The sequence below is a fragment of the Bos javanicus genome, chromosome 3, assembly GCF_032452875.1.
Source record: "Bos javanicus breed banteng chromosome 3, ARS-OSU_banteng_1.0, whole genome shotgun sequence".
Classification (NCBI taxonomy): domain Eukaryota; kingdom Metazoa; phylum Chordata; class Mammalia; order Artiodactyla; family Bovidae; genus Bos; species Bos javanicus.
In genome coordinates, this window is record NC_083870.1 from 53,615,528 (window position 1) to 53,903,885 (window position 288,358).

The window sequence follows — 288,358 nt, forward strand, 5'->3', positions numbered from 1 at the left end:
CGTCTGCCAATGCAGGAGATGCAAGTTCGATCCCTGGATTGGGAGGAGCCCTAGAGAAGGAAATAGCAACCCACTCCAATACTCATGCCTGGGAAATCCCATGGACAGAGGGGTCTGGCATGTTACAGTCCACGGTAGTGAAAAGAGCTGGACACAACTTAGCACTAAATGACAACAACACCAATTATTTATTGTACAAATCTTGGTTAAGCACCAGCTATGTGCCAAACATAGTTTTCTCTATTTGTTATCTCTTTCCTGCTCCCCAGAGTCTAGCTAGGCTATCTGGTCTTTTCTGGCTTTGCTAGGCTCAGATTTTTACCCTGAGGGGCCAATGTTTTAGGCAAAGTCTTAACATTGTTTCATCTTCCATCTATTTCGCAAGAGATACAAGGTTAGTAAAGATCAGACCAGCAGAGTCCTTTGGGGGAAAAAAAGAGAATAGGGGTTTTTAAATGCAGAGGTTAAAGGATGTGTGGGCTGAGACTAAGGAAAGACTTCAGGGAGAAGGAGGAAATGAGGGGCCACATCTAAGACTGGATCCTGAGGGAGCTGTCAGAGAAGCCCCACCATCCCACACTCTCCAGAACCTGAGAAGAGCCAGGTGAGTGGACTTTCTGAGAACCCAGGGACCTTTGTTCTTCATCTCCTAACCCTCCACCTACATACCTTCTGCTCCAACAACATAGGATCATCTGCTGTCCCTCATGAGAGTCATGTATTTTCACATTTCTATGCCTTTGCTTATCTTGTTCTCTCTGCATCTATTATGTTTCCTCTCCTCCGCCATTCTAAAGGTTCAGTATCCATGTTATCTCTTTTTAAATCCCTCCTTCTTAGTAAGAATCCCCTTCCCTCTATGTTACCTTAATAGCAGTGAGTAACATTGAATTTTAGTTGGAATTCATTAGTTACTTCTTTGTCTAGCTACTTTTTCATACTCTTAGGTATCAGTTCAGTTCAGTCACTCAGCCATGTCTGACTCTGTGACCCCATGGACTGCAGCATGCCAGGCTTCCCTGTCCATCACCAGCTCCCAGAGTTTGCTCAATCTCATGTCCATAGAGTCGGTGATGCAATCAAACCATCTCATCCTCTGTCATCCCCTTCTCCTCCCACCTTCAATATTTCCCAGAATCAGGGTCTTTTCCAGTGAGTCAGTTCTTCCCATCAGGTGGCCAAAGTATTGGAGTTTCAGCTTCAGCATCAGTCCTTCCAATGAATATTCAGGACTGATTTCCTTTAGGATTGACTGGTTTGATCTCTTTGCAGTCCAAGGGACTCTCAAGAGTCTTCTCCAACACCACAGTTCAAAAGCATCGATTCTTTGGCACTCGGCTTTCTTTTTAGTCCAGCTCTCACATCCATACATGACTACTGGAAAAACCATAGCTTTGACTAGACAGACCTTCATTGGCAAAGTAACATCTCTGCTTTTTAATATACTATCTAGGTTGGTTATAACTTTTCTTCCAAGGAGCAAGCGTCTTTTAATTTCATGGCTGCAATCACCATCTGCAGTGATTTTGGAGCCCCCCAAAATAAAGTCTTTCACTGTTTCCATTGTTTCTCCATCTGTTTGACATGAGGTGATGTGACCGGATGCCATGATCTTAGTTTTTTGAATGTTGAGTTTTAAGCTTACTCTTTCACTCTCCTCTTTCATTTTCATCAAAAGGCTATTTAGTTCCTCTTTACTTTCTGCCGTAAGGGTGGTGTCATCTGCATATCTGAGGTTATTGATATTTCTCCCAGCAATCTTGATTCCAGCTTGTGCTTCGTCCAGTGTGGCATCTCACATGATGTACCCTGCATATAAGTTAAATAAGCAAGGTGACAATATACAGCCTTGATGAATTCCTTTCCTGGTTTGGAACCAATCTGTTGTTCCACGTCCAGTTCTAACTGTTGTTTCTTGACCTGCATACAGATTTCCCAGGAGGCAGCTAAGGTGGTCTGGTAATCCCATCTCTCAAAGAATTTTCCACAGTTTGTTGTGATCCACAGAGTCAAAGTCTTTGATGTACTCAATTAAGCAGAAGTAGATGTTTTTCTGGAACCCTCTTGCTTTTTTGATGATCCAACAGATATTGGCAATTTGATCTCTGGTTCCTCTGCCTTGTCTAAATCCGGCTTGAATATCTGGAATTTCATGGTTCACTTCCTGTTGAAGCCTGGCTTGGAGAATTTTAAGCATTAATTACCTTGCTAGCCTGTGAGATGAGTGCAGTTGTGCGGTAGTTTGAGCATTTTTTGGCACTGCCTTTCTTTGGGATTAGAATGAAAACTGACCTTTTCCAGTGCTGTTGCCACTGTTGAGTTTTCCAAATTTGCTGGTATATTGAGTGCAGCACTTTAACAGCATCATCTTTTAGGATTTGAAACAGCTGAACTGCAATTCCATTACCTCCACTAGCTTTGTTCGTGGTGATGCTTCCTAAGGCCTACTTGACTATGCACTCCAGGATGTCTGGCTCTTTATATTATATATACATATATGTATACATATATATTACATAATATATGTATATATATTATATAAACTTGTTTAATATTCATCATAAATATTTTATAGTTGTGCTTGTGTCCATTGGTGTATGGAGTCAACTTTGTAGGCCCAATGTCATCATCCAGGTTCTCAGGTTAAAAAGAGAGGAGAGGAGTTTGCTAATGTATCATCTGCATCATTGTACATAGTGTGGTCAAAGAAACTACAAATCAAAAGAGGTGATCATGAGTGTTTTAGAAATTCCTCACTTTGTTCTATGCTTTTGGCTTTTCTCAGATTAGAAAAAGTCCATTCTTTTCATAGGCATTTCCTTCCCCCCAAATGGAGGTAAAATTTTAAATGCAAAAGTGCTTTCAAAATGTAATAATTACCTCCCTTCCTTGGGTACATATTACATGAAGTTTACATTTCTAGAAAATGAGGTCTATTCCCTTACAGGGGCTCAATTAAGCCTCTGAATTATTACTACTCACTTTATCTATTAATGTGTGATGGGCCATCATAAATTTTAATTCCCTAAGTAAATCAAGAACAAGCTGTCTGTGACATCTGTTTATCTGGCAATCAGTTGCCAGAATCGACTTGGTAGATCTGCCTTGCTGGAAAGGTTTCCTCTTGCTTCCTGGATGTGCCACACCTGTCTCTCTCAAAACTGTGCATGCCATTTAAAAGGCTGATTTTCCTAGACAGAGCAGGGACAAGGGTCCTTAAGGAGTCAGCTTCTTCTGCTGGAATAGCCAAAGCATGTTAGATGGTGATCCTGCCTAGGATAGATAATGAGCCACTTGAAGGTGAAGATTTCAGCTCGTCTCCAGACCGCTAGTACAATACCCCTGGTAGACTCGAAAATGTTTGTGGAATAAATAAAAATGAAACAGACCCACAATCAAATTCAGAATTTAGGTAGCTTCAATTCTACACTAAGGCAACACATATTAATAAAAATACAGACATGCAAAAATCAAACGTGCACACGTACAATTGAACACCCTTCTGTAGAGTCGTTGAAAAAGTAGTGAAAGTGGTAGTTGCTCATCGGTGTCTGACTCTGTGGCCCCATGGACTACAGCCTGCCAGGATCCCCTGTCCATGGAATTCTCTAGGCAAGAATACTGGAGTGGGTAGCCAGTCCCTCCTCCAGAGGATCTTTCAAACCCAAGGATCATACCCGGGCCTCCTGCATTGCAGGCAGATTCTTTACCATCTGAGGCACCTAGGACCCAAACACAAAGTTTAAGAATAGAAAAAAAAAGATACAACCCTGGGAGAGCCAGTAGAGGGCGCCACACACCAAATATAGTCAAAATTCAGCTGCAGAAGCACATGTTTTACAGTGCTGGTCTGAGTGTTCTAAATAGACATAGAGACAGTTCCTCTGGGCCTGTGCTCTACAGGTACCTGAATTTCTATTTTGGTTTAATTGTGGATATAAATTTCCCTGTTTGCCTCATTTCACTAGATTTCATTTTTAGAGATGATATTTGAAGGATGAATCAAGAAAAAGCTTATATTGGTATATTTCAAAACCAAGATACAAAATTGTATGTGGAATTACAAGAGAAACGTCAGTATTTTTTAAAAAGACAAAACATGAAAATAAAATGGAAAGAAAAATCCCAAAACATTAACAGTGATTCTTTTTGTGATGATTTTTCATATGCACATAGAAATAGATATTTACTCTTCTATCCAAATTTCTTTAGCACTTCTATCATGTAAAATATAAATTTTATTCAAGATCAAATATGTATTAATAATTAGTGTTTTAAATAAATTTTCTCCCTAGCCGAATACTGTATTTCATTCTCATTGTAGATTTAGTTACTGTTGGGGGTAGGAAAAGAAGCAGCTATTTTTCACTGAAGTCAGTAGTCCTCAAGCCTGGCTTTACTCTAGAATAATCTGGGCACTTTTAATAAATTCCATAATCCAGGCCTCACTTTGAAGATTCTGATTTAATGATGAATCTAAAACCGTTATCAATGTAGATTTTCAAGACACTTATAAAAGATGATATCAGAATCAGTTTTCTGTTTCAGTAACTTGTATTTCTCAAGGAAATGCTGAGTCTAGAAAAAAACTTTATAGATTGAATAGCCACACATTTACTGATCGATCCCTGTGTGTGAAACTGTATAACAACTACACCCTGAATCAGGGCTGGCACAGACACATACACATCTTTCAGCTCTAAAATCTGGCTTGGTTCCAGTATTCCCTCTAACTACCCTGCAGCCCTTGGGAGGTAATTAGCTAATGACTGTACAGAGCTTTTAAACTGAAACATGTTGTATTATGCTAAACACAGGAAGCACACAAAGGATTCCACCGTCTGCCAATACTTTTCAACCAGAAACAGTTGATGTATCTTTCAGAAAGTTTCTCTTGCAACTAAAATCTTCCTAATCTGTTTCTAAACAAAAGGAGTTCTTTTTTCAAAAGTGCCCTTCCTACAAATCAAAGACCTAAGAAAATTACCCCTTTGCTCTCTCAAAAGTAAGATTCCTGCCTCAACAAAACATGATACAGTAGTATGGTTTGTGTGAATGATGTTTAGGCAGTTGCTAGGTTTGCTTGGATCATTGAAGGCAAAGGGAATCATACAGAGTGATCTAGTATTAGTCCTGACACCACCCTACACACTGTCTTTGGCTTTAAAGCACATAATTTGTGCACATGGTAATCAAGTAGTATAAAAAAAATTCCAGTGAAAAACTGTAACATTGTCTTCTCTTGCTTAGTTAGCTTCAATTCTCTCTACAGAGGAAAAAGGTTTACCTGGAGTTAGATCACTCAGTCTTTACTTTTGCTGCATTCTTTCTCTCTCTTCTTGGATTACCAACTTTGTGTGTGGGTGTGCTTAGTCACTTCAGTCCTGTCCAACTCTTTGCAACCCTGTGGACTGTAGCCTGCCAGGCTCCTCTGTCCTTGGGATTCTTCAGGCCAGAATACTGGAATGGGTTGCCATGCCCTTCTTCTGGAGATCTTCCTAACCCAGGGTTCGAATCCATGTCTCCTGTGTATCCTGCATTGGCAGGCGGATTCTTTACTTCTGAACCAATGGGGAAGGCCACCAACTTTAGTCAATATCAATCAATTTCACAGTATGAAAATCAGCATGTATCTCATACTACTCTTCTCTTCACAATGTTTAACAACAGTGATAGTGTTTTATATCCTCTACTGGAACTAAATGTTTACATTTTTAAATGAAGACTCAAATTTCGATTTTTTATAATGTATGGATTTCCTCTGGTACCATCACTTTATGGCAATGGGGAAACAATGGAGACAGTGACAGACTTTATTTTCTTGGGCTCCAAAATCACTGCAGATGGTGAGTGTGGCCATGAAATTAAAAGATGCTTGCTCCTTGGAAGAAAAGCTATGACAAACCTAGACAGCATATTAAAATACAGTATCAGTTCAGTTCAGTTCAGTCCCTCAGTCGTGTCCGACTCTTTGCGACCCCATGAATCGCAGCAGGCCAGGCCTCCCTCTCCATCACCAACTCCCGGAGTTCACTCAGACTCTTCACAGTCCAACTCTCACATCCATACATGACCACAGGAAAAACCATAGCCTTGACTAGACAGACCTTTGCTGGCAAAGTAATGTCTCTGCTTTTGAATATGCTATCTAGGTTGGTCAAAACTTTCCTTCCAAGGAGTAAGCGTCTTTTAATTTCATGGCTGCAATCACCATCTGCAGAGATTTTGGAGCCCAAAAAATAAAGTCTGACACTGTTTCCACTGTTTCCCCATCTATTTGCCATGAAGTGATGGGACCAGACGCCATGATCTTCGTTTTCTGAATGTTGAGCTTTAAGCCAACTTTTTCACTCTCCTCTTTCACTTTCATCAAGAGGCTTTTTAGTTCCTCTTCACTTTCTGCCATAAGGGTGGTGTCATCTGCATATCTGAGGTTATTGATATTTCTCCCAGCAATCTTGATTCCAGCTTGTGTTTCTTCCAGCCCAGCGTTTCTCATGATGTACTCTGCATATAAGTTTAATAAGCAGGGTGACAATATACAGCCTTGACATATTCCTTTTCCTATTTGGAACCAGTCTGTTGTTCCATGTCTAGTTCTAACTGTTGCTTCCTGACCTGCATACAAATTTCTCAAGACTAACGCATATATATGGAATTTAGAAAGATGGTAACGATAACCCTGTATGAGGGACAGCAAAAGAGACATAGATGTATAGAACAGTCTTTTGGACTCTGTGGGAGAGGGAGAGGGTGGGATGATTTGGGAGAATGGCATTGAAACTTGTATAATATCATATATGAAACAAATCGCCAGTTCAGGTTCAATACATGATACTGGATGCTTGGGGCTGGTGCACTGGGACAACCCAGAGGGATGGTACGGGGAGGGAGGAGAGAGGGGGGTTCGGGATGGGGAACACGTGTGCACCCGTGGCGGATTCACGTTGATATGTGGCATAACCAATACAATATTGTAAAGTAATTAACCTCCAATTAAAATAAATAAATGTATATTTAAAAAAAAAAAGCAGAACCATCACTTTGCTGACAAAGTGTCCTACGGTCAAAGCTATAGCTTTTCCAGTAGTCATGTACAGATGTGAGAATTGGACCATAAGGAAGCCTGAGCACCAAAGAACTGATGCTTTTAAACTGTGGTGTGATTCTTGAGAGTCTCTTGGACTGAAAGAAAATCAAACCAGTCAATCCTAAAGGAAATCAACCCTGAATATTCATTGGAAGTACTGATCCTGAAGCTGAAGCTCCAGTACTCTGGATACCTGATTGAAGAGCCAAATTATTGGAAAAGACTGAATCTGGGAAAGATTGAGGGCAAGAGGAGAAGCAGGCAACAGAGGATGAGATGGTTGGATGACATCACTGACTCAATGGACATGAGTTTGAGCAAACTCTGGGAGACAGTGAAGGACAGAGAAGCCTGGCATGCTGCAGTCCTTGAGGTTACAAACAGTTGAACATGACTGAGCAACTGAACAACAACAACAAAATGGATTTCCTCTATAAAAACACAGGTACTAGACTTCTCTGGTGGTCCAGTGGTTAAGAATCCACTTGCCCGTGCAGGGGACATGGGTTCAATCCCTGATCCAGGAGGATTCTATGTGCCATGGGGCAACTAAGCCCATGCAATGCACTACTGAAGGCTGTGCTCCGCAGCAAGACAAGCCACCACAATGAGAAGCTTGTGCAGCACAAGGAAGAATAGCCCCTGCTTGCTGCAACTAGAGAAAGCCTGTGCACAGCAACAAAGATCCAGTGCAGCCGTAAGCAAATCATTTCTTAATGCAGGTATTGATCCTCCATCCCATTCCTCCATTTTTCTTCTCCCTTTTATTTTTGTCAGCAACACTTTACCACTAACAAAACTGTTAATATTTATAGTCTTTACTTCAACCACAAAAAATTCTTTCCTACTTTATCTCTAGGTTGACTTTAGAAGTTGATAGTCTATATTCTTCCTTTCTAAGGGGACGGCATGAAACAGTGGGGGCAAGGGGAAATTTTACACTGGAGAAACCTGGCTAACATGACCTCAAACAGGTTATCAAGGTCAGTAATACTGATGTCATGTTGACAAGGTATACCATTGATTTGATGTGACAAAAATGGCACTTGACCTTCGTGATCTTCACTACAAAGCCCATAACCCCGGTCTAATCATGAGAAAAACACCACACAAATCCTAAATGAGGGACATTGTACAAAATACCTGTCCAGTATTTTTCAAACTTGTCAAGGTCATCCAGAATAAGGAAAGTCTGAGAAACCATTACAGCTACGAGGAGCCTAAGGAGACTTGATGACTAAATGTAAATGGTATCCTGGGTTGGATCTTGGAACAAAAGAAGACCTTAGATCAAAACTAAAGAAATCTGCACAAGACATGGATTTTAGTTAATGATAATGTATCAATATTCATTTATTAATTATTAACAAATTGATGGTATATAAGATGTTGATAACAGGGGAACTCTGAAGTGTCTTTACAATTTTTCTGTAAATCTAAAACTGTTCTAAAAAGTAAATTTTATTGAAATATAATAAACAATGGAAGCAAGCCAATTTACTGCATGTATTTTATTGTAATCAACATAAACATTGTTCAATGTTAATACGCTAGGATGATATTTTCCATGGACCCAAAGTTATAACCCTTGGGTCTCTCAAATGAAGCTTATTTCCAGCATCAAGGGCAAACAGATTGCTTTTTCTTACAGTCTATTAACTGCTTAGACTCATGCCTAGTTGCAGTTTACTTCATATGTGGTCTTGACTTTGTTGTTCTGAATTTCCTTCTCTCTCAAGTTTCTAATTGTCATTTTATCTTATATATTCTAGACTGTAGGATTTTCAGCCAATCCAACCATTAACCTTCCCCTCTTTCTCTTTTTATCTTTTAGAAATTTGTTGAAATCTCCAGTCCATGAGTTTCTACTGATTCCAAACACCTACTTTGGGGTAGTACTTGTTTACTTTTATTTCAGCAGAGTAATGGTGGGAAGTAGGTACATATAGGCTTACTCTCCTGTCTTTTAAAAAGAAACTTAGATTTCATACAGTTTCGTTAATCCTTACTAAGAGCATACTAGCTAAGCTCTGGCTCAAAGAAATGAAAAGCATATGGAATGGTACTCTGGCCAATATGCAGTCCTTTAGGAGAAATAAGTAACCTTCCCTTCACAAGATATTTCTAGAAGAATATTGCTATGATCAATCCAGTCCTCTTATATTTGTTTTTAAAGAAACACGTGACTGTAGGAAAATGAGTTCTTTTAAAAGAAGGGTGCCAAGGTCTTTTTTTTAGCAGACCCCTAGAAAAAGCACATGCTGCTTTGCATTGTCTTAAATGGGGCAAGCGTTACTAAAAGAATTACAGAAGAGACTCACAGTGGTCAAATCTTGAAAGGCATAGGAGATCATCTAGCTCCAATCCAAACCCCTGATTTTTCAGATGAGGACAAGGAGGCCTAATGAAGTTCAGGTACTTATCCAAGGTCACTCAGCTAATAAATAGAAGCAACAAGACTACAAAATTAGTAAGTCTAATCCAAGGAGCTTTCTGACACATCCCTTACCCTGAGTCTTGAATAGCTGTTTTCTGATTGTTTCTCTACAATCTCCCCCCTCCAACCACATCCTTTCAGGAACTCTAAAAAGAGGTACAGAGAGAAGGGCAGGATGGAGTGGGAGGAGAAGAGGATTACAGCTGGGAAGGGGATCTGTTCCTACTTTTTTCCCAGAAATCTACTTGCCCTGGTTGGGATCAGTGAACAAAACTCTGGGTGTATTTTCTTCCCCCTCCACTCCTTTCCTTACCCCAGAACTGCCTGGGAGAGAGAAAGTACAGATGGCATGATCTGGCTCTAACCGTTTTAACAAAATATGTGCTCTAGGCCTGAGAATGAGTGATCACTCTCACAGAGGTAATGGATGTTCTATTTACATAGTACACCATTCTCCCCAAAGTTTTCTTATTGTCTATGTTCCTGCCCACATGAATGACTAAGGGAAGAAAGGTCATAATGTTATGACATTTAGTTTGGTAATTAATATGAGGTAAAAGGAATTTTTTCATACCCTTTCATTCCTTTGATGTTTTTTGATTCAGGAAACTGGAGAGGAGGAAAAAATGTTCGTAGTACATTTGACTGTTTACTTAGTTTTTAAAGCACAAAGTGCTGAAAAAGAGGTCCTACAGCTGTCTGCTGTAACTCTACTCAGACATTTCCCCCCAGGGCAACTCTTAGAGAGGCTCAGGAGGACGCAACTGGAGAGCCTAATAGCAAAGCCATATTGGGCCATCAAAACCACGACACTGAGGTACTATCACCATCCCTCTGAATTCCACAGTGAAAATGCATTGCTCCTCAGTCGGAGCCAGCTCTACGAGGCACTGAGACCTCACCTCCACATGCCTCCACTGATTCTCATTAACTTCTCTGAAAATGAAGAACAACAGCTGTGACTCAGCAATCTCTCTTATTTATGAGGTACGGCCCTTGTCTCCCATAGCAACTTCTCTTTCCTTCCAGATTCTTGTCTTTTGAGCTGTACCTTGCCAGAGACATAGAATGGTCAATACTAGAATCTTCTAATTTTTTACTGAAGAATATTGGCAAATGTGACTTCAAAAATTAAGTTTCTACATTGAAAAAGTTATTTTTGAGGTTGAAATGAAACATTTGAGAGTCTCAAAAGTTTACCCTCAAAACTAATGAATACCAAAATAAGGATGATGACACAGGTCATTGTCATATATAAAAGCTTTTATATGACATTATATAAAAGCTATTTAAAAATAAAGACTGTGTGTTTGAGATGCAATAGCTGGTTATTATAAACCCATAAATAGCATGGAACATTAATATTCTATGTGTTAAATATTGGCATAAAAATATTGGATGACATATTTGGAAATCAGAGCATAGATTGGGTAGTGAATAATATTATGGTGCAACAATTTAGATACACGGTAAAATTAATGTTATTGATGGTGTACGATACATCTCTTAATGCGCAGAAGGAAACACAGAGAATGAGTGAAGTGTGGGCGGCAGTCAAGGTATACAGGCACATGTCATCTGGGGTTTGGATCTGTAGTAAGTTGAACTTGAATTGTTTCTTCATCTATAAAGAGGGGATAAAAATTATGACCAATTCATAGGGTCGTGGTTGTGAGTATTAAAATTAAATAAGCCATTTAGCACAGTGACTGACATAGTAAGTACTCATTATATGTTTTCATTATTGCTCTTGACATACTTTTGTACATTACTCATTGAGGGAAAAAATAATTCTGATATAAATGTTCATCAGATATCTGATATATTCCTTTTTCCTTGCATTTCTCAATTAAGTCCCTTTTTAAAAAAAAGAATTTAAGATGGCATTTAAATTTCAGAGTCACTACATGAGGACACATAAATACAGCAAATTCTGTTACCCTAAGCAATAAGAAAAAGGGGTGTTTTGATTAACACAATACTCTAATTAACATAGTTAACTATTTCCAAGGAATTGAAATACTGTATGCACTTAATACCAAAAACAACACTAACCACCATTTAATTTCTCTCACTCTCTCTCTCTGATGTTAAAAAATAGTTTGTAATTTGTGAACCTTATGTAAAGTTAAAAACTTTTGCTCTTTGGAAAACACCATTAAGAAAATTAAAAAGGGCAAGCCACAGGCTGGGAGTAAAAAAATTTCTGAAGCACACATCTAACAAAGGACATGTATTTAGAATATATAAGTAACTCTTACAATGAAGTAAGAAGATAACCTAATTATTTTAAATGGGCAACATATTTCAAGAGTTGTAACATAAAATAAGATCTATAAATGATTAATGCTTGTGAAAAGATACTCAACACCATTAGAAGCCAGAAAAATGCAAATCGAGACCATAATGATATACTATGACACTTCCCATAGAATGGCTAAAATTAGAAAAAATAACAAGTCAAATATAGGCAAAAATATAGGTAGCTGAAACTCTACCACACTGCTGGTAAGAATGTAAAATGGTACAACCACTTTGCAAAACAGTTTGCAGGATTTTTTTTTTTATTAAAGTTCGTACCCTAAAAAATGAAAACAAATGTCTACACTAGGACTTTTACATAGTTCATATAACTTTGTTTATAATATCCAAACATTGGAAGCCATTTGTGCATCAGCAAATGAATGGATAAGCAGATTGTGGTATATTCATATAATGAAATAATACTCAGCAATATAAAGAAAAGAACTCATGATGCAGGCAACTACACGAATGAAACTCAAAAATATTATGCTAAGTGAAAGAAGCCAGATTCAAGAAAAATACATAGTACATAAGCCCATCTATATAAAACTCTAGAAAATAGAAGCTAATCTATAGCAACAGAAGGCAGAGCAACAATTGCTCAGAGCCAGGGGGTACTGGTGACTGAAGCGACTTAGCAGCAGCAGCAGCAGCAGCAGCAGCAGGGGGTACAGGTGGAATGTGAGGAAGTTTTTTGAGGTGATAGAAGTGCTCTATAGTTTGATTGTAGTTTTTGTTACGTAGGTGGATTCTTGTGTAAAAATTCATGGAATTGTCCACTTTTAATGAGTTTATTGTATACAAATTGTATTTCAATAAAGTTAATTTTAGAAAGAAATGGTAATATAGTTTATCTCTAAAAAATAATCAGAGAACTGATAAGATGTTATTGCAGAATTTAAAATCACAAAGAAAAGGAAGAAACTAAACATTAATCAACAGATATTTAGTAAAATCAAATGAAACTATAGTATAGGAACTGTGCAAGCATTAAAATATTGAGATAGTGCTATATTTTTGATATGGACATTTATGACTAAACGTGAAAAGGTAGGTTACTCAACAGTATGCAGAGTATGATCTAATTTACATAAATATATTCTATATACACACGTGTATTTGTATGTACGAAAATTTCCTAGGGAGTTACACTACTGAGTGTTTTACTAGGAGGTTAACTATGGGATGAGACATTTACAAAGGGATTTTCCACCTTCCCATTTTTCAATGTTGAATCTTTATAGTAAGCTAGTTTTACATGCGTAGTCAGCAGAAACAATAGTGATACTTCCATTGGGAAAAGCAAAAGGCATTTGGGGATGGCCTGGAACTTTCAGGGCATCATTATGAACACCAATCATATTGTCTCCTCCAAGTAAGGAAATGCTGGCTAAAGGGGGATTTCTAGCTAACCGGATACCAATAAGCATGGATTTTACTATATGTTAGGAAGCAAAATATTCTGCTCTGTTCTTCCACCAATAAGCCAAATAAAACATGTCATTGAATTTGTGGAAGGGAAATATGATGACCAAACTTGGTGAAGTAAAAGGTTTCCATCCTAATCACTTTCCTAATTCTCCAAAGGAATCAATCAACTGTGAGAGCATCTGCCTCTGCCACCCTTCATGATGACTCGCTCTGACAGCAAAACTGAAAAAGAGCTGAACACTGAGGTACAACTTTCTCTGCCGATCCTTGGACTCCTCTTGAGAAAACGAACATTTCAACAACTCTAAATGCTCAGACAAAACATCCAAGATTCCCCTTACATAACAGACAATGTCACGGCAATCCCGAAAAACACAGCTCAGTATAGCAGCGTTCTCAGAATAGGATTTCAAAACCCTACCGTCTTCATGTGTCTTCTCAGCTCTGCAATTAAATATATTCTTGCTGCTCCCCATAGTTCCCCAAGTCTAGACACTATAATTATCATGACAATTTCTCCAATGTCCTAATTAACGGAGAACGAAAAACCCTGGAAGAAGAAAGCCAGGACCCCAGGACTTCGATTCAGCAGTCATATCCCCAATGCCAGTGAGGGAATTAGTCAAGTAGAGAACAGAATGATTCGTCTATTTCTTCTCTTCCACATCTCCCCCTGATTATCCTTCCTGTATTCTTCTCGAAAGAGCATGTCAAAACTTTGCTTCTGCTTTTGCTGCCCCCGTGTATAATCTTCTTACTCCCCGTGGCTTTGCACGTACTACAGAATTCCACTGGACCAAAACATTCCACTTTGAGGTATGTTTTGGAAAACTGTGACTATCTTATATGTTTTTTTTAGTATGCTTCAGGACATTTCTTTCTTGACAACCTAAATGTGAGCAACCTGAGCCTACTCAATAGGGCCCCCAGTGTCCAATCTAGGACAGAAGGCCCAAGAAAAGAGGCATCTGTGCAGCCACTCTTCCCCTCTCCTCCTGTGCTCCAGCAGGGCACCTGGTGAGCTCAGCAGCAGACTGCTGTCCTTGGCCCAGCGCCCCACCCTCATTCAGCTACCTCCGCAGTGAGTCAGGGAGTTCCAGGAGTGCCCTCATGAGGCTCTGCCAAGGTCAGGGCCATGTTTCACACAAAGAGCCTGATATTTGCCCACAGCCACAGGATGTTTAGTTAGGAGCCGAAATTCCCAGCAGTTCAGTTTTGTTGCCTGAACTGTCCAGCCCTTCTAGGCAACTCACACCCAATATCTCATTATTTCTGCTTACTCACTGCCACCTTTCTCTTTTCAACTCTTTTTTCATTTTATTTATTTTTACTTATCATTGTATTATGTTTTGGGCTTCCCCGGTGGTTCTGTGGTAAAGAATCCACTTGTAATGCAGGAGACACTGGTTCAATCCATGGGTCAGGAAGATCCCCTGAAGGAGGGCATGGCAACCCACTCCAGTATTTTTGACTGGAAAATCCCATGGACAGAGGAGCCTGGAGGGCTATAGTCCATGGGGTCACAAAGAGTCAGACAGGACGGAAGTGACTGAGCACTCACACATGCATGATTTGTCTTTTTTTAACTTTTTATATTGTATTGGGATATAGCCGATTAACAATGTTAGGATAGTTTCGGTGAACAGCAAAGAGACTCAGCCATAAGTAAACATGTATCTGTTCTTCCCCAAACTCCCCTCCCATCCAGGCTGATGCAGAACATTGAGCAGATCAACTTTTTTTCTAAAAAAAGGTTCCTGTCTACTTTTCTGTTTGTATTTAAAGAAAGGTAAAGAGGTTAGTGGCAAAAAGGGGGCCATTAGTAGAGGGGAGGAGAGATTCTGAACATGTAGAAGAAGAGGGTTCCTGTGCTCTCAGTTACTCATTTTACACACATGCACGCACGTGCGCGCACACACACACAAACACACCCGTGAAGCACTCAGAGCCTCATGTTTACAAACCCCTTTCACCTACACATTATCCTGGTTAAGCCTCCCAACAACCCTGTGAAATAGGTTTCAGTATTATCCTTCTATTTACAAATAAGGAAACCTGAGTGCTGCTGGTCCGGCTAAGTATCATATGATGACACTGGACTCAGTCTAAATGCAAGTTCCAGAGTCTATGTTAGTTAACACATGATTCTGGTATAAACTGCCCTGTCCATAGCCCCCCTGGAACAGGCAGATTGTATTAGGCTGGTGTCTGTGCATCAGTAGCCACTGAATGGACTGAGGTGGGCACCTGGCCTAAGGCAGCCTGTCCATTAGCTGCTCAATGGCTTGTGACGATGCCTTTGGCAAAGAACTCTACCCAAAGGGGCGATGTCAATGAGCAAAGTCATTTGGACTGCTCTTTCTGGCATTTAGATTGAGGAGTTGGCCTGTTAATGAAGAGAGAAAAATAGAGCAGACATATCTTGGAAGAAAGGCAGAGAAATCACGAGAGATGGATGGGACAGATCATGAGAAAGACTAAAAGAACAGCCAGTTCCTGTAGCTGACTCAACCCTTGATCAGCGTTCTGGTTCCAGTTTCACATAAGTGATAAATCCTCTCTTTCCAAGTTGGCCTCCAGGTTTCTCTGCTCCTTGAAACCAAGGGAACCTTTCCACTTTGCACCCTGCACTGATCTTTGCTGTCTTGTCCCAAAGCAGTGGCCACTGATCTTTGCTGTCTTGTCCCAAAGCAGTGGCCTCTGTCAGGTACCCAAAAGGAGGAGAAGAGGGGCAAGCGGGTCCTTCAAATCCCCCTATAGAAGGTGGCTGTCCTTCTTTCCAGACTGTCTGCTGTTCACAAGTCCAGGATCTGGCCAAACAAATAAACTCAGTTCACTGCAGTCTCTCCAGTCCAGCTGATGAGGCAGGCAACACACAGAACACACTACTGAATCCAGGCTAGTCTGGTTCTTTGAAGATCACCTTCACAGAGATCGACATTTCTGAATCAGAGAAAGTAATCTATGATAAGGCCGATATGCAGCTTTGATGTACAAACTCTGGGATTGTATTCCAGCAGGCAAATAAAAGGGCAGATTTTTTCCAGTAAGAAAATCCTTTTGAAATTATACTGCAGAGGAATGCGAGTGCCTTAGAAAATCTGCTTTGTAAATAGCTCCCTGTAATTAAAAGACGTAATATTTGGACAAAGGGAGATATCTGGAGGAGTTTTCTATCTTAAAGAAAGACTTCCCTCAAAAGGATATGATTCCCACTTCTGGAGATCTTACAAAAGGAAGTATAATCTAACGCAATACCTAAAACTTGTTTTTGTACTCTCACTTTTTTATCCTCTTCACTTCTTTTTTTTCTACTTTTCCTTCAGCTATTATTTTTTAAAGTTAATCTGCAACATCTTTATTGTGTTCAGACTTCGGGGTGGAACCACTCCCTGAATACTTTTTACCTGTTTTAACCTGAAGCTCTGGAATACCAGAGCCCCAGGTGCTTAAATTAAGACATTTCAAAAGGCAACTGGCTCTGCAATCCCAAGTACCATAGTCTAAACAAATATAATTCGGCTTGAATCACAGCTTAAACACATTGCAGGGATGTGGTTAGTAGCACAATAAAGAGGAGAAATACCTGAAACACCTTAGTCTGAGAGAGTCCTAGCCTCTCAGAACAGTTAAGTCAGGGCACCTGCAGGGCCAATATAGCAGCTTGACATGAGCCATGAGAGGAAACAGTCCCTTACTTTACAATTCTGCATCCCCAGCAAGTGACTGGGATTTCCCAGGTGGTTCAGATGGTAAAGAATTCGCCTGCAATGCAGGAGACCTGTGTTCAATCCCTGGATTGGGAAGTTTCCTTTCAGAAAGGAATGGCAACCCACTCCAGTGTTCTTGCCTGGAGAATTCCAAGAACAGAGGAGCCTGGCAGGCTACAGTCCATGGAGTTGCAAAGAGCTGGACACAACTAAGTGACTAACACAAGTACAAGGAAGTGACTGGGAATTCCCGGGTAGCACTAGTGGGAAAAAACCCACCTGCCAATGCAGGAGACAGGAGAGGAAGGCTGAGTCCCTGGGTTGGGAAGACTCCCTGGAGAAGGGCATGGCAACTCACTCCAATATTCCTGCCTGGAGAATCCCATGTACCAAAGAACCTGGCTGGCTATAGTCTGGGAAAGAGTCAGACACAATTGAAGAGACTTAGCAGGCACACATGAAACAGATGACTTTCCTCCCTATACTCACAAGATTGCTGCTGTGCTTCCAGTTCATTCATTTTGATTCAAGGCAAGAAAGAAGAAGACATGGGGAAAGGGGGAAAAAACCAATCTGTCCCTTTTAAAATGTTCTTCAGGAAAGCCCACCCAGTGATGTCTGTTTATTGGCCAGAACTGGACCATGTGACCAACCATTCCCGCAAAAGAGTCTGGGTAAAAACATATTGTGATTTTTATGGCTTTACTAGTAGAAGGCGATAAGGAAAGAGGCTTTGGATAAGCCAACCTGCAGTGTCTGCCACAGAGTAGCAGGGAAGAGGAAGTGCCCTAAATCACCCACTGAGATAGGAAATTTTCAGGCTTATCCTCTCAAACGTACAAGTCCATTCTAGATGAGACTGTGGAAACGACTCTCCAGTTAGTGCTCAGAGTTCTAGCAAACAATTTGTTTATGACCAGACAGAGAAAATATGCCGTCAGAGAAAGAATCTACAAGGAAGAAGGCATTATCTGGAGATGGCCTGAATGAAGAGAGCTTTGCATACCTCTGCTCAGATGACTGCTACCTGATTCTTCAAGTCTCGGTAAGTATAGCAATTTCTCCAGAGGCCTACCCTAATTTCTTATACTAAATCATATCATTTAGGTTTTGCTAAATGCTCCCAGGTAACCTTGAAGTTATCTCTCATAGCATCTTTCTCTCTCATTTGCAAGGCTTGTTTGAGACCTTTTCCCACTCGACATGGGAGTTTTAAGAGGGTAAAGTCCATGTCTCTCTTGTTTGCCAATATTTCCTAAGCACTGAGCACAATGTCTGGCATGCAACAAGTGCTCAATAAAATTGTATTAAATGAAATTAAACTGATCTGGCTCTCCTACAAATATTATATAAGTTATCACATTTATGATTATATAGTTATTTGTGTGGTTATCTGTTCAAAATTTGTTTTCCCCACTAAACTATTAGCCCCATGGGAGCAGGGAGTGAGTCAGTTTGGTTCACTGATATGTTGCCAGCATCTTTTATACTGCCTGTTATATAGGTGTGGGTTTGGATGTTTAATAAATTGTTGAATGAACAATTACTTTTGTTAAGAAAGGTAACCTCTCTGACCCTCGGTTTCTTAATCTCTCTCTAATGATAACCCCTGTAAATTACCATGATGATTAAATGCCTGGGATCTGTAGAACTCACAAGTAATCATTCCTTTCCTACCCATTTTGAATCCATAGACTGAATCTCTGGGGTTTTCCAGAAGGATGAAACAGTAGAACAGGGAATCCAAGGAACTTAACTAGGATTTGGGCCCAGTGACTTTAATCTGCAAAAGCTCAGTGACAGAAATAAGGAGGTGTATTAGTTTGCTAGGACTGCCTACCACAGATTGGGTAACTTAAATACAGAAATTTATTTTCTCACAGTTCTAGAGGTTAGAATTCCAAGATCAAGGTGTCAGCAGCATTTGTTTCTTCTGAAGCTTCTTTCCTCGGCTTCTTTCTCTGTCTCCACATACTTTTCTCTCTGTGTGCATGTCTGTGACCTAACCTCCTCTTCTCACAGGACACCAATTGTATTGGACTAGGGCTCACCTCAGTGACCTCATTTAACTTTAATTATCAATTCTAAGACCCTATATGCAAGCACATTCACATTCTGAGGTACTAAGGCTTTGGGCTTTAACATATGTATTTTGGGAGGACACAATTAGTCCATAACAGGGGACATTGGAAAATTTGCTACCACTCTTCTTTCCAGTTCAGAAAATATCTTATGCAAAACCCTCTGGTGGAGGGTGGTGGTGGTGGTTTAGTCCCTAAGTTGTACCCAACTTGGGACCCTGTGGACTCTAGCCTGCCAGGCTCCTCTGTCCATGGGATTTCCTAGGTAAGAATATGTAGTGTGTTGCCATTTCCTTCTCCAGAGGATTTTCTTGACCCAGGGACTGAACCCAGTTCTCCTGCATTAGCAGGCGGATTCTTTACCTCTGAGCCACTAGGGAAGTGCTCTGGTGAAGGATAATAAGCTTTAAAATGCAGGCAGCCTGCTAAAAGAGTGGTCTACTGATCATTTACACCTTAATATGAATTCCTTCATTAAGTGGAGTGGTTTCCTACTAGCAATATGAAATCAGTGACACACGTGAGAGAGGAGGTGCCAGTAATTTTGGTTCGTGCGTCTCCACTAGGAAGGGCAGAGCTGGGTGGGGAGGGCAGAGCTGGGGAGTCCTAGGGATAGTGAGAAATAAAACTTACTAGACATATACCGTGTGTCATGCTAAGAATTAGTGATGTTAGCCCATTTCTTCTATTTATTCCTGACATTAACTCTGTGAAGCAGATAGATTATTATCATCATCACTTTACAGTGGAGGAAGCTTAGACACAGAATGATGAGGTCAGAACAAGGATCTGAATCCAAGTCTGACTGAGGTCAAAACCTACACTTCTATCCTTAGACTGGGGAAACTTTTCAGCAGGAGAATATAGGGAACATGAGAATAGGAGTGCCAAGACAAGGTAAGAGTAAGTACAGCAAAAACAAAGTTCTCCCGCCTTATGATTTTCCAAAAATAAAAATTATAATTGAATGCATCAGTTAGGCCTTTGTACTGGAGGCTGCTTGGGCTGGGAATAGAGATGTCAAATGCCCTGTGATTTACCTCCCTGCCCCAAGACACTAGCCCAGCTTCACAGGTGCAACTCTTATCTATACAGGAAGGGCTGGACTCAAGGTGTTTCCCATTTTGGACAGCTTGTGGAAACAAATCCTGCACTTAAACTACTCCATGAGTCAGGACTTTCTCTAGGGCAGTGTTTCTGCACCCAGTCAGACCCCACACTTCTTTCTTACAATAAATATTTTGTAACATGTCTTTTGTGAACATGGAATTAAATTCTTACATGATAAAACCCACCTACACATAATTTCAGAAAAAATAAATAAATAACACTCCCTAGGGTGACCAGCAATCCTGGTTTATCTGTGATTGAGGTTTTCTGGAACACTAGATTTTTAGCACTAAGCCTTGTTTATGATATAGAGGAAAAATAAAAGGTGAGGAATTAAAAATTAATTAACGTGCATCAGAAACCTTTGCCTGGACCACGTTACATTAGAAGACATACTGAAGTAGTCATTTGCTTTCACTTACTTACAATGAATGAACTGAGAAGCAAGAGAATGCATTTCATATGTCTCTGCTAGGTTAGAAATGCTGGATTTTAAGTCTGCTGATAGGAATGTCTGATCTCCTCTTACATATTTGCCCATGACAGCTACAAAGGCATATTGATACAGCTGTGTCATTCCAGTGACTCAAATACCATGAGCAGCAAGCGTTAGGGTAGCTGTTGTAATTTTTATGAAATGGTGAACATTTCTTGATAAAGTTCCAAATAAAACAGAATATGATATTCCCTCCATTTAGTTGGTGATTGCATTGCTAGTTGCTTCCCCCATACCAATAAATTCTCTGACACCACCTGGGTACCTTGCAATTCAGCTCAATTCTGGCACTAACTGAAGTTAGCACAGACACCACAGGTTAAGGGCTCAGTCTGACAACACTGTCCTGACCTCAACTTGAGACGCCAGTTGAAAGTATTGGGTCCCAAGGTTGCAATAGAAGGTCCCAAGTTTACCCATACTTCTGTGTGACTTGGTTACAAATCAGAGGGTCTCAAGATCCTTTCCTTGGATTAGATCATCTGCTAGAACTGTTCACAGAATTTAGGAAAATACTTATGTTTACTGGTTTACTTTATAATGAAGAATATATAAAGGATATTGTTGAATATCTAGATGAAGAGATACAAGGCAAGGTGTGTGAGAAGCGGTGTGGAGTATTCCATGCACTCTTGGGGTACACCACTCTACATGGCCCCTTCATGTGTTCATCAGCCTAGATGTTCTCCAAACCCTGTACGTTGGGGATTTTAAGGGAGGTTTAATCACATGTGTCTCATCACTCATTAATTCAATCTCCATTTTCTCTTCCCTTCTCGAAGGATGGAGGATGTGGCCAAAAGTTCTAAGTCTTTAATCATGGCTCGATCTTTCTGGTGACCAGTCACCATCCTGAAGCTATCCAGAAGCCCACCAAGAGTCACCTCATTAGAACAAAAGACATTCCTAGGACCTAGGAAATCTTAAGGGACTTGAGAGCTCTGTGTCAGGAATCATCAGGGTCAGTGACCTACTATTAGAACCAAGAATGCTCCTAGTGCTTTTATCGTTTAGGAAATTACAAGGGTTTTAGGAGCTCTGTGCCAGGAGCTAAAACCAATTATATATTTGCTATTATTTCACAGCTTTATATGCATTTATAAATAGAATTAAGTATTAGGTTTGGAGGTTATAAACAGCTTTTCACCACGTGAACCTTGATTTGGTAGGACATTTGAGAATTACCCATGATGAGGGATGGTTCTTTGTAGTGTGAGGCGTCTCACCTATCGAAGCTTGCCTCTCTTCCTTGGTCCCCCTCCACTGAATACCAGTAGAGCCCAATCACAAATTTCCAAAAAGCTCTAGTTGAGACCACTTCCCTAGGGCATCATCACAGAGATGAGGGATCTCCACGTGCTAATAAAACTGATGACCTACATGTTGTTATTCAGTCGTAAGTCATATCCAACTCTTTGTGACCCCAGGAACTGCAGCATGCCAGGCTTCTCTGTCCTTCACTATCTCCTAGAGTTTGTTCAAACCCATGTCCATTGAGTTGGTGATGCCATTCAACTATCTCATCCTCTGTGGCCTCCTTCTCCCCCTGCCCTAAATCTTTCCCAGCATCAGGGTCTTTTCCAAGGAGATGGCACTTCACATCAGGTGGCCAAATAATTAGAGCTTCAGCACCAGTCCTTCCAATGAATATTCAGGGTTGATTTCCTTTAGAATTGACTGTTTGATCTCTTTGCTGTCCAAGGGATTCTCTCAAGTCTTCTCCAGCACCACAGTTCAAAAGCATCAGTTCTTTGGTGCTCAGCCTTCTTTATGGTCCAACTCTCACATTCATACATGACTACCAGAAAAACCATAGCTTTGACTAGACAGACCTTTGTCAGAAAAGTGATGTCTCTGCTTTTTAAGATGCTGTCTAGGTTTGTCATAGCTTTTCTTCCAAGGAGTGGTGATAACAACTATCTTGTAGGGTATTATAATTAATTAATATGAAATAATATATGAAAATATCTAACAAGGCCCATAGTAATCAAATCAATGAATGGTAATATTGCAACTTTATTATGGTGCTTGTATATCCCCAAACCTACTGCATTCTGAGAACCAATGAGGCTTTCTATTCCCTCTGCCTGGAATGATCTTTCTCAGTCTGGTTCCTTATCATTGAAGTCTTACCTCAGAATGTCTCTTACTAGAGAAGACTTTCATCCACACCAGTCTATAGTAACAGATCCCGTCCCTTCTTGTACCCTGTCACATGACCTTGTTTACCTTGTTTATTTCATTCACAGTGATGATCACAGTGAAATTACCATGTTCATTTGTTTCTCATCTCTTTCTTCCCACTAGAGTATAAATTTGATTACACCAGGGACTTGTCTGTCTCACTCACTGCTTTGTCACCAACATCTAGAGGAGGGCGAGGCTCAAAGCAAAGCCCTCAGTAAATACTGACTGAATGAGTGACCAGTGTAATTGTTAAGCCAACACAGACATGGCTTCAGGTTGAAACTGATCTAGTTGAAAAGACCTTAGAAGTAAAAGGTGGCCATCAAGATCTTTGGTTTAGCCTCTGGAATCTCCCCTTGATACAGGTAAGGCAAGGAAGGAGAGTCCTTCATAGCGTGGACAAGTTAAGACCTGACCACATCAAATCAACCTATAAGCAGCTGAGCATAAGGAGTATGGTAAACAACTGCTCACATATTTAGCCTCAGATACCCAGGAACATCTTTCATTCCTTACAGGAATCTGAATAATTAATGTACAGGGAGGTGAAACAGGGGCAGAACTGGACCAAGGACTACAAAGTTAGTACCTAGTTCATGGTAGTGCAAAAAAAAAAAAAAAAAAAGGTGTTAAAAGGCTGCCGGGAAAAGGCAGAGGCTGGAAATGCCCATTTAGAGGACCAGTTAAAACCCTGAGGCTGCAAGAGCTAAACAAGCCTTATTTGTCTACCATTAACTTTGACAAGCCCCTGGAGAACTGAAATTTATGAACAAATACATAAAAGGGCAGTTTCTATATGCAAATCACAGAATGGAAATTAACTATTTCCAGCTGCTCTTACTCCTGGATTTACCCTGAGGTACTTAGAGGGCCCTGTTCTTTCATGATGGTAGGATCTCTGGATCTTTGCAGACTCTGGGCTACCAAAAAGCTACTTCTTGTAGAGAAAAGCCCAACCAAACAGGAAGCAGGATGAATAATCCTCTCCAATTCTGTTTTTATTTTTTTCCCTTACGGATTTAGATACAGGGAATATTACTGTGGGAAAAGGCATGGGAATGAGCAAGAAGTTTGGAGTCAGGGGGACAAAGATTTGAAATCTATCCACCAATGATTATTAACTAAAACCTTAGACCATTTCCATAACATGCCTGTACTCACTTGTCCATTTTTAACACAGAGTCAATACTACTGTGAGAGGGTTCAGATAAGGACTTAAAAATTGCAAGGTATATAAAACGCTTGGCATACATTTCAGGGGCTGCACACCAAGGCTTTATTTCCTCACCATTTAGTGGGAGGGTGACAATTACCTCTAAGTGAGGGAACATGATGAAGGAGAGCTTCCCACAGCTCAGCTTCCAAAGGATGATAGAAAAGCAAAGATAAGGGGGAGGATGCAAAAGTGACTAATACAGGAAGAGGTCACAGCTGAGCTATCAAGTAAGCGAAAATTACCTTGGTTCATGATCAGTAAGAGGAGGCCCCAGTACAGCTTAGTGAGGCTGCTTGGGTTTTATATTCAGAAAACCAGACTTCCTCTCCCAGCTCTGCTGCTTGCTGGGGAGCTGGGGCAAGTCATTTCCCTTCTCAGTTCTTATAGGGAAAATGTAGTTAATAATACCTGCCTTTTAGGTTTATTGTGAGAATGTACTGAGCTGCAAGAGTCCCAGTAAGACTCTTAAACGTAGTAGCTCTTCTCAACCAGTTGAGAGCAGCTGAGTCAGCAACTGATGAGCAGGACCGATGAACAGGAACTTCAGTTACTTAGCATTTCAGTCAGCACAGGTTACATTAGGCTGTGTCACAAGTAGTTCTGTATTTTCAGTGACTTAAATTTTAAGATTTATTTCTTCATTCACCTTACTCTTTATCATAGCCAGATGCATCTATCCCACAGCACTGCATCTTCACTCCAGGTCCCAGGCTAACAGAGCAACCACCAGCAGGAATATGCTGGTTGTTGTGACAGGAAAAAAGATAAAATGGCAAAGCATCCTGACTTTCAAAGATTCCACTCAACGTCATCGTCAAAGCAAGTCACGTAGTGGTACCTTCAAGTGGGCGGGAAAGTACAACCCACCATATGTCAGGAAGGAAAGAGAACGGAATATTTGTGAACAACCCTAATGACTACCATAGTTAGAGAGCAAAAACTTCAGAAAGATTTAATTATCTCTTTTCCCAAAGAAAGACTTGCCACAAATTAGCTTGTTGAGAATTGGCACGTTTCCAAAGGTATGTTTCTCTTTTCTTGATGAAAATAAATTATCAGCAAATAGTCTTGCTGAGTTGTTGCACTTTTTACAAAATTTTCTGTTGCTATGCCTACCACTGAAATTAACTGCCCTAAATTAATAGCTATAGTCTTTTTTACTGTAGTGGAGAAGACTGTCTTTTCTTCACCCATGCATCTCTCTTCTCTCCCATTAATAAAAGTATATCTACGTTAACTCTTCCTATGCAGATGACACCACCCTTATGGCAGAAAGTGAAGGGGAACTAAAAAGCCTCTTGATGAAAGTGAAAGTGGAGAGTGAAAAGTTGGCTTAAAGCTCAAGATTCAGAAAACGAAGATCATGGCATCTGGTCCCATCACTTCATGGGAAATAGATGGAGAAACAGTGGAAACAGTGTCAGGCTTTATTTTTTGGGGCTCCAAAATCACTGCAGATGGTGACTGCAGCCATGAAATTAAAAGATGCTTACTCCTTGAAAGGAAAGTTATGACCAACCTAGATAGCATATTCAAAAGCAGAGACATTACTTTGCCAACAAAGGTCCATCTAGTCAAGGCTATGGTCTTTCCTGTGGTCGTGTATGGGTGTGAGAGTTGGACTGTGAAGAAGGCTGAGCGCCGAAGAATTGATGCTTTTGAACTGTGGTGTTGGAGAAGACTCTTGAGAGTCCCTTGGACTGCAAGGAGATCCAACCAGTCCATTCTGAAGGAGATCAGCCCTGGGATTTCTTTGGAGGGAATGATGCTGAAGCTGAAACTCCAGTACTTTGGCCACCGTATGTGAAGAGTTGACTCACTGGAAAAGACTCTGATGCTGGGAGGGATTGGGAGCAGGAGGAGAAGGGGACAACAGAGCATGAGATGGCTGGATAGCATCACTGACTCGATGGACGTGAGTCTGGGTGAACTCTGGGAGTTGGTGATGGACAGGGAGGCCTGGTGTGCTGCGATTCATGAGGTTGCAAAGAGTCGGACACGACTGAGCGACTGAACTGAACTGAATTGAATGTGTTTTGAAACCCCAGATTTCTTGTGGCACCGAAAACATGGAACACTCTATCAGAAACCATGAGTTTGAAACAGTCAATGTTTGTAGGTGCCTTTCCCACTATGAGTTTGTTCTGTTTTCTTGTGACTCAAAGTGTAGGAAAATGTTCCTTCCTTTCCAATTCATAATATACAGGTATGTATAAGATCTTTTCTCTGTAGGGAGCCTTCCTAAAACTCGGGAAGTGTATTCATTACTTACTGCTGCATAATAAATTACCCCAATACATACTGTGGAAAATTCTGAAAGAGATGGGAATACCAGATCACCTGACCTGCCTCTTGAGAAACCTGTATTCAGGTCAGGAAGCAACAGTTAGAACTAGACATGGAACAACAGACTGGTTCCAAATAGGAAAAGGAGTATGTCACGGCTGTATATTGTCACCCTGCTTATTTAACTTATATGCAGAGTACATCATGAGAAATGCTGGGCTGGAAGAAGCACAAGCTGGAATCAAGATTGCCAGAAGAAATATCAATAACCTCAGATATGCAGATGACACCACCCTTATGGCAGAAAGTGAAGAGGAACTCAAAAGCCTCTTGATGAAAGTGAAAGAGGAGAGTGAAAAAGTTGGCTTAAAGCTCAACATTCAGAAAACGAAGATCATGGCATCTGGTCCCATCACTTCATGGGAAATAGATGGAGAAACAGTGGAAACCGTGTCAGACTTTATTTTTGGGGCTCCAAAATCACTGCAGATGGTGACTGCAGCCTTGAAATTAAAAGACGCTTACTCCTTGGAAGGAAAGTTATGACCAACCTAGATAGCATATTCAAAAGCAGAGACATTACTTTGCCAGCAAAGGTCCGTCTAGTCAAGGCTATGGTTTTTCCTGTGGTCATGTATGGATGTGAGAGTTGGACTGTGAAGAAGGCTGTGTGCTGAAGAATTGATGCTTTTGAACTGTGGTGTTGGAGAAGACTCTTGAGAGTCCCTTGGACTGCAAGGAGATCCAACCAGTCCATTCTGAAGGAGATCAGCCCTGGGATTTCTTTGGAGGGAATGATGCTGAAGCTGAAACTCCAGTACTTTGGCCACCGTATGTGAAGAGTTGACTCACTGGAAAAGACTCTGATGCTGGGAGGGATTGGGAGCAGGAGGAGAAGGGGACAACAGAGCATGAGATGGCTGGATAGCATCACTGACTCGATGGACATGAGTCTGAGTGAACTCCGGGAGTTGGTGATGGACAGGGAGGCCTGGTGTGCTGCAATTCATGGGGTCACAAAGAGTCGGACACGACTGAGAGACTGAACTGAACTGAACTGAATTGAAAGATGTTGAGTTTCTTTTCATGTGTTTGTTAGTCATTGGTATATCCTTTGCCCATTAAAAGAATTAGGTTATATGTCATTTTATTATTGAATTATAAATACTCTTATAATTTTTTAGATGTATGCCTCTTACTGGATATATATGGTTTGCAAAATTTTTCTCCCATTCTGTGAGATGTCTTCTCACTTTCTGGATGCTATCCTTTGAAGCACAAGTTTTAAATTTTGATGCTTTCCAACTTATCTATTTTCTTCTTTTGTTGCTTATGCTCTGGAGTTATATTCTAGTGCCATTTTGAAAGCTAGTTTTTCCTAGCTTCCTGTTCATGTTTCGTTTCCTGCCCTGAATTACTTAGTAGAGTAGAAGCTAATATTTGCGAAGCACTTGCTATGTGCCAGACTTTTGCTAAGAGTTCAGACACCTTGGGTAATGAGCCCAGAGCCTCCTCAACCCAGCCTGTCTGACTGAGGAGCCCATACTCTCAACCATGTCACTGTCCTCCTGAATGTATCTTCCTCATTTCGATGGTTGTTTCATTTTTCCAAGGGGAAAGTGGTGTATCTGCTGTTGGTGTTGGACAAGTTTACTCTGCCCGTGTTCTTTGTTCCCTTCCCTTCTCAGAGGTTAGTCCCCTGCCCCACCCCTTCTAGCACTGCCAGAATCTGCAAACTCTCCAACACACACACACACTCATCCAAAAAGGCAAAACAACCTTTCATGACACAGAATACTTAATGTCTTGATGCCATAACTGCAGTGACTCCCTGACCCTTGCCCCAGCCTAACTATGCGGAGTCTTCTCTTTGGTTGTGATAGTCTAAGGTTTGACAACCCCCCTTTCCTACTGTCTCCAATTTGTCTATCAAATCTACTTGAAACAACTTCAGAAACATCTCTCAGACTCAGCCTCCCTCTCCTATTTCATCCTTCTTGCCACTGCATCTGTTCAGATCCTTGTCATCTCTTAGGTGAACTAATTGGACTCTCTTTGCAGTGTTTTCTTCAACCTAATTGAATTGAAATGAATCATCCCTTCATGGTTGTCTTCCCCAGTAGATTATGAGATCACTAAGGTCAGAGACCAAAGAGAATTGATTAGCCCAGAACATAGATTAGAGTCTGCCATCTAAAGGGATTAAATTTGCATTTGTGAAGGAATATTCAGTGTCATACTATGCCTAGTATCTACAAATCCTTTAGGAGGGGAAAAAAATCCTTTGTAATAATAACAATTAAATGTTATGTGACCCAGATATCCCATGAACCCTTTCTGTCCAGCTATGTACCTGAACTGCTAGCACTTGTGGGGGGATCAAGACAAAGTAAGCATGTTATCTTCCATTTTAGGGAGTCACCTGCTGGCCTATAAATTTCTCTTTATTTTAATCATAAAAGAGAGTCTGACCCATGTCCCTCTTAGACCCATCTCCATCAGGGCACACCAAGTGATCAGGGAGTTTGCTGTCTTTCTCAAACCCATCCACACCTGTTTCCCTGAGTCCCCTGAACACTGATGGATTAACTGAGACAGGGTGGAAACTGAGACCCTTTATTGCAAAATACAAAGGAACTATTGTTGTTGCTGTTCAGTCATTTCTGATTCTGTGAGCCCATGGACTGCAGCACTCCAGGCTTCCCTGTCCTCCCCTGTCTCCTGGAGTTTGCTCAGACTCATATCCATTGAGTCAGTGATGCCATCCAACCATCTCATCCCCTATAGTCCCCTTCTCCTCTTGCCCTCAATCTTTCCCCACATTAGGGTCATTTGCAATGAGTCAGCTCTTTACATCAGGTGGCCAAAGTGTTGGAGCTTCAGCTTTAGCATCAGTCCTTCCAATGAATATTCAGGATTGATATCCTTTAGAATTTACTGGTTTGATCTCCTTGCTGTCCAAGGGACTTGTAAGAGTCTTCTCCAGCACCACAATTCGAAAGCAACAATTCTTCAGCTCTCAGCCTTCTTTATAATTCAACTCTCACATCCACACGTGATGATTGGAAAAACCACAGCTTTGACTATACGGACCTTTGTTGGCAAAGTGATATCTCTGCTTTTTAATATGCTGTCTAGGTATACAGCACCAAAAATAACTGCAAGCATGGGCAGTTGGGACAAATTATGAAAAATAAGATACAAAAAGACCAAAAACTGCCACTTCTGAGGAGCTGGGAGCAAAAACAGGGCACTGCACATAAACACAACACCGCCAAAGGGAGGGGCAAACCACCTCAGCCGCCACTCCTTCCTGAGCCCCGGACTCTCCCCTGCCCTCACCCAGTAGAAGGATCCAGCTCGCCCTACCTGGGGAGCGAGTAAGGGAAGCTGACTTGTTTTCACTCCCTCCTGCTGCAGCAAGAGCTCTAATAAATCCTTGCCTGAATTTCTTTTCTGGCCTCCTGTCAATTTCTATTGATTAAGGAGGCCAAGAACCCAGGTCTGTAACATAACCAAAAAACGGTAAGTTAAGTAAGTATTGCGGGCTTTCCTGGTAGCTCCGTTGGTAAAGAACCCATCTGCAATGCAGGAGACCATGGTCCAATTGCTGGGTTGGGAAGATTCCCCTAGAGAAGGGATAGGCTACCCACTCCAGTATTCTTGGGCTTCGCTGGTGGCTCAGAGAGTAAAGAATCCACCTTCAATGTGGGAGACCAGGTTCAACCCCTGGGTTGGGAAGATCCCCTGGGGGACGGCATGGTAACCCACTCCAGTATTCTTGTCTGGAGAATCCCCATGGACAAAGGTTGCCTGGAGGGTCCATTGGGTCACAAAGAGTTGGACACGACTGAGTGACTAAGCACAGCACAGGTAAGTATTGCAAAATCATTCCTAGTAGGAGGACTAGTAGTTACAATCCCACCTTAGTAACCTGCTTCCTACTAGCATCTGGGAAAAGGTAGAGATGAGCAGACGGGAGAAGGGCTCACAATTGAGGTCTTCAGGAACTATCCCAAATGGATGCTACGTGACTCTCTAGTTCTCTCTCCTCAGACCTCTTCTGTCCTCCTCCTTATGTGCTCCCCTCAAGTTTCCCAGATAACATCTCCATCCTTCTGCCACAGAAAATGGCCCCATTCTGCCCTATTCTCCACTAGAGGAAGTGGCCCTACATCACTGCTGTCCCTTCTTTCTAAGGGCAAAAATTAATGCCGTGGGCTTCAGCTGGATGTTGATGGAAGTTTGCTCTGCCCAGCCTGCAGCTCTCTCTGAAGCAGGAGGAACCTGGTTTTGTAGCAGAACACAGGTGTACCTTCCCTCTCAGGCAGTGGAGGCTGCTGGTGGGGGGCAAGTTTCTTCATGAATTACCTAAAGACAAATATCTGCCCATGGTCAGAATTACTTTTCTTCCAAAGACAATGCCAGTCAGGAACAGAGGAGCAAAGTATTTTTCAGTGTGTTAATGTGTTTTGGGCCTGACCCTTTTATTAAAATTTTGGCATTGTTGTGATAAAGTAGTTTTTGTTTCCTTCCTGAATCTATTTCATTAGAAAGGTCCTTCATTAGTGAAGTATGTTTACTTCCGAGGATAGAATATTTTGATCCCCAAGCTCTCCCCAGATGGAGTGGGAGGTGGGAAGGATCTCTGCTTACCCTGCCACAGCAGTAAATAGAAACTTTAAAGTTCATGTGGACAATTGGCAAGATCATTGCAAATGGAATGTTTATGGATTCGGGGCCTTGATCTATAAAGTGTCCTTAAGAAACTGAAGGTTTCGATTTCAAAGGAAACAGCGACGCTCCTAACCAACATGTGTCTTTTTGCCTAGGAGCTAGACTCTCCATTCCTCCCCCTCCACTTCCAGTTCCCTATCTGCAAGATGAAAGGGACCAATCTAAGATTTCTAGAAGATTCTTGGAACCCAGATGTAATTCAATTAACATCTTCTGAATGTCTGCATCTGCTATGTGCAGTACGGTGTGGTAAAAATGCAATTTTGTATCATCCAGGGAGGCATTCCCATGGTTTCTACAATTTTGCCTTGAGAAATCAAGCTAGAACAAAGGCTGACACAAAGAGTATTATTTCTTTTGCTGTGTCTGCTGCCGCTAAGTTGCTTCCGTTGTGTCCGACTCTGTGCAACCCCAGAGACGGCAGCCCACCAGGCTCTGCCGTCCCTGGGATTCTCCAGGCAAGAACAATGGAGTGGGTTGCCATTTGCTGTGTCTACCTAACGGCAAAGGAAGAAACCATTTGTCCAAGATGATTTAGCCTAAAAACCCTGAGCCCTACTGGGAATTCTTGTGGACTAGGTCACTGAGGTTCAGAGTTTATGGAAAGGCATTCCTTCTGTCCTTTTCTTTAGTACTGACTTCACTTAAACTTTCCAGTGACAAAGAAACTAATTAAAGGAAAAACAACGTTAAAATAAAAAAAGGACTAGAGCAATATTGAATTATGACTGAATATCGAATTATTACTGAACCATCCTTTCTATTGGAAATATAATATTAGTGGTACCAGAAAAATGTGTTAGAGGCTCAACTAGAGAAAAAAAATGTAACTTTTTCTTAAACTCTTTCAAATGACAGAAATCATTTGTAGAAATCCAAAAGGAAGCAATCTTGAAACTACTGTTTTTACTAGTGGGTCTTCAGAAATACCCTAACTTTCCATCCATCCCTGTTCTAAGAAATCATCTCTTTTCGCTGGAAATTCCAGGCTTAGGCAAAAGAGTCTATTAAACTTGCATCATAATAAAAAATATTGTTTGCCAGAGAACTTCTATCATTTAAAACACTTAGCAGGATAGTTTCTTTTTTAATGATAATTATCAAATTATTCTACATTCTCAGATACATTTTCCCTTCTACCTTTAATGTCAGCTTCTAAATGAAATTGTATCAGTACACATACAAACAGACACTTTATTTATTTATTTATTTTTTATTGGTTCATGAACATTGTGGTTTCCACTTATTTGCTTTTATGAATAATGGTCTTATGAACATTCATGTACATGTTTCTGTGTGAACATATGTTTTTAGGTATATGTATATGTCTAAGAGCTGGAGAGAGTTTCAGACAGTTTTCCAAAGTGGCTGGCACCATTTTACATTCCTACTAGCAATCTATGGAAGTTTTCATTTTTTCACATCTTTTACCAAAACTTAGTATATATCTTCTTGATTCAAGAGACACTAGTGAGTATGAAGGGGTTTCTCATTGTGGTTTTGCTTTGTATTTCCCTGATGATTAATGATGCTAAGCATCTCTGCATGTGCTTATTGATCATTTGTATATCTTTTCTAAAGAAATGTCTGTTCCGACCCTTGGCACATGTTTTAACTGGATTATTTGTCTTTTTATGATTGGGTTTTAAGAGCTTCGCTGATAGCTCATTTGGTAAAGAATCCACCAGCAATGCAGGAGGCCTTGGTTCGGTTCCTGGGTCAGGAAGATCTGCTGGAGAACGAATAGCCTACCCACTCCAGTATTCTTGGACTTCCCTTGTGGCTCAGCTGGTAAAGAATTTGCCTGCAATGCGGGAGACCTAGGTCCGATCCCTGGGTTGGGAAGATTCCCTGGAGAAGGTAAAAGCTACCTACTCTAGTATTCTGGCCTGGAGAATTCCATGGACTGTACATGGACTGTCAGTGTTTTCAGTGGGGTCGCGGCTTGTTGAGCCCATCTTCATCTGGCAAAAGTACGGGCTGCGCTGCCGCCAAGGATGAACGGAGCACTAGGAAAGGTGCTGTGTCTGAAGAATGATACCATTTTTAAGCAAGCCTTTTCCCTCTTGAGGTTCAGAACTTCAGGAGAGAATCCCGTCTGTTCTGCAGGTGACATTCTGTTGACCACCAGTCGGCACTACAGGTCAAAGCCCACGCATGGCATTGGAAGATACAAGCACCTAGTTAAGCCAGAAGAGCCCAAAAAGAAGAAGGGAAAAGTGGAAGTAAGAGCCATTAATGTGGGGACAGATTATGAATATGGGACTTTAAACATTCACCTGATTGCGTATGACATGGCCCTGACAGAGAGTTATGCCCAGTATGTTCACAACCTCTGCAATCATCTCTCCATTAAAGTCGAGGAAAGTTATGCGATGCCCATCAAAACCATGGAGGTGTTGCAGCTTCAGGACCAAGGCAACAAAATGTTCCTGGACTCAGTTCTTACCACCCATGAGCGAGTAGTTCAGATCAGCGGTTTGAATGCTACGTTTGCAGAGATTTTCTTGGAAATAATCCAAAGCAATCTTCCTGAAGGAGTCAAATTGTCGGTGAGGAAACAGACACTTTAGAAGGAAGAGTTATTCTTGATAATTTTCTTTTTCCCATTTATCAAAAATACAAGTCTGGGTTTTTGTCGTTGTTGTTTTTAGTTTCGTATCTTAGGAAATGGTGTTACCTGCTACTTATTGATCAAAACATAAATCTAGTTGACATCCTTGATATCACTTTCCCACCTCTGCTATATCCAATCCATCCATTTGTTCTGTTGGCTCTGCTGTTAAATCATAACCAAAGTCTTCTTCTCTTATCTCTATTGGTCCAAGCCACTGACATCTTGCACAAGGAGTACTACTGGTCTCTGAAAACTTCTTCTCCTTCCACTCTTGTTCCTCTAACATTCATTCTTCTCAGTTGTCAGTTTGATCTTCAAGATCTTAAATTTGATCATGTTACTCCTTGTCCCAGGAAGCCCTGTAGGTATTTGATAGATGAATGAATATTAAAATACATACTCCATCTTAGTGATCAATGAGATGGTGGAATAGAACAAGGTTTTGATTTCTGTTTATCTGGATTTGCTGACCTAACTACTAGCCAGAAAAACTATGAGTCAAATCAGTTATTTCAGCACAAATCACTTGCCATACCCTAACTGAAGGAAGGCAGGAAAGAAAGAGAGAAGGCTGGCCTTGAAAGATGACATGGTAATGAGTGAAATGGCACTGCACAGGAATGCCCAGGACAGGCTTGCATAGACAAGGGAAAGAAGATCACATTTGGCTCCTTACATGGTGTAGCTCAGTTGGTAAAGAAACTGCCTGCAGTGCAGGAGACCTGGGTTCAATTCCTGGGTCGGGAAGATCCCCTGGAGAACGGAATGGCAACCCACTCCAGTATTCTTGCCTGGAGAATCCCATGGACAGAGGAGTCTAGCAGGCTACTGTCCATGGGGTCACAAGAGTCAGACATGACTTAGCAACTAAACCATCACTGTGGTGTAAATTATGCTAGCTTCTCACTTTCTAGAGCTTATAAAAGACTGAGGCTTGAAGTTCTATATCCCTTTTTTTAATTTGTTTATAATTTTATTTATGTATTTATTTGGCTGTGCTGGGTCTTCATTACTGTACGGGCTTTTCTCTAGGTGCAGTGGGCAGGGGTACTCTCTAGTGGTGTGCAGGCTTCTCCCTGCAGTGTCTTCTCTTGTTGCGAAGCACAGGCTCTAGGCTCACAGGCTTCAGTAGTTGTGGCACATGGGCTCAGTAGTTGTGACTCCAGGGCTCTAGAGCACAGGCTCAATAGTTGTGGTGGGTGGGCTTTGTTGCTCTGTGGCATGTGGAATCTTCCTGGACCAGGGATCGAACCCGTGTCTCCTGCATTGGCAGGCAGATTCTCTACCACTGAGCCACCAGGGAAGTCCCTGAATTCTTTTAATTTTTTATTTTATATTGGAGTATAGTTGATTTACAATGTTGTATTAGTCTCATGTGTACAACAAAGCAATTCAGTTATACATACACAAGTGTCTATTCTTTTCCCATTTAGGTTATTACAGAATATTATGGAGCTCAGTATTTCTTATCATTCTGCCTAGAATACATTACCAATTAGTGGCCATTAGGAAGGAAAAGGTATTTTAACAATATCTGTGTAGTGACAAACCTCAATTCTGGTTTCTTCTTTACTCCAAACTACTGCCGTGCTCACAACACCTCTGATACCAGATTTGTGAGATTTGTCTGGTGGCTTTTCTCATCCCATGAATTCTATGACATCAGCTGGGTATCCTACAGTTTTATCCAATTTTGACAGTATCACCGGGAGATAGTATCAGAGTCCACAGGTTAAGGGCTCAGTCCCATGAGACCCTACTTCAAATACCAATTGCAAGTTATAGGTCACCAGGTAACTCACAATTTCTGTTAGACTTGGCTGCAAATTGGAGGTTCTCATGATCTCTGGGAGAAGGCAATGGCAACGCACTCCAGTACTCTTGCCTGGAAAATCCCATGGACGGAGGAGCCTGCTAGGCTGCAGTCCATGTCATCGCGAAGAGTTGGACATGACTGAGCGACTTCCCTTTCACTTTTCACTTTCATGCATCGGAGGAGGAATTGGCAGCCCATTCCAGTATTCTTGCCTGGAGAATCCCAGGGACGGGGAGCCTGGTGGGCTGCCGTCTATGGGGTCACACAGAGTCAGACATGACTGAAGCGACTTAGCAGCAGCAGCATGATCTCTGCCCCCTTGGATTCAATTATTTGCTGGAATAGCTCATAGACTTCAGGGAAATACTTAATACGTTTACCAGTTTATGAAAAGATATGATAAAGAATACGGATCAACAGCCAGATGAAGAGATACATAGGGCAAGTTCTGGGAAGATTCTGAGCATAGGGAGCTTCTGTCCCCATAGAGTTGGGGTGTATTATCTTCCCTGTAGGTGTATGTGTTGATCAACCTGGAAGCTCCCCAAACCTGATGCTACTGGGATTTTATGGAGACTTTTTCAAGTGTGTGTGCATGCTCAGTGGCTCAGTTGTGTCCAGCTCTTTGAGGCCCCATGGACTGTAGCCTGCCAGACTCCTCTGCCCATGGAATTTTCCAGGCAAGAATACTGGAGTGGGTTACCATTCCCTTCTCCAGGGGATCTTCCCAAACCAGGGGTTGAGCCTAGGTCTCCAGCATCACAGGCAGATTCTTTACTGTCTGAGCCACCATGGATTAACTCCATTTCCAGCCCTTCTCTCTTCTCTGGAGAATGGAGGGTTGGGCTGAAAATTCCAAACTTCTTACCATGGCTTGGTCTTTCTGGTGATTGGCCCGCATCCAGGAGCCTACCCAGAGCCCACCCAGAGTCATTAGATTAAAAGATGCTCCTATTTGTCTTATCACTTAAGAGTTGATAAGGGATTTAGGAGACCTGTATCAGGGACCAGAGGCAGAGACCAATAGCTTTTCTATTATCACACAATACCCCATGAAGAAAGACAACTTAAAGCAATGCATGACACTTGATTAGATCCTGGGTCAAAAGAAAGAACATTTTGGGGACATTTGGAGAAAGTTTGAGTACAAACTGTGCATTAATTATTGCTGTGTAACCAGTCATTTCAAAATGTGGTGGCTTAAAAGACCAATGATCATTTAATTTCTCACAATTTCTTTGCTTAGGCATTTGGGAGTGGCTTGGTTGGACAGATCTGGCTCAGGCTGTATTTTGAGGTTGTATTAAGAGGTTTAACTTAGGTTGCAGGATCCACTTCCAAGGTGATTCATTCAAACGGTGTAAATTAGTGCTGGCAAATTGGCTCCTCTTCATGTGGCTGCTTGGGCATCCTCATTATATGGCAAGTGGCTTCCCCTAGAATGAGCAAGCCAAGAGACCAAGGTGGATATTGTAATACCCCTAGATTTAGAATCACAAACCATCACCTCCATCCTGTTGTAGTCTATTTGTTACAAGAACCAGCCCTGATTCAAAGTAAGAGAGAACTGCATAAACGTATGAATACCGAGAGATGAAGATTGAGTGCCATCTTGGAGGCTGGCTGGTACAGATTTTATATTAGATGAACATTATATGTATTTAAATTTCCTGAATATTATCACTATAATGTCCTTGTTCTTAAGAGAAATGTGCTAAGGTATTTAAGCTGAAATATCAAAATGTGAGCAATTCTCTCTCAAATGGTTGAGCAAAAGTAATCATAAATAAAAACAACTGAAAACACCCTATTGGGGCTTCCCTGGTGGCTCAGTGGTAAAGAATTTGCCGGAAAATGTAGGAGGCACAGGTTTGATCCCTGACCTGGGAAGATCCCACATTCATTTACTCACCACAGAAGACCAACAAACTCTACAACTAGGACTCCTCCTCTCGACCTTGCCCGAGAGCCAGTTGTTCAACTTTTATCAACACACACACATTTACACACACACACATACATATATTTGCACACATATAGTTAGAAAGACAGAGACAAAGAGAGAAAGAGAGGGAAGAAACAAACAAGGCAAATGACAAAAACCGGGCAACCTAGGGGAAGAATACATGGGTGGATTCTTACACTACTATGCTATTCTTGCAACTTTTCTATTGATTTAAATTTTTTTCAGATGAAAAGCTGGGGAAAAATTTAAAATATGATCAGGGAAAATATGTAGAAATTTAGATGAAAAAATATTGGTCATTAGTTGATTTAGTTAAGTTGGATGAAGTGCTTTTACGATTTATTATAATATTCTTCCTATTTTGGTATATTCTTAAAGTTTTTCATAATAAAAAATTAACAAAGTGTATATAAAACAAATTAATATACAAAGGCAGTTAACCAGCAAGAAACACTGCCAATACATGACAAATGTTAAGGGCAAAAATGTTAATTGAAATCTGCTAATTAGGCTTAGGTGAAGCACTACAAGAGACAGTACATATTCAAAGGACAAGTGTTTGCAAGAAAATCTGAATGTTCAATAACCATACTAGGGATAGGTTGCCTCTACTTTTATAAGGCCTGAACCTTAATCCTTCATTCTACTTGACTTCTACTGAGAGTCAAATTGAACAACTGAACATCAGGAATTTGTGTTTTGTACACAGTAGGCAATTAATATCTATGAATGAATTAAGAGAAAAATAGGTCCCTGTCCTGCTCTCTTTCTAGATAGGTAACTCCATAAACAAGCACTAACACCCTCCTGGCCTAAGACAGAGAGAGACCGGGTAAAGAGAACTGTTGCTCAGTAGCTCAGTCATGTCCGACTCTTTGCGACCTGAGGGACTGCAGCACACCAGGCTTCCCTGTCCTTCACCATCTCTTAGAGCTTGCTCAAACTCACGTCCTTTGAGTCAGTGATGTCATCCAACCATCTTATCCTCTGTCGTCCCTTCTCCTTCTGCCTTCAATCTTTCCCAGAACAAGGGTCTTTTCTAATGTCAGCTCTACACATCAGGTAGCCAAAGTATTGGAGCTTCAGCTTCAGCATCAGGCCTTCCAATGAATATTCAGGATTGATTTCTTTTAGGACTGACTGGTTTGATCTCCTTGCAGTTCAAGGGACCCTCAAGAGTCTTCTCCAATACCACAGTTTGAAAGTATCAATTCTTTGGCACTTAGCCCTTTTTAATGGTTCAGCTCTCACATCCGTACATGACTACTGGAAAAACCATAGCTTTGACTATATGGATCTTTGTCAGGAAAGTCTCTGCTTTTTTAATATGCTGTCTAGGTTTGTCATAACTTTTCTTCCAAAGGGCATCTTTTAATTTCATCACTGCAGTCACTGCTGCAGTGATTTTGAAGCCCAAGAAAATAAAGAGAAAATAATGAGAACCATGGAGAGCCCAAATGGAAGGATGGGCATTACAGCTCCTGAAGAAACTCTCCTTTCCCCCAGAGATGGAGCAAGGAGCAAGTCCTGCTTTAAAGTCATAAGACCTGTACGGTCACACCACACTTGATTTAATGATTTGTTGTTGCCATTCTGAAATTTTTAAACTTCTACTTATTATTATTCTTTTTGCCTGAGCTGTGCAGCATGTGGGATTTTCTTTCCCTGATCAGGGATCTAATTCATGTCCTCTGCATTGGAAATGGAATCTTAACAGCTCCCATTAGACTGCCAGGGAAGTCCCCATTCTGAAATTTTTAATCATTTTATCTTTGGACTTGGATTTTGCAAGTTACACTGATGGGACAAGGGAACTTGTATGAGCAGAGGAGAGAGATATAATATGAGTTTCTACTCTCTCTTGCTATTCTGTTTGCATATAACATTCTGGATGTCCCATGAGCACAGAGCTCCCACTGATTCCGTGATGCCTGGGAGCCCAACAAGACTCAAGGCAAGAACAAGTTAAGTGAGTTCCACCTACTGGAGGGGGAGGGAGAGGCAGGGCACTCACAGTCTTGAGAGGCCCTGCTGTGTGAAGCAGAACTTGATTTGAATGCAGAAAGAAAGAAATGGTGCTCTAGATATCTAGATATAGAGCAATGGTGCTCCCTATCTTTATCTATATCTGCATATAGATATCTGTGAAGAAAAATGTTTGCTTGGTGATGGCTGGCTCAATCAATGGATGGACAGTTGGACATACATATTGCAAAGGGAAAGAATAGAGTCTGTGAATATATATATATATATATATATATATATACACATATACATACATACATTGTTGTTGTTCAGTCACTCAGTCATGTCCAACTATTTGATATCCCATGGACTGCAGCACACCAGGGTTCCCTGTCCTTCACCATCTCCTGGAGCTTGCTCAAACTCATGTCCATTAATCAGTGATAGGATCCAACCATCTCATCCTCTGTTGTTCCCTTCTCCTCCTGCCTTCAATCTTGCCCACCATCAGGGTGTTTTCCAATGAGTTGACTCTTCCCATCAGGTGACCAGAGTATTGGAGCTTCAGCTTTAGCATCAATCCTTCCAATGAATATTCAGACTTGATTTCCTTTAGGATTGACTGGTTTGATCTCCTTGCAGTCCAAGGGATTCTCAAGAGTCTTCTCCAGCACCAATTCCAAATCATCAATTCTTCAGTACTCAGCCTTTTTTCATGGTGCTCTAGATGTAAATGTAATTTAAACATTGAGTAAAGAATCCTATGGATCCTTTCTTATTCATGTTACTTCCCTGAATTAGCTAACCACTAACGTGGAAAGCTATGACATAGAAGGAAAGGGCAAAATGGTGACCCACAGTTTTCAAGTGTTTGCTTATTCACCAGTAAACTAAAGGTAGAGAATTGGGAGAATGTGTGTGTATCAACACATGAAATAAAAGCAGTTGAGTTAGTTTTATCCAGTATTTCTACTGTTTTATTTAGTAAGCACAAAATCTTTATGTATCTTTGAGCTACAAAATACAAATTGTGTAATTTCACTGTTCTCCATACACATTTAATGCTCTCAAATTTGTATTTAAAATGGACACTGCACAATAAAAAAATGAATGGTAAAACTTATGATAATTATCTAAAACTTTTTTATTTACTTAGAATGATATTAAATAGCAAATTAAAAATACATTAAGTTGAAAGAATGAAGCAGAAAGCATAAAACTTCCTATTTTAAAAATGACCTCTTTCATCCTTAACTTGCTTCTAGCCCCAGTCAGCAAGTGATCTCTCAAGGGGCTTTTCTGCAAGGTGACAAGCCTTTCAACACATTTTTAACATACAGAGTTGTATACTTGCTCCATCATTTCCCTGTGATATTAAGATTTGCTTATTAATCAATCCTCTCAGTGGAACAGCCACTCATTGCTTGAGAGGAGATTGTTTTCTGCTCCCTACAGGCTCAAGCCAAGGCTTATCCAGACCAGAACAGCCTGGCAACCATGGGTTGGACACGTGGCTTTAAAGTTTAACTTTACACAAACAGTGCATGCAGCCCAGGGCAAGGTCCATACAGATAGGTCCCGACAGCCTTCCCTTTTAGTGCCTTGATGGCTCTGGGTCATCGAGGCCTTTAAGTTTTGGTTTCTACAGGAGGGATTTCAGAGAGATAGTGCTGCTTCTCTTGGCCCTGTGGCTTGTAGCCAGTTGGGTAACTGAAATTATTTACTCTTCATGCTCTCCAAGCATGAAGCCCTGAGGAGGGAAATAGAAGAGGCAGAAAGTACCTTTCACCTGAAAGTTTGCAGGACAGCTGGTGGAAAGCCTGGGACATGATGTCAGAAGCTCTGTTCTTCTCAGATGTGAGACTTTGGGCAAGGCTCTCTTTCTGTCTATGCCTCAGATTCCTCATTTGCAAAGTGGGAGCAATGATACTGATCCTGCCTGTTTATTGAAGTTGTTGTGAAAAGTAAAATGGGATAATTTTATCATAAAGTTCTTTTTAACAGCAAAAGCACAACCAAAGTTATAAAAGCATTAAGGATGAAGGGTTCCAGAAAACAGCTTCAAATTAATGTCTTCAATGAACTCAACCAATGCTTATTAAGTTCCCACCATGCTAGGTTCCATTCTAAGTGATGGAGATACAGCAGTGAACAAACACTTTATGTGGAGAATTTGTAGTTTGTTATCCAAAGATAACTGTGCAAAAGAGGAAGAGTGGAATTGCAAGTTTAAATCCGATCATATGGCAGTTTGCAATAATTCTGACCACTGACAAATCAGGCTGTCCTGGATCCACATCCCCTTGCAATGGACTCTGCTGTTCCTGACTTGCTCATCAGAAGCCCGTGCCCTAATGAGTCTGGAAGCTTCCACTCTTGCCTTTTTGAAACCTTCATGCTGTTGTGTGAGGAAGCCTGGACTAGACCATAAAAGAATAAGATCCTCCATGAAGAGTGAAGCCCTGCCTTCAGCAGCACTGAGGCCCAGCTGCACAGATGAGGCAATTTATATGTTCTGGTCCCAGTTGAGCTGCCAGATGATTGTACCTCAGGATTATCCTGATGAACCCAGCTGATCTACAGAATTGACAGAAATAATAAATCAGTGTTTTTACGAGGAGGCCAAAGAAAGGAGATGCTTCTCAGAGAAAGCATCTCTGAGAAGGTGAAATGTAAATAGGAAGAGAAGAAGGAAGAAGCTGTTATGGCCTGAATGTATGTGTCCTCCCCAAATCCCTATGTTGAGGCCCTAACCCTTGTGTGGCTGTACTCAAAGATGGGACCTTTCAGGACGTATCTGAGGTTAAACCAGGTCATGAGGTTGCATGGAGGAAAGGCCATGCGTGGACACAGCAAGAAGATGGTTGTCTGCAAGTCAGGCAGAGAGTTCTCACCAGAAATCAAATTGGCTCAAACCTTGATGTGTGCTTCTGTCTTCCAGGCCTGTGAGAAAATAAATGTCTGTTGTTTAAACTGTCCTGTCTGGGGTATTCTGTCATGGTGATCCGGGGCAGACTAAGACAGAAGCCAGGCAGGTATCTGGGGGAGAGCAGGGCCACAGAAGGAACGGCTGGTGCAAAGGCCCTGATGTGACGGCCCGCTCAAGTGTTGATGCTGAGCGCAGGAAGCAGGGGCAGAACCAGAGGACACGAGATCAGAGAGCAAGGCGTGCAAATCAGCAGACCATTGCAAAGCTTGGCCTTTTACCCTCGGTTAAAAGGAAAGTCTGTGCAGGTTTTTGGGGGGGTGTGATATGTTTTCAAAGGACATGCATTTCTGAAATATTTGACTTTTATGTAATGATGAACACGTGCTACTTTTGTAATCAGAAAAAAAAACAAAGACATTAGAACACTTAGAAGGCTACATATGAATAAACAAACAAGTACGAGCTATGTCCTTTAATGCCAACTTATGGGTACAGAGGAAAGAGGGGAGGGAGAAAGAGGAAGAAAATGGTAGGAGGCAGAGATCGCAGCTGATTAAAATGCTTGTCTCGCTGTGTCACTGCCCTTGGATTCTCTGAGGACCTGTGTGTTCTCTGTCCTCCCACTGGCAATTGCACGCCTGTGCAACTGGCGCCTGGCATGAGATGGGGGCAGAAGATGGGGCAAGAAGAGAAAACAAAGCCTGGGTTGAATTTTTCTTGAGAGGAATCAAGTACATCTGATTATCCCAGCATTGAGCATATTGCCCAGCCTATGGGAGAGGAGCTAGGTTATTTCTTGAAGAAATGAATGAACTGACCTGAGAAGACTCCCTAAATTATTCTGTACCCCACTTTCCCCATTCTCCCCCCTTCTTTGTGGGTAAAACTGAATTCTAAAAGGGATCTTTAAAACAAAGAATGGATGTAGTGGAGGGTTGATCTTTAACATAATAAAACAGTATTTAAGTCCTGTATGCCTCATGACTGTTTCTAGTTTTAAAAACGTAGTAAATTGGGCTGAACTTTCAGGATCTCAGAGTTTCTCAGATAACTCTTTACATTACATTGTTTATTTCTAAGTGTGGATTGAGACTGGTGGTGTTAAAAGTGCAGTTATCAAATATTAAAAATAAGATGCACATATACATATATTGACATGAATTCTTTAAAAGAAGCAATGACCAGCTATTTGTAATCACAGAGATGATTTTTTCACCCTCTTGAATAAATTAGAAAAGGTTGAATAGTTTCAGCCCCAGTGACCAGTCTTAGGTACAAGTTTTAAGTTAATGAAAAGAAATACAAAATACTGATCAGCTTAGTGAAGGGTGACAGAATATGCCATCCCCAAATATGCTACTTTGGCATGAGGATTATTTTGAGCTAAAGGAAACTGAGAAGAAGCAAATACAAGAAAAGCTCTCTGCCCACCCCTATTTGCCTAAAAACGAGACTACACTTGCAAAGGTTTCCTGTCCCTCCTCTCTACTAATAAGGACAGAAGTTAATCCCTGGGGACAACTCTAGACCTCTACCAGCTCAGAGATAGCACCAGATGATCTATACAAGTCTGGCCTAAACTAGCCCTTATTTCATGGGTTTCCCAGGTGGTTCAGTGCTAAAGAATCTGCCTGCCAATGCAGGGAGATTTGGGTTTGATCCCTGGGTGGAGAAGATCCCCTGGAGGAGGAAATGGCAACCCACTCCAGTATTCTTGCTGGGATAATCCCATGGACAGAGGAGCCTGGCGGGCTAGAGTCTATGGGGTTCCAAAGAATTGGACATGACTAAGCACGCATGCAGTAGCACACTGGCCCTTATTCACCATTAGGTTCCCTATATATTTGCCTTCCCACAATTTGCCACCTTAGGAGCTCAAAGTCTTTTTCCATTGTCTTGTCACCTCTCTAAAACTTTATTGTTCTTTTGTTAAAATGCTATATAAGCCCAAGCTCTAACCACTCCTTTGAATTACTCTTCTTTAGGTGTATCCATGATGCACTTAGTAATAAACTTCTGTTTGATTTTCTCTTGTTGATATCTTTTCTCAGTCTGATTTACAGGGCCCTGACAATGAACCTAAGATAAGTAGAGGGAAAAAACGTTTTTTCCTCCCTTATGCTGCTGCTGCTGCTAAGTCGCTTCAGTCGTGTCCGACTCTGTGTGACCCCATTGATGCAGCCTGCCAGGCTCCCCGTCCCTGGGATTCTCTAGGCAAGAACACTGGAGTGGGTTGCTATTTCCTTCTCCAATGCATGAAAGTGAAAAGTGAAAGTGAAGCCACTCAGTTGTGTCCAACTCACAGTGACTCCAGGGACTGCAGCCTACCAGGCTCCTCCGTCCATGGGATTTTCCAGGCAAGAGTACTGGAGTGGGTTGCCATTGCCTTCTCCGTTCTTCCCTTATTCAGTTCAGTTCAGTCGCTCAGTTGTGTCCGACTCTTTGCAACCCCATGAATCGCAGCACGCCAGGCCTCCCTGTCCATCAGCAACTCCCGGAGTTCACTCAGACTCATGTCCATCGAGTCAGTGATGCCATCCAGCCATCGCATCCTCTGTCGTCCCCTTCTCCTCCTGCCCCTAATCCCTCCCTCCCTTATACCAGCAACCAATTCCACATACCCTGTACAAGTAAAATAGTCAACATGCCTTACAAGGACCCAATAAATAAGCCCAAGACAGAGTTCCTTGCAGCTGTTCTTTGGAAATCAGTCTTCAGGCCTTTGGCCAGATGGGTCATTGAGTCTGACCCAAGTTTAGAGAACTACTTAGAAACATTCATAACCAACCGAAGAGGGTTCTTATTAATACAAAGTCTGGTTCCTCTGACTTGCTAAGTAAAATAAACAGATTAATAAATGTATGAAAAGCTTCTTGTGAGACATAAAGTCCCCAGTGACTTGTCTTTGTTGGCTTTTGACAGGAGAGAAAGGCATGATTAGTTCCTACTTGTGAAGTGTCCACTTCCTGAGCTCTAGTATAATTCAAATAGCTTTATTTTCCAGATTTTTTTTTTTTTGCTTATGGACAGATCCTCCAAGTAGTTTAGAAACATTATTAATAAAAACCACTAAAATATATTAAGCATTCAAAGTGCTAGACATTGTCTTAAGTGCTTAATGTGTGTTAACTCATTGATTCCACACAACTATGCTATGAGATAAATGTATCATTAACCCCATTTCACAGATGAGGAAGCAAAAGCACATCCATGTCAAGTAACTTGCCTGTGAGACAGTTCCAGTCACTAGAACCCTGGCCACTAGGCTGCGGTTTTCCCATTTCAGTGACAAAGAGCAGATCATTGAACAGTTGGCATGAGGCTCTGTCTGAGGCCAAGGAAATTAAACTCACACAATGAGATTTTAGCAACTAAGAAGTCAGTATCAGTAGGGTTAACTCACTCTGTAAGCTTCCCCAAAGCATCTGCAACAGGTCTGATTCACTGCAATTGAGCACACATGTTATTTACTATATCTTTAGCTCTGGCTGGTGGAAGAACTGAGGCCATAGTTAGACTGTGTCATTGGGCTAATTTTATTCTGTAAATAATAGAATAACTGTTTACAATATTTTAGAACAGCTCCACCTTTTCCCAGGCCCATAGACTTATTGCTCCAGATACAGAGTTTCTTGATCGGTACAGACTTGAAATTTAGTCCTAGAAATGACAAGATTCTCCTGCTTGTATTGGTCGTCCATGAGTTATGTTAGCTCGTAAAAGCTCTACTCACTTTTTACAAGGGGTCCAAGTTATAAAACATACATTACTGTTTCTCAAATAGCAGGTCATGTTTTGGTGAAAATTTGTTCCATCAAACTGAGCTGACTTTAGGTAAGATAGTAGAACAAATTTAAATGGATAAGGAAGGAAGGCAAAAAAAAAAAAAAATCAAAATACAAATCTGGAGGTGGCAATTGTAGATACAGGGATACCAGCAGTGGAGCCGCGGGGGAAGGTGGTACCTGCTTTCTTCTTCTTAGATTCTTTCATGTGAAACTGGGTTCTTTCTCTACATGGACCACAGATATCCCATTTCTCTTCCAGCCCAGATAGTGGAGTATAGTGACTAACAGAAGAAATCCAGTAAAACTAAATGTCAGGATGATGCAGGCTGGGTTAGTAACAGCTTGAGAATCTGGGTCTGAAATGCCAGGCTGGACAGGAAAGTCACATCTGCCCAGAGGGCCTGGCACATGTTACTGTTTTTGTGCACCCACCTTTCTGGACCTGTTGAATGTCACTCTCTGCCACGTTTACTCTGCATCACATAGCCCAAACAGAGCTTTCTCATTTCAGAATAAATGACCACGAGTAAAGACAGTCATGCCTTGAACATTTAGTGAAGGTACTAATTCCATTACCTTGGGTGGAGTGCCCTTTCATAACTGTCAGGCAGCCGAACAGAGGAAGCAAGTCGTAAGGCTAAGGGCAGATGCTGAGACACATAAAAAACTTTTCTCTAGTACTAAAGAATGAAGGAAAATCCTAGCCTGGGGCAGATTTATGTAACCGGATGTCAACACAGATTTCAAAACCTCTTTTGGAATTGCTGACAGAGCCCCAGACATCCGCCGTGTAGTTGGGTGGAAGAGCCGAGCTCTGGTTTGTGACCAGTATCTGCCACTTATAAGGTGGGACCAGAGACAAATCAGCCTCTCTGATACACAGTTTCTTCATCTCCTAAATGGGGATAATGCCTTTGTTGTAGTGGTCTTGTGAGGATTAAATGGGATCAGATAAGTCATTGTCTGCCTTAGCAGTGCTCCTGTCACCTGCTGGCTAGGTGACCTTGGGCAGATCGCCTGTCTTCACAGTTTCTTCATCTCCTGTTATTGTTCAGACACTGTCATGTCTCTTTGCGACCCCATGGACTGCAGCATGCCAGGCTTCCCTGACCTTCACTACCTCTTCGATTTGCTCGAACTCATGTCCATTGAGTCAGTGATGCCATCCAACCATCTTATCCTCTGTTGCCTCCTTCTCCTCCTGCCCTCAATCTTTTCCCAGCACCAGGGTCTTCTTCATCTCTATCACAGGGATAATCCACACCTCCCAGGTCTGCATGACAAGTAGTCAATAAATCAAAGTGAGTTGTATTCCTCTAGCATAGAATCCGAGCTATGATTATTCCTACTTATATTGTCCAATCTACTTTCTATCTTCTTCCACTTTCAGAAATGGAAACTTGAAACACAGAATCTCCCAAAGAATCTCCTAAAATAACAGCAGTTGCTTAGAATTGAGAAGTGGAAGGTAGAAGCCTGATTATGCATCAGCTACTTGTTAGGCAGAGATGAAAGCACTGTCTTCAACTGAATTTCCTGCCGACCGTGATGATAAATTAATAGCGAACTATTCAGGCACTGTTTATCTCTAGGGAGCTCTAGTCATTGTGCTGACACAATCTTCACAACATCCTGGGGAAGAGAGGATGAGTGATTTAATCACCGTCTTCAAGAAGATGGAGGGTTATCATCTGGCTGGTGACCAGCTGTTTTCACCACAACCAATGCCAGATAAAGAGCCAGCAGGCCTAAATTGCTGCAAAGATCTGAGTTAAACCCTTCAAAATACATCTTAAAGAGAGTTCCACTCAGGCAGTACTTCATTTCAAAGTACTGAATCCTGAGGCTACTATTTACAGTTTTCCAGTGGCAAAGTGAGAAATGTATTTGTTTACAGTATCTACACAGTTTGGCTTAACACCTGGGTGATTCCTTTGGGCAGGTCTACCCTTGAAACTACTCCAGCCAACTTTCATGACAGGCTACTTGGCAGTTTCCCAGGGACATTCAGAAAAGGCTCTGAGCAGGTTATCCCACGGCTGGGTGAGCTTCAAGCAGCTAACCCAGACCCAGTCTGAAGGTTAAACAATGAAATGGATTTAGCTACCTGAGTCTGTGAAGGGTGTCCGTGTGTTGAGCACGAGTGTGTATGTCACTAGAGTGGTTGTAGGACCTTCAAAACCTCAGGTTCTTGGGAGAATGATATATAATTAATTATAAGCAGTCAACTATCACGCTTCCTCTCTCTGGTTGCCATGGTGAATGAAAGGTACGGTTGCCTTTCTCCTTAAGGGCCTGATTCGGAAATTGCATGTTCCACTTTCATTTCCACCTTCTGGGCTAGAATTAAGTCATTTGGCCACATCTAGTTTCAAGTAAGTTTGGGAAATAATTTATTTTACACATATTTTATGTTTTCAGGTGTTCACTGAAAATCCCATGACTAAGGAAGTTGAGAATGTATATTAAGGAAGGCTAATTGTCTCTGTCACAGTTGGGGATAAAAATAATGCTAGCTGAATGTTATTGAGTACTTACTCTCTGCCAGACAGAGTCCCTTAAATCATTCCGTCTTCACCAAAAAAAATGCCATTGGAAGGCATTATTATTTCCAGGCTTCCCAGGTGGCTCTAGAACCCCCTGTCAATGCAGGAGATGCAAGATACTCAGGTTCCACCCCTGGGTCAGGAAGATCCCCTGGAGGAGGACATGGTAACTCACTCCAGTATTCTTGCCTGGAGAATCCGATGGACGGAGGAGCCTGGTGGGCTACAATCCAAGGGGTCTCAATACTTGACTTTGAGTCACGACTGAAGCGATTGAGCACACATGGACACACATTATTATTCCTATTTACAGATAAAGCAACTGAGGCTTAGAGAGGTTAAGTTACTTGCTATGGTCATACAGCTGAGGCCGAGGCAGGATTCAAATCCAGACACTCTCACTCCAGAGCCTGACATCTTGGGAGTAAAAAAAAAACTAATTAGGGGGCAGTTTTTATCAGAGAGGTCCTGCACTGTGGGAGGGTGGCGAGTCATGAGTCAGAGATGAAGCCCTGCAGGACTGACCAAGCAAAACAGCTTGCTCATTTCCACCAGCAAGTTGTAGCTTACCTGGGGCAATTTAGCGACTGTATTTCCAGAAGTAGTAAGGATGAAGACGGGACCACTATTCCTCTTTGGAGTTTTAAGACTGGCCAGTTAAGGGGCTTTTCCCCCTGATGTTGGTGGTATGACCACCTCCCCAGCCTAGGCCAGACTTGAGGGGCGAGGGCTCTGGCCTTCTGCCTCCTCCCCACCAGCAGACACTGCTCTAAATATCTAATGTGCTGTCCCAGAAGGGCCACAGCTGGCTAGGCCAGATGGGGCCACTTCTTTGTGTCACAGTCACAAGTTAGAGGACGTTTGAAAACTGTTTTCCAGGGTTTTTGTTTTTTTTTCCTTTCCTTCTTCTTTTCATGAAAGGGGGTTTTGTTAGTACAGTCTTTGTTTAAGGATGATAAAGGGACCATTTTATTGGAATGAATTACTGACGCAAGCGCTGCCAGAGGTCTGAGGGAGAGGACAGCCCTCTGGCTTCACTTCAGCAGGTGAATGGAAACAGCCAGTGGGCGCTGGTCTCAAGGGCACTTGGGAGCTTGCTCCATCAGCAACTTTGAGTTTAGCTGCTGGCTGAAGCTGAGTCCAGGAGAGGCAGTCAGAAAAAGTACTAGCAATAATACTAATAAAACATAAGACTTTTTCCTTTGCACATGAAAAATGTCAAATGATCAGGAATGTTGCCCAGGGCTTACAGAGAATGAACTCTTTCTACCTATTATCAAATTGCTAAGAATCACCTGCAGTGCAGGAGACACAGGAGATGTGGGTTCAATTCCTGGGTCAGGAAAATCCCCTGGAGGAGGAAATGGCAACCCATTCCAGTATTCTCCCCTGCAGAATCCATGGACAAAGGAGCCTGGTGGGGTACAGTCCATGGGGTTGCAGAGTCAGACGAGACTTACAGACTGCTGCTGCTGCTAAGTCACTTCAGTCGTGTCCGACTCTGCGACCCCATAGATGGCAGCCCACCAGGCTCCCCCGTCCCTGGGATTCTCCAGGCAAGAACCCTGGAGTGGGTTGCCATTTCCTTCTCCAATGCATGAAAGTGAAAAGTGAAAGTGAAGTCGCTCAGTCGTGTCCGACTCTTAGCGACCCCATGGACTGTGGCCTACCAGGCCCCTCTGTCCATGGGATTTCCCAGGCAAGAGTACTGGAGTGGGGTGCCACTGCCTTCTCCGACTTACAGACTACACAACAACAAATTACTACTACGAATGGGGCCCCAGTAACAATCTCAGCTCGTCTTTCTGAACCCCTGAAAAAGCCAATCCTCTCCGCTAAGCCAAAACTGAATGTTGATGGGAAAAAGTCAAACAGCTGAAAATAAGCCAAGTTCTCAGGGATTCGCATATACATGGAACATTTAAAGATACTTCAAAATAATTTTCTTCAAGTGGTGCTCAAGGAACTTTAGAAGATACAAAAATGCTAGTAAGCCAAACTTGTACATTTTAACTTGTGTTTTCCCCATGTCTAGAGTGTGCAGTGCCAACATAAATTTGTGAAGACATATGGGTTGATGGTATATTTGGGCCCATAATCTCATCTGCTGTTTTATTGAGACTCCAAGACCCAGCCCATTTAAAATCTGTTGGATGAATCAGCATTTCTTAGGAATCCTCTTTTAAAATACGGCTATTTGCAAACGGTGGCAAGGAATGCGGCATTTAAATCAATTGACCGTGAACTCTTCAGAGTTCAAGGAAATCATTAAGGGCTGATAAAGTCAATAGAAGTTTGGGTAAGAGCAAAGATACCCCTTGATATTGTTTGAAGGCATGTAATACCAATCAGTTCTAAGTGACTGAACCCCAAGTATTGATAAAGAAACAGGTGCCTAAGGGCAGCTGCCAGTGTCAAGCTGTGGGAGGGTCAGAGTCTGGGTTCCTCCAGGCCTCTCTGACAAGCAAGTTGAGCTGTGGGAAGGCTGTCACCTGTGCCTACAAGAACAACATGCACTTTTTAGAGAGGAAAACAAGCTTCCTAGTCCATAAAGCAAGGATCCTAAGATCTGGCCTGTTTATCTCACAAGTGAGGCATCCTTCTAAAGATGTTGTACCAATTTTGGGTGGTGGCCTTACTCTTTAGGGAGAACAGCGCCCTGTGGGGCTGGTGGGGAGGAAATGTCCAGGAGTGTTGACAGGCAGAGTTTCCAAGTGCAAACTTCCCTGAACCTCCACTTGAACCAAATGTGCCCCCTCCCAGCTGTTATTCATGCACAGATTCTGTACGCCTTCTACATGACAACTATAACCAATTATTTGTATTAGTTGCCTAATTGATATGATCTCACACAGTCTGTTATAAACACAAGGCTGTGACTTATTCCAACAGTGAATCCTCAGTTCCTTGAATTTCCAAGGCACAAAGTAGGTACATGATCAATACCAGTGAATATATCAGTGAATGCTGAGAGAAATGGAAGATGCCTGATCCGGAGAGAACTTGCTTACACCAAAACTCAGTCACGGTCCTCTGATTTTCTAAACCTGGCCTTTCAAGTTACTCTTCTACCTCAAGTCTTCTAGGAAGAGAGGGAGTGGCCAGGATGCTGACGCTGGGGTCGGTTGCTCATTCAGCCACGGTGGCTGCAGCTTCTATCAGTGATAACGCCTCTGAAGGTAAATATGCAGAAGCTATACAGTAGGCAAAGACCAGCACCACTTGCAACAGGCCAGCAGCCCCAGAGATCAATTTAGGGGAGGAAAAGCATGCATGCAAGTCCATCTTTGCACATTCTCTGCAGAATCTTTCAAGCCATGCTAAGGTGTGATGAGAGACTATCCAAGTGTACAAAAGCCTATGAAATACCTGCCAACCTATACAGACAGGTACCAGGGAATTTTTTTGATTTTCTGAGATCGATTTAGCTACTTTCTAAGTTAGATAAAGAAGGAAAAATCATCACCCAAAAAGTACATTCTGCTAGCATTTCCCTGAACATGACCCTTCCTAGCTGCAGACAAACACAAGAAGTACAGCCTGTCACTAAAATGAATAGAAATAGTTTTCCAATTCAATGAACTACAAATCCTACTTTTTTCCCCACAACAGTGCAAAGGGTAAGTAATTTAATGATATTTGCTTTGAATTTGTGTTATCTTCCAAATGGTGATAAATTGGAAAGATGTTAGTCATTAAAACATTAAAATTTTATTTTGGTTGTAATTAAATTTATTTTAAACTAACATTTTCTATTTATTGGCAGCTCTATAGTAGTGATAGAAAAGCATATCATATGATCAGAACTCCAGACTATGAAAAACAACTATTAGTAAGGAGAGAGTTCTTTTTTCTTTGATATTTATTCTTAAAAAACAGACAAACCAAACTCTCTCAATGATCTACACTCTTTTGCTGCATTTCAGGTCTTCAAGAGTGTAAAATCTATAAAATGGGATTCTCAGAAGTGGTAACACCAGTTAAATATTATAAGAAGTACTTATTTTAGGTGCTTGAAATTCAAACAAAAAAGAAATCAGTATTTCAGCAAATCTAAATTTGCCTGATGTGCCTTCAGTGGTCTGAATTAAAGCATTATTATACCAATTAAGCAAAGTAAATCAAGACACCTCAAAAAAAGGTGGTATAGTAAGAAAATGTCAATTTAATCATTTACTTTAGCAGGCAAGCAATTTGTAAACATTCAGTAGCGGCAGCATCCAAGTTACAAACAATTTAAAAAGAAACCAAGATTAGTGATTATAATTTTTCCTTCCCTTTCCCCAGAAAAAAGAAAAAGAGAGAAAAGATTTGGAAGTAAATGACTTAAAACACTACAAACGCTGAACATTCAGTTATGTCTTCTATCAGCCTTCTATGCGTCCTCTCCCTGTGTTGTATTTTTAGAGGTGTATCTACTCCTAAAATGCATCATCTTGCAATAACTGGTACATGAACATCTGCAATCTAGGAAGTGGTTCCTGCACACGTATGTGCATGCAGGATCTCAGTTTAAATCCCATTTGCAAAGGGAATATTTATATCTTGATTCAACGCTTCTTTGACTTCGAGGGGAAGGGTGTCAAAAAGGTGATCTTCCACCACAAGCCCACTTTTCTTGAGCAGGCGACACTGGCCCAGCTGGGCTGGCAGGCGGTCCAAGCAGTTCCCCTTTAGCTCCAGCTGGGTGAGCTGTGACAGCTGACCGATCTTCTCTGGGAGGGATGTGATGCAGTTCTGCCCTAGATTCAAAGTCCTCAACTTAACACATTTAAACAGCTGTTTCGGCAGAACGTCCACTTTGTTCCCCGTGATATGCAAATGCTGCAGGTTCTGAAGCAATCCTATTTCTACTGGGATCATGGAAATGTTGTTGTAACTCACATCTAAGCATCTGAGTTTCTGTAAACTAAACACTGCCACCGGTAGGGATTCCAGCTTGTTGTTAGAGAAATAAAGTGACTCCAAGTTTTTGACGTGGGTGATGGAGGGTGGAATGGTGACAATTTTATTATGCCATAATTTTAAACAAGTAAGTCGTTTTAAATGCTGGAAACTGATGATTTCTTCAATTGTGCGGATGTTATTTGACTTTAAATCCAGTTCCTGTAAGTTAGAGAGGCTGAAAATAGCATGTGGAATTCTCTCTAGCTCACAGTTTTGGAGTTCAAGCTCGGCAACATTCATCATTTTCTTAAGGCTGTTCAGTACCAGGAGTTTAGTGCCGTCATTATGAATGACTAACTTGGTGAGATGTGGGGCCACATCAGTAATGTTGGAGGGGACTTTGGTCAAATTGCTCTTCACGTGGAGGATCTTAAGGTGCCGCAACTCTCGGAGAGATTCGAGGCCTATCATCTTATTGTTTTCAGAGTTCAAATTGCCTATCAAGTACAGTTCGCGAAGGTTTTTGAGCAGATACACCCAGGCAGGGATTTCTGCCACATCAGTGAACTTCACGTGAAGGCATCTCAAGTGATCACGGAGAAAGCTGAAAGCAGTCTGCTCCACTTTTGCAGGGCAGTGGCACAGGTGAAGCTCTTGGAGATTAGTCATCTGAGAAATCTTAGCAGGAAGTTTAGCTTCTGGAATCAGCTCGAGTTTTAGCACATCCAGGTCTGTGAGGTCAAAGACAGCATCAGGCACGCCGGAGAGCATAAACAAATGGAGCTCCTGCTTGTCCTGGGCGTTGCGTGACACGTGCTGCCTCAGTTTTTCAAATGTCCACTCGTGGTTCAAACTAATTTCCCGAAGTTTATTTTCACTGACTTCTGACAAGAACACCCCAAAACGCTTGGAATAGAGCTGGTCATACTGGTCTACCATGTGGAGAAGGAACGCAAAATCATTTTTGACATCTGGAATGTCACTGAAACTGCTCTCTTCTCTGACTTTTTCAAAAGAATATTCCTTCAAAGGAATCCTGAATAACCAGAAGAGAGTGTAGAGGCAGATAAAACCATACACACAAATAATGGATATGTAACTGATGAGCAGCTTTTTCAGCATGTACGCCATGTTGTGGGTGCACTCAAACACCTCGTAACCAGTCAGGTGCTCCACTTTGGGCTTGCAGACGTGTTCAAAGCTGATTGCGTTGACAAAGTTTGCTGTGTAGCAGAGAATAAAAATGAATTTGGCTGTTTTGATAACTGTTTGGACCACATAGAGTTTATAGATCAAGTCACTGTCTTCCACGTGAGCACGGAACTTCCGCACTTTCTCGAACAGGGCTTTGGCCTGTTCCCCGTCCTTTTTATCCAGGATGGTCATGCTGGGGACTTCGATCACAGGCTTCTCGGCTGAAAATTTGAATCCAGTCTTGTTGATCATTGGGGTGCTGGCGCTGGGGCTCCCTTCATCACTGCTGGTAGACACATGCTTTGGTAGAGTCTGGGCACCTGTTATTCTCTGCTTGTTTTCCTCCGAGTCTTCACACGCTGTCTCAGACAATGCTTTAGTAGTCCAAGGAGATTCAAAGCACTTTCCTAAGATTGAAACGAAATGCTCTACTTTTGAGCATGTTTTAGGATATTTGAACCAAAAGTTGCTACTGACCATGAGAATAATAGTATGTATAAGAGCAAGGTATGGAAAGTACTTGGAATACCACGGAAGGGCCAGATGGTAACACATCTGATTAATAAATACATATTGCTGGAAATCCAAGTTTGTTTTTCGGCCTGTTGGGTCTTTCTTCTCTTTCTTGGCCTCCTGATTTGGAGCCGTGGAATCTGCATGAGGATATGTGGCTCTGAGAGGTATGTCAGGTGTCACAGCGGATGCGCCAAAGGAAATCTCATTTGTCATCCGCCCATCTTGGTCTTGGTCTGTGGCTGATTCCATCTTCGGGATGTTGGTGGTAATGTCGGCATTTCCTGGTGTAGCATGTGCCTTTGAATTTATAGGAGCTGGCAATACTGGCAAGCAGACCACTTGATCTTTGGTAAGTTGCATGGTTCCTGCAAAGATGGCTACCATCAGCATAACAACAGCCAGGTAATCCATAAACACGTCCCACCATGGTTTCAGGATTCGGTAAGTTGGCTGAATGTCATTAAGTGAAGCAACTTCCGCAAGGGTAAACATTCCTAGAAAACAGGCAAACAAAAGATATTATGACACAGATGCAAATGAAAACATTAAGTGGCAAAATGCTTTCTATTTCTAGCCTCTTCTTCCAGCTTCTCCAATCAGCCAACCTCCCCTACACTCTACTCCTCCTACACACTGTTTTCTCTGCCTGGAATACTTCCTCCCCACTTCTCTCCACGAGCCTATCAGTTTATGTTGCCTTTCCCAGGAAGCCCTCCCTGATTCCTAGTATGGGTGAGGTGCTTCTTTGATTCTATGTACTATGAGAGAACTATGTACCTCTATCCATCACAGCCCTTATTATATTAGTAGAACCAACTGTTTACTTGTCTAATCCTCCCTAAGATTCTAAGTTCCATGGGCATAGGGATCATGTCCATCTTCCTTACTGTTATACAGCCAATGCTTGACACACAGTTGATGCTCAATTAATGAGACATTGTATTAGTTCTTGATCATCACCTTTATCGCCATCATTATAATCATCAAAATTCCTCAAGAACATTTATTCATGGTCTCCATATGGCACTGGGCAGAAGAGCATTTTATTAAACTTAACTGCAACCACAAGCAACCTGGACCCACACGAGAATAAAAACTATTAGCCAGTTCTCAACATAAACATAGTTAAAGGAACACACAGCAAAGAAGCTGTGGGATCCTTGTAATCACTGACATTTTGCAGCTATCAAACCTTCAGAGGTGGTTTTCAAGCACCTTGTACTCGGGACAGGTTTTGATCCCAAGAGAGAGAAGAGATGGCTGACTATTTTCCTAGAGAAGGAAGAAAATAAAAGATACAGGGTGGAGAACACAGCAGCAGAGTACTGTAATGTCACACTGACACCGAATGGTCACCAGCTCTGCCCCATGCATCCTAGCAAGGGTGACAACACCTGAAAAACCAACACCAGCACACAATGATTCCAGCCTCAGATGGCTCTTCTCTTCTAGCATGCTGCCCACAGCAGCCGCTCCCCAAAGGTTTTGTGCCCCTGCCATTTCCTTTCTTTTCCTGTTGAACTCTGACTTATTCTTCAAGTCCCAGCTCAAGCACTACCTCTTTCTCAAGTTCCTATTGTACACTCTAAAAAGAATCTATTTCCAGTGTTGGCCTCTTCAACTAGCTCTTGAGCTGCTACTGGGTAGAGACTATGTCTTATTCACCCTTGGGTCTACCGTGTCCTGCTCTCTGCCCTTAAGAGCAGAGAAGGCAGTGATTAGTGATGATGATGATGTCAAGGAGGATGATAATGATAGCAGCTATCATTTGTCATCTTCCTTCCATATACCAAGCATCATAGCAGGAGCTTTGTATCTTCACAATCCCCTGCTTCTGTACACAGCACTTTCCTGAAAATGAACATATTAAATTTGAAGCTTTGGAGGCTGAGGGAATGGTTCCACCTCCAAAATGCTACACAGTCTTACAATTCCTAAAATTAAAAATACAGATAATACTGAAGATGTGAGGATGTGGAGCAATTAGAAGTCAAACACTTTTGGTAGGAGTATGAATTTATACAAATATGCTGGGAAAATTTTTTTGAATATCTACCCAAACTGAATATATGCACACTCTATGGCCCAGCACTCCCACTGCTAAGTACACACCCATGAGAAATACATATACCCATCAAAAGACATGAATTAGCAATCACAGCAGCACTCTGCAACACCCCTAAACTGTAGATTTTCCAAACGTCCATCAGCACTAGAACAGAAAAATCAGATGTGGTGCATTTACAAAGTGGAACATCAGGCAGTAATGAGAATGAATGATCTGGTTACATGGGTGTATTCAATATACATGGGTGTATAAAACGTGATCTATACACTTAGGCTATGTACCTTTTTGGTATGCATGCTTTAACTTCAATAAGGAGCTTCAAAAAGAAATGGTAAAAGAAGCTGCAGTAGAAACAGCTGCCCTAGGAATGTGCTGGGACACCACACTGAGGCTTTGCCTCACCCCTGTCCCAAGGCACACCCAGGCCAGCTGGGGTCACAGGCCGGGAGATTCAGTAACTTCCTCCAGCAGCCTGCCCTTACTGTCCTCTCCCTGGCCTGAGAGGAAGGGCCTGCTCTCCCTGGGGTAAAATCTGCCATAGAAAAGAGGGTGCAGAGGTATGAAGATACAATGTGCAAAAGTGCTGGTTGCTAACCGTTGAACATACACCGATGGACTATAAATGGAACATTGCCTGGATTCCATCTAACCTTCACAACATTACTTTAAGCTGCCTAAGTGTTATCGCTTTCCTTTGACAAGCAAAGACATAGGCTCTCAGGAGTTAAATTGTGCAAGTCAAATAATTAGTGGTGGAGTCTGGACTTAAAATCTTATTTAAGGCCAAACCACCTGTTCTTTCTACCAGATTCTAAGGTCTCTTCTCATGTTTGCAGCGCTTTCCAGTTTGCAAGCTACTTTTCCATAAAATGTCTCAACTGATTCTCACAATAACCCAGTGAACTAGGCATTACTATTGCCCAAGGATATGAGGAAACCTGAGGCACAAAAATCTTAAGTGACCTTCCTGAGCCAATTAAGTGACAGAGCTAACAGAATCTTTCATCTTCAAATCTCTGTCTCTATCACACTGTTATCCAGTGACTGTGTTCTTGGTTAAGGCTTGGCTGTTGAAGGAAGGACCTTTTCACTGTTGTCCTTGGCTTTCAGGAGACAGAGGAATGAAATTATGTAATCAACACCTTCCCTAGAACAACCTTTCATGACATTCACTCAGAATTTTAAAAAAAACATGCATCAGGCACCATGGAGAAGCAGATAGAAATGGTCCCGCAAAGAGCTCCTGCTCAAATGGTAGATGACAAGCAATAAGTGTATTATTATGACATGGTAAGAAAATCGCTCTTACCTGGTTAATGCAAAGTATAGGGGAGGCACAGAACAGGGCAAACTTACAGCCACACTGGGCAAATGGGAGGACTGCAGAGATCTGGTTTTTCAGATGAGACCGGAAGGATGAGAACTTCCATGTGGTTGTGAGGAGTAGAGGAATATAATTTTGGCAGAACAAATAGCAAATCAATAGCATAGACACATGGGAGAAATTATGTTACAGAAACTATAAGGAATTCTTGTTGTTCAGTCGCTAAGTCGTGTCCAACTCTTTGTGACCCTATGAACAGCAGCACACCAGGCTTCTCTGTCCTTCACTATCTCCCTGAGTTTGCTCAAACTCATGTCCACTGAGTCAGTGATGCCATCCAACCATCTCATTCTTTGTTGCCCTCTTCTCTTGCCCTAAATCTTTCCCAGCATCAGGGCCTTTCCCAGAGTCAGCTCTTCACATCAGTTGGCCAAATAATTGGAGCTTCAGCATCAGTTCTTCCAGTGAATATTCAGGGTTGATTTCCTTTAGGATTGACTGGTTTGATCTCCTTGTTATCCAAGGGGCTCTCAAGAATCTTCTTTGCCACCACAGTTCAAAAGCATCAATTCTTTGGTGCTAAGCCTTCTTTATGGTCCAGTTCTCACATCTGTACATTCTAATGTTATTCTATTATTAGTCTAGTATGTCTCTGTATAGATATCACATTTAATGGGTAAGTCAAGAGATGGAAACCAAGGATGGTTTCAATGAAGTTATAAGGAAGTGCCTGAGCCATAGGCAGGAAACCAGTACTTTTTTGCAATGTCGACCACTGACTAGGTCTTATCTTGAACACAGGACTTTAATTAATGTGTCCATTCTCCAATTTCACCTATCAAAAACTGGGTGGAAAACTGGAAGTGTTTCAACCACTACCTGAATTAAAGATGCAGTGGCACTTTGAAAATAAAAATTGCTCTTCATATATAATATACATGTGTGTGTACAAAGTACATTAACTACATATTCATATAACATAGTTTATTAAGTCTCTTATGATCCTCAGGTGAATTTTTTATAATCTAAAAGTCAAGTTAATGAGGGAGGAGACTGTATCTAGATATCTTGAGGCTTGATCTCCTTAGCCATTAGTCAGAAATGGCTATCAATGGTTATTAGGGGATTTTTTCTTTTTAACTTGAAGAAGGCACATTAATAAATACTAATTGCATACATGTTTTGGGGTCCCCTTTATATATCTTTAAGAATTACATTATAAGGAAGTAGACTTCACATTCAAAGACTTCTCTACGGCACATATGAAAATCAGCTTAATATCCTATAAGCAAATATTTCTCATGGATGGTGAGGAAGCTTTTTGGACTAAAGTTCAAAGGGGGAAATTACTGGACTTTGGTTGGACAAAGATGAATCAGAAAATTATAGAGAATGGGTCTACATTATTTTATGATATATGATTCTATTTCTTATCTTACGACCAATGACAGTAAAATAAACCAACAACTAACAGATTCAGAAATTAGAAATGATGATGGTTTGACAACCCTGTGACTATAACTAAATTAAGCACTGAATTGTACACCTTAATGGGCTTCCCTGTTGCCTTAGACAGTAAATAATTTGCCTGCAATGTAAGAGACCTGGGTTCGATCCCTGGGAAGATCCCCGGGAGAAAGAAATGGCAACCCACTCTAGTATTCTTGCCTGGGAAATTCCATGGACTGAGGAGCCTGGTGGGCTACAGTCCCTGGGGTCACAGAGTTGGACATGGCTGAGTGACTATCACTGTACATCTTAAATGAGTATATTTTATAGTATATGAACTATATCCCAGTAAAACTATTAAAATTTAGAAGCTAGACCTCAGTCTTTGTTATTTTATTGCCTAAACCAACTCTCTGGAGAAGGCAATGGCACCCCACTTCAGTACTCTTCCCTGGAAAATCCTATGGATGGAGGAGCCTGGTAGGCTGCAGTCCATGGGGTCGTGAAGAGTTGGACACAACTGAGCGACTTCACTTTCACTTTCCACTTTCATGCATTGGAGAAGGAAATGGCAACCCACTCCAGTGTTCTTGCCTGGAGAATCCCAGGGACTGGGGAGCCTGGTGGGCTGCTGTCTATGGGGTTGCACAGAGTCGGACATGACTGAAGTGACTTAGCAGCAGCAGCAGCTGCAACCATACATATGCCAGGCAGAAACGTGGGTGTCCTGGAAGGGGCAGCGGCTGGGAGCTGGAGTTTAGGGATTGTGGAACAATCCCAGTGTGAGGGCTGCTGTTGACTGTGGAAAGACAGATTGAGGGGATGTGAGGGAGGAGACCATGGTGGGAAATGCCTGTGGAGGAAAGCCAGGCAGCCATGGAAGCAAGGCGATACTGCTGTCACACGTAGTGGGTGAAACCATTACCATAGCCTCTTTCTCTCCACACGCCAGCATCAACAGCTGAACAATAGAGAGGCTGGCCCATCAAACACCTGATACACTGAATCACAGAGTAGGACCCCACCCAGGGGGCTCCTTTAAGTGACTGATGCACTGAACTACAGAGTAGGAACACACCCGGGGGCCCCTTTAAGTGCCTGATGCACTGATCTACAGGGTAAAAAGAAAGAACTTTGCAACCTCAGACTGTAGCCTAGCAGACTCCTCTGTCCATGGGATTTTCCAGGCAAGAATACTGGAGTGGGTTGCCATTTCCTTCTCCAGGAGATTCTTCCCAACTCAGGGATTGAACCCGGGTCTCCCACCTTGTAGGCACATGCTTTACCATCTGAGCCGCCAGGGAAATCTTCAGGATCTACAGGGTGGGGCCCTCTATATGCCTGATGTGCCAAACAGCAGAGAAGGACCCCATGCAAAGGATCCCTCTAAGTGCCTGAACTGGCAGAGCTATGGAGAAAGACTGGCCAAAGAGGCCTTCTGATCGCCAGGTACAAGAGGCTGGGAAAAAAAGACTCCTGCCGCGGAGGAAGTTTGTGTCCCTGAACACTTGGCACCGCCGGGTCCCTGCAAGCCAAGCAGCTGCACCATCTTCACACTCAACTCTCACTGGGGCAGAGCTGCCACAGGCAAAAAAAAAAAAAAAAAAGTCTTGTGTTTATGTATGCAAGGTCGCTTCAGTCCTGTCCGACTCTCTGTGACCCAGTAGACTGTGGCCTGCCAGGCTTCTTAGAGAGGGGGTTCTCCAGGCAAGAATACTGGAACATACTGGCCAATACTGGTTGCCATACCCTTCTAGAGCACTATATTTCCTCCTGCCCTAGCCGCCAACCCCCCTGAGCACCTGGTGCTGCCAGAACCCCTGCAACCCAAGCAGCTGCACCACTTCCACAGCTGGCCCTCACAGGGGCAAACCTAAGTGCTCCAGGGCAGCCTCAGGAGCTAAACCCCAGCAGACAACCAACATGTGAATGTGGAAATAAAACCACAATTGAAACCCAGGGGCAGTGTGGCTAAGGAAGAAGACCCAGAATCTTCCTACAAACTGTACAAGCTGTAGATTAAATCTGCATGATCAAGTAGATTCTGTGTCTATGGAATATATAAAAGGCCACTGAGAGCTCCCACAAAAGAAAACACACTAGCTCTGATAGCTGTGGACATTGGAGGCAAGAACACACAGGAGTAGGACCAGATTAGAATCTGAGCTGCCCCCACAGCAGGTCCAGAAATCACTACAGTGTTGGAGGGCATCCTAGGGAGGTGAGGTGGACTGTGAGTCCCAGCACAGGAAAGGACTCTGACAGCAGAGACTCAAGAAAAACATTTATTATTCTAATTTTTTTATTTGTTCTGCAGATTCTTTTGGATTTTTTCTTTTTTCTCCTCTCTGTTGTAGTTGTCGATTTTATTGGCACTAAGAAATCCAACTAAACTTTTGAGCTTTTTTTTTCTTTTTCCTCAGTCACATTTTTAATTGTTGTTATAAACCTCTATGTTGGGCTTTTGCAGTTCTGTGGCATTTCCTCTTTTTCTTTTCTCTTTTTTAATTTTTTAAACCTATTGTTATTTTTTCTACATTTATTTCTTTGTTTGCTTTTCCTACTGTTCTTTTCCCCCTGCAGTTAATCTTTAACTGATATACATCTTCTTTATCTACCTTTATTTAACTTTGCATATCTATTTTTTCTTTCTTTTCTTTCTCTCCTTTCCTCTGAATGTATTTGTTAGTCTTATTTCCATTGCTTTATTCCCCAGTTCGCACCTTGCTTTGTTTTCCAGTTTGTGCTTTAATTAGTTTTGTTCTGGTAGATATAATTTTTGTTTTCCTTTGTTTGCTGGGTCAATCTATTGTACTTAATTTTTGTTGGACTGTTTTGATTTTGCTTATGGGTATATGTATATGTGTATATTCAGTCACACTTTCTCTTGCTGTTATAAACCTCTGCCTCTACACTGGGCTTTTGCAGTTCTGTGGAGTTTTCCTTTTTTCTCCCCCCTTTTCTTTCTTCTTTCATTTTTTTTCTTTTCTCTTTTTTAAAATTTTAATTTTTAATTTTTTAAACCTATTATATTTTTTCTACATTTATTCCTTCATTTGCCTTTCCTACTGTTCTTTTCCCTTGCAGTTAATCTTTAATGTATATAAATCTTCTTCATCTACCTCTATTTAACTTTGCATATCTATTCTTTCTTTCTTTTCTTTCTTTCCTTTCCACTCAATGTATTTGTTAGTTTTGTTTTCATTGCTTTATTCCCCACTTGGCACCTGGCTTTAGTTTTGTTTTCCAGTTTGTGCTTAAGTTAGTTTTGCTCTTAACTGGTAAATATAATTTTTGATTTTCTTTGTTTACCAGATCAATCTACTGTACTTTATTTTTGTTGGACTGTTTTCACTTTGCTCATGGGTATATATGTATATGTGTATATTCCATTATTTTAATTATTATTTACCTGATTTTGTAACTGCCATTTGTCTGGGGTTCATCTTTAGTTTCTCATTTTTGGATATTGGTTTTAGTCTCCCTTAATGCCATAACAAACCACTTGTGGAATCTTGATTCCTGACCAGAGATCAAACTCTGAGCCTTTGGAGTGGGAACACTGACTCCAAGACCCTAGACTACCAGAGAACTAACTCTAGGGAGTATCAAATAGTGAGAACTCACACAAAGGACACCACTTGGATACAAGACCCGGCATCACCCAACCACCAGTAGCACCCTGTGCAGGACGCCTCATCTAAACAACAAACAAAACAAAAATACAAACCCAATCATCAGCAGACAGGAGTACCACCTCACTCAGCCTTCCTGTCAGAGGAAAAACACACAAAAACTCAGCACAAATCTCACCCTATACGAAGCTCACACAAACCACTGGACCAATCTTAGGAGGGCAGAAACCAAAAGGAAGAAAGAAACCAACCTTCTTCAAGGAAAGAATTCAACTTTCCTTGAAGGCTGGGAAAAGGAGACCTCAAATACAATAACTTAAAAAAAAAAGAAAAGGCAGAGAAATACTGCACAAATGAAGGAACAAACTAGAAACACAGAAGTCCAAATAAATGAAGAGGAAATAGGATGGTTACCTGAAAAAGAATTCAGAATAATGATAGTAAAGATGATCAAAAACCTTGAAAACAAAATAGAGAAAATGCAAGAACCAATTAGCAAAGACCTAAAAGAATTAAAGAATAAGCACACAGAGACAACACAATTACAACATAAAACAACACAATTACTGAAATTAAAAATACTCTAGAAGGAATCAATAGCAGAATATCTCAAGCAGAAGAGCAAATCAATAAGCAGGAAAATAAAATGGTGGAAATAACTTCTGAAGAGCAGAATAAAGTAAAAAGAATGAAAAGAGCTGAGGACAGTCTCAGAGACTTCTGGGACCATATCAAACACACCAACATTCAAATTATAGGGGTCCCAGAAGAAGAAGAGAGAAAGAAAGGGTATGAGAAAAATTTTGAAGAAATTATAGTTGAAAATTTCCCCAACATGAAAAAGGAAATAGCCAATCAAGTCCAAGAGGCACAGAGTCCCATACAGAATAAACCCAAGGAGAAACACGCCAAGACTCATACTAATCAAACTAACAAAGACTAAACACAAAGAAAGAATATTAAAAGCAGCAAGGGAGAAGCAAGAAGTAACATACAAGGGAAACCCCTAAGGATTAACAGCTGATCTTTCAGCAGAAGCTCTGCAGGCCAGAAGGGCATGGCAGGATATATTTAAAGTACTGAAAGGGAAAAATCTACAACCAAGATTACTGTACCCAGCAAGGATCTCATTCAAAATTGATGGAGAAATAAAAAGCTTTTCAGACAATCAAAAGTTAAGAGAATTCAGTACCACCAAACTAGCTTCACAACAAATGTTAAATGGACTTATATAGTCAAGAAATACAACAGAAGAAAAAAGATCTAAAAAATCAACCCCAAACAATTAGAAAATGGCAATAGGAACACATATATCAATAATTACTTTAAATGTAAATGGATTAAATGCTCCAACCAAAAGACACAGACTGGCTGAATGGATACAAAAATAAGACTCAAATATATGCTGTCTACAAGAAACTCACTTCAGATCTCAAAACACATAAAGACTGAAAGTGAGAGGATGGAGAAATATATTCCATGCAAATGGGAAGCAAAAAGAAGCTGGAGTAGCAATCCTCATATCAGAAAACATAGACCTTAAAATAAAGAAGATTAGAGATAAGGAAGGACACTACATAATGATCAAGGGATCAATCCAAGAGGAAGACATAACAATTGTAAATGTCTATGCACCCAACATAGGAGCAACTCAATACATGAGACAAAACTAACAGACATAAAAGGAGTAATTGACAGTAACACAATAATAGTAGGAGACTTTAATACCCCACTCACACCAACGGACAGAACATCAAAAGAGAAAATTAATAAGGAAACACAAGTCATAAATGATACATTAGATGAGACAGATCTCATTGATATCTTGAGGACATTCAATCCAAATACAGAATACACAATCTTCTCAAGTGCACATGGAACATTCTCCAGGATAGACCACATCTTGGGTCACAAATCAAACCTCAGTAAATTTAAGAAAACTGAAACTGTATCAAGCATCTTCTCCGACTACAATGCTATGAGACTAGATATCAATTACAAGAAAAAAACTGTAAGAAACACAAACACATGGAGATTAAACAACATGTTTCTAAATAACCAACAGGTTACTGAAGAAATCAAAAGGGAAATAAAACAAATTCTAGAAACAAATGACAATGAAAACAAAACAACTCAAAACCTATGGGATGCAGCAAAAGCAGTTCTAAGAGGGAAGTTTATAACAATACAATCCTACCTCAAGAAACAAGAAAAACATCAAATAGACAACCTAACTTTACACCTAAAACAACTGGAAAAAGAAGAAGAAAAAACCCCCAAAATTAGTGAAGGAAAGAAATCATAAAGATCCAAGCAGAAATAAATGAAAAAGAAATGAAAGAAACAATAGTAAAGATTGATCAAACTAAAAGCTGGTTCTTTGAGAAGATAAGCAAAATTGACAAACCCTTAGCCAGACTCATCAAGAAAAAAAGAGAGAAGAATCAAGTCAACAAAATTAGAAATGAAAAAGGAGAGGTTACAATAAACAATGCAGAAATACAAAGGATTATAAGAGACTATTATGAACAACTATATGGCAGTAAAATAGATAACCTGGAGGAAATGGCAGATTCTTAGAAAAGTTCAATCTACCAAGACTGAACCAGGAAGAAATAGAAATTATGAACAATCCAATAACAAGCATTGAAATTGAAGCTGTGATCAAAAATCTCCCCCAAAAACAAAAGCCCAGAACCAGATGGCTTCACAGGAGAATTCTATCAAACATTTAGAGAAGAGCTAATGCCTATCTTTATAAAACTCTTTCAAAAAAATCGCAGAGGAAGGATCACTTCCAAACTCATTCTACGAGGCCATGATCATCCTGATACCAAAACCAAAGACAATACAAAAAAAGAAAACTATAGGCCAATATCACTAATGAACATAGATGCAAAAATCCTCAACAAAATTTCAGCAGACAGAATTCAGCAACACATCAAAAAGCTCATACACCATGATCAAGTTGGGTTTATTCCAGGGATGCAAGAATTCTTCAGTATGCCCAAATCAATCAATGTGATACACCATATTAACAATTTGAAAGATAAAAACCATATGATCATCTCAATAGATGCCAAAAAAAACCTTTGACAAAATTCAGCACTCATCTGTGATTAAAACTCTCCAAAAAATGGGTACAGAAGGAACCTACTTCAACATAGTAAAAGCCATATATGATAAGCCTACAGCAAACATAATTCTTAATGGTGAAAAACTGAAAGCATTTCCCCTAAGATCAGGAACAGGAGAAAGGCGTCCACTTTTGCCACTATTATTCAACATAGTTCTGGAAGTCCTAGCTACAGCAATCAGAGAAGAAAAAGTAATAAAGGAATCCAGATCGGATAAGAAGAAGTAAAGTTCTCATTGTGTGCCTATGACATGATACTGTACATAGAAAACTCTAAAGATAGTATCAGAAAATTACTAGAGCTAATCAGTGAATTTAGCAAAGTTGCAGGATACAAAATCAATACACAGAAATCACTTGCATTTCTATATAATAACAATGAAAAATCAGAAATAGAAATGAAGGAATTAATTCCATTCATCATTGCAACAGAAAGAACAAAATATCTAGGAGTAAACTTACCTAAGGAGACAAAAGAACTATACACAGAAAATTATAAGACACTAATGAAAAAAATCAAAGATGACATAAACAGATGGAGAGATATTCCTTGTTCCTGGGTAGGAAGAATCAATACTGTGAAAATGACTATACTACCAAATGCAGTCTACAGATTTAATGCAATCCCTATCAAATCACCAATGGCATTTTTCACAGAACTAGAACAAAAAATTTCACAATTCATATGGAAACACAAAAGACCCTGAATAGCCAAAGCAGTCTTGAAAAAGAAGAATGGAGCTGGAGGAATCAAGCTTCCAGACTTCAGATTATATTACAGAGCTACAGTTACCAAGGCAGCATTGTACTGGCACAAAAACAGACATACAGACCAATGGAACAAGACAGAAAGCCCAGAAATAAACCCATGCACCTATGGGTACCTTATTTTTGACAAAGGAGGCAAGAATATACAATGGGGCAAAGACAGCCTCTTCAAATAAATGGTGCTGGGAAAACTGGACAGCTACATGTAAAAGAATGAAATTAGAATACTTCCTAACACCATACACAAAGATAAACTCAAAATGGATTAAAGACCTAAATGTAAGACCAGAAACTATAAAACTCTTAGAGGAAAACAGGCAGAACACCCAATGACATAAACCAAAGCAAGATCCTCTATGACCCACCTCCTAGAGTAATGGAAATAAAAACAAAAGTAAACAAGTGGGACCAGATTAAACTTAAAAGCTTTTGCACAGCAAAGCAAACTATAAGCAAGGTGAGAAGACAAACCTCAGAATGGGAGAAAATAATAGCAAATGAAACAACTGACAAAGGATTAATTTCCAAAATATATAAGTAGCTCATACAACTCAATACCAGAAAAACAAGCAACCCAATCAAAAAGTGGGAAAAAGACCTAAACAGACATTTCTCCAAAGAAGAAATACAGATGGCTAACAAACACATGAAAAAATGTTTCACATAGCTCATTATTCAGTTCAGTTCAGTTCAGTTGCTCAGTTGTGTCTGACTCTTTGCGACCCCATGAATTGCAGCACGCCAGGCCTCCCTGTCCATCACCAACTCCAGGAGTTCACTCAGACTCACGTCCATCGAGTCAGTGATGCCATCCAGCCATCTCATCCTCTGTCATCCCCTTCTTCTGCCCCCAATCCCTCCCAGCATCACAGTCGTTTCCAATGAGTCAACTCTTCGCATGAGATGGCCAAAGTACTGGAGTTTCAGCTTTAGCATCATTCCTTCCAAAGAAATCTCAGGGCTGATCTCCTTAGAAATGCAAATTAAAACTACAATGAGATATCACCTCACACTGGTCAGAATCGCCCTCATCAAGAAGTCTACAACCAATAAATGCTGGAAAGGGTGTGGAGAAAAGGGAACACTCTTGCACTGTTGGTGGGAATGTAAATTGACACAGCCACTATGGAAGAAGGTATGGAAATTCCTTAAAAAACTAGGAATAAAGCCACCATATGACCCAGCAATCCCACTCCTAGGCATATACCCTGAGGAAACCAAAATTGAAAGAGATACATGTATCCCATTGTTTACTGCAGCACTATTTACAATAGCTAGAACATGGAAGCAACCTAGATGGCCATCGACAGACGAATGGATAAAGAAGTTGTGGTGTATATACACAATGGAATATTACTCAGCCATAAAAAAGAATACATTTGAGTCAGTTCTAATGAGGTGGATGAACCTAGAACCTATTATACCAAGTGAAGTGAGTCAGAAAGAGAAAGATAAATACCGTATTCTAACACATATATACGGAATCTAGAAAAATGGTACTGAAGAATTTACTTACAGGGCAACAGTGGAGAAACAGACATAGAGAATAGACTTATGGACATGGGGAAAGGGGAGGAGAGGGTGAGATGTATGGAAAGAGTAACATGGAAACTTACATTAGCATATGTAAAATAGATAGCCAAGGGGAATTTGCTGTATGGTTCAGGAAACTCAAACAGGGGCTCTGTATCAACCTAGAGGGGTGGGATGGGGAGGGAGATGGGAAGGAGTTTCAAAAGGGAGGGGATATATATATACCTATGGCTAATTCATGTTGAGGTTTGACAGAAAACAGCAAAATTCTGTAAAGCATTTATACTTCAATACAAAATAAATTAAAAAAATAAAGAGCTTATCAAAAAAAGAAAAAAGTCAAATAGCCTTGAAATGAAAGAGTTTTCATTTAATGAAAGAGTTTAATGTATGAAGAAGCAAATAGCTTAATTACTCAACCTAATACATATACTTTTCACTTAGGCATGAATGCACTACCCAATCAAATACCAACTTTCATTTTCTTTCTACAATGTTCTGTGAGGTTCACCTTGTGGCTCAGCTGGGATTCATGGTGAGGTTTGACAGAAAAACACCAAAATTCTGTAAATCAATTATCCTTCAATTAAAAAATAAATTGATTAGAAAAAAATGAAATTACAAAAAAAATAAAATAAAAAGTGGGACATGAATAAAAAGAAAACCAATCAGCCTTCTTAGTCAAACTGGGAAAATGGGAGAATACCCAAGAGACTGGTGAGGATAACATTCTCAAACCCTTCACTGAAACAAGTCAAAGGGGAACAAATTAAAGTTCATAAGAGGTAATAAACAATAACTATCATTACCAATTACCCTTTTTCAACACCCAACATATACTTGTGCATGGACACACACACCACACCCAAGTCAGATCCCTAAAATTCATACGGTTAAAGAAAATACACGCTTCAGATACAGAATGAGAAGGAATGATTCAGTTTTTTTCCAACAGAGCTTTGTATGACTGGTATGACATAAATGTTGTTTGAAATTTTATTTTTTTAATTTATTTTTTAATTGAAGGATAATTGCTTTACAGAAATTTGTTGTTTTTCTTTACAAAGAATTCTAGAATGTTTTCTGTCAAACCATCTCCCCGCCCCATCCCACCCCTCTAGGTTGATACAGAGCCCCTGCTTGAGTTCCCTGAGACATACAGGAAATTCCCATTGGCTATCTATTTTACATATGGTAATATAAGTTTCCATGTTACTATCTCCATACATCTCACCCTCTCCTCCCCTCTCCCCATGTCCATAAGTCTGTTTTCTATGTCTGTTTCTCCATTGCTGCCCTGCAAATAAATTCTTCAGTACCATCTTTCAAGATTACATAAGTGTTAAGAGATACAGATTATAATGATACAAGATACTCTATAGCTGATATAATCCTATACACAATTAAAACAAATCACTAGTGTTACTCCCTCAAAGATTATGAAAAGAAATTATGCTTTTAAGAATATTTTTATTCTAATACTACCTTGGATTAGATACCTCAAAAATAACTGAAAAGAATATTCAAAAGAAAAAAATTCCAGATTTTTCAGAAAACTTCATATAAACCCTATCAAAATCAGATTGCACATTGGCAAAACCCATCCACTGAACACCTGAAAGAAGAGGACTAGAGAAAATTCAGAACTTGTGAACTATAAAAAAAACTTTACACAAAGTATATTTTAGTATCTACTGGGGTTTTTTCTCTAGAGTACTGCTATTCACAGAGAAAAATTTACTTCAAAGCTCTTAAACTGAGAAATATAACTCTGAACACATTTTAGCAGATCTAAAGCAAAATTTAAAAAAAAGTGTTAATACACTGTTGTGAATTGTTTTGCTTTCTCTTTCAGCTTTTAATTCTAAAAGTCAAGGTCCATGTTTGTGATCTTATTCATGGAACAATACAAAAAAAAAAAAAAAGCCTCTAAATCAATGGCTTTCACATTTTATTCCACACAGCATCAGAGTCTCTTCTATAAGTTATCATTCGTGTTCCCTAAACCACAAACTCAGGCCAAAGGATTTCAGAAATGCTTCAGGACCTACAGGACTCCCTTAATGTACCTTCTACTAGAAGCTTCATTTCATTCAACAAATATTTATGGAATACACTCTGCATGCTGGATATAAGTCCTAGAGATAAAAAGGGAAATAATAAAGCAGCTGTCCTGCCTGAGAAAGCAGCCTGGAGAAACACAAACAGAAAAAGAAATAATGGAAAAATGGTCTGATTAGCCCCTAAAAAAAGAGCCAGCAGGACATTAATAACTTATTGACCAGAGATACATTAATGCATCTTGTTACCTGATCATTATTGACCAGACATTTCAATATACACTTACATAACAAATTGCCTGGCACAGGCGTCAGCTTGGGCAAAAACCTCCCAGATAATAATGTGCATAAGGGATCCAGAGAAAGCTATCCCAAGTTCAGAACTAAGCGTTTGGTCAAAACTTGATAATCATAAACCCCATCCAGTTTACTAGGCAGCCAGTGGGACTCCTAAAGGGAGCTTTATTTGCACTTCCGCTGCTTCTTTCCATCTGTAAGATGGAAACTTAGACCCAAAACGATCTTTTTCCTTTTAAGGTCATTCACTTTCAGTCTTGTTTCTCTAGAGTATGGCTGGCACATGCCTGAAACTGGGCTAAGTAAAGTGAACTAGGAGCTCCTTAAAGCCCTAGCAGCTTTCCATGGTCCTGGGAAATCTGCCACATTCTCTTCTTGCTGTGATTGAGACAGAAAGCCCTGCTGATAACAAACCCATGGATATCTGCTCTGGATGCGGACACCTAGGAGCCTAGCGGTTTTTAATTCCTGGTTTGGTAATAAAGACTGCTAGAAAGCATCTGAGTACCTCACTCTACTTACCTTAAACACTTCTCAAAGTCAGGAAAATATACTCAGATATTGATACAGTGTACCTTGGATAGGTAGCTTATTTAGTTGAAAAAAGTTACTCCGCAGTTTATTAGGCGATCTTAACCATCAGTACTAAAAATATACACAGAATTAAGACAATGGTTGCTCATGGAGACATTTCAATATACACTCAAACCTTTTAAACTGTGAGCTCCATCTGTCTGTCCAGCTTCCTTTCTTCCTCCATCTGAGTTTGAATCCCTAACCTAAAGGGAGGAGAGTTTCTTTCATCTGCGTCCCCCCAGGGGCATGGCACAGGACAGCCACCTGATAAAGGTCTGTAACTGAATGAATCATACAGCCCGTAACAGCATTCTGAGAGAGGGCTCAGAAGGCCCTAAACCTGGGAGCCAATGTTGTCACTATTAATTACAGAGACATACAAGGTCACTATTAAGGATGCCAAAGTCAAAGTGATCAGCTCTGACAGGCGTTCTTCAATGTCTAGATGGATGGCATGACACAATTATTTGGAACGAGTTATTCTGAAGGTAATTCACTCTGATAGACCATCTGCAGGCAGTTTGGTTCATAATTAAACATTTTACAGGAAAACAAAAAGACAAAGGTAAGTCTGGGCACACCCTGAGCAGGACAGAATCTGATTCCTGATGGAGTGTGACAAGTCAGTGTGAACTCTGGGCAGAGGCAAAGGAGCACCAGTTAAACACTTGGCCAGGTGATGTAAAAGGTCAGGAAGGAAGAAGCACAAGAGAGGCAGACTCCCTGAGATAATGAATCTGCCAGAGCCTCAGGCCTTCTTTCTCCTTGTCCTTATGGGGGTTCGCTGTCCTTCCCCACAGGCAATGGACGCAGAAGTTCTGACTGTGTGTGCAGTTTACTAGGGTCAATAAACATTTAAATCAAAAACCTGTGTCAAAGCACTGAGCAAGTGCCCAGAACAGAGTAATAAGTGCTTAATAAAATTAGCCTTTGTTATTATTCACCGTGTTGAATAAGCTGCTTTATAGAGAGAACCCTATAAAAGTATATCTTTGCTACTAGGTGTGAAAAGATTGTCTCTCATAAAGAGCTATGGAGGCACTTCCATGATGATCCAGTGACTAAGACTCTGCATTCCCAATGCAGGGGCTCTGGGTTCATTCCCTGATCAGGGAATTAGATTCCACATGCCACAGTGAAGATTGAAGATTCCATGTGCTGCAATTAAGACCCAGCACAGCACCCCCAAAAAGAAAGAGAGCTGTGGAATCCATATGTTCTCCACTTGGCTTTGGCTTCCAAGCAATTCGGCTGAATTTTATGTATGCATTATACACATTAACTCTTAGCCTGAGCTTTTACTTAATTATTCATTTACTCATACCTCCATCCATTAAAAACATACTGTAAACTCAAGTGTTAACATGATGCACATTCCTGGAGAAACCTTAGTGAGAAAATTCAGACCTACTTCCTTTGATAACATAATCTGTGTTATAGTGGAATTCATTATCAACACTAGAAACCATCTTAGAGTTGACTAAAAATTACCCCAAAGGGTTAGCCTTTTAGAGAAATGCAAACAAAGCCTTATTTTAGAATTAGTTGTGATAAACTGGTAAGTTTGGCAGAATACCACTTTTTTCCTCTTTCAAAGAAATGCTTTAGTCATCTTCAGTTTGCTAAATCTTGTTTCTAAGATTTAGTTCTGTTTCTAAGGACTTACCATCTATTCGTGTGGCTCTTGTAAAAATTATAAACAATATTTAGAAAAGCAGGTAGGATAGAACATTTAACTGGAAAGTCCTTTCACTAGCCAGAATGTGCATGGAGTTCATGCTCCTCTCCTTTGCCCCCAATTATACAAACTAGTGGAGCTTTCGGAGAAGGCAATGGCACCCCACTCCAGTACCCTTGCCTGGAAAATCCCATGGACAGAGGAGCCTGGTAGGCTGCAGTCCGTGGGGTCGAAAAGAGTTGGACACGACTGAGCGACTTCACTTTCACTTTTCACTTTTCACTTTCATGCATTGGAGAAGGAAATGGCAACCCACTCCAGTGTTCTTGTCTGGAGAATCCCAGGGACAGGGGAGCCTGGTGGGCTGCCGTCTATAGGGTCGCACAGAGTCGGACACAAAAGAAGCGACTTAGCAGCAGGACCAGTGGCAGCAATGGAGCTTTAACAGAGAGCCACAGTCATGAGGTTATGAAAGTGAAAGTGTTAGCTGCTCAGTCGTGTCCAAATCTTTGTAACTCTGTGGACTGTAGCCTGTCAGGCTCCTATCTCCATGGAATTCTCCAGGCAGGAATACTGGAGTGGGTTGCCATTCCCTTCTCCAGAGGACCTTCCCGACTCAGGGACTGAACTTGCTGCTGCTGCTGCTAAGTCGCTTCAGTTGTGTCCGACTCTATGCGACCGCATTGATGGCAGCCCACCAGGCTCCCCTGTCCCTGGGATTCTCCAGGCAAGAACACTGGAGTGGGTTGCCATTTCCTTCTCCAATACATCAAAGTGAAAAGTGAAAGTGAAGTCGCTTAGTTGTGTCCGACTCTTAGGGACCCCATGGATTGCAACCTACTAGGCTCCTTCGTCCATGGGATTTTCCAGGCAAGAGCACTGGAGTGGAGTGCCATTGCCTGGGTCTCCCACATTGCAAGCAGAATCTTTACCATCTGAGCCATTAGGGAAGCCCTATGATGTTATAATATTTATTTCTCCCAGTCATAAAAAATTAGTGGAGCTATAAAATGAAATCACAATTGAGTAGCCCACCATTTGTAAAAATCCCTAAATTTTTTGAATTGGGAAGGTACATAGTTACTTTACTTATACATAATCACTTTAATTATAAAAAAATAATTTCTAATTCGGTATGCTGTAAGTTACCTCAGATGAGATGCTTCTTTGAAGATTACATGAAGATCTTTGACTTTGGAGATGTGGGGATATTTACTTTCTGCTAAAGCATGACATCAACTTAACTCTGGAAAAAACGGCTCAAGATAACATTTTTGAAAAACCATGTTACATACTTGAGTATCAATGATAAGTATCTGCAATTCCATTGTAGAGATCACTAATGGTGTTTCCCAGCCTAGTTAATGTCATGGGCCAAGAGAAGATGACGTTTTTACATGCCTTTGGGAAAAGAGGATGAACACATTCAGGCCCAAGGCTTTCGGCTCTGCCTGAATGAACTTACATTTAACCCATCTGGTGCCCATTCCTAGAATACCCACTGGGAATTCCAGACTAAAGTATCAGATACTGGATGTAAACTAAGGTCTAAATCTTCTAAGTGACAGAATTTATCCTTCTGAGGTATTTTGGAGTGATTAAGTATCATTTCCCTTTCTTTCTCATGAGAGGCCAGAACAGTAAAAACAAATCATTATAACCAAGAAACAATTGGATCATTTGTGTAATTTACATGCAACACATTAGAACTATAACCAAAATGCCTTCTGTCTTGATGGGCCAATATCATGAGGTAGAGTGTGCCAACGTTAAGACCGACAGTAGCTGTCAATCATTCAGCGATTCATTCTCAAACACCAGACGTTGTGTTAGGTAATAGGGAATTGTAGTTGAAGATAACTTATCTTACCCATCAGAGACCTTAGGAAACCTCTGTTGTCATGAAGTCATTAAGTCTGTACCATTAATATTTTCAATAAATATTTGGCTTAGGTGATGTGACAGTTGCTGAGAATATATACATAATGGAATAAGATGGATACAGTCCTGTGTTCCTAGAGCTTAAAGATCTGTCAATGCCTACCTTAAGTATTCTGCAAAAGATGAACCATGAACCACTACACCATTCTGTCCACAATTATTTAGGGTAAACAGTCCTAAAAATGACATCAAAGTTAAGTACATGACCATCAAAGAAACTGCCAATAACTCAGACCAACTATAGGCAACAAAAGTAAACATATAATACACTCTCTGAACTGGACAACTCTTGATAGTGACAAACGCTAAACAAGGTGAGATGCCAGGATAAGGTATAACTGGGATTTTTCCAGGAAAACCAGAAGTTGTTGTCATCCTAAGTATGGGCCACATGGCTAGAAATACATGATGTCACTTTGTAAGGCTGATGTATAAACAAGTCTACATCTTTTAGTCAAATAATCTGTAGACACATTCTATCTTAGGTATTTCACACTACAGCCAATTCAAAGTAGTTGATGTCTCACAGTAGTCTTTACTACTTTATGAATGGAGACACCTTTGTATCACGGGAGCATGTTACATATTACAATTACTGAGTTGGCCAAAAAGTTAGTTTGAATTTTTCTAAAGACCCAAATGAATTTTCTGGCCAACGCAGTATTTTCTAGTAAGAAATCTAGAAACAAAAAAAAATTTTTTAAAGAGCAGAAATAGTCTGAAACTATCTACACAGAATTTCTTACACTTTGCCCCAACAGGATATACATAGAAAATGATAATATTTGTACTGTACAAAGTGGAAAAGTACTAAAGTTGCTCCTCGATGGAGTGCCCCAAACTGTGGGCTAAGAGGATTTGTATTTTGACAAACAGGTACTTAGACTGTTACCTGTGTGCTATGTCACACCAGCTGAGAAACTGATCCAATGTTGCAACACACTGATAGGGGATGTTTATTGACAGATCTGAGAGTGAAGAATACAAGATGGAAGGACAAACGATAACTCCACTGAGAAAGAGAATTTGTCAACATTACCTTTCAGAAAATGTTTTGAAGATAATGATAAAATGCTACCAAAAGCTGTACTGAAGGCAGAAATATAAATGGTGAGTGTAGACAGAAATTCCAAGCCATGAACATTAATTTGTATGTATGCTCATGTTATCAAGTGCCACAAATTTTTACCACAAATGCATTAGTTGAAGTATTAGTTGAAGATATGAGCAGCTGACATCTACTCTTTTTGTTCATATATTCTTAACCTAGAATGATATACTTCTTTTGGAAGGGGAAGGAAAAAAAAAAGTAAAAAGTGTTGAGTGAATCCTGTAACTTGTATATTGCAGCTGCTGAAACCTTCCAGAGTAGATCCAGCTGAGCTTTTTAAAAAACCATTCATTTTCTGTCCATTTGACTTTTTAATCAACATAGTTTTTTTGTTTGTTTGTTTCTGTGATAGAGGCAACTAAGTATCTTCCAGAAAAACCATTTTCCCTTTCCACTTTTTGGCAGTACACAGGCAGCTTAGCTGGGTGCACTGCTGCCCAGCTAGAACATTTCCTAATCTCATCTGCAACCAGCGATGGCCATGTGACTAAGCTGGGCAAACAGGCTTTGAGAAGTGACTGTGCACTTCCTGGTCACCTCCACAAAGACAAGGCTACTGGACTTGGCCTTCCTTTTCCCCATTCCTGCAGGCTAGGAAATGGGGAACTGGGCACAATCTTAGAACCCACATTATTTCATGGCAGAGCTGTCCTGCCAGCCTTTGGCAGCTGGTACCTGGGCTGTTATATGAGAAGGAAATATGTTATCTTACTTAAGCCATTCTATTTGGGGTCTCTGTTACAGCAATTTAGCAGGTAACACAATTAATAAATTTCAAATTATTTAAAAATACCTCTTAAATAAAAGCATCTAGAAAGATTTGGATAGACTCACTTGTGAGCACTCCCCTTTGTTGTTGCCCAGATCACAAAAGTGTAGGGGGTTCTGCAGGACAAGGGCTCAGGGAAAGTGTCATCAGATCCAAATTAGAAAGGGACAATAAGGAACCCCTGAAGGGTTTGAACAAGGCGAGCAATGAGATCAGCACCCAAGTTTAGAAAGAATTCTATCCAGAGTAAGGAAGGGGGACCAGAGGGAGGAAAGACTCAGGAAGGAAATGTATTAGAAAGCTTACTAGTCAAGATGATTTCCAGATAAATTCAATTTTCCAGCTTGAAGAGCTTGTTGCTGTTCAGTTGCTCAGTCATGTCTGATTCTTTGTGACCCCATGGACGACAGCTCACCAGGCTTCCCTGTCCTTCACTATCTCCCAGAGTTCACTCAAACTCATGTCCACTGAGTCAATGATGCCATTCAACCATCTCATCCTCTGTTGTCCCCTTCTCCTGCCCTCAATCTCTCCCGGCATCAGGGTCTTTTCCAATGAATGGGCAGCTCACATAAGGTGGCCAAAGTACTGGAGCTTCAGCTTCAGCATCAGTCTTTCCAATGAATATTCAGGGTTGACTTCCTTTAGGATTGACTGATTTGATCTCTGTGCTGTCCAACGGACACTCAAGAGTCTTCTCCATCACCATAGTTCAAAAGCATCAATTCTTTGATGCTCAGCCTTATTTATGGTCCAACACTCACATCCATACATGACTGCTGGAAAAACCACAGCTTTGACTATACAGACCTTTGTCAGCAAAGTGATGTCTCAGCTTTTTAATACAACGTTTTCTAGGTTTGTCATAGCTTTTCTTCCAAGAAGCAAGCATCTTTTAATTTCATGAAGAATTTCATTTAAGAGTTAGAATTGGTATAATATATTTAAGTAGTGGTCAGTAGGCCTGCATCTCAAGAGAAGGACCTGGGATGAAATTATATTTTATGATTAATCCATATATGGTAGATGAGACTACCTTGCTGCTGCTGCTAAGTCGCTTCAGTAGTGTCCGACTCTGTGCGACCCCATAGACAGCAGCCCACCAGGCTCCTCTGTCCCTGGGATTCTCCAGGCAAGAATACTGGAGTGGGTTGCCATTTCCTTCTCCAATGCGTGAAAGTGAAAAGTGAAAGTCAAGTCGCTCAGTCGTGTCCAACTCCCAGCGACCCCATGAACTGGAGCCTACCAGGCTCCTCCGTCCATGGGATTTTCCAGGCAAGAGTACTGGAGTTGGGTGCCATAGCAGAGTCCATTTAGAGCAAAAGGTCAAAGAACATTGGAGATGAGTAATATTGAGACAACAGGTAGAAGAAAAGAATTTAGCAAAGGAGAGTGAGAAGAAAGGCTCAGAGAAGGAAGAAGAGAACTCTGTCCTAGAAGCTGAAGGAGGCAAACACTCAGAGAATGAGAAGCAGTATCACTTATCACAAGCTAGTCAAGGGAAGTTCAGGAGTAGATAAAGAGCGACTACTGGATCTGGCAGCTCAGAGTCCCCTGAGACCCCGGCCCAAGCACTCTCCACGAAGAAGTCTGGCCCACCGCAGGCAAGCAGTAAGTGGGAAAGGAACGTTCACTTCTAAAAATTGGGGAGAAAAACAACAGGCTGGGAAAACAGCAAGAAGGGGAGGCTGGCTTGATAGAAGCATGTATTTTTTAGAATGAAGAGGGACAGGGAGATAGAAGTTAAAAATAACAGAGCAAGAAAGTACAGAGATGTTTTCACATGTCTGTTTCTTATTTTAAGCATAAAGTTAAATCATATACAGTAAACACATTTCCACTTGGGAGCTCTCACCCAAGTAGGTAGCATGCTGTTATGACTACATAAGGGTGTCAAGATAAAAGAATTCATAATTCTATGGACATTCTTAAACAGAGTTTGGATATATATTGTTTGCTTTTCCCTTCAGCAAGCTGGTAAACATTAACCTTGCTAACCACCATATTACTTATCCGGTCGTAAAACTTTAAAAGGTCCTTTTTGGGGAAAGTCTAAAGGAAAAAAAAAAAAGGTGTCTCACAAAAATAATTCCACAACTCATATAACTCTGAAAAGAAAACACAGCCTGTGGACATAGGACTGAGTAGCTCTGTATATGTTCAAGGAAGCCAAACAGTGGGAAGCTTTCTCACCCACTGAAACTCTCTTTGAAGGTCAGGCATTGAAAGAACCCAAGTCAGATTACACTGAAAGGAAGAAGGTGGGAAAATAAATATTTATTATTCCTAAGGAGAGTGTCAGTGACCTAAAGTGCCTTTATTTTCTTCTTCTTTCCCTGGCCACAGTATGGAGGGGAAAATATGAGGTGAGGGGGCCATTTGGAGGTGGGACCCTTAGGCCACATCTCATCATGCAACACTTGAGACTTGTGCAAACATCTGAGGGGAGATGAGAACACCATCCTGACTGAACGACCAAGCACTCGCACACCAGACCTCATGAAACTGTCACATCCTTTCTGAGCAGTAGCATTACTCTTCTAGTTTTATTGAGAGAAAACTGAGGTTTAGAAAAGCCGAGCTTGACCAAGAACGTGCAGTTAAAATATTGGCAGTCAGGATTCAAACCTGGACCTGACTGCCTCTACCAAGCCCACACCTGCCCACTTCAGCTTGTTTTAAATTCAAGATTGTTGTTTTCTATAGTCGATAAGTTGTGTCTGACTCTTGACTCCATAAACTATAGCCCGTCAGGCTCCTCTGTCCATGGAATTTCCCAGGCAAGCACACTGGAGTGGGTTGCCATTTCCTCCTCCAGGGAATCTTCCCAACCCAGGGATCAAACTCAAGTCCTGCATTGCAGGCGGACTCTATACCACTGAGCCACCAGGGAAGAAATTCGATATTAGCTCAAATTAAAGTAACTCCCCACTCCCCTCCCCTCCGCCATTCACAAGTTATTAGAAGGAACTCTTAAGCAAGGGAGACAAAACCCTGGTGTTCAAAGCCTGTCTCAGGATACAAGGAGCAAAGTCTGAAATGTGAAATTACAATTTACAACCCAGGTGACATTTATTAAGACTATTACTTCAAGTCCTTATCATCAACTCAGTTTTTAAAAGCATTTGCATGGATTCTAACTAATCTGATCTTTACAAACTACTAAGAGATGAAGAAATACTGTCAATTTCATTTTTTGGGCCAAGAAACTGTTACAACAAGGAAACAGCATAGCTGAGGTTAGAACTGGAGGGTCCATAGCATCAAGTGTACTCAAATGGGCCTATAGCAAGTGTTATGGGCTTCCCTGATGGCTCAGATGGTAAAGAGTCTGCCTGCAATGCAGGAGACCCAGGTTCGATCCCTGAGTTGGGAAGATCCCCTGGAGAAGAGAATGGCAACCCACTTCAGTATTCTTGCCTGGAGAATTCCATGGACAGAGAAGCTTGGAGGGCTTCAGTCCATGAGGTCACAGAGTCAGATATGACCGAGCAACTAACAGCTTAACAGTTTTTTCTCACAATTTATCTTCAGAAGGAGATGTTAACAAAGCCAGACCAAACATCCTGTATAAACTTACCTTTAAATTTAACTCACGAAGATTTTTTTATTCTAAATTCATTTAATATAAACTGTGATTCTACAGGTATAAAGAAGTGACTTAGCTAGCCGCTTCCTAAAATGCAATATGTAATAATTACCCATCATGAACAGAGTACAGCCATAGCTATGATTTTAGGACTATTAATGGAGGGGGCTAAGGGCTTAAATAAGTGGTAATATCCTTACTCAATAAGGGGACTGGTTATATTTATTTATTCTTATAATTCTACTTTGCCAAATAAATTTCCTTCTCAAAAGATGTACCACAGTTGCTCCTATACACATTCTCTTTCTCTTAAATTAAAAAAAGAGATATTTGGGAAAATATTTCTACCTATTATTTTTAGTTATGGCATCACTAGTTACACAATCAAATCCACCAAGTTGTAGCCTGGTAATCTATACCAATCTAATGTCAACTTTCCATAAACTATGGCATATGAAGAGGCAGTATATTTCTTAAATGACTCAAGTCTTCATTCTCTAATAATACAACCACAAGCAGAAGAAAAACAAGACTTAAATTGCACAAGGATGGCTGAGAGATAGTAATACCACTGATACAAATTACAGGCCTCCTCTAAATCAGACTGTCATCATTCTCACATTGAGCTTCCTGCCCAGTAAAATCTGCCTTAATTGGTTTTCTTTCTGTTGTTGTTGTTGAGAAACAGAGTGAGCCAGCTCAGGCAGTATCATGGGAATTTCAGAGACACACACACACACACACACACACACACACAAACACACACACAAGTATACCCTTTAAAGCTCAAGTGAGTACATCTAGTTTTTAAGGAAATACTAACAAGGAACAGGTTGAGGGTATTTTCCACTGGTTTAAAAATAAAGCCTTCTACCCATAAATAAATAAATAAATAAATCTCAGAATTATAGAAACAGGAAGCAGCAGCTGGATTTATCATCCTTCATTTCCTGAAAGTGGTAGTAAGGAACTCCCCCTCGAGACCGAGCTGACGGCGGGGTTTAGTCTCCTCCTGCCCAACCCACCCGCCTGTGCCACTGGTTCCAGTGCTGGTTGATCATTTCAGAATCACCCTGCTCACTGCATCTCATAAAGCTTTCCCTGCCCCAGCCCTGCATTTTGAGAAAACAAGAAATCTGACTGGAATTTAAGCACACATAGATAACTGTCCTAATCCTAGAAAAGTCTGGCTCTCATCTCTCTAGGGCTCACTCACAGAGGCTTTTGCAGGGTGCGGGGTGGGGCACACCACCCTCTGAGGGACTCTGAGCCTTCTGCAGGTGGCTGTGTTGGAAAGAGCAAGAGGGTTGGGTTCAGGCATCCTCCAGCCCCTTGTGATTGTAGCCCCAGGACTTCACTTTCCTCACCTTCATTCTCTCATGTGAGAAACGAGACACCACTTGCTATATTTCACAGGGGTGTGGTGAACAATAAAGGAGACTATGCGTGTGAAGGTACTTTGTAAATTACACATGTATAATAATAGAGTCCTCACTCCTCCGAGTCCTTGTAGGAGCGGTTGTGGGAGGGGTTTTAGGGGTTCTAACGCTTTCACAGACATTATGGGTTTGTTTCATCTTCAAAATGATACCCGAAGATACAGCAGCAGTGGAGGCATCCTCATTGACACTGCCACTATGGTTTTATACATGAGCTAGTCTAGAGAAGCACCATGGGAAAACCGTGTCCTCCCTCACTCTGCACGTGAGCATGCGAATCATCTGAAAACATTTCTGGCAGCATGTGAGTGGTAAGTCCTAGATGAGGAGTCACGAAAGGCCTTCACGTTTCAGGTCGACTGGGCAAGTCCCTTAGCCTCTCCAGGCAACATGATTCATCCATTTGTCACCAGGCTGATGGGAGACGAAAATTAATTAGACCTGGTTCCAGCACTTGAAGCACTCACTTGGATACAAGGGTGGGGGGGGGGAGGGGGTGGAAAGAAGTGACATATAAACAGATTAATTACAAAATAGGATTTACTTAAAATATAGAGCATGAACAAAGTGCCTCAGGATCACAAAGCAGGAAATGACTAACTTTGTCTGGAGGGCTCATGGAAGAATTCCTCTCATTTATAAACTGGGAAAAGAAGGAAATCAGATGACATATTTATCAACGTCCCTTTTGTGGCTGAAACTCTGAAAAAACTAGGCCTAGAGAGATTTTCTCTAAAATTAATACAAAGCACAAGTCCTGTTTGTTTTTGTATTGGAATGTAACTGCTTTACAAAGTTGCATTAGCTTCTGCTGTACAACCAAGTGGACACAGTGTGGAAGGGGAGGGTAGGACAAATCGGGAGACTGCCATATATACACAGCACAACTCCTCTTACACGTCCACTCAGCCAACACATCAGTGAAATAAGTTGGACAGCTTAAGCGCTAGATTACTATATTCTAGAAAATGCTGAAAAACAAGATTTTTCAGAATATTACTTAAACACAAACCACACTTTTAAGTCTGTGGACACTTGTGAAATCTGGGTCTATAGTAGGCCCTATATGTAGTAATTAGATTAGATCCTACAGTCAGACTATGTGGGTTAAACTCTTGACTTTATTAGGTACTAGTTGTGCTACATGGGGTCGCAAAGAGTCAGACACGACTGAGTGACTGAACTGACACCAACAGCTGTGCTACTGGGCAAGTTATTGGATTTCTTTGTGCTTCAGTTTTCTCAGTTAAGAAATGGTGGTGCTGGCAGAAGCAGTGTGCTGAGAGGAGAGGGGAGACTAATAATGATGACGATGACGGTGATGACAGTGATGATGCCACTGCCTTCCTCACTGTTGTGAGGATTAAATGAGCTAATACACATAAGTACTCAGCATGGTTCTTGGAACAAAATAAGGGCTACTTGAGTTAGCCGCTATTGTGATTTGCAAAAGCGTAATAACCAGCCATTTTTGAACCGCTTCTTTAAAAACATTCTCTTAAGCCCGAAAATGTCCAATTTGATCTCAATCCACAATTTTCATTTTTTAGAACTGTATGGAAGATTCAATGAACCAGTGATGAAATGTAGACTCTGCTTCAGAAACAGACTTAAGCAGAATTTGGGGGGATGAACACCATGATTTTGAATGGTATTTTGGAAAGTACAGAAAAGCAGAAATAAAGAAGGAGGAAAGCCCACATTTTCACAAAATTTTTCCTATTGTTTTAGATTTATATTTAAAATATAATTTATGGTACTTTAAAATTATCAGCAATTGAAGTAATATTAAAGATGCAAACTTAGTCACCCACTGAAAATCATAAGCATTTAAACAACAAAATTATTTTTACTTATCTCATTGAATTCCCATAGAATTTTAGGAAATGATTTGGTTTGTTAACAGTATTTTAGAATCATCCTATAGTAACCGTCAAGTGAAATGGATTGTATCCAGATAAAATTAAACTTCTGTAAATCAAACTGTATGTTTTAATTGGTGGCATTAGCAACACTCACCAAACCCAAAGATTCTGCCTTTAATATTTAATATATTAAACATCATTCATCCATTGGCTCTCAACCAACATCAATACGTACTGACTCTTGTGACCTATGGTTTTTATTGCAGTCATTAATGTTTAGGGGTTTAGGCCTTAGAATTAATCATTAAAATCTGCTGCTGCAAAAAAATGTTCCCCAGAAACCCAAAAGAATAGAGAAAGGCAGGACATTTATCATATTCTTATTAATGTTCTGAAAAGAGTAGGATAATTTTTCTTAATACAAAACAAGTTTGCTCTGTTATAGTCGTAGGAAATGAAGCAAAATAATTGAGCCATAGTTTACGGAGATTCAAGTATGTGCCAGGCACACTGGGGGAGGGGTTTTACAAAGACCATTTAATTTCATTAATACAACTCCTTGAGGCAAATTATTTCCCTAATTTTACAGGTTAAAAAAAAAAAGTTTAGAAATATTAGTTAACAATCCTCATAAAGTTCATGAAGTCACAGATTTAAAAACCAGGAGGCAAAACTAAACATATACACACTCTTACACAGGTTGCCCAGGTAATCATTTCAGAGAAATACAAGGAAGGAAGGTGTTCAAATGATTCTTGATGAGGGTATTATACTAGTCTGTTTAATTCTACTAGTCAGGAATTGCAAATGGTATGAAAAATAAACTTACAAGTGCTTTGTGGCTATATGGTCTAAAATGTAGAAATCAACTTTACAGGAACAGAAATTTTAGGCAGCCCTGAAGGTCAAAAAGCCACTCTCTCATCTAATCAATCCTTATAATCATAATCAATTAAAAACAAAAAGAAAAATAATGATATTTTAATAATTTTATAGAAATGGTTTATTTAAGATAGGATTCAACAGCCAATTAACTTGTTTAATTTATTAAATTTCTGGTACATTTGGTACAATGATTTATAGCTCCTAGATTACCTGGGGGCCACAGACTATTCCTATTAGGAAATTTCCAGACTTCCTTGCTTTTTACTGTTTTTGTAATAAAATATTAAAATAATCACCTAGTCCAGGTACCAGGAAAACTGTTATTTTAGATTCATACAAACAGTTACTTAATCAATCCTTCTAAGACAGCTTTATGATAAATGTGACTTTAAAAACAATAGGTTGTTCCAGGAGAAACTATACTCAAAATCAATCCCATTTTCCCAAAATAATTATTTCCTTGGATACCTTGAGTTCTATTTATAGAAGAAATAGTAAAGTTCTGGTGAAACTCTAGTTTGACACTGACTAGCTATTGTACCATGCCACTGCTGCTGCTAAGTCATTTCAGTTGTGTCTGACTCTGTGCGACCCCATAGGCGGCAGCCCACCAGGCTCCCCGTCCCTGGGATTCTCCAGGCAAGAACACTGGAGTGGGTTGCCATTTCCTTCTCCAATGCATGAAAGTGAGAAGTGTAAGTGAAGTCGCTCAGTCGTGTCTGACTCTTAGCGACTCCATGGACTGCAGCCCACCAGGCTCCTCCGCCCATGGGATTTTCCAGGCAAGAGTACTAGGGTGGGGTGCCATTGCCTTCTCCGCTATTGTATCATAGCCGTGGCAATTTAAATCTCTAGGTCTCCAGTTCCTTATCTGTAAAATGAGAAGACGGTATTAGATTGTCTCTTCCATCCTGATGTAAAATTCTAAGATTCAGTTCACACTTAAAATCCAAACTCCATTACATCCTTCAGTGATAGTCATTTGTCTCCCATCTGTACTCCAAGGCTGAGTAAGCTACTCAGAGTAGCTGAGTCCCCATGCAACTTTATTTGCAGTTATTACAGTAATCATTAGGATATAATTATTTGTCTACCCAACAGACTGTACTGTTCATACTGTTCATGGGGTTCTCAAGGCAAGAATACTGAAGTGGTCTGCCATTCCCTTCTCCAGTGGACCACGTTTTGTCAGAACTCTCCACCATGACCCATCTGTCTTGGGTGGCCCTACATTGCAGGGCTCATAGTTTCATTGAGTTAGATCAGGCTGTGGGTCCATGTGATCAGTTTGATTGGTTTTCTGTGATTGTGGTTTTCATTCTGTCGCCCTCTGACAGATAAGGATAAGAGGCTTATGGAAGCTTCCTGATGGGAGAGACTGACTGGCAGGGTTGGGGAAGTGGGGGGGGCAGTGGCGGGGACTGGGTCTTGTTCTGATGGGCAGGGCCACGCTCAGTAAATATTTAATCTAATTTTCTGTTGATGGCCAGGACTGTGTTCCCTCCCTGTTGTTTGACCTGAGACCAAACTATGGTGGAGGTAATGAAGATAATGGTAACCTCTTTCAAAAGGTCCCATGCACGCACTGCTGCACTCAGTACCCCTGACCCTGAAGTAGGCCACTGCCGATTCATGCCTCCGCCAGAGACTCCTGGACACTCACAGGCAAGTCTAGGTCAGTCTCTCCTGGTGTCACTACTCCTTTCTTCTGGGTCTTGGTGCATACAAGGTTTTTTTTTTGTGCCCTCCAAGAATTTCTTTCCCCAGTCCTGTGTAAGTTCTGTAATCAAATCCCGCATAGGTCAAGGCTGTATATTGTCACCCTGCTTATTTAACTTATATGCAGAGTACATCATGCAAAATGCCAGGCTGGATGAAGCACAAGCTGGAATCAACATTGCCAGGAGAAATATCAATAACCTCAGATATGCAGATGACAGAAAGTGAAAAGGAACTAAAGAGCCTCTTGGTGAAAGTGAAAGTGAAAGAGGAGAGTGAAAAAGCTGGCTTAAAACTCAACATTCAAAATACTAAGATCATGGCATCTGGTCCCATCACTCCATGGCAAATAGATGGAGAAACAATGGAAACAGTGACAGACTTTATTTTTTTAGGCTCCAAAATCAGTGCAGATGGTGATTGCAGCCATGAAATTAAAAGACGCTTGCTCCTTGGAAGAAAAGCTATGACCAACCTAGATAGCATATTAAAAAGCAGAGACAAAGGTCTTTACTGACAAAGGTCCATCTAGTTAAAGTTATGGTTTTTCCAGTAGTCACGTCTGGATGTGAGAGCTGGACTATAAAGACAGCTGAGCACTGAAGAATTGATGCTTTTGAACTGTGGTGTTGGAGAAGACTTTTGAGAGTCCCTTGGACAGCAAGGAGATTAAACCAGTCATCCTAAAGGAAATAAGTCCAGAATATTCATTGCAAGGACTGATGATGAAGCTGAAACTCCAATACTTTGGCCACCTGATGCGAAAAACTAATTCACTGGAAAAGACCCTGATGCTGGGAAAGATTGAAGGCAGGAGGAGAAGGGGACGACAGAGGATGAGATGATTGGATGGAATCACTCACTCGATGGACATGAGTTTGAGAAAGCTCTGGGAGTTGGTAATGGACAGGGAAGCCTGGTGTGCTGCAGTCCATGGGGTCACAAAGAGTTGGAGATGACCGAGCATCTGAACTGAACTGATCTGAATAGACTGTAAGTTATTTCAGAGGAGAGACTGTCTTAACGATCTTTTAATATTTGTCATATAACAGATAGATCCTAATTGCCTACTATACAAAAGAAATGCAATAAATGTTTTTAGAATAAATTTTTTGAATTATCCTATCAAACAGTCATCGGGTACTTTGCTTTCACCTAAAGCACATTCTGCAGATATACCAAAGTTCCCTCCCTTTTAAAGTATTTGCAATTTAGAAACAGGTCAATCACATGTGATGATGAATAATAATACAAATTTTGTGCATTTTAATTCATATTTGAGCTCTACAGGAAAAAAACATTCTCCTGGCATTTAAGATCTCTAAGATCTTTGAGGCTTTACCATTTTGTGACTGGCTTGCAGGGCTTTACAATTTTTCCTCCCCCATGTTAGCAGCATGAATCTGTTCCATGCTTATTTTTAATGACTCAATTTATGGAGAAGAAAGTGATCTCAAAAGGAGAAAGGCTGATTCAGAGATAGAAAAGGCTAAAACACTTAAAAGATCAGCAAGAGGAAAAACAGGTAACAAAAATTTTTCATGGGGTGGTTTAAGTTAAGGGTGAGGTTACATCAGGCCAGGGCAAGGGGAAAAAAAAGAAGAAAGACATATATTTTTTGGCCTCAGAGTGTTTAGCTTTCAAGTTCCAAGAGAAAATTTCATGCAGTACTTGTCTGTTCTTTGGTATTTATTTTTCTTGTTCATGCACATCCCTGGCGATCAGTAACAAAGGGAGTGAAGGCTGTTGGCACCTGTGCATAAAGGCTCAGTGGAAGACAGGAAGTCCAACACATGAATGGTGGCCAAGAAGCCCTTGGGGACCCTTTGTGTTCTGAATGACCAATCATGGTAGCCTATCTGCATGAGTAAATGCTGACAGGTTTGAATGGAGGAACTGGAGTTATCCACTCCTTTGTGTTTCTTCTAAAGTAACACCTGAATCAAGATGAACTATTATAAATTTAGATTTCTTACACTCCACCTGGGGCTTCCCTGGTGGCTCAGCAGTAAAGAACCTGCCTCCCAATGCAGGAGACACAGGTTCGATGCCTGGATTGAGAAGATCCCCTGGAGAAGGAAATGGCAGTCCACTCCAGTATTCCTGCCTGGGAAAACTCTCAGAAAGAAAAAGCCTGGCGGGCTACAGTCCACGGGGTCACAAGAGTCAGACATGACCTAGCAACGAAACAACAACAAAGATCTACCTGGACCTAATCTTTCTAAGGAGCCCCCACTGATCAGCAAAAGAATGCTTGGCAGGTCAGAATGCAGTGAGCAGTAAAGCAAACCAATGCAGCTGGGGAGCCCTTGCCAGCCAGGCTGAGCCGAGATGACTCAGCAGGCTACAGCCATGACCCTTGTCTTCTGCAGTCATTATTCTGGTTCTTATTCAGTGGTTACTATAAATGCACACGCACGGATCGGTCTTACTCCAGAGCCCATCTGAGAACATCATGGAGTGACTACCATAGCTGTGCACAATCCACAGGCAGGTTTTTTTCACAGAAAGTCAGTCCGAAGTCCTGGCTGACAACTGGGTTTGGCTGATAACACCAACAAAAAAATCCTGGTCTACCTTAAATTCTGTAAAACTCTGTTCTTTAGAAAGGACACCGAAGTTGGGAAAACGAGAAAAGAAAAGCTGGGTGTGATTGTGGGGTTCTGTTCAGTTCAGTACTACAAATTCAACTCCCAAGCTAGGAAAAGAATCATGGTAATAATGATGATGATGATGAATTCCCTTCAGCAATAATAGTGACTTCTTTTTTCTGTTCTTCAGCAGATTTAACACACTTGCTTCTGTTTTGAGCCCAGTGTCATCAGGCAAAGACTCTCTATCCTGCTTACATTTAGGGTAAAATTCACCTTTCGGCTAAGTTATATACACCATCAGATGTTTGAAAGGCAGTACCTTATAAAGAGGATCTGTTCCTCTCATCATTTTTTAGTCAAGTAATGGATTTAATTTTTTAAAATCCTAAAGTGGTGACTGAAAGAAGCCTCAGATGTCAAAAGGGGGCCAGTTAACATGCCAGGGAGAAAGGCAGCAGCCACACAAAACAAGCTCTTACTCCACATGTAAAACTTCAGCCAGAGCTGTGCAGAATGGCAAAGAAGAGCCATCTCGGGTTCAGTCACAGCTGAACAGATGCCCTGTCTCCCCCTTCCAATCCCAAAGAAAGATGAGAGAAAGGAGAGAAAGACCAGGACTAATCCACCTTTGAAGACCCCGCTGCCGATGTTAGGAGAAGACTTTTATTCCCTTTCTTCCAACCATCCCCTGGCAAGAATCCCCTACAACAACAGACCTGGCCTCTCTCTCCACCTCCTCCTCCCTCCCTCTGCCTGCCTGCAGAAATGATGCATTCTAGACTTTTCTCCTGCTGGGTGCCAACTTCCGTTGCTCTGAAGTGCCAGAGAAAGAGTGGGTAAATCTATCTAATTCGAGTATGAAATTTCAGAAGGCTCACTTGGCTGCAGATCCAAAGTCACATTCTCCAAAAAGCATTTTCAGTAATAAAGATGGCATTTTGCTGTCCATTTGCCTGGCTCCTTTAGCTCCCTCAAATGCTTTTAAATTCAGGCATGGAGGAGGGCATATTTATGGCCTCCTCAAATCTCAAGATAGGGTGGGTCTCCTTGCCTTGGATGTCTATGATAGTTTTTAATAACTATTTACTGAATGCATAAATGTGGTGAGAAGGAAACTAAATAATCTGATTAATCTTACTTGTTCCTGGGTGGGTACAGGACTATACCCCAAACCACCAAAAGCTGGGCAAGATAGTCTAAAACATGGTAGCCAATTTCTGTGTGAATTCTGAGAGGGAAATAATTCATCTAAAATACACTCAAAAGAGAAACAATCCTATCCAAAATATTGCAGGCAGACTCTCTACCATCTGAGCCACCAGGGAAGCTTATTGATGGCTTAGCACATGGAAATACTTTTCTGATCTATGAAAACTGTTAACCACCTGGGAAGTTTCTTTCAAATGTTTTGTAAGCCAAATGACATAGGTGAACACTTAACCCTTGGGATGATTTCTTTGCGCGTGATGAAATAAATCTGAACAGCACCATGAAATGTCTTCACAGTTCTTCCTCATTTTTTCAGGCAGGTATTTTACACTATCCATCCTTTATAAAAGTGTTATTTAAAACCTTCAGAATAAATGTTCCCATGTAAAAATTCATGTAGTGAGCCATTGTCTGCAACTAGAAAAGCCAGCTATGGGTAGGAAACATAACAGCGAGGATCAACAGTTCGGTTGCTCAGTTGTGTCCAACTCTTTGTGACCCCATGGACTGCAGCTTGCCAGGCCTCCCTGTCCATCACCAACTCCCAGAGTTTACTCAAATTAATGTCCATTGAGTCGGTGATGCTATCTAACCACCTCATCCTGTGTCGTCCCCTTCTCCTCCTGCCTTCAATCCTTCCCAGCATCGGGGTCTTTTCCAATGAGTTGGCTCTTCACATCAGGTGGCCAAAGTATTGGAGTTTCAGCTTCAGCATCAGTCCTTGCAAAGAATATTCAGGACTGATTTCCTTTAGGATGACTGGTTTAATCTCCTTGCTGTCCAAGGGACTCTCAAGAGTCTTCTCCAACACCACAGTTTAAAAGCATCAATTCTTCGGTGATCAGCTTCTTTATAGTCCAACTCTCACATCCATACATGACTACTGGAAAAATCATAGCTTTGGCTAGACAGACCTTCATTGGCAAAGTAATGTCTCTGCTTTTTAATATGCTGTCTAGGTTGGTCATAACTTTTCTTCTAACGAGCAAGTGTCTTTTAATTTCATGGCTGCAGTCACCATCTGCAGTGAAAAAAGTCTGTCACTGTTTCCCCATCTATTTACCATGAAGTGATGGGGCCAGATGGCATGATCTTAAGCTTTCTGAATGTTGAGTTTTAAGCCAACTTTTTCACTCTCCACTTTCACTTTCATCAAGAAGCTCTTTAGTTCTTCTTCACTTTCTGCCATACTGGTATTGCTAAGTCACTTCAGTCGTGTCCAACTCTGTGCAACCCCATAGACGGCAGCCCACCAGGCTCCCCGTCCCTGGGATTCTCCAGGCAAGAACACTGGAGTGGGTTGCCATTTCCTTCTCCAATGCATGAAAGTGAAAAGTGAAAGGGAAGTCGCTCAGTCGTGTCTGACCCTCAGCGACCTCATGGACTGCAGCCTTCCAGGCTCCTCCATCCATGGGATTTTCCAGGCAAGAGTACTGGAGTGGGGTGCCATTGCCTTCTCTGTTTCTGCCATAAGGGTGGTGTCATCTGTGTATCTGAGATTATTGATATTTCTCCCAGCAATCTTGATTCCAGCTTGTGCTTCATCCAGTCCAGCATTTCTCATGATGTACTTTGCAGATAAGTTAAATAAGCAGGGTGACAATATACAACCTTGACGTACTCCTTTCCCAATTTGGAACCAGTCTGTTGTTCCATGTCCAGTTCTAACTGTTGCTTCTTGACCTGCGTACAGATTTCTCAGGACGCAGGTTAGGTGTTCTGGTATTCCCATCTCTTAAAGAATTTTCCATAGTTTGTGGTGATCCACACAGTCAAAGGCTTTGGCATAGTCAATAAAGCAGAAATAGATGTGTTTTTTTAATTCTCTTGCTTTTTTGACGATGCAACGGATGTTGGCAATTTGATCTCTGGTTCCTCCGCCTTTTCTAAAACCAGCTTGAACATCTGGAAGTTCACGGTTCACGTACTGTTAAAGCTTGGCTTGGGTAATTTTGAGCATCACTTTGCTAGTGTGTGAGATGAGTGCAATTGTGTGGTAGTTTGAGCATTCTTTGGCATTGTCTTTCTTTGGGATTGGAATGAAAACTGACCTTTTCCAGGGCTGTGGCCACTGCTGCGTTTTCCAAATTTGCTGGCATACTGAGTGCAGCACTTTCACAGCATCATCTTTTAGGATTTGAAATAGCTCAACTGGAATTCCATCACCTCCACTAGCTTTGTTCATAGTGATGCTTCCTAAGGCCCACTTGACTTCTCATTCCAGGATGTCTGGCTCTACGTAAGTGATGACACCACGATAGGTGCCCAATATGCTACTGCAGATCAGTGGAGAAATAACTCCAGAAAGAATGAAGAGACAGAGCCAAAGCAAAAACAACACCCAGTTGTGGATGTGACTGGTGATGGAAGTAAAGTCCGATGCTGTAAAGGGCAATATTGCATAGGAACCTGGAATGTTAGGTCTATGAATCAAGGCAAATTGGAAGTGGTCAAACAGGAGATGGCAAGAGTGAACATTGACATTTTAGTAATCAGCGAACTAAAATGGACTGGAATGGGTGAATTTAACAGCAAGGATACCAGGCAGCTAACAAAGTGACTTTAATATGTTTCATCATTTTAATTTATCCTGAGCTACCCTGGGAAATAAGTCCTATTATCAACCTCAAATAGGGGAGAAAACTATTTGGGAGAAATAGAAAACTATAGGGGAGAAAATTCAAGAGGTTCAACTCCTTGCCCAGGTTTACTCGGCCACTTAACAGTGGTAGCACTGGGACTCAAACCCAGGTCTTGTGATAAAAGAATATAAGTGCCTTCCATGCAATCTTGATTTGAACTGGGATGGGCACTGCAGGATGGTAAACAAAGCTCCAGTAGAGCATGCCAGCAAAAACAAAATAGAGAGAAGGGCAAGCTAGCTCACTGAGTTCAGATTCCCCTTTTGCATCCCTGCAGAATCCTTTTAAGGAAGAAAAGGGAGTGAATTTGTTTCATTTTATTTCCTTCCTTCCTTCCTTCCTTCCCAGGGGCCTGACCCACAGACACAGCCTAGGAACCAGCCCAGTGGCAGCTGACATCTCTAAAAACAGTTTCACATCTGTTAAACTACAGATGCTCCATTAATTCCAAAGAGAACCTGAAGGTCCAACTTCCCTGAATCCCCAGTGGTCAGATGGTCATTTACAGCTTCAATGCACAGCTGAGGCTGGGGACTCCTAAGGGACCCAACGTAAGGGTGAAAGGTCTTTGGCTTTGATGGAAGCAGGAGGTGGGTGGGTAGTAAAGATCTTTCCAGAGTGCTCAGAACGATGTCTTTATTGTTAAGTTTTCATCCCACCTCCTCATTTTAGTTCTTTAAACTCTACTTTCTCTGGTTTGTCCTTTGAGTACAGCAACAGTCTTGAGGTATGAGTAGGGGGAATTTGGGTAGTCTCAGAATAAACTGGAAATTCCATAATGATTATTGTTCTTTGGGGTGAAAACAATAAATAACTGGACTCCCTCAAGCCACTAAAACCATTAAAAAAAAAAGTGACAAGTGGGTGGTAGATATCAGAACTATGAGAAGAATCTTAAAAGTGTACTTATGCTTTGGAAGAAATCAATTCAAAGCTAAATATAAGGTTTCTGGGCTCAACTCAAGGCATCAAATTAGTCTTAAGAACTCTACTCAAAGGAAGTAGTAGCTGACTGAAATGTTCATAAAATGAGAGACACACTTTTTAATGAACCATGGTTATTACTGCATTTAGGAACATCAGTAAACACTCCCCAAAATCAATGTGGTAAAGAAGCAGAGGCATTATTCTACAATTAGCCAAACACAGAGAGAGAAACACATGGTACCACAATATGTGGGATCTAAGTAAAAGTTGAACTCATAGAAAAATGGTCACCAGGGTCTGAGGGATGGAAGAAATAGGGAGATACTGGTAAAAAGGTACAAAAGATGAATATGTTCTGAGTTCTCTACTGTATAACATGGTGAGGATGGTTCATAACACTGTATAGTATAACTGAAATTTGCTGAGAGAAGAAGTTAAATATTCTCACTAAAAAGAAAAACTAAATATATGAGGTAATGGATGTGTTCATTAATTGGATGGGAAGACTACCTTCACAATGTAACATATACGAAGTCATCACATTGTACACTTTAAATATCTTACAATGCTGCAAATTATATGTTAGGAAATAAATAAATCAAAATGTATTATGAAAATAAAGGAGCAGAGGAAATAATGTTTAACTTTCTGAAGGACCCCCTCCTTCTTAAAACAAACCAATCAACATCACCAGGATCCTGAAAAGACACATCTCCATGTACGAAACTGTGCTTGCTTGTTCAGGGAGAGATAAGACATCTACACCACTCTTTCTGGCTACAGATGCTGTTTCTCTCAGTAGTGAGAAAAGTGTCACCTGAATGGAAATTACGCTTGGCAATGTGATCCTGCGGAGAAGGCAATGGCACCCCACTCCAGTACTCTTGCCTGGAAAATCCCATGGATGGAGGAGCCTGGTAGGCTGCAGTCCATGGGGTCGCTAAGAGTTGGACACGACTGAGCAACTTCGCTTTCACTTTTCACTTTCATGCATTGGAGAAGGAAATGGCAACCCACCCCAGTGTTCTCGCCTGGAGAATCCCAGGGACGGGGGAGCCTGGTGGCTGCTGTCTATGGGGTCACACAGAGTTGGACACGACTGAAGTGACTTAGCATAGCATAGCATGGCAATGTGATCCTGTGGACCTTAATGAAAAGGCATCCATATCAGATAACTTTTATTTTGATCAAATGCTAGTACAAAAAAAAAAAAAAAGATGAGAATCAAAAAGATGGTATTACAGATACTAAAGATATCGAACATATTTAGAGGAGGCACTTTCTAGAATTTCCTCTTTTGGAACAATTCAAATGACTTTCAATTTGATGGAAAGAAACTCAATGAGTTTTTCCTCCTTCATCCACACGTTCCCCAGCCCACCCTACCGCCCAATTCCTTGTCCCCTGAACACACAGTACAATGTAATGGTTGGAAGCAGGGGCTCAGAATCATAGTGCTAGAATAAGAATCCTGGCTCTGCCATCAGCTATATGACCTGCAGGTGTATCAACAGCATCCCTTTCTTTCCAAATCAGTAAGACAGAAAAAGCAGCACTCATTTAAGAGGCTGTGATGAGGATTTAATAAATCCACACGTGGACTGCCTTGAGCATGCTGCCTGGTACACAATCCCACAAAACATTTAACTTAATAATAATGACAATGACCATGACATGGGCTTAACCAGACTGTGGTAAAAATAAGGGACTGGGGATCACTTAGTAAACTGAAAGTCTTTCAGTCATGTCTGACTCTTTGCAACCCCGTGGACTATACAGTCCATGGAATTGTCTAGGCCAGAATACTGGAGTGGGTAGCCTTTCCCTTCTCCAGGGGATCTTCCCAACCCAGGGATCGAACCCAGGTGTCATACGTTGCAGGCAGATTCTTTACCAGCTGAGCCACAAGGGAAGCCAGGAGATCACTTAGGGTCTATGAAAAAGCCAAATGTTCTAAGCAATGACACAGAGTCTACTAGAAAAACGCTCTCTCACCCCATGGGCCCAGGGGACTCAGCTTGGCTATTCTCAGTGGCTACAGCAGCTTATCTGAAGGGACAGGCTCAAAGGACCAAAGACAGGCCAGAAGAGATATGATGAAGGGACAGAGACAGACAGTCCAAGTCTGGGAGAAACCAGTTTGGAGCAGTTCTGAGAATGGGTAGCAGCCAACAGTCCACAACAATGGGATTCAGAATTTAGAAATAAAGTAACAGGCCATTCAGATACGCATATGTTGGTATTATGGTAAAACTCTCCACCACTTTTCCTTCAAGGTCCCTCTAGCAGGGAACATCTTTCAAAAACTGCTCTGCCTTTGAATTTCTGTAGTACTCCTTCAAATATTTACAAGCACGTGTGGCATTTAATTGTTGCAGAGAATAACTTACGTCTCAATTTAATTGAAAATTTTGGAGGGCGTGTCTTATAGTCAGATGTCTCTCTTCCTGGCCCCTCTCTGTCCCAGAGCTGAACTCCCCCCATGGAAATGTTCAACCAGAAAGTACACAATAAAATGGAAAGCTCTGAGTAAGCCAGGGCTATAGAAATATTAATACATGCTGCTGTACTAAAATAAGCACACATGGCTTGTACAGACAAGAGGGGACAAAACAAATCAACGTGCTTGTCCCTGTCTCTGAGAGGCTGTAATGAAAAGCCGAGTCCAAGAAGTTTGCAGGCAGAAGATGAAGCCTTGGGCAGCCCTAAGTACTGACTAGTTGATACATTCCTCCGAACAGAAATTAAATTAACAAACCATAAAATAATAAGGAAGTCCAGTAAAAGTCTGCAATTTTTTTCCCCCATGATGATTGCTTATATATTTTCTAAAGCAGTGAAGATTAAATTCTCTTGAAACCATTTTCTCAGGGTGTCTTTGCTTTGCAGGTGCCCTAAGCACACATTTGGTCTGTCTATCTGGTAATCTAGCCCTACTTGGGCACCGAAGGATTCCCTCTAGGTAGAAACAGGCAAGCATAAAAGAATGGAGTCAGGAGGGGTAGCAGGTGGAGAGGGAAGAGTGAAGGAGGTGGTAGGAACCAAGGGGAGGGGCCAAGATGAGGAGAGTTGGAGGCCAGGCAGTGACGCAGTTAGAGTAAGGTTAGTGCCTTTGATTCCTGCCAGCTGAAGTCCAGAGAGAACTTCAGAGATGATCTAAACCCAATCTTCTCCTTTCACAGGGGAGAAATTATAACTCACGGATGATGACTCACTCAAGGCCAAAACTGCTGCTCTGAGGCCAGAACTGAAATCTGGGTCTCGTGACTGCTCGCTTAGAGCTCTTTCTACTCAGCACATCCCTGTTTTACACTCTCAGGGCCTGGGGAGATCAGGGTTCAGGCAGATAGCTCAGAACTCAAGTAGCCATGAAAAAGCCCTTGCAGCTTCCCCAACCTCAACAACACATGCTGGCAGAGTCAACAGATGTGACGGGAGAGATTAGGCCCCTCGTCATCACACTGCCTTTGATGAAGCCATTTGGCCTTCTCGGAGGAGTCACTGGACTAGAAATGCACGGGGACAGTCTTGTCTGTCTCCCAGCCAGGAGGAAGTCTGGCTGAATCAGGCTTGACAGTTTGTGGCATGAAAGCGTACAAGAATTACGTACCTCTTACCCTCCCTGCCCCCCTCTTCCCCCCACTGACGGTTGCAGGAGAAAAGAAATCACCCCCGGGGAGCTGACTTTCTTGCTTTCTGTGATTTCTTGATTCTGAAGAGAGCACAAGGGTGGGGATAAGACACGTAACTGAGGTGGCTACTGTAAATCCACTCTTGAGGGGATGACACTGCGATTTTGCCAGCTGTAAAATCAGGGCAAACATGATATTACTCAACAGAAGCCCTGCTCAGTGCTCTGCATGGTTTGGGGACCATCTCTGGGTTTAATTACAATTCAGATCTCCTGGGCTTTCTTTATAAAAGAAAGTCTTCTAGTCCACTAAGCTTACCTCCAGTGTTCAACATATACTACGCCTGACCTGAGTGAAGTGTTCTTTTTAATCATGGGATTTTGGCGATGTATATAAATTACTCATCCTCCTTCCTGTTCCATATCCCTAACGCCTACACAAAATCAGGCAAATGAAGAGAAAATAGATGACTGTTTTAACCTATAACCCTTGCCTTTCCTTCTCTGAATACTTGTCAATGCACCCTACTCAATGACAAGTCATTTCTCTCAAGGGAAAGCAAGTGAGCATTGAATAAAACACCTCTTAGCATGAGCGTCACAACATCCCTCTTCGGTGTTCTTACCCACAAGCCTTTGTCCACTGTGTTCCCTCGTTCTCCAATTCGCCCTGTTAACCTCCACTTTGTCCTCCACTAGCAGCTGTAGGAAGCCCCTGCTGAAATCCCCATCTCAATAACCCAGTCCCTCTAGTCCTTCCTTAATGCCCCTAGAGTAGGTATCCTGGGCATTTCTGCCCCTCCACACTCTTTTTAAACCAGTTTTGAGCCTATTCTTTTACTAAGCTGTCTTTTACTAAGCTGTTCTCCAGGACAGGAATCAAAACTTATTCATGTCAAGTTTCCCCAGGGTCTGTGCAACACTTGGCACACAGCAGGAGTGCAACACTTCTAAGTTGTAAGGCATAATCACACCCATTTCTCAAGCAGATTCTTAAAAGGGACACTTAGGCAGGAACTATCAGTCTCATTTTACAATGAGGATCAGAGGGGTGTCAAGACGCTCCAAGGCCACCGATTTCCATACCGTCTGGCTCCCTGACTAGATGTTCACTGGACCACATTATAATCAGTTAACTACACAAGCTCCATATAGAAGATAAAACAGAAAGCACTGATGTTCTGATAGAGGCATATATGTAGTGACCCACATATATGGGGTCATAAACAACAGAAGAAAAAACACACAAAAACTCTCAAATATAGGTAAAAACCACTGTTCTGAAAGGAAAGCCCCTGATCAGATTTTGGGATGCAGCTGACACTAATTTTCTCAAGGACCTTTCCATCTTAAAGCTCTGCAGAAATGTCTGTGGACATGACTTTAGATACAAACAAAGGTTCCGCTGGGCTGGTGACAGGTCATGAAACAAACTGTCTCCGGTTAAACTGCCAAGACTACCTTGGATGTCTTGAAAGAGCTGGACGTGGGACAGCAGCAGCTGTTGCCCAACAAGAAGTGACTCGGATGTGGCTGATTCACCATCAGGGCGCAGAGAAGGAACAACATGCAGAAACTGGGGGCAGCTGGCAGGACAGGGTTGGTTTGGGTCTTTGACCCTTCATGACCCTCTGGGAGCGCTTGAGCCTCTCCGCTGAGGAAAGCAGCTTTCAGCACAGCTGCCTCTAGCAGGTATGACGCCCAGCCACACCCCGGAGGTGCTCACTTAGCTGGCCCTGGGGTGTGGCCCTCCAAGCTGCACCTGGAGTGTTTAAAATCTCCCTGTAATTCTAGCATGCAGCCAAAGTTACAGTGACAGGCACAACTGGAATATCTTCCGGGCCCTTCCACTGCCACGTATTCATCAAAGTTTAAAACACCTAAGTGAACAGCTGCTCAGTACTCTGGGGATAGTGGCACCACTTTTAAGTTATTTAAAACCAACTTTTCTAGAGATGAAAGCAGGACGTTCCTCTTACTATATCCCTGACTAAGAGATTTTCCAGCCTCTTCTACTCATGCAATTTCAACAACAGGAAACTGGCAACCTTAAAAGGCACTTTGGAATTGTTACTTAGAATATATGAATGTTATAGTTTATAAATTATATCTCAGTAAAGTTCTTTGTGTGTGTGTTTAAGGCACTTTTATTTTGGGAAGGAACAGTGCTTGTTATGAGAAAGTGTTTTGGATTAACCTGTGAAATTAACCTCATGCGTGCATGCCAAGTCGCTTCAGTCATGTCTGACTTTTTGTGACCCCATAGGCTGTAGCCCTCCAGGCTCCTCTGTCCATTGGATTCTCCAGGCAAGAATACTGGAGTGGGTTGCCATGCCCTCCTTCAAGGGATCTTCCCAACTCTTGAATCAAACCCACATCTCTTGCATCTCCTGCATGGGCAAGTGGGTTCTTTGCCATTAGCACCACCTGGGAAGCCCACAAAATTGACACATTATGGTATATACCTACTAGTTCTAGCTTTGTTACTGAGGCCACTCAGGTTTAGTCTAACTCCTCTTTCATTTGGAGGAGGAAATGACAACCCACTCCAGTATTCTTCTTGCCTGGAGAATCCCAGGGACAGAGGAGTCTGGAGGGCTATGGTCCATAGGGTCACAAAGAGCTGGGCATGACTGAAGTGACTTAGCATGTACACACACCTCTTCCACTTGACTTTGGATTCAAGGACAACAGGCTTTGAATTCATTACTAGCTGAGTGGGGCTTCCTAGGTGGCTCAGTGGTAAAGAACTGCCTGCAATGCAGGAGACGCAGGTTCGATCCCTGGGTTGGGAAGATCCCCTGGAGAAAGAAATGGCAACCCACTCCAGTATTCACGCCTGGGAAATCTCATGGACAGAAGAGCCTGGTGGGCTACAGTCCTAGCGTCACAAAAGAATCAGATATGACTTAGTGACTAAACAACAGCAACTAGCTAGGTAACCCACAGCAAATGATCTCCCTCCAAGCTTCAATTTCCTTATTTACAGGAAATGGGAGTGTTACCTTTGTGGGACTGGTGAGGATCAGTAAGCACCTAATATCTGGATCACTGTAAGATGCTCAGTGAATTCTTTCCTTCCCTTCCCCTTAAAAGGAGACTACAGGTCTTCCCCCAAAGTTCTCCTTTTTCAGGCTAAACATCCATGAGGTTTAGCAACCCACAAATATTTAGTGAGTCCTCATCAGGGTATGGTTTTTCCATTCTTCACCATCTCAGCTCTCCTCTGAACAATTTAAAATTTGGCAATGTTTGTGGTCACCTTGCTTCCATAGCACCAGCGGATTCTGGTACAGTGAATGTGGTATACCATAAACTGCTTACTGGCTCACGTGAAATGTTTTACGAGTTTTAGGAGCCCAAGATTTTCCCTCCCAATTAACAGCTGCCTATGGGCACTAAACCATATACGGAGGTTCAGTCACATTTCAGAGGCAATGAGTCATTTTTACTTAGCTCCTCAGGGGTAAATGTGAGAATTAGGTAGGAATTCCTTCTGTTAGCCACTGTGAAAGGAGAGGTGACCTTCATTTTTATTACAGCCCAGAAAAGCTGTTCCTTTGCTGTAAGCCATCAGGACTGGGCACACACCATGCTGTACTTACCCCATGTCTAACCTGTCACATTTGCCAAACCCTTTTTAAAAAAATCATTCATTTATTTATTTTTGGCTCTGCTGGGTCTTCACTGCTGCCAGGTTTTTCTCTAGTTGTGGCCAGTGGGGGCTACTCTTTTTAGTTGCAGTACGCAGGCTTCTCATTGCAGTGGCTTCTCTTGTTGCAAAGCACCAGCTCTAGGGCACATGGGCTTCAGTAGCAACACACGGGCTCAACAGTTGTGGCTCCCAGGCTCAATAGCTGTGGCACATGAGCTCAGCTGCTTCGCTGCATGTGGGATCTTCCCAGACCAGGGATCGAACCCATGTCTTCTGCATGGGCAGGAGGATTCTTTACCACTGAGCCGTCAGGGAAGCCCCATCCAGCCCTTTTTTATTTGTGATTCTGGCTTAGTAGAATTAAACTGCAGAAATCCAAGTGATCTGGCTAAGGTAGACAGGTTCAAATCATGGCATTCTCTCTCAGACGAGTTATTTGACCTTGCGCATGTCATTTACCTCTGAGTATCAGCACCTTCCTCTGAAAATGGGAACATAGTGCCCTTCTACAGAAGTTACTATGAATTAAATAATATGTTACAATAAAATGCATAGCCCAACCCCTAGCGCATAACAGATATCCAAAAAGTGAAAGAGTAATTATTATCATCACTACCATGGTATGGCAATTTTCCATTCTTAGACTGGGCTCAGTCCTATATGCTATTCTATTAATACCTGGTGAGGGTCCTGACCACTCTGCTTAGTTCCTGCCATCTCTCGCCTCCTGGAGAGGTAAAACCTGATCCTCATACAGGAGCTTCCCCAATCCCGTGTCCTCCTTCATAGCTCCCTGTCTCCAAGCCGCAGGGTATGACTTTCCTATCAGCCTGCATGAAGCAAGGGGGGAATGTAAAAAGTCTACATATACTGGACTTTAGGTCCTGCTCGGCCACTAGCCATGTGACTCAGGCTAGTCATACAGATCTTTTGGATCTCGGCTTTCCCTTCTAATGATGGCATTAGACAACCTGATCTAAGATTATGCAGTTCAAACCTGTTCAAATCAAAGTAAAATAAAAAAGATTGAAACTCAAGATAAGTCAAAGAAACAATGAAGAGATACAGCTTTATATAAAAATTTCAAGTCAGCAGATATGCTTCTTAGAAGATACATGTACTACATAAAAAAACTTTCTATATAATACATACATTTACATATAGTCTTCTGAGCTTGCTCATGGCTAACCTAACCTGCCTTGGAAGTTTAAAAGATATCTGGGATAAAACCATGTGGCCATGAATTTTTTCTAAGCTGTCTGCCTATAATAATCACTTGAAGAAAATACACCAAGTCTGTCAAGTGGGTAAATATACAGTGATTTAAAACTCTTGTCAAATAAGAAAACAAAAAAATGTAATTATCATCTAACAGACTTCATAATTTATGGATATAGTAGGCTTATCTTTCCGGAGAAGGCAATGGCACCCCACTCCAGCACTCTTGCCTGGAAAATCCCATGGACAGAGAAGCCTGGTGGGCTGCAGTCCATGGGGTCTCGAAGAGTCGGACACGACTGAGTGACTTCCCTTTCACTTTTCACTTTCCTGCATTGAGAAGGAAATGGCAACCCACTCCAGTGTTCTTGCCTGGAGAATCCCAGGGACGGGGAGCCTGGTGGGCTGCCGTCTATGGGGTCTCACAGAGTCGGACACGACTGAAGTGACTTAGCAGCAGCAGCAGCAGCAGCAGCAGGCTTATCTTTGAGGAGTAGGAATGTAAAAAGTCTACATATGCTCCCAAAGTATCTGGCTATCATTTTAGGTATATGTAATAATTTGGTTTCTTAAACATTTTCACTATACTATCACACATGTAGCTATTAATTATCCAGCATGCTTATCTGTCCTCAGACAAAGCAGGTGCAGGAGTCAGTTGACGCTGTTCACTGAAACACCCACCTGTGTGCTCACTGAGGATGGGTGGGCAGTGAGGAGGACATATTCGGGTCCTGGGGCTCACAGAAAAAGAACATGAGCTTGTAGCAGGGAATATCGCTGCTGTTTTTGCCAACTGCAGGGTTTTTTTTTTTTGGTTGTGCCACACAGCATGTGGGATCTTAGTTCATGGACCAGGGATCAAACCCACGTTCCCTGCATTGGAAGCATGCTGTCTTAAACCACTGAACCACCAGAGAAGTCCTTGCAGGGTTCTTTCTGAGCTCGACAGAACCTTCCGCAACATGTAACCAAAGAGCTTCCTCAGCTATAATATAATACAATACACAGAACACCTTGTGTCCTGGAGAAAGGTAAGAGACAACTATTTAAGCAGTGACTTGTGACTGCCTTTGTGAAAATATACTCACTCGCATCCAAATAATGATTAAGTGTAAACCATGTTTCTCTCATTCAGCTTACTTAATATTGTACCGAGGATGTACATGAACTTTTTCGACTTGGCTTACCTTGTCCTCAATTCACTTTCAGCCAATCTAATCCATGTGCTTAGTTGCTCAGTTGTGTCCTACTCTTTGTGACCCCCATGGACTATAGCCTGCCAGGCTCCTCTGTCCACAGGGATTCTCCAGGCAAGAATACTGGAGTGAATTGCTATTTTCTTCTCCAGTGGATCTTCCCAACCCAGGGATCGAACCCAGGTCTCCCACAGTGCAAGTGGATTCTTTACCATCTGAGCCACCAGGGAAGCATCATTAATTATACTAACTACCTCTGAACCCCAAAGAATCTGACTCTGTCCAATTGACTAAAAGCATTTAACTTACAGCTCTTTAAATTTCTATCTAAAAGAATGTTCAAGATAAGGGACCATCTGAATTTCCTATGTTCTGAAAGCCAACACTCAGAGATAAACAAGACCCAGACATTTTGGACCCCACACTCCATTCATCGTCTCAGTGTTTCCTCTCATGCTCTTGTGCCGTCAGTGCTGAGAATGCTATATACTTGGCTTACTCTGGGACAAAGAGCAGATAAGTGGTGAGATGACATGGAGATACGGAACCCTCTGCTCCCCGCATATACTGCTCTGCTGAGAGTTATGAAGGAACATTAAGCACATATTAATCTGAAGTTCATTTGGAAAGAATTTATCAAGAACTCAAAAAACTGATTATTTGCAAATATCAAAACACAACAATCCAAACCAAGAAATTACCCCAGATATATATCCAACAAAATTATTTTTTTCCCATTATGCTCTACTGAAAAGACTAAGAAAACAACTTATATTACTTGATTTATATCAAGTCTGCAATCATCAAAACATCCACAGTCTAAAAGCCAAGTGCATATTTCTAGGCAGTATTTTACAACAGATATTAATACATCCAAAACAATAACCCATTATAGTCCAGTGGTTTTCTATTTAGGAAATGTCATTGTATTTACCCTAGGGAGAAATGTACACTTGGAAAGATAGTAGTGTTCTTCCCAACTCTCAAACATCTATAATTTCCAACATTTTGTTGTGTTTTTATTTTCAGATGATACTCTGTTCCTAGGGAAAGGCACAAATTCTCTTCTTGCGATTCTGTTTGAACTTTTTTCCAGTCTAGCTGAGTAAACAAGATCAAATCTTAAGCACAAAATTAGACTATTTCTAGGGGAAAAAAGGAGTTAAGTATATCTTCCAAGTAACTGGAAGTTACAACATTGTTCTAGCTTACTGACTGACCTTCTGTGCTTTGAGTATGACAAAATCATCCATGCCTCAGGACTTCTGCACTTGCTCTTCCCTCTACAGAACTATTCTTCCCCCAGATCTTCTCGCAGCTCCTTTCTCACCATTTAGATCCTGGCTCAACTATCAGCTCTTCACTGAGGCCTTTCCTGACTAGGTCCCAGTCTACTTTATTATCTTCATATCTTTGGTAACTATTTGAAATGTGTTCTTGCTTACATTTTTGTTTGCTTTTTATCCATAAACAGGAACTCATATATTTTGTTCACATCAGAGTTTTATGTTACAGCAGTGTCTGTCATATAGTAGATGTTCAATAAGTATATGTTTCATTAATGAATGAATGAAAGAAAAAAATTAAACAGACATCATGGAAAGATCATAAAAGACATGTACTTAAAATCAACTTGATCTCATCAAATTTTACCTTTCTGTGGTAAGGAAAACCAGTCTACTTTATTTTCAGAGAAGTCTTCCCCTGTACCTGAAGAGTGCTATGTCAGTGTCTCTGTATACTTGGTCCTATCTTATCTCACACTGCTATCAATCATTCGGAAGGAGAAAAATGCTTAGATTGCACAAAGCTGAAAAGATAGCAAATGGGCTAGAGAAGAGAATTGGGTATTAGAAAGATCTCCAGTGTTGAAAAGACAGGCTAAACAAACAAGATGGTATTTATAGGGATCAGCCCAAAGCCTTGAACTTAATTTAAAAATTTAAGAGTAGAGCGATGGAGTTCAGTATACCTGGCTTAACAGCAGCAGTGCCTGTAAGAAAAGGTCCAATTTTGAATGTATTGTGAACTTTATATGGCTTAGCTGCTGAACAGTCACTACAAGCATGTGAAACAGAACAATGTAACATGCCAGGGAGGATGAACCAGGGTTATAAAGGCTCTAAAACCACATTATTTCATTCAAGTTTCTGAGCACTTACAATGTGACTGGTATTACACACAGGATAAGAGACCAAAGGTCTACTGCAGGAGAGAGAAAGCCCAGAATTAGCACAGAAGGTGGGGAAGGATGGTGGCAGATGGGCAAACTGTTAAGTTACAGGAAAAGGAGAGTTATTCAGTCTACACAGAGAGGCTGGATAAGATTCTGCAGAAAAGACAACACTTGGGGGCAAACTATCTAATTCAGAGGGTATTGTGAAAAGGTGAACTTAAGAGCTTAGCACAGCACCAGGCATATAGCAATTCATAACAACAAGACAGCACTATGACTAAACCCTACCTAATTAACAGTTACAGGCAAGGATCATGGACTGGATGGCAAATATGCAAAAGCATGATGAGAAACAGAATATCTGCATGGTGTCAAAGTATCTATAAGATGCTTATTACAAAGAGAAAAGTAGTAATTTTACAGTGGAGAATCCTGGTAGACACCACTCTGACCAAGAGATCAAAGTTAACGTTTGCAGTGATGAGATGTATCAACATCACATAGCCCCTGGGTATGACAGGCTGGGAAGAACACACTCCTGTGATTTTCTGGCCAATAATGCATACCCCAATCCACATAAGAGCTAAAAACCCAACTGAAGGATAACATACAAAATAACATAGCCAATATGCTTCAAAAGTGTCAAGGTCATGAAAGACAAAGGAAAACTGAGAAGCTATCACAGAAGGAGGGTAAGGAGTGCCATGTGGGATACAGGGTCAGATCCTGAAATAGAGAAAGAACATCAACAGAAAAACTGGCAACATTCAAATAAGGTCTATAGATTAATCGTATTGCATGAGTGCTAATTTCCTGGCTTCTTCATTTGTTCTGCATTCCATAAGACTGACATTAGGGGAAGCTGGGTGCAGGGTATTTGGGAAATTTCTGTATTATTTTTGTGACCTTTTCTTTTTTTTAAATTTTCTTGGCCATACCGTGCAGCATGTGGGATCCTAGTTCCCTAATCAGGGATGGAGCCCACACCCCCTGCAATGGACGCTCAGAGTCCTAACCATTGGACCACCAGGGAAGTCCCTGTGAGTTTCTTAACTCTGAAAATACCTCACAATAAAATGTTAAGAAAAAGTGGATAAGCCAGAGATTCTTCCAGGAGATAAAAGAAGTGAGGAAAGGCTCCCTCAGACCTGAATTTTGACTACTGGGACTACTAGGCCAAACTACATCACAGGAAGATTGAATGGATGACAGACTGAATACAGAGCCCAGGGCTAGAAATATCAAAAAGTTGGCTCTGACCAAGAAAATGTAGTGAGAACCACTCTGAGTTACAGTGGTATGTGGAGAACAGTTGAACCTGTACTTGGTGACTCAGCTCTAACATAAAGAACATCAATCAACACATGGATTTTCTAACAGGAAGGCCCCAAGGCTCATGGGGTGTGGCGGGCAAGAACTCTAGCAATGCTTCTGCAGTCCTGCCACCTTTTTCTTTCTTTAAATAAACCCTTTATTTTAAAATAGTTTCAGATTTACAGAAATGTTGTGAAGCTGCTACCAAGAGTGAGAATACAACTCACACTTAGTTTCCCCTATTATTAATATCTTACACTAGTATTATATTTGTCAGAACTAATGAACCAACATTAATACATTATTATTCATTAAAGGTTATGCTTTTTGCAGATTTCCTGTTTTTTACATAATGTTCTTTCTCTGACCCAGGATAGTAGCATTGTCTCCTTAGGCTCCTCTTGGTTGTAACTGTTGCTCAGACTTCCCTGATTTTTGGTGACTTTGATAGTTTTGAGGCGTGCTGGTCACAGATTTGTAGAATATCCCTCAGTTGGGATTTATCTCCTTTTTCTCAGGATTACGGGGTTACACTGGAATTGTGGGTTTGGGGGAGGAACACCCCAGAGGTAAAGTGCCATTTTTGTCATGTCATATCAAGTAGAAATACTACAGTGACTTGTCACTGTGTTGTTATCAACTGTGACCAGCTGGCTGAGATGGTTTTGTCAGTTCTCTCCCTCTTTCCCACACTGTACTCTTTGGTGGACATTACCCTGCAAATCCCACACTGGGGGAGTGGCAAGGATGATCCACCTCCTTGAGGTTGGAGAACATCTACCCACTCCAGCATTCTTGCTTGGAAAATCCCACGGACAGAGGAGTCTGGTGGGTTACAGTCCATGGGGTCACAAAGCATTGGACATGATTGAGCACCTAACACTTCCCTCCCCATATACATATATATATATAGAGTGGTTTCAGATTCATTAACCTGTACCCTCACCCTCATGGAAAATGTTCTTCAAGTTGAGTTGATAAAGTGCTTTCATGCATTTCTTTGCCTTTAGTCTTGCAGTCTCCACTCAGATCCAAATCAGTGTAATCAGTACTCTTTTCGTCTACTCCCTTCAGTGACTTCACTGCATGATGTGTAACACAGTTGGATCCTTTTGTCATAGTTTAAATTTCATCCTGAGATCCTCCAACCCTCTATATGTCATGTATCCCTCAGGCCTCATCTTTCTGTCTCCTCTGGAGGCATCAGACCATTATTTCAGGCTATGGTCAGTCCACTCATCTCTAAGAACTCTCTCTCCCTCTTCAACTTGTGGCTCCTTATCTGTCATTAGCCAAAAAACTAAATAGATGAAATTTGTTAGCATCAAAAATAATACAAGAAAAAGCCAGCAGAGAATCAGAGGCTTAGATGTTCATCTATGCCCAACCTACACTTTTTCTACAGGGAAGTCTTGAGCGCCGGTGCCCAGGGCTCTATGTCCTGTTCCTGTTGTGTCCCACATTTTAAATCAGTAATATAGTTGCAGAGAAAGTTTTATTGCACAAAGCTAAAGAGGACAAGAGAATGGAACAGAATAAGAATTAGTAACAAAAACATATCAACAGTCTGAACCTTGGGTCAAAACAAAATAGGTTAGATTTAGCAGCGATCAAGTCAAATATTTAATTCAAATAATTCAAGAGCATGGATTAGGGTTAGAGAACTGGCTTAATAGCTACTGCATCCATAAGAAACACTGAGATGTTTTCATAAATGGGCTCAATATGATCAAAGATGAGACATGGCCCCAAACATTACCAGAAGGACAATGATCAGGACACAGGAGGAGACGGTCCCTCTAATCTTTGCACTTGTCAGATCACATCTGCCACGCCATGTTCTGCCAAACTGGCAAAACTATTAGATGAACCAGGGTTGTGAAAGGTCTTGGAAAATTAACCCAACAATCATTTAGTGAGTACTGGTGGCTCAGACAGTAAAGAATCCACCTGCAATGCAGGAGACCTGGGTTCAACCCCTGGGTCGGCAAGATTCCCTAGAGAAAGGAATGGCAACCCATTCCAGTATTCTTGCCTGGAGAATCCCATGGACAGAGGAGCCTGGTGGGCTACAGTCCATGGCGTTGCAAAGAGTCAGACATGACTGAGCAACTAAGCATAGGAACAGTGACTTATTCAAGGGCTTCCCTGATAGCTCAGTGGTAAAGAATCCACCTGCAATGCAGAAGATTCGGGTTTGATCCCTGGGTCAGGAAGATCCCCTGGAGACGGAAATGGCAAGCCACACCAATATTCTTGCTTGGGAAATCCCATGGACAGAGGAGCCTGGTAGCCTACAGTCCATGGAGTCGCAAAAGAGTCAGATACGACTTAGCAACTAAACAATGACAACAACTTATTCGAGTTGTTATAAGATGTGCTAATGTTCAGGGGTGATCATGATGAAAATAATGACAGTGAAAATAACCATATTCCAAGAATTGCTCTAAGCACTTTTTATATATTAATTAATTTACCCAGATGACTGACTTTGCTTCTTGGTAACTTGTCCAGGTAACTGAGGCTTCTAAATCTGCCCCCGTGAACAATCACTATATCCAACAAGTTGTATTTAACCCCTTATTCTCCCACATTTTATGCCACATTTCCCTTCATTTTTCTTCTTTTAAAAAAATTTAATTAAATACCAAATTGGTACATAGCTATCATTATTTGGCATAACCTTTAAAAAGTGACTTTATAAAGTTAATAACACTCACCAAAGAGAAGCTGGACAATACAGACACAGAAAAAGAAGTAAAAGAAATGAAACAAATCAAATAATTTTCTGACCACTGTATACATCTGTGGTGTTCCCCTCTGCTTGTTATAAATACATGTATGGTTTTCATTTTACACTGAAGCTATACTGTATATGCATATTTATACTTGACCTGGTTAATCTGATAAGCATTTTCCCTTTTACTAAATGAGCTGTGTTACTGTGAATTTATGGGCTGTGAATATACCATATGTTCTGAGATAAAAACTAGAGAAAATGTTTCCTCCTACGCCCCATTTTAAATCACTTATTACCAAGTGATAACTTTACGGTTTCTAAAAAGATGTCCTAGAAATGAATACAGTCTCTTATTGTTACTATGACTTAAGGGCGCTTATCTAACTGGACAAGGGGCAATTTTACTGAGTGGGCTGCACTACGAGAGCTACTAGATCCTACCCCCATTTCTTACACCTTTAAGAAGAAATTTGGACCAAAAAAAAAGAAAATTCTAACCACGACTGCTATTTCTTAGGCAGTTACAAATTATTACTTGGCTTGTGCCTCTCAAGAACAGTGTTTTCCATCTTAAGGTGTCTCTTCCACTCTTCACAGATGAAATGAATTGGCAAAAGGAGAAAATCTTGGGATATTTAATTTCCTATCATTGGCCATGGATGAAGCACTAGACTCTAGAAGATGGGAGAGAGAATTTCAAAGATTAATGGAATTCATCACGGATGAGGTGTGACATGGGAGAGATTCTCCCATTAATGCCCCTCTCAGCTTCTTCTTATAAAGTGAGGTAAAGTGTCTCAACAAACCAGAATCATTTCAATCGTAAAGACCAAGCAAAATAGCACTTGTCTCCAGGGAAGATTCCCTGGAGAAGGAAATGGCAACCCACTCCAGTATTCTTGCCTGGAGAATCCCATGGACAGAGGATCCTGGTGGGCTACCGTCCACAGGGTCGCAAAAGAATCACACACAACTTAGGGACTAAACAAAAACAACAACAAAAAAAGGGAGACAGTAAATACTAACAATGGCAAAATAAGGATTCTCTGAGGAGTTCAGAAAAAATGTTTTTTAGTGCACATAAACCAGAAACTTACTGTCTTTTTGCTCTTTCCAATGCCCTAACTCAAAGACATCTTCCTCTGCAGTTTAATACTCTCGTACTAACCTTACAAGGATGTAGTGATACCATTATGAAGCTAATGTATCCCAATGCTGTCAGAAAATTATCAAGGCGAAGGAAAGCTGAGGGAAGTGTGTCAAGATACAAAGTTCCTCATGAGGTTTTAGATGAAAGATGAGTTTCTAAGCCCTCAGGTTTCTTTCATGACTAATGATACATGCATATATACACACGTGTTTTAAAATGCAGACAATGCTGTATGCAGCTTTTCAGGCAGGAGAAATGGCCTGAGCAAAGGCACCATGGTAGGTCTGAGTTCACTGAATGTCTAAGTTTAGGCTGCCTGATGTGACTGTAGCAAAAAGTTCGCACTCCATAGTCATGCAAAATAAAGTCAAACATTATGGTTGAGCTAGATTTCCAAGGACGCTGAATTCCAAAGGGAATTTGGTTTCACTTAGCAGGCAGTGGAGAGAGAACACAAATTCACAGTAAGATGAAACAGAGCTTTAGGAAGCAGTGACACCATGGTACATGAGATACGTGGTAAGGACATCGTGGTGGTGGGGGATGGGGAGAACGAGAGGCACTAGAGATAGGCTGGGAGGTTGCTGCCATCACTCGGCTGGAGATGAGGTCAAATATAGTACCAAGGGGACCCAGGCAGAAAGGGCACACAGGTGAGAGAGACGAGGGACGTAGGTGGGAACTGTGACCGTTTGAATAGAGAGGACAAAGGTGAGGGATGTTCAGTGATGCCCAGCTCTAACAGTATACAATCTAAGTAAGAGGTTCTTAGTATTTATTATCTGTCTCTGCACCTCTCTGGTTCAGGCTGTGTTTGCAAGCTTTATAAACCCAATTCCTTTCCACTGTGATACCAATTCTGAGAGGAATTCTTATTCTAGTTTACCAAGAGGAAGTCGGGATTTAGAGACACTCAGTAGCTTGGGATTTGAACCCTTGTTTGTCTAATTCCATGATTCTTATCCACACTACTGCTTCCCCTGTCAAGGTTTGAAAAAAAAGAAAAGGAAATAGAAGCAGCCTGCCCTCCACCAAAATTCTTACCTCAATTAACACAGTCCCCTATATATCCAGTTCCTCTCTTTTCTTTCTTCAGTTTACAGTAGAACATCACGTATATGATTTCTGATATTTGGATGTGAATATACACAGCATCAGGGAGCTCTCAAGTGCTGAACAGATGTTAGGTATTATTTTTATTATTATGTGGGTGTTTTCCTTCAGTGACTAATGGCAGGAAATAGAAAGGGCTCCAGTACACAGAGTCTACCTCATCTACAGCCCACCCTGAAGACTAACTTATTAAGGCTTACTGTGAGATCATTTTCCTTTATAGCAAGATATATAGAACACACAAGAATATGCATTCACGGGTTTGGGAGTCTTGCAGAAAGGTCCACCTGCAATTTTAGGTACAGGCTGTGGCACAACCAGCTGCTGTTTCAGACAGCATGCCCTACTTTCTTCAACACTGATAGGGGGAAAAGGGTTACCATGAAACACACTCTACACTAGCTGATGTGTTTCCTTATAAACTTTACCTACAAGGTATTAGTAACAACAAGTAAGCAAGCAATAGATCAAAGTAGCCACACTTTGCCAGGCCCAGATGTCCTCTCTGAGCTGGATGCTGGCGGAGGGTGGCTGGCCCGGCTTTCAAAAAGCACCCAGGTCTTCTAGAGTCCCCGATGTCTCCAATGATGGATTCAGACTGCTAGTGCTGACCAGGATCTGATGGGTTAATTTGACAAAGGAGGTAATTAAAGCCCTAAGAGACGAATGCTCAGTGTCCCACATTTTCTGCTCAGTTGTCAGTATTCCAGTTACACTATTGGTGCAACAAGTTAAGACACTGTGAAATATACAAGGGCGGGGGGTGGTGGGGACGGAGGTTAAGGTAGCATGAGCTCTTCTGGTTTTCCTCTCTTGTCCCTGCGCCCAACTAAAACCCCAAGGTGAACCATTTTAACAATGGCCCTGAAGGCCCAGAATCTGCAGCCTTGGCCAGCTCCTCCAGGAGCATCTCTCTCCAGCAGGGGCTTTGCTGAGGGTGTCCCATCCCTACAATGACCATGTTTCCAAAAGGCATGCTACTCATCTCACCATCTCAGAGTGACCGTGCACCTCAGAAAACCTTCCCCTTCTCCTATCGGTCCCTTTCCCCTAACCTCCAGTTATGTTTAGGTCTCTCCATTATTAAAACAACAACAACAACAACAAAAAACTCATATCTCAGTGACGCCTGGAAAAAAAAATCCCTATTTTGATCCTGTGAAAGTGAAAGTGAAGTCGCTCAGTTGTCTCCGACTCTTTGCGACTCCATAGACTGTAGCCTACCAGGCTCCTCTGTCCATGGGATTTTCCAGGCAAGAATACTGGAGTGGGGTGCCATTTCCTTCTCCAGGAGATCTTCCCGACCCAGGGATTGAACCCGGGTCTCTCGCATTGTATGCAGACGCTTTACTTTCTGAGCCACCAGGGAAGTCCTGTAACCGCCCCCTCCACTCCCCAAATCCACCCATCCCACTGCCATCAAAGGTAATTTGTTAAAAGTACCCAGTGGAACATCTTAAAGAGAGTTCTCTTTAAGAACTCTGTTGCTTACTAACTGAAGTCTAAATTTACCTGACATAGCCCCTCCACCTTTTCTCACAACCCCACATTTCCCCACAAGCCTGGTGCTCATCACCAAACAGAATTCCCCGTGGTTTCTCGGGTTTAGTGAGTGGCTCGGGCCATTTCTGGTGCTTGGAATGCCTTTGACCATCTCCTTTCTTCTTCTGTGGAACTGCCACCTACAGTCCCAGGTCTGGTTCAGATGAATTTGCTCTCTGCTGAAGTGACATTAATTTCTGTCTTGCAACACACTTCGTTGTTTGTTAATTCAACCAACATTTATTCAGCACTTGAGCACCAGGTATTCTGCTGGGAATACAAAGATACCTGGAGTATGAGACACAAAAGATCAAATACTGAAAAACTTAAAATAGCGGTATGTGCTTCTGGAAGTACAATGCAGTGGCTTCTCTTCTCCAGAGTTGATTGTATACTGCCTGAGGGCAGGGGGTGTGCCCTTCCCGTCAGCACCTTCCTCGTGACTGTACAACAAGTGTGGATGCACAGAACTCTCAAGCATCCAATCACAGAGTAAATGTAAATGTACTGTCATTTGTCTGCTTACCCTTGAGCGGACTGACATTAATATTTTTACATTCCGAATAGCCAAATCAGTGCCTGGCATGCAGCGGTCATTCAGTAATTCTGAGGAGGAATGAATGAAGGGAAAGAAAGAAGCAAGAGACAAACCATCATGACAGCAGGGATGTCTGCCCTGTTCACCTTTGTGTTCCTGGGGCTCAGGACCGAGCTTGGCACATCATGGAATATAACACACACTGAGCAAATGACCACAGCCACTATCCTTGAGGAAACCTGTCTCTCAATCAACTGTTGGGTTTCTCTTCTCTCCCACTGTACCGTCAGAGAAAACACTATGGACAGGCTTAGGACAAGAAAGAAAATTCCTGGTCCCAGCTCCAACGGGAGCGAGAATTTAGCCTCGCTTTGCCCGCCCTGGCAGCTGCTCTGTTGGGCAGAACTTAGCACCCAACCCTCCCAAGACATCACTCTACCACCTAAGCAGGGCACCAGCTCACAGAGAGGCTTGAAGTGACCAAAGACAGTTCACAGCTGGGGCCTTGCCTCTCTCGGCTAAGGCTCATTAAGGCCAATGACCACTTTGCTCAGTTATCAGTTTGGAAATGAAAAGCAGAAGCTAAATATAATGCTTAGAGGAACTGTTTAAGGTTAATGGGATGGAAACCACAAAGAATTCATGCCTGAAGGCAAGGCCTGTGGCCTGGGGCGATAGCACACAATCAGCTAGAGGCTGGTCGGCCCCCTGCAACCTCTCCAGGCCCCTTCTTGGAACTGCACTAGTGGCCAGGCCCTGCAGGGCACAACTCACTGCTTCATTTGCCTCCACCCACCATGGCTTCAAAGTCTTTCTTGAATAAGGTGAAGTACAGATGCAATTCCATGTGTAAAAACTTTATTTCCCTGACAAGACTATCCTCAAGGGAAAAAGTGGCGGTCTGAAGGTCTAACTACAATTTGCCACTGTTGTTTAATTAACAACAACAACAAACAGTAGTCAGCATTTATAAATTGGGAAATGGCAGAGCAAAATCCTGACTCTACCTTTTCGAAACTGAAAGGTCTAGTAGTCTGAGATCCACACACCCAGGGTAATAACTACAGCTGAGCTGCCTCTCTTCAGAAGGACCACGTGCCTGCCGGGTGCCAACAGTCTCCACCCACTCCTTATTTTTTGATATTCTTACCTGCCTGGCATTGTGAACACCTGAGCTTGGAAACCACATTTATCAAGTCAACCCAAGCTAAGCCCTGAGCATCATCTCTGACTTCACTCTTTCCCTCACTCCCCACATTATATCAATCACAAGGTTCTACTCAGCTTTTTAAACACTTCTGAAACTCTGAATTTTCCAAATCATTCCCTTTGATTTCACTCTAATAATCTGTTAATCCCACTGGGACTAAATTCCATGGATCCTACACTTTCTCACGGTCACTCAGCCACTCATAGCCTCTTTTTCCACACACCTGCTATTTATAAACACTGCCTTCCTTCCTCATTTCCACCTCTGCTCCCCTCACCCCTTTCTTCATCCTGCCCATCTGAAAAACCACAGCTCTCGTTACAAATCTTAATCTCCACTCATTTTGCACCTGTACCCAGGCTGCTAAATGTGGCTGAAGAAAAAGATACTCACGGAGACCAACACGATCTATTTTATACTCATGCCCATTTATCCCAGGTGGATCCTTGGGTTAGCCTTGGCAATCTGACTAGATATATCAGTCCATCCCACTTCCCCATCCTAGGTGACTATTCCACACATATGCTGCCCTGTCTTTAGTAGCCTCCTCCCACCATGGCTGAAAAACCATGTGCTTTGTGTTTCACTGAGAAACAGAAGTGACAGGAGAATTTCCACACACTTCCACTTTCCCCAACCTCCCTGCACTGATGCCCCAACTCTCAGTCTTTCTGTTTCTGTGGAGGAACTATCTGCCCCTATTTACAGCAACTCCTACATCTGTCTCCTAGACCTCACTTTGTCTAACCTCTGCACCACCATCCCTCTAGCAGCTGTCTCTTCCTCTCCTTCATCACCCAGCTTCCCCTCAACACTGGGTACTACCTGTCAGTAAATGGCACACTAGAGTTTGCTCATATTAAAAAAACACAAACCTTCCTTCACCCCACATCCTCCTCTGGGTTCTATTTTTCTCCTCTGATCCCCTTTGCAGGAAAACTCCCAAAAGAGATGTCTGCACTCATTCCTTTGTTGTTGTTCAGTTGCTCAGTCGTGTCTGACTCTTTTCGACCCCATGAACTGCAGCACGCCAGGCTTCCTTGTCCTTCACTATCCCCTGGAGTTTGCTTAAACTCATATTCATTGAGCCCATGATGCCATCCAACCATCTTATCCTCTGTCGTCCCTTTCTCCTCCTGCCCTTAATCTTTCCCAGCATCAGGGTTTTTTCTAGTGAGTCAGCTCTTTGCATTAGGTAGCCAAAGTATTGGAGCTTCAGCTTCAGCATCAGTTCCTTCCAATGAATATTCAGGGTTGATTTCCTTTAGGACTGACTGCTTTGATCTTCTTTCAGTCCAAGTTACTCTCAGAGTCTTCTCCAGCACCACAGTTTGAAGGCATCAGTTCTTCAGTGCTCAGCCTTCTTTACAGTCCAACTCTCATATCTGTGCATGACTATTGAGAAAACCATAGCTTTGACTATATGGACCTTTGTCACCAAAGTAGTATCTCTGCTTTTTAATATGCTGTCTAGGTTTGTCCACTCATTCCTACTCTCTGTAAAAGCCATCTCATCAGGCTTTCATCTCTTCCACTTCATCAGAAACATCAGGCCAGCTCCCCAGTCCCCAAACATTCTTCTGCACTAGAGGCTCAGCCCAGGTTGGCCTTCTGCTTGGCTCACTCCTGCTCCAGATGTAGCCACACGGCTCCTGCGTTCACTTCCTCCACGCTTTCTTGACTGCTGCCCTCTCAACACACACATCTTGACACGGTTTAGCCACCCTCCCACCCCCTTCCTGGGTTTTGTTTTTCTCCACAGCCCTTACTGCCACATGACATATCCTAAATTTGTTGAGCTGTTACCCATCCCTCTCCCCTCTCACTGGCTTTCTTGCTATTAAGTTTTCAATATGACAACGTTTGCAGGCTTTTATTCTATATGACCTGTGGATATTCTGAGATCACAGAATACTCCTTGGGTTATCTGGAGTCTGATAATTCAAAGCACATAATGTACCCTCTTTAGCAATGTCCCTTCCTCAGGGAAACATGTCTGCACCTCTCGGATGGGTGCCTGGGAAGACTGCTAGGAAACACTTAGGGTGCATCATCCAACGGTAAACAGCTATAACTCACCGTCTTTAGACATCCTTATGGGATGGGTTACGCATAAACTTGCCACTTACTAAATCACATACAAGTATGTACTGAGTGTAAAACTCTATTCAATCATATGCTTGTCAACAGTGTTTTCGAGATTATTCCATAATCCTTCAGAGGCTAAAGTCACTCAGCATAAAATTTTTATAGGTGTAAAATTTCTTTTGTCCAAATCACTCAAAGCTGGGGTCAGTGTAATATGTTCAAACTAATGTTTGGTTAAAAAGATGCCATGATTTCTTCATGTCCAGGGACAGGACAAGTAAAACAAGGACACACTGTACTTTGAAAAACTATTCTATCAAATGGTTCTGCTGTTATTGTTAATATTAGAAAGACAAGAAGAGCCATTTTGGAAATCTCACCTAAGGAAATATGCCAAAATCTAGGAAAAACTACAGGCACACAATAATCAGCAATATAGATTATGTAGCATTTGGCATTCCAGTAAAACACTGCAAACACCCTGATTTTGGACCATAGTGACATACAGTCATAGAATAGCAATGACTCTATATTAATATGAAAAATGGTATCTCAAATGCTCTGTATACCACGACTTTGTTTTTAGAAACACTGACAGGAAAGACAGGGAGATATTAAGAGTGATTGTGTGAAGGTTCCTTTTTTCTTTTCTCTTATTTCCCCCAGTCTATCATATTACTTTTTAAATTTAAAAGTGTAACTAAATTTTAAAATTAAGAAAATATAGGCATTTTTGACACACATGTATTAACCCGAAAAAGCTCAAATGCACATGTTATTTTCTGACTACTGGGTCTTGAGACTTGAGTTCACATCCTGTTTCAAGTCCCCACTCATTCCTAACTTCCTTGTTAAATAGTTTCAGACAATTTTCTCTACTTGATAGTGCTGTTTTAATTTCTAAGTAGTTTAGACCTCTATAAAGTTGCAACTTAAAAAATATAGAACAGAAAAATGTATACAGAAAGTAACAGATACCTTAAACTGTTCTCTCTTTTAACAGACTGTTATATAATATACAAGTACCTATCAATATCCCTTTTTTTGAAATAACTATTTCCTTTATTACCCATATTTTTAATTATGAAGGAATGATATACTCATTTTACAAATGCTAAGATGAAGAAACAAAGTAAGCAGTTATTGTTCCATTAAAAATTCCACAGTGCCTTGAGAATTTTATACAAGAAGTTGGAATAATTTTGTCACACTAATATTTAATAATTTATTTAACCAATATTTGGATGTCTCTAATATTAGGTGCCTAGTGCTATATAGCGGAGAAGGCAATGGCACCCCACTCCAGTACTCTTGCCTGGAAAATCCCATGGACAGAGGAGCCTGGTAGGCTGCAGTCTATGGGGTTGCTAAGAGTCAGACAGGACTGAGCGACTTCACTTTCAGTTTTCACTTTCATGCATTGGAGAAGGAAATGGCAACCCACTCCAGTGTTCTTGCCTAGAGAATCCCAGGGACGGGGGAGCCTGGTGGGCTGCCATCTCTGGGGTCGCACAGAGTCGGACACGACTGAAGCAACTTAGCAGCAGTAGCAGCAGTGCTATATAGAAATGTAAAAATATGTAGTTCAAGTTCTCAGGGTGCTTGTGGTCTGGAAAGTGATATGCACACTTGATACCATCACTAGGTGATTAAATTGGGATGTAACTCCATCTTCTTTATCCACCAGGTGATGAAAACCCAAAGTGTGTCAGATTATCAGGTGCTCAATAAATGCTGGCTGAATTGACAATTGAATGAAAATATAACAAAAATTATAAAGAGCAATAAAGGAAGAAGAAATCCATGGAACCAGCAGAACTAGGGATAGAACTGGAGGCAGAAATGAGAAGAGGCCTAAGATAGGCAGGTGAGAAGGTGAGATTAATGTTGGAACAGTTGGAGCCAGTAGGTAAGAACCTGCTTTTCATGCTATGTGATGTGGAGTGTGATTGAGGACCTTTAAACAGGAAAGTCACATAATATATACAATACTTGAAAAAGTGAATCTGACCTTTTACATTTAGGATAAAAGTATGGAACTTGGTTCAGAGGCTATTGCTGGCTACTGCAACAGTCCATGCAAGAAAAAATAAGGTGCTAAGCTCAGGAGGTTGAGGAGGATAGAAAGGAAATAGGTGCAGGGTATGTGGCTAACCGGGCAAGAGCTGTTGCTTTAAATACCATTTTATATTTAGATTCAACTAATACTAAGTTCCTCCTGTACACAAATGACAGGCTTCCCAGGTGGCCCTAGTGGTAAAGAACCCGCCTGCCAATGCAGCAAACATAAGAGACATAGGTCTGATTCTGGATCAGGAAGATCCCCTAGAGAAGGGAATGGCAACCCACTCCATTAGTATTCTTGCCTGGAGAATCCCATGGACAAAGGAGCCTGGCAGGCTACAGTCCATGGGGTCATACAGAGTCGGACATGACTGAAGTGACTTAGCATGCACACATACACATATGACACCCAGACTAGAACTGTCATATACTCAAGGAACGGCACTTTTGCCCTCCATATTATGGATGAAGAGACTAAGTCTCTACAAGATACTCAGCAAATAAGTGGTGGGAGGAAAAAAAAAAAAAAATCAAACCCAGCTCTCTTAACTACAGTGTTCTTCGTTTATGATGAATGTTCAACCTAATGAGATTTCTGTGCATTATACAATCTGGAATTGGAATCTAACACTCTTCACTCCAAAGCCAATATGTCAGCCTGGAACACTTTGCCTCTTATGGTCCTAGACATGACTCTGGGGAGTTAGTCAGCTTTTCATTAGGATTAGTTAATTTGACCCAATATACCTTTCCCCTGTCTTATCTGGGCTTGCCTGATAGCTCAGTTGGTAAAGAATTTGCCTGCAATGCAGAGGCCCTAGTTTGATTCCTGGGTCAGGAAGATCCACAAGGGAAGGGATAGGCTACCCACTCCAGTATTCTTGGGTTCAGCTGGTAAAGAATCCACCTGCAATGCGGGAGACCTGAGTTCAATTCCTAGGCTGAGAAGATCCCCTGGAGAAGGGAAAGGCTACCCACTCCAGTATTCTGGCCTGGAGAATTCCATGGACTGTATATTCCATGGGGTCACAAAGAGCTGGACACAACTGAGTGACATTCACTTTCACTTTCTCTCTCACCCAGTTCTCTGTCCCCACACACACTACTTTTAGCTACTCAACACCTCCTCCTTCACAGACCCTAAATAACTCTCTCCTTGCCCCTAAGCAATTTCTCCATCTGTAGAATGAGGATTAATAGCAGAAAACAATATAGAGACAAGAAAAGCATATAGAATAATGTCTCACAGCAGATACCAAACAAATGTTAATTAATTGTACCCACCCTTTCCAATCTTATTTGTCTTTTAAAGTTCAGTCCACCTCAACTCCCTGGATTACTCCAGAAGAGTTAATGGCTTTCTCTTCAACTTTGGTGATTTAAATATTCTTCACAGTCTCAGTTTTGAAATTTATGTCTTGACTCAAGTACACATGCCTATTTCCCCAATTAGAATGCAAAGGCAGTGTCTCATTTATATTTTTATCCTCAATGAGGCTAGCACAGTGTGATGGGTAGAGTCGGTCCCAAATAAGTAACTGCTGAATTTATTCATGTATACTCTCATTAGTGGATGGCTAATTAATTTTAACATAAATCTGCACAGAAGACGATTATACAACACACATAATTAGAACAAATATATCTATTAGTGCCACATTCAGTAAGCTAGTCTCATTCACCTACAACTTTGGAAAAAAGAAATAATTCTTTGAACATAACATTATAAACAAAGTATTAATAACATCAAGGGTTTAATGCAATTTGTTTTCATTAAAATATCTTTGAAATATATGACATTAAAGCATACAATACCATCTCATCCAGTTTCTTATTCATGTGCACATCCTAACAGAATCCTAGCAGACTGCTGGTCAGCTCCAGTGCTTAACAAACGTTCCCTTATACTGAGCTTAAGTCAGTCTTCTCATAACTTCTACTCATTAATTCTAGCTCTGCAATTTATATTAATAAGGTTTCTACCCCGAGGAAATCTATAATTGGAACCACAGCCTTTTAAATTGCAAGCTGTACCCTTTCTCTACAGTTCAAACAAAAGGAGAAGAAAAACTACTGAACTTAGGGCAGCAGAAGAAAACTTTTCATTGCTTACTGGACAACCTAACCCATTACGGGCCACATCCCATAAGCCTTCAATGCTTCCGATCCTCCGATCCTACAGTGACCACAGTTTGAAGCTGTACAAGCTAGAGGATATTAAGAGAGAAGCATTTTCTCATTGTTTCTGCTCTGTCCAGTGAGCCCAGGAAAACTCCCAGCAGGTTCAATGCATCTCAGACACATTCTAACACAACCTAGAATTTGAAAATAGAAAACAAGCAGAATATTATGTGCTTATAATACTCTGTGCATAATGAAACAGCCCCTGCCGTCTGGATCTAGCTTTCTTCTCATATTATTTGCTTATCGAGGGGTATTGCAACATGATCTTACAGATCAAAAAGGCAGCCTTGGGGAGCAAGTGCTGAGCACATAAAATCTGCTGAACAATCTGTTGTTCCATCCTTGGAGAACAGATCTAAGGACTGTTGCATCATTGCTGTCTCAGAAAACCTAAAAGTTGATTTTCAAGAGGCCACATTCATTGGTCTCTGAGAAGTTTTACAAAGTGACACTGTTTAGTCATGGCAAGTACATAGCGCTGGATTATCAGTAGGTGACACTGAAGATGAGAAAGTTAACAAATGAACACGCAATTTAAAAACGTACAGCGCTATCATTCTAAATACTTTCTTCACTTATGGATTCCTGCTGCTGTTGTCATTTACACAAAAGATACTCCCACCTCCCAGTGTGTTCCTGCCAGCCCTGCTCACACTTCTATAAAAGGGGTGATGTCAAGCTTACTCATGTGAGGAGACTCCCACATGTCTTAAGATAAAATGGAAACATATTTCCTTTCAAATAGTACTAGGATTTCTTCAGCCTAGGAACAAGCGCTAACACTATGAAACATCCTGCTTCTAATTAAGTATTCCTCATTTACTTGTGAAAAGTTTCTACAAAATAATGTGGCCATCTTTCAACTTTTGAAGTGACCATCAGTAAAACTCTGGCAATAGCATGTCACATATGCCACATGCTGGACCCAATCAGGTTAACTGTAGTCAAACTACTGCTGCCTGGAAGGATATGAAGCAGAGCTGGTCTCCAAGTTAGAACAGACTACCCTAGCCAGGCTAGTGTCATGTTATCCTGGAATTCAAAATCTACTTTCCTTAAACAAAAAAAAGACAGCGGGGCAGGGTGGGGGGCGCGTGGAATAGTAAAAATTACTTTCCTGGACTAAGCTGTAAAAATGTATGAAATAGTGGTAAAAGCAGAAAACATTTACAGTGTTTTTACTATATACAAGGCACTGTTAAAGCCTTTAAACTGCACAACAATCTTGCAAGGTAGGTACTGTCACTCTCCATTTACAAATGCAGAAACTGAGGCAGAGAGAAGCTAAGAAACTTGACCAAGGTCAAAAAGCTGATAAGCAGCAGAGGGGAATCCTCCCAAGCAGCAGAGGGGAATCCTCCCAACAGGTAACACTTAAAACTCACGATAGAAAAAAAAAAAATGAAAAGTTCTAAAATGCACTCTTTTGGCATGTTCCTTTCTCCAGACTCCCTCTTCCCAGGGCCTTGAAGTAAACAGTATCTAAGACACCTCACAGCCAACTCCAGTCTGAAACCTTCACATTCATCCTGCAAGATCTGTTACAGTAGCTATTAGTTAAATTAAAACTAAATAAAATGAAAATCTCCATTACTTGATCACATGAGCTACTCTTTAAGTTCTAGTGGCGATCCTACTGGAGAGCAGATAAAATGCTTCTATCTTTCCAGGAAGTTTTATTGGGTATTCAGTTGCCTGACAAACTTTTTCCATAAAGGGCCAAATAGTAAATATTTTAGGCTTTGCAGGCTGTATAGTCTTTGCAGCCATTACTCAATTCCACCAGTATAGCACAGTCATAGACAAAACATAAACAAATAAATGTGGCTGTTTCCCAAAAGTAGACAGCTGCCCCGTGCGTCACAATTTACCAACCCTTCCTCCAGATAACTGGAGTATACATATGTATTTCCTCTTAGTTTGTTTTTTTTTTAAACTTAATTGGACTGTAATTGTATTACAATGCTGTGTTGGTTTCTGCTGAACAATGAACAGAATAAGCTATACTTATACATTTGTCCCCTCCCTCTTGGATCTCTCTCCCACCCCACCCTTCTTTATGATCTGCAACTTTTCTTCCCTAACCAAGGGAAAAAAGAATGGTAGTAGGATCATAGATTTGCCTTCTCTCTCTGTGGAGAGAAGCATGCATCACATTGTCTCTTTGTCAATCTCATCTCTTTCCCCTCACAAGGTACAACTGCATATTCTCCAGCCCAATTATTTTTAAGAAGCCGAAAATCAGATTTGGGGACCCCATCTGTGAAGGTTGATTTAGCAGATTTAAGGTGAAAATGGCTGTCTGAGGAGACCTTACAAATAGCTCTGAAAAGAAGAGAAGTGAAAAGCAAAGGAGAAAAGGAAAGATCTACCCATTTAGCAAGGAGAGATAAGAAAGCCTTCCTTAGTAATCAGTGGGAAACAATAGAATAGGAAAGACTAGAGATCTCTTCAAGAAAATTAGAGATACCAAGGGAACATTTCAGGCAAAGATGGGCTCAATAAAAGACAGAAATGGGATGGACCTAACAGAAGCAGAAGATATTAAGAAGAGACGGCAACAATACACAGAAGAACTGTACAAAAAAGATTTTCATGACCCAGATAATCATGATGGTGTGATCACTCACTAGAGCCAGACATCCTGGAATGTGAAGTCAAGTGGGCCTTAGGAAGCATCACTATGAACAAAGCTAGTGGAGGTGATGGAATTCCAGTTGAGTGATTTCAAATCCTGAAAGATGATGCTGTGAAAGTGCTGCACTCAATATGCCAACAAATTTGGAAAACTCAGCAGTGGCCACAGGACTGGGAAAGGTCAGTTTTCATTCCAATCCCAAAGAAAGGCAATGCCAAAGAATGCTCAAACTACTGCACAATTGCACTCATCTCACATGCTAGCAAAGTAATGCTCAAAATTCTCCAATACGTGAACCGTGAACTTTCAGATGTTCAGGCTGGTTTTAGAAAAGGCATAGGAACCAGAGATCAAATTGCCAACATCCACTGGATCATCGAAAAAGCAAGAGAGTTCCAGAAAAACATCTACTTCTGCTTTATTGGCTATGCTAAAGCCTTTGACTGTGTGGATCACAATAAGCTGTGGAAAATTCTAAAAGAGATGGGAATACCAGACCACCTGACCTGAGTCTTGAGAAATCTGTATGTAGGTCAGGAAACAACAGTTAGAACTGGACATGGAACAACAGATTGGTTCCAAATAGGAATATGTCAAGGTCGTATATTGTCACTATGCTTATTTAACTTCTATGCAGAGTACATCATGAGAAACGCTGGGCTGGAAGAAGCACAATCTGGAATCAAGATTGCCAGGAGAAATACCAATAACCTCAGATATGCAGATGATACCACCCTTATGGCAGAAAGTGAAGAAGAACTAAAGAGCCTCTTGATGAAAGAGAGTGAAAAAGTTAGCTTAAAGCTCAACATTCAGAAAACTAAGATTATGGCATCTGGTCCCATCACTTCATGGCAAATATATGGGGAAACAGTGGAAACGGTGGCTGACTTTATTTTTTTCGGGCTCCAAAATCACTGCAGATGATGATTGCAGCCATGAAATGAAAAGATGCTTACTCCTTGGAAGGAAAGTTATGACCAACCTAGACAGCATATTAAAAAGCAGACATTACTTTGCCAACAAAGGTCCGCCTAGTCAAGGCTATGGTTTTTCCAGTAGTCATGTATGGATGTGAGAGTTGGACTTTATATAAAGAAAGCTGAGCACCGAAGAATTGGTGCTTTTGAACTGTGGTGCTGGAGAAGACTCTTGAGAGTCCCTTGGACAGCAAGGAGATCCAACCAGTCCATCCTAAAGGAGCTCAGTCCTGAGTGTTCATTGGAAGGACTGATGTTGAAGCTGAAACTCCAATACTTCGGCCACCTGATGCGAAGAACTGACTCATTTGAAAAGACACTGATGCTGGGAAAGATTGAGGGCAGGCAGAGAAGGGGACAACAGAGGATGAGATGGTTGGATGGCATTACCGACTCAAGGGACATGAGTATGGGTGGACTCCAGGAGTTGGCGATGGACAGGGAGGCCTGGAGTACTTGCAGTCCATGGGGTTGCAAAGAGTCAGACACAACTGAGCAATTAAACTGAAATGAACTGAAGGTGGAGCCCAGAGAGTGGCATGTTCAATGAGATCCCATGATGGTTTTAACCTTGGTGGTCTATGGACCACAATATGAAAAACTCTGCTGGTTTTTCAAACACTTGGTGGGAGAAGGGATGCGGAGTTAGCTGTTAAATTCCCCTCCAGGAGGTGTAACCGCCAATCACAGAGAGAAATCTATCACTTAACCCCAGCAGTTCCAGGAGTGTCCTAAAGTCACTTGAGCAGATTAGAGGGCAAAGGAGGCCTCAAGTATCTCTGGCAGGAAAGAGCTCTGGGTAGGAGGAGGCCTTCAGAAGACAGGTGTCTGCCTGGCTTGGAAGGCAGGGGACAAAGAAGCTTTTCAAAAGGACCTCAGGCACCAAAACTCCATGCCACCATGCTCCCAGCCACTGAGGACCCACCCTGTCTGCTGTTCCTAGAGCCCTGAGGCAGCACAAGTAATCTTCAAGAACCTATCTTTATTTTTTCTTCCTTTATAAATGGATTCATTCACTATTAGCTGTAACCATGTGCAAGTTTCTCAACATCTTGGTGCCTCAGTTTTCTTATAAAATGAAACAAAGCATACAAAGGGTTCTTGTGAAAATCAAACGAACCAACACTTGCAAAGCACTCAGAACACAGCTTGGCACAGAGTTAAGTGGCTTTATAAGTGTTCATTAAAGAAATACAAATGCCATTTAACATTTAATTATCACGTCCTGTGTGTCAGGTATAGGGTTAGATGTAGAGACAGAAAAATAAAGAGCACCTCGGAGGAGATGGAAGAGGAAACATTGTCTGACATGGTGTTCATAAAGCACACAGTGCTGTGGGGACTCAAAAGATACAGTTGTAGAGCTCTGCTGCACTCTGTACATATAGTTCAGGGGCTTCCCAGGTGATGTAGTGGTAAAGAATCTGCCTGCCAGCGCAGGACCTGCAGAAGATGTGGGTTTGATCCCTGGGTCAGTAAGATCCCCTGGAGGAGGCAATGGCAACCCACTCCAATATTCTTGCCTGGAAAATCACATGAACAGAGGAGCCTGGCAGGCTACAGTCCATGGTGTCACAGAGAATTGGGACACAGGACTGAGCACTCACGCACTACAATGTACACTGGATTAAAATGGAAAATTCACATCATGTGTTTTTTACCACAGTAGTAAAAACATCACAAATGAAAATTAAGGAGAGAATGTGAGGAGACAGGGAAAGGAAGCCGACTGGGGTAGTTTAGGGCTGCACAGAAGCAGGAGGATGCACTGGGGGTGGAGTAGAAGACCCAGTTTCTAAGCGGAAGACTGAATTTCATGCACTGAGGAGGAGCCCAGAGATGTGACTAGGAGTTGGGCTAGTGATCTGAGATAGTGTATATGCTGCTGCTGCTAAGTCGCTTCAGTCGTGTCCGACTCTGTGCGACCCCAGAGACGGCAGCCCACCAGGCTCCCCCATCCCTGGGATTCTCCAGGCAAGAACACTGGAGTGGGTTGCCATTTCCTCTCCAATGCATGAAAGTGAAAAAATAAAGTGAAGTCGCTCAGTCGTGTCTGACTCCTAGCGACCCCATGGACTGCAGCCCACCAGGCCCCTCTGTCCATGGGATTTTCCAGGCAAGAGTACTGGAGTGGGGTGCCATTGCCTTCTCCGGAGATAGAGTGTGTATATATATATGTAAAAAACTACTTGCTTTTGTTTAGTCATTAAGTTGTGTCTGACTCTGCGGTCCCAAGGATTGCAACAAGTCAGGCTTCCCTGTCCTGCACTATCGCCTGGAGTTTGTTTAAATTCATGTCCATTGAGTTGGTGATGCTATCTAATCATCTCATCCTCTGCTGCCCCCTTCTCCTCTTGACCTTCAAACCTTCCCAGCATCACGGTCTTTTCCAATGAGTTGGCTCTTCACGTTAGGTGGCCAAAGTATTAGAACTTCAGCATCAGTCCTTCCAATGAATATTCAGGGTTGATTTCCTTTCAGATTGACTGGTTTGATCTCCTTGCAATCCAAGGGATTCTTAACAGTCATCTCCAGCACAATTTGAAAGCATCAGTTCTTTGATACTTAGCCTTCTTTATATATAGTTAATAATATACTACTGTATACTTGAAAGTTCTCATCACAAGGAAAACAAATATAACTATGTGTGGTGAGGAATGTTAACTAAGCTGATTGAGGTGACAATTTTGAACATATACAAATATCGAATCATTATGTTTTACCCGTGAAACTAATATGTCAATTATATCTCAATATAAAAATACTATCAATCAGAAAATCGGTGCCTTTTTTTTTTTCTTAAAAGGAAATTGAACGTTTGGCCTTCCCATTTTGTTTCCAGGATAAAATGATTTCACAGAAACACTTTTTAGTAATGACTTTCACTATAGATTTATATGACTAGTATATTTTGTGATACGTGGTAGTATCTCCCTAGAAGTGAGAATTTGTCATCTTATGGAAAAATAAAAATCTCATCACTATTCTAAGAAACAAACCAGCACCACCTAAATGTCAAGAGTGTAGTCAGTGGCCCAGAAGGCCTCAGGCCATCTACACGCGGGCCTGCACCCTCCTCTGAACCGCATCCTCTCTCCGCCCCCCAGTTGACTTGGCTCCACCAGGGTGCCCTTCTCCACCTACACAGCCTCTGCACGGCTTTTACACCTGTGCTTCCTCTAACCAGGATGTTCCCCATATCCCACCCGGCTTGTACCTTCACTTCCTCCAGGTGTCTGCTCAAGTGTCATCTAAACAGAAGGGCCCTCCATGACCACCAGCACCCACTTCTCCCCCTTCTCTGTCTCCTTATCACACCTAATTTTTCTTGTTAGCACTTACTAGAGGAGACCTAACAGGTTTCCACACTCTGTGGTCTCTGGATCAGGACTTTGTTATACTCACTACATTTTCTTCAGCTCAGCAAAACAGTGTGTGGTGTTCAGCAGATGATCAAGAGCTATTTATGACATGAAATAATAAGAATATGAGAAACACTTAACGGACCCTTACATTATGGTATTTTTTGTAAAAGCCAGGTACTCAAATGTTTTGGAGTCTCTCACTTTTAATCACTAGCATATTTTAAAAACTATAATCTAGCAAACTCCTCATATTAAAGAAATCAAATAGCAATATCTAACACTCAAATGGAGAAGGAAATGGCAACCCACTTCAGTATTCTTGCCTGGAGAATCCCATGAACAGAGGAGCCTGGCAGGCCACAGTCCATGGCGTCCCAAGAGTTGGACACGACTTAGCGACTAAACCACCACCACCACCACCACCACCACCACCACCACCACCACTCAAAAGGACATTTGAATTTTGAATCAAGTCCCAAAGATTCTAACTGATTATTAACACACAAACGAACACTGGTTTATAGCTTTATTTAGGTATTTCGTTTATCTTTATAATGTTCTGAAGGGATAAAGATGGGATAGATATTTCCACCACTTAATAATGGGAAAATAGCCAAGAGAAGTTGCCTTGTCATACACACCCAGATCAGCAACAGAGCCGGAAATAAAGATAACTTTTCCTCCTTACAGACTCTGCTGAGTCATTAGGAGCAAATGATTCAAATTCCACTTATGAGATAACCCAGTAGTTTCACGGGAACTACTGAAATGACAGTCATGGCAAAGCCTTAGCAGAACCAGGAATTAAATGGATATGTGAATAAACACTCTCATTAACTAATTCAGCCAGCCTCCTCTTCTACCAACCTGTTAACATCTTCAGCCTATTTCTTAAGGCAGTATCCTTATCCACATGTATGTGTATGTCCATAGTATCTGTGGACATCGTAGATACTCTTTTGCCACCTTTTGGCTGTAAGACAAATTAAACTTCCACATTCAGATTGCTGCATACTTCATCACACTACTAGACGATACTGACATTCCATGTCAGTACATACTGAAAGGAGAGGGAGGCAGGATCCATAAACAAATGGTAACATGTAGACATGTGGCCCCAATGCTGACTGAACAAAGTGTTTTTCAGGTAATAAAGTCACTGCTGTAGAACAATAACCCTCAGTACTCTTGATATAGTCAGGCATATCCAAGCAGAACACCTCTTCTCAATAAAAAAAAGTTTTGTACTTCTAGAGGAACAACAAAAGAAAACAGATTTATCATTGAGGGGCATATGGCCCAATTTCATCTTGTTACAGATAAGAAAACGGAGATCCAAATAAGTTAAAAGAGTTGTCTGAACCCACATAGCTACTTTTTGAAAGAGCCATAGCTAAAACCCTAGCCTCCTAACTCCCAATCCAGAGTTTTACATTTACAAGCTAGGTAATCCATACAAACTGGACTTTTTCCTCTTATTTCCCCCTTGAATGATCTTTTAGATTTTGTGCAGAGGAAAATTAGTCATGAAACAAAGTCCCCCAGACTTTCTGATCATTAAATCCCTTATAAATATTTGAGTGAACTGAACCCAATCTGGATATGACTTATCCTCATAAGATGAAGAATGTTTGTGATTTAAAGGCTATACCCATTTGTGATTTTTGGTTTCTATAGTGATAAGTAATATTTACTGCTCCATGTGGTCTGTCTTGCATCTATGAACAAGCATTTCCTGATGAATGGCAACTCCCGCATGATAAGAGTTTCCCAAATATTTCAGACAGCTGATGAAGGAAAAACGTTCCCCATAGAAAAGATTAATAACTGATTAGGTCATCTGACATTGAAAGGTGTCCTAAATCTGCTATGATATAGCTGATACTCTGCCCTCATAAATTAGTTTTAAGAATGTAAGGGTAAACATTTGGCCTTTATTAGCAAACTTAGCAGACAGGATTATAAAATTTAGGACTATAAGAATCTCACCATAAATTCAATAGTTTTCAATCCTATACAATGACAAAGACGTATTTCATATTTTAGTGGTTCCACCATCAGTTTCAGCTTTATAGAGGGTTCTATTTTACATAATGGTGACATCCTTCTTCTGCTATATCTGGCATATTTAGAACACAACAATGTGGTCAGTCCATTCTGGATGTAAATATGGGGTGATGTTCAAAGGAGAAGCCATGGAAGGGAACCATGAGGTTCAGTTGAATCCTTCACTGGCTTCAGCTGTCTATTACGAGAGGGTAGTTCTGCAAGAACCAAACTTATCAAAAATGTTCCAGGTATTAGGTCATTAAAAATACAAGAGGAACCTAAAAAGGATATATGTGTAATTATACTTTTGCCCCCCCACCATCATCTTCCAGAAGGCTGTAATACACAAACTGATTCTATTTCCTTATTTGGCAACTTTGTGTTGACAGCTTTCAGGGGTGCTGAGTTAGAGGGAAGGGGTCAAACATCCCCCAAAGAGGACAGGTTGAATCAGTATCTTGATGTTCCCTACATCTCTATGATCTCTCCCCTGTGCAATTACAGAAGCCTGTACACAGTTTCTAAGAACATTTCAACAAAATTGCGTTTGGTGAGATCAAGAAACTGTTCACAGTCTGGAAAGAATACGCAAATCTTCTGCACTAGGAGCCTCGTTTTAATATGGCTTAAAAACATCTTTATTTATCTAAGGTCACAAACTGTTTCCACCTAAAATTTCCAAGATTTGACCCCAATTTTAACTCTACACTGATCCTCTCCCAACCTGTAGAAATTAACAAGCAAAATATTGTTAAGAGTTAAGCCACTTGAAGTTTTCATTCATGCAAGCTTTGAGTAGGCATCATAAGCACTTATTGTATACCCGGCATAGTGCAGAAGGTAGAGTGATGGGGGCCCTTAGTTATTTACATTCACCTGAGAGGGGAGGCACAAAGTTGGGGAAGATGACAAAACATACCAATATTCACTGCAGGGAAACCCAGTTGTATTAAATAGGCAGACAGAACCCAGAGAAAAGTTAAACAGTTAAATACAGACACTGTCCAGTTTCTCCAAAGGCGAGCAGAGAGGTCTTTCAACATCAATTTCTAACAATACGGCCATCCTTACAGAAATTATCTTGAAAATGTGGAATGAAGAAATTACAGCTGGGGAAAGGAGAACAGACTGTGAACGTGTTTGGTACAGAATATGTTTGGGTTGACTCATGTCTTGCCTCTTCTATAACAAACAACTGAACAAAGTTCTGATCACTATCGTAGAAGGACCCCCATAAAGAATAGAGAAAGGAGACTGACTGCCTCTGGGCAGTTTCAGACCTCATGTCTTAGTGATGAGTCATTTGGCCGGGTAAGGATATGCAACATCTCTGAAAGCAGCTAGCAGAATACTCTATGTTCTGCTTCCAGGTAATAAGCCATCCATTGTGCACCCAGGGCAACTCCATTCAACCAGATATTGCCAGGAAAGTATCACACGGTCAGCAACATACTGGTTGCTGTCAGTGGTAATCTAAATTTCAATTAGAGTCCTTGTCACTAAACAACTATCATTTAAACTGGAGACAATATACTCTAGAAAAATGATTGTATATACCTTATGTTTATGATTACCTAAGCCACCTTCTAATTTATAAAATATAAATTTGAAACTCTACAAGAGATTGTCACATACTGAGGAAGAGATCACTCAAGGAACTGAGCTGTACTAGGTAAACAGAGGTATAATGTTCCCAAAGCCACATGAATGTAAAAGCTATGCAAGGAGATCCAACCAGTCCATTCTGAAGGAGATCAGCCCTGGGATTTCTTTGGAAGGAATGATGCTAAAGCTGAAACTCCAGTACTTTGGCCAACTCATGTGAAGAGTTGACTCATTGGAAAAGACCCTGATGCTGAGAGGGATTGGGGGCAGGAGGAGAAGGGGACAGAGGATGAGATGGCTGGATGGCATCACTGACTCGATGGACGTGAGTCTGGGTGAACTCCTGGAGTTGGTGATGGACAGGGAGGCCTGGCGTGCTGCGATTCATGGGGTCGTAAAGAGCGACACGACTGAGCGACTGATCTGATCTGATCTGATAGATGCCCAAGAGCAAAACTGGAGAAATATGAGATAGCATCCAAAGCAAATAAGCAAAAGTAAATAAATAAATGAAACTATTAAAAAAACAACAACCTCATAATAGTTTTCAATGGATTTTTACTACAGAAAAGAGCCACTGAGGGTACTGAAATAAATCTGCCCACCAACTGTACCAAGCCACAGGTAACCAGATATTATGAATCACTGACATGTTCCAACTGCAAGTCACCAGAAAACTTTAAAGTGAAGCCAACTGACATAAACCATTAACTCTCAAGATGATAGTTAAGGTATCTTGTTAGTATTCCTATAAGTAGTAGAAAGAAGCAAGAGTGTTAATGAAAACTAGAATTCCAGTGCTATCAGAAACTTAAATTACTAAAGGTAATTATGCCCCATGTAAATTAATGCAAAGAGCCTAACTCTAAGTTTTAAACTCTGTTCAAATATACTTTAAGTCTAAAAGCCAATATATTTTTTAGGAGTGGGAAGAGGATCTCTTCTGAATATCTCAGCCCCTAAAGACCATTATGTATAGGCACTCAGAAAAAAAGTGCTTCTGTGTGTTTTTATGGCTTCCCTGATGGCTCAGACAGTAAGGAACCTGGCTGTAGTGCAGGAGACTTGGGTTTGATTCCTGGGTCGAGAAGATCCCCTGGAGAAGGAAACTGCAACCCACTCCAATATTCTTATCTGGAGAATCCCATGAACAGAGGAGCCTGGTGGGCTATACAGTCCATGGGGTCGCAAGGGTCAGACACGACTGAGTGACTAACACTTTCTGTGTATTTTTAATTAATCATTAATGAGGCTCTAAATACCAGTTCAACCTCAGGCAATCATCTACTCACTTTCTTAAACAAAATACAAAACAGAAACTTTGTTTTACTGTATAACCCATGAAACTGTGACACTTAACCCTAGACACATAATTTAACTCTGTAAACACAGGACAGCTGCAAGAGAAGACCAGACATTCACCATACTAAATGTTTGGGGTTTGTACTTCTGGCAGGAGAAAATGAACTTTTCTTTACTAGCATTTTATCTATAAACAACTTACATAACTTTGCAACCTTGAGGCCCTAAACACCAGAAGCAACTTCATCATCTATCACTACAATGCAATAATACCAAGTATCTCATATCAGAAATAGATTTTGAAGTAAACTATTGAGGTTCAATAGCAACCCACTCCAGTACTCTTGCCTGGAAAATCCCATGGACGGAGGGGCCTGGTGGGCTGCAGTCCATGAGGTCGCTAGGAGTCAGACATGACTGAGCGACTTCACTTTATTTCTTCACTTTCATGCATTGGAGAAGGAAATGGCAACCCACTCCAGTGTTCTTGCCTGGAGAATCCCAGGGACGGGGGAGCCTGGTGGGTTGCCACCTATGGGGTCGCACAGAGTCGGACACGACTGAAGCGACTTAGCAGCAGCAGCAGCAGCATTGAGGTTCAATTCCTATGCTTTAACTGAAGGCACAAGTCTGAATTTAATTGTACTAAGAATAAAACACTGCTATTACTACTGGTTCACTTAAAAATGACCAAATATTCATAAGGCTGATTTGGAAAGGGTACCTAGTTCCACCTTGTCCCTACTCTGTACAGGGTCTATTTCCCTTAAACTCAAGATTTATCTGAGGAATCCTGTAGCTAAAGATGGGATGGATGTAAGACCTACAACTGGGAAAACACTGGCATTATCAATTAGAATTCCTTTGGGGCGGAGCAGAGTTTAAAATGTCTTTTACCAGCTTAGTAACAAAATGTTGTTTCTTGAGTTTCCTTCTAAATATGTCTACTTAAAAGAAAATTTTGCAAAAACCTGGGAAAAACTTTAGTAGGAGCACTAATAGTTTAACTAAATGCTTTTCTTGCCTTAAGAACTACTTGATACCAGGAGAAATGCTAATGTTGATCAATTTTGTAGATAAACTAAAAGGCAGACAAACACAATTGAACTTCTATCTTCTAATTAAGTTGACTAAAGTACCCAAGATCAAGAGAATCACAAAGGTTCTCAGACCATCAAGAGTGGAGCCTTGAACTAAGTCTACCTCTGGCTTTGATATTCCTGACCTCATCGATCACCTAATCCTACAATTCTGCGTCAATATGGTACCTTGCCCAGGTTTTCTAAGCTAGAATTCTTGAAGCATCTTCAAGTCCTGTATCTCTCAACCCTCACATCCACAGGGTTACCAGGTACTAATGGTTTCACCTTAGAAGACTTTCACATTGGTCCTCTCTTCCTCATGGCCTACAGTTAAGCTTTAACCCAAAGTCCCCGCCACTATCTCCACCTTCTTCAGCCTATCCTCCACAATGCCACCAGTTACATTTCCTTAGAAAAGAAAAGAGAAACCAATCGTTACTCTCCCAAGTTAAAAATTCCCTGCTGGCTCAAGAATCAAATCCAAACTTCTTAAGTGTGCACGAAGCTGCAATATCTGCTTCAGGTGCAGCCATGGCAGCACACTCTGCAAGGTTCCTGCCACACTCAACTGCACCTGCAGGGAGCAGGCCAGCGAAGCAATGACAAATCTCCTTCCAAATAACATGGCATAGGTATGTACATAAAATTCTCATTCAACATCTTCCCAATTCCTGCTGCAAGGACTCCGCGGGGTAAGGAAGATTTTTGTATGGAGTTCAACATTCTGTGACTTGTGAACATACCAGACTTGCCTGTGAGGGTCCACGAGTCTCCAGTAGAGGTGTGGGTCGGTGGTGGCCTGCTGCAGGGTTGGGGGCACTGAGTGTAGCAGTACATGCATGGGATCTTTTGAAAGAGGTTGCCATTATCTTCATTACCTCCACCATAGTTTGACCCCAGGTAAATAGCAGGGAGGAAACACAGGTCCAACCGTCAACAGAAAATTGGATTAAAGATTTACTGAGCCCGGCCCTGCCCATCAGAACAAGACCCAGTTTTCCCTTTAGTCAGTCTCTTCCATCAGGAAGCTTCCATGAGCCTCTTATCCTTCTCCATCAGAGGGCAACAGAATGAAAAACACAATCACAGAAAACTAACAAATCTAGTCACATGGACCACAGACTTGTCTAAGTCAATGAAACTATGAGCCATGCTGTGTGGGGCCATCCAAGATGAATGGGTCATGGTGGAGAGTTCTGACAGAATGTGGTTCACTGGACAAGGGAATGGCAAACCACTTCAGTATTCTTGCCTTGAGAACCCCATGAACAGTATGAAAAGGCAAAATGATAGGGTACTTAAAGAGAAACTCCCCAGGTCAGTTGGTACCCAATATGCTACTGGAGATCAGTGGAGAAATAACTCCAGAAAGAATGAAGAGATGGAGCCAAAGCAAAAACAACACCCAGTTGTGGATGTGACTGGTGATGAAAGCAAGGTCCGATGCTATAAAGAGAAATATTGCATAGGAACCTGGAATGTTAGGTCCATGAATCAAGGCAAATTGGAAGTGGTCAAACAGGAGATGGCAAGAGTGAACGTCAACATTCTAGGAATCAGTGAACTAAAATATTAGGACTGAAATGGGTGAATTTAACTCAGATGATCATTATGTCTACTACTGTGGGCAAGAATCCCTTAGAAGAAATGGAGTAGGCATCATAGTCAACAAAAGAGTCCAAAATGAAGTTCTTGGATGCAATCTCAAAAACAACAGAATGACCTCTGTTCGTTTCCAAGGCAAACCATTCAATATCACAGTAATCCAAGTCCATGCCCCAACCAGTAATGCTGAAGAAGCTGAAGCTGAATGGTTCTATGAAGCCCTACAAGACCTTCTAGAATTAACACCCCAAAAAAGATGTCCTTTTCATTATAGGGGACTGGAATGCAAAAGTAGGAAGTCAAGAAACACCTGGAGTAACCGGCAAATTTGGCCTTTGAGTACAGAATGAAGCAGGGCAAAGGCTAATATTTTGCCAAGAGAACACACCATGGTTATTATTAGCTCTTTATTTCTGCAAGAATTGAGCTGCCTTATGTAAGGGGGGTGGGGAATAAAGAGAGACATAGAGATATACATAAATCTCATTGGTATCATGGACTCCACAAATACTTTCAAGTGTGTGTGGTAATAGTCATGGAAGATATTAGGCAGGTATTTTTGAAGGAATCTGTATAATCTGAGGAGACCTGGTAGACTTTACTCTATGGTTACTTCACGTCACAACTCCACTTTACGCAGTATAAAACCTCCATTTCTCATATTTTATAATTCTAAACTCTTGGTCTGTCTGCTATACTTAAGGATAAATCTTCTCCAATGCCAAGAATAAATATTTTTGTGCCAAACACCAAACAAGATACTAGAGAATATAAAGACGACTTTTGTATTTTCCCACAATTTGAAGGCCATTCTTTGGCTCGGTTGTGTTGGTAACTTAGGAGCTTGAAAGGGACTCTCCCACACTTGGGCCCATTTTACAACTTCTCCTTTGCTTGTTGTGGACAAGGATTCCACATGGAGGTCCCTGACAATGTGACGGTTCAATTGCTTCTAAGTTCTGAATAGTCAGTCCTTAACACTAAGAGCAGTTATTTTCTCTCAATCTTCCAGTCCCCAAAGGTGTACTTGCTTCTTAAATTGTAACCCTAGGAGTAGAGGGAAACTTTAAGAAGAAAAGCTTTAACTAAAATTTTTAAACTTCACATGAAAAGATGTTCTACATCATTAATCACAGGAGAAATACCAATAAAGATCACAATGGGATACTATTTCACACCTTCTAAAATGGTTCTAATCAAAAGACACAAAATAACAAGTGTTGGCCAGAATGTGGAGGACTTGAATCTTCATATGTTGCTGACGGAAATGTAAGATGGTGTAGCCACTTTGGAGAACAGTTGGGTATTTCCTCAAAATGTTAAATACAGAATTACAATATGACATCAATTCTGCTCCTAGGGATACACCAAGAAAAATGAAACATAGGTCCACACAAAAACTTGTACATAAATAGGCAAAGTGGAAAATAATGCAAATGTCCATCAACAAATGAGAATGGATAAATAAAATGATGAAGTATACCTAGTTTCAGTTTTGCAAGATGAAAAAGTTCTGGGTATCTGTTTCACAACAATGTGAATATAACACTACCAAGCAATACACTTGAAATTTTGCTGGCAATCTATATAATGAAATATTTGGTGATAAAAAGAAATGAAATATTGACACATGCTGTAACATGGCTGACCTTGAAAACATTATACTCCACGAAAGAAGCCAGAAACAAAGGACCTCATAATATATGATACTATTTATATTAAATGTCCAGAATAGGCAAATCTACAGAGACAGAAAGTAGACTGGCGGTTGCTAGGGGCTAGGGAAGTTGGGAAGAATGGGAATGACTTATAATGGATACACGGTTTCTCTTGGGGTGATGAAATATTCTAAAATTGTCTGTGATGATGGTTTGCACAAATCCATGAATGTACTTAACACCAGTGAATAGTACACTTTTATTGGGCCAACTGTATGTATATGAATGTTATCTCAATAATGCTATTAAAATTATATATGCAAAAAAGTTACTTCTAGGTCCTTAGGCTAAAGCCAAAATGTAATAAAGTGCCTTCGACTTTGGGGTCTGTATCTGCATCAATTTTTCCTTTTCATATTAAGAGTAAGAATCTGATTTACTTGAAATCCTCATTGCCTTCCCTACCTGCTCTGCTATGTTCTTCTATGCTCTCTCCTCAACAAGTGCCCCATGCTTCTGAGTGATAGGCCTGCAGAGTTACCTAGGGAACCACAAAAAGCCAGAAAGAGACTCCAACAGAGAGCCTCTGAGGCCTTAGAGAGACCAGAAAATAAGGCTTCTCCATCATTCATCAAGAAGGGGCTTGGTTAAGATGCAGGGACAGGCTAACAGGCTAGAGAGATGTAGAGAACCAAGGGAATGACCCCCATGAACCAGAACATTTTCATAAACACAGTGATCTGGCTATGGTTTGTACATGGTCTGCTGCAAATGCTCTCAGCAAATATCCTCAACTGGGGGTCTCAGGATCTCTAAAGACCCACAGATACACTCAAGAATCTGTGACTTCTCCAAAATAATCTTTCAATTCTGTATTTTCATCCTAGTGTTCATCCGAAAGAAAGTGGTATAAATCCAGACCAGCTCATTTTAACCACCCCTTTACCAACACAGTGCCCAGGTGTACATTTATTATTACATTGGTGCTGAGTGATCCTCATCACAGAAACAGTGTGCAGGCAGGCACACATACGACAGTGACAAAGGCCAATTTTAAGACACTTATTGATCACCAAGACTTTGATTTCATGACACCAGAATGACAGGCACTGGAGTTCTGTGCTACACTCACTGCTACAGCCTAATAAGGAAAGGACAGAGGCAGACTGGACACATAATCAAGTCACACCAAATGAAGGTCAAATGACATTAAAGCATTCATAACAACATCTTCATAATGGCATGAAGGTATTGTAGAACAAAGGTTTAGTTCTGGTGGTTCAAAAATTTACAAAGAGAAGGCAATAATAAGAAAAGGAATTATTATGTTCAAGTTGTTTTCAAAACAGTGTAAATGAGTCATTTCCACTATCTATTGACTTCCTTCAACAGTCTGACACTTGGCTGTATGCTGAAACTAAAAATCTGTAAGAACTAAATTTCACAAACATTGTGCTCCTTTTCTTGACTCTAGTAATCATTGAATTGAATGTATGTTTGATGTCAATTCAGTACCTGTGAATACTAGTCTTTGAATGTATAAGACACTAACTACACTAGCAAAGAAATTGGAAATCATTAAAATCATTAAAACTGTAATTCAAGGACTGCTCACTGACACAGCTGCAGTCTGATGGTCCTGAGATAGCAAGCAAGGCCTTCAAGTCCATAATGTGATTTTGAATAATATATTTATTGCCAACAGGTATTTTCTGAATTACTATTATCAAAATCAAAAGGCTGTTATGCATTAAGTATTTATTAGGACCCAAGGCAACAACTTTATATTATTTAAAATAAGTAAACATAAGTGATGAAGACTCAGCAAAAAAAGCATTCATTAATTTAAATTTTAATTGTTTAATAGTTTTTGCATTTATTGGTGATTTTTAAAAATGGTTTAACAGCTATATAAAAGCTATAAGCATAAGGAGTATATATTTTATTTCATGTTTATATATAGTTAGTACAATTAAGCAAAGCTAATTTAAGTCAACAAAAGGGGATGGCTGAAATGCATGTGTGGCTGGCAAACACTAATACGGGGTTGATTTGAACATGTTCATTCATTCAAAAAACATTCAAGATCCTACTGTGGGCCTGGTAATTACGATACAGTGTAGAACAAGACAGACACATCTATGCCTTCATGGGGCTTAGAATTTATTGAAAAAGGCATGCGAATGTAACAAGTGAAATGCCAAAGAGATAGGAAGTATTACAGAAAAAAATAGCATTTTTTAATTTAGTTTATGGGGTGAAGAGGACTCCCTGAGAGAAAATTACATTTAAGCTAAGAAAAAAAGAAGAAATGGGAGCTAGAAGTAGCTGAGACAGTAAAGAATCTGCCTGCAATACAGAAGACCCAGGTTCAATCCCTGGGTTGGGAAGCCTCCCTGGAAAAGGGGATGGCAACCCACTCCAGTATTCTTGTCTGGAGAATCCTATGGACAGAGGAACCTGGTGGGCTACAGTCCATGGGGTCGGACACGAATGAGTGACTAACACAACTTCAGAGAAAAGTGAAGCAACAGAGGGGGAGAGTAATCTCAGCATCAGACACACCCTGCAGACTTGTCAGGAAAGCACAGAAGATTAGAGGAACAGAAAGAAGTCCTGCAAGGCTGTAAGTGGAGTGTGACTCTGATATATGCTGGTGGGGGTGGGGGGCTGGCCATGGTGGGGGTAGGGTAAGAGCTGTTGATTCTAGATAGAGGCAGGGACTTCCTCTAGCAAGGTCCTGAAGACTTCTTAAAGGGTCTGACTTTTAATTCCTTAGGGAGGACTTCTGAGGGTGATGAGAAATCACTGGAGAGTTTTACACAGGTCACACACATTGAGTTTTATTTTGTAAAAACCCCTCAGACTTCAGGTGTACAGAGCACTGGAGGTCGAGGTCAGAAAGGACGGCTAGAGGCAGCTTCAGCAGGCTGGGCAAGACAGGAAGGTGGCCACCTGGGAATCCTGCACTAGAGCAGCATATGGGAGAGTTTTAAGACATATTGGATAAAATCTAGGAACTTAAGTTTAAGACAGAATTGAGACAGCTTGACAACTCATTGCAGGTGGGAGTTAAATGAGAAGGATATATTGGGTTGACCAAAAAGTTCATTCCGGTTTTTCAGCAAGCTGTTAAAGAAAAACCTGAATGAACTTTCTGGCCAACCCAATATTATGGAAAATGGCCAAGTGGTAACTGGTGGATGGTGTCTTTCACCAGATGGAGGAAGAATCACAAATCCTTGTAAGTTGAGGACCACCTGCATTCAAAGGCTGCTTTGTACAAGTTGTTGGAAAAAAATACTTCTGTTTTTCTTGCAATTTCATACCTCTGCATCCATTAAGAATATTTTTTAAAAATACTACTGACTTGCATAATCACTCACACCCAGAGGCGGCAATATTCAAAACAAGCCTGTGTTCTTTTGGGAAAGTCTTGGTTCAAAGACAAAATCTGAAAACAGACAAATCTTTTGATCCTTACTATTGACACGGTGCTTCAATGCAAACCCGAACTACTTAAGACCTTCCTTTGATGGGACAAAGAGCAACAGCTCCACATAGGCACTTAGGTTTAAGAGGCTCCCACTCTCCACTTCATGCCTGAGAAACATGGATTTAAGTATCAAAAGAACTCGGAATTCAAGTTCAAGTGACCACTGCACCTGGCAGAATTTAACCCAGCATTAAACCGCTCCATGCAAATTCACAATTTGTTAAGGACAAACAACTCTGGGAAAAGTTTTCCCATGACCCACTCCCTTATGAACATTTTTAATATTTCAAAAATGCTTAGAAACTGGAACAAAGCAATTTAAAACTCTCAAAGGGTCAGAGCAACTAGAATTAGCTGAAGAATGCATTATACATGAAAGACACCAAGGCTCTATAAACAGGGCATCTTCTTCACACCAAAGCACAAGAAAACAAAGGAAAAACTAAACTAACACAGACCACAGAAAATATCACATGAAAGGAAATTCACGTCTGGCCTAGCCTACAAAAGAAGAAACGCGATAAACAGGCTTGGTTTCTGTGGGCTCCCTGGGAGCAAGGAGCAGAAAGAGGAGAATCATTTCAGTCTTGAAGGTGAAACTTCCAAGGATTTCTAGGATTATTAAGGAGGCAAACAGAGGCAGAGGGTCCCCTGCCTCCATCTCAGTCCATTATCCGTTCACTGCAATGCACGATCTACATTCTGTGTCTGCCTCTAGTTCTTTCTCCAGGGGCCAAAGATGGGAAGACTATTGACATGGATGATCATTTATTTCATCAACACTTGTATCACACTTATTATGTGTCAGGCACTATTCTAAATGTCTCACAAATAAGAACCCACTTAATCATAACTACTGCACAAGTTAGGCACCCTGAGTTTTCTTGCTTTACACACAGGAAACTGAGGCATGGAAATGTCAGCTATAAAATTTGCTCGAAGTCAAACAGCACTAGTAAGTGATAAAGCTGAAATCTGAACCCACTTTTAATCATCTGAGCTACAAAAAGCTATAAAGTTTATTGCAATTTTCTTCTTTATTTCTTATATTTTCACATTTTCCTGTAATGAGGATTTACTACTTTTATACTAATAAAAAACTAAAATATAATTTTTACTTTGAAGTATCAAACCAAAAAAATAAATATAAACAAGGCTTTGAATATCTCATGTATGAAATCACACCTCATCTGTCAGAAGCTAAGAGGTTAGGTCAGATGATCCTCTTTGGATCATCTGCCACAAGATTTCAATTCTATGCCCTGTTTTCCATTACACAGGCAGTAAGGGCTGCAGAAAATGTAGACAAGGCAGCAATTATGAACACATGGTCTGGAAAACTGATCTGAGATCTAGTTCCAGTTTGCAAACTATAGAATCTGGAATAAATGCTTAAGCCCTGTAAACTTCAGTTTTCTGATAACTGAGTATAGATAACTATACCTGTCTGCCAGAGTTAGCTCATGTAAACTACTTAAAAATATAAATGTGCCTGGCATGGAGTAAGAGATCAAAAAATTGTCAAACACAGGAAAACTAAGCTGTCCAGATATTTGCCTATGTAAATGATTCCTGGGCCAGAGCAATCAAATAAACCAAATAAAGTGAAAGTCGCTGAGTTGTGTCTGACTCTTTGCAACACCATGGACTACACAGTCCATGGAATTCTCGAGGCCAGAATACTGGAGTGGGTAGCCTTTCCCTTCTCCAGGGGATCTTCCCGACCCAGGGATTGAAGCAGGTTCTCCTGCATTGCAAGTGGATTCTTTACCAGCTGAGCTACCAGGGAATCCCCAAATAAATCAAAGATTTCATAAAGTCATCAAACATGGAACAAAAGAAAGAATCTGAGTAAGAACATGGGAAGTTTCTTATCATCTCATTACTTAGCAACCAGGGCTAACAGAGTAGAGACCATCTTTGAGCCACAGAGATTTGACTTCCAGATCCAAAGGCCAGAGTTACGGTACTGCAGTGGAATATAAGAAAATGACTGCAGTGGCAGGGGCTATGTTTTCCAGTGTGCCTTTGTTTAATACGAAGAGTTACATTTCAAGGAACAGGTTACTTCATGTCTCTGATTCTCCATTTCATTATTTATAAGAGAAAATCACTGAACTGAGTGTCCACAAAGTTGCTTTCCAGCCCTAATAACCTATATTTTTTAAGGGTATAGCCACATCTCTTTTAGTCAAGATGTACTAAAGAGTTTCCACCACATTTCTAAGGGCTATCACTCTGTCAAGCAAGTGGTCTTCAAATAGCATGTAATGAACAAAATTTTTATACCGCCCCTTTACTACCCACAGCAATTCCCTAAGGTTATGTTAAATGTTCCTGTTAAAAAGAATGCTTCTGGCTCTGTGGTCCTGATATTCTTCTCTCTAAAATATAATTCTCACAGTTAGGAGCCTGACTCCCTAAAAGAGACTTAAATAAAGGAAAAATTAAATGCTGGCAGCACATTTTTACTTTCATAACGCTTTGTATAAAAAAATTTTTCTCTGTCCATATCCAACTCCATTCAGTGCTTTCATGGCCATCAACTGTGAAGCTGCAAGTGCCACAGTGAAAGCTAATGCAGCAATGTGTCTTGGCTTTATTAAGATCTTCAGTGCCATCCCTCATGCCAAATCTAAAGGACACGGAGGATCACCAGTTGTTCACTGAGTTGCCTAGGAATCGGACACTGATGGTAAGGTTGCTGAAGGAGCTCAGGGCATCCCTGGCACCATGGGCAGGCCCGAGGACACAGGTAGAGAACTGGAGAGAAAACAGAGACTGCTAAAGAATGAATGTGAGGACAGAAAAAGAAGAGAAAAGGGGCAGAGAGTGAAAAGCTACAGAATCAGAAGGAATGACTACACCAAGTGCTTTACATTCATTACATTCATGTAAGCCTCACATCATTTTGTTCTCATTTTAAGGGCAAACTGAGGCTTAGAGAAAGTAATCTAGATTACTTTCCTAGAGTTGCACAGCTAGTACACAGCAGAGCTGGTACCTGAACGAAGTTCTTCCAGCACAAAGCTTATGACTGAAGATGCACTGTGTGACCTCGGAGGACATCTCTGATCCCCCTCCTCCCATGGGAGGTTTCAGGTCTCTCTACAGCCTGGGCCAAGGATGGACAGCCCCTACAAGGTGCCCTCAGGGCTGGGCCCTCAACACTGCCATGCAGTTGAGTCTGGCTCTGCATGGCTTTAAAGGAGATCTGTCCTCTATATTAAGCTGAAATCTGTCTCCCACCAATTTCCACCTGTCTTTTTCCCAGGAGATGATCATATCTGCAACAAACATGAGGCTTCCTGTCAAAGCCCCCATCCATAACTAAATGGAGGGAGGGAAAACGTTAGAAAACTTTCAAGGAAAATCCCAAAAAATTATATAATTTTTTTAATCTCAAAAAATTCTGTAATTTTTTTTTTTTTCCTAAAAATAGCACTTTTAAGGTAAGGGCAACAAGCTCTGGGATTAGTAAACTTATTACAGAGAAGTAAGCTTATGACAGTTGAAGGTGGGCTTATCTTTGGTTAGTTATCTTCACATTCACAGAGGAAGATGTAAATTTATTTTTGTTAAGAAAGAAATCAGTTGCCTTAAGTTTTAGCATAATATTTAGCTCAAAATATGATGAATTTGAAAGAGATCAGAGTACAGAGGTGTTCATTTCTTCCAGAAAAGCTGAAAATGTACATTCCCTTAATTTTGTAATGGTTCAGATAAATCTACTTACTCCTTAAGTTGGAGATTGATAAGCTCTCTTTCCCAGCACTGATGAAAGCTTACTTAGGAATGAACAGCTCATCTACTGTGTGGCCTTCAACTTCAACTTACTGCTTGGTTTTTAGGTTCCATCCGGAAAGTGAGAATACTACTTGGTAAATCGTATTTTAAGACTGTTGTAAAAATGTTGCTTTGTTACTGTGTCCTAAAATGTAAGAATCACACATCTAGAATTAAACACTAAAAAAGGCCGGGAACTTCATTTTAGCAAATATGTAAAATATTTTCATATATTTTATTCATTATATGTATTCATAAAATGTGTATCAATCTGGCAATTATATAAGGATTATTTTAATGCTCAGTATTTTTGCAGGTTACAGCCACAGTCATTTTTGCAATTTTTACATTTTCACTTCGCTGTTTACAACCACCTCCTGAAAGCACAAAATGGGAGTCGGCCTCTTTGTCAATGCACTGCTCTAGTATCTAGATCCCATACTGGGCATCTGTGGCAGGGCTGATTACAAGCTCATACTTCTTTCAAAGAGCAAATAATTTAGGAATCATATAGAGGAATCATCATAAAGTAAAAGGATGAAAAGGTACCTCAAAATTAGTGCCTCTTGACTTTTTCCTAAGAGTAGTTATTAAAGCATTACGGTTTACATTTATAAAAGCTAAGACGACCTATTTATACTATCAGTTCTTCTGGGGTAAAAGCTCAGGATTGCAGATAATCCTCTTTCCTTGTATTTAAACAATGAGCGGATTATTTCTTTTCTCCATTCACAGTTCTTACCCCCACACCATTTCTCACTTAAGTAATTTTCACAGCTGTACAAGAGGAACAAAAAGGCAGAGAAACTGTTACAGCACAGACTTTGACAAATCAAAACCAGAGTGAAGGGACCGGCAGCAGCAGATCAGAGGCACCAAGCCCACACAGATAATGCTTAGATAAATGGGCTAACCTAGTAACAAGCCCTGGATTTGTCATTGTTGTTTCTCCATTAATATTTCCATGTATCAAGTCTTTCATTCAGAAATGAGTTTTAAAAAGAGGCAAATTACTTCTCTACTTCACACATCTATTAAATAGTCTGCTAATATACTTTATACTACAAACTTAAAAACTCAGTAACTTTTCCAACTAATCTTAGTAAGCACCCCAGAAACTTCTGACTTCTCTACTTCCTGTAAAATATCTAACATAAGAATATTACAAAGAAAGTTTGTTAAATTTTACTCATAATTCCTTAAATAGCAATATTTAATCTTTACATTTCCTTTAAAATGTGTATATATTTTAACAGTTACAATAATAAATGTACTGTGAATGAATTCTTTTTTACACTTATTTCGTAACATTTCTAATTTTCTGTATATATCTAAATGTATAATTCTATTAGCTTTAAACAGAATATGACTACTACTTCATTTCTAACCTTAAAATTTCCTGACTCTAGTAATAAAATACATAAAAATGGAGAATTACGCTTTTTTTGGAAAAAGAACAAAAAAGTGTTTGTTTTTTTAGGCCCTCCTCTTTCAGAAGACATAAAAAGCTTCACTTGTCTTTTGTTTACTTGAATGCAGCAGTTAAGCAGCAAAAGATAATAGTCCCAATTACACAGACTAACAAACTGCAATATTTACAAAATTTATGACTTTCTTGAAAACACCCGGCAGGTTCAGTTCAGTTCAGTTCAGTCGCTCAGTCGTGTCCGACTCTTTGTGACCCCATGAACCGCAGCACGCCATGCCTCCCTGTCCATCATCAACTCCCGGAGTTTACCCAAACTCATGTCCATCGAGTCGGTGATGTCATCCAGCTTGGTACTAAAAACCATTAAAAAAAAAAAATCTACATTTCATCTGTTTGCACTGAGCCATGCAACCTTAATTGGGTTTGGTTCACACGCACAGGTAAATTCAGAGGATATAATTAACATTTCTAAAACAGTAATGATAATTTTCTCTAAAACGTCACAAGTGGGACTGAGCCCCCTCCAAATCCAGACAGAACAACAGCCTCACATTAGTTACACTATTTTCACCTATTACTACAGATACCAGAACCAAAGAACTATTACAAGTTTTACATGGAAAGCTATACTTTAAACCAGTTTTTGAGTGCTCTTACTCTCCTCATTATTTTTTGAAAGACAGTTAAGAGGCATAAAGACATTCCAAGTAGAAGAAAACTTAATTATGTAGAAATAGAGGTTTTTGGTTCACTGTGTATTAAATGGAAACCTGTCCTATGCCACACTACAGGGGGAACTGATGCTAAGAAATTCTGAGGCTTCGATCTCACCGTACAAGCACAGAAGGTACAGACCAGGAATCGACGACCTTCCCAGGGCAAGGTCTTTCCCATTTCCTACCCAAGGAGTGCTGGTGGAGTGGGACAGTGTGCTTGCCTCAAGTCAGAAGCAGAGAAAGGGTATAAATTTCAGAACCATGGGAGATTTTTCAGCTTGTTTTGCTGTGATTTGCCTTTTCCTTTTCTTCAAAATGAAAAGAGCCCTGTTGTTTCTGATTATAACAATACCTGCTTGTTACTTAAAAGAAAATCAGACAATACATAAAACTATAAAAAAAAAAAGAAGGAAATCATCTTTAATCCTACCACTTAGAGATTGTTGTTGTTTAGCCGCTAAGTTGTGTCTGACTTTTTGCTACCCTGTGGACTGTAACCCACCAGGCTCCTATGTCCATGGGATTTGCCAGGCAAGAATACTGGAGTGGTTAGCCATTTCTTCCTCCAGGGGATCTTCCCAACCCAGGGATCAAACCTGTGTCTCCTGCAGGTGGATTTTTTTTATCACTGAACCACCAGGGAAGCCTACCACTCAGAGATAACTACTCTTAATGTCTGAGTATAGATATTTCCAAATTGTTTCCTATCTATACACACAAAAATGGGGGTTTTGTTGTTGCTATTGTGTTTTGGTTTTGTTTTTAAGAAAGTGAGATCAATTGTAAGCTCCAGGGTCAGGACTAAAAAAATGTTGTAAAGGAAATATATGCTTAAAGAGGAGATAAAACAGAACTATATAAAATGTTTACTTAAAACCATAGAAAGCAAAAGAAGGGTAAAATACAAAGAAGAAATGCAATGAACAGAAAACAGCTGGACACTAGTAGCAGATTCCTTCTTCAGACATTAGTCCAACTTTATCAATAATCACATGTAAATCATATAAACATACCAACTAAAAGACAGATTGTCAGAGATTTTTTTAAAAGACCCCATATTTGTTACCTACAAGAGATCCACTGTAAATGTAAAGACTTAGGTTAAAAATAAAGAAACAGAAACTGAGATCATGGGCTGTCTACTACTTTGAGATTTACCTTTTTAGCATTTTTTTTTGGAGTATAGTTGACTTACAATGCTGTGTTAGTTTCAAGTGTACAACAGTCAACAAGTCAACAAGTCAAGCAGTTACAAAAATACATATGTCCACTCTATTAGGTTATTTTCTCATAGAGGCTACAGAGTACTGAGTAGATTTCTACTTTTTCTTGAAAGACAAAGGAAAAAAAAACTGGTCTATTAAGAAATTCTATAAAGTTCTCAAGTAAACATAATTTCTCCAATATATATAAAAACTGTTCAATATTTCAAAATGTTAACCTATTTTATCCTATTTGAGAAATATAAAATTCTTTCAGCTCAGAAATGAATGGTAGATGAATACTTAACACATGTATTTCTCCCTAATCTTGCTTATAGCTCAGAAAGAAAAATTTGGCAACATAACACAACTCATTTCCTCTCTTTATAATGTGCTCCCACCACTTGTTTCTGGAAGTAGAGAAATACTAATAAATGCCCCTATTCCTGCCTGAGAATTCAGATTACTAGCAGATTCCTTCTTCAGTGTAGTTGCATGTTCAACATGAGCTGCTAAACTTTTCTTACTAGCAAAGCTATGAAATAATTCACTGACCGAGCAAGTTTTAAGTTCAAGTTTAAATGCTATATGGATATATAGAAACTCAGCTGGTTGTTGTCTATTCTAAGCTTAATGCTGAAGGACCCTTTCTGTTGTTGCGGGTCTAACATGCCCATACTGATCAAATACATCTTGGAAATAGACTCTCCTAGACATATTAGATAGTCACTTTGGATTACCACAACTTCATGTATGCCAAAGGCATATTCCTAAATGGTACATACACATCTTGGTTCCTTGTGTTTCAACAAAAAGTATTAGACTTGATTTTCTGAGGTTAGAGAAAATGACTGAAAATTTCCCATTGTATGATGATGCTGGAATCTCTGATCTCTACTACTCTGAGTTCACAGTCAGGCTACTTAGTTTATTTTGAGAGAGCAAATCCTTCCTGCTGTTTCTCAGGAAATGGAAGAACACATTTATAGACTATGTTTTAATTTTATGTTTCAATGGTTTTAGTTTTTTAACTATGTCTCACTTTGAAGAATATTTAATTATGTGGAGATAATAACACTTCCAAAAAGAAGCTAAAGCAGGGTGGGGGGAGGGTGGGCGGTGGAGAGAAGAGTATTCTCAGAAACAAGCTAAAAGAGTGACTTTTCAAAAAATGTCTCACACAAACTGTTACACCCTGTTTCTTCCTGTGAAGAATTTTCCAAGCCTTAAATTGTGCAATAGCTTAACGAAGAAAAAAGGAAATGCCCAAGTTTCTCTCAAATTTGTAATAGCATAGAGAAATTAGAGGCTTAATTTTAAAGTGCCCTATCACCTGCTTAGGCTTGTGAAATCACTACAATAATCTCTGAGTCACTCAACTCATCTGGACTCACCTTTTCATGCTAGCCATACCCTCCTGGGCTTTCAGAGGCCATCACTGCTCTTAATAGGGTGCAGAAACAGTTAATGGCTTTGAAGAATAAATCTTTCAGGGGATTAACACAGCTAACCGAGAAGAATGGTGAAATGCTTCCAACTGTTTCTGACTTCTCTACGGGCAAAGACAAGCAAGGTATAGTGAAGGAGATGGAAAGGAGACAGGCTGTATAAGCTAAGATACTGCAAATAATGCTAAACCTTCTGAAATGGTTGAATTCTCTCCTATGTAGAGCATTTTCAAGGAAGAAGGAGAAACAAACGCAGTGAAAATAAAATGCAATCATATAGGCAAAGAAACAACATAGACGAATGCAAAGACTATGAATGACATGACCTGTCATGTTTCGGGGAGCTGTGGCACACAGCAAACCCACTTCCTGTCCAGCCCTTGCCCAGCTGCCCCCAGCTCTGTTCCCCCTTTCCTGACTTGCTACCTCTCTCCCACTGTCAAGTGCAGCCCAGAGTCAGAGGCCTGGGCACGGTCACCTGGCAGCTGTCCTGGTCTCCTGCTGTCAATACTCCAAAGGCACAGGCATCAGGGCCGTTATCAGAAGGACTCATGAATGATAACTACTCTGATTTTGTCCAATGATGTACAAGTCTCACAGAAGTTCTGAGAGTTACAAGAGACTTGGGGGACATGAAGAGTAACTTCCTCCAATGAAAGATGAGGAAACTGAGGCTCAGAGGGATTAGCGGACTTCCCTAAGCCCATCCTCTGTTAATGGAAGAACTAAGACTAGAACACAAGTTCCCTAAACTCAATTTTTGTTCCCTCTCTTATTTTTCCTTCCCCCTACAACATCCTTAAGCTTCTTTAAATCACCACCTAGACTTAACATTTCAGGCAAGGCCTGTGTGTTTTATTTTTGAAGGTCACTCATCATATTCATTTTAGGGTATCAACCAGAAAAGAAAAAATAAAACAAAATTCACTACCGGCAATTTAATCCCCACTAACAAAATCCCAACAGGGCCCTCAGTGATACAGGACTATTATTATACTTGTCCAAAATCAATGAGCTCCTTTTTCCAAGTTAACTGTTACTAACTTTCAACTGTTTTCTCAAGGCCTCCTCACTCTCAGCAGATTTCATGTGCTTCTACCTCTCTGTGAAAACCTAAGTCATCAGGAAGGAACTTTCTCAACTTCCTCCCTGCCTCCACGTGCCCACTCAACCACAGTGGCACGTATCTTTCCCACCTCCTCTTCTGTCTCCAAGGTGTGAATGTCCTTATTCCCTCCTGAGACAAGCTTGCGCTCCAGACCCTGGCCACCCTATCTTTTCTGGAACTTTACTCCATTCTGCCTCAGTCACTTCTACCTCTCGCTTCTAGCTCAGTCACTTCTCCACTCTTCTCAACAAAAATACAAGCTCTAGCTACCATGCCACACAAAAAATATTCCTCATGGACAAATGTGTACACACAGACACACATGCACTCCATTCAGTGCCCCCACTTCTCAACTCCTACTCTTTCTTCATCCATGACAATCTAGATTTAGACTGTAGAAGCTCTACCTACGAAATACCTGATCGCCAAACCCAATCTCCCATTTTCAATCTTTACCTGACCTTCCTGTGGCCTTGGTCACACCTGACCGTTTTCCCCATTTAATACACGGGTGATTTGGCAAGCTGCTCACCCGAGCTTTCAAGATAGTTTATCTGTAAAGGATAATAACAACAATTATTTCAGGGGGTTACTATAAGGATTCTCTGACATAACATATGGAAACAACACCAAAAAACCCTGGTGCTTAATATTATTATCATCTGTATTTGTGGATTTTCCTCTCTCCCCTTCTTTTGTCTGTTCAGTCTTTGGTCCTTGCATGGGGATCTCAACTGTATGCGTGGCTAGAACCATCAGTTCCAGTCATTCCCCAATACACATCTCCAGCCCTGACTTCTCTCTGGGGGTCTAAGCTTGTCAAGATCAGGTGAATGCCCCAGAGACACCCCAACTTTACGTCAAACTGAACTCACTATTCTCTCTCCAAACTTGCTTCCTTTCTGTTTTCCATCCAGATGAATGACATCTTGAGCCAGTGAATTTTCCCAACCAGAAACACTGAGTTATTTTCTTCTTCTTTTCTCTTACTCTTCTCCCATTTTTCATCAACTTGGCAACCAATTCTTTCTCCTAAATGTTTCTCAAATCCATCCTCTCCTTTACTTTCCCACCATCATCACCTTAGTTCTGGTCCTCATTATTTCTACCTGGACTATTTCAACAGCCATGGGACTTCTCTCTGCTTTCTTTGCACATACCAGCCATAGGACTTCTCTCTGCTTTCTTTTCACATACCTTAGGACATTGATTTAAGCATTTACTTCACTTTTGATAATTCCACAATGCTAGTATGTATGATCCTAGACGGGCTGGACCAAGAATCCGAACCACGATGCAGTTTCTGCTCTCCTCCCCTCTGCACCATGACCTCTCTGTTTCAGTCCCACAGACTTCGTGTTCCTCACAAACTGAGCTCTTCTGGGTTCTAAACCTGGGCTTTCTTCTGTTTTTTTTTTCCTCCTGTTGAGCCTGGTAAATAATCCTGTCCCTCCGATATTTAGCACCAAAATCACCTCCTGCATGAATTCTTTCCTCCCAAACAAGAAAGAACAAAAAAAGAGAGAGAAAGAAGAAAGAACAAATTACTCCCTCCTTGGTTCCCCACTCTCCACTATTATTTATCACAATGGACTGCTGTAAAGTGTTTCATATTCTAAGTTCTGATTAATGATTTGTGTATCTTTCTGAGGTCAAGAACTGTGTCATACTCACATTGTAACCTATTTGCAGAGCAGAAATAGAGACACAGATACACAGAACAAACCTGTGGACACAGGGAGGGTAAGGAGAGGGTGGGACGAACTGAGAGTAGCACTGACACATATATCGCTAGCGAGAAGCTGCTGTGCAGCGCAGGGAGCTCAGCTCAGGGCTCTGTGATGACCCAGAGGGCTGGGATGGGGGTGGGGAGGAGACTCAAGAGGGAGAAGATATGTACACTTACGGCTGATTCACACTGTCGCACAGCAGAATGCAACACAACGCTGTAAAGCAATCATGCTCCAATTAAAACACTGAAAAGTTAAAAAAAAAAAAGAATTTATCATGACGACTGGTATACAGCAGGAAGGAGGAAAAGAGATAAAGGAACTAAGATGTAATAGTTTGCAGCTCAGCAAATGTCTGTTAAACAAATGAAGCAGCATGGCCGTCAAGTATATCAGAATAACTGAATAGAGAGGAGGCTAGGAAGATAGGTGGCTCTGACAGCTGCTGAGGTGAGCACAGAGGAGCCTGAATGAGAAACAGAAAAGGTCCACTTAGATGAAGTCCTCTCCTGAGGATGTAAGGTCAGTCACGTCAGTGGCTAGGGCTGTTATCATCAAATTCCGGTGAATAGAGCCTGTTTAAAGCACAATAGAAGAACAAGTCCAACAATCCAAGGACACTGATCTTATAAGCAGCTTTTGGACTCTAGAACACTCTATATTATCATTTTATCAGACTTTGTGCAAGCCTAGTACATGTCAGTTGTTAAACTGTATCCCTCTCCTATATACACAAAGCACCTTAAGAAGATCAGACAAAAGAAAAATAAAATACACCTATCACCCATTCGTGGACCAGAAGGCCTAGATGAACCATGTCATATACTGTCTATTTTGAGACCACAGCTTGTCCCCTACAATAATTTCCAATAAGCCATGTTATCCACAACATGGTTTCATCCCATGTATACTAAGGAAAAAGTACACTTACTCTTCAAAGGCATGTAAATGCCTGCTTATCAAACAAAGCAACCTAGCATTTGGCGTGACGTATATAGGAAACTGAAGGAGGAATGAGACCCCATGAACTGGGAACACAGTGAAGCAAAGTAAACTTTGAGAAAACCTGAGCTGCAACTGGCAGTGTCTTCCCAATAATAAAGGAACATCTATAATTAATGGGCTTTCAAGAGTGTTCAGCCATGTATTACGGCATCACACCTCATAAAACATTCATTCAAAAGCCATATCGGGAATGCACACCCCAGCTCCATGAGCATGTGCAGGCACTGAAGAACAAACAGGGGACTTGGAAGTGAGACACCCACTGCCCTACAAAGATGACCAAGCGTGAAAGGCTGCCATCAGTGCTAAACAACAACAATAATAAAACTGAAAAGAAATTGGAATGTTGGGAACGTTAGGATTAAATTGTTACTAAATAAATAATGTTCCCAAAGAGTAAACATATTTCTAGAAAATGTTTTTAGATGTAAAGGGTTACAGTGAAATTGCTAGTCGCTCAGTCTTGTACCAAGTCTTTGCAACCACGTGGTCTGCAGCCCGCCAGGCTCCTCTGTCCATGGGATTCTCCAGGCAAGAATACTGGAGTGGGAAGCCATTCCCTTCTCCAGGGGATCCTTTGGATCCAGGGATCAAACCCAGGTCTCCTGCACTACAGGCAGATTCTTTACCTTCTGAGCCACTGGGTAACACACATGCAAATACAGGCAAGAAAGATACCTAAAATAATCTCAATTACTTTTGAACTTTTAAAGTTATATCAATTATGCTAATAAGGCCAAGTCATAAATGTACATGTAACAAGATAAGGCATATTTCAAAGCCCTCGTAATTTAAAAATCAATGACCCAGGAATACACAAATAAGCCACCTGAACAAGATATAGATCTCAGAAAGTGATCTGTATAAATGTACATGTTCATGCTAGAGGTGGCACAAAAAATGTGAAGAAAGAGTGGATTATTTGGTAAGTAGTGTTGAGGAAACTGGCTAGCCCACAATATGAACATTTTTTAAAAAATGAATATACACCTCGTATCTTAAGCTCCAAATCATTAAAAAAAACCCAAGAGTAAACCTATAAAGCTAAAAAAGTGAAGAGATGCCATGTGAGCCCAGAATACAGAAGGGTTTCTTAAATGACTCAAAATGTATAATCACAACTAATACTAAAAATTGTGAGTTCAACTACATTATAATTAAAGATTCTGTAGTTGATGTTAATAAAGGGCACCACAGACAAAGTTATCAGACAAGTGACTTACCGGAATAGAAGTATTCACAATATCCACAGCTAACAAGGGATTCATTTCTAGAATCTACAAGGAACTCCATAAGAATTCTTTCAAGGAACTTCTTACAAGAAAAGGGCAAGAGACCCAATTCACAGAAAAGGGAAATTAAATTAAGTAAATGAAGAGACACTCAACCTCACTTATAATCAAAACAAGGCAGAAATGAACCATGAGCCACAACGAACAGCTAATGGATAGCAAATTCAGGAAATCAGTTAATAAAAAAAGGAATCACATGTTGTACTGATGGAGATATAAAACTGACAATATTCTGTGCAGTTCATTGTAAAATTAGTATATTTATGTCCTAATACTCCTTGTGGACAATACTGCCTCAAGAAACACTCACCAATAGATTCAATATACTTATGTTGCCAACATCCGCTGGATCATGGAAAAAGCAAGAGAGTTTCAGAAAAGCATCTATTTCTGCTTTATTGACTATGCCAAAGCCTTTGACTGTGTGGATCACAATAAACTGTGGAAAATTCTGAAAGAGATGGGAATACCAGACCACCTGACCTGCCTCTTGAGAAATCTGTATGCAGGTCAGGAACCCACAGTTAGAACTGGACATGGAACAACAGACTGGTTCCAAACAGGAAAAGGAGTACATCAAGGCTGTATATTGTCACCCTGCTTATTTAACTTATATGCAGAGTACATCATGAGAAACGCTGGACTGGAAGAAACACAAGCTGGAATCAGGATTGCCGGGAGAAATATCAATAACCTCAGATATGCATATGACACCACCCTTATGGCAGAAAGTGAAGAGGAACTAAAAGGCCTCTTGATGAAAGTGAAAGTGGAGAGTGAAAAAGTGGGCTTAAAGCTCAACATTCAGAAAACGAAGATCATGGCATCCGGTCCCATCACTTCATGGGAAATAGATGGGGAAACAGTGGAAACAGTGGCTGACTATTTTTCTAGGCTCCAGAATCACTACAAATGGTGACTGCAGCCATGAAATTAAAAGACGCTTACTCCTTGGAAGGAAAGTTATGACCAACCTAGATAGCATATTCAAAAGCAGAGACATTACTTTGCCAGCAAAGGTCCATCTAGTCAAGGCTATGGTTTTTCCTGTGGTCATGTATGGATGTGAGAGTTGGACTGTGAAGAAAGCTGAGTGCCGAAGAATTGACGCTTTTGAACTGTGGTGTTGGAGAAGACTCTTGAGAGTCCCTTGGACTGCAAGGAGATCCAACCAGTCCATTCTGAAGGAGATCAGCCCTGGGATTTCTTTGGAAGGAATGATGCTAAAGCTGAAACTCCAGTACTCTGGCCACCGTATTCGAAGAGTTGACTCACTGGAAAAGACTCTGATGCTGGGAGGGATTGGGGGCAGGAGGAGAAGGGGACGACAGAGGATGAGATGGCTGGATGGCATCACTGACTCGATGGACGTGAGTCTGAGTGAACTCCGGGAGTTGGTGATGGACAGGGAGGCCTGGCCTGCTGCGATTCATGGGGTCGCAGAGTTGGACATGACTGAGCGACTGATCTGATCTGATCTGATGTTCCTTGGGGGGAAAATAGCACATACATACTGCATGGAAGTCAAAAACATTTATAAAACGTCCCTATTTCATGTCCCTATTTCTACAGTCTGCATATGTGGTAGGATTTTAATGGAATCTTTGCTAAAAAGGTCAGTCAGTTCAGTTGCTCAGTCACATCCGACTCTTTGCGACCCCATGGACTGCAGCACGCCAGGCCTCCCTGTCCATCACCAACTCCTGGAGTTTACTCAAACTCATGTCCTTTGAATCAGTGATGCCGTCCAACAATCTAATCCTCTGTCATCCCCTTCTCCTCTCGCCTTCAATCTTTCCCAGCATCAGGGTCTTTTCAAATGAGTCAGCTCTTCACATCAGGTGGCCAAAGTACTGGAGTTTCAACTTCAACATCCTTCCAATGAACATTCAGGACTGATTTCCTTTAGGATGGACTGGTTGGATTTCCTTGCAGTCCAAGGGACTCTCAAGAGTCTTCTCCAACACCACAGTTCAAAAGCATCAATTCTTCAGCGCTCAGCTTTCTTTATAGCTAAAACGGTAGGTAAGACTAAATAAAATGTTCTCATTTCTCTTCACAGATGAGGTTAAGGACAGAGAAAGAAGCAGATCTAATGACACAGATGTTTTAGCGTGTGTATGTGTATGTGTGTGACTTGCTCAGTCATGTCCGACTCTTTGTGACCCCATGGACAAACCTGGATCCAAGGCCAGGCCTAAGCTTGTCCATGAGACCTGGGTAAGTTACAGTCTCCACTTGCCTCAGTTTCTTTACATAAAAAACATCAATAATACCCAACCTGCACCACACTAGGATGATTAGAGATAATCCATGTAAAGCATTCAATAAATAGAAAGTGATTTTTTTAAAATCAGAAAAAAGTGCATCATGCACTAACCCTAATAGATTGTGGTGTCCTGCCTAATCCATCTTAGAACACCAAAACCTCAGCAACAGACATGAAAACCAGAGAGACAGATTCAATATAAACTTAGATGTCAGCTTTTCCCAGTACAGAACAGGGTAAATTATCTCTCTTCTTCCATATACTTATTGAAAACTATAAATGTTAAGGTTCAGTTTAGTTGCTCAGTCGTATCTGACTCTTTGCGACCCCATGAACCGCAGCACGCCAGGCCTCCCTGTCCATCACCAACTCCTGGAGTTTACCCAAACTCATGTTCATCGAGTTGGTGATGCCATCCAGCCATCATCTCATCCTCTGTCGTCCCCTTCTCCTCCTGCCCCCAATCCTTCCCAGCATCAGGATCTTTTCCAATGAGTCAACTCTTCACATGAGGTGGCCAAAGTAATAGAGTTTCAGCGTCAACATCAGTCCTTCCAGTGAACACCCAGGACTGATCTCCTTTAGGATGGACTGGTTGGATCTCCTTGAAGTCCAAAGGTTAAGGTTAGGAAGTCTCTTTTAGCTCCTGGGAAATGAATATAAGGCTGCTTCTGATGGCAGCTATGACAGTGATGACCCTGGGACTAGTGTCAGAGTCCTGACTCCACAAACACAAGGAAGTCCACTCCAATATTCCTGCTTGGAGCATCCCATGGACAAAGGAGCCTGGCGGGCTACAGTCCATGGAGTTGCAGAGTCAAAAGTGAGGAAGCAACTTGGTACGCACACACACACGCACATGTCGGACAATGTCGGGAGAACGCTTAGAACTCTAGCTATCCATGACTGAGTAACTGCAGGACCTCAAAGCTTGACCATGAAAACAATTAACTTGGAAACAAGATCAGATCGAAAGCAAGATTTTACACATCAGCTACTGAACATTCAACAAAGAGGAAAAATTCTGCTTGGGAATCTTTATAACCTGATGGCTAACATGGTGTATACGTTACCATTTTGGCATTTTCAGCCTGGAGCAGTTGTTTCACTTTGGTCCTCAGTTTCCAACCTATGGGCTCTAGGATCCTGGCAGAGGTCTGTATACTGAACCCTTGTCTCACTCATACATGGACCACTATTTTACAAATATGGAAGATGCTGTGGTCGTTCTTTATAATACATATCCAGTTAAGTAATACTAAATAGTAACTTTGTCACTAAAAATTAGCAATCATCAGAAACGAGAAGAAAACTCTAAAGAAGCAAAAATCTTTAAAACCTTTTAGTATTAATAAAAGTGTCCCAATTTTTATAAGGGTTGAGAACCACTGCTTTAAAGTTCACGATTTCTAACTGAAGACAGTTTGTATTTATAATAGACATGAAGGAAAAAGAGAGAGGGTTTCAAAAAACTGAAAGTCCTAATGTACATTTATCTCCATTCCCCGTCCTCTCCTGACCATAAACTTTCCCTTGGCATTTAACATCAAAGGTAGTTACCCTTTCATTCTTAGCTCACAAGCCATTGCAACCGTTCAAAGATAGAAATGGCAGTGCATTGTGTATTAAGAAAATATACATGTATCATTCCATTCCTCCCTTAAAACAGAAAAGATCACTCAGTTTATTTCTTCTCCCCCCTCTTCCACCTTCTCTTCCTTCTCCTGATACTCTGACACAATTCTACAAAGGGGAAGATATAGATCACTACAGATACTCAAAATGTTCAAGAGAAAAAAAATACATATTTTATCCAGCATTTCCCAGCAAAAACGTACTCCAAATTTTAATTTATATTCTTCTCAGTGTAACATAAAAATCCTAGCTAAAGACAGCCTCAATGTTAAACACTGCAAAAATAAGAAAAATAAACATTTCTGTCTAGGGAGTATTACAAAAATATTTAATACATAAAGTATATATGGATTTGGCCACGTCTTTCTATAATATAAGCTTTTCAGTAACTTATCCTGAACTGGGGATAGAGAGGTTAGGGGGCTATGTAAGGTAGTCATAATGTATGTAGGGTAATGGGGTGTGGAGAGAGTTATATACATCGTTTATTAATTTATCATTTCTTTTCTGGGATGTAAACTGTGTCCTAAGGGTAAACCAGAAGTGTTTTTTTATTCTAAGAAGTTAATATATGCTAATCTGACCTTTCAAACTAGGACCTGACAAGATATCTGTAAATTAAAACCTGCCATTAGAATTTTGGCAGCAGAAAGCAAGTCACAATGATACAAACACAGCTAAATCTAGTCACCAACACAGAGGAAGTGTAAATGTAAAAGATGGAAAAAAACAAAACAATAAAACCCCTTAAACTCTGGGTAGAGAGCAATGGGAAAAGACCTAAAGATTTAGGTAAAGTTAATCTCAAGTCAGTGTTTATCAGCTCTCCTTTAGAAAGGTGAAAGATCATCTGAATCATCACTGCCATCTCTGCCTTAGGCAGCAACTTTCCAGATTTCAAGGGAGCCGAGCGTTATAAATCGTTAAGACCCCTGTTCAAGTCCCAGCATGTCCATTTACTACTATGACCATTGACAAGTCACATTTTATCAGCCTCAGTTTCTTCTCTCCATCAAATGGAATAAATGAATCCTGTTTCAGACTGTCAGAAGAAAAAATACATTACAAATGAAATGGAGAAAAATGCTCTCTGTAAACAGAAAATACGGAGAAGGCAAAGGCACCCCACTCCAGTACTCTTGCCTGGAAAATCCCATGGACAGAGGAGCCTGGTAGGCCACAGTCCATGGGGTCGCTAAGAGTCGGACATGACTGAGTGACTTCACTTTCACTTTTCACTTTCATGCATTGGAGAAGGAAATGGCAACCCACTCCAGTGTTCTTGCCTGGAGAATCCCAGGGACGGGGGAGCCTGGTGGGCTGCCGTCTACGGGGTCACACAGAGTCGGACACGACTGAAGTGACTTAGCAGCAGCAGCAAACAGAAAATAGGGGGATTCCCTGGTGACTCAGCAGTAAAGAATCCACCTGCTAATGCAAGACACCTGGGTTTGATTCCTGGGTCAGGAAGATCCTCTGGAGGAGGAAATGGCAACCCACTCCAGTATTCTTGCCTGGGAAATCCCATGGACAGAGGAGTCCATAGGGTCATAAGAATCGGACACGACTTATTGACTAAACAACAACAAACAGAAAATGAGGATCTAAAGGCCACATATTATTATTCCTGGGTTATTATTTAGTTATTATTAAATTCCACTAGAGTGGGAATAAATCCTGTTCCTAAGTAGGGGATAAGTTTGAGAGGTCACAAAGGCTGTTCTATTTTACCTGAAACAGAATGACAGATGCTGAGGAAAGTCCTCAAGTAAATTAATGAACCAGAGGGCCAAGAGTATACCTGGGTATAAAAAATAGAGACAAATGGTTGAACAGGTCTTTCCTTTCAAGAGTCTCTCTTAATGACTTGTTTTCACTTTTAATCTCATGATGCATTTGGCAAGAAGAGGCACAAACACAGACATATGAAAATCAAATTTAAGAAGTCTACATCTATCTAAAAAAAGATAAAATTAATTGCTCAGTGCTCATAGTGTATCTTGGTTACTTAATGCTCACACAGTTATACCAATTACTGATAATATCACAATGCTCAAAGCAGCTGCATTTTAAGAGATTAAAGTTCTGAAGGATTATTGGAATAATGGGATCTTATAATTCAAATTACCTCAATGCTGCTAAAAAGAAAAACAAAGGGGAAGGGAGGGGAAAGTACAAATTTACCAGGCTGAGAAACTACCAAAGATTTTCCTTTCAAAGCAAAATCAATTATGTAATAAATATGTTTTACTATAAAAAATTCAGCATGGAGGGGGGGCGGGTATGATGAACATAGAACATCATGAATTTAGGCTTTGCTTTCCGAGGAAGCTCAAGTGCCCAATATGATGAAGGGGCTAAGTGTACACAGTACTGCGATTGTGCATTTTCCCTCCCTGCTACAAAAAGAGACCCCTCTTTGCGGAATTTCCTTTTTCTCCTTCCAGTCATTTGCTTGGATCCCTTCTTCCAAAAGAAAGTAAAAGACGATGTCACTGGCTTAACATCATTCAAACATTTAACTTGAGGCTACAATCTTCCTACCAGACTGACTCTCCTCAACCATCACACCTCCCCTGGTGTCCCTCTGCAAGGCTGGAATTCAACCAGACAGATAAATAAAGGCAGGAAAACAAGGCTGGGCTTTCACTGGGGGAGGGGAGGTGGGGAGAAGTCCATCTGATTTAGTCCCTGGAGAGAGGAGCTGCCAGAGAAATGAAGAAGCAGAAAGTCTGTGCAGAAAACCAACTTTTGCTCTAGCATTTTGTTCTTCACCTCTGCACTTCTGAGACGGAGCAAGACAAGCATGTGAATTGTAATTACCTAGTGAATTTGAGAAAACTCACTCTCAGTTTTACTCTGATGAAAAATGGCATTTAATGAATAAAGATGTCAGGCTCCTACCTTTAAAAGTACCTCTGTGTCAGTAAGGGAGCCTGGCTAAGAAACCACGACTGGAGTTAACAAACCAGACACCAGACTAAACATCTCACAACTAGCTGCCCCTCATTCCTGGTCACTACCTTTCCGGTGTGTGTGTGTGCATCTCCAATTCCCTTAGGTCCTGACAGTCTGGCTCTCCCAGAATGGAAAGCAAAGAGCCTGGACTCCTCTGTTCCACTGGCTGAAGAAGTAGGATTTCTGAGTCTGGACACCAGGACTCTTGCTTCCCTCTCCACCTCACACATCACCCTCAACTCATTCTCTTTCTCCCCTAGGTCCCCACCCCACCCACTCACAATACTGTTAATAACTCCCGGCCCAGGGAACAAAGTGAAGAACAAAGAGCCGCTGCTTCAGGCGGCAGGAGGAAGACAGGCAAGGGTGGAGAGGGCAGCTGAGGACTCAGGAAGCCTCCCAAGCACAGTCAGTCCTGCCTGGAAAGCTCCCGCCTAGAGTGAGTGGGTGAGGAAGCAGGGTAGGTCCCCGGGCTCCGCGTGCTGCCGCGCGCGTTTGCGCCCGTGTCCATTGCACCCCGCAGGCAGCACAGCCACAGAGTTTGGAGAGACCCTCCGAAAAAGCAAGCAGCCAGGGGCGCACAATGAAGAAAATGCACGCGAGTGAGGCTGCAGCACGGAGCTGCAGATCGGCTGAGTGACAGCCCAGCGCCCAGCCCGCGGGCTCACGACCCGGCCTCGCACCTGGACCAGGCGGCCACCCTGCACCCTCAGGGCGCTCTCCTCTCCGGGGACTGGCTGCTGGCGGGCTCCGCGAGCTGGGACCGGCGCGATGCGGCGGGGGCTTCACTCCTCCATCCTGGGACCCGGCAGCACGTTACAGACGGCCGTGCACTTCCTGTCTGAAACACACAGGGGAGAGAAAGAACGGGAGAGATCCGAGCGCTGGCCGAGCGGAGGCAGGGAGGGAGGCAGGCCGGCAGGGAGGGCGGCCGAGGGGGCTGCGGGTTGCATAACCGCCGCCGCCCGCCTCGCACGGTCGGCGGCCCCCAGCACTCTCCTCGGCGGGCGACCCGCCACCCCGGCGGCCCGCGAGGTGGCCGCCCCACGGCCCGGCCTCCCCCTGCCGGCCGCCTCGCCCGCGGCGCGCTGGCAGCCCTTCCGTTTCCAGCCCCCGCCTGGGTTCTCCTCCCCGCGCTACCTAAGTCAACTCCACGCCGTCCGCCTGCCTGCCTGCCTGCCTGCCTGCCTAGGGGTTCCTCCTTTCCTCTACTCTCCTTCCCGCCCCCGGGGCGGGGGTGGGAGTGGGGGGTGGAAATCTGACGAGGGGACGGTATAAAGACCGACAATCCTTACCAGGGGAGAGGAAGCTGGATTTTAAAGTTTAAGAGTCACATCCCCGTATATCTATTCCAGCTCAGCAGCCTAAAGAGCTTCAGGATGGGAAAAGACTTGTCTTGCGCCTGGCTGACTCAAACGGGAGAACGTGCCCGCAGCAGACACGAACTGCCAGAAAAAGAAGGAAAAAAAAAAAGTATTCTGTGTTCCTAGGCTCCCTCTCTACTGAGACCCTTAGCTGCACAGTGCCTTAATATTTATGTATACCAATTCCACATGAAAGATCAGCATATAGTGAAGAATGCATATAGTGCATTCTTCCAAAAAAACAAGTATTTCTCTGGGCGTACAAATCACTAAGCAGTTCCCAAATTCTGGGTTTATGTCCATTTTGTTACCCTCCAACTTAGGTGAACCTCAGTTCAGTTCAGTTCAGTTCAGTGGCTCAGTCGTGTCCGACTCTTTGCAACCCCACAAATCCAGCAGGCCAGGCCTCCCTGTCCATCACAAACTCCTGGAGTTCACTCAGACCTCAGGGTCCTGCTAACAAATTGTTTAAGAATCTGCCATAAGCAGAGTGTGCCCGCTCTAGGAGCGTTCAGTGCCCAGCTTCTGGGCTTGCAAGTGAGAACAATTTCATCCCTACCGTGCTTGCCCTTGCCCAAGAATCCATCAGGTTGCTAGGCACTTAAAGCACTGTCTCTGATCAACAGCTTCTTTTATCATCAAGGTGATGGCTTAAATAAAAGTTATTCTCGCTTCAAAACTCAACATGGAGAATAGTATATAATGAATGATTATTCTACATGAAAAGTTCAATTTTGACTGAAGTAGAAAGAAACTGATGGACATTAAGCTCCTGCTCAGTGTTAGCATCTCATTTTAAACTCCCTTAAATCTTAATATTTCCCAATAGATCTGCAAAAGTCCTATTCTCACATTCCCAATTGAGGAAACTGGGTCAGAAAAGTTAAGTATCTATCCCGATGTCTTAGCTAAAAAGTAGTCAAGTGGAGAGGTCTTTTCTAAGTATAAAGTCTGCGCCACTTCCTCTACACTCTAATTCTCAAAACAATCATGAATTCTCAGGGAAAAATCAAGCCCAGTGACTATCCATGATCCATCCCTTTGTCTCCCACTGAGCCTGCAAGTCCATACTATCACTCCATCACACTAGCTGGGCTCCTTACCCACCTGAATTATATGTACCTTGATGACTCAAGCAAAGGACACTGTGCTCTTTACCATTATCTACCACTGGCTCTGTCAGCCTTTTCAGAACCATTCACTGGCAAAAGTTCAGAAGGTTATGGGACAGCCACTTATATGCCAAGGTACAAAGTCTGCTCAGTTCAGAACCTAATCTGCTGACTAATATTTGTTCCCTGAATTCTTTTACTCTAACTGGGCTCTTTTAAGACGAAGGCAAACAAACACACAAACAAAAACCACACCCACACAAAATGAACAAAACACGCATGAACTCCACTCTTGATGAAATTTGAAATTCTCTCTTTTCATTTCCTTCTGTTTTAGCACTTAGTTCACACTCACCTGTCAATAGCATGCTGCTATTAGCCTCTTGACAAGCCAAGAAAGAGTATGTATTAAAAGGAGATTAAGAATCGTGGCAACAGTGAGACCCCAGACATTTGAGGGGGAGAGTGAGGGAGAAAGTGAGTGCTCTTGTCTTGTCTCCCGTGAACTGTGTCTCATTTGCCCTTCCCTGCCACCTTACTCAGCAGCACAGCCTCTGGGAACTCCAGAGTGGGTAAGTCAAGGCCAAGGACAGTTCAAGTGTGCCAGGAAGGGTTGAGCAGAAGCAGATGCCTTCCCATCCTTCAGGTCCGCACAGTGTCATGAGGGCTAATACTAAAAAACCTCCTGAGGGCTCTTAGCATCCTTTTAGGGTCCAGCTCTGCCTCTGCTGCTGTCATTTTCCTTCTTGAAGTCCCTTGTTTTTCCTGACCTGTCCACTTTTCATTTCTTTTCACAAACTTAATGTTTTGTCCAAAAGCCCTGATATTTCTTTCCCACAAAGTACCCGCTGGGAGAGAAGGGGGACAGAGAGCAGTTGCTCAAATTTCTCTCAATTCTCTCTCATTAAAAAAATAAAAAATGATAATTACTATGTTTTGGATACAATTCTATTTTGAAATACTTTTTGGTATCCCTGCCTTCATTGCTATTATTTATTAATCCAAGAGCCTTGAAGGAAAAACCTCTAAAGAAAAATTAAATTCTTGAGACAAAGCAAAGGAAACATGCTCAAGTCAAGCTGTATGGATCCCAAAGTTCATAGTCTGGATAATGCAAGACTCCTAAGATTGCATCTGTTCCCCACATATATGTATCCTAACCATCACAAGGCCTAAGCATCATATCGCACATTCCCATGGCTCAGCTATTCTCCTGCTCCTTCTGTATTTCATGGAAATTGTTTCTTGTTTGCCACTGTTAAGTAGGGAAAAAAATATTAAAACAACAACCTCATAAAAAGAGGGAAAAATGCTCCTGGGTAGGCACAAATGACACCACAAAAAATAAAACTGATTCTGGAAGAATACTGGAGGTTAATTTTTCAAGTCTCCACTCCCTAAGTACCACAGTCCATGGATGAATACAGCAAGGGTGTGAAAGCCATTTTTGAAGCTCCAAATTAAGTGACAAGAGACCGCTTTCCTCAGGACTAACGGGTGTGGAGGGGGAGATGATAAACTCATATCCAAAAATGATGTTCCTTATCTTTCTTCATCTTCAAAGAGGAAGTCCTTACTTTGACAATTAAAAATGTCTGCTATGCGATTTCTCTGTGTGAGGATTCCTGGCCATTATTACAGGATTTTCTGCAAACAAAAAAAGAAACATGACAAGCCATCTGGTTACCTAAGAGATTGCCTGCCTGTACCAGCAGCCTTCACAGTGGCATCCCTGTCTCTGTCTCCACTTCCAGGGTAGCACATGCAACAGGCTCTTCTGGGAAGGAGTTTTTTGGCACTCACACTCACTTCCCGGCCTCTGCAAGACCAGGACCTTGGTTTTCAAGAAAGACGTCTTCAGAGCCAACTGGCTGGCTTGATTGGCATTTACCCACAGAGGGTTATTAGCCATTTTCAAGGAGCCAGAGTATCATTTCCCATGGCAAACATGCAGCAAAAAAAAAAAAAAAAAGTCTGCCTGCAAGATGGTTTAGGCTCCCTTTTGGGCACAGAGTTCCCTGGCTTTAAGGAAGCTGAGAAGGAAAGCATTACCTAGAACACCTGCAGCCTGACTTGGGAGACCCAGCTGCAAGTCAGAAACACAGGCCAGGATGGCTACAGGCCTGAGCTGGTATGTGTACTTCAACACACACACATTTTGAGCAGAATTAGTACTATTTACATAGGACCCACAGGTGCACTGCCTCACTGGATTCTCAGAACTGCCTTTGCAGGGAGGACTCATTACCACCGCGTTAGAAGCAGCAGAGCTCATAGATGTTAAGTCATTTTCTCAAAGCAGTAGGTAATGGAGCCAAAATTCACCCTGGGTCTGTTCTTCCTCTTGAGGAGACATGAGTAGGTGCATTTTGGCTGTGGATTTATTATTCTGTGCTACACATCCTTTCCTCAGAAGACTCTCACTTTTAAAACACAACGTGGAATGTTCTCTCTCAACTACATCCTGTGACTTCATCCCCTTGCCAAGTTTTTTGAAAGTGTAAACTATAAATGTATTCTGCAACGGGCAACTGATTTTTAGCAATATGTCAATATAAATCAGGTTTAATCTGATCTTAGGTTGCAGCTGACAAGTGTTTAATAAAATAAAAAAGATCCACTGGTCAAATTGTAATGGACAAAATCTTCATACATTTTTTTCCAACTTAGAATGCAAATATATATGTAAAGTGGGTCACAATGACTGATGTACTGTGATTTAGTGAGTATAAATACGAAATATTAGCAAGGAACCATGAAGGCTTAGCTTAGATGCAAATACTTGTACATAAGTTAAAGTATTCAAACTGCTCCTGGCACAGACTGTGAGCATGAACAGCCTTGAGTTATTTACTGACTGTTGATCATGATGTGTATTGTGTAGACTAAACAGTGTCCTGTAAGATATTTTTCTTTGGAAGGCATGTTTTGTCTATTCATCTTTTGTAGTGGGTATCTCTGCCTCCTTATTAAAAAAATATTTAAAAAATTCTCTTTGGGCATCCTTTAAAAATAATGTATTAAAGAATCCAACAACTTAAAATAATTTGTCTTAACAGGTCAAATGAATATAGTACTTATTACTAAGACAATAACGTTCTTAAAAGGATTTTAAAAATACCTAAATATCTGCACAATTACACATTGGGAACTAGCACTAGGTGAGCTGATAGGGAAGAAGTCACACACATCACTGTCTACTGATATATCAATTCTCAACTATCTATTAAAATGGAGCCTTACAAGGTGGCAAAGTTGGACAGTTTCATCTTCATTTCCCTTCCTTTGCCTGTAGTGGCGTGACTAAGGCCAACAGCAGGAAAGAGAAACAAAGTGCCTGGAAAATCCAGAATGTTATTATAAACTTTTGAAAGATTATTCATCAAGTTTTAAACTAAACCTAGCTAAACAAATTCCAACCACTTTACACGTACTGACTCAATTATTCCTGACAACACTTTGAGGCAAGAACTACCATTACCTCCATATTACAAACCAGGAAACAGACAGAGAGCTATTAAATAATTTGCCTAAAGTAATACTACCTAGCAAATACCAGACCATGGGCAGCCTAGCCAGCCAGAGAATCTACCTTTAACCAACACATTTTACAACCAAGGAGACACAATTGGCTTGGACTTGCCTTCTCCAGCCTTAAAGTTCATGGGGAATACTCCCATGATAAGGCAGAAGAAGAGAAGTGAAAGGCTCAGAGGTTTCCTTTCCTGCAGCAAGAATGTAACCACTGGTTAGGCAGGGTCAGGGATATAGCACCTGCTACATGTTGCTGAATAAATGAATCATGGAAAGAAAGGAAAAGATATTTGCAGAACAGTAAAGTTGGGAAGAAGGGCTGCTTCCTTACCCTGACCAGAATCCTGGATTTTAAGGCTCCAGGATTGCCTGCCTCCAACACAACTGAATGAGCACGGGGAGGGAATGCAGTGCACTCCCCCTGCTTTGATCTTGATGAAGCATTTGATACAGTGTCCCATACAATCAGGATCTCCAAATCAACTGAAACTTAAGTGGCTACCAGATCCACACAGGAGTTAAGCAGGCTGGAAAGAAAAACACCGGTTATATATACCAGTGTGATGAAGAAAAGAACCACAAGGAACAGTATTCAGTTTGTAGTCAAAAGTAACTTAGGAATTGTCCACCCTGTTATAATCAAATTTGCACATACCATTAATTTGGGAGCTGTGAAAAGGGCAAATGAGGGCAAGCCAACTGAGTCAGTTAAATTAACAGAGAGGTGAAGAAAAACAAGAAGTTTGGTTTTATTTTTGTGCTCCCTTTAATTTTCAGGGAGGGGCTGAGAGTGCCCATTGGGTAGTAACTGCCTCTGGACCTGAAATGCCAAGACTGAACTAAGTAAAGTAAGCAACAGTAAACTGGATATGTTTAAGATTTTAGGACCTTCCATCTGAATTTCAAAAAGCATGATCCTATTATTGCATGGACCATCAGTAAGGTTCCATGGGAAATGATATTCCTTTCAACAAGAAGACTTTGTTAGCAAAACTCAAAGAAATGAAGGGGCTCAGAGGCTGAATTTAGAGGTCAGATGAAAAAGTCAGTAGTGTATGTATAATCTGGCCCTGCTACAAATATGCCGCTCCGGCAGAAGGTCATGAGAATGGTTTGCAAACACACGGCAGGATAAAGAACAGCGGAGAAGGAAGAGGGAAGAGAGCAAAAAACTTGGACTAACATTATTTTTTTAAGCATAAATTATCATTTCTAATTTTTTTAATGTTGAGAAATTGCTTTTCCCTTGGTAGAACTGTTTGCCTTCCCGGTAGATTTAGAAATCAAGAAACGGAAGTAGGAGAGGTCCAAGACATTTGCGGGGGGAAAAAAAGGCTAATTCACGCTAGGTCCCAGGAAATGCACAAGTGAGCATCATTTCATTCAACTCCTAAGAGACTGAAGAACTGAACTATTAGCTCTGTAGAAACCATGCCCCACACAGTGGACCCCATAACTCATGAGAGACTGTCGATGAAGGGACAGTCACCAAGGAAATGCTACATGATCCATTTCATTTGAAATTAAAGAAAGGGGTGGGGTAGGGGACTTAACACAAAGGCATGAAGATTAAAGCCATACATAGTGCATTCTCAATATGGGTGGGAAATTTATGTGAAAATGATAACATTCTGAGATTATTTAATATATATACAGAATAACAAGCAAGTGATAAAACCTAAACAGATATTCTCCAAGGTTTGACTGCTGGCCCCCTCCTAAGGTTTAAAAATGAGATTGATGACACATGATGATATGATGACAAACTCACAATTGGCCTCAGAATAGCTAAAGGCTGCTGCTGCTGCTAAGTCACTTCAGTCGTGTCTGACTCTGTGCGACCCCATAGACGGCAGCCCATCAAGCTCCCCCATCTCTGGGACTCTCCAGGCAAGAACACTGGAGTGGGTTGCCATTTCCTTCTCCAATGCATGAAAGTGAAAAGTGAAAGTGAAGATGCTCAGTCGTGTCCGACTCTTAGTGACCCCACGGACTGCAGCCTACCAGGCTCCTCCGTCCATGGGATTTTCCAGGCAAGAGTACTGGAGTGGGGTGCCATTGCCTTCTCCGAGCTAAAGGCTAGAGGTCCCTTATCTGACTGCACTCAGAATCATCTGCAGGCTTTTAAATACTATGTCTAGGGCAGGAGGGATTGCCAGTAGCATGGGATGTTCCCATTATCTATACATTTAAGAAACTCGCAGGCGACCCTATGTTGTAGTCTGGTTGGGGAACTTTTGCTGCAGACATTCTACTCCCTTCTAGACTCTGCCACCAGAACCAGCCACGATAGAGACTAAATGATTTCCCTTCTCAAGAAGCTTTAATGGAATAACCTTCAAAGGCAACGGAATGAAGTCCAAATTCCTTAGCAGGACACTTGAGGCCCTCTGTGATGTGTCCCAAGCTACTTTTCTGCCCTCCTTGGCTCCCACATCCCTCACTCTGTCACTGCACCATTCCCCAAACACATCACATGCTTCTTTTACATCTTTGGCACTCACTGCCCTAATGTTCCCTCAGCTTACCCACCCTTTCCCTACCAGTCACCATCTTTCTCGTCATTCAAGTCCGGGCTGCTCAAGTTATTTTTCTCTGTGAAAACTTTTCTGATCTTTCCAGCCAAAATCAGTCTCCCTTTCCTCTGAGCAAATGTCCAAAAAGTGAGCTCGTGCACAAATGACAGCATATACCGCATGCTGCACTGAATGACACTGAACTGCTTGTGGACTGGTCTCCCCCAGAGAGCAGGGCCACGGAGCTCACTCATTTCTCATACCATGGATGAGAGTCAGACAGCTTCAAAGTTTACTTTCTCAGTTACTCACAAGCACTGTAACCATTGGTAGGTTATTTAAACACTATAAGCCTCAATCTTATGATCTTTGAAATGGGAGCCACAAAGAAGGAGCCCTACCTTCACGACTGATTTGAGCATAAAACAAGAAATGTGTTCGGCCCAAAGCAGACCACATAAAATGTGCCAAGATGATAGCTGTTGGTATTCTCTATCAACTTTTGTTTCCCTCCCTACTAGAATACATCACAGACACATCACAGAAGAGCTCCAAAAGCATGTGCTTCCACTCAAAAATAAATAAATAAAAAGCATTTGCTTTCAAAGTGATAAACAGTGATTTCTTAAAATTTCTTAAAGCCCTTTCTCCTTGCCCAATTTTGTTATGAAGGGCATTTCATAACATTTCTATTGAGAAGTCATCTCTTAATCCCCTTTCTTTCCTTCAAAAATCAATGTACAAAATTCTAACGAACAAGCCCTGTCTGTCCCTCCTACTCCAGCTTGGCTTTCTGCTTTGAACTACAGTAACTGCCTGCAGCCACAGTGTCGCTGCCCAGAGAAATGCCTGCTTCACCCTCACAACAAACAGCACTTTGTAGGCAAACTGGAGGCGAGCCCAAAGTAGGAGGGGGGAAAACCAAGGAAAAGGAGTTTGGGCCAGAAACTGAGTCGACACCCACATTATCGTCACTCTGGAACACAGGTAAGGAGGGAACAGGAAAGGAGAGAAGCTCAGATCAACGCCAACCTTCCCAATAACTCCCAGGCATCCAGCTCATCACCACCCACCCATGAGAGAGACTCCAAGACTCACAAAGAACGCGCTGGTTCCCAAATGCCCAATACACATGGCCACTGTTGTCGGTAAAACATCATCACGTGTAGTATGCAGCTTATCCCACACAATCAATCCTGTTGCTGTTATCAACCTCTCCACCAATTACAGGGGATGAAACCCAAGTCCCAAGAAGTCTAGTCAGTAGGGAAGTGACAGGACCAATACTCAAGTCCTCTAAGCTCCAAACCCTTGGCCCTTCCCACTGTCCTTTATGAAGTGTGAAAACAATTTTTAAAACATTCTCAGAAGCTCACCAAATCCCTAAGTTGTAAAGGTAAGGTCGTTTTTGTCCTCTTAAAAACAATTCTGGTGCAAAGAATGAGGACTGTCACAGCAAGGAGGCCCCACCTGCAGCCCTTAGAGGGATCAATCCGGTGTCTCAGGACAGGACTCCAGGAAGACCCTTTAGTTTCTGTGCCGAGATGGAAAATATCTACTGACCATGCTGTTTGCTCATTTGGTTTGGGGATGAAGTGTTAGGGAAGGAGTATAATTTTTTTTCCTTTTGTTTTAATCAAACCCTGATCTTGATAAAGGTGAAGTGAGGGGGAAAGCAAAAGAAGATTCTAAGACTTATTTGAGATCCTTGACGAGAGAAGAGTACTGGAGTGGGTAGCCTTTCCCTTCTCCAGAGGATCTTTCCCACTCAGGGATTGAACCCAGGTCTCCCACATTGCAGGCGGATTCTTTACCATCTGAGCCAGCAGGGAAGCCCAAGAATACTGGAGTGGGTAGCCTATCCCTTCTCCAGCAGATCTTCCCGAGCCAGGGATCAAACCAGGGTCTCCTGCATTGCAGGCAGATTCTTTACCAGCTGAGCTACCAGGGAAGCCCACGAGAAGAGTACAAGAGGCTGTAATGCAGTCCTCAGACCATGAATGCCTGGGTTCCAATCACAGCTCTGCCACCTCCAGCTCTGAGGTCTTGAGTCCCTTGGCTGCTCCCAGAGATGGGAAAGTGCAGCCAGATGGGGAACTGGGCCTTGCCGTCCTCTGCTACAAAATGGGCTGTTGTGAGCAGTACGTGAGCTAAAAACACATAAAGTGCTCCAACAGTGCCAGGCACGTGTAAGTACAAGCAAGTGCTTCCTATTATTATTTCCAGAATAGATTAGTCTCCATGATTGAGTTCTTTTTTTAAGTGTGTTTTAGAAGGTTAAAGAAGATTTCTTAGACAAGTTGTTAATCCATAATGCCCTAAAACAGCACAAAGATTTATTCACAAGTTTCACTTCCTGACAGGATCCTCCAGGATTTCCATCTGTGGACTAGAGTCCCTGGAAGAACAAACAGTGGAATCTAAAGAATTTTCCTTCTTCCCAGCAACGGTGCAAGTAAATCTGCACCCATTTTTCTCAACACTACAAACAGGCTTCCACACTGAGGAAAAAAACAAGACACTTATAGCATTAAGCTAACTAACGAAGGGGAAAATTTTTAAATTCACTTTATATCTGAAAGCAACCTAAGTGTTAAAAATTTAAAGTTATACTAGTTGAGAAAGACATGGTCCAGATCATGTTGGGATGACAATCCTAAGGACTGGGATAAAACCTGATGAATCAAAAGATTATCTTCCCCATAAAATGTTGGAATTCCAGGAACAATGGGCTATCCCTGGGATGATTGAGGGAAAAAATGATTTTAAAAATCCCCTTTCAGGCTAAAAGTCTAGACTCAGCTAGACACAGAGCTCTGCTAAAAATCACCTCTCTTCTCTTTCAGAGAGGGCGTATATACAACAGATTAAACAATGGAAGGATTTTTCCCCAAAAGAGCAGATAAAACTTAAAGACAGCAGCACTAGAAGGAAGGGTCACAGCACTGGTCTGGGGTTGTGTCCTGCTCAGGGAAAGAAAGGCTAAAACACAGCCCACACTGGTCTCCAAGCAGCGTGCCTGGTGGAGCAGATGTGGCCCCCGCTGCCACCAACTTCACACGGAAGGGTTGTGGGGGCAGTGTCAAGTGGTGCCAAGCACACCAACTCCCCATGAGCAAAGCAAGCTGGTGTCCAGAGCCATCTCGGAGCTGGAGGCCATCATGCATAACCCCTCAAAACAATGCTGTGCTCTGGAGAGGGGCAGGGAAGAGTCTTGGTTTGTACAACGGAAACATTTTCAATTTTCCTGGTTTACTTTATGATGCCAGCTGTTCTATCCCCCTTCCTTTCCTCACTCGATATTCTCCTTTCATTTACACTCCAATTCTCCTTCTGCAGAAGCCACGAGTTGACGTGCACACGAGGGATGGCAAGACAATAGCCCCCGCCTACCCACAGAGGTTCTGCACTGCTTCTAAATGTGTATCAGATCACAATTTTCCCTTCTCAGGTAAGGACTCCTCTTTCTCATTTCTCTCCTATTACCCCCCAAATCAATTCTAAGATACAAAGAAATCTTCCTCTTCTCTTCTGGGATAGATGATCTTTCTTCACCTCCAGCGGCTCTTACTCTGTGTTCGGTATTTCTAGGGCCACTTGCCTCCCACAGCTGTATCTTCTACCTGCTTTGCTCCCGTACTCAACATATTTCTCCCTCAATCATTACTCCTTAGAAGGAAAACCCCATCAAATACATCTACTCTGGATATAATAAATCAAATTTAAAGAGCAGAAATTATTACATTGACAAGTATGGGGATTTTGGTTTGCTTTGTTCTGCTTTCTGTGTGTATGTGGGGCGGGGGGGGGGAAGGCGGGGGCAGGGGGTTACACAAAACAATGACATCAAGTTTTCATTTGTTTCAACTTTTTAAAAGTGTATTATGCTTTTTGTTGAATCCTCTGCTTCCATTTACCTGGCCACTACAGAGCTATCTATCTCTAAGGGCCTAAGATCACAGGCTCTATCCAACCCACAAAGCTATTTTATTGGGTCTGCAGGAAGTTCTGTTTCAAATGTTGAGCTTAGCCAATCTTTCAAAATCAGGAGATTTTTAAGTAATCCAGATTTCTGGCTTCCAGTGAAGATCTGTCAAGACTGGCCCACATTCCCATATGGCAACAGTTGGCTGCTGAATAGACTGGCTGAACAGGACCCCCTTTACAGGACCTGCATTTTCTGGTTCAGTCCAGGCCTGCCCCCACTCCCCCACCCCCATCACTCTACCCTGAGGTGAATACCAAGTGCCTAAGTCACCTCACGTGAGGCCCACTTCAGGCAGTGTTTGGTATATGCCTAAGACCATAGCTAATATCCAACTCCAACTCTCTCTCTGGTTAGCGCAGAACTTACAGGGGTAATTAGAAAGTTTCTCCTTGATACAGAATTTTCCAGGTATAATTCATAAGGAAAAGAACTTACAACTCAGTAAAAAGGAAAATGTCCCATAGTAAAGAAATACTTGATAAGCACTAAGTTAAAGAGAAAGGCTGTATGTGTGGTGTGTGCATGTAGGAAGAGGATTTGTTGTGTAAGCTGTGTAACACTGCAGACCATTTTACAATTTGTACTTTATTATTAGCTAAACATTAATATGAAAAATAAAACCATTAAAGTAGAAACTCAGAGTGAATTCACTCCACTGAAATGACTATACTTGAACATAATAAATCTATGAATGAAACAGACTATATATATATCACATAAATATATGGATATTTATTGATTCATTATTAACTCAGAGGATATGGGTATGATTGTCTTTAATTGCATATACTTGTGATAGCATTTATTCAGCAAACCTTTGCACAACACACCTTCCAAACAGTAGCTACATCCTTCTACGTTTATGTACAATAGTCCTGTAGAGTCAGATCTAATTAGGGGGAGGGCACTGGTGTGCTATTACAAGTGGCATTCTATTACCAATATTGATGATAAAAGAGAACAGGGCTAGAGAAAGCACCGAAACAAGTGATTTTAAATTACCCTCTCAATTCCAGGATCAACTTTCATTCAAGTCATTTTACTGACAGGCTGGTATTTCTAAAACCACTGTGTTGATGAGAGCTCTGGCCTGCAGAGCAGGGTAGCTCACAGCTCCCCTCTTCTCAGCTGTGTGCCCGTGCTTCAGATACGGTCCATAAACAAGGAGCAGGAACCAGACGAGCTGGAAGGTCTCTTTACGACTCAAAATCAGATTCTCTTTTTTAACAGAAACATTATTATAAAATGAAGAAAAACAAACCTAAGAGAAATGAGAGGAACGCTGTACGTAAGAGAATGAGCTTTGAAATAAAGACTAGTTTCAAATTCCACTTGCCCCACTTCTTGTGATTTTTTTTTTTTTTTTTGGAAAATCACATAACCTCTCACGCTTCAGTTACCTCATCCCTAAAGTGGAAACAAGTCCATCTTCCACTCAGGACTGTTTTGCAGATTAAATGAGAATGCATGTAAATTCCAGGGCATGGGTTTGGAATTATCAGTAAATGCCTAATAAATGATGGTTGTTATTACCTAGGAGTATTCCATAAACTCTTGACCTAAGTTTAAAAAACTAGTTATAGATGATAATAAACTGATCTTAAAAGCTTATGAAGTAGGGTATTATTACAAGAATCACAGGGGTCATTTTCGAAAGAATTTGAGTATTTAAACATTTCTTAGAACTGGATTGGGAACAACCTGTAAAGAGAATGTGACTGATGGTACTTCACACCCAATGTGAAGAGCATGAATGTGTCTGGTCTCCGTTGAGTGAGCTCGGCAGAGGCAGCTTCCTGGAGGCTGACACCCTTGAGGGAAGGGCTGTCTTACACTTCTCCTTCCTCCTCCCAGATTTGTAGACTTCACTGCAGTCTTGGTGATCTGTTGATGCTGAGATTTAGCAATGGGATTTATGGGTTGCTGTGGAAGTGAAGTCTTTTCTGGCAAAGTCCCTAACTATTACCAGCAAGCAGAGAAGGAAAGTAAAAAAGCTTTTTAAGAAATGTTTACGATAGAACTGAACATCAATATGTGTGCTCTTTTCCCAATAGCAGGTGTTAAGAGGAGGAAACGGACATCTCAAACATCTCAGGAAGGCAGTAATTCCCAGATTTTTGATATCACAGACTAGTAAAATTTCAAAAGAAGACTGTCATAAAATTGCCAGATTTTAGAAGAAATAATACCAAAGACAAATCATCACCAGTCTTTCATAACCTATCAAAGTAAGCAAGATATTCCAACCAAGATTTTTTTTAAAATCCTTTCAACTAAATAAACTTAGCACTAAAATTAAAACTGAAAAGCCTGCTGCATTGTCTCTATTCTTATTTTTCCACAGGCTGGTGTAACTGTCACTATGCATTCAGAATGGACCACAGGATGGTCCCCTCACACCATCCAGTCCAGGATGTAGTATCTCATGCAGCACCAAGGGCCGCACAGTGGACCATCTGCTGTCTTGGTCATCATCTTCGAAGGACACAAATGTATCCTTAAAGCTCCTTGTTTAACTTAACTACCAAGTGTGTGCTTGTCAGCCACTAATATTTCAAAGCTTCTCTAAGGTGTCAATACCCACCCTTTCTGTACAACTATGCAAGACGCTGGCTCTCAGTCTTGGCTACACACCAGAATCACTTCGGAGTGATTTGGAGTATGTCATTGGTATAGTGTCACACTTACCAGATTTCACATATCTTCAACAAGAAGACATTAGGAAATCACCATTCTTGGATGTCTCTTGAAGCAGACAGGACAGAAATCCTAGGTAACTTAATGCCAGGTTATGCAATTGAAACTTCACTCCCAGAGACTCTGACCCAAAAGATATAGGGAAAGGTCTGGGCTCATGTAACTTTAAAACATTTCCCAGACTGATTCTGATGCCAGCCAGGACTAAGCAAAGCTTTTTACATTCTTTCCTGAATTTATGTCTTATAAGGCTTTAAGGAATGCACCTCTTCATGTACTCCTTCAGGTATCAAATATCAACGCAGGGCCTGCTGTGGCGGGGGGGGGGGGCGGCACCAGGAAATGAGTGGCGCACAAGACAGATACATCTCTGCCTTCACCACACTGACAGCACCGGAGCAGGGAGACAAGGAAGCTGCCGACTGAAATAGTACATGGGACCAGGGGGAACAATCCAAGTTTCCTCTGTCCCTCTCCTAGCGGTTTCATGGGCGTCAGAATCATCTCCTCCTGGCTGTCTTCTGTCTTCTTTCCAGATACTAGAAACTATATTTTTATCAGAAAAACAGATGGGCAAGGCTCTGTCCTCATGGAGCTTACATTCTGGCAGGACTGTCTACTATTTCTAGGTATATTACATTGGTCATTCCAGCTCTGGTGTCTCACCTAAAGTCAGATGCCCATGCTTTGAACAAAGCACAGTAGAAATTCAATTATGACTATGTTTTCTGTTTTGTTGCCAAAATCTTTTTGATGAAGCTTAGCATTTCGCGTCCTTTTTAATCTGCAACAAGTTGGGAAAACACTGTAAAAATATTTTTGAAGCCCTTTCCTGGATCTTCCCACCAAAAACCATCTTATGACAACTCTGTAATTCCCCCCTTAATACCTGACCTCATATTTGCCCACAAAGAAACACACCTGCAAATCTTCTGATGACTAACATATCCTGGTGCAGTTTCCCTGGAATAAATCCCTGTTGGTTAGCTATTTCATAATTCAGAAGAGCGCACTGTCATCTGTAAACTCCACTGTGTATTCCTTCTTTTGGATCAATTATGTAAATAAGTCCTAAGGGACCCCACTGTTTACTCACCTCCAAGCAGAGTAATCTTTATCCTTAGCCTATATCTGTGGTCTTTCATGCAGGTCGATTCTAATGCCTGCTCCATGAGTGTGTGTGTAACCTGCCACTAATCACATCACCTCCTGAGGCCTCAATTTCCTCTTCTACCACATTCAAGCACTGATCATTCCCATCTATGAAAAATTCTCTCCTTCTACACAAAAATGATACACTGCACTTAATTCCAAGGTGACTTCAACTTTGATACAGCCTTTCAAAGTGTAAAAGGACAATTTCTAAGGATTTTCAAATATGTCCCCACTCAAGAAATCTCTTAAATTCACAAAACACTAGTTCTTATAGAAACAGTTTCATCTCCAGAGAATACAGACAGGTTCCCCATGTGGGCCACGCACAGAAGTGAGAGCAAGCAGACTGCACCACCTGGGCAGTCTGCAGGTGGACTGGGCGCAATGGACGTTCCTAACAAAAGAGGTTACATGTGTTGGCTATGAGATCTGGAATCTTGTTCTAGCACTCTCAACGCTACTGGATGGTGACCACCTGAATCAAGTAATTTATTTAAATCAAGTAATTTATTTAAATCTAGTGTGCTGGACAGATCTAGAACATTTGGATAACCTGGCATTAAGCTACCTAGGATTTCTGTCCTGTCTGCTTCAAAAGACATCCAAGAATGGCGATTTCCTAATGTCTTCTCGTTGAAAATATGTGAAATCTGGTAAGTGTGACACCACACCAATGACATACTAAAGCTCAGTTCTAGCAGAAAGGCCTGTCTCTAAGACCCCACCTCTCTCTCCTTCCCCAAAAGTAAATCTGTCACTAATTAAGTATTTCAGGCATTCTAGCAAAAAAAAAAAAAAGAAGAAGAAGAAAAAAAAAGCTTGAGTGGGAACAAACCTCATACATGGTTTCTGCCAATACCAGTTATTACCCTATTTACTTCTTCACAAATTTCAAAAGCAACTCTGATTTGGCAAGCTTCAGATTTGCACAGAACATTGGCAATTCTCTTCCAGATGTCTAAATAGAATTACAAAGACCCCAGAGGATGGAGTACGGATTTCAGAAGCTTGCAACAGACTCAAATAATATCAAAAGGGCACTTCAGGTGCAAACATTAGCAACAACTGAACTCACTGTAGCTTGGCCACAAACACAAATTTCTCAGATGCCCTAAGCTCGGGGTTCATCAACCCCTGGAATTCCCCTCCATCACCCAGAACTCCCAGCTTTCAGATAGGACAAGCAGCGCCAAACAAAGTACTGCATTTCATGAAGTATTAATATTAAGTGACTACAAAGCTTTTGGCAGAGTCATCCTCCACTCCTCTCTCATATGATTAGAAAGCAGAATTAAGATTTTGAAATCTCAAAAGACTTGAAGACTGGACCAAAATAAATGGGACAGTACTGAAGAGGGACAAAACAAAAAACACCCACTCAGCTTCACACACACACACACACACACTTGCACAATGAACACAGGATGCAACAGCTAATATGACAAATACCTGGGAGTTCTGACTGTCCAGACCCTAAACATGAGTCTGTGCTGGGGCGTTTCGTAAGCTTAAGCTGCAAAAAGTAGATGTTTGTGCCTTGATCTCAGGAAACAGCTGTCCTACTGTACTCTTTGCAGACCAGGTCAGGTCTCCACTACCATATTCAATTTCAGTCACCATGCTGCTGCTAAATCGCTTCAGTCGTGTCCGACTCTGTGCGACCCCATAGACGGCAGCCTACCAGGCTCCGCCGTCCCTGGGATTCTCTGGGCAAGAACACTGGAGTGGGTTGCCATTTCCTTCTCCAATTCAGTCACCATAACTCTCCATAAAAGATGCTGACAAACTCAGGAGGCAGAAACCATGTCCCATGTAGAACTGTGAAAAGAATTAGGACTATTTTGCTTTGAGAAAAGTTAATCGGCTGGAGTGGCAAGAAGGAAACGTTATTCTGTGTTTGCGCCTTTGCAGGACTGTCTGAGGAGGTAGGTCGTTCCAGAGGAATGGAATCAACAGAACAAAGTTTCAGGGAGGCAGTCATCAGCTAATGATCATACACACAGTCCAAAGGTAGGATGGCATGTCTTTGTAAGTAGAGGTCCCTGTATCTGGCGGTGTTTAAACAGATGCTGCCTTACAAGTACGAGTTTACTAAAGAAGTTAGACCAAGACTTCTCTAAAATGCCTAGTCTAATTCTGTGACTTCCCCATCTGCCAGGATCTCTCAAAAATGCCTTTTTCTCTGATTAGAATTTGCCCAGATTCTAATCCCTTCAGGCCTGAGTGTTGCAGAAGTCCCCTCGATTGGCTTCCCAACTCACGATCCTTCCTCACTTTTCAAAACCACCTCCTCCGAGGCCTGTTCTCAGATGTAACTTCACAGTGGCTTCTACCTTCCCTATCTAGGCAGAGTGTTTCAACTTTGGCACTACTGACATTTTGGACGGGACTGTTCTTTGTAGTGGGGAACATCCTGCACACTGCAGGATGTTTAGCAAGATTCAGGGTCTCTGCTCACTAGGTGTCAGTAATGCCTGCCTCCTAGCTAGGACAAGCAAAACTACAACCGTGTCCGGATATCCCAAATGTCTGCTGGGAGGCAAAGTAACCCCCCTGTTGAGAACCACACTTCTTGAAGCAAATAATTAACACCACTGACTTGTGGTTCAAGTCTTCCACGAACTACATCCTCTCTACCTCCCTTCATCAGACATGTTCTCTGTCCCAGCCAGGCAAACCTATTTTTGACCCATGACACACCTCAAAGCTTCCCCTAACACATGTGCCCTCCCTCTTCCACAATGCACAAACACTCCCAGCTGGCTCCAAATACTCTTTCCATCCCGTATTCCTCGGCCTCCTAAACAAATGCAATCCCTTGCTTCTGGTGGTGGTCTCACATGGACTGTCTTACTTGCTTTCTATTAGTACAAGAATCCTCTCCTTCTTGACTAAGGCACCCCAACACCCACTCAGGTTCTCTGCTTCCTGCTGGTACTCAATAAATATTGGCTGGACTTTTCAAAATGTCAATATCAGCTTCAGTGATACATGAAAAACAGGTGAAATCCCTTACCAACTGCCATTTCAAGAACATATGTGATCAGGAGCACACGGGTTTGACAAAACTTTCATGTTTTCACAGTTAGTGCCAATTTAATACCTACAGTACTGAGACTGAATCAAGTCTGACTTCCAAAATACAGCTATCAAAATAATTGTACTATTGGGACATAAACACAGCAAACTTTTTAAAAATCAAAAAAAAAGTTCTGAACAATGTAAAAACTAGGGGGAAAAGGTCAAGTTTTGACCAAGTTTTTAAAATTCTGTAAACCTTGGCTGAAAGAGAAAGATACGAATATGGCTCAATACTCTAACTGTTGCATCATACACTGCTCCACAGGATCATTAAGAGAATGGGGGACTGGGTCATGTAAGGACATCTTCCTCTCTAATGTGTTAGGTTTTCATCAACAAAGTACACACTCACACGCCCTCAATAGAAATGAGACAAATCTAAGATAAAATGTTCAAATATATAAATAAACCATGCCAATTCAAGATTTTGGATTGCTTTTTTCCCAGCTCCATGGATTACCTAATCATTTCATGGGCAGCTCCCTTACTAACCGACAGAGACCAAAGACTTTGTCAGCACCTTATTCTACCTGATTTTTATCTCCGGATCCTTCCTATCTCGTTCTTGTATTCTAACAGGGTTTTAGTCAGTGGGTGTAGAAGACAGGAAAAGAGAGAATTCTCACCCTGTGCTAGCTGATGGGAGGTGTCTGGTCAGTATTAACGAGATGTAAAAATAAATGCTTCCTGAAGACGCCATTTATTGGGTATGGTGAGAGTTCTTCCCACAGGTCTGTACCATGAAGAGGCCCCAGAACCCAGGAGGGGAAGGTCTGAATCACGGTCATTCTTGGCACTTGGAAGCGCCCTTTGGTTGTTTATGCGGTAAACAGCCCTCCCTAGAACTGCAGACGGGAATTCCCTGGCTGCCCAGACTCTTCCGACCTCCAGCACAGAACACGTAATAGGTGCTCAATAAACACAGCCGGACTAGAATTTTATTAGCAAAGCTGCTAAAGAAAAGTTGCCAGAAGTCAGCTCTCTCTTTACTCCTGAATCTCTTTCAAAATATGTCCTCAAACCTTTCTTTGCCCAACAAGAAATATTTTTTTTCCTAAGTCAAGGAGAAGGAAAGGAGGAAATCTGCGAAACAGAAGAAGTGATACATGAGTTCAAGGGGCTCAAGTTGGGCCCCATAGTCGGCTAGGACTCCCCAGTACCTATTCGCCCTCCTTCTGCCCACCTCCTGAGTACTCCACATTCTCACCTTTGCACTTTTTCTTTCCTGAAACCCCACCTCCCCACCTTCTGACACAGACACCCCAACTGCGTATCCAAGTGGGGCCGCACACCCCACCTCTCCAGCAGGGACCTACCTCTCCTCCCCTCGACCTGGGGCAGTTCTTCTTTACTGCAGCTGGCTTTTTAAGAAACTAAAAAAACTCATCTCTTTATCCGTGAGGGATACCCCCAAATAAAGGGGGAGAGAAACAGGAAGGCCCCTATGAACCCTCCAGTCAACGGAGGTGTGATTCTCTGAGCAGCCACCCCCAATCCTCCTCCTTTCCAAGCCCCTGGAAGGGATTCGCGCAGAAGTCCGGCTCCCAAGTGCCCACGCTTCCAAACAAGCTAGAAGCGGATTATACCGGTACCCAACCCGGAGATGGCCCGCGGCGGGCTGGGTGCACCTGCGGGCCCCCGGCTCCCTCCCCCTCGCGCTGGGGGCGGGGCGCGCCCTCACTTCCCAGCCCAGCCCACCCCGCGCGGGAAGGAGGCGGGAGGAGAGGCGTTTCTGGAGAAGTTGAAGGGCTCACCTTCTGGGCAGCGGGCCAACGAGGCCAGACACCGAACACCCACCTCCGGGAAGAATCAGCGGAGCCGTAACCGGGTCTCCCCGCCCTTCCGATGGGGCGGAGGGAGGCGAGAGAAGGGAGCGCGCGTGGCGGGGAGCCGGAGAGAGGCGGTCGCAGGCCGGCACGGTCCTCTCACGGGGCCCACTCCGCGGCCCCGGCGCCCGCCGCTCAAATTGCCGAAAGCGGAACGATCTTCGGGGACGAAGCTAGCGCTCGGCCCGGCCCGCTTGCCGCCCGCGTCCCCCAGCCCGCGAGGTCCCAGCCACAGCCTCCGCTCGGGCCGCGGCGCCGCGGGGCAGGTCGCCGGCGCCGGGGTGGCGCGTGTCGGCTGCGGCGCGGCTCCACCGGCACAGTCCCCGGCCCCTGCCCGGGAGAGGCGCGCACCAACCTTGGGGGGGCAGCCCGGGCAGCTTTGGCCGCCTAGCCCTGGCTTAGGCGGAGGCGAGAGGTGGCGGCATCACCTGCGGCGTGCGGCTACTGCTGCTCCCGGACGCGCCGGGGCGGCGGAGGCGCGCGGCGCCCTGCACCCTGCTCCCGCGGCCCCGCCCGCGGCTGCCACTTCGAAGCGCGGCGGAGGAGCCGGGGCACCACGGGCGGCGGCAGCGGCGGCGACGGGAGCAGCAGCACATGACTCTGTAACGGGGGGAATTAGACAAAGCGTAACATGGACTCCGGGCCCGTGCAGGCGCTGCAGCTTCGGGACCAACCGCAGCCGGCGAGCGCCGCCACTGGCTCGGCCGCAGCCAATGGGGGCGGGCCCGGGCCTCCATGTGATGGCGAGCTCTCTTCCCCCGCGGATCTCCGGTGCCTGCCGGGGGTCGGGGCGCTTCCGCCGCCGTGCGGGCTGACCGGAGGGGAGGGGTGGTGAGTTCGGAGGCCCGGGGTCGGGCACTGGCGGCGGGAGGCGGCGGCACCGCGCGCAGGTGCACCCGGCGGAGTCGGGGCGGCTGCGGGAGCTCGCCGTCCCCACAGCTGCTCATCAGTGAAATGCCCACCTGGGCCGGGCACGATGCCCGGCGGCCAGTGTCGCCAGGCGGGCGAGAGTCCATCTCAGGAACCTTCACCCTTCCTGGGGCTATCCTGTCAACTGGGAACTTTGATAGTAAGACGGGAGTGGGGCTGGGGTATGCCTTGAAATGGTAGGGGGAAATTTGCCGAAAAGTCATTTCAGCGGCTTCCATCCCAACGTACTTACCTGGGATATAGGGCACACACAACTTTATCTTGGCGCGAATAGCTTCCCTGCCTAATTTGTTCTGTCTCTGCTATTAAAGATGCAAGAGAGAGTCACTTACTGTTTTTATCTGAGTCTGCTCTCCCCGATTCCCCCCACCCCATTCTTTTTTGCCAAAGATGTCTTGTGTCTGAAGCAGGCAGATGAAAGTTTGTCCTCCACTAAACCGTGTTTCCCAACCTGATAGTTCTCCCTCTTGTTTTTGTTGTAAGATCAAAGTGTATTTGAAGTCTTTTTCATGGGTGGGGAGAAGCAGAAATCAAGAAATAACGTCACGAGAGATGTTTGGAAGTGTTGGTTTTTAACATGGCAGATGGTTCCAGCCCAGTATCACAATATCTCCTTTTATCTGAATCTACCTGTTTCCATGAACAATGGGTAATGAGTCTATGTGCTCAGTTGTGTTTGACTCTGCGCAACACAATGGAGTGTAGCCCACCAGGCTCCTCTGTCTATGGGCTTCTACAGGCAAGAATACTGGAGTGGATTGCCATTTCCTTCTCCGGGGATCTTCCTGACCCAGGGATCACACCTGTGTCTCCCGCATTGCAGGCAGATTCTTTACCGGCTGAGCCCCATGAAAAATGGGAAATCTCATCTCTTCTACCAAGATGTCTCCATGTCAGTGAATGTTCAATCAACATTTCCTAAGCATCTAAACGTTCTTCATAAGCATGCTGCAAAAATGTTATAGGTACTCAGGAAGGTGGGAGTTCAGATACAGTGAGAAAGTAGAGATTCGTTTTTAGGGTTTCAGGAAAGACTTCAGAGACAAGGGAGTAGAACTGACCTTCAGAGAGTGAACACTTGTTCCCCTGACCCTGGAAGTAAAGAAGAGCAGCCCTGAGGTTGAGTATGAACAGAGCTCCAGCACACACTCAAGGAACAGGCCTAGACTACTTGCAATATGACACTAGATTTTGAGCCCTTCTCACCTCTTGCTCTCTCTTTCCCTGTCCTGTTCTTGGTGCCAGTAGCCTCTCCTGTCCACACACTGAGCCAAGAAGGAGGTGTGTAGGCAGGAGCTGTGTATCCCGTGATCTAATTACAGTACCAGATTCGCTGATCTGGGAGGTTGGTGCTGTTTTAAAACTGTTAACATCTAGTGGTGTGATATTTTGATGGAAAACACTACTCACTACTATGATTAATTTGGAATGTTTTGCTGTTTGTAAAAACACTGTTCCACATTTTGATCTTCCCTGAGTTTTAAAGTATGATTTTAAACTTGAGAACTCTGATTTCAAGAATGGGATAAATTGAGAAAGGAAGAAAGTAGTACTCAAAAAGCAAATGTAGAGAAACAGGCATGTATTCTCATAAATGTGAGTGTTAATTGAGTAAATCCATTTGGAGGACAATTTAGCAATTTTGGATGAAATTAATATGTGAAGGATTTTTTTAACCAGACAGTTTCACCTCTAGCAATTTCTACTTTGGTCATATGTGTGCAAAAATCATGTATTGCAGAAGCATTTACAAGCATGTAGAAAGCTGTATGTACAGGTATATTTATTGCAGTATTGTTTATGACAGGAAACAGAAGGGTGCGTAGGTTTAATAACAAAATCCCAGTAGGGGACTGGTTAAGCAAATTTAACCTGTTTTATAAAAATTAGAGACCTATTTGTACTAAAATGAAAGAATGTCCAAAATCTATACATGAAAAAAGCAAGTTGCAGAACAATATGAATAGTATGATACCATTTATAAGCATATTTTATCAAAAATAGACATGTTATTAAACGTATGCTTAGGTCAAATCTGGGCTTCCCTGGTGGCTCAGACAGTAAAGTGTCTGCCTGCAATGCTGGAGACTCGGCTTCAATTCCTGGGTTGGGAAGATGCCCTGGAGAAGGAAATGGCAATCCACTCCAGCACTCTCGCCTGGAAAATCCCATGGATGGAGGAGCCTGATAGGCTACAGTCCATGGGGTCGCAAAGAGTTGGACATGACTGAGCGATTTCACTTAGGGCAAATCTGGAAGCATATATAACAAGCAGTTAACAGTGGTTATCTCTGGATGTGAGATTATTAGGGTCGTTGCTTTCTGTTACAAGTTTCTGTATGCTTGAATTGTTTTTATGTTGAGTACCTATTACTCTGTTAATAAGAAAATAATAATAAGAAAAGATAAAATTGCTAAGAGCTGTACCAATGACAAATAATGAGGATCACTCTGAGGATCTAGGAAGCAAAAATGTCAGCTTCCCCTACTCCCCAAGAAAAACAAACAAGTAGGAGGCAGCAAAGGATGATAACTGACTTGACTTTGGATTGCAAATGAAGAAATATGATAGAAGAGGCATCTGAGGCTGGTCAAGGCCTGTCAACAGGGATCAAGTGGGAGAAACACAATAAGGCTTCAAGGAAGTTCTAGTAAACAGAGACTTAACACTTACTGTCCTTTGTTGAGTTATGGTCACAGATTGGCAACTGTTTCAATACTTGTTAAATCTGTATCACACAAATCATGACTACAGCCAACACAGTGCTTGTGATGGGCCAGGCTCTGCTCTGAGTACTGTACATAAGTCTACTTTTAGTCCTTGCAGAAACCTTATGAGAGAAATACTATCATTTTTTTTTTGGAGGGGGACTTCCCAGGTGGCATTAGTGGTAAAGAACCTGCCTGTCAATGCAGGTAGACATAAGAGATGTGGGTTCGATCCCTGGGTTCGATCCACTTTAGTATTCTTGCCTGGAGAACCCAGTGAACAGTCCTTCAGTCAGTTCAGTTAGGGTCGAACAGAGTCTGACACAACTGAAGCGACTAAGCACGCATCATTTTTTAGACAGGCCTGGAGGAGTTTATAAGCAGTGCAAGATCACACAGCCTTCAAGTGGCCTTGCTAGATTTTGAAGCCCAGCAGCCTGGCTCTAGAGATACAAACACAATACTGAAGACCACGTAAGATAAAGGTATTTATGTGTGCGCCTTATTCTACCAAGTATTGTAATTCTAAGTTGATTTGTATTTAGTAGCATTTGAAATGCCCTAAGGCATTCAACAATACTGACTGAATGAGTGAATGAATAATTGAGTTTCCTCCTAAAGAAGAATTAGAACTGCTTGGAGGAGTGAGTTTTGCATTGTTCCCGTGTGTGTCACCTAGTGGTGTGCCCAGCACGTGGTAAGTGATGTGAATTTCAGTGATGTGTAAACATGTTTTTGAAACATTGTGCAGAAATCAACCTTTATAAATTGATCCCAAATACACCAGAGCAGCTTCTGAATCATATCATGATGAATTCCTTAGAGTGAAGAATAGCCCCGAAGGGATGGAGCTAAATCTGCTTGTACCTGTATGCTGCTGCTGCTGCTGCTGCTAACCATACACAAATAAATGGGGAATATATTTGCTTGAAAAGTGGCAGTAATGCTGGAGAGCTGTGGAATTTCAAATTATGTGAGTCTCTCTCTTGCCTCTCTTAGTTTCTGAAGGAGATAATAACACCTACATCCAGATAGTGTGAGACCAAGGATTCATTCACATATGGAAAGGGCGTAGCCAAGTGCTTAGACCATAGGTATTGTTCAGCAGATGTTACCTACTATAAGTGTGTCCACATATTGTAAGTGTGATCAGATTTCTGAGTCTATGGTGATTCTGTAAATACTACAGTGTATATGACCTGTGACACCTGGGAGCTCACATACATATAAGGCTTAGAAATTACATAGAGGACATTCCTGATGGTCCAGTGGTTAAGAATGTGCTTTGCATCGCGGGGGATTTGGGTTCCAACCCTGGTCAGGTAACAAATCCCACATGCCTGGGAGCAACTAGGCCCACAGGGCAACGACGAGAAAAGATCTAGGCCGCTGCCAAAGATCCTGCATGATGCATCTAAGACCTGAAGTAACCAAATAAATAATAATAAAATAAAATTTAAAAAATACATAGTCTGTGCTCAACCTAAGCACGTTATAAGCAGTAGACTTCTCATCTTTCTTCTCCTTTGCTACCTCCTGCTAGCCTCTTCTATGTTTTACATGGGTTAAAACCATTTCACTTCTTGGACTTTTTTAAACTCTCAGCCTATTTGAAGCTAGGAGGCAAACTGCCTCCCTTCTTCACAGCTAAGTAAACGGAAATGCTGGAGACCAGACTAGAAACCAGTAGGTAAAGGGTGTAGAATAGTATAGAGAAAATGGAACCAGTTAACGTGTGTGGGGTAACTCTCCATGGGGCCTGACGTAACATAGGTCCAAAGGGGAAGGGGAATTGCCAGACTGCTATAGTTAGAAATAACATGGTGAAATTGAAACTAGAAAAACTCAGGGTGCATGTCTTAATCAACTGCAATGAGAAGAAAGAAATGGACCTCTGCCTTTTAAAATGGACTCAGGCAGATTGAATCAGGAGTGCCTGTCTGGTAAGCCAGTTTCTTAATTAGCAGCCCAGGACTGAGTGCTCCTTTCACTGGGGAAAATATTTTTTAAAGCAGAAAGAAACACCACCATCAACCACTTGAGAATCTGTGCCCATATCCTCTGCCTTTCTGCCTGCTAGTACTACAGATGAACTTACCCATGTTCTTTCAGAAAGCCAGTCCCTTCATTTTGCACTAGGTCTCATTCAATCTCAAATGATAAGAGTAGCAACTGACCCCGGTCTGCTATAGCATTGACTTTCCCTCGCTACTGAATGACTGCCATCACCATTTCTCCCATCATTAGGAATAAAATTTCTCTTGACCCTTTCCCCACTCCAATTCTTGTTTCTCCTTTGCATCTAAACATCTCAAAAGAATTATTGATACTTATTATCTCTAATTCAATTCTTTCCTTTTCTCTTCAACTCAATCTAATCAGGAGTTTACTCCCATTATTGCATCACTGAAATTGATTTTACAAAGGACACTGACAACTGTCATTTTGCTAAATACAGTGATCAATCCTTGGTCCTTAATTGACCTCTCAGCATCATTGGACACCATTGACTACTCCGACCTCTTTGGTAAGCTGCCCCCTCCTTCCTCCCAAAACTGCACTCCCTCCAGGGAGTTCATCCAGTTTTAGAGCTTTGGATTCCCTCTCTATGCCAAGAACTTCACATTTACACATCCAGCATAGTTTTCTCTCCTTCACACCACGTTGTGTTTCTAACTGCTTACTTGACTTTCCCATTAGACCTCTAATAGAACTTAAATTTTAGTTCAAAACCAAACTCTGATTTCCCCCTAAAACCTGTGAAACCCACACAGATTTCCCACTCTGAGTAAATGGCAAGTCCGCCTTTCCACTTCCTTGGGCTAAAAGCCTCCAAGTCATCTTTGACTCATCTCTCACAAACAATATCAAAACTGTAGGAAGTCCTGTTGACTTTACCTTCTAAACACACACCCTTCAATGCTGCACTTTGGTTTCACCCGCCATCACCTCTCTCCTGGCCTGACTCAAGAGCCACTTCACTAGTCTTAGTGCTTCCATTTCACTCTGCTGTCCCATCCCTCCCTTACAGGCTGTTCTCCATGGCAGCCAAAGTGATCCTTTTAACATGTAAGTCTAGTCACCTCTCCCTTTGCCCAGGCCCCGTGATAGCTCTCCATGTTACTCACAGTAAAGCCCAAATCCTTAGAGTGGTTTGCAAGGCTCTTACTTGATCTGCATCCCCTAAACACAACCACATCTAAAAATTAAAATTCCCTTCCTACTTCATTCCTCTTACCTTGCTTTATTATTTTCCTCTGAGTACTCATCATGTATATATATTATATATACATTTATATATCTTCTAGACTATAAGCCCTTTTATGATCAACTTTATTTGCTAGTTTATTTTTAGTTGGCTATGTTTCATGGCATGTGGGATCTTAGTTCTTCCACCAGGGGTTGAACCTGTGCTCTTGCAATGGAAGCATGGAGACCTAACCACTGAACCACCAGGGAATTTTCAGAATATAAGTCCTTTAAAGACAGAAAATTTTATTTATCGTGCTCAACTGACATATCCCAGATATTTAGAATAGTGTCTGACACATAGTAGGTAATGTTTTAATAAATGAATGAATTTATTACAGATTTTTAATCAATATAATTATGGGAAAAATTTTCCTAGGAAGAGAGTCTTTTCATATCATGCTGTTCTCTAAGTGTTTGTTAATTTGTTAATATGAATGAAAGGCATTAATATTCAGAGTCTCCAAATCCAAATCTTTTATTAAAACTGAACCTTGTAGTATGTGTGGCAAAATATTAGTAGAAAATATTACCTTTTGTTCTCTAGCAAACATGAAGAAGAAAACAAGCTGATCTGATTCAACAACAACAAAAAATTGCAAAATAATAATTCCAAAGTCCTAAATTATAGTCTTATTAAGGAAAATATTTAAGCCAAGTAACACAGTAGTGAAAAGAATGTTAGAGAAGATTAAACATTCACTTCCTCCTAACGTATTACTTACTTCAAATCTATCCTGTTGTGTAGGAAAGTGGCTGTGTAGTCTAATCTGGCTACAAGAAAAAGTTTAAGTGAAAGAAAAGTACATTAATGTGACATAAAATAGCAAGTGGGGACCTTTGTGACAGTTTTGGCAGTTGAAAGTTGAAATAACACAAAAATCCTGAGAAAGAGCCCTGTAAAAAGGAATCAGGCAAGACTTGAAAACAAAACAGAACCAGTTCCCAGAGCAAACTGATTTATATGGTCATTTGAAAAGAAGAAGGAAGAATGATTGCCATTTTCAAGTGGTGAGTTGAATGTTTAAAAACCCACACGGAACTACCCCACCAGACCCCTGCCCCCATGTGGGATGTCTGCTTAGAGCTGTGTCTGCAGGAGGAGACAATGAACATAGCAAGAGACCTGACCTGTCAAGATGAGGCTGAGCAGGGCTCGGGCTAGAGAGAGGAATGTGAGCCCAGGAATAGAGAAGCCAGCCTGGGGGTTTTCTTACTCATGGGTGAAATGCTAACATTCTGGGTTTGAAAGATTATTATGTCTGATTACATCTGAAACTTCATCTTACAGCTCTTCAAAACAGTATGGCCCAGGAATAACTTAAAGTGGAGGATGGAGGTAGTCACAAAACTAAAAGTCCCCTCTATCCTATGGTAAGGGGCTCCCTGGCAGTGCGGCAGAGGAGGCAACCATCCTGGCTCCTGTCCTGATCACTCTCCCAGCCCAGGCAGGATGCATGAGCCAAAGGCAAGCTAAGACCTTGAGCCTAAATCTAAATCTGTGTCTGAATCCCTGAGACTAGATGACTAGGGACCTCCCATTCCCTCATCTCCCCTGGAAGTCTATCTCCAGGGTGCTAATAGTTCCTTTTGCCACTTCCCTCCCTGATTTTTGCCTCATCTCCTAAAATCTCTGGGCTTCCCTGGGGGTTTAGCAGTAAAGAATCCATCTGCAATGCAGGAGACTCAGGTACCATCTGTGGGTTGAGAAGATCCCCTGGAGGAGGAAATTACAACCCACTCCAGTATTCTTGCATGGGAAAGCCCATGGACAGAGGAGCCTGGTGGAATACAGTCCATGGGGTCGTGAGGAGTTGGACATGACTTAGTAACTGAACCACCACCACCACCTAAAATCTCTTTCTCATGCAGTGAGAGCTCTGTGGGTAACCATGTTTGTCCCACTTCTCTTTTTGTGATGCCTGAGTGATAACATATAGACCCATAGCCTGCAGATGTTTTAACTGCAGAATGTTTTCTAAATTTTTTTTCAATTGTCAATATTTAATAATCAGGAAATGTCACATAAATATTCAGATTTCCAACACTTTTGACAACTAGAACAACCAAACCTTGCTTAATTCCTGCACAGCAAGCTTGTGCTGGGCTGAGCTGCTGCTGTCCCCTTCCAGCTGCTTCTCACTCTGCAATTCACAAGCAGCCAGGCCACTCCTGATGGTCTTGGGTGATGGTGTGGGGATGGGGAGTGGGGGAAGGGTGCTATTGCCCTTTATTTTTTTGTGTGTGTTGTTTTATCTATAACAGAGGGAAAGTTCTGTGTGTGTGTGCCTGCTAAGTTGCTTCAGTCATGTCCAACTCTTTGTGACCCTAGGGACTGTAGCCCACCAGGCTCCCCTGTCCATCGGATTCTCCAGGCAAGAATACTGGAGTAGAAGGACTGTCATACCCTCCTCTAGGGGATCTTCCTGACCCAGGGATTGAGCCAGACTCTCTTGCATTGGCAGGCAGGTTCTTTACCACTAGTGCCACCTGGAAAGGCCAAAGTTCTCTGTACCACATCTTAATGTTTTCTCCAAAAGTGCTTCATGTACCTTATACCAGACCTACATTTAAAGTACCTATCTGGTTACTCTAGTCTCTCGAGGCTGTGATCCATAGTTTATATTACCTGGCTATACACCCAGGTATGCAACTAGGAAACCTCTAAAGAGAATTCAAGAATGAGGTGATGGCACACCTTATGCCCCAAACAATCCAAGGCAGTATGTAATCATTGGGTGGCTAGGCTGAGGACAGGCTTTCAAGGTCTCTGATAGTCATACCTTATCAGATCAGATCAGATCAGATCAGTCGCTCAGTCGTGTCCTACTCTTTGCAACCCCATGAATCGCAGCACGCCAGGCCTCCCTGTCCATCACCAACTCCTGGAGTTCACTGAGACTCAGGTCCATCGAGTCAGTGATGCCATCCAGCCATCTCATCCTCTATTGTCCCCTTCTCCTCCTGCCCCCAATCCCTCCCAGCATCAGAGTCTTTTCCAATGAGTCAACTCTTCCCATGAGGTGGCCAAAGTACTGGAGCTTCAGCTTTAGCATCATTCCTTCCAAAGAAATCCCAGGGCTGATCTCCTTCAGAATCGACTGGTTGGATCTCCTTGCAGTCCAAGGGATTCTCAAGAGTCTTCTCCAACATCACAGTTCAAAAGCATCAATTCTTTGGCGCTCAGCCTTCTTCACAGTCCAACTCTCACATCCATACATGACCACAGGAAAAACCATAGCCTTGACTAGACGAACCTTTGTTGGCAAAGTAATGTCTCTGCTTTTCAATATGCTATCTAGGTTGGTCATAACTTTCCTTCCAAGGAGTAAGCATCTTTTAATTTCATGGCTGCAGTCACTATCTGCAGTGATTTTGGAGCCCAAAAAAATAAGTCTGACACTGTTTCCACTGTTTCCCCATCTATTTCCCATGAAGTGGTGGGACCGGATGCCATGATCTTCGTTTTCTGAATGTTGAGCTTTAAGCCAACTTTTTCACTCTCCACTTTCACTTTCATCAAGAGGCTTTTGAGTTCCTCTTCACTTTCTGCCATAAGGGTGGTGTCATCTGCATATCTGAGGTTATTGATATTTCTCCAGGCAATCTTGATTCCAGCTTGTGCTTCTTCCAGCCCAGCGTTTCTCATGATGTACTCTGCATATAAGTTAAATAAACAGGGTGACAACATACAGTCTTGACGAACTCCTTTTCCTATTTGGAACCAGTCTGTTGTTCCATGTCCAGTTCTAACTGTTAGAAATTTTTCTTAAGAATGTGGTCCTGAAGCAATTCTGTGAGGTATGAGTCACTATCCCCCTTTTAATAAATGTAAAAACCAAGACATAGAAAAGTAAAGGGGTTTTCCCTAATCACACGGCTCCTAAGCACTAGGAGCCCAGCCCGGATTTGTAAGGCAGGCCCAGTGCTCTTTACAGCTGCTGCATCGTGGCTGCTGCACATCACCATTGAAGATCAATGTGCTTTGATTGTGAGAAACCTTTAGGATGCTCTTTACCGTCAACTCAATAACACGTTTCAATGCCTCACTGCCCAGCTAGTGAGGAGAAATCGTGGAATCATCTTTGACTTACACCCCTCCAGCCCCCATATCTATCCAGGTAAATGGCCTATTTTGCTTTTAAAATAACTATTCTACCAAAATGTTTCTTTCTATTCTTTCTACACAATCCCTAATCCAAATCCATTGACTCACTCTTAAATGAATGTAATGGTCTCCAGCTCAGGACTTCACATAGCACTCTCTGTTCCTTGAGTCTCTCCCACCCCCACTGTCCCCACCAATCTGTATTTACAAGCAAAGACGATGGCCTTGTAACACGGCTTTCTGGTGCCATTGCCTGCCTCAGAAACTTACCATGGTTTCCTCTGCATTAGCTAGAAACCACTGGGATGATGTGCAAGGTCCATGGTTGTGGTGGCTGTGACATTCTTTCCAATATCTGCTATTCTCCTCTGGGAAATTTATGCTTTCCCAACCAGCAACCCCAGGCTTGGCCACATGACTTGCTTTGCCAATGAAATGTGAGTGAAAGTGACATGGGCCATTTCTGAGCAAGAGCTTTCATAGCCATTGTGGCTGCTCACCATCTCTCTTTTTGTTGTTTCTGGAGAATATTAATGCGCCAGATTAGAGCTGCTCTTTCAGCCTGGCTCTTCAACTAAAAAAAACATGGTACGGAGTTACCACCAACACGAAGGCTGAGCCTGGGGCAGTGCATTGCACACTTACCGGAAGACTCCTGTTTATGTAACATATTCACCTAACATGAGCAAGAAATCAACCTCTGCTGTTGTTTGAGAGTTTGAAGCTGTTTATCACAGGGTAGCCAGAGAAAGAAAATGATACAGCCTCTACGAGCAGTCTGTTTTCTTGACCCCACACAGTAAGAGCTGCTTTCCCAGGGCTCTTACTGGGGTTGTTCATAGCTTTTCTAGTTTTCACTGAATTAGAGCCACTTAACTGGAACTATCATCTTCCTTGGTATCAACTTGGTCCCCAAAGATGTGCTTAAGATAGATATTGCTGAATTAGTCCAAGTTCTCTAGAGCAGGGCAAGAGGAAATTAGAACCTGGTAGATATTCTGCTAATATGCAAAATAGAATGATCATACAATCCGACCCTTAATACCAAATGGATGGTACACTAATCAAACAGAGCTCTTAAATGTCTGGCTATTTGAGATTGCACATAAGGTTGCAAGCTTCAGAATCCACAACTTCTTTCTTAGAGATGTATAAATAAAGTGACAAACGACTTGCTCAAACTTAGATGGTTTCTGTGATTTCTTGTACTGTAGCTGCTGCCTTGATGGCTGGTTTTTGCACACTATAGTGCCCTTAGTTTGGTAACAGCATTCTCAGTTGCCTGAATAGATGTTGGGAAAGAGTCCTGGGGAGACATACTATAGCAATGTGGAGCCAGAGGTCTGGTGAAACCCTAAGGTAATTGTCTTAGGAGTGCTGTATCCCAAGGCTGCATCAAGGAGGCAAGGGGATGTTCAGACATTTCCAGAGACAAATTAGGGTCAGAAGCCAGGGACACAGAATTGAGCATCAGAAAGCCAACAGTAGGGCTTCCCTGGTGGCTCAGACAGTGAAGAATCTGCCTACAATGTGGGAGACCTGGGTTCAATCCCTGGGTTGGGAAGATCCACTGGAGAAGGGAATGGCCACTCACTCCAGCATTTTTGTCTGGAAAATCCCCTTGGATAAAGGAGCCTGGTGGGCTACAGTCCATATGGTCACAAAGAGTCAGACACAAATGAGCAACTAACACACACTTAAGCCAACAGTGGCATTAAGCTATGGGCATCAAGCATAATAACTGGCCAGAAAAGGACAAAATTAAAGTGAGAGCAAGGACGAAGCGATGATTAGCAATTGAATGTCAGGTCTGCAAATTCTGGGTTTGAGGCAGAACCTTTCCCTGTGTGGAACCCAGAGGGCATGGTGGGGTGGGGCAGCTCCTTTTTCAAAGATCTTCCATAACCACTCTGGTCCCCATAGAAGACCTCTAGTGCCAAGGAAAGGCTGCACACTAGCCCCTGGGCCAACCCCTCCAGGTCTGCCCTGACTCAAGAGTGAGGGTTCTGGTGGGTGTCAGTCTGAGCAAGAGCAGCCAGGAAGGAGGAGAGAAGTCACAGGCTAGGGGTTGGTGAGGGGGGTTGGATTTGCAGACCTATTCAAGGGCAAAAACAGGAAGTGGGGTGGAGGCTGGGGAAATGAGAAAGGGGGTGGACTGTTCAGAAAAGCAAAGTAGAACAAGGTGTGAGTGTAAAGTGGGGTCAGGAACAACCCAGAAAAGGGACTCAGACAGCTATTTGACTTGTAAACATTGGTCTGGGGTAATTCTCTTAGGTAGGGGAGTACCTTGATATTATCAAGCTCTGAAACCCCCCTCCTACCCTCTGAACCATTGACTGTAAGATGAAATCACAGATTGTGTCACGTTTCCCCTGCTGTTTCAAGTGTGTTTCTCTGAGTCTCAACCAGGATCTAGCCTGTCTTCTGTTTCTTCAGTCTTTCCCCCATCTTGCACAGTGATGAGCCAATGGTTATTAATTTATGAATTATTACCTATCATCAGTCCTTTTTATTGTCTGTTCTTCTTGCCATTGCCAGACATACATTCCTTCAACAGGAATTTATTTTTATACATTATAAATAATAATATTTATTGAGTACTTATTAGCTGTGAATCAAACATTGTGTTCACATATCAATGGGACATGGGACAGATTCTGAATCCCTGAAGAGCTACAGCCTAATGGGGAAGAGAAAGAAATGCAAACAGAAATGTTTTACTCTGCCTAGTGTATCAATCGGAGAAGGCGATGGCACCCCACTCCAGTACTCTTGCCTGGAAAACCCCATGGATGGAGGAGCCTGGTGGGCTGCAGTCCATGGGGTCGCTGAGGGTCGGACACGACTGAGCGACTTCTCTTTCACTTTTCAGTTTCATGTATTGGAGAAGGAAATGGCAACCCACTCCAGAGATCTTGCCTAGAGAATCCCAGGGATGGCAGAGCCTGGTGGGCTGCCGTCTATGGGGTCGCACAGAGTCGGACACGACTGAAGCGACTTAGCAGCAGCAGTGTATCAAGGGAGGCTTCATAGTAGAGGTGATCATTTTGCTGGGTCCCAAAGGATGGATAAAAGTTCTCTTGATAGACAGGGCAGGGAGACTTCCACGGGCAGAGGGAATAGTATGAGCAAAGACAGAGGTGTGCTCTAAGTTCGAGTCCTTGAATAAGAAAAAACACAGTTTATTCTTATACTATGCATGAAGTGAATACTGTGGCTTTAGTCTTCGGCCTCACTAGCAAACGTGCAACTGAAGTCCTCAGCCAATTGCTTTTCTGATGGGGCTGTTGAGTTTTTAAAATTGCTCATCAATTTTAAACACACAATTTAAAGGCTAAACACGAGATTCTTAGCCTTTTTCATTATGAGCACTAAACTTGAGTGGCAACTCAAAAGATGTACTCTTTTCCTCTTGTCTGCTTTTGATTAATTAATTGATGTTGTATACAGCATGAATAAATAGTCTATGTTCATTTTGACTACAAACATTCAGTAATAAATTTTAAAGTGACTCCCATTATCTACAAATTACTCCTTTATTTCTCAGCATCCTAAAAATCTTTTCATTTAGCTAAGATGGTCCAACAGAACTTTACCCAGCTCTGAGGGGGCACTTTTATCTTCTGAGATTCCATGGAATGCTTGAAATAACCTGGATTCTAAAGACTGGTACACTGTAACACTAACACAGTTTAGGGAGGGTGGGCTCTTTATCCAAGGAGAAACTTCTTTCTCTGCTGAAGGCAAGTATTTCCCTCTCTTCTCCCCAGGATTTCAAATCACCAGTAGCAATTACAGACTCAACTTATTATGCATATAACAGCGTACAGAAAGTTCTGGCCACTAGGCCACTTACTGTGAGTCCACTCAATAAAGCCATGGCTGAACGAATTAAGAATGCAAGTGCCGGAACTGAGAGGGTCATCAGTGGACTTTGGATCAACTGCATGACTAGGTGTGAGCATCCAGGAGATGGGAGCTGTCTTCACATGCCTGGAAAGGCCTCCATGATACTTTAACTTGAAAGTCCAAAGAGCAAATGGCCATGTCCTGACTTTGTTGACCCTGCTGGGGGCAACACTGTAATTTGTGAGTTATTTGTAATTTCATCCTGCAGAACAGCTGAGAACCTTTGCCAAAAATCAGCTTTGACCCAGATGGACTCCTGGGTTTGGGTGGGTGGACAGCTGAGATGTTTATTGCCATAGTATCTTAGGCTCTGAAAGAACACCTGTGCTCTTTTTTGTTGTTTTAATTGTTGTTTTTAAAAATAATTGTATTTATTTATTTTTGGCTGTGTCGGGGTTTTGTTGCTGCGTTGTTTTTCCTCTGGTTACAGTGTGAGGGCTTCTCATTGTGGTGGCTGCTCTTGTTGTGGAGCACGGCCTCTACGGCACAAGGCTTCAGCAGCTGCAGGCTCCAGAGCACAGCTTCAGGAGTTGTGGTGCACGGGCTTAGTTGCTCTGCAACATGTGGGATCTTCCTGGACCAAGGATTGAACCCATGTCTCCTGCATTGGCAGGCAAATTCTTTACCACTGAGCCGCTAGGGAAACCCTAGTTGGTGGTGGTGGTGGTGGAGTGGGGCGCGTGTGTGTATTGGTTTTACATGCTCAGGAACAAAGATCTGAAATTTCACTGTGCTTCCTATCCTTTGTATTGCTGGCTGTTAGAAGCACAGAGTCATGTTGGCGAGAGGTGCTGAAAGCAGCTTTAAGCAGCAGGACTTCCCATCCCTCAGGAACTCTTCCCTCCTTCCCCCAGCCCATCCTCTGCAGCCCTGAGTTCTTTTCCTGAACCTCTCACCCAAATCTCCACTTCTTTTAAGTTCATGATGAACCCTGTGTGGCATGTTTGTGGTGTCATGTGGAGGCTGCTGTCCAAAAATAAACTCCTGTATTCAGGAGAGGAGAGGCTGGTTTGAAGAGGCAGGCCAGCCAGCCACGGTGTTCAGTAGCACTCATTGGTTAATGTCTGCAAATTTTCTTTTCCGGCAAGAAGCTAAATGGGGCTTATTAAGCTCCTCTTGGTGTAATTTTTTTTAAAAAGGACAAGTTAAAAATATCCTAAGAACAAGTCTCAGAGACAATGAAAGCTTTGGTTGTTAGGAAGAACTGGTGATGGGGTCCAGGGAAGGTTTTCACATTTGAAATTCAAATCTCCGCAGGGGCTGCGCCCCCACCCCACAGGAGGGAAAGGCTAGAGGGCTGAGTGAGAGAGGCCTGGCTCACTTGCTTGCACGCTAAGTCACTTGTGTCCCGACTCCGCGACCCTGTGGACTGTAGCCCAGTAGGCTCCTCTGTCCATGGAATTCTCCAGGCAAGAATACTGGAGTGGGTTGCCATTCCTGTCTCCAGTGGATCTTCCTGACCCTGGGATCATACCTGGGTTTCCTGCATTGCAGGCAGATTCTTTACCATCTGAGCCACCACAGAAGCCCAGGCTCACCCTCAGATTCAATTCGATTTCACATTTTCCAGCACCTGTAAACATACAGGTTACCAAATGGTAATAATCAAAGTTCCTGACTCATGTCTGCCTATGAGGTCAGGATCCTGGTACAGTTTTATGAGATAGGTGGGACCAGGAAAACTGAAGGACTGCCCCAGCCCTTTGAGGAAGACAGCTGTCCTGATTCATAATGGCTGACGAGGCCTAGCCTTGCCTACTGTGAGCCAAGAGCAAGCAGACAAACAGGTAAGTGGTGGGTGAGTATGGTCAGAAGCGGGGTTTCAGTTACTGCTCCTCCCTGATGAGCCCTGGTGCTGACAGCTGATGAGGAGGCTTCCAGGGGCAGCACATTCTGTCCTGACACCACCCTCCCCAGGCTTTCTTGTCAGTGAAAGGAAAGGTGAGGAGAGCCTTTCAATGAAAACTGAAGTAGTCAGTGAGCATTCTTGGGCTTCCCTGGTGGCTCAGCTGGTAAAGAAAACGCCTGCAATGCAGGGGACCTGGGTTTGATCACTGGGTTGGGAAGATCTCCTGGAGAAGGGAAGCCCAACAGCTTTAAAAGGGGCCTGTGCATGCTGGCTTCTGAACCCAGTACCCACAGAGTTGTGTGGTCTTTCCCTTCTGAGTACTGCAGTCTGAGCCGCTTTCCTCTGCCAAAGCCTCCCAGCTCTCAGCCTGGTGCCCACTACCCATTTACCCAGGACTGAAGAGCTCTCTGCTGCTACTGCTGCTAAGTCGCTTCAGTTGTGTCCGACTCTGTGCGACCCCATAGATGGCAGCCCACCAGGCTCCCCGTCCCTGGGATTCTCCAGGCAAGAACACTGGAGTGGGTTGCCATTTCCTTCTCCAATGCATGAAAGTGAAAAGTGAAAGTGAAGTTGCTCAGTCATGTCCAACTCTTGGTGACCCCATGGACTGCAGCCTACTAGGCTCCTCCATCCATGGGATTTTCCAGGCAAGAGTACTGGAGTGGGGTGCCATAGCCTTCTACGGAAGAACTCTCTAGCCTGTACCATTTAAAAAAAAATTTTTTTTTAATTGAAGTCTAGCTGATTTACAATGTTGTGCTAATTTCTGCTCTACTATGAAAAGATTCAGTTATATATCTGTATATATTCTTGTTTATATTCTTTTCCATTATGGCTTATCACAGGATATCGAATGGAGTCCCCTGTACTAGACAGCAGGACCTTGTTGCTGACCAGCGTTAGTCTGGACTCGTGCACACACGAGCTCCCTGCCTCCTGGAGGGACAAGGGCAGAAGTGGGAGGCAGCAAAGCGTGACTCATCCCGCTGGAGGGAGGGGGGAGCTCCAGACTCTTTTAAGGTTCTGTCCCTACTGGTCCCCACTCCAGGCAGGGCATAGGCAGGACACCCAGGGTTGACTTAGAAGATCCTGAAAGTGTTGTCCTGCGATGACTTCTGGTGCTGGGGCTCTGTGCCCTATCATCCTTGCTGGAGAGCAATGAAAAGGTGGCATTCAGAAGAGGGGTAAGGCTGAGACAGGGATGGAAATGGAGACAGCCATTTAGTGATAGGAGGTAGGGGGAGGCGTGTGCCAGATGGGGACCCTGGCTGGGTGACCCGTGAGGTCTCTGTAATCCTAAGATGCAGTGGTTCCCTAGGAATGGGGATGGCACCTGAGTCCAGAGTTGCAGCAGCCCTGAGAGGCCAACTGGCACATTTTTTTGTCTCCAGTTTGTGCCATGGACTCAGCAACCCAGGCCTCTTCCCTAAATGCTGAATTTTCCACATACTAATTCACCCTGGAGGCAATAATTCTGTGGGCCCAGATTCTTGAGTATGTAATAGATATATTGGAAGCCTTTGACTGAAGGCTTATCATCTGCCAGGAACCACACCAGGCTTATACCTACATTATCTTACTTATTCATCAGCTAGTCCCAAATTCAAAAGTCCCAACTAGGCCATTTGTTATTAGGTGTCACTTTAGGCAAACTACTTAGCCTCTCTGAGCTAGTTTTTCAAGTAGCAAAATGTGACTAATGAAAACACAGAGATAACTGAGAAGATTAAATACGTCAGTGTATGCAAAGAGCTTAGCAGAATGCCTGACACAGTGCTCAGTAATGTTATTATTTGCCAGGAGTGTCATTATTATTATCAGATCTATTTTATACATGCAGCCAAGGCTCTCCAACCTGGGCTCACTGGACTTTAAAGCTTGGCTTTTTTCCCAGTCTGCCTCATTGCTTTTTAAGACTTCTCTTAAATGTTGTGGCAATTATAAGACTCAGAGTCATTTGAACTCTCTTGCGAGTGGAACAGTGTCATTTCTCGTTTCCTATTAATAGTTAAACACACTGACATATAGATCACAAGATGATTTCACTTTAAATATTACACCTGCAAGTTCAGGAGCTGTGTCTCACACATTTTTGCTTCTCTAGGGTTTAGCAGAGTGCATGTCACATCAAAGGCACCTACTACATAAGTACTGAGGTGAACTGACTTGTATCCAGAGGGAAAATGAAGCTGGTGAAGTAACTAGGGAGTCACAACTCCCCTTGACCATTCCCTAGGTGCCCTGTTTGGCCCCAAAGGTTATTGTCTCCATATTTTCCAGTCTATTGTGAAGTAAGGTATATATATTTTGAAGTTTCTTCTCCTGTGTTTCTTTCTTCTTAGTCACTCTTGTCAGTTTATTCATTCACTTATCTACAAATAATGATGAAGTGCCTGGTATATATGAGGCTTTGTGCTTGGTGCTGAGATATAATAATGAGCAAGAAAACCAAAGTTCCTGCCTTCACACAGGGATCCAGGAGTTATTCAGTGGGTGAGGCTGGAATAAAGTTAGAAATGAAACACGTAACGACGTGTACCTGAAACAGAAAGAGGTGTGTCCTGTACCCATGCCCTGGTGGGAGAGCTGTGGGCTGCCATGAGAATATGTGTTTGGAGCACCTCACCTGGACTTGTGATCAATTCCTGAAGAGCAGTGGGAACTAAGTCTTGAAGGGGAGTGGGTGCTGACACAGGTAAGGGAAACAAGTTTTTGGCAGGGAGAAGTGCTGGGAAACCCAATAGGGACCTGGTGGGTATGAAAGGGGGGAATAGAGCTTTTACTCTTGAGAAACAAAATGTATAGAAAGGAGGCAACCTGGGAAAATGTCTAAAGAAATAGCAACAAATGGCAAATCATATCTGTTGATGAATATATGAGTGTGAATTCATCCAGAAGAATACAGTAAGAGCTATTTTGTCAAAGTGAAATTCACAGGCTACCTGCATCAGAGTCACCTGGGATGCAGGGACACTATCTCAGACCTCAGGAATCACAATGTCTGCAAGTTCAACAAGCACCATGGTGCCTCTTAAGGTTTGAGAATGACTCTGAACCAGCATTTGCTGGGCAACTCTTCGGCCTCAACAAACCCCAACAGTCAGGATCAGAGAACAGGGGTCTAAGGGCCAGAGGAGATGCTCTGAAAGCATGGTGGTCTCAGAGCTGAATAAAGAAAAGGGAGGATGTAGTAGATGAGGTTGGAACAAAGTCACTAGAGACTCCAAAAAGATGTGTACATGGGACAGCAAAAATATTGGACTGGCTGGAGTGAAAGAGCAAGATTGTAGAGTAACCAAGATTTAACCAAACAATTCCTAAGGAATTCCGCAAATGAAAGATATTTAATTAGAATGTAGGACATTATTAAACTGTCTTCAGCAGGAAAACACCCTGTGAGGTGGAAATGCTACTTCAAAGGTGGTTAATAGTAAAATACTTTTGCATTTATGACTTTGGACATCCCACTTACTTTCACTGAACCTTGATTTCTTCACCTTTAAAGTGGAGATAATAATACCTACTTTTCAGAGTTATGAGGATTGAGCGGTATACATGTGAAAAGTTAAATTTATTCTGGACCAGGGGTACACTGAAACAATAACAAAAACTAAAATACAAACTTTTCTTAATACATTGTTGTCACTGTGATGTCTGCTCCCATGATAATGACTGTACCTGTTCATTGTTTATGGACTTCCCAGGTGGCACAGTGGTAAAGAATCCATGTGCCAAGCAGGAGGCACAGGAGACACAGGTTTGACCGCTGAGTAGGGAAGATCCAAATGGCAAATCCAGTCCAGTATTCTTGCCTGGGAAATCCCAAAGACAGAGGAGCCTGGTGGGCCCCAGTCTGTGGGGTTATAAAGAGTCAGACACAACCGAGCTACTGAGCATGCATGCAGGTTAACTCTATCTCCTCTCTGCTGCATGCTTGTGTCTAGCTGCTCAGCGCTTCCTGGGAGTCCCTAGAGCCAGCCTTCTCATGGTGCGCCCTCTAGTGTTAGACACTGTAATGACTCATTCAGTCTTGAGGATCATGTTTTCTAATCTCACAAGAAATTGTCCTTTAAAGCTAATGTAACCCTGGTGGCTCAAATGGTAAAAAAAAATCTGCCTGCAATGTGGAAGACCTAGGTTTGATACCTGGGTTGGGAAGATCCCCTGGAGGAGGGCATGGCAACCCACTCCAGTATTCTTGCCTAGAGAATCCCCATGGACAGAGGAGCCTGGCAGGCTACAGTTCATGGGGTCGCAAAGAGTCAGACACAACTGAGCGACTAAGCACAGCACAGCAACCTAAATCAGGGGTTGAAGATTCTCAGATACAAACTACAATATAGAGTGGATAAACGACAAAATCCTGCTATATAGCACTGGTAACTATATTCAATCTTCTGTGATAAAAGGAAAGAATGAAAAAGAATATCTATATATGTATAACTGCATCACTTTTCTGTACAGTAGAAAAGTTTTTAAAAATTTTATTGGAGTATAGTTGTAGTTACATGTACAGTAGAAATTAACACAACATTGTAAATCAACTATATTTCAATAAGATTTTTTTTTAAAAAGCTAATGTAACCTACATAAAAATACATCTTTAGCAGGATGCTGTACACTGACGCCAAAGAAAAATTACTTTGTAATTTTATAGCTATAACATTAACTGACGATTAAGGATTTTTCTACTCAAAACAAAATCTCTCAGCAAATACTGAGGAGTTGAAGATAGAACTAAAGATACAAAGTTTCTTCATTCTGAGGCTTTCCTATCATGCTTCCAGCCATCTTGGGTAGAGAAGGTTTTTGTTAACAGTCTAGGAAAATGCCGCAGGGGAGCTAGCTGGACTTATTTGTCAACAGTATTCTGAGGGCCGAAGAGTGAGAGGCCCCTTCCACAACACCGAGGCAGCTTCCTATCAGCAATATTTCCCTGTTTTTGGAAAAACAACTTCTGTTTTCAGGCTGTGTGACTGAAAGGGAGAGGACAGGTTACAAAACAATAATGATAAAAGAGGCTAGGCGCCTCCCTCCACTTCCTTTGGAGCCCAGTCTCCCTGACTAGGGAGGAGTCCGAGGAGGGCAGCGGGGAGAGAGCACGTGGGCAGACAGGTGCTGGAGAGTCTGGGAGTGCTGAGGGAGCCGGCTCATTCCTCCCGGTCTCATTGTAAAAAGACTCCTGCCAGCAGCATGGTTAGTGTGATGGGCATTCATCTTAGAATCAGTGACAGTGAGGTTTTATAACCACGCGGCTATAAAGCTGACATTCGTGGGAGGCTAGGTTTCCCCCGCCCTCATTCCACAAAGGATATCAGGGCTTCCTTGCACACTACCCCAAGTCAGTCAATTGAAGTGGGCGTGTCTGCTTTCTGCAGCGCTCCTCACTTTGTTTGCAATATCCCAGGAGATGGGTTGGGGAGAATGGGAGAAAGGAGACTGTCACTGAAAGGGCCCACGTTCTGCATTTCTAAGTCCTATCTTCTCTATCTAGCTCAGAGTGGTTATAAGAATGAAAATTAAAACGTGATAAGGTTTATGCAAAGCCTCTGGCAATGAGAAGGGGTATTTAGACATGCCTGCCTGGCCGCTGGTTCATACCCAGCAAGTATCTGCTGGAAAGAGCTGTGTGGGTTGTCTGGCATGAAACAAACAAAACTGATGGGAAGGTATCCGGGGCTTTGTCTTGGTTACTTCCTTCAATCATTCGGAATTCCCTTGTGGCTCAGCTGGTAAAGAATCTGCCTGCAATGCGGGAGAACTGGGTTTGATCACTGGGCTGGGAAGATCCCCTGAAGAACGGAAAGGCTACCCATTCTAGTATTCTGGCCTGGAGAATTCCAGGAACTGTATAGTCCATGGGGTCACAAAGAGTAGGACATGACTGAGCGACTTTCACTTTCCCCTTCTTTTCACTTTCAATTGTTTATTTCATCGGTCCATACATGGAAATGGCTTCAGTTCTCTTCAGCCACACTATCCCCACCAAACCGCCATCCACAAAGGGTACACAGTGGGCCTGATTCTCCAATACCATCACAGCATCCTGGGCCCACCCACATGTGACTGACCGTGTGCCCAATGGCTTATCTGTAATGCCACCTAACATCTATCTTCATGTAACAGGAGCCCAGTGTGTCGGTCTCCTGTAGACCTAAAAGAAAAGAGTATCCAAAAGTGTACAATCACATTGCTGGGTCCCTTCTAGGCCACAGCTGAATTATGTTTATTGAACAAGCAAATTTGGCCTTGGAATATGGAATGAGGCAGGGCAAAGACTAATAGAGTTTTGCCAAGAAAATGCACTGGTCATAGCAAACACCCTCTTCCAACAACACAAGAGAAGACTCTACACATGGACATCACCAGATGGTCAACACCAAAATCAAATTGATTAGATTCTTTGCAGCCAAAGATGGAGAAGCTCTATACAGTCAGCAAAAACAAGACCAGGAGCTGACTGTGGCTCAGATCATGAACTTCTTATTGCCAAATTCAGACTTAAAGAAAGTAGGGAAAACCACTAGACCATTCAGGTATGCCCTAAATCAAATCCCTTATGATTATACAGTGGAAGTGAGAAATAGATTTAAGGGCCTAGTCTGATAGATAGAGTGCCTGATGAACTATGGACTGAGGTTCCTGACATTGTACAGGAGACAGGGATCAAGACCAGCCCCATGGAAAAGAAATGCAAAAAAGCAAAATGGCTGTCTGGGGAGGCCTTACAAATAGCTGTGAAAAGAAGAGAAGCGAAAAGCAAAGGAGAAAAGGAAAGATATAAGCATCTGAATGCAGAGTTCCAAAGAATAGCAAAAAGAGATAAGAAAGCCTTCCTCAGTGATCAACACAAAGAAACAGAGGAAAACAACAGAATGGGAAAGACTAGAGATCTCTTCAAGAAAATTACAGATACCAAGGGAACATTTCATGCAAAGATGGGCTCGATAAAGGACAGAAATGGTATGGACCTAACAGAAGCAGAAGATACTAAGAAGAGGTGGCAAGAATACACAGAAGAACTGTACAAAAAAGATCTTCACAACCCAGATAATCACGATGGTGTTATCACTCATCTAGAGCCAGACATCCTGGAATGTGAAGTCAAGTGGGCCTTAGAAAGCATCACTACGAACAAAGCTAGTGAGGTGATAGAATTCCAGTTGAGCTATTTCAAATCCTGAAAGACGATGCTGTGAAAGTGCTGCACTCAATATGCCAGTAAATTTGGAAAACTCAGCAGTGGCCACAGGACTGGAAAAGGGCAGTTTTCATTCCAATCCCAAAGAAAGGCAATGCCAAAGAATGCTCAAACTACCACACAATTGCACTCATCTCACATGCTAGTATAGTAATGCTCAAAATTCCCCAAGCCAGGCTTCAGCAATACATGAACCGTGAACTTCCTGATGTTCAAGCTGGTTTTAGAAAAGGCAGAGGAACCAGAGATCAAATTGCCAACATCCGCTGGATCATAGAAAAAGCAAGAGAGTTCCAGAAAAACATCTATTTGTGCTTTATTGACTATGCCAAAGCCTTTGACTGTGTGGATCACAATAAACTGTGGAAAATTCTGAAAGAGATGGGAATACCAGACCACCTGACCTGCCTCTTGAGAAACCTATATGCAGGTCAGGAAGCAACAGTTAGAACTGGACATGGAACAACAGACTGGTTCCAAATAGGAAAAGGAGTTCGTAAAGGCTGTATATTGTCACCATGCTTATTTAACTTATATGCAGAGTACATCATGAGAAACGCTGGATTGGAAGAAGCACAAGCTGGAATCAAGATTGCTGGGAGAAATATCAATAACCTCAGATATGCAGATGACACCACCCTTATGGCAGAAAGTGAAGAGGAACTCAAAAGCCTCTTGATGAAAGTGAAAGTGGAGAGTGAAAAAGTGGGCTTAAAGCTCAACATTCAGAAAATGAAGATCATGGCATCCGGTCCCATCACTTCATGGGAAATAGATGGGGAAACAGTGGAAACAGTGTCAGATTTTATTTTTCTGGGCTCCAAAATCACTGCAGATGGTGACTGCAGCCATGAAATTAGAAGACGCTTACTCCTTGGAAGGAAAGTTATGACCAACCTAGATAGCATATTGAAAAGCAGAGACATTACTTTGCCAACAAAGGTCCATCTAGTCAAGGCTATGGTTTTTCCTGTGGTCATGTATGGATGTGAGAGTTGGACTGTGAAGAAGGCTGAGCACCGAAGAATTGATGCTTTTGAACTGTGGTGTTGGAGAAGACTTTTGAGAGTCCCTTGGACTGCAAGGAGATCCAACCAGTCCATTCTGAAGGAGATCAGCCCTGGGATTTCTTTGGAAGGAATGATGCTAAAGCTGAAACTCCAGTCCTTTGGCCACCTCATGAGAAGAGCTGACTCATTGGAAAAGACTCTGATACTGGGAGGGATTGGGGGCAGGAGGAGAAGGGGATGACAGAGGATGAGATGGCTGGGTGGCATCACAGACTCGATGGACGTGAGTCTCGGTGAACTCTGGGAGTTGGTGATGGACAGGGAGGCCTGGTGTGCTGCGATTCATGGGGTCACAAAGAGTTGGACACGACTGAGTGACTGAACTGAACTGAACTGAACTGAAGAGTGCCATGATCAGTTGCTTAGTTGTGTCTGACCCCTTTTGACCCCAAAGATGGTAGTCTGCCAGGCTCCTCCATCCATGGAATTCTCCAGGCAAGAACACTGGAGTGGGTTGCCATGCTCTCCTCCAGGGGATCTTTCTGACCCAGGGATTGAACCTATGTCTTCTGCACTGGTAGGTGGATTCTTTACCACTGTAGTACCTGGGAAGCCCATTGAATTCAAGAACAGAGCTGCTCAAATGTGCATGGAACTGCCTGGGGAGGTTGTAAAATGTGAATCAGATCCAGATGGTCTGGGTCAGGAACTGGCACCCAGCCCTCAGGGGTGTGCTGGTGCCGGTGGTCACAGAGCAGACTTGGACTGGTAAGGCTGTGGGAGACTAGCAAGGATGGAATCCTCTCTACCTCACAACCCCGTTTGCTGTGGTTGACCCAACCCACCCTATGATTTCAACCCCAAGAAAGCATGGGGTTGTTCCTTCTCCTCCATCTCAGTGGCCAGGGCTCTCTGCCATGGGCAAGTGTTCAGAGTAGACTCTTGTGCACACAGGCTGCTCTGATACTCTTTGGACACCCAGACCCTGGGGTCTCTCACCTGCACATCCCAAATTCCATGATCTACTCACAAACTGGCTGCTTGATACCCTCCTCTTAGCCTCTGTTCTTGGGAGCTGAACTCTCTTTGTTGAAATTCCTTTAGGAATGGCCCTTTGAGGCAAAATCTCTTTAAGGAGGTTCCAGGTCAACTGACCATTGCACCCTCCCAAACCGCGCTTCTGTTTCACGGTAAACACGCACTTTTGCCCTGTTGTCAGTTGCGTGAACTTACTTCCTAACTGACACCCTCTGCAGTGTTGTCACAGGCTGCTTCAGTCAGACTCCTGAACTTCAGGTTTCTCAAGCCTGGGGCTGATATGGTCCACGTCCCACCTCCAGGGACATATTTCAACTGCTTCAGAAGGTCTGCATTGTGAGGACTGGGGGTGAACCACACACCATCCACTGACCAGCTCTTCCTTCTGCACGTTCCAGTCCAGCTCTCAGACTCCTCAAGCTCTCTCAAGCTGGGACTGGATAGTGAGCTAAGGTCTCAAACCATTCTTAGCTCCTCCTTTGCAAGTCCTGCACAGGAGAGCTGGCAGCCCACTCTGGGAAAGGGGAGCACTTGCCACCTGCTGTCCTGTGTCCTCAAAGGCCATCCCAGGATTCTCTGCCACTGTGGTCTTAGATACGCTAACAGACAAGGAAGCGGGGTTTGGGATCACAAAAATTGCTTTTGACTGAGAATAAAATGCAACTCTTGCTCCCTAAGCTCCTCAGGTGTTTGAAAAAAAAAAATCTGTTTGAGTTCTTCTCCAGCTATTTGATGCAGTAGAGAGTGACAGGTCCTATCACCCAGCTTCCCAGTGAGCCTACCATCCTGATATCACCCCCCACCCCGCCCCCCTGCAACAGTACAGAAGAGCTCCAGTCCAGGGGGTGGAGGAAAGCACAGACTGGCTGACTCTACTCACTTCCGAGCTTGGAAGAAGCTGAGGAAGCTTGGGCAGAGTGGGCAGCAGCTTTGAAAGTTAGATATTAAGAGCCCCAAGGGCAAGGAGTGGACCCGTCCCCTTCATGGTGCCAGTGCCCTGTCTGGCCCACATGGATGCTCATGGAACATCTGGGGAATGAGTGACCAGGAAAGCTGGTGGCCAGGTCAGCCCATTTCTCTGTGTTGATGGTCCTTCCTGAGTCCTGAATTTTTTTTAAGAACAGTTCTTAATCAAAATATGTCCAGATTTGGAATTTAGAAATTATGGTGACTATTTCAGGAAGGGACATGCTCAGTTCGGATGCTCTTTGAGTCCTTGTGTGGAAGATACCACCCACCCACCTTGGAAAGCAATGTGGCAGGAAAGCTTGGACCTCATACAGCAGGAAGAACCCTGGGGACATTCAGAAGTTGGTGTCTACTGGGCGGAGTGGCTGACTGAATGTGTAGTGAGGGAAAGGGTGGAGTCCATGACTATTACAATTATTTTGTAAACCATACCAGGTATTAGTTCCAGTGCATTGGACAATCATTTAAATGATTAATGAGAGAACTGCCTTCTACATGTATAAATTTATTTCACCAATATATCAGGAAAAAAAATCTAAGTGTAAGTCAATTGTAAAGCTTGATGCCGATTTGCCTCTTTTGTCTGGGGTAATGCTTGGTGAGAGTACCTATTTCTCCCTTCACCTCCAGAAATCACACATTCAAAATTCATTAAGAAGAGATGTGTTTATAGGCATCATCACCTCTAATCCTGTAGTAAACTAGGGAGCATGAACAAATTTCCATGGAATTAGCCTATTCACCAGGGGAGACAGGCTGACTATTCTAGCATGCTACAGCACCTCCCAAGCCCTGTATATGGTAACATGCTAACATATCCAATGAGTGTACCAGTTATCTGGACTGCAAACCCCAAATTTAGTAATTCAAAGCAACAAGCATTTATTATCTCAGTTTCTATAGGTCGGGAGCTGGGAGTGACTCATCTAGGTGATTCTGGCGCATGTCATATCTCATGAGGCAGATGTGATGTCTTCCAGGGCTCGAGTCACCTGGAGGTCTAACAGATTTACAGGTGGATTTACTTCCATGCTCACCTCAGTTGCTAGCTGGTTACTGACTGGAGGCCCATTGTAATGATTAAAATGTAATATTTACATATTACATATTATGTTTGTACATATAATTTTATCTCACTAGGTACCTTTCTTTCCTAAAGTCTAGAATTATTGTCATACAGGAGACTGTGACTTTTTTTTAACATTAAAAAGAACTTTTGTACTTGAGTTCTTGGCACATAATAGGTGTTCAGTAAATATTTGTTTGACTGGATAAAATCAAATGTAGGACACCATTGAATAAGATGATCACTTTGGTTTCTGCCAACTCTAAAATCTTATGAATTCTTTACTTTAACTCTGAGGCAATTTTCCAGTTTGAGTTTTACTGCAACCAATCACTTCTACATAATTAAAACCAGCTCTGGTCCACTGCATCAGTTCCTAAACATGGGGAGACTTTTCCGTTTCACGTACATATAATGGCACTGCTCCCTTAGTATTCACATCTTCAAAATCCCTTCCTGGAATAATCTTCCCCTTTTGTGTAAATGAAGTAGGTGAAACTTACACTCCATTCTTTGAAGGTTTTGCATTATAAATTCATTCAGGAACAGGGATTATCTCTGCTTCTGAGGGTAAAATTAGGAGACAATATGGCAAATCCCTAATAGCAGGGTGGGGATTTCCAAGGCTCTTCATAAACCCCAAATTTATTATTTTATGCTGTATAAGGTTATTAAGTTCTAAAGTGTTTAATCAAAACTATGAAACAAAATATGTTGGCTTTCAGGGAAAGGAAACTCCTGGTGCTTCCCTCATCTACCTCTGAGGTCAACCCCAAGAGGAGGGATGTTTCTACAGATTGGTCACGTTCCCATCCAATGTGCAGAGATATTCTTGAGTCATGCTTTCTAAGGCGTGGGGTATGGGAGGCGGAGCTTAAATAAGACTTCCGTCTTTGCAGATGATTTTCCTCCCGAGGGGAAGGAAGAAGCAGAGTCCTGGCTAATTCACTATTCTCTTTCTTGAATCTCATGATTCTTTCTTCCCTCGCCCTCTTTTCCATCTCTCTGGATAAGTCAGAAAGGCAGGACTGAGTTCATCTGAGGGCTGGGGTTGGCTGCCCTGGGGACTGGTACACACACAGGCTCACTGCTTTTCTTTTCTTGGCCCCCATTCCTGATTGTAGTTGACTTGGTTTTGCCCTGCCATCCAGTGCTGGGATGAGGGTACCGAGATGAGTAGGGCCTAGACTAGGAGGGTTAAATAGGCTGTGAGATCAGTTTTATTTCTAGGCTCTGGGCCGCTTTAACTGGCTCAGCATCACTTGCTAGTGGAATACAGTGGCATTGGAGGCCAAAGCCCAAGTTTCAAAGTTTCCCTTGGCACAGCACAGTCTTCCATATACATGTCGACCTCCAGAATTTCTCAGAGGGTTAGGGACAAGTGGAGCATGAGATCGAAGGGTTCTGATCTTCTATCCAGGTCATCTATTTTTGTTTGCAACATTATGTCATAAGTTATTTAAGAGGAGGATTTTATGTAGAGAACATAGAAAATGAACATTAATTCAGACTGTTCTAAGTTTGATTTTATAAAACTGGAGATTGTTTTGAAATGTAACAAATCACAAATGTAAAGTTAGAAAACAGATTAAAATCCCACTCTATTATATTGGCTGCTGCTGCTGCTGCTAAGTCGCTTCAGTCATGTCCGACTCTGTGCGACCCCATAGACGGCAGCCCACCAGGCTCCCCCATCTCTGGGATTCTCCAGGCAAGAACACTGGAGTGGGGTGCCATTGCCTTCTCCAATGCTATGTTTGATCTCTGGCTTCTTGGAAGGGTCTGAGTTGTATATACATCTTATAGGAGAGTTAGTAGTAAATGAGCTATCATATATACTTATACAAATAGTAGGTGCTTGGTAAATACTTCTTGAAATTCTATAGTAGTTCAAATACATTTACTGAATTTAAAATTTTGAGGTTATTTCTTCTGAGTATTTTCCAAGACTAATTTATAAATTCAGAGCATTCTTTTATTTTCAAAGCAAGGGGTAAAAAGCTTGTGTTTTTCACTATGCAGTCTATTTTGGGAGTCAGCAATTACTTCTTATATTCAAAGAATTGAATGGTCCTGACACTCAACTATTTTAAACTATAACTTTTGTCATTTAGTTAATCTCACTTAATTTATTACATTATGCTGATGTAAATTATACATATTTTACCCAAAAGGATTAAAAACACTTCACAAAGAATATTTTCCACATTATGTGCTTTCATTCTACAGATAGATATTAGTGATTTTGACCTAGATTTCTCTATTATTCTAATTGAGGGAGACTTTCTTAACATAGAATCAACTTGGTATGTAGCCAAATTTTTAAATAAACAACTTAGGATTTTATTTTGTTCTTCCAGTCATGTAATGACAACATCATAGACAAAATGAATCAGTTCTTTGCCCAGGGGTACACATGGATAAGTGGGAGAAAGATAGTAGCCAATCTGGACAGCCTGGCTTCCCAGGTGGCTCAGTGCTAAAGAATTTGCCTGTCAATGCAGGAGACTCAGGTTTGACCCCTGGGTTGGGAAGATCTCCTGGAGAAGAGAATGGTTACCCAGTTCAGTATGCTTGCCTGGAGAATTCCACGGACAGAGGAGCCTGGTGGGCTACAGTCCGTGGGGTTGAAAAGAGTCGGACACGACTGAGTGACTATGCAACAACGACTGGGCAACCTGATCTTAGAGCCTGAACTCTGAGCAACTGGCTACCCAGCCTCCTAATTGATGTCTTAACCACAGTGATCACCATGAATTTGAATTGTCTTCTACAGTCCTGGCTTCCGCTATTCTGTCCCTTTAGTTTATGAAAATGCTCTAACTTGTTGAATCGTGTGTCCCATTTTCAGATAGAATTTTAACATAGGTGGCAACCACGTGTTTGTTAAACAGACACTTGCATTGTGCTTACTAGTCTAAATGCTGTGTTAAAATTAACTTAATCCTTATCACAATTGTGTAAACTATGCATTCCCATGTCACCTCCATTTTATCCATGAAACAACTGAAGAACAGAGAAGTAACTTGACTGAAGTTGCAGAACTAATGAACAGTAAATGGCAGAGCCAGGATTCAAACCCAGGCCACCTGCAATGCCGTATTACCCAGGAAGTGAAGTGAAGTGAAAGTTGCTCAGTCACGTCCGACCCTTTGCGACCCTATGGACTGTACAGTCCACGGAATTCTCCAGGCCAGAATACTGGAGTGGGTAGTCTTTCCCTTCTCCAGGGGATCGTCCATATTACCCCTTCATTTGTGATAAAAATGTAGAGGTATACTTCCTCTGCACTCAATTAGGGGTTATGGACAAGGACGGTACCCTTCATTTGCACACAAATTACAATACTAAATAGTTGCCCAGAGAAAGGTAAAGTTGAAGCAGGCTCTGAAGGTGCAGCAGACACTGATGGTTGTCTGTGTCATCTTCAGGCTCTTCCTCTTCCTTTCGACCAAACGCCAGTTTTGTTCAGGATAGCAATGTGCTCAGTAAGAGGTGGCCATGCAATCAAGTTCTGGCCAAGGAGATGACAGAGAAAGTCTGCTTGTGGGGCTTCCTGGAAAGCGATTCTTTTCCTAGTACAAAAGCACAGATTCAGTCGGCCTGTACCTTTGACCCTCTGCCCTTGTCCTTGCCCTTTGTTTTTCCTTGGGATCCAGACATGACAGTGGCTCAGTAGTAAAAGAATCTGCTTGCAGTGCAGGAGATGCGAGTTTAATCTGTAGGTTTGGAAGATCCCCTGGAGGAGGCAAGGCAACCTACCCCAGTATTCTTGCCTGGAGAACCCCATGGACAGAGGAGCCTGGAGAACCCCATGGACAGAGGAGCCTGGTGGGCCACAGTCTATAAGGGTCACAAAGAGTCAGACATGACTGAGCAACTGAGCATACATGCACAGACGCAATACTTGGAGTGGAGCAACTATTCTACAACCATGAGGACTGAAGCCAAACACTAAGAATGGCAGACAAGAAAGTTAAAAGCAGCCTTGTCCTTGATGATTTCTTCAAGCAGCTGTAGCAATCCTGGACTGCTGACCTCTGGACTTCCTGATGTGTGAGAAAAAATAAACCTTTATACAGTTAAAGTAATGCAGTCAAGTTCCTGTTACAAGTAACTGAATGAAATCCTAACTTATACAGAAAACTTCCTGCAATAGTCTTTTTGTAAGCTTTGAAGGTCAGGCATATTCAGCTAGGTGGGGAAAAGAGAAGCATACCAGGTATGGAGTGCATCTGACCCAATGACCAGAAGCAGAACCGACAGAGTTGGTTCAGGGGGAGGTGGGAAATCAGCATGTCTGGGGAGACCATAGTTAACACATCTCTTTAGCACCTGAAGAAGAGCAAGGTAAAGGGCTGATGTGTGAAACAGTGTGGAAGGGGCTGAGACTTGAGACATGAGCCTTGGGCCACATCATGGATTTGTAATGAAGAGTTTGGGACTTATGAATACAGAGGTGGGAGACACTGAAGAGTCTGGGGCAAGGACAGGATATTAAAAAGCCTGCATACAAGAGTTCTGTAAATGCTACTAGATCTTCCTGCAGTGAGTCCACAAATATTTTTGGACATTCTTCTGTGTGCCAGTCACTGTTGTAAGCCCAGGTGAGAGATCAAGTTTCTGTAAGATAATATAAGTTCAATGTCTGGGTCTGTAAACAAGCATTTTAGAAAAGGGGTCCCATTATTCCTTTTTTAAAATAATAAAACATGGAGTGTTTTGAGGGGGACTGGCTGAGCTCAAATCCTGGCTTTGTTACTTTATACCTCTGGCCTCAGTTGCCTTATGCATCTAATAAAACTACGTGCTGCGTTGCTTAATTATGAGGATTCTGTGAGGCGGGACTGACCTAGCCCTCCCTGTCTAATGGCTGTTCAAACTTCCCATTGTTTTGGCCTCCAATCATGGAGTACCCCTGACTTCTCACATCAGCAAATCCTGTTGGATTTAACTTTGAAAATATCTCCAGAATCTCACTGCTTTGTAGGACATTCACTGCTGTCATCTGGTCATAGCACCTTCATTTCTGCAGTGGTTATGTTGTGCCTGTTTTTCCCAGATGTCCTGGTGTGCCCATCCTCCACCCGCTGGGTATTGGGTGTTGAATGCACAACTTACTTCACTCAAAGTGTACACACTCTTCACAGGGGCAGCCCTGTGAATACGTTAGGGACACATGCCAAGGGGGAACCCTGGTGGCAAGTGAACTGCCATTCAAATGGGGAGCTTACCCTGAATCATTTAGGTGGACCCAGTGAGTGTAATCACAAGGGTCCCTATATATGAAAGAGGGGGTAGAAGTCAGTGAAGGAGATGGGAAAAGGGGAATACAGCTAGAAGTGATGGATTCCCAGAATTGGATTTTCCCCTAGAACCTCCAGGAGGACGGCAAGCTATGAGACAAGACGTTTGTCTTAAGTCGCTGTCTGCAGTATTTTGTTACAGCAGGCACAGGATATTCATGCAATTTTGGACAACTCTGAAGGGCCATGCCAGCTCCAAGGGCTTCCCTAGGAGTGGCTGAGGCCTCAGTTGCTACCATCTTGCAGGCTGGCTTCTCCCTCTGCCCTCATCTGCCTTCTTCATGTCTTTACAGGTGTATTTCCAAACACATGCCCCAAAAGCCTTCTGCATGCAAGTTCCCATCTCAGAATTCATTGCCAGGGAACCCAAACATAGGCAGTCTCTCACTTGAATTGTTGGAATAGCCCCCTGAATCATCTCCATGCTTATACCCTGGACTCTCTGCAGATTCTTCTCAACATGCTAATAGTAGATGCAATGACTCTGTGAAAGAATAATTTAGATCAAAACAGCCAAAGCTTTCCTTTTCATTCAGAGTTCAAATTCCTTAAAGTAACCTAAAGGCCCTTTCCTAATCTTTCCAGTCACCCTGCCAGTACTTCCCCTGCCTCATCTCTCATGACCCAACCCCTTGTTTACTCCACTCTATACACAGTATTCTTGCTTTTCTTGAACCTGCCATGCAAACTCCTGCCCTGGGACCTCTGCATTGACTCTTTCCTCTCTTCAATGCCCCCTTTCCAGTGGGGTCCCTGATCACTCTATTTAAAATAGCAATTGTCCTTCATCCTACACTGCTACTCCCTATCCCTCTCAACTGCATTATTTTCTCTATGGGCCCTAGAACTTCCTATTATATTATATAATTTATTTATTTATGTTTATTGCTTTTGTACTCCCACTAGATTATGCCCTCTATGAAGATGCTTATTTACTGCTATATCCCCAGCGCTCAGAACTATGCCTGAAAAATAGTGGCCGCTCAATAAAAATTTGTTCAGTGAATAAATGAACAAACGCAGTTACAGTATTTAGTGTTTGACACATAGCACATACTTAATGAGTGTGAACTATCGCTTTTTGGTAGAGGAGAAGGGGTTATGAGATTCCCGGCATTTCGGAGACTACGTATACTGGTGTTTGGCCCTATGAGACTGCAGGAAAAGGAAAATGAATCACATGTGCATCAGATCAGGACCTTCATTTCCTCGCTTTTATGTGTGTGATCTAACCTCAGGGATGAGCTGAATTCCCCTTAGAATAGACTTATAAGCAAAAGTCTGAGTCTCTCACAGGGACTGAGGGGGTGATCAAGGGCACAAGAGAAGGATGTGGGCTGGAACTCTTTTGGGAATTGCAATTTGGGCCCAGGGAACAGAGGTCAAGAGGAGTCTGGTCTGACTTGAGGTCAGGTCTGATTCATCCCAGGACCTCTTTGGGAAATGGTGACAGTTCAGCAGTTATTCTGAGACAGGAAGGTTGATGGCAGTTTATTTACGTATTTTTATAGTTTCATTTATTTATTTATTTTCGACTGTGCTGGGTCTTTGCTGCTGTGCAGGCTTTTCTCTAGTTGCGGCGAGCCAGGCCACTCTCCAGTTGCAATGCACAGGCTTCTCGTTGTGGTGGCTTCTCTTGCTGTGGAACATGCGTGCTTGGGCTTCAGTAGTTGCAGCATGTGGGGTCCAGTGCACAGGCTTAAGAGTTGTGGCCCAGCGGCCTAGTCACTCAAACATGTGGGATCTTCTTGGACCAGGGATTGAACCCACGTCTCCTGCATTGGTAAGTGGATTCTTTACCATTGAGCTGCCAGGGAAGCCCCTGATGAAAGTTTATACTGAGTCTAAACTCTTTATTTATTAGAAGGATTGCTCTGTCTTAACGGGATTTCTGTGAAGAAAAGTCTAGAGGTCTATTTCATATCCTTGTTTATGAGCGCTATCCTTTCTTGAGTTGAATGTGCTATTGACCTGGGGTACTAGCCAAAGGTGAGATTCTTTCTTTTGGTAAGTTTTGGTGAAAGAGGCTCAGAAGTGTACTTTGAGATGGGAAGGAGCAAGAGTATATGCATGTAAATTTGTAAGATATTATGATTTCTAGGGAAATATGCATGCATCTTTAAACAATATCTGTTCTGCTTCATATATAGATTTGTATTAAATCATAAAAGAACAGCATAGCCAATTCTGCCATCTGTTGGTTGTGGGAGCTTTTTGAAGACAAGCTCTTGTGTATGAGGTACTTAAAATCATTGAGTCCCTGACTCCAAAATATAGATAATGCCTAAACTGTTAAGAACGGGAGGGGATTGGCCCTATTTTAAAGATCTTTTGAGATAGACTTGATTATATCTGCTGCTGGTTCCTTCCCAAATTAGAATGTCTTGGAATGTATTTATAGCACTTAAGCTCAGTTTTGACCCCAGTTGATGATGGTAGCTCCTAATCAGATGCTAACCCTGGAAGTTGCATACTTGACATATATATGAAGTAACTCTGGTACTTTTTTCCCCCAAGTAAGGTCAATTCCTAATTCTTTGATAGTTCCTTTTAAAGAGATCGGATGGGGGAGCTTTCCTGAAACTTGTGTAGTGCCCAGATCATGTCAGAGGGTCTCTGGGCTTCCACTCCTATCATACAGTGTTTGCTTTGTAAAAGTTGAATCCCTAATTTCTTTAAGAATTAACCCATCTTTAAATATCTCTTCTAAATAGTCAATAAGTAAAACACAATATAGACAACAATATGCACATGGAGGACTTGTTTTAGGTCTTGAATAATACACGTCCTTGTCGTATTTCTGCTGATAGGAAGCATGAGCTCTATCTCACATTTCTGTGTCTTTACAAAAAATCATTTATTATTTATGGCTTTGCTGAGTCTGTGTTGCTGAGCACAGACTTTCTCTAGTTGCGGTGAACAGGGGCTGTTCTCCGGTTGCTGTATGCGGGCTTCTCACTGTGGTGGCTTCTCTTGTTATGGAGCACGGGCTCTAGGTGTGTGGGCTTCAGTGATGGGAGCACATGGGCTCAGTAGTTGTAGCTCGTGGGTTAAGTTTCCCTGATGCAGGTGGGATCTTCCCGGACCAGGGATTGAACCTGCATCCCCTGCACTGGCAGGCAGATTCTTAACCACTGGACTGTGAGGGAAGTCCCATCCTTGTGTCTTAAAAACTTTTGAAGTAACACACATTACTGAAGTAAGATTTTTGCTTAGAAAGTCATAGTTCTTTCATTGCAATTTTCTTTGGTAATTTTTTTTCCATCTTGTCCCAGGAAAAAATGAATTGGACCAAATATGCAACCTCATACCTTCATTCTTGCTGTATGTATTGCATCTTTGTTTTACTGGGCCGCATTACTAACCTAATTTTGAATAATAGTCTAATCTTCTAAGGTGTGATAGTCCTGTCCAGAGCTGCCTACTCATTCTGCCAGCCCTTCACACCTCACCCTTGTAATCATGGATCACCTTGTCCCTGCTCCATTGACATGGATTGATGACTGATATTTCTAGCCACCTTAGTCTTCATCAAAATGATTTTTTAAATATAATTTCTTCAAACATCATGTATTACAGGGCTGTGTCCGAATCTTCAGATACCTTGTTGAAAGAAAATGTCAGTGGGCAAATTGCAGTCAAGTGTTCTCACTTCCTGCATTCTCAAGATCACCTCTGAGTTTGCATTAATGTGACACATGCTTGAACTTACACTTGTATTTTTAAAAAAATTCTCCATCATCCTTTCAGTCTTGTTTCTTGGTACCTAATCTAATGTATCTTAGCAACATCTTCAAACAACAATCAAGGGCATAGTTTCCGAAAACTACAGCATTCAAAACATCCTACTGGGTTCTGTGCTGATATTTTCCAGTCAACCTCTTTTTATTTTAGGAATCTAATATGAATCTAGAAGCTAATGATTTATTGCCTTTCTGTCTTCAAGGTAACACTTCCTGTTGCAAGCATATTTCTAAGACTCTGACAGCTTAAGGAGCTTCTATTCACTGCTAATACTCCATCAGCTATTGTTTTTAAGCTTCCCAAGGAAGGCCAAGCATTTTTGAGGGTTAATTCAGACCATGTCCTGATGGAAAACACCACCAAAATCTTGTACTCACATGAATCCATTAGTCAGAGATTCCAATTTTTTTATTGTTATAGCATATAAACAGTAAGTGTACAAATCTTGTGTAAATTTGATAATTATATACACACACACACAATGTAATCACTGCCTAAATCAAGACATTCATTGTTTTCAACATTCCAGAAGGTTTTCTTGCCTTCTTTAGCTCTCCCTCTTCTCAGTTAATTCCTTACCCGTTAACTAGGAATCTGACTTCCATCAGCATAGATTAGCTTTGTCTGTTCTCTAACTTCATAATAAATGGATCCACATAGTGTGTGTACTTCCATGTCTGGCCTCTTCCTCGTTAGTCTATCAGTGAGATCACTTATGTTTGTATTTGCAGTAGGACTACATTCTTTCTTTCTTCTTTTTTTCCTATCGTTGTGTCTTACTCTATCAATGTTCCACAGTTTATTTTTCCATTCTACTAATGATGGACATTTCGATTGTTTATAACTTTGGACTATTTTGAATAAAGCTGCTTAGTCAGAGATTTTCATCTGTAAAAAAAAGTCTTAGCTTCACATATATTCTGGTATTTGGGCAATTCTTTGTATCATGATAGACATTGAGTAGAAAACCAGATCAAGAACCCTAGGATGCTTTCTGTAAGACTCTCTGTAAGTGTCTGTAAGACACTCAGAATCCATGCATCATTCAGGTTGAAATCAGCTCTAAGAGCACAAGCAACAAAAGAAAAAAAAAGGTACAATAAGACTTTATCAGTTTCATGGAGATTTGTACACCAAAGTAAACTATCAAGAAAGCAAAAATACAGCCTACTGAATGGGAGAAAATATCAGCAAATCATTTATCTGATGAGATTATCATCTAGAATATATAAAGAGCATGGAAAACTCAACAACAAATAAATAACTGAATTTTTAAAAAATGAGCAAAAAATCTTTGAATAGACATTTCTCCATAGAAGATATACAAATGACCAATAAGCCCATAAGAAATGCTCAGTATCATCAGTAATTGTTGTTATGTTGTTGTTTATTCACTCAGTCATGTCCAACTCTTTTGTGACCCCATGGACTGTAGCCCGCCAGTCTCCTCTGTCCATGGGATTGCCCAGGCAAGAATACTGGAGTGAGTTGTCATTTCCTTCTCCAGGGATCTTCCCCACCCAGGGATTGAACCCTTATCTCCTGCTTTGCAGGTGGATTCTTTACCACTGAGCCACCTGGAAAGCCCCTATAATTAGTTACTAAAGCAATGCCAATCAAAACCATAATGAGATACCACTTTACAATTACTTGGATGACTATACTTTTATTAAAAAAGAAAAAAATGGAAAACAAATGTTGGCCAGGATGTGAAGAAATTGGAAACCTCACGCATTACTGGTACAAAGGTAAAATGGTGTGGCAGCTGTGGCAAATGCCACGGCAGTTTCTTAAAAGGTTGAACTCAGAACTATCATATGACCCAGTAATTTCAGTCCTGGGTAAATGTCCCAAAGAACTTAAAGCAGAGACTTGAACAGATATTTGTACAACGATGTTAATAAGAGCATTATTGACAATAGGCAAAAGGTGAAAATAACTGAAGTGTCCATCAACAGATAAATGACTAAACAAATGTGGCATTATGCATAAAATGGCATATTGTTCAGCCACAAAAAGAACTAACTTTTCACATACACCACAACATGAATAAAACTTGAAAACATTATGATTAATGAAATAAGCCAGACACAGAAGGGCATCTGTTGTTTGATTCCCCTTACGAGGTACCTAGAATGGGCAAATTCACAGAGACAAAAAGTATTATTAGAGGTTACTAATAACTTCTAATAGGTTAGGCAGAAAGGAGAAGTTACTGTTTAATGAATAGAAAGGTTTTGGGTGGGGAGATGATGAAAACTTTTTGGGTGTAAAAAGTGGTGAGTGGTTAAATATTCATTCTGAATGAATTTAACTCTACTGAACTGTATACTTATAAATGGTTAAAATGATAAATAATACATTATGTATATTTTACCACAATAAATTAATCAACTCTAAGTATATACAGTGTTTCCTTGGTATTCAGTCATTCAACACACACTTATTGAATATTGGAGAGTATCAGTCTTAGACACTTACAGAAAGATGAATCAGACATAACATATTAGCGTCCTACTGCTGTTGTAACACATTGCCACCAATTTAGTGGTTTAAACAACGTTCGTTTATTATCTTACAGTCCTGAAGGTCAGAAGTTCAAAATGAGTCTCAATGGGAAAGAAATCAAGGTACAGCAGGGCTGTGTTCCTGCTGAAGGCTCTAGTCGAGAAGCAGTTTGCTTGCCATTTCCTTGGAAGCTATCTGCATTCCTTAGCTTAGGGCCCGCCCCTTGAGCTTCAGTGAAGAACAGTCACAACACTTCAACCCTTTTGTTATCATGCCTTCTTTGTCTCTGATTGTCCTGCCTCCCTCTTTCACTTGTATGGACCCATGTGATGACATTGGGCCCGCCTGGGTAATCCAGATAATCTCTCCATCTCTACAGTTGATTAACAACCTTAGTTCTATCTGCAACTTTAAATTCTCCCTTTCTATATTTGTGCTTTATTGACTATGCCAAAGCCTTTGACTGTGTGGATCACAATAAACTGTGGAAAATTCTGAAAGAGATGGGAATACCAGACCACCTGATCTGCCTCTTGAGAAATTTGTATGCAGGTCAGGAAGCAACAGTTAGAACTGGACATGGAACAACAGACTGGTTCCAAATAGGAAAAGGAGTTCGTCAAGGCTGTATATTGTCACCATGTTTATTTAACTTATATGCAGAGTACATCATGAGAAACGCTGGGCTGGAAGAAGCACAAGCTGGAATCAAGATTGCCAGAAGAAATATCAATAACCTCAGATATGCAGATGACACCACCCTTATGGCAGAAAGTGAAGAGGAACTCAAAAGCCTCTTGATGAAAGTGAAAGTGGAGGGTGAAAAAGTTGGCTTAAAGCTCAACATTCAGAAAACTGAGATCATGGCATCCGGTCCCATCACTTCATGGGAAATAGATGGGGAAACAGTGGAAACAGTGTCAGACTTTATTTTTCTGGGCTCCAAAATCACTACAGATGGTGACTGCAGCCATGAAATTAAAAGACGCTTACTCCTTGGAAGGAAAGTTATGACCAACCTAGATAGCATGTTCAAAAGCAGAGACATTACTTTGCCAACAAAGGTTCGTCTAGTCAAGGCTATGGTTTTTCCTGTGGTCATGTATGGATGTGAGAGTTGGACTATGAAGAAGGCTGAGCGCTGAAGAATTGATGCTTTTGAACTGTGGTGTTGGAGAAGACTCTTGAGAGTCCCTTGGACTGCAAGGAGATCCAACCAGTCCATTCTGAAGGAGATCAGCCCTGGGATTTCTTTGGAAGGAATGATGCTAAAGCTGAAACTCCAGTACTTTGGCCACCTCATGAGAAGAGTTGACTCATTGGAAAAGACTCTGATGCTGGGAGGGATTGGGGGCAGGAGGAGAAGGGGATGACAGAGGATGAGATGGCTGGATGGCATCACTGACTTGATGGATGTGAGTCTGAGTGAACTCTGGGAGTTGGTGATGGACAGGGAGGCCTGGCGTGCTGCGATTCATGGGGTTGCAAAGAGTCGGACACGACTGAGCGACTGATCTGATCTGATGTAGCCTATTATATAATCACAGATTCCAGGGACTTGGAGATTGTCATCTCTGGGGGGCTATTATTCTGCTTACCACACATATTAATACCTTCTTGACTTCAAAGATTCAGTTGAGTTCAGTCGCTCAGTCGTGTCCGACTCTTTGCGACCCCATGAATTGCAGCACGCCAGGGCCCCCTGTCCATCACCAACTCCTGGAGTTCACTCAGACTCACGTCCATCGAGTTGGTAATGCCATCCAGCCATCTCATCCTCTGTCGTCCCCTTTTCCTCCTGACCCCAATCCCTCCCAGCATCAGAGAAAGATTAGCAGGAGAGATACAACAATAAATAAGTCATGAACGGTGCAGCTGATGTGTTGCGAATTTAGCTTGAGAAAGATTATTTCAGATGAGAGAGAGAATCAAGGGATTCTTCTTAGAGACCATATCGAAATCAGTCAAAAAATAATACAAGGATGACCTCTGTGTCAGGGACTTTGGGATTCTCACGGCTTCAAGGCACATGTGAGCCGTATTCCATATCTAATGGCCAGGCAGATCACCAGAAAGCAGCTGATCAATCAATGCCAGAGAGTGAGTCACAGTGGCTGCCCAGAGACAGGATTCAGGTCGGTCAGCTGGGGACAGGACAGCTGTGCTGTCGCTGCTCGACAAGCAAGGCTGCCAGGACCATTACATCTCAGTGTAATCCACAGGTGACTAGTCTGCGGAGTGCCTACTGGCAAACCAGAAACCCAGAGAAATGTGAATTCTGGCACTAGCATCAAAAATGAATATGAAACAGGCACAGAGAAGAGACTTGTGGTTGCCAAGGGGGAGAGTCGGGGAAGGGGTGGAGTGGGAGTTTGGGATTGCAGATTCAAACCATTATATATAGAATGGCTAAATAACAAGGTCCTACAGCAAGGAGATCTAACCAGTCCATTCTGAAGGAGATCAGCCCTGGGATTTCTTCAGAAGGAATGATGCTAAAGCTGAAACTCCAGTACTTTGGCCACCTCATGCGAACAGTTGACTCATTGGAAAAGACTCTGATGCTGGGAGGGATTGGGGGCAGGAGGAGAAGGGGACAACAGAGGATGAGATGGCTGGATGGCATCACTGACTCGATAGACGTGAGTCTGAATGAACTCAGGGAGTTGGTGATGGACAGGGAGGCCTGGCGTGCTGCATTTCATGGGGTCTCAAAGAGTCGGACACGACTGAATGACTGAACTGACTGACTGACTGTATAACACAGAGAACTATATTCAACATCCTGTGATAAATCATTATAGAAAAGAATACTTTAAAAACATTTTATACACATTTATATATATGTTTTACATAATTTATATTTTTATATACATTTTATATAAATGTATAAATGAATCACTTTGCTGTACAACAGAAATTAACACAATATTGTGGGTCAACTATACTTCAATTACAACATAAGGCTAGGTTAGGTAGACCAACCTAACCAAATGCTATTATATCTCAAAATAAAAGAGTGAGCTTGAGAGACCTAGGAATAATGGCAGCCTGGCCCTGTGATTCTCTTACACACACAATGCAATGTGGCTACAAGTTGGGTTATGTATCAGTGTTTGCAGGTGGCGCTAGTGGCAAAGAATCCACCTGCCAATGAGACATAGTTCAGTCCCTGGGTAGGGAAGATCCCCTGGAAGAGGGCAAGGCAATCCACTTCAGTATGCGTGTCTGGAGAATCCCATGGACAGAAGAGCCTGGTGGGCTACAGTCCATTGTGTCTCTAAGAGTCAGAAATCACTGAAGCAACTTAGTACCCACGCAAGCACCAGTGTTTGTGGTTGCTCTGATTTAGCCAAGAAATAACCTCACCAGCATTTTCATGTAAATGGGCTGCTCATAAAAACAGCAAGACTCACTACATCTTTTGATATAAGATTTTTTAAAAGTGACATCTTTGTATCTTCAGTAACATCAAAAGGCATTTTCACCTCACTAAAATGTGAACTGAGATACATTTCTCTCCAGGTAGATGGAGAGGTGAATGCAGAAGTATTGTGTTTTTTACCTCCAAAAACGTGATGTTGTGTTTACAGCATCACAGAACAACTCTGCTAAGCATCCAGGCATGTCCAGCAATGGCCACCATGGTAACCTCACCAACCAGTGTGCTTCTGTTTTGTCCTTCTCGTTTGTCATTGAATGGATTAATCCACTGGGAGTATAATATGTGCTCAGTAAGTGTCTAATAAACGCATGAAATAGGAATAAGCAAATGACTTCAGGTACCTAAAACTCTTAACCCAAGTCTAGGTTGTGGGTTTAAAGGATTATACCTCTGTGATCACACCCATTTCTTTGCAATGACCTCATGTCCACACACATCCTTGTTTGCTCAGTTTAAGAGACTTGTTGCCAGGCTGTGTGAACTCTACCAAGAAAAACACATTTAAGGATATTAGAAAAAATATATTTAAAGGTTGTTTTATAAAAATAAGAAACATTTTATTTGCACTTTTGCCTTGGTTAAAGGAAAACATTACTGGGTCTTGCTTTGTCCTGCTCCAAGATGACATCTGAACCACCGGATGAGGTTGGCTGCTTGGAGCCCAGGAGTCCCCTTTCTCTTCTCTACTCACTGACACAAAGGAATAGTAATAATAATCACTTTCAGCTGGGGGATCAAGGTCTGCAAGGCCCAAAGTACTTCGCTGTTTACCCTGAGGGAATGTCTGGGAGAGTTGCTTATAAATCTCCAGACACAGCCAAGGTGACACCCCAGACTCGTGACCCCATTATAAATGGAATGGATTCAAAGATGTGTGAAGTCCTCAGGAAATTATATGCCACATCTTTGCTTAGGTCTGGAGTAACATTTTATGTCACTTTCTCTTTCTTTTTTTCCATGTATCTCCTTCGTCCCACTTATTCATTAATTCAATAGCTATTATTGAGCACCTGGTGGTTTAGACAGTAAAGAATCTGCTTGTAATGCAGGAGACCCAGGTTTGATCCCTTGGTCGGGAAGATTTCCTGGAGAAGGGAATGGCAATTCAGTATTCTTGCCTGGAGAACTCCAAGGACACAGGAGTTTGGTGGGCCACATTCCACGGGGTCACAAAGAGTCGTACATGTCTGAGCGACTAACACTTCCACTTTTCATAGTGTGCAAAGGATTAATTATTCAGCTGGGAATGACAGAGTGGTTCTTGATTTTATGTACTAGGGAGAGGGTCCAGTCATGAACAAGGGAACTAAATGATTAATGAAATATCCTCTGACTATAGGTATTAGGAAGGCAGCTAATAAGTTCTGTGATAGAGAATTATGGCGAAAGCGTGTTATTTCTTATGCACTGAAATATGTGTAAATGGGCAATTGTCTGCAAGTGTAGAATAACACTGAACCAGCCTTTTTTAGGGAAGCTTCTAGAGGAGAAAGCTGTGTTAGTCTTCCTGGTAAGGGAGGAAAATGAAAACTTAAAATGCCAGGGCAGTTTATCTTGTGAGAAACTTAGTAAGGGACATCCATCTTGTTTATCATATTGTGTCCAGTGTACAGCAGTGTGCATACAGAAACTGCTCCAAAAGTAATAGTTTATGGAAAAACCAACTGACGCTGCAAAAAGTTCTTTCTTTCTTTCTTTTTTTTTTGTTTCTTATTCTATTTATTCTTTCTATTTTCGTCTTTTCTTTTCTTTTTTTTTTCTTTTTTTTTCACCTTCAGGTTAGCTTTCTGTCGTTTGTAGTTTTATTAAAAATTCTCAATAATTCTAACGTGTAAATAAAGGGAAATCACCGATGAAATTTTAAACACAGCCTCAGCTTGAAAAAAAAGATAAAATTCTAAGCCAAATATCCTCACCACCACATTGTTAGTAACATTCACACTCAAATGGCTTACTTTTTGTTATAAGTTTTTTTAGAATGGAAACCTACTAGTGCTGGGTTTTGAACATGGAGGAAAAGCAAGTGCTAGCATGGCTGTTGGCCCCTGGGCTTTAGTGGCCTCCCCCACCCCACCTGTCAAACCAACATTCACATTCTCTTCTTACTTTTGTAAGAACTTTCTTTTGTTCTAGGTAGAAGAAAATCCAGCGGTCTCCAGTGATCTTTAGACATCTTCCCACATATGGCAGATTTTCTGGGAAGGCACTTAGTAAAAAGTGGCAACAGGCTCAGGGATGCGAGGAGAACTTTTTTCATAGCCTTATCCAGGAGGTCAAACCACAGGAGGACATCTCCTGAAATTATCAAGATGCTGATGGTGGCTGATTGGATGTTTGGGTAAGGATTATCTCTCAGGGCCAGATGGCTATTTACCAGAAGAAAATGGTCACTCTTGGCCCACCCTGGGAAAGGTTCATTAGGAAAACACAATACTCAATTAAAGCATTTACCCTCTAGTACTTTGTTTAATTGTGTGCACATCAATCTCTCACTCCAGTAGACCGTAAGCTTCTCTTGTGACAACTTAAAAGGGCTGACAGCAAGAAGGGGTCAGCCTTGTCTTGAAGCTGTCTTTTCATTATAAGCATGTGTGTACTTAGTTGCTCAGTCGTGTCCAACTCTTTGCGACCCCATGGACTGCAGCCTGCCAGGCTCCTCTGTCCATGGGGATTCTCTAGGCAAGAATACTGGAGTGGGTTGCCATGCCTTCCTCCAAAGGATCTTCCCAACCCAGGGATCGAACCCAGGTCTCCTGCATTGCAGGCGGATTCATTACTGACTGAGCCACTGCTGCTGCTGCTGCTGCTGCTGCTGCTGTCACTTCAGTCGTGTCCAACTCTGTGCAACCCCATAGATGGCAGCCCACCAGGCTCCCCCGTCCCTGGGATTCTCCAGGCAAGAACACTGGAGTGGGTTGCCATTTCCTTCTCCAATGCATGAAAGTGAAAAGTGAAAGTGAAGTCGCTCAGTCGTGTCCGACTCTTTGCGACCCCATGGACTGCAGCCCACCAGGCTCCTCTGCCCATGGGATTTTCCAGGCAAGAGCCACTAGGGAAGCCCAATTATAAGCATATGTTTTGAAACTACAGGTTTTATTTACATGAATAAAAATTTTCATTCAATTTTACACTTTTTATTTACCATCATCACCATCATGTTACCAGGTGGCTTTGGGGTGGCTGCTAAAAATCAGAGTCAAGCCATTTCCTGCTTCCCCTACATGTACCACAGATCACCCCCGTCAACCAGCAGTCTTTTCTTTAGATTTCTTAAATCCTCAATATTTAGCATATAGTAAGTAATTGTTGCCTTGAGTTTAAACACTGAGAAAAAAGAAGTAATTTTTTAAAAAGTATATTTGTACAAATATTCATCTTATTTCCTAATACTTATAGTTTGAATGTGTTTCTCATTATTAGTTATTTTTAACATTTTTAATGTGATAAATAAGAAACTGCAACAGGATAATCATACTTAATTAAAAAAAATTCATTTTAATGCCATCTCTAGCAGGATAGACTGGAGACCACAGGGGAGAGTAGAGAGGAATACTGTCTCAAAATATTTACATTTAACATTTAAATATTGTTTTTTTAAACTTTTTATTTTATATTGGACTACAGTTGATTAACCATGTTGTGATAGTTTCAGGTGAACAGCGAAGGGATTCAGCCATACATACACATGTATCCGTTCTTCCTTAAACTCCTCCCATCCAGGCTGCCACACAATATTGAGCAGAGTTCCCTGTGCTATACAGTAGGTCCTTGTTGGTTATCCATTTTAAATATAGCAGTGTGTACATATTAAGTGTATAAAGGCTTAATACAAAAATGAAGGCTTAACAAAAATACCTGATCGGCTATGTACATGTCAGATATTTATACCTCCTGTCCCAGTAGGTATTTATACCTCCCTCTTCCAACTAGACTGATTGACCCCCCACCCACATCCCCAGCCCCAAGCCTCTAAACCTTCTGTCAGACCAGGTGCAAGAAGCAAGAGACCAGAGAGTCTCTAGGGATAAACTGTCATGAAAGCCCCATAAGCTTTCCTTCCCTAGGACACCGCATTAGAGAAGTGATTTGAGCTAAAATGATTATCACTGGGCTGCTGCCAACTGAGAATACTGTATTCCCAGCTTATTAATAGAAAAAAAAAAGATGGAAGTTGAATCCAAATGAAATATAATTCTATCTGCTTTTTATCCAAGTGATTTCAGTGGACAAAGGATAATGGCTCTGCAGAGAACGAATTAAATGAGTCCTGGGATATATCACACAGTGGCTTTTAGGGTGGTGAGAAGGGTGGGCTGGAGAGCGAGGGAAGGGCATTTCCCCCTCCCCAAAGGCAAGTCTCTGAATGTCTGAAAAGAGAGGGAGGTAAGGGTGGCTTGAGGCCCTACTTTAGTGATATTACTCCCCAGAGGAGTGTTCCTCCCTTGAAAAATCACTGCAAGGCGGAGTTACAGAAGATTCTTGAGTAGGGGAGGGGCAGGACCAAAGTAGCATTTAAAAAGCTGAATAAATATTTTTTAGTGAATGAGTGATGTGAGTGATTCATATGTGACTCTGAGGATTGTAACCCACCAGGCTCCTCTGTCCATAAGACTGTCCAGGCCAGAATACTAAAGTGGATTGCCAAGCCCTCCTCCAGGGAAGCTCTACCCAGGGATGGAACCCAAGTTTCTAATGTCTCCTGTATTGGCAGGTGGATTCTTTACCATTAGCACCACCTGTGAAGCCCAAGCCCAAGACAGAGACATGAATTTGGCTACTTCTGAATATGTATTTCAATAAAGATTTTAGAAAAGAAGATTAGAAAATAATATCCAATCAATATCATAAGTATAGCTTTAGGTTATTTACAGTTTTCTAATTGTTTATTCTTCTGTGTGTTCTTTGGAAGGAATGATGCTAAGGCTGAAACTCCAGTACTTTGGCCACCTCATGCGAAGAGTTGACTCATTGGAAAAGACTCTGATGCTGGGAGGGATTGGCGGCAGGAGGAAAAGGGGACGACAGAGGATGAGATAGCTGGGTGGCATCACTGACTTGATGGATGTGAGTCTGAGTGAACTCCGGGAGTTGGTGATGGACAGGGAGGCCTGGTGTGCTGCAATTGATGGGGTCACAAAGAGTCAGACATGACTAAGCTACTGAACTGACTGAACAGAAGTTAATACAACAAGATAGTTAGACAGATCTAACTTATGGATGTGATAAGACACAACTCTATTTTTGTTTTTATTGATGAGATTTGTGTGGCACTCTTTGCTTGTCCTGGATAAATATGATTCACTCACAGGTAATGGACCAAATCCCTTGGACTGCAAGGAGATCAAATCAGTCAATCCTAAAGAAAATCAATCCTTAAAAGTCACTGGAAGGATTGATGCTGAAGCTGAAGCTCCAGTACTTTGGCCACCTGATGCAAAGAGCCGACTCATTGGAAAAGACCCTAATGCTGGGAAAGATTGAAGGCAGGAGGAGAAAGGGGTGACAGAGGATGAGATGGTTGGATGGCATCACCAACTCAATGGACATGAGTTTGAGCAAGCTCCAGGAGATGGTGAAGGACCCGGAAGCCTGGGGTGCTGTAGTCCATGGGGTCACAAGGAGTCAGACATGACTGAGCGACTGAACAACAGTCGACGGTCAGTCCCGTAGTCATTTTAAGTTGCGAAACACAGCCTAAGACATGTTAAAACACATAGCCCCGGGAACAATTAAAACCCTGAATTCCATTTAGTGACAAATCTCACTTTCTCTGGCCCCACATCTCTCCTATCTGTTGTTTCTTGCTCCTCCCTCACAGAGACAGGGAGGGTTGGAACATAGAGAAAGGAAAAATGGGAGCAGGAAATGATCTTACTCCTGCTTCATTTGCCATTCCTTGGCTTTGTGTTGAATGAGTGCATTGTGCATATGTGCTCAGTCATGTCTGACTCTTTGGGACTCCGTGGACTATAGGCATGAGGCTTCTCTGTCCATGGGATTTCCCAGGCAAGAATACTGGAGTGGGTTGCCATTTCCTTCTCCAGGGGATCTTCCTGACACAGGGATCAAATATGTGTCTCTTGTGTCTCCAGCATTGAGAGGTGGATTCTTTATCAGTGCACCATTAGACTCGTGTTTAAAGCTGAAATTTTCCTGAGTGCACTTTTGGGAGCCCTTGAATCCCTTATGGGATTCTCTGGAAGTGTTTTTGTTGATGCTCCTCTGTTAGCTGGCAGCCCACCCTCTTCTCTGAGCTTCTACCCACACACTGCTGGAATCCCATTGCACATTCTAGGTGGTCCTTTCAGGGGGATTCTAAAACAGCCTCAGAATGGCAGACCCTTGATACTGGGGGCTCTGTACTGCAAAAATATTTGGTGTCCTGCTGCCGTAGGGGCTTGAAGTAATTTTCCAGGCTTTAAAGTGGCTACTTGCATTGACTGCATCACCCCCAACACAGCTTCTCTCCTACCTGGTGTATTTTCTGGGGCAGAAGTTAGCCCTCAGCTCATCATGACTCCCAATCTCTGGACAACACCTGCCAGACTCTCAAAGTGGCCGTGTCAAACACCTCTAAGGCTTGACCTCCTTCATTTCCTCATGGGGTGAGAGGTTTTGAGGTTCTTAGGACAAATTTCTCCAAAAAAAGTTCTTCTCTCTTGAATTGTTTGACATCCTTCCCATTTTGTCAAAACATGTTATACTTTTGGGATTCAAAAGAAGCCCCTGCATAAATATCCTGGAGTTTTGAAACCAAACCTTTAAAACCTCCAGATTTTTAAAACCTCCAGATTGTTTTGAAGTGTCTCTTGTGGCCCTCCATGTCATATATTTGGTACATGAGAACTGTAACATCAGTCCCTCTGAAGAAATTGAGGTGAAAAATGTTCTATTTAATATCAAGTTACACTCACTTAAATTCTAAGTAGGGCATTCTATACAGCAGCTTCAATTTTTCCCACTTAATATTCTTGTCCTCTCAAAGCCTGAAGCTAGAAGAATTTCCAAAGTTTCCAGACAGATTGGTAAATAATACTAGAAATCTTTTTTCATTAATAATTGACTAACTTATTAAACATAAAAATTAGAAGCATAATCAGATCAGATCAGTCGCTCAGTCGTGTCCAACTCTTTGCAACCCCATGAATCACAGCACGCCAGGCCTCCCTGTCCATCACCAACTCCCGGAGTTCACCCAGACTCAGGTCCATCGAGTCAGTGATGCCATCCAGCCATCTCATCCTCTGTCTTCCCCTTCTCCTCCTGCCCCCAATCCCTCCCAGCATCAGAGTCTTTTCCAATGAGTCAACTCTTCGCATGAGGTGGCCAAAGGACTGGAGTTTCAGCTTTAGCATCATTCCTTCCAAAGAAATCCCAGGGCTGATCTCCTTCAGAATGGACTGGTTGGATCTCCTTGCAGTCCAAGGGACTCTCAAGAGTCTTCTCCAACACCACAGTTCAAAAGCATCAATTCTTCGGAGCTCAGCCTTCTTCACAGTCCAACTCTCGCATCCATACATGATCACAGGAAAAACCATAGCCTTGACTAGACGGACCTTTGTTGGCAAAGTAATGTCTCTGCTTTTGAATATGCTATCTAGGTTGGTCATAACTTTCCTTCCAAGGGGTAAGCATCTTTTAATTTCATGGCTGCAGTCACCATCTGCAGTGATTTTCGAGCCCAGAAAAATAAAGTCTGACACTGTTTCCACTGTTTCCCCATCTATTTGCATGAAGTGATGGGACCGGATGCCATGATCTCAGTTTTCTGAATGTTGAGCTTTAAGCCAACTTTTTCACTCTCCTCTTTCACCTTCATCAAGAGGCTTTTGAGTTCCTCTTCACTTTCTGCCATAAGGGTGGTGTCATCTGCATATCTGAGGTTATTGATATTTCTCCTGGCAATCTTGATTCCAGTTTGTGTTTCTTCCAGTCCAGCGTTTCTCATGATGTACTCTGCATAGAAGTTAAATAAACATGGTGACAATATACAGCCTTGACCAACTCCTTTTCCTATTTGGAACCAGTCTGTTGTTCCATGTCCAGTTCTAACTGTTGCTTCCTGACCTGCATACAGGTTTCTCAAGAGGCAGATCAGGTGGTCTGGTATTCCCATCTCTTTCAGAATTTTCCACAGTTTATTGTGATCCACACAGTCAAAGGCTTTGGCATAGTCAATAAAGCAGAAATAGATGTTTTTCTGGAACTCTCTTGCTTTTTCCATGATCCAGCGGATGCTGGCAATTTGATCTCTGGTTCCTCTGCCTTTTCTAAAACCAGCTTGAACATCTGGAAGTTCACGGTTCATGTATGAACCGTGAACTTGCTGAAGCCTGGCTTGGAGAATTTTGAGCATTACTTTACTAGCGTGTGAAATGAGTGCAATTGTGTGGTAGTTTGAGCATTCTTTGGCATTGTCGTTCTTTGGGATTGGAATGAAAACTGCCCTTTTCCAGTCCTGTGGCCACTGCTGAGTTTTCCAAATTTGCTGGCATATTGAGTGTAAAAGGTCTTGTAGGTCTTCATAGAACCGTTCAACTTCAGCTTCTTCAGTATTACTGGTTGGGGCATAGACTTGGATTACTGTGATATTGAATGGTTTGCCTTGGAAACGAACATTCTGTCATTTTTGAGATTGCATCCAAGTACTGCATTTCGGACTCTTTTGTTGACCATGATGGCCACTCCATTTCTTCTGAGGGATTCCTGCCTGCAGTAGTAGATATGATGGTCATCTGAGTTAAATTCACCCATTCCAGTCCATTTCAGTTCGCTGATTCCTAGAATGTCGACATTCACTCTTGCCATCTCTTGTTTGACCACTTCCAATTTGCCTTGATTCATGGACCTGACATTCCAGGTTCCTATGCAATATTGCTCTTTACAGCATCGGACCTTGCTTCTATCAGCAGTCACATCCACAGCTGGGTATTGTTTTTGCTTTGGCTCCATCCCTTCATTCTTTCTGAAGTTATTTCTCCACTGATCTCCAGTAGCATATTGGGCACCTACTGACCTGGGGAGTTTCTCTTTCAGTATCCTATCATTTTGCCTTTTCATACTGTTCATGGGGTTCTCAAGGCAAGAATACTGGAGTGGTTTGCCATTCCCTTCTCCAGTGGACCACATTCTGTCAGATCTCTCCACCATGACCCGCCCGTCTTGGGTTGCCCCATGGGCATGGCTTAGTTTCATTGAGTTAGAAACATAATAGGGCTCCACTTTTCATCTGACAGGTTAATAAATATTAAAAAGTAGAATACTGCAGTATTCTTGCCTGGAGAATCCCAGGGATGGGAAAGCCTGGTGGGCAGCCGTCTATGGGGTCGCATAGAGTTGGACACGACTGAAGTGACTTAGTAGCAGCAGCAGCAGCAGCAGCAGAATAAAACAGTGATGATATGAAGAAATTTTCATAAACTGTTAGTGGAAGTAGACATTAATGCAAGATTTTGGAAGGTAATTTATTAACATATGTCCAAATTTAAAATGCAGTCTCTGTTGATTGTATCCACTGCCTGACCAACAGAGGCAGCTCCGGGTTATGTAGAAGATTTCACAATTTGAGGAGCATTGTTTAAGAAAAAAAATGCAAGATTAGGAACACAAACTGGATAGGAAAGCAAATAGTTACTTAGAAAAAAATGTATAGCAAATTACAAATTTTAAAATGCTAATACCAGAAACATAAAAAATCCAGAAAAATTACATGTTTTTGTGAATAAATTATAATATATATATACTTGAATTTCTTTTGAATTTTGATATAATTCAAGAATTCTGAATAAATATAGAAAATTATCTGAAATTAAAGCATGTACAGGAATAATTAAAATGTGTTAAAACATTCTTACATTGTATTAAGCTAATTAATTATATAACATATTATTTTTATATACATTGATTTATTTATAAATACCTATAGTGATTCTTTCCCTGGGTTATCTCTTTAAGCTGTTATGCTCCAATGATGGATAACTTTTCATCTTTTTGTCTAAAACTGCTGGTTTTCTTCAGCATGTAATGTGATCCATTATGTTGGATGGATGAGATGGTTGGATGGTATCACTGATTCAATGGACATGAACTTGAGCAAAGTCCAGGAGATGGTGAAGGACAGGGAAGCCTGATGTGCTGCAGTCCATGAGGTTTCACAGAGTTGGACATGACTTGGTGACTGAACAACAACTTGTTGGATGTATAAAATATGTAACCAAAAAAGTAGGCCTGGTCACAATGGAATTGGCACTGATTTGTACCTTACAAACTCAGGAAACATGATAAATTCTACTTTATGCAATTTACACCAAAAAAGAAAAAATATATTGTGGGTTTATAATTGCATATAAAGATGCAAACATATTTGATAACTGCTTATGAAATATATTCATGGCAGAGCTGAACTTTTGACTAGACATTTGTGAGAATCAAATGCCTTGCTTATAATAGTACATACCTGAAGATTGGCAGAACTTTCATAGACCAGCTTCTGCTTCACACTTTTGTAAACTTGTTTCTCCTTCAATACCCACATACTTCCAATGCCTTGTGAATAGGTTACATTCATTTCCTCTGGCATTGCCAAAGCAGACAATGGGAACACTGCCGGAAGCCATTCCTGCACCAGAATAGCTAACAATAGCTTAACTTGATGTCAAAGTGAACCCCATAAATATGACCTTCTTAACATAAACTCTGTGTGTCTTCAACTCAGCTTCCCCATAGCTGAATCCCAAGCAGCCCGTGGTTTCTAACACCAGTCTACAGAAAGGCAAGTGTTAACAGAAGGTAAGTTGGAGACAAAAGAGACTGAGGTCCTAGTTGACTGTGGCTGAAATAGCCTTCACGTTTTACAAAAGCATATGATCGTGTGAACATATTGCTTGGGCCCTAAACAGGGCCAGGAAAGGAGCATGTGCATATGAGGGACATAGATGTCATTAGCTTCAAGGTCAATCTGCCTTGCCAATCAGGAAGGAGAGCCCTGTTTGCATGATCCGTCTATTCATATCACACTTATATTCATAAGTTCGGCACACTGGGGTGTTTGTGGACAAATGCAGTTAGGTTATGTTTAGCAGCTGGCCAACCTCTGACAAGAGTCAGCAATTGAGTATTTTCCTAAATCTTATTTCCTAGCCTCAACCCTGAGGAAAGTTACTCACCTCATTATGGTGATCATACACCATTGAAAGGTGTTTGACCTAGGAAATGAAGGTATTTGGTAAACTAGCAAGGAGCAGGCTCATGGAAGGACTGGGTTGTACTCAGACACTGGGAAAATTAAAGAGAGCATGGGAAGTTCCCTTAATGATCAGTTTAAGGACTCTCTTTTGTACACATATTTTGTAAGGGAATAGTCAGGAACAATTTGATCTGGAAGTAACAGAATACTCAACCAATGGCAGCTTAAATAATCAAGATGCTTAATTAACTCTTAGAACGAAATATCTGAAGGTAGGAAACCTTATACTTCTGCTATTTTGGGACTTTGGGTCCCTGTCTCTGTGATTCTCATGGTCAAAAGTCAGTTGTCACAGCTCTATGAATCATTTATCCAAAGGCCAAAAACAGGAGGCAGTGGGAGAGTATGTGCCTATCTCATTTTAGCAAGGAGAAAAAGTCTTTCTAAACAGTTTTCCATCAGAATTCCTCTGAAGGTCTCGTTGGCCAAAACTGGGCACGTGGGCAACTCTAGGATAAGAGGGAATTGGGAAAGTGGGTGTCTGGCAAAGGGTCATGGGAGTTCTAGGTTTGGCTTAGTCATACTTCATCTTTATGGGCTAAGCATATGAGTTTTCTGAATAAAAACACGGATCCTACTGGTAGGAAGAAAATGGGAACAGCTATTTGGAAGAAGCTAATGTTACATGCAGTTGGAACTTTTGGGTTGAATATCATAAAACTATCCTTAAAGCTCAACATTCAGAAAACTAAGATCATGGCATCTGGTCCCATCACTTCATGGGAAATAGATGGGGAAACAGTGGAAACAGCGTCAGACTTTATTTTTTGGGCTCCAAAATCACTGCAGATAGTGACTGCAGCCATGAAATTAAAAGACACTTACTCCTTGGAAGGAAAGTTATGACCAACCTAGATAGCATATTCAAAAGCAGAGACATTACTTTGCCAACAAAGGTCCATCTAGTCAAGGCTATGGTTTTTCCTGTGGTCATGTATGGATGTGAGAGTTGGACTGTGAAGAAAGCTGAGTGCCGAAGAATTGATGCTTTTGAACTGTGGTGTTGGAGAAGACTCTTGAGAGTCCCTTGGACTGTAAGGAGATCCAACCAGTCTATTCTAAAGATCAGTCCTAGGTGTTCTTTGAAAGGAATGATGCTAAAGCTGAAACTCCAGTACTTTGGCCACCTCATGCGAAGAGTTGACTCATTGGAAAAGACTCTGATGCTGGGAGGGATTGGGGGCAGGAGAAGAAGGGAACGACAGAGGATGAGATGGCTGGATGGCATCACTGACTTGATTGACATGAGTTTGAGTGAGCTCTGGGAGTTGGTGATGGACAAGGAGGCCTGGCGTGCTGCGATTCATGGGGTCGCAAAGAGTCGGACACGACTGAGTGACTGAACTGAACTGAACTGATCCTTTACTTATCAATTATTAAACTGACATGAATTGAGAATATATATGAATACAAACTAACAATTATTTACTCAATATTCTGTGCCACATTGGGACAGAATCTGTGCTATTCTGTGCAAGCTGTTAGATATACGCTATCTGCAATTAGCCCAGCCCTGCAAGATGAATATTACTATTATTATTTTTCAGAGAGATTAGTTTACCTTCCCATTGAGGAAGTAAGTAGCTCTATTTGTCTAATATCATTAAAGTCTTTGCCTTTCTTGAACTTTAAATGATAAATCATATAAAATGTTCTCCTTTGTTTCTTGCTCAAAGTAGGTCTATGATTCATTCATGATGGAAAGAGTATCAGTAATTCATTTTTTATCACCATGTACTATCCCATCATTTGAAAATATGACTGTTTATTCATCCATTGTACTGTAGGTAGATGGGGCTTCCCAAGTGGCACTAGTAGTAAAGAACCTGCCTCCCAGTGCAGGAGGTGTAAGAGACATGAGCGGGATTCCTGGGTTGGGAAAATTCCCTGGAGGAGGGCATGGCAACCTACTCTAGTATCCTTGCCTGGAGAATCCCCGTGGACAGAGGAGACTGTCTGGCTATAGTCCATAAGGTCGCAAAGAGTTGGACACAACTGAAGTGATTTAGCACACAATCAAATAGGTATATATTGGGGTTGTTTCCAGTTTGGAGATATTCTGAATAAAGTTGCTATTAATGTTCTTAATATGTGTCTTTTGGTGGATAGAAGCCCTCCTTTCTGTTGGATTTATATCCAGGAGTAGCATAGGGTATTTTTAGCTTTAGTAGATACTCATAAAATCCCATGGATGGCGGAGCCTGGTAGGCTACTGTCCATGGGGTCGCAAAGAGTCAGACATGACTGAGCGACTTTACTTTGCTTCATCTCATTAAATCTTTAAAGGATTTCCAAAGTGGTCTTACCAGGTTCAGTTCAGTTCAGTCTTTTAGTGGTGTCCGGTTCTTTGTGACCCCATGAACCACAGCATGCCAGGCCTCCCTGTCCATTACCAACTCCCAGAGTCCACCCAAACCCATGTCCATTGAGTTGGTGATGCCATCCAACCATCTCATCCTCTGTCATCCACTTCTCCTCCTGCCCTCAATCTTTCCCAGCATCAGAGTCTTTTCAAATGAGTCAGCTCTTCCCATGAGGTGGCCAAGGTATTGGAGTTTCAGCTTCATCATCATTCCTTCCAATGAACACCCAGGACTGATCTCCTTTAGCATGGACTGGTTAGATCTCCTTGCAGTCCAAGGGACTCTCAAGAGTCTTCTCCAACACCACAGTTCAAAAGCATCAATTCTTTGGTGCTCAGCTTTCTTTACAGTCCAACTCTCACATCCATACATGACCACAGGAAAAGCCATAGCCTTGACTAGACGGACATTTGTTGACAAAGCGATGTCTCTGCTTTTTAATATATTGTCTAGGTTGGTCATAACTTTCCTTCCAAGGAGTAAGCGTCTTTTAATTTCATGGCTGCAGTCACTATCTGCAGTGATTTTGGAGCCCAGAAAAATAAAGTCAGCCACCGTTTCCACTGTTTCCCCATCTATTTTCCATGAAGTGATGGGACCGGATGCCATGATCTCAGTTTTCTGAATGTTGAGCTTTAAGCCAACTTTTTGACTCTCCTCTATCACTTTCATCAAGAGGCTCTTTAGTTATTCACTTTCTGCCATAAGGGTGGTGTCATCTTCATATCTGAAGTTATTGATATTTCTCCTGGCAATCTTGATTTCAGCTTGTGCTTCTTCCAGCCCAGCGTTTCTCATGATGTACTCTGCATATAAGTTAAATAAGCAGGGTGACAATATACAGCCTTGATGTACTCCTTTTCCTATTTGGAACCAGTCTGTTGTTCCATGTCCAGTTCTAACTGTTGCTTCCTGACCTGCATACAGGTTTCTCAAAAGGCAGATCAGGTGGTCTGGTATTCCCATCTCTTTCAGAATTTTCCACAGTTTAATGTGATCCACACAGTCAAAGGCTTTGGCATAGTCAATAAAGTAGAAATAGATGTTTTTCTGGAACTCTCTTGCGTTTTCCATGATCCAGCGAATGTTGGCAATTTGATCTCTGGTTCCTCTGCCTTTTCTAAAACCAGCTTGAACATCCGAAGCCTGGCTTGGAGAATTTTGAGCATTACTTTACTAGCGTGTGAGATGAGTGCAACTGTGTGGTAGTTTGAGCATTCTTTGGCATTGTCGTTCTTTGGGATTGGAATGAAAACTGCCCTTTTCCAGTCCTGTGGCCACTGCTGAGTTTTCCAAATTTGCTGGCATATTGAGTGCAGCACTTTCACAGCATCATCTTTCAGGATTTGGAATAGTTCAACTGGAATTCCATCACCTCCACTAGCTTTGTTTGTAGTGATGCTTCCTAAGGCCCACTTGACTTCACATTCCAGGATGTCTGACTCTAGGTGAGTGATCATACCATCGTGATTATCTGAGTCGTGAAGATCTTTTTTGTACAGTTTTTCTGTGTATTCTTGCCATCTCTTCTTAGTATCTTCTACTTCTGTTAGGTCCATACCATTTCTGTCCTTTATTGAGTCCATCTTTGCATGAAATATTCCCTTGGTATCTCTAATTTTCTTGAAGAGATCTCTAGTCTTTCTGTCTATTGTTTTCCTCTATTTCTTTGCATTGATTGCTGAGGAAGGCTTTCTTATCTCTCCTTACTATTCTTTGGAACTCTGCATTCAAATGGGTATATCTTTCCTTTTCTCCTTTGCTTTTTGCTTCTCTTCTTTTCACAGCTATTTGTAAGGCCTCCTCAGACAGCCATTTTGCTTTTTTGCATTCTTTTTTCTTTGGGTTATACTCCCACAGTTTAGGAGACAACCATTTGTTAGTGTTTGATTTTGTTATATAGAAAGTGGTAAGAGGAAAATTTGGGCAAGACAAAGAATTTTTAACACTGGAGGTAAGTGGGGCTGGTTGAAAATTTAAATACAGTGGTTAGGATAAGTTTTCGGTTTTTTTTTTTTTTTTGAGAAGGTTACATTTGAGAAAAGTCACAAAAGAGGTAAGGGAGTGATCAATGCAGGCATATGGAAAATGTCCTGAGCAGAGGGAAGAGCCAGTGCAAAGGCTGTAGATAAATGCTTGATGCATTCAAGTGAAAGAAACAGGTCAATGTGGAAGAAGCCGAAGGAGTGAGAGGGAAAGCAGTAGGAGATTACATACAAGAGGCAGATAGAGCCAGAGCAGGGGGTTTTATAGGACATGGGGAGGACTTTCGCTCTTACCCGGAGTGAAATGGGGAACCACAAGAAGGTTTTGAGCAGTTGAGTGACATAACTAACTTACATTTGGAAGAGATAGCTCTGATTTCTTGGTTGAGAATGGACTGCAGAGTGTGTGTAGTAAACTACTGCAGGAGGTGATCATGGCCTGGGCCAGACGGTAACAGAGAGACATGTCAAGACTAGTTAGACTCTGGATGTATTTCTAATGGAGAGCCATCCTTATTCTTGGTATAACCGGCTTTAATATTAGCAATGCTATGATAATAATAATAATCATTTTCAGCCCTCTTACTATGTCCATAATCTCTGTTTTATTATCCTCATAAACTAAAGCTCAAAGACATTAAGCAACATCCCTAAGGACACATATTTCATAAGAGATAATCCAGGGATTCAATCTTAGCTCTAGCAGATTTCAAAGTCCTTTAAACTGCTTTATCACTGGATTGTGGTTTCCTTTTTGCCAAGCCCACTCAGTGCCTTATTCATAAAAAGTAATCAATATCTTTATATTGAATTAATTAATGACACCGTTCACTTTTTTCTGTACTTCCTGAGATTAAACTACATGTTTGATACTGAGGCTTTTTAAAAAGTACTGTTTTATTTTATATTTCCGTGCAGTAAATTTCACATTTTTAATATACAGTTTTATGAGTTTTAACACATGAATAGATTTGTGCAACCACTACCGCAATAGGATACTTCTGTCAACCTCCCCATAAATTCTCTTATGCTGCATTTTAGTCAAATACTATCCTCACTCCTAATTCCTGGTAAATACTGATCTGTTCTTTGTGTATAGATTGTGGTGCACAGGTTTTTGTTGCACATAAGTGTGCATTTTTCTAGAGTGAAAACCTCAGCATGAGTTTGTTGGTTCATATGCTGATTGTTTATTTAGCTCTATAAGAAACTACCAAACTATTTTCTAAACAGCTGTACCACTTTGCAAGTCCACCAGCACTGCATGAGAGTTACAGTTGCTCTGCATCCTTGTCAGCGCTTGACAAGGCCAATTGCATTTTTTGTTTTAGCCATTCTAATACGCATGTGATGGTATCTCATCATGGGATACCAGTTATTTTTGAAATTCATAGTAAAATGTTTTAGGCTCCAGAATTTAAGTCATAGGCTGTACTCCAAGTACATTGTGAATAAACACGGTATGTACGTGCGTGCTAAGTCACTTTAGTCGTGTCTGACTGTTTGTGACCCTATGGACTATAGCCTGCCAGATTCCTCTGTCCACAGGATTCTCCAGGCAAGAATACTGGAGTGGGTTGCCATCCCCTCCTCCAGGGGATCTTCCCAACCCAGGGATCTGATCCGAGTCTCTTGTGTTTCCTGCATTGACAGGCGGGTTCTTTACCACTAGCGCCACCTGGAGGCCAAACATAGCATAAGCATACTTACGCTAAAAATTGACCCCCTGTACATTTTGACCCTGATAACCTTGCCATTTGGATACTGTGTTATCGTGATGTTGCTTAAATATAAATAACAAAACTTGTTTGCAAGATTTTTTAGCCAATAAGAAATTGTTTATGAAATAGGCTTACGCTTTGCTTTTCTCTCAGGGTTGTTATAGAAGATAATCAAAGGTCATGAGACAACGAATGGAAAATTGCCTCAAGATACAAGAACATACATTAATATTATTATTAGAGTTGCAGTCACTGAATTAAATAGGGAGTAACTTAATTAAATGAAGGCAGTGTTTACTAAATAACTAATATAGTGAAGGTATTATGTTAGATATGGTCTATGGAGACTATATTGGAAAACAGAGCTCTTATCTTCATGACATTTATAGTCTACCTGTGGAGAGAAGGAACATGTAAAAGATTTTAAATAACTAATTTCCATAATACATCAGTTTGCATTAAAGGATTTATTTAGCTTTTCAAAATGATGGTACAGTTAATAAAAATATCATACTTATCTATCAAACATCCATATATATATTTATATGGTACATTTAATAAGTATTTAAGTTTTCTCTCACAATACATAATGTGTGAGATTTACAGGACCAATGTTACTATATTAATCCCTAAGATTTCAGCTGGGCTTGAGACAATAGTGGAGTCTTGGTATCAGAGAGGAGGAAGAGGGCATTCCAGGCAAATGTGTCAGGAGCCAAAGCCCAGAGTTAAAAAGTGCAAAGCCTGTGCCAGACCTGTAATGGGGGAGTGATAATCAAGCACTTACCGTGTGCAGATGACACCACCCTTATGGCAGAAAGGGAAGAAGAATTAAAGAGCCTCATGATGAAAGTGAAGGAGGAGAGTGAAAAAGCTAGCTTAAAACTCAACATTCAGAAAACTAAGATCATGGCATCGGTTCCATCACTTCATAGCAAATAGATGGGGAAACAATGGAAACAGTGAGAGACTTCATTTTCTTGGGCTCCAAAATCACTGCAGATGGTGAGTGCAGCCATGAAATTAAAAGATGCTTACTCCTTGGAAGAAAAGCTATGACCAACTTAGACAGCATATTAAAAAGCAGAGACATTACTTTGTCAACAAAGGTCCATTTAGTCAAAGCTATGATTTTTTTCCAGTAGTCATGTATGGATGTGAGAGTTTGACTATAAAGAAAGCTGAGCACCAAAGAATTGATGCTTTTGAACTGTGGTATTGGAGAAGACACTTGAGAGTCCCTTGGACTGCAAGGAGATCCAACCAGTCCATCCTAAAGGAAATCAGTCCTAAATATTCAGTGGTAGGACTGATATTGAAGCTGAAACTCCAATACTTTTGCCACCTGATGGGAAGAACTGACTCACTGGAAAAGATCCTGATGCTGGGAAAGGTTGAAGTCAGGAGGAGAAGGGGATGACAGAGTATGAAATGGTTGGATGGCCTCACCGACTCATGAGTTTGAGCAAGCTCCAGGAGATGGTGATGGACAGGGAAGCCTGGCATACTGCACTCCACGGGGTCACAAACAGTCATACATGACTGAGTGACTGAACTGAACTGAACTGTGTGCCAAGCACTGGGCTAAATCTGATCCATGGGCCAGCTCATTAAATATCTTAGTTTCTTAACAGTAAAGAAACTAACACTTTGGAAACTTCCACACAGTTACAAAACTGATAAGCTTCAGACCTGGGACTCTAACCCAGATAATCTAATTCTAGCCCTAACTTAGACATTACACTGCAGCATTAATGTTGGAGGGCTGAGATATTTGATTTTTTTACCCAGAGAACTTGTGATTCTTCATCTTTTCACTACTTTTCTAGGTTTGAGGAATTTCCCCTCAGCAAGACGGGTTCAATATGAGCATGGTTTGAGGGAAAAGCATCCATACCATCAGCATCTATGTGGGCATGCTGCTCACTTGTCCTGAGACACTGAGATGCCTCTCAGGAAGGGCATCTCCCTTTTGAGAATCGGCACTTTAGGTAATGGGGAAGCAAGGAAGGCTCTTAAACAAAGAACAAGGAAGGCAAGAATGAAAGTCTGGAAGACAAATTTGGCACCAAGGTGTGGAAAGGATTAGACACAAGAGATGGAGGCAGAGAAGCAGGAAAGAGAATATGGCAGCATAACTCAGCACGGGTGATGAGGCCAGAGCTAGGCTGGGGCAACAGGAGAGTTGTTGAGGGAGCAAATTGATAGGACTTGGTGCCCGGGGTCCTCTGGGGGCTATGGAGAGGGAGGAGTTAGGCTCTAAATATATTATTACTGTGCTTTTCCTTCCTGAGTCTTCTAGGAGAGCTGACTGACCTGGGCGCAGAGTCCCTGAGCCCTCAGAGGCTATTGTCACATCAGCCACGGCCACTAGAGGGCTTCCCCGCCTCGCCTGCTCGCGCCCAGGGAGGGCTTCTCTGCTGTTTAAAATCCAAGTCAGGCTGGCCCTGGAACGCTTCAGGGAAGCCGGGGTTTAGAGCAGTTAATCTTCACTGACACGGAAACTTAGAAGGCCTCCCACTTGATTACAATGACTGGAAACTGAGTCTAACATGTAGCGATGAATGCAGGCGGGAGTGCAGGTGGAGGACCGGGAGGTGGGGAGGAGGAAACAGCTGCCTAGAGGCAGCCCTTAGCTGGTCCTGGCCTCAGGGGCCTGAGGCTCCAGAGATTCTGAATCTGCTTTCCATGGTCACTCAGCTGAGCCAGCAGTTGTATTCCTCTCTCTGTCGCAGGTTTGAAGTGTGTGTGAATGTGTACACGTGTGGATGCATTATGTATAAGGGTGTATATATAAGTGAGTGTTGTTTAGTCACTAAGTTGTGTCCAACTCTTTTGCGACCCCATGGACTATAGCCTGCCAGGCTCCTCTATCCATGGGATTTTCCAGGCGAGAATACTGCAGTGGGTTGCCATTTCCTCCTCCAGATCTTCCCGATCCAGGAATAGAATCCAGGTCTCCTGCATTGCAGGCAGATTCTTTACCACTGAGCCACCAGGGAAGCCCCTATATAAGTGAGGACATGTGTACATATATGTGTGCACGTATGTGGGTGAGTTCTTGTGTGTACACATGTGGGTGCAGGTGTGTTAGTGTATGTGTATGCCTGATTGTGAAATTGGGTGCGTGTGAGCATGCTTGCGTGTGTATGTGTGTGCCTGCCATGCAGGGGGAATGTTAATGTTTTTTGCTTGGCTTCAGCCCAAACGAGAAACAAATAATGACATGAACGGAAGTGAACTCCAGTCTGGGCTTCAGCACTAATTAGCCGCTATCAGTTTCGACAAAGAGGACAGACAATAGTGGCAAATGAGCAAAGGATGGAAAAACCAGGGAGCTGAGTTGCACAGGGAGCCGGGAGGACACTCAACAGTCCCCTTGGGCAACAAGGCCATCTCAGAAGCCCAGGTGCCTCGGTCAGGCAGGAGACCCTTCCTGCCCTTAGGTGCAGATGAGTGGGCCAGCCCAGCATCTCTTTGGGCTGATTTTGATCTTACTAAGTGCTGCTTCACTTTTTGATGGGCTGACAGGTACCCACTTCACCCTCCCCTGGGTAGTTTTTGCTTTTGTTTGTTAGGCTGGCTCCCGTCCACATTTCCCAGGGATATGGTCACACCCCTCTTACTCACCAGTTGCTTAGAGGGCCTTGGCTTCAACCTGAGTCTGCACTGAGTCATGTTGTTCTGCCTTTAGGCTCTTCTTTTGCTCCCTGTGGGGCTTCCCTGGTGGCTCAGAGGATAAAGCATCTGCCTGCAATGCACGAGATCCGGGTTGGATCCCTGGGTTGGGAAGATCCCCTGGAGAAGGAAATGGCAACCTACTCCAGTATTCTTGCCTGGAGAAGAATCCCATGGACAGAGGAGCCTGGTGGGCTACAGTCCACAGGGTTGCAAAGAGTCGGACACGACTGAGCGACTTCACTTTCTTTATTTTGCTCCCTGAGGAGGTTTGGAAGAATGGTGGAGGCAGAAGCACAGACTATTTGTTGGGTTGTGAGAAAGAGCTGCTCCTTAATTTCTAGACCTGCGTATGTATTTATGTGAAATGGGTGGGGAAAATGGTGGTAGAAGGTGATGTCAGACCCCTCCCACCCCCAGGTAAGCCTTCATCCATCATCAATAGCTGGGGCCCTGTCTGTGGGTTTCCCACAGGCCCAACTCACACGGGCTTCAAAGAAAAGGGTTCAGCTAAGGAATAAGTGTCTCCCTTGCAACTGCAAGGGCTTCCCTAGTGGCTCAGATGGTAAAGAAGCTGCCTGCAGTGTAGGAGACCTGGGTTCGTTCCCTGGGTTGAAAGATTCCCCTGAAGAATGGATACCCACTCCAGTATTCTTGTCTGGAGAATCCCATGGACCGAAGAGCCTGGTGGGCTACAGTCCATGGGATGGCAAAGAGTCGGACACATCTGAACGACTAACACTTTCACTTTTTCAAGTTGCCAAAAGGCCCGCCACACCCTCAGAGAACAGATTTTCTCCTGGGCCGTAACACCTCCTTGTAAACACAACCAGAGGGCACCAGGCCCCTTGAGCAGAGCAGCAGGACTACAAGAGTGTTTTCCAAATCTCTCCATACACAGCACGCTCTCCTCATACTTGTATACTAGAGCGTGTGTGGAAGGGAAAGGGTGTCAGGGAGGGTCTCTGTCAACATTTCATTCACACCATGATAAATCTAGGGAGCGGTTGCTTCTTCTTAGAACTTATTCATAACACTTCCTATTTGTTGATTATCTTGAAATAATATTCCCTGTTCTTCGTTTGCCCCTTCAGGGCACATGTGGCCCAGTCCCAGTTGGTTTTTCTTTCTAATGTGCTTCTTCCTTTACAGTTTGCTAGGATGAACAGCAGTTGGAATTCTCAAATTTTAGTAAGAAAAAAAAAAATCTTCTGCAGAACTTGTTTTAAATGCAGATTTCTCAGGCCCTGCCCAAACTATAGAATCAACACAGGAATCTGCATTTTACCAAGCTCTCCCCTTGTCACTCCCCACTCCCAAGATCCTAAGTCAGGTGGTCTACAGAACATCTGCTGTAAAACATGGTGCTAAAGGATGTATTTATTTTTAATGTTGAGTTCCGAGAGTTCTTTAAGATTCTAGACTCAAAGCCTTTGTCAGATTTGATTTTTCCACAGGCTGTAATTTGTCTTTTCATTCTTTGTACAGGCTCTTTCACAGAACAAAAGTTTAAAATTTTTATTAAGTACAATTTATACACTTTTCCTATTATGGATAATGGTATGATGTCAAGTCCAAAAATTCTTCCTAGTCCTAAGTCAGGAAGATATTCTCCTGGGTTCTTTTCTAGACGGTTTATAGTTTTGTTTTTATATTTAAGACCATGACCCGTTTTGAGTTAATTTTGTGTGTGCAGTTATATACTAGACCTTAACATTGACAAGAGTGATTTTCCCACTTTATTCTTGTTTTTCAAAACAGCTTTGGCTGATCCAGAGCCTTTCTCTTCCTGTATAAATTTTGGAAGCTTGTATAGGCCTACAGGAAAACTTGCTAAGATTTAGATGGGAATTACATTAATATGGGTCAGTTTTAAGATAATAGTTTTTTTTTTCCTTGTAGCAGAAGGTTTTTAAAAAACAGCCCTAAAGTCTTATCTGGTTAAAGGTATATTTTTACTTCCAACCAATACAATCTCTGTTTTGGTTATAGAGAAGAAACTATGTGGAAAAGCTGGGGGGCTGTTGTTGGTATAAGATTCATTAACAAATATTGTTCCATCCTAGAATTCAGAAATTAAGAAGACTTGCAAGGGTTCAGAATAGGTGGTGGTGGTGCTTTAGTTACTAAGTCGTGTCCAACTCTTGCAACCCCTTGGATTGTAGCCCTCCAGGCTCATCTGTTCATGGGATTTCCCATGCAAGAATACTGCAGTGGGTTGCCATTTCCTTCTCCAGAGGGGTTCAGAATAAGCCTCCCACAAATGTGTCACTTTTATGTAAGAATTATTTTCAGTTAAAGGCAATTGAGATTCTGGGAATTCAAGAGAAACTACTGCTCCTCCCTTAGCTACCTAGAAGAATTTGAATTGGGGATGTTCCTCAGAAAAGAGTCATTACCAGAGATAAATTTTATTGACATGGCCCCATCTGTATGGCTGAACAAACATATAATTACCAAACATCTGCTCTTCTTCTTGTCCTGTGAACAACCCTCCTTGGTTATTCCATGTCCTTGGAAGCCCAAGGCCTCTATCCCATTCTTTAGCTCAGGATGGCAGGCATACCTCATTTTATTTATCTTTGAATCAAAGTATGTGGGGTTTCTGACCCTGTCATGTATGTAGGGTTCCCATAAGTATGAAATTAAGTTTGATGTTCTTTTGTTAATGTCTCATGTCAATTTAATTCTTAGACCAGCCAGAAAGAACCTAGAAGGGCAGAGGAAAGATTTCTTCCTCCTCAACAGACTCAGTGCTTCTACTTGGCTTCTTCAGTGCCCATTGTAGCTTCTTAATTCATACATTGTCTTAGGAACACAAAATAGAGGTGTCTTAAGACAAGTAGGTTATACTTCTTGAGTCTGTGAGAACCAAGTGTCTCCTTCAGCAAAATTGATCCTCCTCTCCACTTTGATGGAGAAGGAAGACTGTGTGGACTTACTGGAAATACATCTCTTACCAGCGCCGTCAGGAACTGTTCTGAGGGCAGGGGAAGAAATGGTGGTGGTGCATTAAAGGGAAATTTTGCTGAAGGCCTTCCAACTTCCCATCACTGCCCTTGTTCTCCTCCTGTATTCTCTTAATGCCTCTTACCCATGAAGGAACCAGCTCTGGGATCAGATCCTCCTGTCTTTACACCCTTCACTTGGGTTTCACCACATCCTCCTTGTCACAACTTTAGTTCTCCAATCTGTTATCTTATTTTTAGTCAGTGACCCAGATACATGGCATGTTAACCTTCATTTTATTTGATTTTTAAAATTTTTATTGTTATAACTTACACACAACTCACTTGCTTTTACTTGCACAATTCAATGATTTTTGATATATTTACAGAATTGCCTACCATCACGACAGGCATAGAGGTTTTTTTTTGGCCTGGCAGTGTGTGGGATCTTAGTTCCCTGACCAGGAACTGAACCTGTACTTCCTACATTGGAAGATTGGAATCTTAACCCCTGGACCTCCAGGAAGTTCCTAACCTTCATTTTAGTTAACACCAAATGAAATGAACTCAGTTTCCCTTCTGTCCTCATCAATAAGTTGATCCCAAACTAGTTTAAAAAAATTATCTCTAAATTCACTGTGGGCAAGGCTGAGTATTGTGAGCTCCTTTAGTGACATTATTTATACTGGGTCTGTGATGGGCATCACATCAGACCACTGAAAGCATTGCTAGGGAAGCATTTGATAACAACAACTACTCGTCCAAACTTTGCCCCCGGATTGTGGGAGTCCTGACTATGGACAACAGTTTGGGGCATCCCCAGATGCTTTTAAGGTGTTCACTCTGAATTTAAAAAAAATCAACCATCAAAAGATTTGTTGAGAATGACAAACCTAACGTGAAATGAGAACTGTATCCAGTTAACTAAACAGGTGTTATATCAGATCAGATCAGATCAGTCGCTCAATCGTGTCTGACTCTTTGCGACCCCATGAATCTCAGCACGCCAGGCCTCCCTGTCCATCACCAACTTGCGGAGTTCACTCAGACTCACGTCCATCGAGTCAGTGATGCCATCCAGCCATCTCATCCTCTGTCGTCCCCTTCTCCTCTTGCCCGCAATCCCTCCCAGCATCAGAGTCTTTTCCAATGAGTCAACTCTTCGCATGAGGTGGCCAAAGTACTGGAGTTTCAGCTTTAGCATCATTCCTTCCAAAGAAATCCCAGGGCTGATCTCCTTCAGAATGGACTGGTTGGATCTCCTTGCAGTCCAAGGGACTCTCAAGAGTCTTCTCCAACACCACAGTTCAAAAGCATCAATTCTTCGGAGCTCAGCCTTCTTCACAGTCCAACTCTCACATCCATACATGACCACAGGAAAAACCATAGCCTTGACTAGACGGACCTTTGTTGGCAAAGTAATGTCTCTGCTTTTGAATATACTATCAAGGTTGGTCATAACTTTCCTTCCAAGGAGTAAGCGTCTTTTAATTTCATGGCTGCAGTCACCATCTGCAGTGATTTTTGAGCCCAGAAAAATAAAGTCTGACACTGTTTCCACTGTTTCCCCATCTATTTCCCATGAAGTAGTGGGACCGGATGCCATGATCTCAGTTTTCTGAATGTTGAGCTTTAAGCCCACTTTTTCACTCTCCTCTTTCACTTTCATCAAGAGGCTTTTGAGTTCCTCTTCACTTTCTGCCATAAGGGTGGTGTCATTTGCATATCTGAGGTTATTGATATTTCTCCCGGCAATCTTGATTCCAGCTTGTGTTTCTTCCAGTCCAGCGTTTCTCATGATGTACTCTGCATATAAGTTAAATAAGCAGGGTGACAATATACAGCCTTGACATACTCCTTTTCCTATTTGGAACCAATCTGTTGTTCCATGTCCAGTTCTAACTGTTGCTTCCTGACCTGTATACAAATTTCTCAAGAGGCAGATCAGGTGGTCTGGTATTCCCATCTCTTTCAGAATTTTCCACAGTTTATTGTGATCCACACAGTCAAAGGCTTTGGCATAGTCAATAAAGCAGAAATAGATGTTTTTCTGGAACTCTCTTGCTTTTTCCATGATCCAGCAGATGTTGGCAATTTGATCTCTGGTTCCTCTGCCTTTTCTAAAACCAGCTTGAACATCAGGAAGTTCACAGTTCACATATTGCTGAAGCCTGACTTGGAGAATTTTGAGCATTACTTTACTAGCATGTGAGATGAGTGCAATTGTGTGGTAGTTTGAGCATTCTTTGGCATTGCCTTTCTTTGGGATTGGAATGAAAACTGCCCTTTTCCAGTCCTGTGGCCACTGCTGAGTTTTCCAAATTTGCTGGCATATTGAGTGTAGCACTTTCACAGCATCATCTTTCAGGATTTGGAATAGCTCAACTGGATTCTGTCACCTCCACTAGCTTTGTTGGTAGTGATGCTTCCTAAGGCCCACTTGACTTCACATTCCAGGATGTCTGGCTCTAGGTCAGTGATCACACCATCATGATTATCTGGGTCATGAAGATCTTTTTTGTACAGTTCTTCTGTGTATTCTTGCCATCTCTTCTTAATATCTTCTGCTTCTGTTAGGTCCATACCATTTCTGTCCTTTATCGAGCCCATCTTTGCATGAAATGTTCCTTTGGTATCTCCGATTTTCTTGAAGAGATCTCTAGTCTTTCCCATTGTTGTTTTCCTCTATTTCTTTGCATTGATCGCTGAAGAAGGCTTTCTTATCTCTTCTTGCTATTCTTTGGAACTCTGCATTCAGATGTTTATATCTTTCCTTTTCTCCTTTGCTTTTCTTCTTTTCACAGCTATTTGTAAGGCCTCCCCAGACAGCCATTTTGCTTTTTTTGCATTTCTTTTCCATGGGGCTGGTCTTGATCCCTGTCTCCTGTACAATGTCAGGAACCTCATTCCATAGTTCATCAGGCACTCTATCTATCAGATCTAGGCCCTTAAGTCTATTTCTCACTTCTACTGTATAATCATAAGGGATTTGATTTAGGGCATACCTGAATGGTCTTGTGATGTGATTTTCCCTACTTTCTTCAATTTAAGTCTGAATTTGGCAATAAGGAGTTCATGATCTGAGCCACAGCCAGCTCCTGGACTTGTTTTTGCTGACTGTATAGAGCTTTCCCATCTTTGGCTGCAAAGAATCTAATCAATCTGATTTCGGTGTTGACCATCTGGTGATGTCCATGTATAGAGTCTTCTCTTGTGTTGTTGGAAGAGGCTGTTTGCTATGACCAGTGCATTTTCTTGGCAAAAGTCTATTAGTCTTTGCCCTGCTTCATTCCGTATTCCAAGGCCAAATTTGCCTGTTACTCCAGGTGTTTCTTGACTTCCTCCTTTTGCATTCCAGTCCCCTATAATGAAAAGGACATCTTTTGGGGGTGTTAGTTCTAAAAGGTCTTGTAGGTCTTCATAGAACCGTTCAACTTCAGCTTCTTCAGCATTACTGGTTGGGGCATAGACTTGGATTACTGTGATATTGAATGGTTTGCCTTGGAAACGAACAGAGATCATTCTGTCGTTTTTGAGATTGCATCCAAGTACTGCATTTCGGACTCTCTTGTTAACCATGATGGCTACTCCATTTCTTCTGAGGGATTCCTGCCCACAGTAGTAGATATAATGGTCATCTGAGTTAAATTCACCCATTCCAGTCCATTTCAGTTCGCTGATTCCTAGAATGTCGACATTCACTCTTGCCATCTCTTGTTTGACCACTTCCAATTTGCCTTGATTCATGGACCTGACATTCCAGGTTCCTATGCAATATTGCTCTTTACAGCATCGGACCTTGCTTCTATCAGCAGTCACATCCACAGCTGTGTATTGTTTTTGCTTTGGCTCCATCCCTTCATTCTTTCTGGAGTTATTTCTCCACTGATCTCCAGTAGCATATTGGGCACCTACTGACCTGGGGAGTTCCTCTTTCAGTACCCTATCATTTTGCCTTTTCATACTGTTCATGGGGTTCTCCAGGCAAGAATACTGAAGTGGTTTGCCATTTCCTCCTCCAGTGGACCACATTCTGTCAGATCTCTCCACCATGACCCGCCCATCTTGGGTTGCCCCACAGGCATGGTTTAGTCTCATTGAGTTAGACAAGGCTGTGATCCTAGTGTGATTAGATTGACTAGTTAACATTTAAATGTGATATCAACACAGTAAGCTTCTGTGGCATTAGGTACATTGTAACTTAAAAGTGCCTACATCTTAGGGAACTAACAACAGCCTTCATGGTGCTTGCCTGTGTGCTCAGTGGTGTCCGACTCTTTGGGACACCACAGACTGTAGCCTGCCAGGCTTCTTTGTCCATAGGATTATCCTGGCAAAAATACTGAAGCAGGTTGCTGTTTCCTCCTCCGGAGGACGTTTCTGACCCAGGGATCAAACCTGCATCTCCTGCATTGGCAGGTGGATTCTTTACCACTGAGCCATCTGGGAAACCCCGACAGCCTTCCTCAGATGTGGCTAAAGAAATGACTTGATCTGAACTCAAAGGAGACTTCTTTCCCTACTCCTTCCCCCATCATGCTTATTCTGTATTGCTTACACAACCTCTCACATGTCCTCTGCCATGTTCTATTGCAATGGCTCCTTCTGAATGCAAACTGTAGCTGATGTGGTCATTGTGCCCACTGTCCCCCAAGAGTTGACCTATGGTGAAAGGCATGTCCAGGGCCTGAGAGCAGGAACCCAAAGGAAACAAAGATGGAGTGTTGCTGAGCTAAACAAGCAGCTATATGTCTTCTTTGTTCTTTCTCCTTGGACCATGAGAGCACACAGCTGCCTTGCTTGGGATACAGATACTGTGGGACAGGGCTTGGGGCTATGGAAACAATAACACCCAATGGGATTAAACCATCACTTGTCTTCCTTGCTATGCTCACTTCCTTCACTGCAGCAAAAACCATGGTCATCCTTCTCTCCCACCATTTCTGTCCAGTCACCTTATAGGCACATCACACTCTCACCTGACTTGCCAGAGAAAGAGAGGGTCTCTGTTGGGATGCACAGAGGAATCCCGAGTTTTATAGTGACATTACTCTGTCCTTCCTGCCCCAAACTCCTTCTGTTGATTATAGAGAGTTCTCAGTTTGTGGGTGCTCCTTCTTTCAGTTTTGCTCTCTGTAGAAATTGGCCCAGCTGCTATTTGGGGGATAGCATTTCCCACTGAGGGGCTTCCCAGGGGGCCCTAGTGTTAAAGAATTTGTCTGCCAATGCAGGAGACATTGGAGACATGGGTTCGATCTCTGAGTCGGAAAGATACCCTGGAGGAGGAAATGACAACCCCGTCCAGTGTTCTTGCCTGGAAAATCCCATGAACAGAGGAGCTTTGTGGGCTACAACCCATGGAGTCACACAGAGTCAGACACGATTGAGAGACTGAGCACACATTTCTCCCACTGAAGTCTGCATGGACTCTGTCCCTGTAGGTTGCAGGGTTGAGAGTGGTGTTAAGTCCCTAACTTTTTGGCAGGAAGGAAGAAGCTTTTAGATTGAGTATAAGCTAAAACATGTTTCCCCCTCTCAACTGAGATCCTTGATACTTCCTGTGTTGCAATAACAACGACCCCTCCTCAGGATATGGGTTCCACAGTTTAACCCCTGCAGGCTCCCTAGGGAGGTGGGGCTCAGAGAGTGGGAGTTAAAGTGCCACCCTTTCACGCAGGCTCCATCTGCAGAGCACTTCCTGTAATTTCCTTTCTGCTTCTGTAATCTCAGCGGGACAGAGGTGTCCCTGTTCCTCTTTGCACAGCCCTGTCTGTGCTCAGCACCTCCTGTGCCCTCTATAATTTCCCTCTTCCTTACAAAACACAGGCTTCTCTCTCTGTATTTACAGCCATCTAATCAGCTGGTAAATTACTTTCAATCAGTGTCAGATTGTGTTTCTCAGATTTGTATCTCTTCATTTAATGAGGCAATTATTGGCTTTCCTTTTTACCATCATTTTACATGTTAGCTGCCATGTTGTGCTGATTAATAATCCCTTTAGTATGAAGGTATAAACTATCAGCTAAGGGAGCATTTATCAAAAGCTAGACAACACAAGGCTTCTCAGGTGGTGCAGTGGTAAAGCATCTGCCTATCAATGAAGAAGACACAAGAAATGCCGATTTGCTCCACGGGTCAGAAAGATGTCCTGGAGAAAGGAATGGCTACCCACTCCAGTATTCTTCCCTGGGAAATCCCATGGACAGAGGAGCCTGGCTACAGTCCACAGGGTTGCAAGAGTTGGACATGACTGAGTGACTGAACACACACAGACAACACTTACATCACAGGCAAGTTCAAATGCCAGAAAATGGAGTAGAGTCTTTCCCTCCCAGTCTTATGCTTAGTCTTAAATCTCTCAGTCATCAGTGTCATATCTAGATTTCTAGAAGCTTTCTATATTTAACTCCAGCCAGGAATCATTTTCCTTACCTGGCTGCCTGTTAGGACCATCTTGAATGGTTAGAGGTGGGGGAAGGGTGGTGGGGCTGTGCCAAGGTGTTTTGTGCCGAAGACTTGAGCTACACCTGGTTATAGAGGCTGCTTGATAACACCTAAAAAACTGTAGGCCAATAACAGGAAATAATTTTTGTGGCTTGTGAAGGTGGTTAAGTCAAGCAGAATAGAAACTGGAGCAATGAAGATAGCAGGTGAAGGCAGAGAGATTGAGGGAAATCACATCCACCTAGACCCTTTAAGTGCACCTTGGATGCTTCACTAGACAGGGGAAGTGTCCTTAAAGGGCTGATGTTAGTAATCTGTTGGTCTGTCTTCTCTTCTGAGAAAGACTCTACTAGTGGGACAGAATCACAGCTGGGAGCCCTTGACCCCTGCCTGTGCTCAACACTCTCTCCTTTGTCTGATGTATCCCCAAGGGCATTCTAGGATTTCTCTAGAGGGACTTAATGGCAGCCATCTGTTTGAAGCAAGTAGATAGAGTGATGGATAATAGGGGATCTGTTTCAAACTTTCCTAGCATGGTGGGCAAGCTGTTTTCCTTTACAGGAAAAGTAGGAGAAAAGTGTAGCTCCTGGAGGCAGACTACATGAGTTCAAGTTCCAGGGGTATTGCTTAGCTTTGTGATCCTGGACAGGGTTCTTAACCTTAACATATCTCAGTTTCCCCACATGGGAACTGAGAAGAATCATTTGGGACACTCATTTGGGAGACCTGTCCTCAGAGCTTAGTGGCCCAGCCACCAGACCAGGGTCTGGAGTTACGGGTCTTCCAGAAGAAGGACTGGCAAGGGTGAAGAAATAGCAGACCCCTACCCAGATCTGTTTAAGGAAGGGGCACCTGGGAACACCAAGCGGCCGAGTAGCCCACTGGGAGCACTGGATCCTATCTGGGGTTAGCAGCGGACATGAGTCCGTCCGTTCTCGGGTGTTGTGCTAAGGCCGTGGAGCCAGGGAGAATAAACATCACAAAGTGAGTTAGGCCCTTCCTGCTGCTCATGCCTCAGAATCACTTCTATGGCTTCATGAGAGTCAGACCTGAGACTCCACCTTGGAGTTACTGAGATGAACAAATCTTGAGGTCAGGCCTTGAGTTTGCAGCTCTTTCCTGGGCTGACCCCAGGCTCTGACAGGAGGAGCTAAAGTCAGCAAAGCCAGGGGAAATGAGGTGGAACTCACACTGGAATCAGCCTACAAACTCACACGTCTTTGGACTGATTCTGACTGTGTTCATTTGCTAGGGCTGCTGTAACAAAGACCCACCAACAGGGTGACTTACACAATAGAAATTTGTTGTCTCACGGTTCTGGATGCTAGAAGTCTAAGATCAAGATGTAGGCACCTGTGGTTCCTTCTGAGGGCTTGGAGGAAGACCCTGTCCCATCCCTTTGTCTTGGATCCTGGGGCTCCGCTCACAATCTTTGATGTTTACAGGCTTGCGATGCATTGCCCCATCTCTGCTTGCAAGTTCTCCTCGTGTTCTCTCTACGGTGTGTCTGTCTCTGGGTCCAAATTTCTCCTCTTTTTTGGAGATAAAGATACCATTATTATGGATTATGACCTTAATTTAAATTGATTACCTTTATAAAGACCTTATCAACCCCCCCCTCAAAAAAAAAGGTTACATTCTGAGATGCTGGGGGTTAAGGTTTTAACACATCTTTTTTTTTTTTTTAAAAATTTCTTTTCCCACAGCCCCAACAGGAGCCGCCACCACCACCCCATGGCTTTCAAAGCAGGAGCCACACTCTCCCACCTCCAGAGATTGTAAGGATCTTAACACATCTTTTTGAGGGAAAATAATTCAACCCAAAATCTTGAACAGGTGGGACCTGGATGATAAAGAGTAGAAGGGGAGTAGGAATCATCCGAATTACTTGGAAAGGACATCTGGGCTCCTTGACACGCTCTCAAAACTCAAAATCACATTTGAAAATTTCTGGGGGAAAAAAAAGAAAAACTCACAGTATAATCAAGAGATCTGATCTGGATAGATAAGTAACGTTCAGAAAGAATTCTGGTAACAAAAGTGGAGGTAATCCTGAAGGAAGAAATTATTGTGTCTGCAAAGAGAGCTCTTTGGTAAGTTCATATATTAAAGGATTGTTGGCAGAGGAATAAATAATCAAGAATCTAACATGCAAAACGAAGCTGAAAGTGAAAGGCATCTTACCAAAAAACCTTAGGTGATGCAGTGAACTTTGCTACATAGGTGTAGAGCAATGAGAACAAATGGTAAAGAGGTGATAGATGGTAACTAAACCTACTGTAGTCATTTCACTATATAGACATATATCCAATTATTGCATTGGGTGCCTTAAACTTCTACAGTGTTCTATGCCATGTATTGCAATAAAATTGGAAAGAAAATAAAATGTAAATGAGTAATTGAAAAATGAGAAAAATAGTGATTTCTGCCTAAATAAATGATCTTTACTATTAAAAGTTTCAAATGTGGAAGAGACATTGCATGGGGCAGAAGATATATGTCAACAGTTGATAATAGGCAGCTATTTTGTTTTGAGTTCTTTAATAGAAAGAATATATATCAAATTGTAAAGGCAGAAGAAAGATGGCTAAAGAGGAAGCATATCCAAATATAGATGAGCTGACAGAAAGAAGTCACATAGTCTGCCTCAGATGAGTTCAGAAATTTGCCCTAGACCAGGAGTTGGCAAATTGTTTTCTGTAAAGGTGATATTTTAGGCTTTGTGGGCCATGTGGTCATGGTTGCAGTTACTCAAGACTGCTTTTGTAGTGTGAAAGCAGCCACTGATAATTTGGAAATAAATAGGTGTGGCTGTGCTCTAATGAGACTTTATTTATAAAAGCAGGCAGCTAGCCAGATTTAGGCTGGGCTGTAGTTTGTAGATCCCTGCACTAAAGTAATGACAACCTTGGAAAACGAAAAAAAATCACTGTAGGTCATCTTTGAGGAGAAGAGCTAAAAACAAAAAGGGGAGTTTGTTTTTTTTTCAAGTATAATTGATTTACAGTGTTGTGTTAATTTCTGCTGCACAGAAAAGTGACTCTCTTATACATATATACACATTCTGTTTCATGTTCTTTCCCACTGCGGTTTATCACAAATACTAAATCTGGTTCCCTGTGCATTATAGTAGTACCTTGTTTATCCACTCTATATATAATAGTCTGCATCTGCTGATACCAACCTCCCACTGCGTCCCTCCTCCACCCCACTCCCCTTTGGCAACCACATGCCTGTTCTCTATGTCTGTGAGTCTGCTTTGGTTTCATAGGTAGGTTCATTTGTATCATATTTTAGGCTCCACATGTAAGTGATATCATATGGCATGAATCCTTCTCCTTCTGACTTACTTAGTCTGATAATCTCTAGCTCCATTCTGTAAATGGCATTATTTCGTTCTTTTCTATGGCTGAATAATACTCTATTGATGCGAGCAGCTGACTTATTGGAAAAGACCCTGATGCTGGGAAATAGTGAAGGAAAAAAGAGAAGAGGGTGGAAGAGGAAGAGATGTTTGGATAGCATCACTGACTCAATGGACATGAAGTTGGGCAAACTCTGGGAGATAGTGAGGGAGAGGGAGACCTGGTGTGTCACAGTCCATGGGGCTGCAAAAAGTCAGACATAACTTAGCGACAGAACAACAATATTTTGTTGTATGTATATTTTATATGTATATGTAATATACATTTATATTTTTAATGTATATGTATATATATTAATATAGGGTTTTTCAGGTGGCACCAGTGGTAAATAATCCACCTGCCAATGCAGGAAACACAAGAGATGCGGGTTTGAACTCTGGGTCAGGAAGATCTCCTGGAGTAGGAAATGACAACCCACTCCAGTATTCTTCCCTGGAAAATTCCATGGACAATAGGAGGCATGGGGTCGCAAAGAGTCAGATACCACTGAGTGACTGAGTAAATGAGAGATCTGGACTTGAATTTCTGAAGTCCTTTTCAACTTGAAATTATGCTATCCCAAAACAGCTGAAAGAATCTAGGGATGCGTAGCCTAAAGCAGGAAGTAACGTAAGGGAACAATGGGAGCTCTTTTTAATTATCCAAACGACTGTCTTGAAGAAAAAGTATTAGATTTGCTCTGTAAGTCGGGTCAGAGGGAAGACCACTTCTTAATGGTGAAATGGCTTCCAGGTGAGGCAGTGACCATTTAGCAGAAGTATGATACAGATTCTCCTCCAGCCTCTCTGAAAGTACTTGGCACAATCATACAAATGTGTGTGAGAATTGTATTAAAATTCCCATCAAAAGCACTCACACAAACCCTTGGGAATTTCTCTAGATCCGCTCACCTCCAATTCGCCTACTCTTTATTTCTCCTCCACCAGCATCCCGTGTATCTGCTTGTGTGGCTCTATGCCCTTTATTCTCTCTTTTGCTCCTGAGATTAGCAAGTTTATTTGGTGTTCCCTTTTCAGGCTGTGACTTTCTCTATCTGCCCTTTGGCGCTTCAGACCATAAGTCAGTAGGTACCATCACCAATGACCTTCCCAAACCAACAGAATTGTGTATAGTGAAATTGCCATCGTCTGGCCCCCATCTGACATAGGAGGAAAGAAGAACACTGCAGGACTCCCTGTCAGCTGCATAGAAGCATCTACACGGGGTGGAAGGTTGGACTTGATGGCCATTAATGTTCCCTTCTATGCCCAGATTCTATGACTTTCTCAATTATATTTGTCACTGTTCACAGGGCGGGCAACAAATAGAAAGTTTAAAATGATTCTTTTCAATGGTAGTGCTTATCTAAGAATGCCACCATTCAATAAGCCACTTATAAGTATAGACGCTTTTCCTTCATTTTGTTTTTGAACTACCTGGGGCGGAGCACAGGCAGCTCTTGGAGCAGAGGAGACGAGAAAAATGATGTTTCTTCATTTACCTTCTTTTGTCTGGGGTCCCATATGACCAAAGGCAGCCTGTAAAGTACAGCCAGATGTAGAGAGGAAGAGGGAACCCGCATTCATCATAGAACAATCCACTGCTGATGGCCCATGTGGCCAAACTTTGGCCTTTCGGCCCTCTGAGCATAACAAGATTCAATGCTGTTTGAAAAGCTTTCAGTGAGAAGAGTAGGGACATGGTTGTGTTGACCCCCAAATAAATCAATTCCAGTGAAAAATAGCAGTAGACTAGGACCCTGACCCACAGATCCTGTATAATGGCTCTTCCCCTTCATGGTAATCTGATTTAAAACAAACAAACAAATATGATCACACCGCTCCACCAATACTCTACAAACGTCTTTATAATAATATCCAAATTCTAGATCATGGCTTAAACGGTCTAATTCTTGCTTCTCACTTCAACCTCATCTCATATACTTATTCTAATACTTATTTCTTGAAGGCAGAAACCTTTTCTTGTGCCTTGTTGCATCAGCAATGCTGAAAACAGTACTTGGCATATACTTTAATAATTATTTGTTGAATAAATGAGTTCAGACTTGACTTCCAAAGAACTTGACTGAATTCATATAATGGAACCTCTCATTACTAAATTCTTAAGAATAATCCCTTTTCAGAAATTCCATTTCCATATCCCCGTCACTCAGAAGTAAAAAGCATCAGTTTGATTAATAAAAGCACAGCCAAGAAAGTAAAGAATGATATCGTGTCTAGTTCAAAGTCCTTGGGGAAATTTGGTTGGGAGGATGGAATTACCCAAGTTGGACTCTGCCCAGCATACCAGGCTTAAGTTATTGGGTAAGAGTACATTAGAAAAATGAATTTTGGCAGCTGACAAAATATTCTCTTTATGTGGAAGTAAGTGACCTTGGATTTAGTTTCTCTTAAAGACTGGCTTTTTCTGGCAGGGGCAAGAGATGATACTTTGAAGGAGCCAGTATTTTGCAATGACAGCAGCAAGTACCAGGAAACTTGTGGGTGGTTCTACTGCATCCATTTCTCAGCATCCATTACAGTAGGAATGTGATGGTTTAGATTTGCTTTTTGTTTTGGCAGTGTTTGGCCTCTTCTTTGGAGAATCATTCATGACTGTAACTGACTGTATTCCAAGATTCATGAGCCTTGGCACCTGAATCATATACCTATAGATAAAAAGAAACCATTTATTTACTCCTTTTTTCTTTCTCCTTTCTTCCTCCCTATTGGACTGTCCCAAGTTGTCAGTGAATGAGTCAAGTATTCAACACTTTTTTCCAGAGACTGGTTTTGGAAAAGCCAATACAGTCTATCATATGGTTTCTCAATGAGTTCATCGTGACATTCTGGGACTTTGAAAAGACATATTTTCTATGTCAAGTTGTCTTAGGATAGCTTATACCCCTTTGTTCATTCTTGGCAAGATAGATGGAGGACAGGGTGACAACACAGCAAGATGAAAAGAGTGGGAGGAGGAAGGTTGTAGAAATTGACGTCAGGAGTGGAGGGTGCAGACGGAGCAGAGCGTAAAATAAATGGCAGGGAGGGGTGAGAGACCTCCTTGTCAGAATTGCTCACTATTCCAGCATGTTCCTAAGACTGGAAAAGAATTTAAACGCTGGAAGCCTTCTTTGAGGTATTTATAGTCTCTGCTAATAAGATCATAAATAATCACCTTTATTGTGAATCCAAATAGAGTATGTAATGCCAGTCGTGGTGGGGTTTGGAGGAAACCACCCCAAACACTTCCCTAACCAGTCTGGGATGGTGCCTACCAACTCTGCTCCCAACCTTTCTTTGCGCAAAAGTCCTACCTCTCACAGCCCCTAAGAAAGCGCTGGCATTTTACCTGGGAGGTCAGCTGACAGGAACGGGGTCGTTTTATTTAGCTGTCAGCTAAGAATGCAAGCGATCTTAGCTCGAAGTTTGGAATGCGGTCATGGAGGTGGGGTGGCAGCTGCGGCTGCTCTCTTACTGGAGAGCTCTGGGGAGGCAAGAACAGCAATAAAAGACACCTGCTTGGGGCCAATGAGGCGACCTAGAAGATTAGTGGCAACACGTGTGAGCTACAAAATGACCACTGCTTTGCTTCTCCCCTTCAAATCTCCTGCAAGAATATCTGCTGTGGCCACTCTAATGGGACACGTGCAGGGGAGGGAACTCTGGGAAAGGCAGTTCATCCTCACCAAGTTGACACTATCAAGCCACCCTGCCAGGTCAGCTGCTTCCACGGCCCTGCCATGACATCACATCGCCCTTCTCCGAATATTCAGCCTACATTAAGTATCGATGCCATAGGCTTCGAGCAGGGCTGGTGCTATTGGTAGAATGAGGAGAAAGACTGGGAGGTTAGCATCTTCTAGAGGAGATCTGGAGAAGGCAATGGCACCCCACTCCAGTACTTTTGCCTGGAAAATCCCAGGGATGGAGGAGCCTGGTGGGCCTATGGGGTCGCACAAAATTGGACACGACTGAAGCGACTTAGCAGCAGCAGCAGCAGAGGAGATCCAACCACAGATTAAACTCCAGCTGCAAAGGAAAAGGATCTCATCCTTCGGGTGTATACAATAGGGGTCAGGCATTTTGCTTTTCATGACCTTCTCACATAGCCAACCACCAAGTGCACTTTTGCAGTTTCTGTCCTGCACAAAGATGTTCAACCAAGGAGAAATATAGCCCTACTTCTCTCACAAGTGCTCCAACCTTGAGGAATAAAAAATGTTTTCAATCCAAGGGCCTGGAAGAGGCAACTTTTTACAGTTTGCACAAAGTGTATGACTGGGAATGTTTGCACTGGAAGTGTAGTCACCCCTTACATCACCCGCTTGTAGCTGTCTCCCATGCTTTTTTTCTCTGGGACAGCCGAGGCAGGGCGGTGTGCCTAGACTTCGCAGATTGACCCCTAGAGGAGCTCAGCTCCTGGCCCTCCTGTCTGGGGCCTGAGTGCACCTCCACGTGAGGAAGGTGGGAGCTGAGAGGAGCAAAGTTCTCCTAAAGCATTGGAACAGTGGTACCTTCATCACGATTTTGAAGAGTTCCTCCTTTTCTCTTTGAAGATCAGCAGAGTATTTCAATGAGAAAACTGAGCTTGATAGAAGAGGATTTGTGGTTTGTGTGTGTGTTTTACAAAGTGAGGAGATAGAAGCACATTTTGAAAGAACCAACTTTTCAACAAGATGGGAGGCAGGCTGTTCACTGATTTTGGCCACATACAGTCTGTGGGCTCATAGAACAGAAATGTGCTGGGTCAGGATGCCCTGATAGCTTGGTATCTACTGAGGATGCTTCTTTCTCTCCTGTGTCACGGCTCAGATCCAGCTGCTTTAGCACCTCCAGCCTTCTGCTTTGACGTCACTTTGCACTTCTGCTTTGGTACTTACAGCCCAGCACACTCCTAATGGTGCTATTGTGGGACAGATAATGAGCTGGTTTTGAACAATTCTTCATATTTTCTTTTAAGCATCAAATGAAATACTGAAAGTATGTAATGCTTGTGATGAAAATTGTAGTGAAATGTCCAACTGGCCCAGAGCAGATTCTGGTCTAAGAATCAAAAAAAGATGAACTAGTTGGCTAAAGAGCACACATATACTGTTTTCTAAGCTCTCTGAGATAACATAATCAATCATCATTACATGGTGGGCACTTTGTGCTGTTTAGGGGGCCAGGCCTGGGGAGCCATTCACATACTGACATCTGTAGACCTAACCCAAAGCAAAACTGTACCATTGAGGAAGTCTGTTTTTATGTCCTCGAATCCTCACTAATTCTCTTTTATCTGCATCCCTTTTCCTCCTCTCTGGAACTTCATCAGTCTTTACTGTTTTGCAACATGGAAAATATAATAAAGATAGTTAATGTGTATTACACACAGGGCATATGCAGGGCATTTTGCTGAGCACTTCACATAAATCGAATATTATCCAATAAATATTTATATAGAACTTACTACATATTAGAAAATGTGCCAGGTGCTGGGGATACGGAATAAAGCAGACAAAAATCCCTTCCTTTGTGGAATTTACATCTCAAAGGGAGATAAAGAGAATTTAAAGGGTAAAACAAATGATATGAAGATAATGATAAATGCATTGTAAAATAAATAAATACAGGCATTGTAGAAAAGTAAAATGAAGTAGGGTGCTAGGAAGTGCTGGTGAGCGTTGAGAAGGGAGGGTGTGGCTACTGTAAATACGGTGGGTGGCAAACCTGAAAGTAGATCCACACATCTCTGAAGACAGATAATGCTGTTATCCTCATTTTACAGGTGAAGAAACCGAGGCTTAGAATATAAAAAATTTTTCTCAAGAATAGATCTACTAGCTATTCTTATACCAGAGTCTATCTCTTCCAGAAGCATTTGCTATAACTTTCTTCCTCACTCTAGAAAGCAAAATTATTGTACACAGTTAAGGAATTATGTCAGCAGGGGCTATGCCCAAAATGTGAGAAAGAGGGAAAGTCCCATTGTTTGTGGCTCCTATAGTCAGGATGGCTTAGTCAGCTTGCTTGCTGGTCTCCCTCTTGAGCTAGAATGGACCTCTCTGCATGATGCTGCCTGGGATTCCATGGCCACAGAACAGATTAAAAAAAAAAAAAAAAAAAAAAACTCAGTCAATTGAAAAAAATAGACTTTATTTTTAGGGCAGTTTTAGGTTCACAGCAAATTGAGTGGAAAGTACAGAAAATTCCTGCCCCCCTCCCCATTCCCACACACCAGCCTCCCCCACGATGGACATTCCATCTTTTATTCACAATCTTTTATTTTCTTCCTGTCCTGTTCCCTCTTCATGTGTTAAATCTGGACTGCAGACTCAAACACTATTGCTCCCTGGGTGCTGAGGCCCTGATGCACACTTAGGCTGTCCTGTCCTTCTTGGGGCTGGTCCTTCTTTGCAAGGAGGACCCAGCACCTGCAGAGGAGGTCAGAAGGGCATACAGCAAACTGGACCGAGAGACGGCTGGCTTCCTGAGTGCTGGCAGAGCCGTGAGCTGATGTAGGTCCGAGGTCGCCCTTGCCTCATATCCCTGTCAATTCAAGTAACCTTCTCCTGGCCAAGGTTTGTGCGTTTTTTTTTTTTCTTTCCCCCTAGGAATTTCTCAGTCCTGGTTTCCCTTTTGCTTTTCAGTTTCTCATTGTGAGCTGGCTCATCTTGCCCTCCAGACTTGCCTGAAAACTCCTTATTGTATGTTGAGCCCTGAACGAATTCCTGTCTGCTGCCACGTGCTGAGTCACGGTTCGTGTGACTCCTCACTGACTCCTGGCTGCCTTCTAGGCAGATGGGCCTGCCGGGACTGAGAGGAAGCAGCGGCCAGCCAGACACCCACACCTCCAGGCAGAGTCACTTCTGAGATGCCGTCTTCCGTCCTCGGGGTGAAAACGAGTCATCGGCCAGCTGGGTGGGGAGAGAGGAGTGGGGTGGGGGTCGGCTGACATCATGCCTGATCTTTCCTGCCGGGTTTGAGGGAAGGTCATGCTTAAGCTTGACTTTTGAGGGAAAAGGAGGTGACGTCATCGATGAGCTTTCTCTGCTTGAGCTTCAGGGGATGGAGTCACTTCCAGGTTTGTCTTCTTTAGAAGAGTGAGATCATGCAGCTTTTCCCCATATTTCGGGTCGAGGAGTGAGGGGAAGAGGGTATACTGGACTGGGATGTGCCTTATTTAAGAGGCCGGGGCGGTTCTGAAGCCCTCTCTGCCTTCCTACAGAAAAGCAGGCTTCTCTTTGGGAAGGTGCCTGAGGGACCAGCCCTCCCGGGGCAGCACAGGGCGTGGCGAGTCTGCTCTTCTGCTCGGCACTATGATTTTCATGGATTCCTTCCTCCATTAAAAAAAATTAAGAATGTTATTTTATGATTGTGTTAGTACAAAAATAAGTATAATGCAGGCTGGAATCATTATTACATATGCATTATTATATTCCTTTTCTTCTGATTTTAAGAGAAAATGAAAGCATTTTCTGTGGGTCTCTAAAAAGTTTCATAGACCTTAGACCCTCTCTGTCTGATGGATAAATTGGCCATGAGGTCGGGGGTCTTCTCATTTTCAGACAGGAATCTGGGCCTGGAGCAAGAACAGACAGGACACCAGCAGCTCCCTGCCCTCACTTTGCCTGACTGAGATGCTCTGCTGGAATTGGGCTACAAGACTGCACAGAATGCAGCCTGTCTTCTTATACAGACAGGGCACTGAGCAGAAGCAGAGTGGTCCATCAGACAACAGCCTTGCTTAAGAGGACTGACTTCTGGTGAACCGCCCTTACAGTGAGTAACTAATTCATCCAAGAGCGGATATTAGTCATTTCCTCAGGCAAAGGTAAACATCAATGGGGGCAGGGTTTGGAAATTCATGCCAAGTGGTCAGTGTTGAGGAAGCCATATAAGGTAAGAGTGATCACATACATTATTCACGTTTATTCATTCAACAAATACTTATTGAACATCAACTATGTGCTAAGCACCAGATTTAGGGGGATGCAAGTTCTGACATTCATGGAAATTACATGTGTATTATACACTCCAAGGTATCTATAGCCACAGATAAGTTAGGAAAAGAGGAAGGGAGAAAGGCATTTAATTGTGAGAAGCCATGTCATTTATTACCTGCCAGCAGCCTGATAAGCATTGTCCCTTTATCCTCCTCTCCACCCATGAAGCATGAATGTGAAGGCAGGTCTATACCTCTGGTTGAGATACTTGCAGCATCAATACGGGTACCAATTCTGAAGTGTGACTGCCTCACCCAGACACACGCAGCAACTGGGCATGGCAGCTAGTGGAACATGGAATTAGGGGAAGACTGAGCAGGAAGTCAAGTTTCCAGGAACTAGCTGGGGTCAAAATCCTGGGATATACAGAACAGGAATCTCAGATTAGCCAAGTCTCCTTCAGGCAAGCACCAATGATCAGGGCACATCCAGCTCAAAGCAGGGTGTCAGAGACCATAGCACCTGAGACCCGGACCCAAGAAAGGTGAGTGAAAGCCAGTTTTACAGAGGGAGATTTGTTTTTTTTTGCCTCATGTTAGGGGTGCATGCACGCAATGCGTGAACATCAACTGGTTTGATTTAAAAAAAAAAAAAAAGAACTGGTTCCAGGTATTCTTAGGAGTCAAGAATCTAGCAGTTTCTGAATGAACTCTGCTTAGATTATTGTGTTGGTCTCTCAAAAATGTGAAATTGCTCATTCATTGTACACTGCCTCTGCCATAGCATCTACTGAATGAAATTATCTAAAATGTACTTATTATAAGCAGGTATATTTCTTCAACTCTGATACTGTCCTTGTCTTTTCTTATGCACTGAAACTCATGTATAACCCAGTCCTGTCCCACCCAGCCTTGGTCACATAATAGTAACTCAACAGAATAATGTGCTGAGACCCATAGTTGCCATCATTTGCTGGTCAACTATCATTCATTTCTGCTTTTAAGCTCAAACTCCATTACTCACCCACAACACTTTAGAAATAGAAGATTATTTTTTCTTCTTTCCACTCTTAAGCATCTGACCACAACAAGAATATGTTGTTCTTTGGATGAGATCCAATCTTCCCAGTCTATATGGTGTCCCCTCCTCCCTCCCTCCCCTCCTTTCTCCCTCCTTTCCTTTCTTCCTATCTTCCTTTTTTCACTTCCTTCTGAGCAGTAAGTAGAGTGTATAGAACATTTTTGAGTCTGTTTTGGTTGATAATGAAAATACTTCTGGAATTCCAAATTCACCATTAGGAATTGTTTTCATTGGATAGAATGACAAATACTGATGCAGGAAGTCTGCAGACTAGTCTGAATCGATAAATCCTTGAGAAATGTATTGAAGGTTGGTTATGAGTAATCCTCAATCGACTATTTGAGGATTAATAGTCACTATTTTTGTGTGATTTTCCATTTTCTCCTAAAAATCAAAGGCGGATAAATTTCTGATTAACTGAAGTTTCTGGTTATTTGGTTAAAGCTTTCTTTTACACTCTCTTCTTTTCCAGATGTGTCTGGGTTAAAATTTTAGGAAGAACCTAACAAGGGGGTAGGGGCTTCCCAGGTGGCTCTAGTAGTAAAGAACCTGCCTGATAATGCAGGTACACATAAGAGATGTGGGTTTGATCTCTGGGTTGCGAAGATTCGCTGGAGGAGGGGAACCCGTTCTAGTATTCTTGCCTGGAGAATCCCATGGACAGAGGAGCCAAGCCGGCTACATGAAAGGGCCCACATGGGGTCTCATTGTTAAGATGGCTATCATGTTAACCTCACAAGCAAAGAATAAAATCACAGTGATCCTTGAAGCTGACCAAATTGCCCAAATGACATTCTGTTTTCTCACTGACGCCTATCTTCTCAAAGCTTCGAGACCACCAGATTCCAGACCTCCGGCTATGTGACCAAGGACTCAATGACAGGCTAAAAATTAAGCATCCCTTCAGAGAATTTTTCATTGATGGGGTATAGTAAAGACCCTGTCAAAAAGGGAGGGTGCTGGTTCTCCTTAAGAGCCAGTCATCCTCTCTTTTCCCTCTAATAAATTTCCCTTTTCTTGCCTGACTGCCGGCCTCTCTCTTTTTCTCTCTGCACTTGCCTTACACTACAGTCCATAGAGTTACACAGAGTCAGACATGACTGAAGCAACTTAGCATGCATGCAACAATGGAAAAATCCCTTCTTTTTATAAACCAACCACCTATTTGGCTGCAGGATCATTTCATGTTCATAATTGTCTCTGGTTGCAAACATTTTACCTTGATTAATCAAAGCACTGCTGCTGCTACCAACAGCAGGGAAGAGCTTCTGGAAAGGACTCCAAAGTCACTCAGCCTCTTTAAAATCTCTACTGTGCACAAATCTAGACTAGTACATGCCTGCCAGCACTTTAATTATTTTATCTAGCAAAGCAGGAATGTGGCAATTACATTCTTTCAATTGCTTCTGTCACAATTGAACTTTACCCACTTAATTAACAACTTCAACCTAAAAAATGTTTTTCTACTTAAATGCTATATACTTTCATTGTAGAAGACTATAAAATATAGAGAAACAGAAAAATACAAAGACCACACATAATCACACTACTAAGCGCTATGCTAACATTTTGGTGAATATCTGTCAAGTATTTTTTCTAGTTACACAATCTTTTATATTCAATGTAAATCTTCCATTTTAATAAAGAGTTGATATTTTTTCCATTAAAAATAAATCACAGACATTTCCTCCATGCAGATGAGTATCCATACAGGACGTGGCATTTAATGGCTCTGTAGTGTCCAGTTTTATGTAGATGTATCATGATTTAGTTAATAAAACCAACTACAGTTAGGTTGCTTTTTTTCACTATTGCATGTAGTACAGACATAGACGGCCTTGTACATATATCTCTGCAAGAAACCCCAATTACTGCCTTGTGGCAAATTCCAGAAATGGGATAGCTGGCTGACAAGGCTTAAACTTCTAAGTCTTTGGCTAAAATACTGCAAAACTGGCTTCCAGAAAGAATGTACCAATTCATATTCCTAAGATGGTTAGGAGACCAATTGTTTATCTATATCCTCAATGGTATACAGTCTTCAAAATAAAACTTCACTAGTTTGGTTGTTGAAAATTGGGAACCTCATTTTCATGGAAACTTGCTTGAATACTGGTAAGGTTGAGTGCTGTTTTACATGTTTAATTGGCTATTTGTATGCGAGCCCTAGGGAATGGCTCATTAATGCCATCTACTCAATTTCCTATTGAGATGGCTATCCTTTTACTTATTGGTTTGTAGGTGACCTAATTGTTTGGCAGTTTCCACTGTCAGATCATTTCCAAAGATAAATTTTATGGCTATGTTTGTTCAACAGGCTTCTTTTCTGTTACCTTCTCTAAGAGGGTCATGGAAAGTGAATGCATATGAAAAACTGTCCGGATTAAATACAAACCATATTTGAAGCACTGAATATAAAAGAGAAAAACAAATGGCAGAAAAAAGTGGAAACAACTGAAAGAAAGCACTATTCTCCCCACCCCCCCAAAGTCATCTCATTAAATATTTTAAAAGAAAAAAGGAATCAAGGAAGTCAGATGATCATATATTTTTTAACAACATAAAGTTACATTTCTTTAGACCTATATGAAAGGTGATATTACTTTCCTTCCAAATTTGCATATAAAGTTTCTCCTAAGTAATTATTCTGTTTTGAAATGCTGCTGTGACTCCTTTCTACCTTCAGGGTGAAAATGAAATTTACTAGAAAAAAGCAATGTACATGGCCTAGCAGCAGATTTCTTCTAGAGCTATGCTGCTCAATACACACTAGACTTTAGGTAAAGCATTCTCACTGCCTATACAGAAGACAAATAAATAGAGGACAGAAGGAAATTTTAGGAGGTGATGGATGTGTTTATGGCATAGATTATGGTGATGATTTCACAGGTGTACACTTCTCTCCAAGTTTTTCGAGCCGTATACATCAATTATGCACAGCTTTTTGGATGTCAATCACTCCCTAATAAAGTGGTTTAAAAATCACACTAGCCACAGGTGGCTATTTAAATTTAAAAATTGAAATAAAATTAAAATTTCAGTTCCTCACTTGCTCAGTAGCCACATGTCACCTGCAGCTACCTTTTTGAATAGCCCCAATATAGTAACTTTCCCATCATCACAGATAGTTCTGGACACCATGGATCAACAGATTTAGCTTTTTCCAGCCTCTGGATCTGCTCGCTTCTGTATCTTCTAACCTCTGCTTGGAATGTCCTTTTCCTTTTCTTTAGCTAGCTCCCACATATCCTTCAGCATATAGCTCAGATACCACCTACTCTAAAGAAGAGTCTCCTGACCACTCACAATCCAGACTGTATGTCCTTCTGTGACCTGGGCATAGAATGCCCACAACAGTCAACAGCAATGCCAGTTTGGTGATCCTTAGTCCCTACCAACTCACTGAGGGAAGAGTGTATGTCTTCCACTTCTGATTCCCCAGGCCTCAGCTTAGTTTCTGAAAGATGGACAAAGCTCAGTATATGTTGAATAAGTGGTTTGCCCATTATTTGTCCCACCCCATGCAAATGCGATGGTTTACTCTTAAAAATTATCAAGAATTAAAAAGATATAGTGCTGAAGAATTGATGCTTTTGAACTGTGGTGTTAGAGAAGACTCTTGACATTCTCTTGGACAGCAAGGAGATCCAACCAGTCCATCCTAAAGGAGATCAGTTCTGGGTGTTCATTGGAAGGACTGATGCTAAAGCTGAAACTCCAATACTTTGGACACCTGATGGGAAGAACTGATTCATTTGAAAAGACCCTCATACTGGGAAAGGCTGAAGGCAGGAGGAGAAGGGGATGACAGAGGATGAGATGGTTGGATGGCATCACCGGCTCAATGGACATGAGTTTGAGTGAACTCTGGGGGTTGGTGATGGACAGGGAGGCCTGGCATGCTGCAGTCCATGGGGTCACAAAGAGTAGGACACGACTGAGCAACTGAACTGAACTGAAAAAAATATATCAATAGAAGTATTTAAGAAACAATACATTTATTTCAGGAAGAGTAAAATTATAAATTATAATAAAGTAATGAAACAAGTGGTCATGCTTTATGAACTGCCTCATAAGAGAGAGTCACAGCAGCAATACTGTAACCCTTCTTTTGATAGAGACATGGGTATATTACCTTCAAACTTCAACAAACATACATCATTGGAATAATTGCAAAGCACTTCCTCTTAATAATTCTCACCAAAGATAAAAGTTTCTCTGTTATCCTTGATCTTCCAGAGTGTCTCTGGGATCTTCATCTCCAGTTTCTTCTAAAATGACAGAATAGTGCTGTAGAATGTGAATTTATGAGCACCAGGCAGGCCCAGGGTGCTTTTTTCCTTTAAAAAAAATTTTTTTTTAATTTTAATTTTTTTTTATTTTTAAACTTTACATAATTGTATTAGTTTTGCCAAATATCAAAATGAATCCACCACAGGAAGGCAATGGCAACCCACTCCAGTACTCTTGCTTGGAAAATCCCATGGATAGAGGAGCCTGGTAGGCTGCAGTCCATGGGGTCGCTAAGAGTCGGGCACGACTGAGCGACTTCACTTTCACTTTTCACTTTCATGCACTGGAGAAGGCAATGGCAACCCACTCCAGTGTTCTTGCCTAGAGAATCCCAGGGACGGGGGAGCCTGATGGGCTGCCGTCTATGGGGTCGCACAGAGTCGGACATGACTGAAGTGACTTAGCAGCAGCAGCAGAGGAAAAATTTAAAATAATGATACATATAAAAAACAAAGGAGAGACTTCCTTGTAGTCCAGTGGTTAAAACTCTACTCTTCTAATGCTGGGGGTGCAGGTTTGATCCCTGGTCTGGGAACTAAGATCCCACATGATGGGAAGTACAGCAAATTAAAAAAGGAAGTAAAAGAAGAAGGAATTTTCAAGACAGCTACCCAGAAACCCTACCTGAGTTTCCAACCATCAGACTCAAGGTGGCAACATCAGCTCTTACCTGAGTCCCCTTCCTAAAAACTTGCTGGACTCCATTACCATGTGAGCCAACTTCTTTAAAAAAATTTTTTTAAAAAGAACTCACCCACCACCAGATGACAACTTCTGTCTGCATTTGACATACAACTTCCTCCAGCTTTTCTCTACAAAGAGATAATCTTTTTTTGTTTCTTGCAAAAATGAGATTACACTGTGCTTAGATTTAGTTTTTTTCAATTAACAATCATAAATAAGTTTGTCAATAAATATGTCTGCAACATTATCTTAAATGTCTATCTAGCATTTAAAATAACACTGTCCAATTTGGGAAGCTTAGATTGTTTCCACTTCTTTTTTTCCCCTCTTGTTAATAGTGCTGTGATGGCTCTCCTGACTAAATGCTTTCCAGGGATCTACAGATCTGAATGTGTTCTGCTCCAAGACAGAAGCAAGGAATAATCTTCTTTGCTGAGGTGATTAAAACCTGCCCAGGCCAATCTAGGAAAAAATGAACCAAATTAATGGGTCAGTGTTTTTTCCTAGAAAACAGTGTGAGGTAAAGCGTGCTTGCTAATGTTTCTCTGGGAGGTGCCACGGCAGAGCTGTGAAAGTGAGAGAAAAAGAAAAGCAAGGCAGGGAAGGAGGAAAGTGAGTACTTGTTAACGAGTTGGTCACAGTTTCACGATAAAATGTGACAGGTTTCCTGGTGACATGGGACAGCTCTGGCAGGGCATACCTAAAAACTGAGCCTTAGGATGATCCATAGCAGGGAGGATCCCTGGGTCTACTTTGGTTCAAGTAAACCCTGTGGGCAGAAACTCCTCCCCACTTCCAGTGTCATCTGGTCCCTTGGTTGCTGTGGGAGTAGAGTCACGCTCAGAGGGGTGATGCTTCCTCTGGGCCTGAAAGTGGTTGGAAGAGCTGATGCAGGAGATAGATGGGCTCCAGGTTAGCCATTTACAACTAGCCTCCCGTTTGCATTTCCTGAGACAAGAGTTAGATGGGCTTCAGTTGAGGCATTTACAATCAGCCTTCTGTTTGCCCTCCAAAATGGAATTAACAACAGAAACAGGGTAAATAGTCAGCGTTTGTCTCTTGTAAACACCTGAAGGTAATAGTCATAGCAAGGAAAAAGAGAAGCAAAACTCTGAGTAAAAGATTAAGGGATCTCCACTCCCCACTCTTTTGGGACAAGGGAGATGCTATACATGCCCAGAAAGGCTCTTTGTGGGTCAAAGTCAGGGGTTAATGCCAGACCAGGGGTCTTCTCTAGTAGCTTAGTTCGTAAAGAATCTGCCCGCAATGCAGGAGACCTGGGTTCGATCCCTGGGTCAGGAAGATCCCCAGGAGAAGGAAATGTCAACCCACTCCAGTATTCTTGCCTGGCAGGCTGTAGTCTCTGGGATTGCAGAGTCAGACATGACAGTTTGTCACTTTGTAGCCAATGCCAGACCATAATGAGGCTTGCTTCTCTCAGAAGCCTTCACTTGGAGGTCCATCTTGGCTGAGGGGTGTGTGTACACCCCAGGGGAGGGTCCCAGGGTAGGTCAGGTGTGGAAAAAGAAACCAGATAATTGTCCTGAAGGAAGACAAAGACCCAGAAGAACTGACCTACATAAATGACTTACCCACCTCTTTGCTGGACCTCGCCTGCCAATGAAGGAGATGCAAGAAATGTGGGATCGATTCCTGGGTCAGGAAGGTCCCCTGGAGGAGGGCATGGCAACCCACTCTAGTATTCTTGCTTGGAGAATCCCCATGGACAGAGGAGCCTGGTGGGCTGCAGTCTATGGGGTTGGCAAAGAGTTGGACACGACTGAGTGCGTGTCTTTGCTGCACTCCTCCTCTTCTCTCTGGGTGTGTATCTCTGCCTCGCTCCTCTCTTAACTAAACAACTACATCTCTATGTGCTCTCCCACTTATTGCTGTGCTATGTCTCTAATAATAAACTTTGTAGCTGCATTTCCAGTTTCTGCCTCCATGATAAACACATTTTTCACTTGGGGCTGAGATCCAGGGAAACAATAGCTTCTAGCCTCTAGCCCTTGCTGGTCTAGTGGCTAGGATTCCTGGTTCTCATCTAGGCTACCCAGGTTTATTTCCTGGGCAGGGAATTAACATCTTGCCTCATGCCACTGTTCCCTGCTGCCTCACCAGCTGAGATCAGATTAGGGGCTCCCCTGGTTTAGTAAGGGTGAACACGGGTTACGAGATGCTCCCACTGTGGCTGGGTCATGGGGACCTGCCAGAAACCGAGCCTCACCCTGAGGGAGGCAGGACGTGCAAAGAAACTAAGAAATGGAATCAGCAGAGAAGGGGGATAACCTTTGGCTTTCAACGTGTAGTCTTCCCAGTAGGCCCATCAAAGCCCTTGGTTTTGAGAAAAAGGGGATTCTGCAGAGTGCTGTCCATGTGAAACACCAAATCCCATTCTCCCCAAGAGGTGGGACAGGAGTACAGCATGGTAAGGAATGGGGAAATGGAAATTAAGTTCTGTGGGCAGGAAAGCACCACCTTTCCTCTGAGGACAGAAAAAGAGCAGAGGTCAGACAGGGACATTTGGCTGAGTCTAACCACGTCTTCCTCCGCATCTCCTGGTCTGGGCCATCCAGCCCAAGTGACTCAAGCAGGCAGCCTGGGCTCAGCCGGGAGCTGGCTTCAGAGACGGTGGGCAGGTACAGCTGTACATCCTGTTGTGCCCTGAGACCAATGGCACCTCCAAATGAACATCCCAAAACCGCAAGGGGCAGAGGCAGAGGGAGAAGTTTTGCCCTGAGAATACTACTCAGAGTTCAGTTTAATTGAGTGGTTTCCGTTATGACTTTCCAGACTCTGAACAGGGCAAGTTTCCTGCAATCAGCTGGTCTATTAAAAAAAAAAAAATGGCAGCAAAGCAAAGGAAGAAACTAGGGTGTGAAAGGAGAGGAAGAGGCAGGGACAAAGGAGATTGAATCTGCTGGGTGGTTTCCCTGAGGTCTCCCAGTGCCAAGGACAAGTTAAAGCAACACATTACTGCTTATGAGTCTCATTATGCTCGGCCAAATTTGCTCTGGGCATTGTCAGTCTGCCCACGCTTGGCTTCTCTTTGCAGTCTTTGGTTTTCCTCAAGACCAGATGGTAGTTTTTTTTCTTTTCACAAGGATTTGAAAACAGAGAGGAAGATCTCAGACAGCCTCTGTAAGATTGTCCAGGCTTGGAATATAACAGGGTAGGATTAAATTCCTTCCTGTTTCCCACCACCTGAAGGATAAATCAAAGAGCTCTCTGGTGTTGGTGGCATATCCAGGGCATCCTCAAGCTAATCTATCCATCCTTACTTCCCATCACTTCAAAGGTTCTTGATCCTTCCCTGCTCCTAAGCCCTCCAATGACGTCATGCGTCTCTCAGACCTCCATGCTCACTCGGAAATCTCTTTCCCCGCAGTGCTTTCACTTCTGCCTGGGCATCACCTGCGTCTGGACCCAGGTCAGATTCACCTCCTGAAACCCTTCCTATCATCAGGTGAATCTGACTGCATCTTCTCTGTGCTCACATGTAGTGTGAATGGACATCTAGGTGAGATCTCAGTATACACTGTAGCTATTGGGAACAATCCAGTCATTTCCTACTGGATTATGAACTGTTTAAACACAGGAATCATATTCATTTATGATCCTTCAGCACCTAAAATAATGTCTGGTCCCTGTGATGTACTCAGAAAATGCTCGTTGTTAGAGAAAGTGCCTGTGTTTTCAGAGTAGTGCAGTTGGTTCTGTGGATACAGAGGGCAGATTATTCTACATTATTTTATATAAGGGACTTGAGCAGCCACAGATTCTTGTATCTGCAAGGGGTCCTGGTGCTGTGAAAGGAAAATCAATATGACCAGTGTTGCTAAGAGAGCTGTCTAAATGAAGCTGTGGAGCCATTGAGGAACTGTGGCTTGTACTCATTTCTCCTAGATAGAATCAGACCTTTTGACTACGACTGTCTTAATGCAAGCAACCAGAACAAATGCCAGAAACTCAAGATGCTCACTCGACACTTACGTTAAAACAACTGGTGTCAGCCATTAAGGACAAATATTTCTTTTCTTACGTCAGAATACAGCCTCATGGCTTTTGCCTTTATAAGCCCCTGACTCTTTCATTTCCTTGTAACACTCTTTTGGCTTTACCTGAATCTGTGTCTCCTGAAATACAATTTTTCAGACCCCCAAATACATTCTTTTCCTATTTGCAGTTTTCTGGGCTTTTACGGTCCACAGAACCAATCCCCTGAAGATAAAAAGGGGTGACTTGCTACATTTACATGCCTGCTGCACTGCTCAGCATGTTGCCCAATGGTAATCGCTTATCTGTGGTTCTCTGGGATGCTCCAGGTCCTTGAGGACAAAGGACAATGCCTTTAAGACAATGCCTAGAACATTCTAGATGCATGAGTGTTGACTTTAGGAAAGTGCAGTATTGTAGAGTACTTTTTACATTAGCCAGAGCTCAGTCCATAGTCATTGTAACATTAGCAGATTTCTTGAGTATGAGCACTGAGCTAAGCGTGTCTTACACATCACACACTAATCATCACAACAGCCCTTAAGATGTGTACCCCTCCCCTTACCACTCACCCATTTTATGATGAGGAGACTATGACTCAAGGAGCTGAGGGATTTGCCCCAATATACACATCTAGACAGTGGCCAAGATGAGATATAAACTTTGGTTTGAATTCACATGCTATGAGGCAGCCAGCCTTTGAGCTCTAGCCCTTCCTCCCCATATCTCGTTACCTTTCAGCATCTGAACTTTCAAGAAAAGTAAACAAGCTTTCCTTCCTCACAGTCCCTGATAACTGCTCCACTATATAGCTAACCAGTCATTTGGTTGACTGCAATATTACTACATTGTCATTTCATTTTACTTTCTGGCTATCAAACTTAAAGTTGTATCATAGAGACCTTGAAAATAGCTATGATTTGTGGCTGCGGGTGCAAGTAGAATTTCAAATGTGCAAGTAGGATTTCAAGAGTACAGATTGTCTTTATCTTGATGGGAACCAGGTTCAGTGAGAACCTATGAAAAGATGTTTACTGGATAAAGAAGACGTGGTATGAATATACAAAGGAATACTTTGTTGTGGTGGTTTTTCAGTCACTAAGTTGTGTCCGACTCTGACCCCAGGGACTGCAGCATGCCAGACTTCCTTGTCCTCCACTACCTCTTGGAGTTTGGTCAAATTCATGTCCATTGAGTTGGTGATGCTATCTAATCATTTCATCCTCTGTTGCCTCCTTCTCCTTATGCCTTCAATCTTTCCCAGCATCAGGGTGCTTTCCAATGAGTCAGCTCTTCCCATCAGGTGGCCTAAGTATTGGAGCTTCAGCTTCAGCATCAGTCCTTCCAATGAATATTCAGGGTTGATTTCTTTTAGGATTGACTAGTTTGATGTCCTTGCAGTCCAAGTGACTCTCAAAAGAGTCTTCTCTAGCACCACAATTAGAAAGCATCAATTTCTCAGTGCTTAGCCTTCTTTATGGTCCAAGTCTCACTCATGACTACTGGAAAAACCATAGCTTTGATGATATGGATCTTTGCTGGCAAAATGATGTCTCTGCTTTTTAATATGCTGTCTAGGTTTGTCATAGCTTTTCTTCCAAGGAGCAAGTGTCTTTTAATTTCATGGCTGCAGTCACCGTGTGCAGTGATTTTGGAGCTGAAGAAAAATAAAATCTGTCACTGCTTCCACTTTTTCCCCTTCTATTTGCTATGAAGTGATGGGACCAGGTGCCATGATCTTGGTTTTTTGAAAGTTGAATTTCAAGCCAGCTTTATCACTCTCCTCTTTCACCCTCATCAAGAGGCTCTTTGGTTCCTGTCACTTTCTGCCATTACAGTGGTATCATCTGCATATCTCAGGTTGTTGATGTTTCTCCCAACAATCTTGATTCCAGCTTGTGAGTCATCCACCCAGGCATTTCACATGTTGTACTTTGCATATAAGTTAAATAGGCAGGGTGACAATATACAGCCTTGTTGTACTCCTTTCACAATTTTGAACCAGTCTGTTGTTCCATGTCCAGTTCTGTTATTTCTTGGCCTACATACAGGTTTCTAAGGACACAGGTAAGGTTGTCTTGTATTCCCATCTCTTGAAGAATTTTCCACAGTTTGTTGTGATCCATATAGTCAAAGGCTTTAGCATAGTCAGTAAAACAGAAGTAGATGTTTTTCTGGAATTCCTTTGCTTTCTCTGTGATCCAATGAATGTTGGCAATTTGATCTTTAGTTTCCCTGCCTTTTCTAAACCCAGCTTATACATCTGGAAGTTCTTGGTTCACATACTGCTGAAGCCTACTCAGCGACAAACAATGAAATATGCCATTTGCAGCAACATGGATAGAACTACAGATTATCTTACTAAGTGAAGTAAATCAGAAAGAGAAAGACAAATATTATATGATATCACTTATATTTAAATCTAAAATAGGACACAAATGAAATTATGAAACAGAAACAGACTCACAGACATGGAGAACAGATTCATGGTTGCCAAGTAGGACAGGGAGTTGGAGAGGAATGGATTGGGAGTTTGGGATGAGCAGATGTAAGCAATTATATATAGAATAGATAAGCAAGCTCTACTGTATAGAATAGGGAACTACATTCAATATCCTGTGATAAAACTGTAATAGAAAATAATACAAAAAAGAATGTGTGTATATATATATATATGAAATATATACACATATGAATCACTTTTCTGTACAGCAGAAATTAACATTATAAATCAACTATATGTCAATAAAATACATTTTAAGAAAAGAAATTTACAACTTAGTAAGGACAGAATTGGTACCAGCATTGTTATGTAATATTTTAGAGCTTCTTGGGAAAGACCAAAGTATGGACATCTTTAACATAAACAGACATCAGAGAGTTCACATTCACCCTCCCAAAGTCATAGAGAAGGTATATGGAGAGTGACAATTAGAGTTTGCATTGGATAACAGGGCCTGTGTTGGAAATGCAGGTCAGGCCTGGATTGTGTTAGATCATGAAAGGAATTCTAAGACTGTATTAAGAAGACAATGAGAAGATTTTTGAACAGAGGGGTAATATAATCAGAACTACACTTTGGAAAACTAGCGATGTAGAAGAGAAAGCGAGGATGGAGGGATGAGAGGCTTGTGGGGAGACCATGAAGGAGGCTGTTGCCCTGACCAGTTTAGCTTCGATGAGATTTGCTCTAGATACATTTAAGACATCTCTTCAGTTAACAGGACAAGCAGAAATGCCCAGAAGGCAGGTGGAAGTGAGAGGCAGAAGAGAAGGGGTAACTAGAGGCAGAGATCTGTGAGTGGCTCTAGAACACCTGCAAAGCCCCAGAAGTAAATGAGATCGCTGTGGCTGAGGTAAGAAGGAAGAGGGATGAGGAGTGAGGATTCAACTTGGGGATTTGGGACCTTCAGAGGGAAGGAGAAAGGCAGGAAATTTTGAAGACAGGAGGAATAGTTAAAGAAGTGAAGCTCAAAGCAACGATTCCCAACCCAGGGACTGAAACCAGGTCTCCTGCATTGCAGGCAGATTCTTTACTGTCTGAGCTACAAGGGAAGCCTACCAATGCAGGAGATGCAAGAGACATGGGTTCAATCTCTGGGTTGGGAAGATCTTCTGGAGGAGGGCGTGGCACCCCACTCCGGTATTCTTGCCTAGAAAATTCCATGGGCAGAGGAGCCTGACGGGCTATAGTCCGTGGGGTTGCAAAGACTTGGACATGACTGAGCACATACATACACAGGGAGAACACAGATCTTAAGGCAGCAACACATACTTCACCTCAACTGCTGCAGGGCAAGCTGCCCAGCTGCAACTCGTTAGCTTTAATTGTCTGCTGGAAAACATCTCTGAGACTTTTCTGGTTCCTTTGTTCATGAGTAATTAATTCCTAGAAAACTTTTGGAGCCCCCAAATGTTCCTCCTGAGCTAGAAGGGTGGGACCTAACAGAGACTGCTGCTGCAAGGAAGAGGTCGGAGGCTTAATAGACCTGTTCTTGCTGCCTGTCCTGCAGTCACTGTGAGGGTTTGTCAGGTAGGGAACTAGGGTGGGAGGAAGGCTTCTGTGTTTGGAAAGGAACATTAACTGAGAAGCTTGACAAAGGGAGCACGGTGCTTTCCCCCACAGAGTGACAGGACTTTTCCTCTGAAGAGTTTGTGTCACATACCAGGGGTGTGTGCATGTATAGTGTACACACGCATCTCTGAGGAATGGAGGAACTTTTGGCTAACATTGGGAGAAACATGTGATATCAAATAAAATTTCTGAATGCACCTTGCTTATACTCGGTCAAAAAGCTGATGATCTTTAATAGATTTCAATAAAATGAAATGATGGTTTTCTTCCAGTTATTTCATACTAGAAATTCTGCCAGGCTCTCCCAGCTTTCCCAAAGAAATTAGAAACAAAGAAGTGAAGAAAATGCTAGCTTTCTCAATTCTCTAGTTTTTTATAATAATCACTGGACATACTGACAGGTTGTGGGAAGTTTGTGAGTGTGCTTGGCCTCTATGGATCCCGCATTTCTTAGCTACAAGTGCCAGTGAACATCAGGAGTAGAGAGGTGCTGCCCAATAGTTGAAGAGGATGGTGTGGGTAGTGTGTCAGATTATATTTTTCTCAGATTTGTCTCAACAGTATCTCCTGTTCCACGTATGTGGATGGACATAGACACTCCTTCCATCGAAAAGTGGGTTTCTGTGTCCCTACTCCTCTGCCCCTGACATGGACAAGATTTACAACTATTTCAACTAAGAGAAAAGACCCTGATGCTGGGAAAGGTTGAGGGCAAAAGGAGAAGTGGGCCACAGAGGATAAGATGGCTAGATGGCATCACTGACTCAATGGACATGAGTTTGAGCAAGCTCGGAAGGACGGAAGCCTGGCGTGCTGCAGTCCATGGGGTTGCAAAGAGTTGGACATGACTTAGAGACGGAACAACAACAACCACCAATAGAATATAGCAGAAGTGAGGTCATAAAAGGTGATGCTGTATACTTTCTGCCTGTTGAAATAGCAACCTTGGAACCCTCAGTTATCATCTAAGATCTCTGGCTACCCTGAAGCTTCCCATGCTGTGTGGAGAGGCCCAAGGAGTTTCCAGCCAACAGCCAGAATCAAACGCCACACGTGGGAGTAGAGACATCTCCAGATGCTTTTAGCATCCATCCACCAAGTTTTCCCAACCGGGGTCTCAGATACCATGGGGCAGAGATAAGCTGCCTTTGCTGTGCCCTTTCCAAATTCCTTATCCACAGAATCTGGGAGTGTAATAAATAATTGCTTCACCCTATTACGTTTTTTGGAGAAGGCAATGGCACCCCACTCCAGTACTCTTGCCTGGAAAATCCTATGGATGGAAGAGCCTGGAAGGCTGCAGTCCATGGGGTTGCTGAGGGTCGGACATGACTGAGTGACTTCACTTTCACTTTTCACTTTCATGCATTGGAGAAGGAAATGGCAACCCACTCCAGTGTTCTTGCCTGGAGAATCCCAGGAACGGGGGAGCCTGGTGGGCTGCCATCTCTGGGGTCGCACAGAGTCAGACACGACTGAGGCGACTTAGTAGCAGCAGTATTACATTTTTGGTTTTGTTTTTTACAAGGCAATAGTAAGTAGTACAGATATGAAAGCAGGAGACCTATCTGGTCTCTGAGTCCTTCTGAGATACATTTTCGGAGAGTTAGAGCTTCTTGGAATACTATATGAAAACCTTTGGATCAACCAAGGCCTCCAAATCCCATGTTTCTAAGAAACCTAGAATTTAATAGCTTTATCAAGAAAGAAATATCTTGCTTAGTGTCATGAATTGTGTCCCCTCTCCCAAAGAAGAAGTCCTAACCCCTACCTGTGAATGTGAAATTATTTGGAAATAAGGTCTTTGCAGATTATCAAGTTAAGATGATGGCATCAGTATGGGCTCAGATCCAATATTACTGTGTACTTAAAACAAGAGACACACAGGGGTAATGCCTGTGATAACACCTCCTAATGAAGATGGAGGTAGAGATCAGGTGATGCATCCATCAGCCGAGGATTACCAAAGATTGCCTGCAAACCACAGACTTATGAAACAGTTTCTCCCTCATGACCATCAGGAGAAACCAACTCTGATGACACCTTGACCTAGAACTACGAACAATAACTGTTTGTTTAACCCACCCAGTGTGTGGTAGTTTGTTACAACTACATTCAAGAACCAGTTTGAACAGGGACCATGGCCCTTCATAGCTCCAAGGCTCTCCGTTCATGAAATGGTTTTTCAGGATTCATTTCATAGAAGTCAGAATGAGAAGCACTTAGAAAAATACAAAAATAAATTAGGTCTTGGTTTCCGCAATCATTGGAACTACAACTCTGGAAGAAGAGACATGGTAAGTCTTTTTTTTTTTTTCATGGTAAGTCTTAAAATAATCATAGTACAACTGGTAAGTCAAGGCATGTAGAAAGTCTTGAGAGAAATTCTTAATGTCTTAAAATTCTTTTAAAACATCTCTGGGATTTTAGTATAAGTAGAGCCAAAATTAGATTTGGATGGATAGGATTGAAGATAGAAGGGGCATTTTTATGAATATTTAACAACCTGTGAATCCCTGTCTAATCAATTGCTGTTGTTCAATTGCTCAGTTGTGTCCAACTTTTTGAGACCCCATGGACTGCAGCATGCCAAACTTCCCTATCCTTCACCAGCTCCCAGTGCTTGCTCAAACTCATATCCATTGAGTCAGTGATGCCATCTAACCATCTCATCCTCTCTCATCCCCTTCTCCTTCTGCCTTCAATCTTTCCCAGCATCAGGGTCTTTTCTAATGAATCGGCTATTCACATCAGGTGGCCAAAGTATTGGGGCTTCACCTTCAGCATCAGTCCTTCTAATGAATATTCAGGATTGATTTCCTTTAGGATTGGCTGGTTGGATCTCCTTGCAGTCCAAGGGAATCTCAAGAGTCTTCTCCAACACCACAGTTCAAAAGCATCAATTCTTCAGTGCTCAGCCTTTTCTATGGTCCAACTCTCACATGCATAGATGACTAATGGAAAAGCCATAGCTTTGACTAGACAGACCTTTGTCAGCAAAGTAATGTCTCTGCTTTTTAATACACTGTCAAGGTTTGTCATTGCTTTTCTTCCAAGGAACAAACGTCTTTTAATTTTGTGGCTGTAGTCACCATCTGCAGTGATTTTGGAGCCCAAGAAAACAAAGTCTGTCACTGTTTCCATTGTTCCCCATCTGTTTGCCATGAAGTGATGGGACCGCATGTCACCATCTTTGTTTTTTGAATGTGGAGTTTTAAGCCAGCTTTTTCACTCTCCTCTTTCACCATGAAGAAGCTCTTTAGTTCCTCTTCACTTTCTGCCATAAGGGTGGTGTCAGCTGCATATCTGAGGTTATTGATAACTCCTTTATTGTCATGTCTACTTAAAGCATTTAGAGTCCTAGACACATTTTTGTATAATGTTTGTTTCCTCCTTGTACACATAAGAAAAAAATGTCTATGAGTCCAAATATTTTAACACAACCTAGAATGCAAATTCTGTCTTACAAGCATTTTCTACAAGGTTTTGCAGTAAACTTTCAGGCATTTTTGATATGAGTTCTTGATCAGATTTATAGTTAAAGCTTTCAATAGTTTCTGACTTAGGAGAAGTTTTCTGAAAATAATGATCTAGCTAGTTTTCCATAATTGAGATTTGATGGTTTTAACATTGTTGATAGAACTGAAGGGCAATGAATCAGCCTGAAGTTTAGAAAGTGCACTGAGCATCCTTCATCAGGAGGCTCCCGGTTAAGTCAATCACACCTCTATCCCCCGTGCCCTCATAACAAACAAATGCCTTATGTAAATAAACCAGGTATTTAATCCCTCTGACATTTTTCATATTTCCCATTAGACACCAGTTCAGTTTCTCTGAGAGGTTATCTGGACTTACAAAATATTTATATAGCTAAATGCTTAGAGTGAATAGTTTTGATTGAAGCTGAATCTCTAGTTTCCAGTTTTACAAGCATGAACTCATTTTAAATACTTCCTCACTTCTTGTAATAACCTATAATGGAAAATAATCTGGAAAGGAGTATATATACACACATATACATATATATATATATATATACCCAATCAATTTTCTGTACACCTGAAGCGACAACATTGTTAATGAAATGTACTTCAATTTGAAAAAACAGCCAAAACAATTCCTCACCAAAGTAAGGGGAGTTAGCATCCTATCTTTGTTTCTGGATGCATAAAACAACTAAACCTCTGAATATGCTGATACTGTTAAGGTTCAGAATGTGACTTCCAAGAAAGTCTATAAGTCACATTACCAGAGGCTAGAACCTGGGAGAATTAAGAAACAACCCTGAATAAATAATGAGTTCTAAATAAAGTCTTTCTTACCATTCTAACAAGTATCAAGATTAATTTTTCTTTAACACCACTTTAGTGGTCATTAATGTACATGGCCTCAGGTTTTTGTTGAGACTGGCTACATCATAAAGTATTTTTTATGGAGCAATTTAAATCATTAAGAACTGTAATTTATACATATAACTCAATAGAATAAATGGAACACACCTACTACTTCATAAATTTGTGGACATTTATTTCTCAAGTTTACAATGATGTAGCTTCATGTTCTTGTATTGATTTTATTTATTCTTGGACTAAATCAGCCTGACAAGTTGAAAGCTGTTCAAATGTTACTTAGAGTATGATTTTAACAAAATTATTCCAGATAGTCTATGTGAAATTACAATGGAATCCCAAGAACTTTGTAATTCAGATAAAAATGTTGTTTATCCCTATACCAAAATCACTGCTGAGGAGTTGATATTTTTCTTAGAAGAATTATGGAAGAGATATAAAATGCAAAACTTATATGTGGCCTTTTTGTGTCACTTTTCCCAAGATCTGTATTACCTGATCAGGTAATTATCATATTATACTAATAAGAATGGAACTAAATACTTTTTAATGGTGATGTCTAGATGTAACCTGAGTTGAAATAAAATTAATTCCACAGGGACCTAATGCATAGCACAGGGGACTATAGTCAATATCTTTTAATAACCTATAATGGAAAAAATCTGAAAAAGAATATATATATTTTTATATCCATATATCTGGGGCTTCCCAGGTGGCTCAGTGGTAAAGAATCCACCTGCCAAGCAAGACAGGTAGGTTCAGTCCCTGAGTTGGGAAGATCCCCTGGAGAAAGAAAATGGCAACCTACTCCAGTATTCTTGCCTGGGAAATCCCATGGACAGAGGAGCCTGACGGGCTACAGTTCATGGGGTTGGAAAAGAGTCAGACAAGACTTAGCAACTAAATAGCAGCAGCAATATCTTTATATCTGAATCACTTCGCTGTGTAATAACAATAGCAACATTGTGAATCAACTATTCTTCAGTTCAAAAAATTAATTAAAGGACTAAAAAAAAATAAAGAGAAAGACCATCTTCTAACTGTTTCCAAACTTTACAACAGAGGAACCCCTGAATCACAATAATCAGAATGGCCAGTTTGGTTAAGATGTTTGGTGATAAAATCTTTGCCTGATGCTTTGTTTTTAAA

General features: G+C 42.0%; 3 protein-coding genes across 6 annotated transcripts; 1 reads left to right on the top strand and 2 right to left on the bottom strand.

Annotated features, from left to right (window-relative positions):
• Nucleotides 1-33,010: 33,010 nt before the first annotated feature.
• LOC133245189 (large ribosomal subunit protein mL48-like) lies at nt 33,011-33,658 on the top strand. Its single transcript, XM_061413161.1, has one exon. The coding sequence runs from the start codon at nt 33,083-33,085 to the stop codon at nt 33,656-33,658; it is 576 nt and encodes a 191-aa protein (XP_061269145.1). The 5' UTR covers nt 33,011-33,082.
• Nucleotides 33,659-52,857: 19,199 nt separating this feature from the next.
• LRRC8D (leucine rich repeat containing 8 VRAC subunit D) lies at nt 52,858-184,419 on the bottom strand. Of its 4 annotated transcripts, none has more exons than XM_061411290.1 (2): nt 184,332-184,419; nt 52,858-55,803 (listed from the first exon to the last, which is right to left on the bottom strand). In XM_061411290.1, exon 2 carries the CDS (start codon nt 55,799-55,801, stop codon nt 53,225-53,227), a length of 2,577 nt encoding a protein of 858 aa, XP_061267274.1. In that variant the 5' UTR covers nt 55,802-55,803; nt 184,332-184,419; the 3' UTR covers nt 52,858-53,224. The 4 variants fall into 4 exon arrangements, with proteins under 4 accessions (XP_061267274.1, XP_061267272.1, XP_061267273.1 ...); XM_061411288.1 differs by lacking the exon at nt 184,332-184,419 and adding an exon at nt 183,905-183,994; XM_061411289.1 differs by lacking the exon at nt 184,332-184,419 and adding an exon at nt 183,467-183,554.
• Nucleotides 184,420-254,002: 69,583 nt separating this feature from the next.
• LOC133245327 (craniofacial development protein 2-like) lies at nt 254,003-254,782 on the bottom strand (the record flags this gene model as incomplete). Its single annotated transcript, XM_061413240.1, is given in 1 exon segment — nt 254,003-254,782. A coding segment is annotated over 1 exon segment (780 nt), but the record flags the coding sequence as incomplete, so codon positions are not given.
• Nucleotides 254,783-288,358: the final 33,576 nt, after the last annotated feature.

Bases quoted from the DNA above. Each gene is read 5' to 3' on its own strand.
- LRRC8D (XM_061411290.1), bottom strand. From the start codon at position 55,801: ATGTTTACCCTTGCGGAAGTTGCTTCACTTAATGACATTCAGCCAACT.
- LOC133245189 (XM_061413161.1), top strand. From the start codon at position 33,083: ATGAACGGAGCACTAGGAAAGGTGCTGTGTCTGAAGAATGATACCATT.